A 288,358-nucleotide genomic window follows, 5' to 3' on the forward strand; every position below is an offset into this window, starting at 1 on the left:
TTTTATTGTCAAATACTCAGGTTCAAACCCAAGCTCTTCCCTGTACTGCTCATATAGGCGAGTTTGGACCCCTTCCTTCCTTGCTTCCTTGTCAGATGTCCATCAAGGGCCTATAATATCCATGTCAAACAGGGAGCCGGGAGCCGAGAACATACCAATTAACTCCATGGTCCCAGCCTTCCTAGACTTCCTTCAGTCTGATGGATAATGCAGACCATGAAGCAGGTAGTCATGATATAGTTGGAGAAGGGCTGTGGTGGGGTGTGGGGTGGGGGGGCGCACCAGATGCGGTGGGAGCACCTCAAGCTTCTCTGGTACAGCAGCCGCTCCCCAGAGGCTAGCGCCGTCATGTCAAATAAATACTGGGTTTTGAAGGCTTCGTCCAAAAAAGAAAAAAAAAAGTTAAGTATTTAGCTATTAAAGTAACTATTTCAAAGTATTTGAATTATTATTTAAAGTTGTTTAAAATTATTTGAAGTATTTAAGTGTTTATTAAGTAGTTAATACCTTTTATATTAATTACATGTGAAAATGATAATATCTGGGAAATTTTGAGTTAAAGAAAATATTTTATTCAAGTTCATTGCATCTGTTCCCTTTTGCCCTTTCTATGTGGTTGCTAGAAAATGTAAGCTTACATATGTGGCCCTGTTATATTTCTATTGATCAGCTTTGCTCTGGAAGAATAAGAACATGGGATGGTATTTCCTAGCTTAGCACAATGATCTGAGATCATTTGCCATGTGACCTCCGCAGGAAGGCGCGCGAGAGATGAGTAACATGTTCTCTCCCTTCTCATGACATGTCAGGGGCCACTGTTCACTGCAGGACCCTTCACCCTCTAATAATATGGAGAGGATGTTTGGTGACAGCTACAGAGCTTCTGGTTTGACCTCCTTGAGGATTCCTTAGTCTTTGGGTCCAACATCTTGACACATAACTCTCCAAATCCTTCCTCCCCTTCCCCACCCCGTAAAAAGCAGGGCTAGCGATCAAATGAAATAGATGTTGCTTAATGCCATGCCCATAGCCACCTTTGCTTTTCTTTATTGTAGCAAAGGAAAACCATGTGAAATATCTGGAGTGAAATCTGATGTCCAGTATAGTCATTGGATTAAAGGAGAAGACTCTTTGGACTAACGGTAATGTCTTTTTCTACATTAGATTCATGAAACTGGGAGAAGTCTTGGGAATGGACTAGTCTAATTCAGATGCCCTCTCCTGGGAAAGTAAGGCTCTGAGAGGCTAAGTGGCTTGTCGAGGGCAGCAGAGCCTGCAGAAGTAGGTGGGTTTGGAACCCAGTCTTCCCCCAAACCCCAACATGCCACACCATGTTGTCCATTCTTCTCTGAGATGCTCCCTTTCCAGCTCCTTTCTCCTTGTTTGGTCCTTCATCCTCTTCGGCTGCCTTTTCTCATCGATCCATTGTCTTCCCTTTAATATACGGGGTGGCAGAAGTGGGAGTCAAAAAGATCTAGACAAGTTCAGGGATGGGCAGAAATTAACAAAACAAAATGGAACAGAAAAAAGAAAAAGATTTTTTTTAAAACGATTTTATTTATTTATTGACACAGGAGAGAGAGAGAGAGAGAGAGAGGGAGCACGCGCCCAAGTAGGCTGAGGCTCAATCCCAGGACTCTGGGATCATAATCTGAGCTGAAGGCACACACTTCACCAACTGAGCCACCCAGGCGCCCTGAAAAAGACTCTGAATAGACACTAACAAATGAAGCCAAGGAGGCTTTCTTGGCCTTAACAAAAGTTATAGTGTAAAGGCATCATGGGTGTGTATGGAGGGTTCGGAACCACAGGCTCAGGGCATGAGGCCTGGCTGATGTGGCTTTGGAAAAACCTTAGCTTCCTCATCTTTTTTTTTTTTTTTTAAGATTTTATTTATTTATTTGTTGGAGAGAGAGAGCGAGCACAGGCAGACAGAGTGGCAGGCAGAGTGGAAGGCAGAGTCAGAGGGAGAAGCAGGCTCCCTGCTGAGTAAGGAGCCCGATGTGGGACTCAATCCCAGGACACTGGGATGATGACCTGAGCTGAAGGCAGCTGCTTAACCAACTGAGCCACCCAGGCATCCCTCGCTTCCTCATCTTTAACCACCCTCCCCTAGCTGTGCTGAAGAGCAAACAAGGCCGTGTTTCCGAAGGGACTTGGGGATCAGTAAAGCACCACCCCAGCAGCAGTGACTGGCCCTCATGGGAGGTGGGAGTTGACCTCCGTGAGAGCAGGACGGCCGGCCGCAGAGCCATCAGGCTGCCAAGGAAAGCGAACGCAGAGCCTGGAGCCTGGAGCGCTGGGTGTGGCTCCGCCCGCTTCTGGGGCACCGCTCTCCGCTCAGTTCTGGCAATCCCATTTTAAGAGGGACCTTGGCAACCTGTTGTTGTTCCAGAGAAAGTCGTAAGAATAGCTTAGGGTCTGAGCGTCATGACATATAATGGGTGATTTCAAGATTCAGGGGATGTTTGGTCTGGAGGGGGGAAAAAAAAGAGGACGGGGTTGCTGTTCTGAGATAAATGCGCGCTGAACTGCTGCAGGGGTGCGGTGTACTGTGGGTTGCTAGGGGCCAAGCCGGGGCCCAGGGCTTGGGAGTCCATGGGAGGAAGACTTGGGTGTAATAGGAGCCTACCTAAGGCTCAGAGACCTTCTGGAGGGGCTCCCTGGAAAGGCGGCAAAGGCTGCCCACCCAGGGTAGTCTAGAGGCAGAGGTGGCTGTGCACAGGACAGGGGCCATAGAGCTGAGACCCGCTCTGGCTGAGAGGTCAGACTCGGTTCTCTCTGCGAGGCCTCCAGTCCGAGACCACCATTTCTCCTTCGTATCTCTCCCATTTTTCTTTCTGCTCTTCCTTACCACGTTGACCCTCTGACTTTCTGCTCCCTCTGTGAATGGCTTGAAGATTTTAGATTCAGAAATAGTTCGGTAATAATTGATAGTCTGGTTTAATGGAAAGTAGGAGGGAAGAACATCTAAAAACAAAGGCAGTTTTGTTACTTTTAAAGGCATACAGTAACCTGTTAAGTGGGGGAAGGAGCAGGAACACGGTCACATGTGTTAGAAAATCTTGTAAATGCTAAGGCAAATGGCTTATTTTTCACTATTGTTTAAAATGCAAACACAACTGCTAAGGGCCTTTGTTTCTGAATGGACCAGAATTTTCCTTGTTTACCCAATTCTTTCCCTAGCTATGGAGACTGGTGAGTGTTACAGCGGGGTGGGTGAGACCCTAGCTGAATGTCCCCAGTTGAGTGGCCATGGAGCTATTTCCAGAATTTCGTCCTGTCCCCAATAGCAATGATGCCTCCACCTCACAGCGCCCCACCTCAAACATCCTCACCGTCATTTCAGAAACCTCCACCTAGACTCCAGGGCACAAAATAGAATTCGGCAGATCCAGGTAGAAAGGGGAGGGAGTGGGTAGGAGTGAGTAACATTTTAGTGAGGTTCCCTGAGGCCAGAGTCCTTGTCCAGCCCTGAGGATGACAGCAGGGACCCAGAGAAGACAGACTTCAGGACCTGAGTTCTGGGTCTTTTGGAACACTGTTGGTCACTTGTGGCAGGAAGAACCTGGAGAGGCAAGGACAATGGCTCTTTGGCTCTTGAGACTGGACAGTCAGGCCAGGCTGGCCAGGGAAATGGGGGTTGCAATGGCAGTGGAGGCCGATGACCAGCCTCCGGAGGCTGCTGCACCATTGTAGGCCCCTATCCTGTAGGCTGCCAGGTTGAGACCCTACCTCCTTGCCTAACCCCGCCTGGGTGTGACTTGGAACCCTTGGCTGGAGCCGAGCTGATAGACCTGTTGTTGGCATCTCTGTTCTGGGGTGAGGGGTCAGCCCACTCTGATGTGCAGTCCACAGCCTCACTTCTTCCCACATTTGTCTCCTCCCCAGGTCTCTCCTCTCTCACGGCGTTCTTCCGCAGGCTCTGGTTTCTGAGCTTTCCTGAAATGCTGGCTTGGCTCAGTCCTCTCAGACAGGTCCTGCCCTCCCCGCAGGTTGTGGCGCGGTGAGTGTGAGGGTCTATATCCGGCCCAGATTTGAGGGTCCTACTCTCAGAACCCAGGATTCAGGAGGTCTGAAAGGGCCCCAGATCCAGACCTCAGGTGTTTCTGATGTTAGCAGTCCCTGCTCCGCCCCCTTGGAGAAATACTGGTTTAGAGGAAAGAGTATTTTGGGATTTGAGAGAAGAACTGGGTTACTTATTATGTTACTTGTTGAGCAAGTTAATGACCCTTTCTGAGCCTTGGTTTCCTAATCTGTAAAATGGCTCATTACTTCATAGGGGAGTTTTCACATATCAATGCAATGAAGACTTTGAAATGTCTAATAAAGGCTTATTTAATAGGATTTTCAGCTTCCTCTCCCCATCCTGCAATACCAGGAAAGGGGCGACAAAAATTTTCCCTTCTTCCCAGTTCTGGCCTATCAGTGGAACCCCTGGCAGTGGCCACCAGTGAAATGCCACGGAACAGTGTAGAGGAGCCTGCTTGTCTCCAGCGCCCTGTGGCTGATCAGCCGATCCTGATTTCTCAAGCAATGGCTTGAAAAGAAACCACCAGGAGGTCAGGGGTCAGCTGTCCGCTGTCATGTTTATTTGTAGTAAACTGCAGAGGGAAGACACACATACACACAGTACATTACAGAAGAAGTCCACGGCACTCTGGCAGGTGGACAGGCAGGCTCGAGCAGGCAACCACCGTGACAGAGAAGCATATCTACGGGCAGAGGAGGCAGTGGAGATGGACGAGTGAGGAGCGAAGATTCTGGACCCTGGCACTGTGCCAGCCAGTCACTGCCTCAGTCTTGGCAGGTGAGTCTGCGTTTATGGGCCGCAGGTGAGGTGTGTTAGGACCTTTAGCTTCAACCTATGCCCAGGGTGACCCCCAAACACTGAGGTCTAGCTAAGTTCTCTAAAAGGAAATGGTGCTTTTCCACGGGTGGGAATGGAGTCTCTCCGAACACATGGGCAATGAGAAAGGGTAAAATAGTTTTGAGCCACAGAAGGGAAAATGTTTACACGTCAGGGATTAAGTATGTGTGTTTGTATATGTCTGTGTGCGTGTGTGTAAACGTGGAGGGCTTCTCAAAGAGTTTCTTTGTAAGGTTCTTTTTTTTTTTTTTTTCATGTTGGTCCCCCAAATCAGCTGGATTTCTGAGCATGATCAATCCTTAAGAGGGAAGGGAAGATTCTTTAAAGGGCTAAGGGTTGCCCCCCAAAATAGCAGGGCTGGGGGAAGCCTTGGGCCTGGTGGAAGACCCAGAAGAACAAGAACCATGCCCCCTCTCCCATGGCCGCAGCGTTTACTCCAGGTAAAGGCAAGATCGTTGAAAAGGGAAAGTCTTTAGAGGCCCCTTGTTTGATAGATGGAGAAAGAGAGGTCCCAGAAGGACATGTCCAAGGCCACGTGGCTGAGACAGCACTGTGGCCCACTCCCCATGTTGCTCTTGTTTCCCAGGCAGGGTTTCATCTCTCAGATCATCCTGGCACATGGGATGGCTCCTTCCACAGCAGCCTCTACGGAACAGTGGCCAGACTTTTCCCAGATAGAAAGGTCTAACTTGTTTCCTGCAGAGAGAGAAAAGCATCTGTCAGAACCCCTCTAGTAGTGGCTTCTTTGGGACTATGCTTACTGGCTAACAATAACACTTGCCCAGAGATACCTACCAGGAGTGGAGACTGATAGTACAGAGAGGCACAAAAGGTTACTTGTTCCCATTCTGTGAAAGAGGGCAGCTGTGCTAGAAGCTGGGTCAGCAACTTGCCGTTAGACCCTCTTCTCTTTAGTTGGATCTCCTGCCTCTTGCCATCTGAAGAAAGGAAGAAAGAAAATTCTGTAGGTTTTACAATCTGCCTCCTTGCCTGGTGACCTACTCTCTAGGCACACTGCCTCCATCAAGAGTGTGAGCCATCTCGGCAGGTTCACACAGATCCAAAAGGTCTATCAGGCCCTGTCCAAGGGTAGACCTGGCTTGCCTCCTTCCCAGAGGCTGGGAAAAATGACTTTGGAGAGGAATTCTGTATATGGTCACATTGGAACCAAGGTTGAATGAAGCTCATTTGAAACTCAACTACAATCAACAGACCACAGACTTTGTACTCCACTGCCTACCACCTCAGCGTGCAAGGCTGAACTCGAGGACATCGAAGGGAGAGCCTTTCCAGCAACAGGGGGTTGATTCCCGAACTTTCTGCTCAGTGGACTTTTTGTGTTAACTGAGATAGTTGATCCAAAATGGCGACTCCAGTAGGATTACGCTTGTGGGTTATTGCTTAGTCTGTTTTTGTTGATTTCAGAGAAGTCACACCCACCTCTCTGCCCTGGCCTCTGGTCCTCCCTTTGTTCCTGATTCTGTTGTTTTCATAATGAAGCTAATACTCTCTGGTCTGGGATGTTCAGCTATGTTGCTTTCATTAAACTTCCCAATGGTTCTATATCCACAAAAGTGGAGCACCACAAAGGTGCTCTATGCCTGAGATGTGACTCAAAAGGGAAAAAGAAAAAGAAGAGTAGTACCGAACAGAGGGGTTTCAGTTAGACATTGGAGATAATTTCTGGATGGGAGAAGCTGTGAGAGACTCAAATTACATCCTGAAATCAAGCTCTGGACTATGTTCTCTGATCTTCCCTGGGCTTTTTCAGCACAGCCTTGCCTGGAGATAACAAAGTGGGCAAGTGTCCCCTTAAGATCCCTGTGATCCTCTGATTTTATGTATGAAAACTCTAAAAATAGTATCATGGGAGAAAAGGGAAGAGAAACATCACAAGAATAAAAGAAGAAAAGGTGGAAGAAGTAGGCATTGGGGGTGGATGGAAGTTGGGAAAAGCAGAATGCAATGGGAAATGGTGGAGAAAAAGCAAGAGAACTGCGTTGAAACAGGTTAAAGACCCTTCTAGTGCCTGGCAAATAGACATTGGTTAATAACACAATATTTATTGATGGATAAATGAACAAATGTATGAACCACCCTCTCTGGCCCCATCTGACAGGTGGGAAAGCTGAGACATAATCTGACACTTGCCCATGTCCCTACCACTCCTTGGTGCCAGGCAGGAAATGGCACTGGCCCCAGGAGAGGAGCAGAGGAAGAAGAGGGCATATCCCCACTTGCCTGTGGGTACAAAGCACCCTGGGTCATGGCCTGTGAGGCTCAAGGAGGAGAATGAGGAGGCCCAGGCTGAGTTTCTCTGTCTTGTCTGGCACTGCCCTGAGCAGCCCAGACCTGGAGTGACTGGGGGCAGAAGGGAGCCCATCACTGCCAAGGGCACCCACTCCTCCCCCTCCTTTTCTTCCTTCAGTGGCAGGAGAAGAGCCAAGTTCCTTCTCCTCTTGGGAGCTATGTAAAACATTCCCTGACTTTGGACTTTGGTTTCATGGCCTTCCCTTTCTCTCTCTCTCTCCCCCCTTCTCTTTGAGATTCCACAGTGCACTTCCCCCAAATTCCCCCAAAGTTTCTTTCCTCCCTCAAGACAACGGCACCTGGGAGAGGAAGGGAGTTGTCACCAAGTCATCGGGAGGCAGGATCAATTTCCTGCGATGGGAACACTTGAAAGACCTCCATAAATATTCTGTTTCTTCCTCTGGAGGAAGAGGAGGATTTCCATCTTATTTTGTCTCTCTCTGCCCTAGACCTTGCTCGCAAACATCTCAGAAGGGACATCAGAGAGGGAGTCCTCTGAGATGTCAAGGCAGCTTTGGCCCTTACGGCTCTCACTGCTCCTCCGGGGTGACTGAAGGTGTATAGGCTCCACAGAGACAGAATCTGAGAGAAGGGATAGAGCCAGTGTGAAGGGGCTTGACACATGCCGGTGGATTCCGTCCTTTAAATACTATTTCTGCCCCTTGGGAAAACAATTTGAATCACTGGGATTTGGGAGGGAACACTGTGCTTCCTTCTCCCTGCTACAAAACCACTAATGAACAGGAGTACAAATCAGCCTCTCTGTTCTGAGGAGATAGAGAAGAGAAAAATCACATTGCCTAGACAAGGCAAATGCGAGCATGCTCTTGGGGAAGGCCTGCCAAGAGCTCTTATATAAGCTCCAATGAGCTCATGTGTTTTCTCACCCATCAGCGGATCCTGGGCTTGGGCTTCGGGGCCCGGGGTGAGGCTGGAGGAGGGAGCTCAGGAGAAACTGTGTGCTTCCAAAGAGGGGGTGCTCTGGGAAGAAAACACGTTCCTACTCTCTGGAGGGTGGAAAGGATTTTCATCACTGAGTCAGTCAACAGAGACTTGCCTTCCTTATGGCAGCAATGTCATGGAGAAAGAAGGTGGTGCTTGTTCTTATGAACCCCATGGTGTGGGGAAGGGGGTAGTGGGGTGGGGTGCTTCATGAGTCAAGAGGTAAATGTGCCCTGAGGGTATGGATAAGGAAGCTTTTCCATCAGATGCGTGGAAAGCCCAATGCATGCTCAGTTAGGTACACCAGCCACAGACTGGGTATCAGTCCTTGGTCTCCAGTTGTTGAGGCCACCTAGGCTGTTTTGAATAGGAAATGAATTTCATTTATTGACAGAGACAGGCTGAACATTCTGGAACCTGCTGTCACTCATTCTGCCTGCTTCTCTTTTGATCGGCAGAGTCACCGAGTCAGCAGACCTTTGCAAGCAAACTACCCAACCACCTTGCCCGCCATCTTATCCACAACATCTGCAATTAGCCTGCCCTGACCCCAGCAACAAAGCACAGAGCAAGTGTGCCTACTGAAGATGATATCTTACCCCGCCTAAGTGAGCAAGCGCTTCTCAACCAAGCTTCCCAGACGTTTTCCTGGGAGTTGATATACTTCCCGTTCAGTTATGCCCCAGTGGAGAGGGAGGACCGGTCTGTGCATCTCAGCAGCTTACCACCACCCGCCACCCTGCCGGGTCTAGTGCCTTGCTCATCACATGGTGGGGGCAAAAACCACAATGGTCTTTTCTATGATTAAAGGAATCTGCTGATAGGATGTTTTACTGTTTTACCTGTGCCCAGTCATTCTGTCATTACCAACGTTTTAAACAATTTTTCTTTCAAAAATAAGAACATGCAGTGTTCATGTAAATTTCTACCTCCACACAAGTGCTTTGTGTTTTCTCTCTGGCATCATTATTGTGTATAAGACTTCCCCACTTCCCCACTTTGTGTCTTTTGAGAATTTAGTTAATGTGCTGTTGTCTTTCCTCTCTCTGTATCAATCAGGAATGGTTCTAAATACAGCTAAGACCTTCCTTGGGTTCCACCCAAAACTTACTCCTCATTAATTGTTAGAGTGATGTCCTGATTAACTTCTATTTGGGACTGAGAAATGACTGAGCTTATGAGAGCTCCCACACATCTTCTGACAGCGGTGCCTTTCCCACATAAGGAAGGATCCCCTATAATGATATATGTGTAAGTATTTTTTTTTTAAGATTATTTATTTATTTATTTGACAGAGAGAGATCACGAGTAGGCAGAGAGGCAGGCAGAGAGAGAGGAGGAAGCAGGCTCCCTGCCGAGCAGAGAGCCTGATGTGGGACTCGATCCCAGGACCCTGAGATCCTGACCTGAGCCGAAGGCAGCGGCTTAACCCACTGAGCCACCCATGTGCCCCTATGTGTAAGTATTTTGGTGTGAGATGTCATGACATCTGTAATTTACTTTAAAATACTTCAGTAAAAAAAAAAAAAATGAAACAAATATGGGAAGATGGTAAGGACTGCTGAATCTGAGTGACAGGTATATATGTTCTCATTATACTCATGGCTCTGCTTTTCTGTATGTTTGACAATTTCCATAATAAAAAGTGATTATTCCCAGATATTCTAATTCAAGGAAGTGTATTTAACCTGGATGGCCATGGTGGGAAGCTTTAAGAGGCTGACAGGAAGAGGGAGGGAGGTGGGATTACTTTATCCTTTTTATCATTTTTTAATCATTATCATTTTATATTTATCCTTTTTTAATCATTACTGACATGCCTGGTGGTAACAGAGTATGATGATAGAAAACCTCAAACAGCAATTTAATAATATCCTCTTTTATTCATCCCTTCCATGGACATTCGTTGCTCTGAGTTAAAAGATCTAGTTAGTTCTCAGTTCTTTTACCTCAAGGACTCAGGGAAAGAGGAAATATTTACCAAGAAAATTTTTCTTTTCTTGAAGATCATGCCATTTCCTGGTAACCAATTGGTACCAGTTTTCTTAAAAAAATAAAAACACCAAAAAAAAAGTTCATTAATTATTTTGAAAGTACTAATGTTTAATCCCTCAACAGAAAATGCTCACTTTCTGGAGTCTTTTTCTGGATTGCCATTTACATTGCAAAGTTTAGAAATTAATTTCCTTTTGTCTTGTCTAAGGAAAAAAATTATTTCTTTACCCCTCAACTTATAATTCTTGTTAAGTTTCCATTTTTAAAAGGATTTTTTGGGTTTTTTTTGTTAAGGAAAAAGTTCAAAAAAATTTTTTGCGTCATTCTAGAAGCAGTCTCTTTACCCCAAATTATGATTTACCCAACAGATTTTTAAAAGGATGTTTTGGAACTCTGTTCCACCTTTATGTATCTGTTACTGAATTCAGATGTTTGACTTCCTGACCTCATTTCACTTTCTCCTGGTCCTTAATATGGTCTCTGTGTCCTTTAAGGTGATCTTTCATACTATGTGAACACCCTGATCTGGTGAGTTCTTTACCAGCTGCCATTGTTGACTGTCTGCCATCTGAGCAAGGTCCTAGGACCAGGCCCAGCTGGTGCCATGGAGAGAGGGCCTAAGAAGAAACGAGGGTAAGGTACACACGCACCTTCCACAACCCAGATCCGCTCCTCCTCCATGGGCCTCTGCGGCTGTTTCCCACTCCAGCTTTGTGGACTCGGGTTTCCAGTTTGACACGGAAGTCAGTGAGTTGTGCACGTGGGCTTGGTTTGGGGTAGTTAATCCCTATCCCGGTGCTTGGAGCTCTGAGGAATCAGCAATGGTTCTGCAGGCACAGGCCTGGCTTTGAAGAGGAATACTGACAGATCTGCTATGGGGAGATTTGCTCTGTTCCTCAGTTTCCTCGTCTGTTAAGTAGGGAACCATATGCCACCAACTTCACTAGAGTGCCTGTGATATTTAACAGTGGTCATCAAAGTAATAGGTTTGGGATCACAAAATAAATGACAGTTATTTACTAGCAATTTCATTAATGCCTGGACATGTCCATCTTCCAATTAACTCAACTTTAAGCTGCCTTAAGAAAAAAAAAAAAAAAAGATCTGTCGGTCCTGTCTTTCATTTTTGAACTATAGTGCTCAGTTCCCTAGCCCAAATAAATCTAAAAAAAAAAAAAAAACAAAAAAAAACCCCGTTCTCCAGTTGTCTTTTCATCTCTTGAATCTGTACCTTATTATGCCGATCTCTTACTGTGTTGTAACTACACTTTTGCTGCCTTTTTAGTCTTTGTCCATTCTGACCCGATGGCTAAGAAGTAGATTGCAAATATTTCTATCTTTCTGTCCAAGTTGAATTTCATTTTTTTCTGAATCATGCAACTGCCCTCTATGTGACCTAGAAAGCCCTTTGATGATCCATATTTAGCTGTGTCCATCACTCAACAGATGTCTGGGTAGTTAAAGGCCCCCATGAGCTCCCTCTACATCCTGTGGTTTCAAGTTCCCGAGTTGTTAGTTAAAAAGCTTTCATCGCCTCTACCTCCCCTTCCCCTACCCATTCCAGGATAGAGGGGCAGATACCCAGTTTAGCTATTCATTCATTTAAGAAATATTTACTCATTACCTACTACATGCTTGGTACTGGGTTATACGTTCTCTTCTTTGCTTCCAACTTACGTTTTCCTCATTTGGAGCATTTAGAGTTGTCCTCGTGTTTTCTGATTATTTCTCTAGAATCTGTGCTGAGCATCCAATCATATGGTCTCTCTTAGCTGCAGGGCTTCCTGGTCCTCGGGAGACTTGAGGGCTTCCCTGCAAACTCTGGTGGCTTGCTGTAATGCACCTGTCACCGCAGCCACAGATCTCAGGATACGTGGGCTCCATTCAAGGGAGCTGAGAGAGCCAATGAGGCCGCAGGGCTCAGCTTGCCATTCTGCACCACAGGCATGAAGAATGAAGTGGTGGCCAGTGTGGATGCCCAGCAGGTTAAGCCGTTAATTTCCCAAACCCCTTGGTTCTCTGTGTCCCTGGTTTCCCACAGAGATCCCCATGAGGAAAGAGGCCTGTCTGCTTTTTGAGCTCTCTGGATCTTCCCATTAGATAGCTTCTCTTGGCATCTGAAAGGCAGCCTGCCATTCTGTTCTCCTGCGGAATACAGATGGTCCAGCCCACGCCTATCACTAATGAGGAGCACATGCAGAGCCTTCTTGCTGGAGGCTCCCTTCAACAACACCAGCCCTCCTTCCCTGTGCAGGCCAGTCACCGTTGACCATGGCATTTATGTCTGAGAAGGCTGCTTGCTGCTCTCCCACCCACGGAACTGAACAGAAAATCTATTAGGGAGCCCTGGGAGACATTCCCGTTCCACTAGAATTTGAAACATTGAAGATTAAGTTTTTGCTGCCAATCTGATTGCAAAGTTGAGGTTTGGGGTTCCAGCTGTCCATGGAGGCTGTTGAGTTTAAATATGAACAAGCACTGGAAGTTCTTTAGAAGGAACGTGGTTAGATGGCTATACAGAGGTAGACCTGATAGATCAATTTGCTAGCGCCATGTAACCTCACCCAGAATGATAGTAGGGTTGGGAATGGACAAGAATGTTAAAAGCACTGAAGTATAGTAGTAAAAGCATTCATTTTTGGTGAGAAAAATCCATGTCAAGTCTTAGCTGTTACTACTTACTATCTTTTTGACCTTGGGCAAGGTACTTCACCTTTCAATGCACTAATTCCTTTATCTGTGAAATAAGTACAATGCCCATATCATAGGCTGTTCTGAGGATTAAATGGGACAGCACATGAAAAGACCTTGACATGGTACCTTGTATCCAGTAAGCAATAAATGGGAATTCCCTTTCCTGTATCCTTTTCCTGTTTTCTCTCTGTAGCACAAAGTTGAAAGACATACTCCAGCATGATGGGACATCAAGGTGAGCTACAAACAATGGCTCCATGTGAAATTCTATACAATTCTGCTCTCTTGTTTTATCTAAAACTTGACTGTTATTTGAGATGTGGGATGGTTTCTTTTTCCTTGTTATTGCAAACCAGATGCAGGTCTGATATTTGTGGCTAGAAGAGTTCCACACTGACAATATGGACCCCAATAGAAAGGCAGGACCTTTTTTTGTCTAAATACTCAACCTCATTCCTTTAACTCTCTAAGCTACTGAGGGGAGATCACCACCACTAGCTGTCTGTGGAGGATGTCAATGATTCTAGTCAACCCTGCCATGTATTAGGTATGGATTATCTGGTTAGTACCCACTGATCCAGAAATGTCTCTGGGAGTCATTTTCATTCTTTCAGAAAACAGGGGATACTGAGGTAACCCTTTCAAAAGGAAGTAACAGATATTGATTTAACATTATTGCTGACAAAAACCGTTTCAATAGCTTGTTGGACAAGGTAGATTGATCATTGCTTGTTCCCCACCCAACCAGGTCAAGACCTTTTCTGTAAGAGCGAGTAAACTGTTCACTCCCCTGGAAGGCAACCCCTTCCCTATTTGGCCAGTTCGAAAAGCAGGCATTACATTGAATTCAAATCAACCTCTCTAGAACTGTGCTGTTTAGACCTGGTTCTGTTCTCTGGAGCTACACAGATGAAGTCTGACCCCCGGCAGCTATGATGTGTCCCCAATCCCTCCTTCCCCACCGCCCAACCCCCAGGGGGCAAAGAGTCCAGATCCTTAATTCTTGCTTTAAGGCATGTAGAGGGGAAAAATAAAAATATTTAAACAGTCAATTAGAAGAAACTAAAGAGTGTCTTAAGAGTGGAGACTCCTTGTCCTAGAGAAGTGCTTTTTGGAACATTATTGCTAAGGATGGTTACTTGTGTGTCCCTGTCTTTACTGAGAACAAAAAGAAGAAGTGGTGGGCATAAAGTGGTATTTCTAATCTATAGATGTTGGCAAACAAATAAAGGACCCTATAATTCTTTACTGTGAATTCTTAGAGTTGAGCCTTTCTATGTCTCTCCTAGAAAGGGAGCTAGTACTTGATCAAATGGCTCTGTTTTCATGGAGCATTTTATAGCTACTAGCATTTTGTGAAACATGTCTTAGGAAGTTATGGTCTCAGATATGCTGTGGAGACTTAGACATTTGAAATAAGACTGGAGACTCCTTGAAAGGCAGGGAGCCCTGGGAGACGTTATTGGACGTGATTGGTTATTGTTGGATCCTGGAAACTGGTGGCCAAGGAATACTATGAAGTTTCTTTCCTTGGAGTGTTGGTAGACTCTTCCTCCCTTCCCTCTCCCCTTGATATTAACATGAGGCACCCACTTGACTAGGGATATTAAGGTGCAGGCCTGGGATGTAGGGGAATCTGAAAGTCTAGATCCTTCCCAACCCCATGATTCTATTTTTATGAACACAATTGTGGTGTGTTCCGCGGAAGGTACAACCTAGCTGGGACAGGAGGTAACTGAGGATTTTGGCCAAGAGGAGAGGGGGCTAGAGATGGGAGAAGTTGATGCAATTATTTTTGTCAGGAATTGGAACCAAAGCAGCAGGAGAGAGTAAGTTTTAAGACTCTCTGGCAAAGTAACTTCCTAATCTGTCACTGAGTATGTGTAAAAAAGTGATTAGTGGGTCTCTATATTTATCATGATTACTCACAAATATGTAATTTGCATAATATATACAGCACATTAAGTACTATGTCACCTTATATAATGTGCATATGTATAATGTATATGCATGTTATGTAACGCCAGTCTGGAGGCTCTTCCAGATTCTGCCAAGTATTTCCTAATTTATTTGGCAATTTTAACATATCTTTTCCATCTGTGGAAAGAACTATCTTGAGAGGAGCTGGTCTCTGACCTGAAATATAATCATTCTACTAAGCCTATCTCCATTCTCAACTCACTGGAGGAAATCCACAAAGACCAAGCCATAATGAGATGCAACTCTCAGCTGAATAGTCCAGGGGCAACACAATGTATTGAAGACTTTCTGTTTCATTATTTTTATTGCTGGTGGGGTAGAGCCGTGGGGGTGGGTGGGAACAAGTCTGTGGCATGGTTACAATCAGAACAGGATGAAGAATAAGGGACTGGATTCTGCCCTGATTTCCTAACTGTGTGACTTTGAGAAGTCACCGAACCCTCATTAAGATTCACTGTCTCATTATTAACATCAGGATATTAATACCTTCTCCACCAACCTCTGAGATTGCTGGGAGGCCCACTGTGGTGAAGTACTCTGCCAGAAGAAACCACAGTCACAGTAGTTAAGGGATGAGTTGCGATAACACACTAAACAACAACACTAGACTTACTGAGGTTACCAAACTGGAAGTACTATTCCACTGCCTTGTTACACTCTGGCTCTAGGGGGGCCTTGGGACATGTCTCTCAGGCAACACTCCAAGTCCTGGGCACCAGACTAGAACAGGCAGGGGCCACTCTGACTTGTGAATCTCTGAGACTCAGTTTCACCTGTCCACGCTGCCACGTGTCAACAGCCTCAATCTTGGGGGATCAGGGTTGAAACACACAAAAAACTGCTGTAAATATCTCCGAATCAGTGACCTCAAATCCAATCTGCCTCTGTTTCAAAGTCAAGTGGCTTCCAAGATAGTACCTGTTGTTATTCTGGAGCATGCTGGTCCATCCCATCACCAAGGATCCCATCATTCAAGACATTCTTCAGGTGGCCTGGTTGTCCCCTCACCCATTATTTCACGCTGTTGCATCCAGCAGGCTGGTCCTAAATGATTGCTTCCTTCAGAGTTAGGATCCGTGTGTACACACGATCTTAATTTCCCTTCCTTGTGTGAAGCTCCTGACTTAGTGCAAGGAGATTAGAGAGAGTTCAGTGGAGTGACGTCGAGTGGGCCCATGTGTCCTCTGAAGACATCTCAGAGGGGATGGAGGTCCAATGGAGCAAAGGTGCCAAGGCAAATGCTCTACACAGACTTGCCCTCAGGGAAAGGAAGGTAATGCTGGCACCAACTGCATGAAGCCCACTGAGCTCTGCTGGGACCCCTCTGGGAACTGGCTGGTAGCACCTTGCAGAAGATGCCTTGGTCCTTCTTGCGAGTCTCCAACTGAGGTCATCCCTACAGCCAGAGGCATTTCCAGACTAAGAGGCCATCACGACCACGATGAGTTGACATGTGGAGAGTTTAATCTCATGATCTGTCTAGTGCCTTCAACCCAGACCAACTTCTTACCAGTTCAGGCCAGAGAGCATCTCTGGGAAGCATCATACGGCACTCATTTCCTTGTGTGGGCCTGTCCCATCCACACATGTGCTACACATTCACTTTTCCCTGGAAACCTGGATTCAAATGGAATAATTTCTCCGTGACCAGAAATGACCCTATTCTAAGATGTGTGGGTTCTTTTCTCTAATAAATATCCTCTTAGTGGCACCTACTCCCAAACCACATTAGTTAAGATACCATGGACAAGTCTCTTAACTTTCCTGAGACTTGCTATCTCTGGAAAGTAGGAGAGTAAATTCTGTCCAGCATATCTTTCATGGCTGTTTTAAGAATCCAGAATAGGAATTCTCAGTCTCTTTACGATAAGAAGCTACTTTCATTTCCCTTAAGTCTCATGATCGCCATGGGGAAATGTGTCTTAACAATGAAATGGTGGAATGGGGGAGTAAAAACCTTCTTTTTCTTTCCCACTTTCTGTTCCTAGTCTACAGATTTTTTCCCCCCAATCAGGAAAAGTCCGTCATTAAATAAATATATATGTGTGTGTATATATATATATATATATATATATATATATGCTACATATATGTACACACATAAGACCATCAGAAGGGCTCTCAGGCCAGGCTCTGGGAGTCATAGGTCCAAAGAGGCAGGTGGGAACCACCTGATGGTTTGTCTCCTGGTCTTCTGAGCAAAAGGCCCTTCCTTATCCTCTTCTCTGCCTTCAGGAATAGTCTGCCACCAGGGCTTGGAACTCAAACAGGAAACACGTTTTGGCTTGAAAAAGAAAGAAACTGGGGGTGGTTTTTTTTTTTTTTCTCTTCCCTTTTTACACAATATTATGACACCAATTTGAAAAATAAATCCCAGTTTCTCTGCTTTCCCTCCCAGGTGTTCACAGAACTAAGAAAATAAATACCACATCTAAGGTGTGCTGTGAAGGCAGCTCTGGGGGCTCTTGGAGCCGTCTCTAAACAAACACACAGCCACCAGGAGAAAGCTTTGGGAAAATAACAAGTGCCCACTGACAGCGTGGAGAACCAAGAATGGAAACACAGCTTTCCACAGCCTTTCTGCCTCCTCAGCAAGTTCAGGGAGAAGTTGCCGCTTGAAGGACGACTAAGAAACCAACGTGAGCTTGCTGAGTCCTGCCAAGGGTTGTGCTCTGAGAGCTGGAGGCCGTCTGTCCCTGTACAGAGGGACCTTTGTGTAAATTCTCTGGAATGGGAGCTCTTTTCCTTGGCCGCATCCGATCTCAACATAGGCAAGAAACCTGCAGCCTGCTTCTTGCGAGCGTCCATGAGGGAACTTGCAGGACTGGTGGGAAGAAAGGGGGGATTTCTCCTTCAGTCTCAGAAAGTCCCACTCATGGTCTTCTGGGAATGTGGAGGTTGCCGTATGAGCCAACTACACCCTGGTGGGCCCTAAGTCCATTCAGAATTTTCTGTTGGTGCTGGCTCTGTTGGGGTGTGTCCATTGTTGAAGCAGAGAGAATGTAGGGCAAGATGAAGATTTCTTCCTGATGGGTGGCTTTGCTTCCACTGGTTAGAGATGAGTGTGCCTGTGTGCGTGTGTGTGTGTGTGTGTGTGTGTGTGTGTGTGTGTGTTACAGTCTCTTGTTTTCTCTCTTGGTTTAACTGGCATTTGGCGTATTGTTTAGTCTTTTGAACGGCTCTTCCTCCTCAGTGAAAAGAAGCTGCTCTTCTGGGGAGGGCCCATCATCATAGGCGCTTGATTCTTGTGAGTAATTTTAATCTAAAAGCAAAGAGGCATAAATGAATTAGTGGCATGCAAATCCCAGTAACTTACGAGGGAGTTGCAGAGGATGGAAGGAAGGCCAGCTTTGGGTTGGAAGGAGCCCCATGCAGAAGGACGACTGTCCTTGAACAGCTTCAAAATTGGCAACTGGACCCTTACTGGGCCTGGAGTTTGGCACTGCTGGAAGTGAGGGGCGGAAACACTGGGGAGAGACAGGTGTGAGCTGCCCACGTGGTGATCAGCTCGCACCTGTCTTGTGTCCTTGCTATTCATAGATTCTCAAAATGTCACAGCCGGAGGAGATCTCAGGGACCATCTCATTCAACCTCTCTGCAGGATAGATAAAGGAATGGAGGCCCAAGGCTCTAATGAGCCTTGGATTAGCCTAAGGTCCCACAGAGAGGGCAGAACAGCTACAGTCCAGCTCTTAGACTCCTCACTTCCACTGCTCCAGGTGGTGCACAGATATTAGCCAGTTAACTTCAAGTCAACCTAGAGGCTTAGTCTGACATCTGACCCAAGCCACATCATGTGGAAAGTTTCAAGTGAGTCCCTTAGGTGTTTCCTCTTTTCTTAGCTTTTCAGGAAAAAACCAACTTTCTTTTTAAAAGCTTCTTCTTCTTCTTCTTCTTCTTTTTTTTATTTTAGGTTTTACGAGTTTTTTTTTTTTTTTTCTTCCTGCAGACTTTAAGTCAGTTGGAAGTGAAAGACACTGGTGAATTCTCATTTTTGTCTTCTTCCCAAACTTATCCTCAGGGCATGGCTTCAGAAAGCTAAATCCCTATTTGAGTGTGGCCTGATGACACTGCACATTACTAATCTGCATTATCAGTCCATCAGCATTTATCAAGTGTGACACATGTCCAGAGTAGGAAGATGATGTGGGAACAGGCACTTAGGATTCAAGGAACTGGGTTTGGGCCCCTGATCTCCTGTTTCTTTGCTGTGAGACTCTGGAAGAATCATTTAACCTTCAAAGCCATGCTTACTGAACTGTAAGATGAGGGTAGTAACATCTGTCCTGTTTTCCTCACAAAGTTGTTGTGAAGATCCTATGGGAAGCTGTCCATGAAAGCCTGCTGTGAACTGTGAAATGGAATGTAATGGTTAGTTGAGTAATTGTTATCTTACACTGGAGGTGAAGGAGAAAGATGTATGTTAAGAGAAGCCATCTATGAGCTCATTCTCATGGTTTCTATGTCATTGGAAATGACAGTGTGGTCACAGAGAACTAAAGAGGAACTCTTGAAGAGAGAGACCCATCCACAAGTTTGAATTAATGTAGGGATAGACCAAGTGGGGTCAAAATGAAGTTAGGTAATGGAGCAACTGAGAAAGAGTTTTAAGAGCTAAAAGGAAAGGAAGGAGATGTACTGGTGAAGATAGAAAGGGAAGGCACAAGGTGGAAGGGCCATGTATGAACTGGTTGGGTGCAGGGCAAAGGATGAGAGATGAGGTCAGGGATGCAGGTGGGGTGGTTAGTCTAGGGTTTTCAAGGGAAGATGGCAGAGGCCGGGTTTAATATGAGGTAATGGGGAGCCATGATAACTTTAAGTTGGAGAATAAAAACATGATGAAGAAAAGAGTTCCAGGGAAATTATTCCACAGCTCTTGTCAGGGTAAGTTGGAGTGGGGGAGACTCTGGCTAAAAGGGTATTACGGCGAGCCAGGTTTAAATTTAGAAGTCCTCAGGATATGGAAAGACAAGGATAAACCAAAAGACATTGCAGAGAATTAGCATAACTTGGGTGATGGAAGCTGCAAATGGCTCTTAATGTTGGTTTTCACCACCCAGGACCTCCAGAAGGGGAGGACATCTTTCTGTTTTGTGGCAGTCCCCAGAAGAGCAAACCAAGAATATATCAAGTACCATTTTGTGTTATGGGCCTTACGATGGGCATTATGTTTATTTCAGAATTCACAGAAGTGAGGCATAGACAAGGGACTCTGATGGAGCTTGTCTGTGTCATGTGATTGAGCACTAATTGACCAGAGTGACTTGTGGCACATGTCCTTGTGTTGTGGTGAGCCTTTTCTCATTCCTGGGCACCAGAGCCGCTGTGAGGAAAGACTCCATCTTCTTCACGACACTACTCCCTGAACTAGCGCACAACCTTTTGACAGCACAGGCAGGCCGTGGCAGTACTGACGGATGAGAACAACCCAGGAGAGAGAGAGGATGTCCTGGCAGTTGAGATGGCTATGTTTGGGAGAGATAGGGACAGCTGATATACTGCCTACAATTCCCGCTGATAGAGCCCATTTTTTTTGGATGATGGAAGACCCTTACTTCTCCTTTTTCTTTCTCTAGCTGAGCAATTTTTTTGCTCGTTAGCACCTCCAGGGCAAAGAGGAGGAAGTGAAATTCAGATCTCCCATTTGGTTTTTCAGCAGTTTTGACAAAGGTCTTGATGGGATGGGGTAGGAGTTTGGCGATGCTGGCTAACATGAGCTTTTGATGTGGTCTATGGAGTCCAGTGCTATAGGTAACTGAAGGTAAGAAGTAGATTATATTTTTGAGTCAAAGAGATGTCAGTCTTTTATCCCCTTCTCCCCCATTTGGGAGAGGCTAACTAGTGGGTTAACTAGTTCAGAGCCCACTGGAGGAGGTAGTTGGACATGGTGGAGCTAGCCTTTTTAACCCCCGATGGAAAGACAACATCCCATATCTTCGTAATTACACCCCAAATTTCTCTGCTAATTGGGCTTGTCAGGCAATTAACTGAGGTCTTTATGATTTTCTTAAAGACCTTTCAAGAGATTTACAACATTTTGGAACAAGCACTGAGAATAGCAGCCCCATTTTCTTAGTTCTCTGCTCTATGAGGGAGAGAACCCTCATAGGCTCTTGTGTGATAGCTCAAAATTCACAAAACCACTCCCTTTTAGAATGGAGTGCATTTTAAAATTTTACTAGTGCTGAGTGTTGAGTTTGTTTGGGGGGCCATTTCTGGCAAATCAACACATTTTTATTACTCCAAGAGAAGCAATAAACTGAGGGACTCCTTCCTGAACGTTGCCCCCTCTGGGCAGATGACTCAGATGATGTCCCGCAAAATGGCCAGTAACTGTAAGCGTGGACCCTCCCCAAGTCATTTGGGAAACACTCCTGCTTAAAGCAAGCCTCAGGGAGATGGGAGAGCACTTGTACCATCTTTTTAGGTCTTTGCTGTCTAAGTTCTTTGGATGGATGCCCTGCTTCATGAGACGGTTTCTTGCCACCAGAGGCTTTTAGATATAGCTGGACGGTTGGGTTTGCCAGTGGTGGAGGAGAAATCTGGGATTTATTGATAAGTCAGGGAATTTGACTAGATTATCTGTTCTCCAGGTATGGTCCCTACACCAACAGAATCAGCATCTCTTGGGAACTTGTAAGAAAGGCAGATTCTCATGCATCCAGAATTACTGAATCAGAAACCCAGCAACCCATATTTTAAAAGCCTTTCAGGTTATTTGGACACACACTTAAGTTTGGGATTCACTGGACTAGATAACTGGAATCCCTTTCCACTTTGAGATCCTAACTGCAGGGGAATATTCCTAATTATAAGCCTCAAATTATGCTGCCTAGCTGATGATAAAACATGAAAGGTCATCTGACTGTGCTGTAAGCACAAGGCAAGTTTTCTTAATAATACATTTCTGATATACATAAATTTATAGGTATAAAAAAACATATGCTCCTTTTTGAGAATTTGGGAAATATGGAAAAATTTTTAAAAATCACCTAGAGGTAATTGCAGTTAACTTTTAGGTATTTATATTTATTTTTTGGTTTATTTATATGTTTATATGTTTTTAATACCTTGAAATCAGCTTCTTAATCTTCTTAATCTGGAAACATTCAGATTAATCTGTTTTCACTTAGTGTTCTTTTATAAGTATTTCTGATGCCATTAGATGTTAATTAACATGGCTTTCAATGACAGAAAATTATTCTATTTGATGAATCTCACATAACTTACTTAACCCTTTCCTTAAATGTTGGTTTTTTCTGCCATTTTTTTTCACAGATAACCTATATTTTATTTAAAATAAATTTCTAAAAGAACAATGAACAAAATTTTAAAGGTCAAAGGAAATGAGCTGGATCAATGTATATTAATATTTGTAAGGTTCTTCTTGATATATGGCACCCACTGTTATCTAGAATGGCTTTCTGGTTGTACCTTTTTTTTTTTTTTTAAAGACTTACTTATTTGAGAGAGAGAGCGAGAGAGCAAGTACGCGTACACATGCGAGTTGTGGGAGGGGCAGAGGGAAAGAATCCCAAGCAGACTTCCTGCTGAGCACAGAGCCTCAGGTGGGACCCCGGAATCAGGACCCGAGATCACGACCATAGCCGAAATCAAGAGTCAGAGGCTCAACCGACTGAGCCACCCAGGTGCCCCTTTGGTTTATACTCTTATCTCACCACTTACACACCTCGACAGCAATGAATATTATTTTAAAAAGGAAAAGAAATTATGCTACTTTGACAAGGGAAACATGGCATGGTTTTCTTATGATTTCAATCTGAAATTCTTTCCCCCTTTTTCCTTAACTTAAGATATTAAGTAATATTTCATGGCTTTGGATGTCCATGGTATTACTTCGGTGAACTGTCTGCTCACTCTTGCATTGTTGCCTCTTCTCCTGGTTTCTAAGAGCTCTTTAGACACTGTGGGAATGAACCTGTTCTCTGAGATAGCTGTTGCACACATCTTGACCTTGGCCTTTACAATTTCTACATTGATTCTTGACTTGTAGACTTCAATGTGCTAGCAGTCAAATATGTCACCTTTTTCCTCAGAAAGTCCATGCTCACAGTGTGATTATAGTCATCTATGTTCCCCCCTAGGTAGTCCTAAATTTTAATTAATTAATTGTTAAAAATTCATTTCTGATTTTGTTTTTGGAGTACAGTTTGAGGTAAGAGGTTTCGGTATATAATGACATTTTCCCAAATTGGCAATTGCTTTGACACTCTACATTAAAGAGCCTATTCTTTTCAAATTAACTTGTGTTCTTTCTTCTTTTTTAATAGGCTTTATGTATACTAGGATTTCTTAGGGCTCTCTTCTGTACTACTGATTTATCTATTCAATATCATGCCAAGTATTATGGCTCTCTATTTTAATACCTTGTGGTAAGTCCTTCCTCACAGCTCTTTCATAAAACACCTTAACTATTGCATTGTTTTGTCAAGTTAAAAAAATAATTGCATTGGGTTTTTGGTTGAGATCCCTATTTAGAAACATGGGATGTTATAAAATTCAAATATATATATATATATATATATATATATATATATATATTTTTTTTATTGGTTAAGTCTTATTAGTTTAAATTTTTTCTTCACAATTCAGTTTAGTATTTTGGTTTTGATTGTTCCTATTATGATACTTTTTTTCTATTATCTTCTTCTGATTAGTTAGTGCTGAAATATACAAAGGCTATTAACTTCTGTCTATCTTTCTATAGAGTTTCACTGAAATAATTTAATCTTTGGAGTTTTCAGTTGATTTCATTAGCTTTCTATATACATAACCATAGTATCTGCAAATAATGACAGTTTTGACTCTTTTCCAAATGGCTACATTTTTTTTCTGTGTTGTTTATATTGCATTGGCTAAAACTTGCAAATGGTATTAGAGTACAGGTCTCGCCCAGGATTTTAATGAGAATTCTGCTAGTATTTTAGTATTAAATAAAATATTTATTATTTGCTTAGGATACTCTTTTTTTCTTATTTTGAGGGATATTTTGAGTATTTTTCTGGTTTTAGTGTCCTAAGAGTTTTTTTCTTTAAAAATCACAATTTTGGGGTGCCAGGGTGGCTCCGTTAGTTAAGTGTCTCATTCTTGGTTTCTGCTCAGGTCATGATCTGAGGGTCATGAGGCTGAATCCCGTATCAGGCTCCACACTCAGTGGGGAGTCTGCTAGAGATTCTCTCTCTCTCTCTCTCTCTCCCCCGTGCCCATCTTCCTGCTCTCAAAATAAATAAATAAAATCTTAAAAAAAAAAAATAGGAGCTCCTGGGTGGCTCAGCCAATTAAGCATCAGACTCCTGATTTCGCCTCAGGTCATGATTTCTGGGTTGTGAACTGAGGCCTGGGTTAGACTCCATGCTGAGCATGGAGTCTATTTGAGACTCTCTTCCTCTCCCTCTCTCCCTGCTCATGCTTTATCTCTCCAAGAGAAATGAACAAATCTTTAAAAATTGATCATTTTGTTTTTCTGAAAATAAATAAATTGGAAAAAAAATAATAATTAAAAAAATGATCATTTCTATTCAGTTTTTGTAGCTGTCCTAATTTCATGAAATGGATCAGGTGGCTTCCCTTTTTTGTTTATAATTCAGAAGCGTTTACATGAATATTTATTTCCCAATAGTATGGAAGAACTCACTAGTATGACCATCTGTTTTAAGATCATTTTGAATGTAATTCCTTGAAGGTATTTTCTCTTTCATTAGAAGTTACCTAGAATTTTCATGAGATGGTCAAGTTTATTAGAATCAAGATATGTCTTATAAGTAAATGAAGCCATCACATTTATACTTATATTTTATTACAGTATATATATTTTATATTTTAAGGTCTCTGATCATTATTTTTTTGTTTTTAAAATTGGGCTTTTAAATATTTGACATATTTAAAAAACAGGTTCTCGATTTTCCTGCTTCCTAATTGTGTAATTTCTTCTCTTAGTCTTACCATTTTCCTCCTTCTGCTTCTCTTCAGTTTGTTTTACTGTTGTTCTTCTAATTTTGTAATTATTCATTACATGTTTCCCCTTTTTAAATGATGAAAGTATATGACACTTTGAATTTACTTCCAAATACAGTTCAGGATATATTCTTCAGTTTTTCAATGAGAACCTTCTGATTTTTATTATTTTTGGAATAGTCTGTGATGGTGGTTTTGATCTCCCTTTGAATCTACTATTCTTTAGGAGATTTAAAAACCTCCAAGTGATTGGTTTCTGCTTGTTTATTCATTTAACCTTCTACTATTAATTTCTGGGTTTGTTGCCTTATGATCAAATAAAATAACCTTTATGATTTTTCCCTCTGGTTTTATATAGATTTTCTTCTTTGTGAACTAGTTTAAGATCTATTTTAGTAAATACGCTCTGGATCCTTGAAAAAAACCGAGATATTTAATTTGTTTATAGGTTATAGAGTTATCTTATCCATGTTGTGATTTTGTTTATTTTTGCTTCTTGACCTCAAAGGCAGAAAGAAATATTTTAAAGCCTCTCAACACTTGTATCTCTGTCAACTTCATCTTTTATATCTATTTTTTTTCCTCAGAATATATATTCATCCTGTTTTTCCCAGTATATATTTTGATTCTGTTATTGCACACCTATAATTTTATTGACTACTACATCTCAGAAATGAGTGTACCTTTTATCAAATGAAAAGTGACCTTCTTATTCCACTCCATGCTTTTGGCATGTTGGAAGGTTAGTTTGCCTAAAATTAATGTAATTAATCATATCATTTTTTACTTTTGATTTCTCTATGCTTGATAAAAAATAAAATAAAAAAAGATATATATGTCCTTTTGCTTCTTTTACAAGAAACACATCATTGGATTTTTATTTTTTTTTTTTAAAGATTTTATTTATTTATTTGACAGAGAGAGATCACAAGCAGGCAGAGAGGCAGGCAGAGAGAGAGGAGGAAGCAGGCTCCCTGCTGAGCAGAGAGCCCGATGCGGGCCTCGATCCCAGGACCCTGAGATCATGACCTGAGCCGAAGGCAGTGGCTTAACCCACTGAGCCACCCAGGTGCCCTGGATTTTTATTTTTAACCCAATATGAGAGTACTGTGCTTTTAACAGGGAGTTTTAGCACATTTTTGGGGTCACTATTGATATATTTAGCCTTAACCTCTTTCATCTTACCTGAACATTTTTATTTAAAGTTTGTTTGTTATTGTTAGGGTGGTGTATGGAATTGTCAAATCACTATATTGTACAGCTGAAACTAATATAACATTGTATGTTACCTAACTGGAATTAAAACAAAAACTTGAAAAAATTAAAATGTTTGCTTGTGATTTGCTTTCTATCTGGTTTGATATTGATAGGGTTCATGAAATTTAAAGCCTCCAAGATTTGAAAGGTGTGCACCCTGTTTCTTATTTCACTAGTGATTATCTAATTATTCAAATTTTCTTCTGGTTTATACTTTTCATTATCAAAGTAAAGACAGACAATGAAAAATTTCACTATATTTTTACTATCCCCTCTTATTTTTAATTGTTAAAAATTATTTATTTTTTTAAAATTTTACTTATTATTATTATTTTTTTACTATGCCTCCCACATTCCTTCATTCTAATTTAAATGGTTTCAATTTTTACCAAAAGTTGTTTTGTGTCACGATGTCCTGTCATTAAGCCTTTCATTCAGAATTACTTCCCAGCTGATGTAGTCTTCAGGAAAATGTTTCACTAGTGAAACTAATAGTTTTCACTATTGTGAGCTGAAGGTGACTTTCTGTTATGCACTGAATTACGTCTCTCCCAAATTCCTACGTGGAAGTTTTAACCCCTACTGCACCTATATTTGGACACAGGACCTTTAAGGAGTAAGTAAGGGCAGATAAAGTCAGAAAGATGGGGCCCTACACCATGAGGGCTGGCATCCTTATTATAAGAAGAGACACCAGGAGTGTGCACGCACAGAGAAAAAGCCATGTGAGGACACGGAGAAAAGGCAGCTGTCTGCAAGTGAGAAAGAAAAGCCATACCACGACAACCCCGCCAGCACACTGGTCTTAGACTTCCAGCGTCCCGGTGGGACAGTAATACATTTCCGTCATTGAAGATGCCCAATCTGTGATTTTCTGTGATGGGAGCCTGAACAGATGCCTATATCTTTACATGCGGCTATCTTCGGACTGTGCCTTAAGGTCACTGGGTCACATCTCGTGTTTTCCCACTGAAATGAAATCTCTGAAGGGTGGGTCCGGAAAGAGGGTCAGGGTGGGGACAGGAGAAGCATTGGGCTGTTTCAAAAACCAAGTCCTTGCACAAAGAGAAATGGCAATCCAGTTTCCAGATCTTGCTGAGCCAGGTGGGAGAGGATTTGATTTCTTCCAGCCTTTTTTTAGAAGACAAGAGGAGTTTGGATAGATTTTTCTCAATTTAGCTCCATCGAAATTATAAGTAGTAGAAATTTCCTCCATCCTTTCTAATTCTAACAAAGTGGTAAGCTATTATTAGTTTTTGCTGTAGTGTGTTTTCATCTTTTTCTTAGTCTTCATAGAAGCCAGAAGATTGAGGTAAGGTTTTGCAGAAAAATCTCTGCTTTTGATACCCTTTATAGAAGTTGCCATCCCTAGAGTCTGTCTCTAGGGGCCAGTTTTATAATCTACAGAAGTCACATGGACCCAAGAGTGATGGAAACACATCTACGATTCAGGCCTGGTAGAAATCTCATGCAAACCCTTCCTCTAGTAGAAGAAAACTTGGTGTTCCGAGGGCTCAAAATAGCAGGTTCTTGAGATATTTGAATACTCCACAAGTGAGGGAGCTTAGAAACATTGCCTTTGCCTCTGGAGGTTTGCACAGTCACCACAGTATTGAAGGTGATATTAATGTAATGGCCTAGGGAGCACCCTGGCCCTGAGCACTGAGACAGTGTTTCTCTTCACCACTGAGTTTTTAGCTGGGTTTCTAGCTAAGCAGGAAGGCCGTCTGGCCCCGTTATTGTGCTAAATGGAGGGCTGCTGTAGGTATGGTAAGTCGAGGAAGGAGGATGTTCCCTTTCTTTTGTTTGCTCATTTGTTCAGCATTTACTCACTGTTCAGCAAGTATCATCGTGTCCCTGTTCCATACAAGGCACAGCGCTAGGTGCTGAGCGAGAACTCGGCGTCTCCCCTTGCAGAGGGGAGTTCAGGTCCATGGCTTGGTGGTGAAGTGTGTGCATAACAATAACCCGCAATAACCCCTGGGCTCCGGGGGTCACAGTGCCTGGGCAGAAGTTCCAGGGCCAGGGTACCGATTTGGCTTCTACACAAGGAGATGCTTTCTAACAATTAGACTTATTCATCAATACAGCAGATTTCCTTCTGGGGGGCCAAGTTCTTTGCCATTGCAATGACTCAAGAGGAGATGCCCAAGGATATTGCAGAGAAGTCTTGGAATTCGCCAGCTGTACGTGTGAGCACTTTAGGGGACAGGTCTTTGTCTCATTGGGTATGGGAACTGGTACCTCACAGTGCCTGGGACAGAGTGGGTGTTCAATGAAGTCTCAGCAGGGACATGAATGGGTGGATGAATAAAGTGGAAAATAGGCGGCACAGGATGATTTCCCCAAATGCCAGGCAACTCTGAGAGTCAGCGGTTTCCCACTGCCAGTGCCCCCACAGGGGCCCAAGATAAAGCTTCTAACCCTTGGCCCAAAGTTGGCGACACTCACCGTGCAAGGGGGCTGCATCCAGGGCTCCCCGTCCACTTGCATTGGCAGCAGCTTGTTTGTCCTGCAATACCAAGCACCGAGAGAACACAGTGAACTCCAACGCTTCTGGAGGCCAAGAATTTTAGGGTGGTCCCCCCAAAGGAGACAGAAGTGGGAGGACCTCCTCTGCCCACCTCGTAGTGGTTCCCTAAGACTCCCCTGGAGGGCTTGTTAAAAACAGATTTCTGAGCCCACCTTGGGAATTCTGACCAGGCAGGTCTTGAGGTCACAACTCAGGTTATGGGCAATTCTGTTGCTTTGGTGTTCAGACCCTACTTTGAGAAACACTGTCCCGGGTGAGCTGTGAGGAGGGAGGTCCACTGCTGGAAGTTTGGGAAACAGCGGCAACAGGGATGGCAAGGCCAGTGCTGAGCAGACCCTCAGTCAACAACCAGCCGGAGGGCCTGCAAACTGTGCCAGAAACTCCACAGTGAAATGGGAAAGGTTATGAAATGGGAAAAGGCCTGGTTTCCCTGTTGACGGAGAGGTTGCACCATGTCAATGAAGTAATGTCTCTAACTTATGCAAGGTACTGCTCAGGTCTGAGTGTGTTTGCCTTGCCCCCGCTCCTAACTATCCTCTCATTCATGTCTTGAACAGCAGGGCACTCCGTGGTTGCATGGACTATGAACTTGGCTTAGCTGGGAAAGGGGGTCATTGTGAATACCATCCCCATGGTAGGAGGAGAGGAGAGAAGACAGTGTTGCTTTCTCGTCGGGGACAAGGCTTCTCTGCCATACGGATTCTTAGAAGGAGAGAGATGAGGTCTTTAGACTTCCTTCTGGGGAAGAGTTGTGAATTTGTTCTCTATTGCCTTTGGGAGAAAAGAAAAGTCCTTTCGGAAGCCTCTGGTCCGAGCCAGCAGGGAACAAACAGTTGCCACCCACTGGCTGGGAAGCTGTCACCTGGGTTTGGCATCGGCCCTGCTTTTGAAATGATAGAACGAGGAACACAGGCTATGTGTCAATGTCGATCACTGTCTGACTCATCTTGAGAATATTTAATAATAAAAAATAATAAATCTAATAATAAAACCGATCGTAAGCGGAGCGAGTGGCGTTTTGGTTCTTGGGGCTGAGGAGGGTGTCTGGGAAATGCCCAGGAGGATGGGGATCTTGGACCCCCCCCCCCACGTTCTATCTGAAAATAGGTCTACTGAATGTGAAGAAAAAGTCCTCCCTCTGACACGTGGCTTTTTTTGATTCCCCGGGGACTAAGATGTTATGTTTCGTGATCTGTGTCAGTTATGGCGTGGCTGTGCAAACAGACTGGACCTTCTCAGTGCCAGAGTCATGGAGGATAGACAAGGAAGGGAGTATGGAGATTAATGTGGAAAACAGGTGCCCAGCACAACAACAGCCGAGAGAGAAAACAAGCAAAGCTCTGAGTAATAATGGAAAAGACAAAGAAGATATAGGAAGGGAATGAAGAAACGGGTTAGTGGGATAGACTTCAGCTAAGGGATGTCAGGGAACCAGCTCTGGGGATCTTTCTGAAAGATACTGGTTAGTGCCTAGAGCAGCACTTTCTTAAAAGTGTGCTGAGGACACTCACCCAAGGGGTTTTGGGAGGAAAGAGTTCTGTGGTCAAATACCTTTGGGAAATCTGCATACTCTGGCCCTTCCAGGAGATCCTTAAGGCACACTAAAAGCTTTGAACTGTAAAAATTGAATGGGGAAAAGGAAGGGAATAAAGACTTCTCAAATAACCAGGTGGAGAAGAATCTGATGAGTTTTATTGACTAAACAGAAGCAACCAAAATCAGAGGATACCCTCTTAGACTGAATCTTTCCAGCAGCCTGTAGTGACAGACCTGTGACGGCCCCACCTTGCAGAAACATCGCCCTCTTAGGCAATTATGACAGATGGGCTGATGTTGATGGTTTGGCTCTACAAAGGCACACAGGACATAGTATTTCTAAGGCCACTGTCCAAGAAAGAGTGAGCAGAGAACCTGGTTTCTGTCACAGTGTGCCCCCTGGCATACATCTAGCATCTTAATTTGTAAAGATAAGAAAGGCAACACTGAGCAGAGGATCGTAGGGGGAGGGAGGGAAAACTGAAAGGGAAGAAATCAGAGAGGGAGACAAACCATGAGAGACTGTTATCCATAGGGAACAAACTGAGGGCTGCTGGAGGGGAGGTGGGTGGGGGGATGGGATAACTGGGGGATGGGCATTAAGGAGGGCACGTGATGTGATGAGCACTGGGTGTCACATGCAACTGATTAATAACTGAACTCCACATCTGAAATGAATGAGGTACTATATATTGGTTAACTGGATTTTAAAAGAAAAGGCAAGGAGGTGAACCTCTGGTTCTCTGGACCTCATAATCTTATACTATTTAGAGAACTTCACCAATTCATTACAAGAGAATAACAGACAGGTCATGGTGGATCCTTCAGTTGATGTCTTGGATGGCTGCATTATACCTGGTTTGGGAAACTAAATGTCTCTAAAGATATGCTTTATAAAAGTTAATCAGGCTTCTGTCCTGCACTCTCCCTGCACTGAAATCCAAAGTCCTTGTCCGTAAGAACACTGAGGGGAAAGAAGACCTGGAGGCTGCTGGGTAATGAGGAAACATACCTGATGGTGACAGAGGAGCACTGGGCTAGCCTCCTGCCCGCACTCTTCAGGCCAGTGTAGATCTGCCCCATCTCCATGGCTCCCTCTAGCCCCACCACTTCAAGGAGCTGGTCACTGAGGTCTGCAGAGTGAGACAAACAGAAGCAGTGCATACACATCTCTCTGTTCCTCAGGCTGGTTTTGGTCAGAAACCCAGATCTGTCAATGATACCCTTTCATCTCCCACCAAACAGCATTTTCAAACTAATTATGAATACAGAATTTCCCCCAAAGGTCAATACATGTACTTTTCATGAACAGAAACCCAATTCTAATGGAAAAAAAAAAAAAGGTTTTCATTCAGAACATTAAATATGCATCCAATGAATAGGTTGGCAATTCTAGAAACTTCTTCAAATGGAGAGTAACAAATGATGAACCAGCTATTTCCGAAATGATTTTCAACCCCCTTCTCCCCCCACCCCCCAACCAGTGCAGCTAAAGACACATGGGTTTGGGTTTAGGATAGGAAGTGATGGTGACAGAAGTCCTTCTCTGTAGCTGGTTCAAGTTTCTTTTCTCTGAATGTCGGAACAACATCATGGCCCTACTGATGATGACGGATGGTCAATTAGCCTCAAATTTGGCCTGTGGGAAGCCAGTGGTGAGCCAACCTCTTTCAGGACACCAGGTGCCTCATCTGAGCCAAGGAAGAGAATATTTCACCTCCACCAGATTATTTTGGGTCCACAGTAGAAAAAGTTGGACAGAAAATATGAGTCTCAGGCTCAGAGTCCCATAGGCTCGAAGGTCTCTCACAGTGGCAGTTCCTCCTGATTCAGCACCTGGAAGATATCTTTTGTTCAGAGTTCCTGAGGGCTGCCCTTGCCCGATTTCTTGTTTAATGGCAGGATCAAGGTTTGATGCTGGGAACAAGACTCACTTTTACAACACAACTTTAGTAGTTAAAACAGAAACAAAACAAAAAGGCGGATTCTTTATTTTCTCACAGATTGTACATAGTCACTAACATCCTACTAATATCCCCAAACGAGAAAGTTAATGCTTTTATTTATTTAATAGACGGTTTTTGTCAACGGTGCCTCCTGGTTATAGTGTAATGATGTTTGTTAAGATTGCCAAGGAGATATTTGGGCTTGTCTTTACTTTTTTGTTTAGAAGACTATTGTTTAAAAACATTGTCTTGATGGGCATATTTCTAATGAAGAGTTAAGCAGACCATGGGGCTGACCACAAATGTGTCCACACTGCTTCAATCCAACCTCCTGATGATCACTGATGGACAGCAGCTGCCAACAAACAGTGCTCGCTGGTCTTCCTGTGACAGACACAGAAGCTTTCCCCCGTATTTTCTATTTCAACCCACACTCCCATTCTCCTTCTCCTTCCCTCCTTCTCTTCCTCCCCTTTACCTTCTCCTTCCTCCCTCTCCCTCTCCTCCCTCTCCCCTCCCCCTCCTCCTCTTCTTCTTCTTCTTGCTCTTCCTCCTCCCCCCACTCCCCCTTCTTGTTTTCTTCTCCTTCCTTTTCTTCTTCTCCTCCTCCTCCCCTTTCTTTTCTTTTTTTCCCCCCCATATCTATGAAGAGATACTGTCTCCTCTGTCTCTTAAACTCTCCATCTCATTTGGTCTTGGACCAAGAGGCTGTGAAAGAGCAGTGTTTGTTTAGGAGAACGCTCCAGGCTCTCTTAAAGAGTTTGGCTCCAATAAACAACAAATATCTAAACCTCTAGTCATTTAATTAGTTCCCTTCTTACTAAAGAGCATTAAATAACCATTGGGTAGTCTTAGCTTACTGTCCCATTTTAACAGTGTCTGTGAAATCAGCACAGGTTATGAATGAGAGAGGGGTGAGGAAGGGAGGAAGGAGGAGAGAAACACAGGAGTGTATCTAGGGTAAGGAAGGTGGGGGAGTTATACGGGGGTAGGAGGAAAAAGAAGCAGAACTTTTCAGAGGTTCCCCTAATGGCAGAAAGACAGATGTCTTGTAAAATGTTGCTCTTTGTACCAGGCTTCAGTATTTGACAGTGCTGTTATAGTTCAGTGTTTTCCCTCCTTGAAACATTTCCTGGTAACAAAATGTTCTAAGAAGCAGGGGACTTAATAGACTCAAGTGTTTCAGCTTTTACAATGTCTTGGTCTTTTAACAAATTTTCCTGTTGAATGGCTTTAAGTTGTTATCACTTCCCACACATTACCTTGCAGCTATCACTTCCCACACATTACCTTGCTTCCTGGCTCTAGAAGAGAAGTAATGAAGGCTGATCTCATCCACATGGTGGGTGGGTGGGGGGCAGAGGCTTACACACATGTGGGACTGAGGAGATAAATGCAGAGTAAGGGGCTAGGATATAGTGGTATACGTTTTGCTGTTCTGCTTTTGAATTGTACTCTGAATCTTCTCTGGCATAAAGAGGCTAGGATGACACTTGTCTTCTACTGGAGGAATACTTGACTGCTCTTCTACTTCTCCACCATTGCCTAGCTGATCTTTCTTTACTTTTCTTACAATGCCTCCCATGAGATTCTGAGATAAGGAAATCTATTTAATGTTGTTTCCCAAACTTATGGGACCACAAGTCTTTTCTTTTGTGTGATGCCCATAAACAGTCCATGGTAGTTTTTTTTTGGATACACATTTTGGGATATTTTGACATTACTTAATTCCCTTTACTTCCTTTAGCACAGAGATACTTATGCATAAATTAAATTTGAACTTAAAGTGAAAAGGAATAGAGTGCAAGTCAACATCCAAGCACACAGAACAATTAATATTTAGAGCTTAGAATCCAGGATCAAGACATCTGGTATACCAGGTGTCTGTTTTACCTGGTACCAGTGATTCAGAGTATGGTTTTGGCAATTCACATCACCTCCATATTGTCTCTCTTTACACTTTTCAACTCATTAGTATTTAAGCTGGAATGTTCATGTACCTTAGTAAAATAGGAATTCATTCATTCATTCATTCATAAGTTACTGAGTAGCAACTGAGTGCCAGATAAGAACTGGGAATACAAAATGTTCTACTCTTGAAGGACTCTTGGTCAAGAGGGAGAAAATGTAGTAGGTGTAGAAAATGCTATAACTGAACTGTGAGGACAGGGAGGCGTGAGTAAGTATGGGAGGACTAAGTAAGGGAGGAGGATGTCACAGACTTTTAAGGAAAGTCTTGAAGGATAAATGCTGGGTTAAGAAGGAGAAGGGGCAAAAATGTTCCAGGGACAGAATGATATGTAGGGTTGGACGGTCACAGAATGCAGAAAGAAATTAATTTAGCAATAATAAATCACTTGGCAAATTCTTTGAAAAATATAAAAAAATTCTACATAAGGAGAATTATTGTCTAGAATGTTTGTTTGTTTGTTTGTTTGTTTTTGACACCTATAGGAAGAGGGTCGCTGAGCTGGGCACAGGTTTGCTGCAACCACCAGAGTGAGGCCTTTCAGTTCTGCCCCTGGTAAAAATCCTTGTGTTTGTGGGCAGGGAACATTTAATATACACTCTCTAGGGAGGGAAAAAAGATGAAGAATGGGAAAATGGAAAAAAGGAGAATGTGGAAGCAAAGCAAGAACAGCAAGGATGGCAATAACAGCTCCAATCTGGCCCGCTTGACTCAGCCCCCAGTATGTGATTTTATAAATGCAAATCCGCTCATGTCATCCTCATACCAAAAATCCTTCAGTGGCACCAATCATAACACCAAGTGCTGGCAAGAGAAGATGAAATGTGCATTCTTTCACACCTATGATGAAAGTGTAAATTGGCAAAAACTTTGACAATGGGAGTCTACAATTTTCATACTGTTGATTCATTAATTTCTTTTTTGGTACCAATCACAAGAAATCATTGACAGGATCTAAGTGCACACAAATATGAACACTGTTGTCTCATTTATAGCAGTGACATCCCCCTTCCTCATTTCCGTCTGTATGAGAATGAAGTATACAGTATCCATGACGATAGACTTTTGTGCTGTCATTAAGATATTTACAAAACTTTGAAAACATTAACTATGTATATGACGTTAAGTGTGAAGGTGAGATACACACTTATTTATACACAGCACATCCTCAGTTAAGTAAGAATATGCATAGGAGAAAAGGATAAATTCCCTTAATATCCTAACAGTGTTGAGTTCTGGATCATTAGATTCGAGACCACTGTTATTTTCTACTTGATGCTTTTCTACATTTTTCATATTTTCTAGAAGTATGTATTAATGTTATAATTTAAAAGTCATTTAAAAAAAAACCTATCAACTGACTGCTCTTCATGCTTGTAAACTTGATGTAAACTCCCTGGCTTGTTCTTCCCAAGGCCTGTCCCCATCTGTCAAGAGGCTGCCTTTTCCTGACACTGTAGGGCTAGGTACCTGTGCCTGACAAGGACAACAGCATGAAGTTCTCCAGGTAATCTCTCCTTTGTGCCTCTGTGTATGCCGTACCCCAGCTTGAAATGCCCACTTCCACTTTTACTTGTTCATCAAGACTTGGGTCAAGCGCCGTCAACTTCGCGAAGCCTCTTTGCACTGCAGTTTGGTTTAGATCCTCAAACTTTTCCAGGTAAGTGTTGTCAAGGAAAGAACAAGGGCCTTGATGCCATGATGGTGGGCAAGAGATGGCTGTAACACTTGCTGTGGCACAGGGTCTAGTTTGAATAAGGAAGGAGATGAAGGACTAAAGGAAAGGGAGAAGGGGGCGAGAGGTGTAATGAGTTCTAGAAGGTCTTGTGAGCCAGTGGGAGGAGGAGGGTTGGGAGAGATGCGGTGAGCAGTGCTTGTACATTCCAAGTCCCTCCCATGGCCCCAGTGCCGGGCAGCTGAAGAAGAGGGAGGCGATGGGTGTTAGCGTCAAGGCGAAGTGAGGCTAGGTCAATGGTCACCATCCTCTGCTGCAGGTTATGGTCACCTGGAGAGTTTTTCCCCGTAACAATGCCCAGATTGCATCTATACCAGTTACATCAGAATGTGTGGGCCTGGGAGCTACGTGTCGGTGCTTGTTTTTAAAGATCCCCGGGCGATTCCAAAAGGCAACCGCTGGGCTGGGATGTTGGGTAGATCACTTCTCAGAGTGTGGTCTTGTAGCAGCAGCATTAATGTCACCCAGGAACTTGTTAGAAACACAAACCCTCGGGCCCCGCCCCAGATCTACTGAATCAGAAACTCTGGGGGTTAGGCCCAGCAGTCTGTGTTCTGACAAGCCTTCTGGAAGATTCTGAGGTATGTTCAAGATTGAGAACCTGAGCCTTAGGCAATAGAACTGCCCAAAATATATAGCAGGAGTTGGAGTGAAAAAGATTAGAAACAAGTTACTTCCTGATTACTTTGACCTAGGGCTTTTTCACTTGAAAATTAGGAGTTAGGAATAATAACCAAGTGTGGTTATGAGATCGAAATGGCAGAACTGAATGCTAAAGTGTCTGGCATAGACTGGGCACTAAAAATCTCTTAGTTTTACTTTCCTTTTCTGCCAGATTCAACCTGATAGCTCCCAGTCATCCAGCTGGCTACCTTCCTAGAGCTGTGCGTACAAATGTCCCCAAATGCCAGTATTCAGGCTAAATTTTTTAAAACATCTTCTGTGGTCCTCATAGTTTCACACTTCCACACAGAGGCCACAAATTAGAAGAGCTTTCCATTAAGTGTTTTGTTTTTCCTTCCTCTTATCTCTTCCTTCTCTCTGCTTTTCCTAGTTTGATCTCAATGGTCCCATTTTTGCTTTTATTTTTTTAGTCCTGCCCACTGTCCGCAGGTGGGTTTGGAGCTCACTACTAACAGGTAAAGCTGGCAGAGCATTCATAGTGAAGGGGTATGTCTGATCTGTCCACTCCCTCCTTCAGGCCCTTCAGGAGCCCTGGAAGCCCAAGGGACAGAATGCGAAGTTACTGTAGCTGGCCCCATTCCCTCCACAGGTGTCCTTTTGCTTAGATAACTCCTGTTTACCCTCCTGAGATACCCCAAGCACCGTGCTTCTTCCTTGTCCTTTGCTCTGAGAAAGACAACTGTTTCTGAACATATCACTCTCCCAATTCCAGTGAGAGTGGAAAGTAGGGACGCTTTTCTGTTTTGTTTATCTTTGTAACCCTAGCAACTGGCCTACCTCTTGGCATACAGAAGGCTTCCAATAAATGTTGGTTGAATAAACTGTATAAGATACATGTTTTAGTGCCAAAGACATTAATAGGTTTGACCTGAAAGAGGAAAATGATAGTGAATAATAATAATAATAATAATAAAACTACTTGCCTAGATTGAATTTGGTAGCAGGCTTTCCATGAATTAATTTGTTAATCTGCATATAACAGGTAATATGCAGGTAATATGATGACCCATTCTGGTTTTTGCCTCTCTCTCTCTTTTTAAAAAAGATTTTATTTATTTATTTGAGAGAAAGAGAGCATGAGGGGGTGCAGAAGCAGAGGGACAGGGAGAAGCAGACTCCCCACCAAGCAGGGAGGCCCATGTGGGGCTAAGTACCAGGACTCTGGCATTATGACCTGAGCTGAAGGCAGATGCTTAACTGGCTGAGCTACCCATGTGCCCATTGCCTCTCTCTCTTAATGCATAATTCTAGTGACCATCCTCATCTTGGCTTCTGGTTCACACTAATGAAAATTCAATCATTTCAGATGCAAAGAAAGCTCAGGATATATTAGTGGTCTGATTTGAACTCCTTGCTTGCCGTACCATAGAGAAGCATGGGAGATCCTTAGCCTAGCAGGATGCCTTGCTTCTCTCAACCCCAATCCTATCTGTTTCCTCTTTAGTCAGTCATACTCCAGATTTAGGCTGAGAACAGCAATGGGCCAACCCAGGAAACCAAGCAACCCCCAAGTGACATGTGGAAACCCCACGTGACGGCGCCCAGAGAGTTTCTGAAGCATCCCACCATATTGCCCCACACCCTAGAACGCCTGTGGGCACTGTCCCCTTACCTGGGTTCTAGCAGCATGAGTGAGCTGAGATGTTGGGCGTCCCTGTTTGGGATTGGAGTCCTATCAGCTCAGTGGGGAACACTGGTTAGCTGATGCTCACCTGAAGGTCTTCCTGGCAGGAGTATCTGTCTGACTAATTAGAAATGAAAAAGCAATTTGTCCCTACTTGATAAATGGCCTCTGGTAGACAAATAAGGAGTCATAGCGCTCACGGCAGCTTCTGAGAAACTCTGTACAAGGTCTGGAGTTGAGGGCCAACAGCTTGTGTCCATATAGGGCAGGTTTTGCATCTTTTCTGAGTCTGTCAGTTGGCTAAGCCTGCCGTAACAAAATCCCATGAGGCTGGGGGGCCTGAAACAGCACAAATTTATTTTCTCACAGTTGCATTGGCTGGACAGCTAAGACCAAGGTGTTGTCAGGTTCAGTATCTCCTAAGGCCTCTCTCCTTGGTCTGCATATGGCCACCCCCTGGTCACCTGTTCACATGGCCTTTCCTCTGAGGCTGTGTGTCCCTGGCATTTCTCTGTGTGTGTCCAAATCTCTTCTTAAAAGGATACCGGTAAGATTAGATTAGGGCCCACCCTCACTGCCTCATTCCATCTTGATCACTTCTTCAAAGACCCTATCTCTGAACACAGTCACATTCTGAGGTAGAGGATAAGGGCTTCAACATATGAATTTTGGAGATGACAAAACTCCCTCCAGGTCCCTGCCCCATAACAGGCAAAATAATAAAACCTACTTCATAAGTTACTTTGAGGACAAAAGAGTTAAAGAATATGAAGGTGTTCCATAAACAGCTATTAGAAATGTTCCTTATCCCTCTTCTAGGGAGAAGCTGACCTACACTGGAGGGGAGTAGGGGGTTGGTAGGCCTTCTTACGATCCTCAGAAGGAAAGGATGCAAGTGGAGCTCTGCCTTGTGATGGGGCCAGGTTCAGTCCCCATGGTCCAGACAGGTGAGTGGCAGCTGGCAGGCCTCTCTCAGACTCGGCCTGCCAAGGCTGTGGCAGCTGTCACCTTGGGCTCCTTCTCCTGGGTCCAAATTTCCATGGAGATGGGCCACGTTCCCTCGGTGGCTCAGGCATCCAGAGCCCCACAAAGCCAGGCACTGAGCAGACCGCCTCGGCTCCCCACTGGGTCTGGTCTGCACAAATGAAAGAATGCTCCAGGCTAGCGAGCTTCAAAGCCAGCTCAGAAGCCTGGCATCCCCAAAATAGCCTGGGTATGGGGAGACGAGAATCCCACAAGATTCTTTCTTGATTTTCTGGAGGGGAGGGGCTCTGGGCTTTCCTTGGGCACAAAAGGGTGAGTAAGGAAGGCTGTAACTGACAAACAGGATTTTCACCAGGCGTGTTCCCAGCTGGCCTCTCGGGTATCCCAACCACAGCTACCCAGAAGAATAACCCAGGACCAATGCTTTTCCTAGGGATCCAAGCTCAGACACAGGATAGAGGCAGAGAGACCTTTGCCGGCAAACCAAGCAGGCAGGAGGCCTTGTTCCTTGGCATTCTGCAAACCCAGTGTGAAGAATGTGCTCCTGAGATAAGCTGTGGGACCCAGAGCATGGGCCCTGGACAGACTTACATCAACTACTACTGCTTGGCACACAGTAGTCTTATCACCTTGGGAGAAGTCACTTTGCTTCCCCGAGTCTTATTATGATTATTATTATTTTTTTAAGTGGGCAACATGCACAACATGGGGCTTGAATCCATGTCCCTGAGCTGAGTCAAGAGTCAGATGCCCAACTGACTGAGCCATCCAGGTGCATCCTCCCCCACCCCAGTCTTCCTATTATCTGGCAAATGGAGATATAATAACTCATTGGCAGGCTTATGGTGAGGTTTAGAAGTGAACCAATCAGGAGCCCTGCCCAGAAAGCCCTCAAGAACTAGTAGAAGTTATTGTGATTTTATGTTCCTTGGGAAGGGGGATCTCCAGAATATCCTGTCTTTGCGACACGGTAAGTGAGTGGCCCTCTACAGGTGGTCATTAGTGTGACCCAGAACAGGTGGTGCAGGAGGGGAAAAAAAGAGGGAAAAGAGGAGAGGGATGATGGGGGAGGGGTGGGTAGGAAAAGAGGGAGGAGAAGGTCAGGGAAGAATGAAATGCTGAGAAGAAAAGCAGACATAGCAGGATGGCCAGATACTGTGACCTTGAGCTTTTAGGATGACTGCCCTTCCTGGCAAGTGTAGCATCCCTATTCCTACTTCTTTAAATCTGAAGCAGGATGGAGGCTCAGCATTTTATTTGGGAAAGGGTTCCGTTAGTTCTTTTCCTTTCCCTGAATTCCTGTATACATGTGTGTGTGAGTGTGTGTGTGTGTGTGTGTGTGTGAGAGAGAGAGAGAGATAGATAGATAGATACAATTCCACGGTGATCCATTGTTCCTGGGCTGAGCAACGAGAGTCGAGGAGGATCTGGAGATATTTCAGGCATGGTTTTGACACCCTGGTCTAGCTAGGCATCTCCTTTTAGGGACGTTTCCTTTGTGCCCTGCTGTTATCATACTGGCTTGCAGGTTTCTTCTACTCCCTAGGGTCTGTAAAGCCCCATAAGAGAGGGTATTGAGTGGTCTCTGCCTCTGGATAATCCAGATGGCAATAGGTAGGAAGGAGAAATAGCCCAGAACCTCCGTGTTCTGAAGAGGAGAGGCTGTAGGGTTGGAGGGAAAGGGAATGTGTTGATCTAGCAGGTTTGGAGCTGGGATTTTTGTCTCTGCTCTGGCTGTCTAGTTGAGTAACCTCGGGCAAGTCACGTTCTTCCTCAAGGCCTCCAGTTCTCCCTGACTTGGGTGGGGGCAATCTAATCTTGGAGACTGTTTGAGTTGTTCCTACAGAAGTAGAGACCGGATTGCCTGCCTGTCTGGGTCAAGCGCAGACTGGCAGCAACCCCTACCATTCCTTACACTGTGCAGAAGACAGAACATTCTATGCAACCCTACACTGAGGCAAGAGAAAGAGCAAGGGTGGGTTCCTCACAGCCATTGTTCTTGGCTCCTGAAAGCCTGCTGTGTGGTGAGGTGGGGAGGAAAGAGTGGGGCCTCCATTCTGTGTGACTTTCTCTTCCTGGGTTGGGCAGAGGTCTGATGAAAGCTCTGTCTTTTGTGGAAGGGGAGCTTCTAATCCCCTCTATGCCCAAGGGTCGGGTGTTTGAGGAGGAGAGATGCAGTGTGCTGGGGAAGTCGTGTGGCAGGAAATTTCTCAGGAAGAAATGGCCTCCTGGAAATGACTCTGAAGTGAGGGCCTGACATCATTATGCCTCCAAGAAAAACCAAGAGTGAGAATGTCTTAGAAGGCCTGGGAGGCAGTGGAGATACGGGGAATCTTGACCGCATGGTCCCAGTGAAGAAGTGAAGAGAATGACAAATAGCGAGCACAGACTCTGGGCCAGGCCTAAAGCTTTACAAAGGTTATTGCTTTTAGCCCTCAAGGCAACTCTGTTAGGTGGAAACTATTATCTTGACATTAAAAAACAAAGAAACAAAAGAAAACAAACGAAAACCCCCCAAACTCAGAGGGCTTGAGGAGTTCTGCCTAATGGCACAAAGCTGGCAGGTGGGATAGCTGGAATTCAAACCAAGGCTTGTCTGACTCTAAAAATAAACTAGGAATAAAAAACTCAAGGCAGAGACAAAATACCTAGGAGTGATAGGATGTCCAATGGCCAGGAAATGAGCATGGAGGGGCTGAGCCTCTCCTCGGTTCCTCTCAGGGAACACTTCTTGGCTACGTGATCTTATTAAATGGAATGCTGACTTTCTCGGCTAGAACGTGAAATGCTATTGTTGGTATTTTGCCGGTATATTAGCTGGCTTTACTTTGCTCACTGAGCTTGAGAAGCTTCGGTTCCAGGTACGGTGTATATAATAGAATAAATAAATTAGTGGTGAGATTTTCCAGCTCAAGTCAAACCTGATTCTCAGGCATGACACATATAATAAGGTACATTGCAGACATCTACACCCACCAAGCTAATCACAGCTCGGAGAGATGTGCACACCACCCACCTGCCCCAGAAAGGCAGAAGTAGAGAGTTGCGATCAGGAGGGACTGTTTCCGGCTGTTGGGTCAGGATTGGCCAGAGATTGGGCGGGGGAGGGGGGGGGGGACGGTACTGCGGTGCACATGGAGGGAACGCCATGTTTGCAGTACCAGGACTTGGCCCTAGTCCCAGATCCACCAATTAGTGTGGCCTCGGACAGGTCAATTAACCTCCCTGAGCCTCGTTTTTCTAATTATAAAGTGTTTCTCAAGGGTGCTGCAGGGGATTAAAATGAGATGATGAGTATAAAGTATTTCTAGCATCTAGTGCTAAATTCAAGGAGATGCGTAACCGGTATTGGACGAAGTGGCCTGAAAATGGGAAGAGGAGGGTGCAGGCGGCACACTGGAGGCGGAAAAGACCCAGGTTCCGGTGTAAGGCGTCCGCTCTTCGAACAAGGGAGCCGTGCGGTGTGGAGGCAGACAGGAGGGCGGAGCATGTGGGTAGAAGCTGGGATGCTGTTGGGTGGTTTGTGGGGGAGGGCGGAACCACCCACTGGGCAGCGTCCCCTTCCTCTGCCCTCCACTTCCTGCTGGCTTTTGTTCTTCATTGTCGCCTGCTGCCCTTCCCTTTCCCTGTCCTCTAACCCAAACCGCACACTCGTCTCCCATCTTATTGCTCTGGGCTTGAACACCTTCACCTTTTCCTCTCTTCCTATTATTCGAGGATCATGGACAAATCCAATGGCGCATGACTCATAGATCTCTACCTTTCCAGTCTTTCTTTCCGTCAGCTCTGCATGCTGGTGCTCTAACCTATGCTCCCCTTCTCTCACTCACTGTCTTTTCAAATCCTTGCCAACTTCACTTGTCAGCACATACATATTCTGTATCTCGCTCACTCATTCATTCATTCATTCATTCATTCAGACATCAAATACTTCCTGGTCACCTCCTGGGTGCAGGGCATAGTACTGGCAGCCAGGGATCAAGTTCTTAAGGAAAGTTCTCCTTTGTCTTGCTCCCCACACTCTTATGATACTCTGCTTCTGCCACTCCGTGGTGCTCACCTATGGTACCGGCATTAACAGAACTGCTCTCCATGTATTTCCTGTAGGTGGACTGTGAGCTCCTGGAGCCCCCACACTCTTGCTTGCGTCCTCTGCAGCACCTGGAGCCCTACAGGTCCTTGAAGGCAGGTTTGAATCCATGCTCTGTCCCGTCCTGTGGGCCACGGGACCCTATTAACCTCAGCGTTCTCAGCCATAAAGTGGATTAAATACAGAACGTTTCCAACTTAACAATTGTTTGACTTTATGGTGATGCAAAAGTAATATACTCAGTAGAAGCCATACTTCACATTTTGAATTTTGGTCTTTCCCCAGGTCAGGGATACACGGTACCATACTGTGTTGTGCTGCTGGGCAGGGACAGCACAGCACAGCTCCCAGTCAGCCATGTGATCACGGGGCAGATGACTGCTATGCAGACAGCCATTCTGGTTTTTCAGTTTCAGCACAGGATTCACTATATTACATGAGCTATTTAACACTTTATTGTAAAACAGGCTTTGTGTTAGAGGATTTTCCCCCATTTGTATGGTAACATATGTGTTCTGCACGCATTTAAGGTAGGCTATGCTAAGCTACAATATTCGGTAGGTTAAGCATAGTAAATACACTTTCAACTTACTGTATTTTCATGGTGTTGCTAGGAGGTAACCCCATTGTAAGTCAAGGAATATTGGTAGTTAAATATGCAACAGGCTTGGCCCATAAGTAAGTGCTCAGTAAAAAGCAGCCCAATATATATTAATTGATTAGTTAAGAACATGAAACACTTCTTATGCAAATTAGGAGCAGATGAAGAACACCAGTGTCCAGGCCACGTGGAGCAGAGTGGCCTGCCTGGATTTTGCTGTGGATTGAGTCTTAGCAGACGCCTGATATCGAATGACTAAGAAGCTGCTACAGAGAAATGGGGACTGGTGCGTGGGCCAAGGGAGGGCAAGCCAAGGGGGAGAAATCTAACAGGTCTAGACCTGCCAAAGAGCTACCCCAGAAGTTTCTTCTGCATGTGAAAAACGAAGGGCTCATTAGCTCTGGGTTCTATTTTGAGCAGCGAACTTCTTAAGGCAGGAATTAAGTTGAAGTTTAACTCCAGCCTGAAGCTGGGTGAGCAAGTCTGCCCCTGCCGATGCTGGGCCGCCTCCAGCAGCACAATTCTAGCTCGCCAGCCCCTCCCAGGTCTTGGTCAGGGATGAGCTGGGGGAAGAGGAGGAGACACAGCTGGAGTCAGAGCCCTCTAGATTCAGAAGTCAGCCAAGGAAGGATGAGGGACTACTTTACTTGAATTTCCGGTGAACTTAGTTGGGTCAGGGCCAGCCAGAAGGGAGGAGGCTGGGGTGGGTACTCTGGCATGTGCAGAAAGAATTCTATGTTGAAATACTAGGACTTGGGCTCTAGTCCCATACCCACCAATTTGTATGACCACGGGCAGGTCCACAAATCTCCCTGGGTCTCATTTTTCTAATCTATGAAGTTTCTTCTTGGCATTCTTAGGGGGAGTGACCAGGCTCACCAGTTTCCTGCTTCTCAAACTCCAGCACACATAGGATCCCCCCGGGGGTCTCGTGGAAATGTTGATCCGGCTTCACCAGGCCTGCCTGAGGACTCAAGGATCTGCATTGCTGACATAGTCAGGGGATGCCCTTGTTGTTGGTTGTGGACCGCATGAGGTCTGGAGCAGAAATGGGCAAACCACAGCTCGAGGGCCAAATCCAGCCTGCTGTTTGTTTGTGTCAACAAAGTTGTGTTGCAACACAGCTGAGCCCATTCATTTGTATATTGTCTATGGGTGCTTTCACACTAAGTGGACGGAGTGAGGTAGCTGCATCAGAGACCATACGGCCCACAAAGCCCAATTATTTTAGTAGTTACTCTGTGACCCTTTACAGGAAAAGTTGGCCAATGCTTGCTCTCGGGTACCAAGAACTGGCCCATGTGAGCCAAGAAACCTGCCCTTCAGTCCAGGTCCGGCCAAGGGCAAGCCACTTCACCTTGCTCTCACTTTCCTTATCTAGAAGACACAGTGATCTCTGAATTTCTAAGAGACTTGTAATTCTGGGATTTCAGTGCTACGTAGGAAACGTCATAGTATCTATGGAAACAGACTTCTGAGAACCAGATTTGGCCTTGATTTGGAAGATGCAAAATTCCTACCTGGCCTAACCTGTAGATCGAGCAGGCAGCTCTGACCGGTGCTCCTAGAGCCACACCTAATGTATGGTCAGCTGGGAACAGATACGGCTTTGGAGAGGGAAGAGTGTGGATTGGGAAGTGGACCTCCTGGCCTCTGGTAGAGGCCGATGCTGGCACAGGGGGCCCCGGGATGTTGTGCCCCAATATCACACTTACAAATTCCACTTTGCTGGGAGATAACTCAAACACAGCTTCCTAACTCACCACGCCAGGTGCCCCTGACCTTGGGTGCTTTTGGTCAACCAATATAAATATTAGCCCTTCCCAGGTCTCAGGGACTGTGCCGGACACAAGGATATAGAACGAACGATGACATCCGGAGCTGAGGAGCCCATAGCTGGGTGGGGGACCCAAGGTAAGGAAATAATTGTGGGAGAGTTCCACAAGCCAGATGTAAAGGAAAATGCATGACTCTGGGTCTCTAGTGTGGGCCATAGGTGATGCCATTAACAAGGCAAGGAGCAGGGACGGGGCAGTGGGCTTTAGGAGAGGGGGTAGGCTGTGTAAAGAAGAAGACAATGCCTCTTTTGGGACATGATGATTCTAATGTGGGCACCCAAAGGACTGAAAGTCAATGCTGTGATTTCCTGTGAAAAGCAACACATTGTTTCTCTGCAGGCCCGCAATGGTTAAGAGGAACAACATGTATGTTGCCATGGTTACTCCCCAGCACTGAGGGCAGTCTCAGTGCACACCCAAGTACCCCCAGGCTCTTTAGGGATCCCTTGCCTTCCTCCTCCTCAGCCCCCAGGAGAGACCTTGGCCAGGAGAGACCTCTGTGGAACGCATACTTGATGTAAATTTCGACTTTCTCTCAACTCCCATGAGCAGTAAATAGCTGACTACTGTTCGTTATGACTGTCTTTCTGGCCATCTCCCCACCAAATGGGAAAACTGGGAACCTACAACTCTGGACAGCTCCTCAACCCAATGGGCCACCTTCTGTTATGGTTTCAGGGAAGTGGAAAGAAAGCCCTGAGAAACAAGGCGCTCACAAGCTCACAATTATTTTTTGGCTCGTCTGAGCTCCCAACTTCTCAGCCGGGAATGTGAGCCTGAGATGGCTGGATGGCAGCCCATTCTCTTGCTTTGACATCTAGAGTATGGTCCATACAATCTGTGAAAATCCACATGGGCACAGTACAGAGACAGACAGTGTGCCCTTGAAGTAGTGGAGTCAGCTGAAGAGGCAAGTTATCCCCGTCCCAAGCAAGACATCTGCACTGGGGCTGATATAGGACTCTGTTTGCTAGCAGGGTACCTGTGTGATGCCTGGTTGGTGGGTTGGAGTGTGAGGCTAGGCATTCTATGAGCCCCACACTGGCTGGCTGGCCTCACTGGGGACTCCTTCTTTGCTGTTTATCACAGATCCTAACTGTATGCCTATCTGTTGGATTAATTTATTGAAGCCTGGTTCCCATGCTCCCTGATGGCTCCCTCATGGTCTCTCTCCCTGTCTTCATTTGCCAGGTATTAAAAAATTATTACAATGAAAGTCTGGGGAGATTTTGTCCTTTCTGCTTAGAACCTCATATAGGACATCCTGTTGGCAGTCCAATTGGGATTGACTAAGAAATCACTGAGAAAGGAGTTGCTTTAATAGCAGATAGACAGAAGGGCTTAGGTGTGGATGACACAGTCTTAAGACTATTGTTGTTTTAAGGCTGAAGGCTGGATTGTGACAGATATGGGGTTCCGTGAAGAATGTGAGAAAAAGTGTAGGAAGTCCCTGCATTTATACCTCGGGTGGGGCTAGGGAGAGACGATGGCGGAGCTTCTCAGGGCTTCACTCCCCAACCTTGCAGGGACTTGTCGGCTTTGTGTCATGCCCTTGGTGCTTCACATGGATTCAACACTCGGCATCCTTACCCTTTATCTTGTTTCATTGAAAACTCAGCTTAGGGGTAACTCCCAGTTGGAAGCAATAGCCAAACCAACTTAAGCATAGTGCCAACAAATAACCCTAGAGATACAGGTTTTCAGAGCCACAGGTAATTTAAAAATAATCTAGACCAGATTTCTGAAGTAGAGTTTAAAAGAATGAAACACTAAATCCAGCCCCTTTTGGGGCACCTGGGTGGCTCAGTGGGTTAAGCCTCTGCCTTCGGCTCAGATCATGATGCCAGAATCCTGGGATTGAGCCCCACATCGGGCTCCCTGCTCAGCAGGAAGACTACTTCTCCCTCTCTCTCTGCTCCTCTCCCCCATTTGTGTTCTCTCTCTCTAAAAAAAAGAAAAAAAAATCTGGCCCCTTTCTTATCATACACTAATCATACACTATCACTCTCCATTTATCACTTAATAATAATTCAGATTACTATTGATTAAACACTCCCCATGTTCTACCCACTCCACTAAATGCCCTACATGGATGATCTCATTTAACCATCAAAACAATGCTCAGTGAGAGAGACCATAATTGTTTCCATTTCGTATGGGTTGAAATGGAGGCTTGGGAAGGTTTAATGACTTAACCAACGTCACATGGCTGGTGGTAGGAAGGCCTGGGTCTTTCAACTTCTGGCTCAGTGTTTCGCCCCTTATCCTATATTGATTCTAAGTCCTCAAGATAGATTTGAATTACTTATTTGCAGATAGCTGGCACGTTTTACTTATCAGTCAAATCTAATGGTATCACGAGGTTGAAAATCTCAGCCTCATAAACACTCACATATAACTCTTTAAAATACATTTTTTTTTCTTTCAAGATTTTCCACTGAATGCCTGTTCCTGTCCAGCTCCAGAATCTACTGCTCACTGTGCTGGCAGACCAAAGGCAAGATTCTCTCCCCTTCTCATTCCCTCCAAAAAACATTTCTGTAGACAACATGAGCCAGGTGGGAAGGATGTTAAGCTTTGAAGGGGATACACAGATGAGGACCCCATGCTCCCCATTTTCCAGGTCCTAGCTGAAGAAAGAAGTGACAAGGATACACACACCCATGCAACAGGACCAACCCATAATCAGTGTACTGTCAAGACAGCAAAATCAAGTGCTCTAGTAAGGCAAGGTCTGGATTCACTCCCAGAGGTGCCACCAGAGGCTCCAGAAAGGAGAAAGCCCTTGACCTAGACCTTAAAGGAGGAGTAGAAGTTCTGCAAGTCTATTTGGAGCCTTTCCTTAGCTTGGTATATAAACATTTCCTGTTTTCTGAGTGTCTGGCTTGTGCAATACATGCAGTAGGATTTTCAAATTAATTTTCTGGTTGGACACTAGATACTAGGGGCTAGCTAGGAATCATGGACTTGGTTCTGATGCTACCACTGGATGTAAATTATGTAAGAGGGCCCCCTTCTCTGGACCTCTGTTTTTCCTCAGCTATGAAGTAGGGATGTGGAAAGGAGTGGGTATAACCTTGCTCCTGGGTTTCTGGTTAGGTCACATGAAACTAACATAGGCAAAATTATTTGTAAGCCAAAATGAAATGCAAATATAAGAGACTATCCATTGCTATTCTTACTAGTATAATAAAAAAAAAAAAAAAGAAAACAAGAACCAGTGCCCATGTACTGCTCGTTATCCAACAACCTTGTTTTGACTAATTACCTATCAGGCACTGGGGATACAAAGATGACTAAACCCCAGCCTCCATGCTTGGAACACGAAAGGTTTAGGAAAGGACATGTCGGGACAATTGATGGTGTAAGTTTAATGTGCTAGGACAAAGGCAGGGGCCGGACTTCTGCAGGAGCTCTGCTCCTTTCTATTGTTAGTACAGGTAGATGGCAATGCTAAAGTTAAGAACTTCAAAATCAGAAATCCAACTGGTATGCTCCAGAATAAACTAGGATAAAAGGTGAGAGGAAATATTTTTTTTTTAAGTTTGAGCTTATGCTATGTTCCAGGCACTTTCACATCCATCATCTTCATAAGTTAGATATTATTATGCCCATTTTACAGTTGAGGAAGCTGAGACTCTCAGGAAGTCGAGTTTATAAATCTGGAAGGTGTAAAGCCTAAATGTAAATCCAAGTCATTCAGTTGCAAGTGTGGTGCTTTTCCCAGCACTCTTGCATTCTAACTAGGCAGTGTTTGTATAGAACTCACTCCATGCTCATTTTGAACGATCTTATTTCTTAGATTGCTTTTCTAAGTAGAAAGACTGATCTGTGATGAGGAGGCTTGACAGTAACCCCTTCTAATGTCATTTCTTCTTAAACCGCCTGAGAGAAATCACTTCCCTCCCACTATTCCCTCCTGACTTCTTCCTCACCTCCAATCCTAATGAAACCGCCAAGGAGTAAAGAATCCCAGCACACGAAGAGCCTGTTGAGAAGAGATTCCTGCCTTCTCAGCAGCTGGCCTAAAAACTGTGAAACAAAACACACTGAAAGACAGAGGGAGCGTGTGATATGATTTAGCTCAAGGAGCCCACCTAGACAGAAAGCTGGCCATGCCTTAATTTTGTGGATCTGCAAGGAAGCTATGATCTATAGAAGCCTGTGTGATTGTCACACTTGCATATTTTACAGATAATGAAAACTGAAACCCAGCAGGGTGAAAGACTTGCCCAACATCACACACTAGCGAGAAACAGAGCATCACTGGAACCCAGGTCTCCTGACGCGCAGGCCAAGCTCTTCTACTAAAATAGGTTGTCTCTTTAGCTTTCCCCCACTAACATCTCAACTTAAATGAGATCATGGCCCTTTCAGAAGAAAACTCAATGCTGTTGTCTCTGTAAAGCCCAGAAGCCAGGCCCCTCTTGGGCCTCTGCTCTGATCAGCTCATGTCCTCATCTGAAGAACAGGAAGTAGCTTCGTTTTTTAGCTCCGAAAGCACATTCTGGGGGTGGGAAAGGGGGATTTGGGGAAGAGAGTTCCTGTAGATGATGGGTAGGAGTGATCAGCAGACACATTACTCTTGCTGGAAGAGGAAGATATATAGGCCGATATGTAAGGAGAAGATAAGTCCTTGAGTCCTAACCAGAACATGTCTTTAGCAAGAGCTTTCCCATACCCTGGGCAGGGGTAGGGGAAGGAGTCTACCCTGATCCTGTTCTGCTGGAACTGAATGTCAGGGTGGAGGTTGGGGTAGGAGCACCAGGGTGGGAAAATTTGTACAAAGTTTCTATAACCTCCAATGCTTCCCCCACCCTCTGCTAGCAACCACAACTTCCCTTGCCAAGGAAGGAAGGAGGAACACATTAATCAGTTCAATAATTTACACAAATTGAAAACTTTACTGTGTGAAACAAAGGGGACTTAAAAGGGCAACAGAGAAATAAAAATTCCTGAGTCCTCTCTTAAAGGCTGGAGGTGTGGAGATGACACCCTTGATGACCTTGACTTGGAATAGAACGATCTGACTGTCCAACAGATGGGTCTGAAATAAGCAAGTAACACCTCCCTTTGATGATCAGCCAAGCTTTGTCTCCTTCTGTGGTAGGATCACATCCAGTCTTAGTACTTGTCAACCAGGGACATCAAAGAACAGAGATCTAGATCCACACATACTTTTTCTGTGTTAGTGGTTCTCAGACCTGGCAGCCTATCAGAGTTGTCTGGGGATCTCATTACAAATTTAGGAACCAACCCAGTGATTATTAGGTTGATCTGGGGTAGGGCCTAGGAATCTTCATTTTCAATAAGCAGGACTGGTGTAAGAACCAATGATCTGGCTCAACCCCATTCATTCAGCTATCAAAAGTTTGCACAAGATCCTGGTTTTATAACAAAGAAAACTGAGATGCCAAAAATAGGTTAGAGCCTGTATTTGGACCCAAACCCAGTCTCTTGCCTCTTGACGTGGTATCTTTGCCAATACCCTCATACTCCTACATGGCTTTCCTCCCTCAGCTCACCAGTCTGTTACGAACCCCTGAGGATCAATGGGGGCCATTCATCCAAACCATGGAGAAATCAGAGCTGCACGGGTACTCTGACTGACTTCCCACTTGGTTCACTGATGGAAGTGGCTGGTAAGGTGTAGGGGTGAACGTGTGGATTGAGAAGGGAAGGTTCAGCTGATGGCCTCTAAGGCATACTTCCCAGTTGTTCCAGTCAGAAAGTAGTCAGTTCCTAGAAGCAACCTGCTGTGTTAGAGGAGACATGGTAACAGAGGCGGGATGAAGGGGGAGTAACAGAAGATGAAGTCACTAAGGTAACCTGAGGCCAGACCATCTAGGGCACTCCGGGCCACATATGGATCTTTGGCTTTTACTCCAACTCACCCACTATAGGATTTTGAGCCAGAGAGTAGCATAATCTGACATATTTTCGCAGGGGTTCTCTGAAGCAGTGCTAAGGACAGACTCTACAGGGCAGGAATAGAAGCAAGGAAACCAGTTAGGACGATTTGTAGGAATCCAAGGAACAGAGGAAGGTGGCTCAGATCAAGGTGGCAGAAATGCAGAAGTGAGAAGTGACTGGATTCTGGATGTTTCTTAAAAGTAGAGCTAGCAGATTTTCTGATGGGTGGGATGGGAGGTGTGAGATAAAAAGGAGTCAAGGATGGTGCCAAGTGTTTTGGCTTGAGCAACGGGCAGGCTGGAGTTAACATCAACCGAAATGGAGAAGGCTATGGGTGGGGAAGGTCTGTGGGAGGGACATCAGGAGTTCGGTTTTGGGCATGCTGAGTCACTGACGCTCACGTGGTTTTTAAATAAAGTCTCACGCCTGGATGAGGTCATCAAGAGTGAGGACAGACAGAAAAGAGAATTGAGGCCCTTGCCTGGGGGCCTCCAGCACTAAAAGATGACAGAGATGGGGAATCAGTGAAAGAGACTAGAAAGGGGTAACCGGTGCAGGAGCAGGAAAACAGGAACCTGTGGAATCCTAGTATCTGCAGGAACAGGGACTGGATGACACGCTGCTGCTGAGAGGAGGAAGATCAAGTGTGAGAAGTGACTGCTGGATTTAGTTACGGAAGGGCACTGGTGACCTTGAGAGCAGCGCTTGACTCCTGACCTCAGAGTTCAGTCTGACTGCTGATTGTCATTTAGGGCTTCCTTATTGTTAAATTTTCTCCTCTCAGTCGCATGGTAAACGTTGCAACAAAAGGGATGATGAAATGGCATATTCCCAGAGCAATGGGTCCTTGTTGGGCTGTAGGATGTTCTAGAGACTGCTGTAGGCCCTGATACAGTTTGCTAACACACCCATCTGAATGTCCCCCTCTCACTAGGGCGCCAACCCAGAGCAATTTTCCCCATGCCTTGCTTACCTTGCATGCAGAATTTTAGTTCCTTGGGGTCAGTGACGACTTTTCTGCTTTCCCGGATCACAGCCCGGTTCTTCTTGGTTTCTCCCCAGAGATTGGTGCCCCCGTACATGCTGGGAATGTTGAGAATGGCAATGCCTTCAAGAAAGATGTTGCTCAGGTCCACCCCAACCCCGTCACACTGAGGGGCAGAGAGAAAAGATCATTGGTTAGTGTTCTCAGTGTATCCCAACCGAAGACGCTGTATGTGTGTGTGGCAGGAGTTCTCGTGAAGGGTGTGTGATGGGCCCTCCGCCAGCAGCCTGCCTCTGTTAGATGCTCAACCTGGGGCAAAGTGATGGAGGCCTAATGCCTTGGCCCCTGCAGTGGGCTGGGGAGATACAATCCTGCTCAGCTTTGAGGATGGAAGTACAAGGCTTCAGAGATCCTCTACAGATCTACAAGGGCTCAGGGATGGTTCTCGAGAAAACTGCAAACATGTTCTCTGGTCCAACCTCCTATCGTCAATTCTGCTCCTGCCTAACCAATGTGAAGATATGGTGGGACGCTGAGCCCTGAACCTAACATATAGTAGATTCCGAACAAGGGACAAATAAGTTTCACTTTACCCCCTCTTATCCTATCCCTCCTGTGATAAGGACAACACGGGAAGACTTGGAAGGCTTTCAGATACAGCACAGGGAACGGAGTCAAAGGTATTGTCATAGCGTTGTAGGGTGACAGATGGGAGCTACACTTGGGGTGAGCCTAGCATAAGCTATATAGTTGCTAAATCATGATATTGTGCCCCTAAAATGGATGTAATATTGTGTGTCAAGCATACTTCAATGACAAAAAAGATTTGGAAGGCTTTCAGAATTTGCCTGTCTCTCGTATCTGCATTTTAAGTGCAATTTTGGCCCTTATGCCTGCTGACCTTGCAGTTTCCTTATCCTCTCTCCACCACCCGCATCCTCCGCCAGGTAACAAAAGGCCAGAAGGCCTGAATGTGCCTGTCTCAAATATGCCTACTTTTGGCATACTCTTTACCAACGCAGCAAGAAATGAATTAGTTCTGATCATGGTTCTGCACAACTGTAGGTAGTTTTCTTCATTTACACAAGGGAACAACCCACTCCTCCCTCCCAGAGTGGGGAGTTAAGTTACTCAACGTTGTACAGCTGACACATAAAAGAGAAAGAACTCAAAGTTAGGGACTTTGACTGTAAAGCCCAAGGTCTTTATCTTGGTTCTTGAGAGGCAGGAAAAATGAAAAGCATGCAACGAAAATCTACCGTCTTCGGGGTTACCTACAAACCCAAACGTCCAGAGATTTCTCAACAGCGGAGGAACAGGAAGGAAGGGCTTGTTGCCATTCATATTTGCTCAGCTCCTGATTTCTTCAAAGCTCTTAGTTTATGGTACCTTATCATCCCCATGGCTTGTCCCCCGACTACAAAATAGAATGGAGTGAGTTTCTCTTATGACTGGAAACTCATTTCTTCACTGGGAAGTTCTGATTATTTGAAAGCTTGTCTCTTTATGTTGAACCAAATTCTCTTTCTTCCTGCTTCTACCTATTGGTCCTCGTTTCCCTTCTGAAGCCAGACAGGATGCCCCTCCTTCCTCCTCCATGGGGACAGCCCACCGGCAACATGATGACAATCGTCACTATCACTGTTCACAAGTATTAAGCATTGCCACCTGCCTGGTAAGATTTTGGACAGTTCCTAATAATCTTGGAAGTCAGTTACTGTGACTATCTCCTCTTCGTAATGGGGAAACTGAGACACACGATTGGTTAAACAGTTTTCCCCAAATCACACAACCTACACATGGAAGTACACAGACTTGATGGCAGGCAGTCAGAGCCTAAGTCCTAACGGCCCCTTCATCTCTCCTCCCTCTCTCACTGCCATTTTGGCTGTGCCTCCTCTGGGTTGAACGTGGTCATCTCTCTCATTTGCTCCTGTGGGACCTGATTTTCAGATTTCCCTGTCCTGGCTGCCCTGTTCTGCAAAGACTACTGTTGGTTAGTCTCCCATTCTCTTAAGTTCTCCAGCGTTGCCCCAGGATCTGATGGCATAGGTGGCCAAGGCAGGAGCACATCCTGGGGCTGGGATCCTCTCATACTGTCATTCCCCCAGAAATGAGATAACATGGCAAGCCCGTGGAAGTATACAACACATGTCCCCTGTTATCATTATCTTTATTGTTAAATATGAGCACAGTGGCACCAGCTCTTTTGTTAGCAGCTAGATGACAGCTGGATCGCTTCAGCTTGAATGGGTGGTCATCACAGACACCCGGACCCTCCACCCATTATGTCCTTCTCAGCCTGCTCTTCCCTATTGTGAACTTGTGTGGGGATTTTTTTTTTAATAACGTAAACATAGGGCTTTACATTTATGTCAATCAGTTTCATCTGGTTTCTAGCCCAAGTCTCCTCCTCCATCTAGTTCCTTCATTCTATGACCCCTCGCCATAGCCGTGCTATCATTTGTGGACTAAATCATTAATGCACGTATATGAAGGGCAAAGACAGGGACCGAGCCCTCTCCTTGATCAGTCTAACAAAGCAGACACTGAACAATACCCAGCCCTCGTGGGGTGGGGAGGGTGTATCATCTGGATGGAACTGTCTCTCAGTCTCCTTTTCATTACAGTGTGGAATCATGGAAATTAAAAATGAGAGTGCCTTAAAAGAACCTGCCCCAACTTTCATAAACGAGGCCCAGAAGGGTTCAGAAACTTGCCTGTGGTCACTCAACTTACTAATGGTGGAGCCAGACTAGTTTCCACGTCTCCAGACCTCAATCCTGTGTTCTCTCCATTAAAACACAAGATTGTGCTGTGACCAAACGGCATTTTTCTAAATGACCACCCTACCCTCTCTGTCGGAAAAGAAATAAGAGAACTCAGAGTAAATCACTATTATCTGTGTGCAAAGGGCAAATACTTGGTTAATAATTTACTTCAGAAACCTTCCAGGGATTGGGATGTCTCCTTTTCTAATTTTTTGAAAACTGGGGCATTTATCCATTTGTCTCTGATTGGCTGAATCCCACTTTGTTTTCTAGATTTGTCAAAGTGGCCCAGGAAAGACATCTGTGGGCTTGTCCAGCAACTTGGATTCTAATGGGTGTGTTTTCCAAGGCCAGTTAATTCTCTACTGATCTACCCTGGGGTCTGGTACCCACCTTTAGCATCTGTACCCACCTTTAGCATCTTCCTTTTTTTTTTGGTTAAGGTTACTCTCTCTGGAACGGATCATTCTTTTGGGGGTCAGAGTCCTAATGAGCTATTCTTCCCGTGTTCTCTTTCGCTTCATTGTCTCACATTCTGCTTGCCCTCTAGCATCAGGTCTGTGTTACTCTTGTGCATTTACACTCGGTTGCATGGTCACACCCTGCTTTTGCACGAATGTGTATGGTCTCCTGAAAGCATGGGCCCGACCCAGAGCTCCTTGCCGCAGTCGGGATGGTTTTCATAACTCTTTTCCTTTTTCTTCCAATGGAACTAATCAATTGTTAACAATTTATTTCAGAGTATCTTCCATCCTTCCTATCCTTTATACGGAAATTCTTATTTAAGGATTTAGGCTAGAATCCCAGTGGGTCAGACGTTTTTCCAAACTCTCTGAAATTAGCTTGGCTCAACTCTGTGTCAAGCACAGCCGTCCTTTACCCTTATCACCTCTGAGACAAAACGGTCACTTTTGCTCTGGGTTTTGTTACTTCCACAGCATCTCAATTTATTTACCGTGGGTCAAAATGCCCCTTCCGCTTCTAGAGATAACAATAATAACAGAACGAAAGGTTCTTGCTTGGCAAGAGCTTCTTTGGGCAATGTGCTGGTCCTTCCCCTGCTCTCTCTCTTGGGATCTTCATGGCACCACTGCTGCCCCCAGACTACAGGGTCTCAGGGGGGTAAGGTGCCTGCTCGAATCTACAGAACTTGCCCCTCTACAAGCTGACGGAGCAAGGATGCAAACCCAGGCAGTCAGACGCCAGGTCTTACTCTGGAGACGAAAGAGTCAATGAGGCAAATCAGAACTTTTGCTGATGCTAGACTTATAGCAAAATTAAACTCCAGCTGTTGTCTGAATAATTGAAATCTTCCCACCACTACTCAGTCTTGCAGAGTACTTAGAGCAGTGCCTGGCACATCAATGTTGGATAATAGTATTAGATCTTGCCTTGTTGCCAACTTTGTTGAAAAAAAAAAAAAAGTATACCACTAGCATAGCACAGCTCTTGGCACACTGTAATCCACAAAGTCACCTTTCTTCCCTGCTGCCATTGTAAGTGTACCCTACCCCCTCCATCTCCACTCATAACTAGCTAGGAATGTTAGCTATTAACTCCGTCAGTTGTTAACCTCCCTTGAAGAGCAAACAGTCCTTCCATTGCTTTCTGACGGATTGTCCCCTTCTCCCATTACGTGCCATAGGCAGACTGGGAGAAATAGAAGAGATGGGAGAGCCTGGAGGCTGTTGGACACTAGGTGCCATCACTTTTGCAATGTACCTACTTGAAAACCGAGAGACAATGCAGTCTCAGAAAGAGGGTGCTTGGGCCAGAAGACAAAGAGATAAGGGTTTAAATCCTGCCTCAGAGCTCCTTAACCTCTTGGAACTTTAGTTTGTTATCTGTAAAATGGGGGTGGGGTGTTGGAATGACTTCTACTTCCAGGGTTTGATTGGTCTCTGGAAAGCGGTAGCATTCCTTAACTGTTTGCATTGTTTTTATAGTTAATAATAATATTAGCTGTGCCACCAGGCATAGTTCAGCCTCAAAGCGGTCCCACTACCTGAGACTTTGCTGGAAGAATTTTAATGGCCTCTTGGCCCCAGCCATGCTTTTGAAAGCCTTGCCAGCTCATCCCTGCAGGCCCATTCTCCAGGGTCCTTGGCCTAGACGTTACACACTGATTTCTTTCAGAACCCCAACCCTGCTTAGATCTTGGTTAGGTGGAAAGCTGCCATGCTGCATTTGGGAAAGTGGAGCCTAGAGTCTTAGACCGTCTGCTTAAATAGAACATCGGCCCCAGGGCTGCTCCCGGGTGGGTTTCTGAGCTAAATCCTCCACCTAGTTCCATGACGTCACCCGGCCCCCTCCCCCTGCTCCGGCTGGAGGTGGGGTGGGGGAGGGGGCTCCAGGGGAGAGTGCAAGGAGAGCGGACGGTCCCTGAGCGCACTGTTAGCCGTCCCTAACCTAGGACTGGGCTAGCAGGCCCCCTTCCAAGCTGAGGCTGCGCTGAACCCAGGTATTTATAGCCTGTTGTGCGGCCCAAACAGAGAACTCCTGTCCCCGGCGGCGGCGAGCGCGCACACGCCCGAAGTCGTGCTCGCAGTCACACTGGGACGACCCGCCGCCTGGGTCCGAGGCTGCGCTGCAGGCGCGGGGCGGGGCACTCCGGGTCCAGCTCGGCCCCTGCGCCCTTGGAAGGCGTTCAGGAATCTGCCAGAGCACGGACCCGGAGCGGTCCGCGCCCGCCTCCTCCCAGGCCACGATGCGCCTGCCCGCAGCTGTCCGCCACGTCCACCACGGCCCCCCTTGCAATACAGCGCCCGTAGTTTTAGTTTTTTTGTGAGCTGGGGACGGTTGGTTCGTCTGGCGGAAGGCTAGTGAGTAAGCAAGCAGAGACTGGGTTAGGGAACCGGAGCGCCTTTCCGTGCAAATGCAAAGCACTGGGAATACATACCTCCTTCCCCTCCCCCCACCCCCAACGGCCCTCTCCTCTCCTCTGGCCTTCATCCCTTGGATCCCTAAAATTCCCGTTACTCTGGGCACAACCAGGACCCGCCAGAGCGTAGGAAATGCGGGAGGCGTTGATGATTCTCTGCTCCGGCTGCAGGCTTTTCCGCGCCCCAGTGCCTAACGGCCTTGGTGACCTGAAAAAGGCGGCGGATCTGAACCTCCTCCCCGCTGAGCGAGGCCGCCTCCTTTCCAGCCCCGTCGATCCTATTTCTGAAGGTCCTCTGAGAAGGAGATCCCATAATTTACTTGATGACCTGTTTCAGTTTTTAGCAACTAGGAAATTCTCCCTTCTTCTAACCTCGATTCACGGGGCCACGGATTACGTTGATTTTCTCTGGTTTAGAACGCAGATTGTTTTGTTTTATCCTCTTGCGGTTGGACTGTGTCTGTCTGCTCTCTGGAATGACCCCTCCCGGGCCAGATCGGAGGTGTAACCCAGTCCTCAACCGCTCTGGGGCATTTGTTCCCCCTTCGGCTTGACATTTTCTTTCTTGGGTTCCCTGCTCTGCTTTATCTAGATTTGTCTGTCCCATCTTTGATGATTCCTTCTTCTTTCTTTCCTTTTTTTTTTTTTTTTTTTTGAATTTTTATTATGGGTATTTCTGAGTACATACGAAATTAGAATAATAAATCCCATGTATCCCATATCTCAGCTTAAGCAATCAGCAACTCACAGTTAAATCTGGTTTTAGCTGTATCTCAGTTTGTTTCCCCATGTCCATACTGAATTATTTTATAGGGAGTGTCTGGGTGGTTCAGTTGGTTAAGTGGCTGCCTCCTGGTCAGGTCATGATCTCAGGGTCCTGGATCAAGTCCCTGCATGGGGCTCCCTGCTCAGCAGGAAGTCAGCCAGTCCCTCTTCCCCTCCCCCTCTGCTTGTGCACGCCCTCTCTCTCTCAAATAAATAAATAAAATCTTTATTTATTTTTAAAAAAGATTTTATTTATTTGACACACAGAGAGAGAAATCGTAAGTAGGCAGAGAAGCAAGCAGAGAAGGGGGGGTGCGGAGTAGGGGGAAGCAGGCTCTCCGCTGAGCAGAGAGCCTGATGCAGGACTGGATTCCAGGACCGAAGATCATGACCTGAGCTGAAGGCAGAGGTTTAACCCACTGAGCCACCCAGGCGCCCCCAAAATCTTTATTAATAAAAAGTTCCTGATATTCTCTCATTTCATCTACAAATACTTCTGTGTGTACCTTTAGATGACAAGTCTTTAAAAAAAGAACTACCCAATATTATCACTCTTAAAAAGTAACAATTCCTTAATATCAATAAATACCCAGTAATTGTTCAAATTTCCTTGATAATCTCACTGTTAAAAATAATTGGTTTGTTTGAAAGGTCTACGGATGTGTTTGATATGTTTCTTTTTTTGAAATTAAAAAAAAACTTATTTATTTCTTTGAGAGAGAGAGGCAGCAAGCGAGGGAGCTAGAGAGAGCATAAGCAGAGGGAGCAGCAGAGGGAGACAGAGAAGCAAACTCCCTGCTGAGCGAGGAGCCCCATGCTGGACTTGATCCCAGGACCCTGAGATTATGATCTGAGCCAAAAGCAGACACTTCACTGAGCCACCCAGGTGCCCCTCTTAGGTTTCTTTTGATCTATAAATTCCTTGTTCTTTTTCCCTTATAGTTTAACATTTATTGAAGGAAATGGGTCAACTGGGCATACAAATCACTTCAGGATTATTAAAATGCAGATTGGGATTCAGGAGATCTGAAGTAGGGCCTGAGACTCTGCATTTAAAATTTCTACATGCTCCCCAGTGATCCTGAGTGCTGTGGGTGATAGACCACACTAGGAGAAGTAAAGCCGTAGCTCCCCAGATTCTGGATTTTGCTGATTCTGTATCTGAGGTGTCTTTTATTTATGTTTATTTTTATTTTTTTATTATGTTCAGTTAGCCACAGTATAGTATGTAACTGGTTTTGATGAGGTGTCTTTTAAACAGATTCCCAGTCTATCTCCTGTATGTTCACTAAGGTGGTACTTACAGATCTAGAGGCTTGATCAGATTCAGGGTTGACATTTTTAATCAAATTTGATCACGTAATTCATTTAACTTTTAAAAATTTGAGTATAGTTGACACTTGGGTTGACTTTTTGGCAAGATTATGTTATCAGAGGGGGTGTGTATTTCCTAGTGCATCTCATTAGGTGGTTATAGCTTATCTCATTTTGTTGGTGGTGGTAGTGTTATGTTCAGATTGGTTAGTGGGTTCCAGTGTGGTCAGTTTGAATCTTCCATTTCTAGAGCTTTTAAATAGTGGATGCTGATCATTGTCTAGACCCATTATTATAGTCCCCTACTGGAAGGACACCCTTGAGGACACCTTAGTACTCTTTCTGTGCCTTTCTTTGGAATATCTACAGATGTCATTTTCTCTATGAGTTCTTCCCTGTCCACTCTCCACGAGGGCTCTCTCTCTTCTCTGTGTCTGTGTTCTCATGGAATCAAGTTTTAAAAGCCATTCAGTCCAATCACTTCATTTTATAGATGGGAAAAACGGAAGTTAAATTGAAACGGTCCAATGTCACAGAACTAATCAGAATCAGCCGGCCTGAAATTAGACTTTTGGTCATTTGGATTGGCAACCAAGAGGTCACGAGTGATTTTGTAGAGAAGGTTTTTGGCAGCTGGATAAAGGCATAAGCACAGAATCTTAGAATGGTGAAGCCAGATGGAATATTAGATTTGGTAATCTCTAATTATCAGAATGAGAACAATGAGACCTAGAGCTGGTAAGTGGCCCTCCTAGATTACACAGCTAATTCTTGGACGATATAGGGCTTAACAGGGACTGACTGCATGGTGAATAGGGGTAGTAGTGAGGGAAGAGTCAGAACAGCCATGTGTTTTGGGGGTACATGAGGCTGGAGAAAGAAGATTAGATCTAAAGGGTAGTACGATCTAAAGGATAGATTAGATCTAAAAGGGTAGTACGACTGAGGAAAAGGGTTTTCATGGGAGATTTGAGGCAGAGAAGATACTCAATGAATACATATTGGATAAATGCACAGAGGGAGGAGGACATTGAGGATACCTAGAATGCAAGTAGATTGGAATGAAAGAGAAGATGCTGAAGACAGTGGTGGACATTGGTCTGGGGTTGATACTAGAGACCTTTCCTACCCTGGTGAGTGAGAACTGGGGGTGGGGTGTCTTTTGAAGAGCGGTAAGGAAGTACTGGGTGATGTCTAGGGAAAATAGTATCTCGGTTACACTAGGAAGGAAGAGAGAGGGCTGAGGAAGAGGCGGACGATATCCAGACGCACTTGAATAAGGGTTCTGATGGGGTGAGTGGGGCATGGACATGAAGAGAGGCGGGCCTCAATTGATGCTTGGGCTCTATGTCAGGGCCTTAGATATACACTCAAGGGCAGAGGAATGGCTGACATAAAGACCTAGGATTCCCCACCGCCCCCCAACCCTTCTGAGAGAACAGGATGCTGATAGGCATTAGGAAAAGGGAAAGCATCTGTACCATCCTCTAGAGTCCCAGGGTCCTGTAGGGCCCAGGAGAGCATGGGTGGTAGTGTTCATTCATAGTGGCCACATTTCTGCTTTGGTCGGTGGGGAGGGTGCTCTCTCTGTGAACTGGCCTGGCAGGCTGGAATGTAACTTAGATTATGGGGAAGGAAGGCTGGACACTGGTTCAGGGTATCCTTTGATTGGAAAGGGGAGAGTAGCTGAGGAAGAGGGTGAGCTGGGCCCTAGCAAAAGCCAGTCATGATACCCCAAACTGGTCTGCATACAGGCCACAGAGTTGGGTCTACTTGCTATTATTTCTTTTTCACTCCCTAAATTGCCAATCACCCTTTTTATGCCTAGTAGAATCCTACCCTTCCAGCTCAAAAGCTATCTCCTCAATAAGGCTTTTCCCAACGCTCTACGTAGAAACCGATCTTTTCCTTTTCTAAATTTTCATTGCCTTGTTTCTCTCTCCAGTACAGAATGTATATTTTGTTATGTATTATTCGCCTGTTCCGAGGAAACTTTAAGTTCCCAGAGGACAGGGACCACATGTTACACGGCTCTGTGTATTTCAGTGTACCTGGAATGTCTTCCCCACCTCAGATGTCCAATACCACTACTGGGAAGGAAGGAAGGAAGGAAGGAAAGAAGGAAGGAAGGAAGGAAAGAAAGGAAAGAAAGGAAGGAAGGAAGGAGGGAGGGAGGAAGGAAAGAGAGAGAGAGACAGAGAGAGGAGAGAGAGAGAGAAGGAAGGAGGGAGGGAGGGAGGTGAAATCCCCAAATAGAAATCAAGGTGTTCTTTAAAGAAAACTGACAAAGTTTCTTTCCTTCTAGGTGCATTCCCACAGAATATATTGGCCAAATAAAGTGCCCTAAATGTCCAGGTTAGGGAGAGATAAGGAAGGTGAATCCAAGTCTGCAAGAAGTAGTCCTCTGATCACAACTAAGGGAAATCCATAGCTGAACGGCTTGTAACAAGACTAGGGCACATGGGGCAAGAGACAGAAGACAAAAGCATTTACTCATCTATCAAGAGTGATGAAAACCTTCTTACTTTGTGCTAGACCCTGGGGTAGAGCAAAATGGGACACAGTCCTTGTCTTCAATGCGCTCACAGCAGGTCAGTACTAGAAGCAATGGTGTGCTACTAAGTGCTTAGCAGCAGGATCTCAGGGGTGGGGCGGGGCGTGGGGGGGCAGCAGCAGCTCTGATTGTGGTGTTCCGTAGTATAAATACTCCCAGTATGGCCAATCTCAAGCTACCAACATTCACCATCACTCAAAGTGGGGCTGGAAATGATGCACCAGCAAGCAAGCAGGCTCTAGCCGGTCATGGAGGAGGAAGTGGCTATCTGCATATCTGTAGGGCCTGTTGCCAGAGACAAGTGTTGGGAATACAAGAAAAGCAGACAGGACAGACAACGATGTCTGTTTTCCCTAGAGAATAACAAAAGAGATAATCTGATCTGTATCCTGGGGGAAGGGAATAAATTGAGTGGTGTTGAGGAGTGGTGATAGCATTATTGGAAAGATAGTCCCGTACTATCTACACTTAAAAAAAAAAGAAAAAGAAAAGCCTGGCAAGTAGGTAAATCTTAGGAGACATGGCTTTCCTTGCAGCAGGAGGGGTAGTTTTAGGTCATTTTAGGAGCTGATGTCTGTCATGGGCAGTTAGATACTAATGCCAACGAATGTTGTATGATGATATTAACATAGGTCATTTATTGAGTAACTACTGTAAACCAGGCATACTTCGTATTATTTTATGTCTAAACCTTACCACTCTGCACTGTTGGTATTTGTAGCCTCACTTTCACGGATGAGGAAACATCGCCTCAGTGAAACGAAGGAAGATCCTTCTTTTCCCAATTTATGCGGGTTATTGGTAGGCTTCAAGAACCTGAAGTTTTCCTGCGTGAGATGCAAACAGTGAGCTCATGAAGACAGTCTAACTTACACAGCACGTACCTGACGCCTGATCATTTTGTCCTTTGTTACCTACAAAACCACTTTTTGAGTATTCTTGAAAGAGATTGAGTATTCTCCAAGAGATTGGAGTCATCATTTCAAGGAGGATGCTGGAAAAAAATGGAGTCTATCAAGAGAAGAGTTGTCAGGAGAGTCACAGGTCTGTACATCGAGTCACACGAGGGACTGGGGATAGTTAGCTCAGTGAAGATAGTAGGAGATGCTGTGGAAGAGAGCTCTTCAGTGCTATGAAGGGCAGTCACACGAGGAGCAAGAAGGCATGTTCTGTGGGCCTCAGAGAGTGGAAATCAGCCCATTGCATGGAGACAGATGGGGATCTCAGTCACGCATCCCACAGACATGGACTGTGCACCTATTTTGTTTCAGGCATTGTTTTAAGTGCTGACAGGGGAAGGACATGGTGAGGAACCGGACACACATCCTTGTTCAACATCCAGGAGAACTTTCGAAAAGTCAGAGCTGTCCAGCCATGGAATGGGACTCTGGACAAGTAGTGAGCTTGCTCTTCTTGGAGAATCCAGGAAGAGGCTGGATATGCACTTATCAGAATGTGCCAGAACGAATCTTTTTGTTGAATGGCAAATGGGACTGATTCCCCTTCCAGTTCAGAGATTCAGTGTCTGGTTCAGCTTTGCTTTGCTGGGCTGGACTGCAATACTGAAAATGTGTCATCCGGACCCCCACCCCCCACCCCACCGGCTTTGCCCACCCAGCTGCGGGCTCTGCGTTCTCTGACAGGGAGGTGCGATGGGCCAGAAAGACTGGAAAGTGGCCACCATCTGTGACAGGGATGACGGAGTTTTGGCGGGTTTGTGTGGGCTCAAGGAATGCAGCATTGAAGCCATGTACACAACCTGCTTAGGAACATCCCATGGGCAGAAAATGTTTTCTTCCTCTTCAGCCCTCCTCTGTTGCCGTGCCAGGCGGGCACAATGGTGCCTTTGAGAGGGGCAGCTGGAAGGGGGTACTGGCAGGGAGGCTGGAAGTAGAACATTGCAGCTGGGGGGGGGGGTGCAAATTCATTTCCAGGAGCAAGCCTGCACTGAGTGCCAGTTTCCAAAACAAAACTGCTGTTTCTCAGAGCTCATGGTGGTGGGTTGCCTCAGAGTTGGAGAGAAGGCAAAGCCATTTCCTATACACTGCTCCACCCTCCCCAAGTTCAAAAAAACCCAACCCAAACACAAAACTGGTGTATTGAGGTATTCTAGCTCTGGATCCCCCCACTTTTGCTGTCTGTCTGGGTCACTCAGGCCAGTGTGGCGTGGATAGCGCTTTACTGAAAGGTCCAGCTTTTTGGCAGATGGAGCAGGGCTAATGGCCATGGGGACCAGCAGAGCCCAGGGGTAGGTAAGCTTTTGAGCCATAAGAGAGGGCTCAGAATGGAGACCCCTTCTTCTGCCTTTCAGAGTCACTTTCTTTGACCCCACAGCCGCCTGGGACCCTTGCTGTCACATGGGCTCGGCCCACTCGCTGTCTTAACTCTCTCTGGTGGGAAAGAAGTGGGAGAACTCTGGCATTTCCTGCCCTGGGTTGACAGTTGTCCCAGACCCTCTGCTACTTTCAGAGGTCCTAGCAACAGCTCAGGGATGGGTGTGGGAGGACTTCCCACTTAAGGCAGTTAGAAGGCACGAGTGCCCACCGTAAGCTCAGCCACCTCCCCCTTTGTGTTTGAAATGGAGCAAGGTGCGTCCCTTTTATTTTCATGGCTTCCAGCAAAAAGCTCTCACTTGAGGCTGGTCAAGTGATAACTTGTATTAATGTTTACACCAATTATGGGATTTTTCACACATTGGTTCAATTTTATAATGAATAACTATAGAGTCATTACTTCATTTCAGGCACTGTGCTAGACACTGGGGATCCAGAATAAATAAGATAGAGACCCTGCTTCAGGCAGCTGATGTCCTAATAGTTAAGCCAAACCCTTACATGGGATCCCCACTATCAACTCAGGGACATGTGCCTTAGGTGGAAAGCAGAGTGTAATGCAGAGATCATCTCCTCCAGGAAGAGAAGGGACTGTGGGGGCATCTGGGCCAGAACCTCATCCAATCTTAGAGTTCTCACTGATTTTTAGGAGACTTAGTTTCCTTGTATCAGTAACAGGACTAACATGCCCCATGCAGAGTTGTTATAAGGATTCAATAAGACACAAATGAAGATGCCCGGACAGAGCTTATCTCAAGGTAAATGACCGCTGCTATTATTAATCAGTTGATCCTAATGGACTTGAGATATAACACTTAAGTGTGCACAGAAATATTTATGTAATCCTTTGTTAGATTAGATACCCTTCATGAGTCAATTCTACTTTCTTAATTCCTCTTCTGTAGAAGACCAGGATCAGCAAGTTTATGACCTCCCTAAGATAGATAAATGAAGGCCTATCCACTAGAGGCACAAGTCATATCTGTGTATAATATCCCCTGTCTGTTATATAACCCAGTTGTAGGAGCAGTGAAGGATTGGAATGCTTCTATTCCCTTAGGTTCTTGAATCTCTTGAGCGTGGAGATGAAGATGATGAATTCTCTTCAATATTCTAAAAAGTCCAAGAGAAATGATACATTTCCCACTGACAGAAGCTCAGTTTGTCATTACTTGGAAGATGCATCTCTTTGGTGGACATTGTTTAGGGAAGTTATTCTTTGACTAAGGGACCTTGAAGGTAGAAAAGTTAAACTCACCAGGGCAGAGGTTAGCCTAGCAATCTTCCAGGAACCCCTCATGGGTGTGCCTCCACGCCTGACAAGCTGTCACATGACCCCAATCCGGGTCATCTGAGACTGCCTACGGCCTCATCTAGCCTCTGTGGCATGTATCCCCCCACTGTTTTATGAAAATGTGTGCATGAGAATTCATCCTTAAAAGTTATTTCAAGGTCCTTGGAGGACACCAAAGTTTGTATAACCAGGAGTCTGCAGACAAAGAAAATCAAAGCAATTCAAGAAGAACAAAGGAAATGGAAAAGAACAAGAAAATAAGAGCATATAGATGAATGGAGGCTTGAAGTGAAATACAGGGTTCACATTTGTGGGAAATAAAAAAAAAGGGTCGTTTAAGAGAGCAAAAAAGTGACGTGGCTGAAACTATAAGAAGACAGTGGCATTTTGTAAGAGAAAACTGATAGAAACCATTTCTTCTTACTTGGCTGAAAGATTTTAAGGATAAGGGGAGGAAACTTGTAGACAGTACATGGCTCAAAGAGGTAGAGAGGGAGCACGGAGCTGTGTTGAAAAATGGGTAAAGATTTAAGAAATCGAAGGATCACAGAAGTCTTCCTAGAGACCCGATTTTCAAGAAACAAGGGCTAATATTCTTATAGGGTTGAAATAAGGCCTGCATTAAAACAGTGCTGACCTGACTGCTTAGAGCGTGGGTTCCCTTTCCCCTCTGCCTCTCTACAGTTTAAAGTGTTCTACTGAGAATTTAGGTTACTTTTATAATCAGGGAACGAGTGGCCTGCATAGGTGCAGGGAGGAAGGAACGGAGGCGGGGACACCAGCAGCAGTAAGGCGCTGGGCGCTGGGCAGGAAGGACGGTGAGCTGGCTGGCCAGTGCTGCCTTGGGTGGTCTCAGTGGGAGGATGGTACTGAAGTGATGAAGCCATCGCTCCTGACTGAGGAAGGGAACAGACCAGAAGGAGGATGCCTCTCTAAGGCCTGTTCCAGCCTCCTTTTGACTCCAGGGTTTCATGCATAATTAGGTTGCCACCTTTTTATTTTCCAGGAACTGCAAATCCCTTTGCATGTTCTTCTCACCTCTTCCTTCCCCAGGAGCATGTTTTCATTTCATCTCCCTTGGATTTGCGGCTGGGTTGATGGCCTGAGTGTTTGGCTCGTTCCCATCTTCATTACTCCAGGCTCTGAAGGGCTCTACCTGCCCACGCTGAGAAGGTCCGAATGCCAGAAGAGGCCTGGATTGAAGATTTCTTCCCCTCTCATTTAAGGGTGTGCACTACTGCAGGTGGAGACTGAGGCAGAATAAGAGAATGCCTCCCCCTGGAGCTGGAGCTGTGAGCTGGCTGGGTGAACTTGGCCCGGCCACTTAAAGTCGTAAAGCCCTTGATTTCTCTCTTTTGAAAAATAATGGCACTTGATTGGCTTGAAGTAGCTAAAGGTATCTGCCCAATCTTGGAACAATCTGATGCATTCATTATTAACTTCTTTATGTGCACCTGGCTGTGCTAAATGTTAGTTTTAGCATTTAGGATTCTCGTGAACAAGGCCTGTATCATAAGGAGGATCAGCTCTCCCTAGCACCGCGCCCAGCACACTCCCTTTGGTAAAAGTAAATTTCTAAAAATTTATATGAAATTCACATAACACAGAAGTAACCATTTCAAAGTGTGTAATTCAGTGGCATTTAGTACTTCCACTCACACTGTCTTTTTAAAGTGTTAGAATAACACAGTCAGCTGGGTTGGTTCCATTTTGTTGTAATAACAAAATGCTGCACTGCACCTCCATGCTTACCCTCTCGTGAGCTTGCATGCAGGAAATTCTCTAGGCCTGCGTTGCAAAGAACCTACTGGATCATATGGTCTACAAATGCATTTTCAGTTCAGCGTATACCGCTAAACCGCCTTGTAAAGCAGTGGTCACTTGAATTTCCATAGAGGCGGCAGAGGGTCCCACTTCTGCGCATGCTCACCACCACAGGGCGTGGGGAACGAACTAGCTCCGTCCACATCAGCAAAGACAGATCTCCAGAACATCGTGGTGAGTGAAAAAGGCAAGTTGCGGGGCACAAAAGGATTGTGGGGGAACTCAGTTCTCTCTGTAGTATTTTCTCCCTTTGATTAAAAAAATACTTGAAGGGAATAAAGCAAAATATTGACAAATACCATTTCTAAGTGAGGGGGAAATGGGAGTATTTGATATATTGTTCTTGAGATTTTATTGCATTTTTTTAAATCCTCAATTAAATGGGGGGGGTGGAGGAGGACAGTGATGTGCAGCTTCCCAAAATACACAGGATAACAGATTTTTTTGAGCAGCTTCCAAATTTGGATTCACTTCTCCCCATACAGAAATTCGTATTAGTGGAGCCAGCTAGCCTTCCCTTGTGAACATTGTTTTAAAGTAGATAAAATATCAAGGAATTTTGGAAGTTCTTATTTTTAGCCAGTAAAATGAAAAATTTCCACAGCATATAAAATAAAGTGCTCTAGTCGAAGCCTGCCTGGTTGGCTCCGCCTAACTATGATCACGTCTAAGAACCTTTCCAAAGCTATTCTGGGCCTGGGGTGGGGGAGGTGACTCACTGTGTCCCTCCCTCACCCCAGCCCCTATCTGTTTATTCAGGTGAAATCAGATTAAAATGAACCTTAACAGTAGCTTCAGAAGGGAAGAGAAGTCAGAGACAAGAGATCGTGTGAGAAGCCTTAGACCACGGATGATGAGAGTCGCAGCGGTGACATACTGGCTTCTTAATTAGCATCAACCATAATTTAGGAGCATCCATTTTCCAGAACAACACTAGCTTTCATAGGCCTTCCTCTGTGTTACAGGGAAGGAAGCATTCAGAGTGAGCATGGGCAATGTTTCTCATGCTCGCTTTTTGATAAATGTAAAAATCTCATGCTTTTAATGCTCTCTGAAATGTTAAATACAAGCATGTGAATAAAAGGAGATCACATGTGCCCCATGTCTAGTTGAGAATCTGGGTTCTAAACTGTGTGCCAGCATCCAGGGGTATCCAGGATTTGCCTGGCCTGACCATTCGTAGGCTGTAGACTTCAAGGGAGCTCCTTGCCCTCTCTCTCTGCTTCTAGCCCCTACTCTGGAAGGGTGATTGTGATGCCTGCCATGTGGGGCTGCTTGCAGATTCTGACCCTTAGCTCCATTGCTAGTTTAAAACAAACAGACAGATGTGAAAACTTTAACCCAGATAATAGCCTTGGGAAGTAGGTTAACCTCTGTCATCCCATTTTATAGACGAGAATACTGAGGCCCAGATATTTCAGCAAGTGACTTGCCTAACTGCAAAACAGGGCTCACCTCCTGGTCTTGTGTGTCTGGGCCAGGTACCTTTAATGGTGCCCACCCTGGCAACATCTCTGTGGGTAAGCAGGAGATCTAGACTTGTCTTCTCCCTTGCCTGAGTCTCTGAGCAGCTCAAAACAGCATCTGGAATGATTTGGCTCACGTGGCTCCCCAGGACCCCTGGATCTAATCTCCTTAGGACTAGTTAAGTGAGGATACTATATTAACCAGCTGTAATGTGTTCTGTTCGCTGGGCCATAAGCTTCCAGAGAAGCAACCAAGTCTCCTAGTCCTTCTCAATAAGCCACGAGTCTCAGAAAAATAGACTGTGTTTTCTGTGAGAGACTTTTAATGAAGACCTTCCCTGAGTAATCTCAGGTTAGCTTTAAGTCTTACCACCCAGATTCTGACCAGCATGACACATGCGCACAACAACTCTGTAGACTTGTGTTGCCTTCAGATCCAAACCTGTGTGCTCCTTCTCAAGTTGCTGAACCTCTCGACCTTAGCTTCCTCAACCATAAAGTGAGGATGTAAATATTTGCCCTGGATGTTCTGAATGAAAGGAGTGCTGCATGGGAAAGCCTTTTGTAAACTTGAAGGCACAGCCATGACCCTCCTGTGGTCCAGCACGAACCCATTCCTTTCTCAAGGGAGCTGTTTAGGATTGTGTCTTCTGTTCCTCTAAAGCATCTCTCAGCAGACCCACCTAGCCGCCTTGGCTGAGAGGGAACCAAATGGGCTCACCTTCAACGGAGGAAGAGGAAACCGTGCAGCCATGCTGAAGAATTCACGGAGTGAATTTTTTGCACTTTCAAGGTCAATCTTTGTTTAGTGAGTTCTAAGCTAAAGTCATTCCAGGAGATCTAGAATCTTCTCTCTTACTGGTTTCCAGCAACAGAATCTTGGTCAAGTTACTTCATGCATCTGAGCCTTGGTGTCTTTATTTAAAAAATGTGAAGATACTTGCTTCACCGGGTGCTTGTGTCAAAGGAGGACACATAATGGTAGGCAGTCAAAGCATTTGGCTTTTTCTTCTTCCCTTTGTAATTTTCTCTTCCTTCTGTTTACCCTTCTAAATTTCTGTGCCTCAGCTTGCTTTTCTGTGAAATAGGAGTAATAACGCCTGGCCATTGAAGCTCACAGGACTGCTGGGTGACTACTCAACGAGCTGAGTTGGGCTTTGAAAACAGTGACGTGCATAGAGATACCTGTGGGCGGGGGATATTCTTGGGGTCACTGACCTTGAACTGGGGAGGGTACTGGTCCTCACAGGCCTGGGCTGCTCTGTGTAGCAACTCCTTTAGCAGGCCACCTCGGCAGTCTCTCCCACTACTTTCCCTGAGGCTCCTGATGCTCTCCCAACTACCCATGGTGCTTTGCGGCTTCCCAGCCCCTGTCACCCACACGCTTCACCCCCATCTGCCTCTCTGTCCTCTGGATCGCAAGGCCCCGGACCATATCCACACTGCTCTCTGGATGCCGAAACCATGTCCGCCCCAATCCTGCAGGCTGTTAGAAAACGGCCTGCACATGACCACCCTCTCCCTGCATGAATAAATACTAAAAAGACTCATTTGGGGTAGATAAGGAACACAGGAAATGCTCCCCCAAGCCACCAAGGACCCATAGTTTGAACAAACCCACCCCCTCCAGAGGTCCCCAGCGTCCTTGGCCCTGAGGCCACCAGCCCCCTCTGTGGTTGAGGAAGAGGCCTTGTGTCTTGGGCCCAGAAGGAAGCATCGGCAGGGTGGGAGGAGCTGGGAGGGCGAGCGGCACAGGCAGGGGAGCCGAGCTGCTCTATTCTGGGCACAGTTTCAAGGCCAGCTGCAGGGAGAACAAGCAGGCGCTGTGCGTCTGCAGCTGGCAGTGGTTCGGCGAGGGCTGTCCCTCACTTGGGGTGTATTTAAAGAGACCCCACCAGACGATCATGCCAACAGGAAAAATGCACACACACGGGCTCTGTCCGCCTGGCTCAGTCTCCAGGCCCGGCCCCCGGCCTCATCCTTCACTGCATCGCCCAGGCAGGGGGTTGAGAGAAGCGGCCTAGCTCCCTGGCCTCTCCCAGGTGCAGCTGGTCCCACCTGGGGACACACAGCCCTGGCACCTGGGCCTTTCTGTCCTCCGACTGAGCTGGGCACAAGTTCCAGGGATTAGCCCTGACCAGCTCCTCCCACCCTGGGGTTGGTAACCTGGCAACCGGCAACCGGAGGGGAGAGGCAAGCAGATGAGTCAAATGGAAGCAGAGAATCTCTGGCTTTGTGTTTTGTTTGTGAAAACTCCCTGGGAGCACAGGCTGCCTTCGGCTGGGAATGGTGGGGCTTTCCCACACCACTTTAAGCCAAATGCTCCTCCTACAAGGGGTGCCCAGGCCCCACCTGACTCCTAATGCAGGCTTAAGGACAACGCTGGTGGGCCCTGGGGGAGCCCATCCCGGCCGAACTGGTTGGCCACCTCTTTCACTTGTCTTTCTCAAGTGAATAGAGGCCACAGGCCTGAATCCCACGGGAAGGTGGCACGGTAGCTGAGGGAACTCAAGACCCCAGGCCCTACCTAGCAGAGACAGGCTCTCCGGTGGCCAGAGACCAAGAAGGCCTTCTCCTAGAGGTGAAGAGACTTCTGAGGGGAGCCCGGTAGGAGTGGGCTGAGCGGGAGGGAAGCCTCAGGCAAGCCCATGTGAGGCAGGCTGCTGCAAGTGCCTAGAGAGTTAGGAAAACAAGAGTGTGCCAGCAGCGGCAGCTACGGAATTTAAGGGGCCCACTTCGCGATGAAAAGTCAGGGCCCTCTGCTAAAAAGTTACCAAGAATTTCAAGATGGTGATATGAAGAACATTAACCCGAGGCCCCCCTGGGCCACTGCACGCCCATGAAGCAGACTCTGGATACCTCTGAGTCGGCTCCTTGAAGCAGCTGTGACAGTGGAGGCCGAGTGGGCTGGGAGATATGTACCCTCTGCCTGTGGGCTCCCAGACCTTTATCGGCCCTGGGGCACTGCCTCTCCCCCTTCCAGCAGCCTGTCTCCCTGTGCTGCCGGCAACTGTGTCTTTGCCTCTCTGAAGTGGGGCGGTGGGGAGTGGGGGCAATCCCAAGGCCACGGTGGGGACAGGGCTGAGGACAGGAACGGATCTCTAGCCCCAGAGCCCCAGGGCCTCCCCGAACAGGTCAAGAAAGGGCTAGGAACAGGATGGAGACACAACAAGTGGACTCCACTCAGGAGCTCTTCTTAAGGACCCTGGAGACATTTTCTGAGGGGGTCTGACAGTCCAGGACCAGAACCAAGTTCTGGGAAGCCTTACCTCCAACTCTATGTGGTCGTGGAGCTTCTTACAGGTGGCGGCAAAGGTCTCTGAGGTGCCAAATTCAAAGTACCACAGCTTGTTCTTCATCCTGCCCGATGAAGAAGAGAGCCGGCTCAGTATTCCCCACTCCTATGTTCTCAGCACTTGTTCATCAGACGATTGGGGAAGACATTTTTCACCAACTCTTCCAGCTATGAGCTTCAAGGAAAAACCTGTTCATTTCTTAGACGTCATGGCTACTTGGCTGAATTGCCAATGGCTCTGAACTTCCTGGTTAGAGCAGCAGAAAGGCATGTTTGCCTCTGCATCTGGACCAAGGGAAGAGTTCTATGAAAACCAGCCAGAGGGGGCGAAGTGCCATCATGCTCCCATCGCCATCCTTTCTATGGAATCCTTTCTAATGGGGGTACGAAGGGAAGCTCAGACAGACTTTTCAGACTTGGGGTATTTACAGTCTTGGGGCAGAGAAGAGAGAGTCCCACATGGAACCAACCAAAACATGTGCTGCTTTGTCTACGCGCTCTGCCTGAGGGAAGCAGAGTGGAGAGAATTAGACAGAGATTTGCAGACAAGGTGGAAAGAGAAGAAAAAAACCAAGTTGCTTGGTAGCAAGAGCTCCCGCCATCCCCTACTCCTCAACTGCATCTGCTTAGGTCATGGCAATATTTCATTTAGGGGGAGAACTTGTCAATTGCTTTGAAGAGTTCACCATTTTGAGCTTTAAAATTTTTCAACATTTTCTTTAGTGGGGGGAAAAGAAAGGGATTCCCGCATGGCTGTGGGCTGGGCAAAGTCAGACACTGTGTCCTGACATTTGGTCATTTTGATCAGATGGTCTCACCAAGAAGTGTGTCTGCTGGTCTTCCATTCCTTCCATCCCACCTGTCATCTCATTATGAGGGGCTGGCTAAGAGAAGGGACACCTGTCCAGCTGATAAGCTGGCAGATTTTGCTAAGGAAGGAATAAACAAAATCACATCTTTCTTGACACAGTCTTCAGGAGAGGAAGCCATCTTGTGCACTCCTGACCCTCCAACCTCAGATTTGTGGCCTAAGAGGAATGGAACATTCTTTGGAGGGAAGAAGGCTCTTATTTTTTCCTAGTATTTCTTGGGCCACAGGAGACAGTCTTTAGAATAAAAGACATCATTTTTCTCTGCATTTCTCAAAGAGAACATAAAGATGACGAGACTGTGTTCATTGTATATGATTTCTAAGACCTAGTTGACTGGGAAGTAGCTTTTCTGATTCTATGTATGTATGAAAAGAAATAATAAATTTTGAGGGAAATAAGGATAGGCAGGATGTAGGGAGTTGTGCCTAATGAAGAAAGTTAGCCGAAATGGGTATACTTGTAACCAGACCAGGGCTTCTCAACTAGTGTGCTGCAATCAGGCCCGCCTAGACTATGGATCCCCTTGGTCTTCGGGTGGCCAGGCTGGCGTCTGGGGCTGACTGAGCCCTGCCATCACAGTGGGCATTTTCATCAATGTGCCAAACAAGTGCTTTTGTTTTCTACGCCTGCCATGAAGTGAAAAGTTTTGGGAAACACTGTTCTAGATCACTGGCTCTCTGTAGGCACAGCAGTGTGAATACAGATCACCTGGGGACTTCATTAAGATGTAGGTTCTCATTTAGTCATTCAAGGCTGGGGCCAGAGAATTCTGTGTTTCCTAACAAGCTGCTGATGCCGGTCTAGGGATTACACCTGGTGCTGTGAGGATGAAGAGACAGATGGATAGTTCTGAAACATCAGTATTCCTAAGAATTTCCTGAGAATGTGATTAACATGCCGCTTCCTGGGCTTCGAGCTATAGAGAGTCCCTGTGATAACTCTGGGATGGGGCCCAGGAAGAGGGAAGAGCGCCCCAGGGATCATTATGCAGGTGGTTAGTGGTCACGAATTGAAGAAGCATTCCTCTAGCTACCAATGAAGTGATGGCCAAGGAGGAGAATGGACTGATTAAACTTGACAGGATTCCTCAAGGAGGATAAAATGAGGGTCAACACCTCTCCATAGACCGTGATGGCAACAGACCCAAGGACAGGAATAACACAGACTGTCATAAGTGTCAAGGTTGAGCATTCCTCTCTGGCAGCAAGAGCATCTCTGTAGCCAAGAGACCTGCGTTGTGATTCCATTTTCAAATATCACTTCTGGTCTGAATCATGACTTTTGAAAGTTATTGCCAGGAGATTTAGAGTTTTAATAAAAATTTCCGGAAGCCACCAGCTATTTTTGCCCCAGAAGTGGCTCTTCTGATAATCTAATAAGGTTAAGAGGTCATGGTCAGGTCAGTGTAGCAGAAAGACTGAGCGGATCAGATTCCTCGTCTATGGCTGGTAAGATGCCTGCTGCAGCTCTGTAATCTCTGAGAAGCTTTAAGCCTTAGTTTTCTCACCTGTAAAATGGAGTTGATAAAAAAAAAATTGCTTCAAAGGGGAAGTGAGAAGATTAAATGAGGTGATTGCCAAACACCTCCCATAATGCCGGCTGCACAGTGAGCTCACCAAGAACATTAGCTATGTACGTATTGGCTATTATTTCAATGTTTGGGTTGACTTATTTGGATAACATAGTAGGGCAAAAATGACAGATCGGGCTGGGTGGCTATGGACATACGTGTGCATTTTTCTAGGACAGGAAAAAATGTGATCTTATTTGTTGGATCATGTGTCTTGACTTGTGGTCAGAAACATATGTTCTCCACATGTTTATTCTAATAGGTTTTTCCAGATCATGGATCACACCCTAATCCTTGGGTTAATTATCTTGACTGGTCACACAATTGTCCAAAGACATGATGTTGATTAGGAATATGCTTCTGTGAAAGTGCATTTTTGGTGTGAGACAGCATTTATCAGTTCCAGAAGCTCAATGTGTTGGAACTAGATGGGGGTCTACTAGGTATACCGAAGACCAAACCATGGCACTACATGAGCCAGGCACCTGGGAAGGACAGACAAGGAAAAAGATCACAGAGTTATGAACAAAGCTTTAAGCCTTGGGAGTACCTAGGAGAAGGGACATCCAGTTCTTAGGGAGGCCAGAGGCAATCAGGGAAAGCAACCTGGAGGGGAGTGATGCCAAGGTTGAGTTCTGAAGATTGTGGAAGGGACAAAGAAAGGGGAGCATTCCAGGCAGAGAAAGAAGCCTAGACAATGGCACAGGGCAAGAAAGAGCATAAACTTGCTGCAGGTGACCTAAACTCAAGGTGAGTGGGCTGCTGATTGGCCAGGTAAGGCTGGAAAGACAGGCAGGAGCACATCTGTAAAGGATGGGGATGTTACACTTAGGTGTTTGGGCTTTAAGTCTACAGTGTGTCGTGGACCATCCTTATGTGAGGCTGCTGGGGGAGATGGGTGAGGGGGCCAGTAATTATCTCATCAGATTTGCGCTTTTTAAAAATCACTCTGTTCCAGATATTTCTGTAAAGAAGACATCCAGATGGCCAACAGACACATGAAAAAGTGCTCCACATCACTCGGCATCAGGGAAATACAAATCAAAACCACAATGAGATACCACCTCACACCAGTCAGAATGGCTAAAATTAATAAGTCAAGAAATGACAGATGCTGGCGAGAATGCGGAGAAAGGGGAATCCTCCTACACTGTTGGTGGGCATGCAAGCTGGTACAACCACTCTGGAAAACAGCGTGGAGGTTCCTCAAAAAGTTGAAAATAGAGCTACCCTATGGCCCAGCAATTGCACTACTGGGTATTTACCCCAAATATACAAACGTAGTGATCCAAAGGGGTACGTGCACCCGAATGTTTATAGCAGCAATGTCCACAATAGCCGAACTATGGAAAGAACCTAGATGTCCATCAACAGATGAATGGATAAAGACGATGTGGTATATATATATATAATGGAATACTATGCAGCCATCAAAAGAAATGAAATCTTGCCATTTGTGATGACATGGATGGAACTAGAGGGTATTATGCTTAGCGAAATAAGTAAATCGGAGAAAGACAACTATCATATGATCTCCCTGATATGAGGAAGTGGAGATGCAACATGAAGGGTTTGTGGGGTAGGAAAAGAATAAATGAAACAAGATGGGATCCGGCGGAAGACAAACCACAAGAGACTCTTAATGTCACAAAACATACTGAGGGGGGTGAGGGGAGGGGGGTAGGGAGAGGGTGGTTGGGTTATGGACACTGGGGAGGGTATGTGCTATGGTGAGTGCTGTGAAGTGTGTAAACCTGGACATTCATAGACCTGTGCCCCTGGGGCTAATAATACATTATATGTTTATAAAAAAACTAAAAAATTAAAAAAAAAATCACTCTGTTCCAAGTGTGGAAATTGGCTTGGAGGGGGTGGGTACAGACTGGAGCCCTGAGAGTGGTGTGGAGGTGATGCAGAAATTCAGAACAAATTGGGAAGGCCCTGAACGAAGGTAGTGACAGTAGAGTAATGGAGAAGAGAATGCTTCCAAGAGAAAAATTAGAAGGTGGAATTGACAAAGCTGATTGGGTGTGAGAAGCCAATGAGAAAGAGTCATCACAGAAACACCCAAGTTTTCGTCTTAGCATGAGAGATGGCAGGTGCCCTTCACTGAGAGAGGGACACAGGAAACCAGTGCTCCAGTGGTGGTGGTCTTTGTAACTGAAGGACAGCTCTCTAGTGTTTTGGCCTATCGTCCATGCATCCGTCCATAGAATATCTGTTGAATCATCTTCTGGGCCAGGCACTGTGTAAACCTTGGAGATAGTCATGAGTGAGAGTCTCTGGCCTCACAGAGCTTCCATACTTTGAAGAGCTTCCCCCAGATACTAACATTCGACCTCTGACCCACAGAAGATGAAGTGTCCAAAATTTAAGAGCTTTTACTTCTTTTTCTAACTCAGGCATGTTTTGATAGAAGTGGATACATTCTATTTCCCTGGCCTATGGACATGGCCGCTGAACATTTTACATAGGCTCTCTCTTTCAAGTCTCAGAAGAACCCCATTAAGTAGACACTATTGCTACAAATAAGGGAACTAAGATTTGGGGAGGATAAGTAAGTTGTCTAAGGTTGCACAGCCAGTTAGTGAAGAGTGATGCCCAGCCCCGTCTGTGCTCTGCTGCCCTGCCACTGAGCCTAGTGTGCTTTTGTGGTGTGCTGCTGTGTGTCACTATCGTACTTCCTAGACCTCTGTGGTTCTCCTTCCTCAGGTTGTTAAATGGATGCACTTGGGGATCTGGGGGGTCAGTTGTGACTGACTATTCAAAGTATGGAAGCTCTGTGAGGCCAGAGACTCTCAATCATGACTATTTCCTAGGAGATATTGCCTGATGCACAGTGTCAGGCCCTCCCAGCTCCCAGGAGCCAGGGGGCTTCGAGAGGAGCTGGGATTGGATGTGTCATAGGAACCTCTTGATTTTGAATCTACACAGTCTCACAGAGTCAGGGAGACCAGAACGGACCCTGGTAAAGATGCTCCCAAGACGCCCTGCCCTTTGCCTTCTCTCATCTCACCCAGAAATGGCACAGGGGCAGACTCTGGGGACCATCCCCAACACCGAGTGCAACAGGGAAAGCTGGAAGGCAAACCAGCTTAACAGGCATGAGAAATCATCTAGAACAGGTCCTGACCTATGGAAGGCGCTCATCCCTTATACACATTTTGTTGACTAAATGTTGCTGATGGCCTGTCAGTAATCAAAGCACTGTCTTGATAATGAAGAAGGTCACTTATGTGTTTAATCAGAAAAGATAGCCACTAGCATTTATTTGAGATAATATAAAGGGGAGTTATTTTGGTTGTCTCTGTCCTAGCCACCAAAATGGTTGAAAGTATGAGTACGAAGGCTGGGGCCATGGAGGGTAGAGCGAGAGAAAGGAAGGGACCCCTACTGGGATAAAGGTTGATCAGGTTAAGATGGCTCCCAGCACCCTGCCTGACTGAGGTCAGCCATTTTGGCGGGCCCCGAGGTGGAGGCTGGCTTCAAGCCAAGTGATGTAAGAGGAGAGAACACAGAACCTTTCTTTATACATGTTGGAGTGTTGTTGCCAAGGATTTCACTGGTAGGCGTATCTGAGGAAGGGCTCCTTGCAGGTTCCTAGTTGCCCCTTTTCTCAGCTTCTGTAAGCTCAGGAGGGAAACCAAATGCCCAGCCTCCCATCATAGCACATCCAGACACCAGGGGAGCGGCAATAGGGATACTTAGGGTCTGTCTACACTGTCAGAGCAGATCTGTATAGCATGGAGTGCTGGCGAGTTTTTTGTTGATCTGGAACTAGGCTCTGGCCTCTTAATTTTGTACTCTGCTAAACATTTTACATATATTATCTCTTTTCAATCTTAGAAGAAGTCTATGAATAGGTCTGGTTGCTACCAATAAAAAATTCACAGACTGAAGTACGTTCTCCTCTGCCTCACTTTCCCTTTTCACCCTTCCATTGACCAGCACCAGCACCTTTCCAAAGCCCTTGGTAAAAGCCTACAGGCATGTGATAATCTACAAGGGGCAGAGGGACAGATAGCCCTACCCCACCCTGCCAACCAGAGCCTGAATGCCAGTGTTCCTTCTTCTCTTTTGAAGATGCCTCCCTGGACATTTGACGGTTAGCCCCTGCTGGAGGGTTCCTGCCCTGCCTACGGTGCTGGTTTCTGTCTGTGTCACCTTCAGTTGTACGAGATCATGGCATTTGGAATCTGAAAGGCTAGTGTTCTGCCACTTGCTGGCTAGGTGAGTGACAGGACTTCTTTGAAGCTTCGTTTCTTCTACAAAATGGGGATTATTTTCTTTCTTTTTTTTTTTTTTTAAGATTTTATTTTATTTGGGGGGCAGGGGGACAAGCAGACTCTGCTGAGTACAAATGACCTGAGATCACGACCTGAGCTGAAATCAAGAGTCAGACATTCAAGGCCCTGAGCCACCCAGACATCCAGGAATATGATTTTCTATCCCACAAAATTGTGAAGGTCCTGTGGCAAATACACAGCATCAAGCAGTGTTTACTGCATGGGAAGGGCTCACTAGCGGTTCTTTCCAGTTACTAGGCGATGCCATCCCTGGAAGGCTCATTCCCCTATGGCTGCTGGGGGAGGGGCAGGAGTGGGGTTCAGGGGTCTATCCTAGACAGCCAGTGTATTTGAAGAAAATAAAGCTAACAATGTTTTAGTGACTTCTAGAATGCTTTTTCTGCATCTCTCTTCCTGAGTTTTTTTTGGCTCACCATAACTTCCCTTCTCATAATCACCTTTTAGCTGGAGATGACTAATGTTTAGCCAGTTGTCCCAGGGCAGGTTTCCATGTCCACAAAACTCCTAGATGCATGGTCAACCTCGAAACTACCATCCAGCTAAGCCCATCCTTGAGGCGGAAGACCCTCGTTGGGGCTCCTCAAGGGCTTTCAGTCACATGGAGGAGAGGCACATAGCAGGAGTGACACCATGGGTTGATTCTATTTCTGGGTTTTCTTAATTTCCCCCGGCTTTATAAGAAAATAACATCGATTGCACACGAGTGAGTTGAATCTCTCATTTGACAGATGAGGGCCAAATGAGACTAATTAAAAATGTTCTTTTGTATTTGTCAGCAGTTTAAGGCTGGATTCAGTCATCATCCCGACAGCCCATGAATAGGCCATTTTCAAGGATGTCCCCAAGTAAAACCAAGCTAGCTGCTGGGCATTTTTACCCACAAAGGCAATGGAACTTCTGATGGCCCTTTTCTGATATTCTAGGAAGTTTTAAGGGCAACAGACTTTTGAAGTCATGAAAACATGAAAACATTTCTTTGAGTTTAGAAGGCTACAAAGAGGACGCTACAGCTATTTCTAGAAATAGGAGCCCTTGAAGTGATGGTATTCCTCTTTGTGGTTTGGACTTTGATAATCAGGTTCCCTGAGTGGGTCATGACTCAGTCAGTCAGGCCTTCTTTCTCAGCCTTGTCAAGCAAATGCTCCCCGCAAGATGGGTTCTGTGTTGTGTGGAGGGGGCGGACTGATGTGGTGGAGGGCGTGCTGGGCCAGCCGGCAGGGGCTCAGTCTCGTAGGCCCAGTTCTCATACACGTTGGCATATGACCCCATGACTTACTTGGGGTGTCCTGATCTCAGTTTCCTCGTCACAATGAAGGGTTTGGAATGGCGGATTTCTAAGGCTTCTCCCAGCTCTCTAAACAACTGGAGATAACACAATCCAGGACAGGGTGGGAGAGCCCACGTGCTCTGTCACCATGTTAGGATATGGGCCCCAGTATTGTCAGAACTATCATCTTTTACAGAGAAGCCAGAAATATGTCTTTATGTTAAATCTGAGATTATTAGAGTTAGGCAACAAACTCATTTTTTGGTTATTTTTTTTTTAGAGGTGGGAGGGCAGGCAGATGGAGAGAGAGAGAGAATCTCTCCCAGACATAGGGATGGATCTCACGACCCTGAGATCATGATCTGAGCCAAAACCAAGAGTTGGACACTCAACTGACTGAGCCATCCAGATGCCCCTGAATAAAATTTTATTTAAAAAAAAATTTAAAAAAAATTATTCAGGAGCCCCTGATTAAGATTTTTTAAAAGACCCAAATCTACACATCAGGGAAAACTATAGCTAGCCAACACGCTATTTCAGTACATTAATTATAAATTTTCACAAGGTTCAGCTCAATCAGAAAACAAAGCAAAGAATTTCAGTTACTGTTCTCAGGGATTTGTTGAGTTACTGCTGGAGCTACTGCTACTCCTACCGAAGACAGTAGACCAGTGTCAGGTTACTAAGGTGAATAAAAATCTAGCAAAATTAAACAGATGTGATAACACAGAAAGAACAAACGCAACCTGAGCTGAATTGTAATTGAATGATGAAGGTCAGTAATAATAGTGAGAATACTTTATCTGTTAACATTTTACACTATTTGAATACCAAGGGCCTTTAGAAGTGTAGTAATTGTGTTAACTGAAGTTTAGATCAAAGGTTTAAAAAAAAAAAAAAAATAAGAGCCGAGGCAGGTGGGCTTGGTTCTAAGGCCAGGATATTAAGTCGTGTAAGGGCCCTGTGACTGTCCCCTCACAGGTGCTGTTGAGGCCATCTGTGTCACCCGCACACCCAGCTGTCCTGGCCCATCAGAGAGCTTGTCACCGCATCTAATCCAGCCTGCATGCTGTCCCCTGTTCTCACTGCTCACTGGAATGGGCGCTCCATGACCCTGAGGCACGGAGCTGTGTGTGAAACGATCTTTTCCAAGAGGGGGCACTGGCCCCTGTGCTATAAGGGAAAGTGACCCCCCAGCAATCAGGAAGCAGGCTTTATAAATAGCTGTTTTTGTTCTCCGAGTGTGACTCTTGTGCCCACGGTTCCTGCCAACAGATTTGTCTTGGCTCAGTGTATTTTGGCCTCAAGGAGGCAAGGTATTTGCTGGCTGCTTTCCATACTGGGGACAGATTGGTGTTCACGGCACTCAGGAAAATCTACGGTGGTGACTAGATTAGACAACTGGAGACCAGAGACCGGGAGGGGGTGGGTAGAATTGTGGGGAACAAAAAAAGAGGAAAGGGCTCAAGAAGGAGCTAAAGGAAACAAGAAGGCCAAGAAAGGAGGAAGGACATGCCTAGCATGTATTTTGCAATATAAATACGGAATCCTCTTAATAACCTATGTTACAATCACCTTAATAACTTCTTAGCTCATTTTCATGTGTGAAAAATTACCTGTAAAATTACAGATGACAGATCGTTTGCACTTAAGGGGCCTTTGGGGCTCAGGGATTCCCAACCAGAAGATCACAGGTTCCAAGGAATCTTCCAAAGTATGAAAGAAGTCCATGAGTTGCTGTCAACATTTCTTAATGTGAAACAGTATTTGTGCATTTGCTCATAATAAAGACTGCATAGGCTATCTAGTGGGTTAAAATTTTTTGCCATGGGATGGAATTAAACCAATTACATTGGTCACTTCATGGTAATCAGAGTCACTGATTGCTTAGTAAATGGGTGGTATTGAATAATAAAAATGGGAAAACAAATTATTACTTGGAACAGCTTTATGGCTGACAGATTATTCTGATAAGATTATTCAATATGGCACCCATGGTAGTGAGGGATGAGGAATGAAGAAAAATAGGGTGCATGCAGAACTGCTAGACCATACCAGCTCTGGAAGGTGGTTCTCTTCTAAGCCAGAGCAGTCTTCTCATGGTACAGATTAAGAAGCTCAGACCAGTCCTTAGTGACATACTGGCTGGAATCCAAGGCCCAGCCCCAACTTGTAGTCCGCATCCCTTACCTTTCCACCTGCCCTGGCTCCTGTTGCTGTGCCTGGGATGCATCTGAGAGAAGTGGAAGAGTCAGCCACTTCAGGGGACCTAGTGCCTACAAAGCTGCAGCCATTCTCAGTGGTGCAGTGGCTTTGTTCACATCTCCCCAGCCACAGGCATGGCTGAGAGAGTGCGGCTCTAGGTTGACCGACTCTGGTTGCTCAGGGCCCCGTGGTGCGCTTCTCCACAGAGTCTGTGATCTGGGCCTCCTTACCGGCCTCTGGTCTCCACTCTTCTACCGAAGCAATAAAAGGCCAAACCCACTGGGCAGCCTCTCCACCACTCTGATGGAGTCTGGGGTCCAACAATCTATCCCCTCTGAACAATGATGCTTCTCTTTCATGCAACACTGTTTCTATGGACCACGGACATAGTCTCCTTTGGTAAGCTCTCCCCATTTCTGTCTGGCACCTGACAAAATCTCCTCCTAAGGGCAGGACCCCAGCATGAAGGCTGCCAAAGTCTGAAATCTGATCCTCCCCCACGGTAGCATCAATGACACGTGTGAGTGTGTATGTATAGACACACACAGGCCAGCACAGCGAGGCTTCTCTGATACTCTGCTGCGAAGCACACTCACAGCCATGGCCTCTCTGAGGTGACGGGGTCTCTAGAATTTCCACAGCCCAACTTGAGATCCGCTGCAGTGATGACCATGCCACCCCATGGTCCTGCCACTTTGGGGGTGACCCTCGGGAGTGACAGCTAGTGAGGCAGCTAGGGTTTTCCTCTCCTGAGGGTCTGAGTGTCTGGAATGTTCTTCCAGTCAGTATCTGTCCTTGCCAAGAGAAAATCACTCCCTTCCCCCATCTAAAAATTAAAAAAAAAAAAAAAAAGGAAAAATCTCAGAGTTTGGCTGCTTTCAGCAATCTTTTCTTCTTTTGAAGATTTATTCATGGAACGAAAATCCCCCTCAGGCCAATTTGGCCAATGCTAGAGGGCTCTGAGTAAGTTTTCTCTCCCAGGTCTCAGAGAGCAAAGTCAAATACTGGGACAAAAAGAAATCCTGTGCCTGGAGGCAAGGGGGCAAAGGCAGGTGGCAATGTGTGTTTCTAAGGTTCTGTAATGACTGCTTAGTTGTTGTGTCTCTTTTTTTTTTTTTTTTTTTTTTAAGTAGGATGCCCAATGTGGGACTTGAACTTGTATCCCTGAGGTCGAGTCACATTCTCTACCAACTGAGCCAGGAGGGCACCGCTGCTATGTACCTTTTTGATTCTGAACTATGCTTTACCAGCATTCACACTTCCATCAGCCCGGGAGGCTGGTCTTCAAAGGCAGGTGGGGACAGTTAAGGCCCAGGCAAGAGGAGATGGCTGATTAGAACATAAGTCCCAAATGCCTAGAAAAGGCAAGCCACTTTGCTGGAATGGAGCTCATGTCCAAGAAGGCCGCTTCCTGGGTCCTGACCAACCAAGGCTAGAAACTAGAAACCATCCGGGTCAGTAGAGGCAACCCTAGAAGCAGTCCCACACCCGTTCCCTACTGTGATCGCCAGTGGGACCCTGAGAGAGACAGCAGAGCTTTGCCTTCCCTCTACACACCCTTCTGTCCAGCCCCCCCTCCATCTGTTGAGAGTCCTCTCAGTCCTGACTCACCCCATGTTTACTGTGTGCTCCCACTGCACTAGCTGTTTTGCAAACCCAAGGGTCCCCCTCTCGTGGTTCTCACGTCTACACTCAGTGGTTTTTCTATCGATGCATCTGAGACGTCCTTTACACTGCAAAGCTGGGGGCGCCTGGGTGGCTCAGTGGGTTAAGCCTCTGCCTTTGGCTCAGGTCATGGTCTCGGGATCCTGGGATCGAGCCCCACATTGGGCTCTCTGCTCGGCAGGGAGCCTGCTTCCCTTCCTCTCTTCCTGCTGCTCTGCTTACTTGGGATCTCTCTCTCTCTCTCTCCCCGTTAAATAAATAAATAAATAAAAATCTTTAAACTGCAAAGCCGGACTGGAACAGTATCATGGTGTCGGAGGCAATGAAGGAGCCTGCTCTCTTCTCTCTCTCCCACAAGTAGCTTTTCTGAACAGGGGGCTGTGCCAGACTTATGGTAGGTCAGGTTACAACAGCTCTGTGGTTAAGCCGCCTGCTGTCACTCTGAGCACATTTCTCCATAGAAATGATGTGGTGTTGAGGTTGGTTCCCAGGCTAACCTACAAAAGCCAATTAACTGATTATGTATCTAGTTTCAGAGACAGCTATGTGGAGCTGAAGCAGCTCTGGCTGGAAGCCAGAAAGGCCTGGGTTCAAGCCACAGGTCAGTCACTTACTTGCCATGTAGCTTTGGGCAAGTCATTTAGTCTCTGTGCCGTAGTGTCTTTATCTTGCATTGGGATGATATCATCTACGTTGCAGCGTTTAGGTGAACATTCAAAATGGGCCATCTGATATACCCTGGAATAACGGCACAATAGAGATCCATTGCCATGTATAAAATTGGCTTTGTGGCCCCATGGATTCTGAATTCCAATTTGAAATACAAGCGGTGCACCTTTCTGGCTGACTTCGGATTGGAGAATTTTTTGCTTTCCTGGGAAAGGGACATGGCGTGTCCTCAAATCCCTGGTGCTACCCTGAAGTCTGGGCTGGAGTTCTTAGAATGGGACAGGAGGTGCCAGAGAGAAGTAGGAAGGAGCAGAGGTAAGAAGGTGAGTAAGGGCGTAACGTAGGTAGGCATCCTCTTTCTTCCTTCTGCTCTCATAAAACTAGGCGATGGTATGGTTACTTCTTCCCAAGTTTCCTGTGCCTTCCACACCACCAAACAGCCGGACACCTCCTGGTCATAGTGCAATACAGACTAACTAGTTCTCCCCTCCTTCTTGTACCTTTTAAGTCATGAAACCGTTAGCAAGGCAAGCCAACGATTCATTAGATGGGGCACATGCCTGGATAAAACCCCCTTCCCATCCCTATTGCATCTTCTTCCTGTGCCAATCTTAAAAATCTTAACTAGGAAAGCACTCGCCAGAGCCTCACTCTGCCGGAGAAGGCTGCAGTATACGCTGCCAGCAGAATCCTTTCTATTTTGCCCTTTAGAAAATCTCATCCATATGCTCTCGGCTTTGCTTCCACTCTGATGTTTGTGACTTCTGATACTTGTGTATGCACTCCTAACACCCACTGCAGTGACTGTGATCATGTGAACTTGTCCCCCTCGTGAGCCTGGCATTCTGGTTGTGTGTTCAAGCCCACCAAATCCCCGCGGTCTCTCGGAGGTCATGTTCATTCCCCTGAGAAGCCCAACCTGTTCCCTTTGCCCCCTCACGGTGCCACTGGCAGACATGTCCCCACTGTGGATGTGACCCCGCTGCTCCTGCCTGCCAGTTCCTCGGGAGAACTGCTTGGCACCTCGTCTGCGAGGCTTCTTATTTCTAGCTCACACCTGCTGCCCCACCGTGGGCTGTGATTGTAGAGTTTCATGTGAACATTCTACTTTATCCCCTTTAAATCTCATTTTAAAGCTCTCCTGTTTGGTCTTCAAGTCTCTGGCCAAAAATATTCCTCTCGGTTTATGGGACAAGCTCCTGATTCTTTGCCAGGAATCAGCACTGAGATCCATGGTCCTGAAGAACAGTCGTTCTCAGATCGGTTACAGAGCAGCTCTGTGTTCCACATACGTGCCTGTTTCTTCTAAAACCATGACTCATGCCTGATGAAGAGACTTGAACATCACTTCTGCCCCATGTCCCTTCATTTCCTACACAAGACACCAGAGTCACTAGGGATACTGACCAGGATTCTTCTGGATGTGTTACTTGCCCCCACACCCACAGGCAGCAGGGGGTTATAGGAGTATGTCCTTTTGTCTCTAGTGCAGACGTTTTCATCAAAGTCAATTCAGCAAAATATTGGTTTCATAAGATGCTCTAGGATAGGGGAATTCTATGGTCAGGTAAATTTGGGAAACCCAGTATCTTGCTTTTGCATGGTATCAAGAGGTTAGAATCTACACTAAAGGCTCTATAATATTCCACAGAAAAGAAATATACTTAACTTGGAATTTCCCAAATGAATCTGATGATTGCCCTCCTGTGCGTTTCCTTTTAGCATCCCACAGAATGCACTCTTACCAATGCTGCTTTGATGCATGCTTGAAGCAGACAGCCTAAGAAGCTACCTATGATGAGTCTGCTGGCTGTCCCACTTTCCCTTCTCCAGAAGACCCACGACTGTTCACCTTGGATACAGTCCCAGACTTTTTTTTTTTCCCTCCCCAAACAGGGATGGGGTATTTTCTCTTCATTTCCATGTTATGTCTATTTATTAGTCAGCCTCTGACCTTGCTTTATGTTGCCTTGACCTACTGAGTTCATTTTCTTTCTGGATCATTTCCTTTAGGCCATCTAGAAACCCTTCATCAATGCAAAAACACTGATCTCTTAAGCTTCCTGGAGCTCATTCATTCCCTCCTCTGGGAGGAGACCAATTTACATGTGCAGCACCAGTAATTTGTGACCAAGGTCAAGCCAGATAAATCAATAACTGGCCCCCATCACATGCCTAAGGTGATATTTCTTGAGCAATAATGTGACAACTTGGAGGCCCTTGGATCTTATGAGGCCTGGAAATGTGTTTATTTGACTTGCACTACGGTTTCTTAAATTGGAGGATTTTATATACACACCTGGAGCCCAGCTCCTCTTGAGATATTGGATTTGTTAGTACTAGGTTGCTTTCCAACCTGGCAGCAACTGGCCAGAGCTGAGTTCTGGCTGTTCCCATGACACAGAGCACATGCTCTCCAGTTTGCCAGAGTCCGCGGCACTCCTTAGAGCCCCACATCCTCTCACCCCCCCTCACTTAAATTAACTACCTTGCCTCTGCTGCTGTTTTGATCTGTGACCCCTCACAGAGACCTTTGCAGTTTCCTCCTAGGAGTTTTCCTAGGAGCTGCCTCAAAAGAGTCTCCCCCACCTCCTTCCCCATCTGATTCCTCCCATTTGAGCTGCTGGTACCTTTGGACGAGTCCTAATACATGTCTAATGTCAAGGGCTGATTAGTTATGGCAGAGTAAGAACTGAAGCCATTGGCACTGGCATTGCACTGACCGTGTGCTAAGAAAGAGAGTATCATCCCAAGGCCACATCTTCAGAGAGAAAATGATTTTCAGTTGCTGTGTGTTTACAGGTTAGGTACAACATGTCAGGCTTATCAACTGTTTAACCAGCATGGAACACCCAACTAATGAACTCATCCTTTCCTGAAGAAGTAGCTCAAGCTCATGTTTACCTTTCCCCTGAATTTTCTACTTTGCACAAATGATGGTTATTATGAATGCTAACATTAGGCTATCAAGTCTTGATTATTAAAGGACAAATTATTATCCAGTCCTCAAATCTCTTCTTTTCTAACTCATTGGCTTATTGCTGGTGGTTTCATTTTTCTTTAGTATAGTTATCACTAGCTTGGTGGAGAGCAAAATTAAAAGTACAAATCATGAACCAGGCCATCGGCTCAAGTCAGAGAGCATTCTGTTTATTATCTTTGCCTCAACACTGCACATGTCTGCAGAAACCCTGATGATGATGAGCAGCCTCCATTCCTCTCCCTGGCCAAGTTTAGGGCTGAGGTGATGCAGGAGAGGAAAGGGAGAACCTCATGAATTAGAAGCTAATTAATAGGAATGCATTGATAGATCCAGTAAGTTTCACAAGACTAACAGTTTGGGGTTTTAATTCACCTGTGATATTCCTACCACCTCTTGCCTTATGGTAATCCAAAACCAGAGACTGCAGACATACATTCAGCCCACCGAGTTCAAAGGCAAGGTACACTACTTGGCTTGATTGGCAGTTTGGAATGCTCTCCAAAAAGCTCCACTTTGGAGATTAAAGGGACTCTTGATTCGACAGAATAGAAAAATCTTGTTACTAGACAATGAGAAGTTTCAGTCTAAGTGTAGGTCCAATAAACATGACTACATAGCATTTATTATACGTAGCATGTAAGTCCCTGACGCTTTAGCAATTGGAGGGTATAAGTACATTCTTGGAATGAGGAGAGCCTCTTTCATTGAAGAGCATTAGAAGATAGGGAAACTGCTTTCTTAGTAAAAGGTGAAGTGGTAAAGCCCAAAGGAAAAAAAAAATTTAAACACTCATTTGATCTTCAAAGTAGAGATCTATAATCTTCAAAGTAGAGATTTGATGACCCCTCTCGGAGGCGTGTTTACAGAAAGATGCTTACACTGGGAAGGGGGCTGAAACCCAAGTGCCAGTCCAGAGCCTGGAGTCCGCAAGTTATTACTACAGTTAAGAATTACAGCACTATCCACGGAAACGAGAGCGGCTACAGTGTACTTGCTTATGGACCATGAAAGCTTCTTCTTACAAATTCCCATAATAATCCACAGTATCACACCAACATCTGAAACATTTCACATCCACTCATTTATCTGCTCTCATTCTCAGAAGCATCCTGTGAGATAGCTGTGATTTCCATTTTACACACCAGAAAATGAAGACGCAGGGAAGTGAGTAACTTTTCCCAGGGCAGAGAGTAAGTAAGAGGCAGGGTAGAAGCTGAAAGTCAGCTCTGATTTTTGGATGCAGTGAAACGCAGCGATTATTACCTATATTTCATGTGAGGGGAATGCAGCCTAACATATGGAGTTGTAAGGCCATTTGCCTGGGGTTTCTGGAGAGATAATTTGCTTATTTTACCAGGGAGTTACCTGGTTTCCTGATAAGTACAGCAAAAGGCTGCTTTCAAAATTTCCTTTGGCCATGGGGAACCCGGGTGGTTCGGTTGTTAAGCCTCTGCCTTCGGCTCAGGTCATGATCTCAGGGTCCTGGGATCGAGCCCTGCATCGGGCTTCCTGCTCAGTGGAGATCCTGCTACCCCCTCTCCCTCTGCCTGTCACTCTGCCTACTTGTGCTCTCTCTCATTCTGTCAAATAAATAAATAAAGTCTTAAAAAAAATTCCTTTGGCCAAACAACAAATACATTAAAACTGTCTTTAGTAAATATTGTTTGAAAAAAGGATTAAAATTAATCATTGGGATCTTTCTTGAGAATATCTATTGTTTTTAATCTCTCTTTCATTAAACATGGCAAGTATGAACAGTTTAAGGAAACTATATGAGACTGAATATGCTAATCATATCAGTTCTAAATATAAAGATGGACTCTGGTGTATCACAGAAACACCCCTAATACAAAAGGATGATAATTCTCCAAAGTTCTAATTAGTAAAATATAACAGACGGATAATAAACTCTGAAATTTTTTCTTTGGAGACAAAAAAACCCAAGCCAAAAAAAAAAAAAAAAAACCATGCTGAACTAAGTTTAGAGGCCACCTAAGTCCATTTCTGCTTGAGAGAATCTGAAATCCTAGCAGTGAGGAAGAGAGAATGACGTGTGGAATTTTGTTCAATATGAATTTCTACTTCCCCAACCAAACAGCATGCTTCACGGTTCAGGGCTTGTGAAAAAAGCCCCATGGTTGGTTTCCACAGTTTCCCTGGTCCTGATTTGCATGAACTCCCCCAGGTTAGCAGAGCTGATTCCTGTTTGCCTCTCTCCTGACAGCCCTCTTCTTTCTGTCTCCCTGAGGCTTACTTCATCTCCTGTCTCTCTGGATCTCTCTCTGACCTAACACTCTGTACACCCAATATGTTTCAGTATAAAAGTCCCCATGCTCCTGGGAGCCCTGGAATCTGGGCTCTGGAAATACTCTGCGAGATAATTCATCTCTTCACGGACCTATTCACAAAGTATCTGCTGACTAACCACCTCCCCGTCCACTCACTCACCCGGTGCACAGCATGGAGGCCATGCTGCAGCCGCCTTCCCTCCCTGTCTTCCCACTCCACCTCAGAACCACTTGCCTCTCTCTTCACAGCCAGCATCCTCTCGCCAAGCACGTCTGCCCTTTGCCCAGCCTGCTTCTCTCCTCCTGGGTCCTTCTTTCCTCAGGGCATTCCCATTTCTTTCTCAAGCTCAAATGGAACCTTCTTTCTGAAGTCTAATCCTACTCTCTCTCAGTTAGGTGCTCCCACAACACACTCATTATTCATGGCTCCTTGTTCAAACAAAGCCCACCATATTATACTGTATATCCTTCTTTGGTGATAGCTTGAGGGAAGGTGGATATGATTGGTTAACTTGTGTTCTCCAGGAAGCTCTGTGGAAGGCCTAACCCCAGTACTTGCGAATGTGACTGTGTTTGAAATGGGGGTCTCTGAAGATGTCATCAAGTTAAGATGACGTCATCCTGGGTTAGGGTGGGACAAATACAATGACTCGGAGTCCTTAAAAGAAGAGAGACACTTGGACAGAAACACACAGAGCAAGAAAGCATGTCAAGATGAAGGTAGAGATTGGAGCTTTGTAGCTCCAAGCCAAAAGATGCCAAGAATTGCTGGCAACCACCAGAAGCAAGAAGAGAGACACGGAACAGATTCTCCCTCAGACACTGGGAAGAAACCAATCCTGCTGACACCTTGATCGCAGACTTTTAGCCTCCACAATTATGGAGGAATATGTTTCTGTTATTGGAAGCCACCCAGTTTGGAGTAGTATGTCATGGCAGCCTTAGGAAATGAATACATTGGTGATAGCTTCTGGATATGCTTATCTTCCCAACTAGACCCATGGGCTCCTGGAAGTAGGGGCTGTGGTAATCCCTATTTCCTTGGTTGCAGTACCAATACTGACACAGAATAGATGCTCAACACATTCTGGCCAAATGAGGGAACATTTTCAGCACCATCCTTCTGCTTTTAGGTCAGTGGATCCCAAGAGGGTTCACTTCCCTGAGTGAGCAAGCTTAGGAATGAGGTGGAGAGATAACGGGTTAGCATCAAAACGATGACTTAGAGAAGACAAAGCAGAAAAATCAAAGTGGGAAAAAATGTGTCAAAAACCTTGTAGGTGGATTGTAAGAGGAAGTCGAGGTCAGGGCTGGGGTTGGTCAGGGAGGGAGTGTTTTGAATATTTAGGACTGCATTTTGAAATAATGGGTGATGATCAGGCCCCAGAAGGAGATGCCACACTAGACTGAGGGGTCAGGGTGGAGTAGGGAAGGGGGAGCAAAGGAGCAAGCAAGTGATAAGGCCAGACTGGCATTTGGGAAAAGATATTTATAAAGGGTCCTAAGGCAAAGCACGCCTTTCTATAAGATGGGACAAGGATTGTGGCAGCAGGTTCTTGTGTGACAGAAACAGGACAAAAACACGGGCAGCTGCCAAAGTGAGGACCTGCGAACAAAGAGTATGAAGACGGCCAGGGGCCCAATGAGGAAATCCTGAGGAGGGGACAACGTGGGGACCAGCTGGGAGCTGAGGAACTAAGGAGGTAAAGATCTCCCAGGGGCACCCCAGTTGGTTGTTGGGGTGAGGGACAGAGGGCTCTCATTCAGTGGGTACCATAAGCTCACCCCTGGGCTCAGAGAAGATGATGTGTTTTTCATCCAGATGAATGAATCCAGCTCCTCTTTTTAGAAACCTTTGCAACATATTCCACAACTCTCAATAACTCATTTTAGCCTTTAATAGGTCTCCAGGCCAGGAGAATCTTCCTCCCATCCAAAACAGCAATTCCTCACTTTAGAAGCATATTTTCTCCCTCTCATTCTTTCCTGAGTCCAGATGAAAAGTAAGGTGTGGTCACTATTTCCTGTTGTGAATCCTTCACACTGTTGAGGCCTAGTCCCAATATATTCTCTGCTTCTTCTCTCCAAAAAAACCAAAACCAAAACAAAACAAAAAAGCAACAACAACAAAACAAAACAAAACAAAAACAAAAAAACTCTCCCCTGCAAAAAACTATTTTGGTTTACTTAAGGTTTCCTCATGGGGCCGTTAATTATCTCTGTGGTTCTTCTCTAGTCCCTTTCTTGGGTGTCTCCTTGGTCATGGGGCACCAAACTGGGCCTCCAGAGACGCAGGGAGTGCAGCAGGATCAGTGGAGGTTGTGGAGCCAGACCGAACAAGGTTTCAATAGCAGCTGCCCTGTTACCTAGTTGTATGTTCTTTGATACATACAAGTGGAGCCTCAATTTCCTCATCTGTAAAATGGATCAACAGTAGTTACCATATACTTGGGGAGTTGTGCCGGTTAAAAATAACATACATGAAATTCTTGAAAACATTAGAAAATGATGGCTCCCATTGTCGGTGTCAGTTGGAGCAATGCTGATGACAGGGGGAAAACCACCCTTTAAGGACTTTAATAAACACCCAGGAAGTCTGTGTGCTTAAACCATGACATCACTGCATAGTTCAGAGGGTAACTCTTGCTGCCTCTCATGGTCACATAAAACACAAACTGGTCTTATTCCCATACAGCAAAACCACGTACAGGACGAGGAACTGTGCTTCTGAGGGTCAATTTTTCAAATTTTCCTTCCACAAAGATAAAGTTGCATAACGTATCAAATAGTTATTTCACTTGCAAAGGGACCTGAGTAATGGTATCTTTAAAACTCTCATAGTGACTGAACAAAATCATTGGGATTTTTTTTAATCAGAGAAGACTAATAAAATTCCCACTGGAGATAAACTTACTCTAATCAGCTCCTTTATATCCACTTCCCTCCAAACCCTGTAAATACTACTGTGTTAATAGTGTTTTTAAATAAGATTTATTTATCGACGGGGGCGGGGTGAGAGAGTGAGTGTGAGTGGGGAAAGGGGCAGAAAGAGAGGGAAAGGATTTTCAAGCAGACATCCCATTGAGCATGGAGCCCAATGTAGGCTTGATCCCGGGACCCTGAGATCACAACTTGAGCTGAAATCAAGAGTTGGACACTTAACCATCCAGGTGCCCCTACTGTGCTAATAGTGTTTTAAACCAGTATGTACAATGTGGTCTCAAGTAAATAAAATCGTACAGTGCAAGTATGGGAAAAAGATATTATAATGCTAAAAGTGTTTATTTCCTGGGGACAGTATGATTTGTTTTCCATAATAAGCCTTAATTACTCGTATAAAGAAAAGTTTTTTGAGAAATGGCACATATAACTATAAAAACATGTTACTACAAATATTTAAAAATATGTGTATCAAGTAAACCGCTGAAAAAAGGTAATATTGTGTTTCTGAGTGATGACACTCTAAGTGATTCATTTCTTTTTTAACTTTTCTGAACTTTATAAATTATTTACTTATTGAATATTTTTAAATTTTTAAAAAAGATTTTATTTATTTATTTGACAGTGGGGGGAGTGACAGACAGAGGCACAGGGAGAAGCAGGCTCCCCTCTGAGCAGGGAACCTGATATGGGACTCCATCCCAGGACCCTGGGATCATGACCTGAGCCAAAGGCAGACACATAACTGACTGAGCCACCCAGGCACCCCTATAAATTATTTATAATAATACTGCAATGTATTATGTAATCATACTTTATGATCTATCATTAAATAATGATAAATGCATTGAAAAAAATTTATCAAGAAAAGTGAAGAGAAAAAGGACGTCACATATTGCTGTATTGATGACTCATATCCTATGACCAACAGGTATTTATTTGTCCCTTTCAGAAAATCACCAAATCTCAGAATTTAAGGGCTTCTGAGTCATCCAAGATGACTATTATTTCATTTAGGATCTATTTTTGTAATAATATAAATAATAATAAAAATAATAATAGTAGTAATATAGTAACTGTGTGCCAAGCCTTTGTAATAAACACTTTAAATGCATTGGTCCATTGGAGCTTCAGAATAATTCTATGGTACTTAGGTAAGGTATCTGTAGTAGGCAGAATAATGTCTTGAAAATGTCCACTTTCTAATTCCTGGAATCTGTGACTATGTTAATTCATATGGCAAAAGGCAATTAAAGGTGCAGGTGGAATTGAAATTGACAGTCAGCTGACCTTGAGATAGGGAGATAATCCTGAATTATCTGTGTGGGTCTAGTATAATCATAAGGGTCCTTGTAAGTGAAAGAGGGAGGCAGAAAGAGACTACCAAAAGGATGCCATGGAGAGAAAGACTTAACTGGTCATTGCTGGCTTTCAAGATAGAAGGGGGCCCTAGCCAAGGAATGTAGACAACTCCAGATGCCAGCATGTAAGGAAACGGATTTTCCCCTAGAGCCTCCACAAAGGAATGCAGCCCTGAGAATACCTTGATTCTAGCCCAGTGAGACCTAGTTCAGATTTCTGACCTCCAGAACTGCAATATGATAAATTAGCGTTGTTTTAAGCCACTGAGCTTGTGGTAATTTGCTACAGCATCCATAGGAAACAAATAAAGTATGATATTCCAATTTCGCAGGTGAGCAGACTAAGCCTTAGAAGAGTAACTTGATGAAGTTCGCATATAAGTGGTTATGACAGCTCCAGCACTGGAGTCCGGGCTGTCTGATGATATCGCCTGTACCCCCAGGCACCTGGCCTCACTGGAGCCCCAGATGTTTGTGCTGCACCTGCGTGAACGTTAAAATCTGAAAATGCTCTCATCAGTAGCCCTCTGCCTCTGAGAATGGCTCTAATTGGTAGAAATGATGTCCAATATTTGGTGCTTAAAATGGTCTTTCCAGTCATTTTCCCCATTGAGTAATCAGGCCAAATAACCCAATTCCTCCTTTATGAGAAATATTTTTTAAATATTTGAGGTCAATAATCACTTCTCCCTAAGTCTTTTCTTTGGGTGGAACAAACCCAGATTCAGTCTTTCCTTATTAAGACATTAAATTCTAGCACTTTCCTGACCTCTTCCCTCTGGAAATCATCCACACTGTTGACACCCATTTGAGGACCTGGGCAGTTCTTAACCTTACTTTAACTTTCTTCCAGGAGCTTATCATGCTGACCTTAACCCTTCTGAACTTGATATAGTCTATCTTGAGCTCTTCGATGGAAATATTTCTAAATATCAATCAATCCATCAATACTGATAATTTTTGCATTATCTATTCTAATGACTTGAAACTATAGCTTGCTTTCAAGTTCCTTTTGATATTACCACAAACTGATTCCACTCTTTATTGACATGAGTCATAACTTTCTTGTTTTAGTTGGGAAGGCGTGAGAAGAAAAGATTTGTTAAGCTACAGTAAGGAACTGTTCTGGCAAACCAGCAGCTTTATAAGGAGCCCTGAGATACCATAGGCTACTCCAATGTGCCAGTCTGAAGCTGTGTTACCCGTTCCAGTGGGCTGGGGAGGCAAGAGGAAAATGAAAGAAATGTTAAGAGTCAATGTAATTGCAGGGCACCTGGGTGGCTCAGTCAGTTAAGCCCAGGACTCTTGATTTTGGCTCAGGTCATGATCCCAGGGTCACGAGAGGGAACTCTGCTCAGGGCTCTGTGCCCAGTGGGGAGTCTGCTGGAGATTCTCTCTCCCTCTCTGTCCCTTTCCCCTGTGCTTTTTCTCTCTCAAAAATAAATTTGTCTTTTAAAAAAAAGAGTCAATGTGATTTCATCATATTAAATTACTGTGAGTCGTTAAGGTAGAGAGACCTGCACACAAATATTAGTAACATCCACAGCTCTAAATGATCCATGTTGCTGTTCCCTTGTTTCTGCAAATAATCAAGGGCTGACTGTAAACAAATAAGACAGCCAAGAAAAATCCCTGAACTTATGCAGTTGCATAATGATGAATGCTTGGTGAAAAAAACATGAACCCATATTTCATTCATTTCACTCCCTGCATCTCTTCCAAGGATGGGTGGGGAGGGTGGGGATAAAACATTTTTGTGGGCTAGTATATAAACATCCCAGTAATTAAGTAAGCTGCTCTGTCAGAAGTGACTTGAAGAGTCAAAGGTACTTGAACACAAGCATAAGGTTTGCATTTCCTTTCTAAATACCTATGGGAGTAACAATAAAAATAGAAATGCCACAGTCAACTTCACTTGGGGTTTTTCTGAATCCCAAATGTTTGAAAAAATAGTTTGATGTATTGAGGGAAACAGGTGCAGACAGTCTGGATCTCTGGGTACCTAGAGCAGGTCTCTCTTGGGTGCTGACTATTAGACAAACCCAAGTCAGGACACCAAATGAAGCCTCCAATGGTGAGGATTTTAATTTCACCTGTGTGTCTGTGTGTCTGCTGCTTTTGTACCTTTATGCTTTGGGAAAGTCAAATACCTGGGCTGTAATACTAGGCTACCTCACAGGGCTCCTGGAAAGGGTAACTTAGAATGGTTTCATTTTTTGATAAAAAAAAAAAAAGTATCTGGGGGCACCTGGGTGGCTCAGTGGGTTAAAGCCTCTGCCTTCCGCTCAGGTCATGATCCCGGGGTCCTGGGATCGAGCCCCGCATTGGGCTCTCTACTCAGCAGGGAGCCTGTTTCCTCCTCTCTCTGTCTCTGTCTGCCTCTCTGTCTACTTGTGACCTCTGTCTGTCAAATAAGTAAATAAATAAAATCTTTAAAAAAATCTTACATAAATGGTGATACAGTCTATGCCTGGGACTCATCACATACCACCCATATTCAATAGGGGAGGCCCTTTCATTTTCAGAATTGTATGATTTGAGCTTTGCTGGTTTCTATTTTGCCTCCTACAGAACATCTCTGTGTTATCTAAAGTACGAGGAGAGATGCTCCGTGGGTGAGGGAAGAGCCAGTATGAATGAAGGGTCGTTATGTCTCATGTCTGACTGCCCCTGGCCATCCCCCTACCCACCTACCCACCAACAGTGCACTCCATGGCCCCAGCTGGTAAGCCCTAGGTATCCCAGGAAGCACACAGCATCTGCCCTGCAACTCCCCCTTACTCCTACCCTCTTCCTTCTCCTTCCATGTCATCTGGGGTCTGCGGTCCCAGTCTTGATCCTGTCTCTAGCCTGGCCTTGGCATTTGGACTTAGCATCTCTGATGTTCAGAGGCCAAATCTCTGCCTCTTTGAACACCCATGGAGCCTATAAAGGGAATTTTCTCTATAGCTCCAGTCCTATAGAATCCAACTCAATCCTGGCTAATTGATGATATCCTTCCGTTCCCTAGGAGAGGGATTTAATGTATCACAGAAGAGATCTCCTCCAACTTTCAGTTGTCCTCCAAATTTCAGTTCAAGGGCCATGCCAATAAATCAAAGACTTCATGGTGACTGATTTCATTGACAATTTCAGGCAATGTTTTACTCATGCTTTTTATTCAACAATACTCAACAACAAATGTTCATTGATTACCCACGGTGTGCCATGGACTTATACTCGATCTCCGTATACGTACAGCAACCTTGCAAGATTTTCGGGGGAGGAAGCAAAGGATTAAAGAGATTAAGTAACTTGCCCAAGGTCACACAGCTAGTACGGGGCAGAGCCAACTCTGGATGCCAACTTCGACTATACCCTGCTGCCTCATTCTATAAATATCTGGTAAGGGCTCAGTTATTTGCAATATGTAATTCCAACCTCTTAAGGTCTCAGGCTACATAAGGACTTCTAGGGGAACCCCTCATCAATTACTCCATGGGCCTGGGTCCAAGAAAGCTAACACTCCAGAGTGTACTAATTACCCAAGGGCTTTTGGGAAAGGTGGTCCGCTTTTGGTGGGAATGAAGCACTGTTTCGGTGCCTTTGAAGTGTCTAACAGGAAATACTTGGCTTCAGCCTAAACTGCTGAGGGACATATTCAAGTGGATGACACTCGACAGGTTTGGAATAACACATTCTCCAAGTGCTCGGAGTTTATGAGCAGAGCAACAACGAAAAGAATTCCATTGCTAGACTTCTCTTTCTGGACACTCAGCCACAGTGACACTGGGATTTGGGAGCTTTCGTGTATATATTCCATAAATCAAAAAAAACCCTTCACAGAGAGTTCATCCAGAAACTCCATGGAGAACTGGTTCTTAGAGACCAGCAAGACTTCCGTGGTGTCATCAGCTCATCTGCTAATACAGACTACCGCTGGTTTGAGGGACTTATCATCCCTTCCCTCCTCCCTGGTTGAAGCCATCTTTCCTCCATTCCTTTTCCCTTTCTTGCAAACGTCCCCCCTCCAAGAGCCCTGGAACATGTGAGGTTTTGTTTGTTTGTTTGTTTGTTTGTTTTAAATAAATTCCTCTCTCCTTGCCAGGGCCACCTTACGAAAGAGAAATCTACATAGGTGCAAGGAGCCGGACACCAGAAGGACTCTGTTCTTGGTTTAATTAAAGCTCTACTCCCGTGGACTTGAAATTCTTAAAGGGCCCTGCATCTTAACTTTGCACTGGCTGCCCCCATCTATATTCAGTCCTGCTCCGTGCCATGGACACAGAGACAGGGAGAAGAGTCATGCCACACAACTGAGAGTAGGTGGCGTGCCCGTGGTCCCCCTTTGGAACTCAGCAGGCATTTTCCCACAGAGACCATCCATAAAGATGGACAGAAGTGATAAAAGCTCTACCCTCCTTGGCCTCCGTATTTTCTTCTCTAAAATGGAGATCACAGCACTTAACCTTGCATGTTACTGTGAGCACTGAGTGGGACAGTGTATGTAGTACCCATCAGCATGTTTGATATATAATAGGTATTTGATAAATGAAATCCACAGGAGCAAGCAAGTGCAGAAGACAGAGTCTGAAGTCTGGAGGAGTTAGGAACTGGCTTAGAATCCTGTCAGCTCCAGTGCTTATAAAGATGTCTCATTTCAGTCAGGTGACTTGGCTTCTCTCAGCCCCAGTGTCTTTACCTATAAAATCTCTTTATCTAATATTTACCTTGTAGGGTGATCGTGGGATGTCAATAACATAATGTATTTGAAGAACCTAGTTTATCACTTGGCACCTAGTAGGAGCTCAGAAAATAATAGTTCTTTCTTTGGTTCCCTATAACACCATTTCTGTCCTCTAAACAATTCGTTTATAAGTGATGTAGGGACACAACCATTAGTAAGTGTCTTACACTATCCAGCTTCCTTTATGCTGTATGACTTACAAAATGGAGCCTCCTTGTACATGAAAATCACTTCATAAAAAATATTTGAAGATTACTCTTCCTTCTTTGCTACACATGAATTCCCTGAAGGCAGGAATCAGGGTTTATTTACGCTTGTAGCCTAGAACACCTTCTAACACATGTCAGAATCTTAGTTGAATTAAATCTGTCTTCTGTTGTTTTTGCCAACGACAAGATGATAATTTTTCATAATATTTCTAAACTAGCAATTAATTATTAGCCTGCCAATGATTAGGAAGCAGAATGTACCAAAAATAGCCCCATTAAAGGCCTTTTTATCTTTGCCCTCGCAGTTGGCTCATGTTCCTGCGTTCTTGGGTCTGGTTCTTGCTCCATCAACAAAGCTATTCCACTAACGAACATAACTTAGTTTTGTACAACCAGCCACCTTCTCTGGCAACAACTGTATAGAGAAGCCAAAGGAGGAAGAATTTCCTAAAACCCCAATCAAACCCCCACCCCCTTTTAGGATTTAAGGAGGCCTCAGAACTGTGACTTTAAGCCATAAGAGGGGCACGGGTCCCTGCGAGCGCCTTCTGATAGGTATGGACTTTCTCTCCAGAAAACTATATTCAGTGTCCTCTATACAATTTCAAGGGGTTCCTGGAGCTCCTGCAGCCTTTGTAACTCAGGTTGAGGATTCTTGTTAGAATAGCCCAGAAAAGTGAATGAGCCCTGTGAAAGATTCAAGTTCCTGATAAATTCTAGCCCATGTTCAAGCCAAAACAAAACAGTTACAACTCCCCAGATTTAACCTCAGGGTTGTCCCCGAGGGCTTGGCCCGGCCCCTTCACTGTAAGGACATCTAGCCAAGCAAGCGGTGGGTACTCTCTGGAAAACCTAAGTTCAGCCAAGTAAAATGAAGCCTTGTTTGATAATATCGTTTACATTTCCAAATCCCCGGTATCAAGCTTTCTTCCTATCCCTTGTGGCCCTTCCTAAGTTTAGCCGCTGGTGTAATGGGGTAACCATGGCAACAACCACCTGCCTATTTAAAACCATCTCCAAAGCTAAATAAGGAAGCTTGGAGAAAATGGCTGCTCGCCTGCCTCTTGGTGGACAAAGCAGGCACTCATGAGTGTTTTCCACCGGAGCAAGCAGGCGGGGTAGAAGCAGCAGGGACTCAAAGTTCTTACTAGGACAGCTGCTAGGACCTTGTGCCGCAGGACCCACCTCTGCGCCACTAGGTCTCCCTTTATTTGGAGGCACGCAAATCTGTGTGCCTCTCATCCCGGGCGACCCCACTACATTGACCTTGACTAAGGGAAGGGTGTGCAACTACCTGTAGCCTAGTCTTATTAATGGCATGGAGGAAGTGGGAAGGAAAAACAGTCACCAGATCACAGTGAAAGGCACAATTACAACTTTTTTCTGACAGAGGTATCTTTCTAATTATATTTAATCATGTGGGTAATCGACAACCACCCTATTTATATGTCCTGTGAGGGCCTTCTGATTTATGGAACATGGAGAAATTTCTGCCTTCCTCTGCTTCATCACTCTACAAACTTCCTTTGCTCTTCCCCGAGCATGCTGCTTCCTCTCATTCCTTGTTATTATCCTTCTGTACGTTTGCTTCCTTCTCCCTGGGCTGCCTTTTCTCTCTCTCTCTTTTGTAAAGATTTTATTTATTTATTTGACAGAGAGGAGACAGATCACAAGTAGGCAGAGAGGCAGGCAGGGGGTGGGTGGTGGTGGTGGAGCAGGCTCCCTCCTGAGCAGAGAGCCCAATGCGGGGCTCAATCCCAGGACCCTGAGACCATGACCTGAGCCAAAGGCAGAGGCTTAACCCACTGAGCCACCCAGGCACCCCTGTCCTTCTCTTTTTGTCAACCTGGAAGATATACACTTGTTTCCCAGGTCTTGGCATCTCCACAGATAGAAGCCCCTCCACACCAAATTCCATGTCCTTCCTTAGTGTTCCCATAGGTTAGCTCGATTCATACCACTAAACACAAGTCACTCTGCATATCTGCCTTCCGGTCTGCATCCCTGGACTGTGAGCCCCTCTGTCCAAAACACCTACAGAACAGTGCCTGGTACGGAGTCTGTTTTCTTTTCTTTTTTTTTTTTTTAAGATTTTATTTACTTATTTGATAGACAGAGATCACAAATAGAGAGGCAGGCAGAGAGAGAGGGGGGAAGCTGGCTCCCCGCTGAGCAGAGAGCCTGAAAAGTGGGGCTCGATCCCAGGATCCTGAGATCATGACCTGAGCCGAAGGCAGAGGCTTAAACCACTGAGCCACCCAGGCGCCCCCGGAGTCTGTTTTCAAAAGCTAGTGTGGAATGAACGAATGAGCAGAACCGCTATGGATTTCACAGGCATCTGGCATTTTAACAAGTATGTGTGTAAGGGTATGCGTAAGGTCACCTCTGGGAAAAAAGCACTTCAGAGGTGAAAGAGAAGGAATAATTTAGCACGTACGGGAAAATGACGAAGTATGTGTAAGGAGGGTCGGCTGATTACAGTAAGGGTGGGAGTTGGATGTACACCTGTTAATAGTGATTCGTGATTGTGGGCAGGATGTGGGAGAGGGCCAGGCAGAACAGGCCTAGGACAGAAGGACCACACTAAGAAGATCAGTTCAGCTAGTAGATCGCAGATAACTTTTCCTGCAGCTGAAGTATGTTGTGATAAGACTTTCTTTTTCCCGGTTAACCTTCCGGGCAGTGGGGTCAGGGAAAAGGAGCAGGAACGAAAATGATGGCCCTCTTTGGGGGTGCAAGGCTTTAGACAAATGTCTTCAGACAACACTGGACCTCTGCTCTGAAGGGAATCCTACAGGCTGAATAAGTCACTCCCTTTAGGCTCAGTCTGCATTCCTCCTCCCCACCTGCTGGAGGGTGGGGAAGGACCTAACGGTCATCTTGCGATGGCGCAACAAAGAGGAACGGGGATGGAAATCAACCAAAGAGCAGAAAAAAGGAAAGAAGAATGGAGAAAGGTATTTTAGCAATCCCGGTTAGCTATGTGCCAGTCACAACTCACTTCTAGCATATTGCCTCCCACCAGCAAGAAGGGTTTAGTTTTGTTTGCGAGAGGACTGGTTTTCTCTCTCCTTGTATTTTTGGACCTAACATCCAGGCTTCACCCAGGGGCTGAGGCTGGGACCTGGCCGGCTTCTGGTCTCACAGCCTCTGCAGGGGCCTCCCTCTGCTGCCCTCTGCTGTCGGGGGACGCGGAGGCGACGCCCTCTCCGCCCTCCCGCCCAGGCCCCTCCGCTGCCTCCCCCTCCCTTGGAGACCCAGAGGAGCTGAGGCCCCTGCCGTCCCGCCTGCCCCTCCCCACAGAAATTCTCGGGGGTTGGGGGCTGCGGAAGCTTTCCGCCTAGAGAAAGCGACCAAGCCCCTGGAATGGGGTTCTAGTTAGCCAAGGGCAGATCCCCATCTCTTAAGACCGGCATACCACTCCCTCCCTGCCGCCTGCCGGCCCTCCCACTGCACAGCACCCTCTGGGAGAGGACAGGAGGCCAGGCTGCGGCAGGTTTCTGACACCGATTTCTGCTTGGAAATGGAAACCCTCCTTCCGGTAACGTGGCAGGAAAGCCAAGTCAAGTCCCTGGGCGACCGGGCCAAGAACGTTTGGGTGAGAGCAGGTGGACGCCTGGGTCTGGCCGGCTATGTGGGGCGGGGCAGGTCCGGCGGGCAGTGCCTACGGGGAGGGATGCAGTATCATGACACTCTTACCTGCTATTGAATTTTTCAGGGTGTTTCTCTCTCATCACGTGGAATCTGTGTGCAATGGAAGCATCCTGAAAGGGAACGAGAGGAAAGCAGACGCCTGGTTAGTGGTCATGACCGTGCCATGTGGAAAGAATGGAAGCACACAGGCTTTCACCGAAAGCCCCCAAACCTGGAGAATTGGGGTCACAGGGGAGAAAAGGAGGGTCCCACAAAGGGGGAACACCAGGTCTAAGGTTAAGGGCTAGCCACCAAAGCTGGTAGAGCCCAAGCCGCTCTGCTCCTTGCGCTTTTCACTCTCCGCCATAGTTCAGGGTGAATGAAGGGGACAGCCGCTGCCCTTTGAGGGGAGAGCGTGTGTCTGGGTGTGGGGGCAGTTAGAGTGCAGAGGCCTGTGCGTGGGGTTGAGTGTGAATTTCTGGAAATGCCTTGCCATATTAACTCTTTTTAAAAAATACTTTTTATTTGGGAATATTTTAAGACTCACAAGAAGTTGCAAAAATAGTACAGAGAGTTCCTGTACCCCTTTCACCCAGCTTCCCCCAATAACATCTTATGTAACGATGGTACATTGTCAAAACCAGAAAACTGACTTCAGTAGATGCTATTATATATAAATTCTAGTCATCTGCATCAGGAGAAATAATTAGTAGCATTGAATAACATAGCTTAGTAGTATATTTAAATGTCTGGCTTCTCTTACTTGATCTCCACAGAAAGGACCTTCCCCAAGGTCAAAAAGAGTCTCACTAGCACCTTCTGTGGACTCTATGCTGCCCTCCTATTTACACACCCCCTTTGCTGTGCTATTGGCCACCTGCTCCTCAGAACTCACTATTAGGAAGGCTCCCATGACACCATGTTTCTGGGCTTTCCATCCTCTGATCAGACCTTCTCAGCCCCGAGTCTTATCTGCACCCTACACTCCATGTCATAGACCATCTCGAGTTCTCACACTTATTACTAATGTCTCTGATGTCTCCACAGTGTCTATTTCTAGAACCAACCCTCAGCTTCAGCCCTAAAACCAAGCTCATCTTTCCTCCTCACGCTAGGTCTTTCACCCTCATTAATGGTCTCCTTGTCCAGCAGAAGAATGTGTTGAGCCCCCTCACTGCTCAGGCCTCATGCCAACATGTTAGGTGCAGGTGCTGGGCTTTAGAAAGAAATAGGAGAATCAAGCTGCAGGTTGGGGGGCAGGGAGTGACACAGAAACAAGGGAGCTGACTCAGATACGTGCAGAAAAAAAAGCTACAGAAACTCATTTACTACACTGTGTGGCTAAAAGAGAACTGAAATTCCATTTAAGTGAATGCATATTAATCCCATTTCTTGGTATGTACTCATAAAAGAAAAATTCTGAATGTTATCATTATTTTTTAACATCAGGAGGTATCGTTCAGTGGAGCAGCTTTTTTTGAGTATGTTCTGTGTGTGGGGAGTAAAATATAGGCCAATGGTGGGAGACAGAAAGTCTGGAAGCAAGTTAGGGGGCAAAGAGGGGCTTCTGTCATACTTGTATTTGGCAGAGGAGTAAACCCAGTGGGCAGCCCACTACAGAGGCAAGTCTAGGCCAAGGGCTTTTTTTGTGTGTGGTTGGCCACACTCCTGCTGAAATAATGTTTTGGGAACTTAACATTTATTTCTTTTTCTTTTTTAAAAAGATTTTATTTATTTATTTGAGAGAGAGAAAAGGAAGAGAGGGAGAGATCTCACAAGCAGGTGGCAGGGGTAGAAGGAGAAGCAGACTCCCTGCTGATAGTGAGCCTGAAGTGGGGCTTGATCTCAGGCCCCCAGGATCACGACCCTAGTCAAAAGCAGATGCTTAACCGACTGAGCCATAGAGAAGTCCAGGATTTTAACATTTAAACTCTAGTTATTGATTGTTTCATTTTTCCTTTAAGACACATGGAGAATTGAAGGTCTTCGTTAGGCCCCCCATGGACACATGGTAGGACGTGTGCAGGGCCTCCAAGCCTCTGTCCTAGGGGGCTTCTCTGGCAGCAGGCCTTCATCTCCCACCCCCCACTCCCAGCTCTGAGCAAGTTTCAGTGAACACTCTGAATAAGATTCTTGTGACATCTGTCAAATGCTTCTCTAGAATTCAAGAAAATATTCCTTCTACTTGTGTTCCTTTGAAGCACTAATTTTCTTCTGTCAGAGGAGAAAAGAAAGAAAGAGGAGGAAAGAAAAAAGTCATCACATGTTGCCTGGCATGATCTGTGCTTTGCCCTCCCCACCCCCCCACATACCCCTAAGACTCTTAGGATTGGTGTCTGGTTTTCTTACTCTCAGGGATATGGGCACAGGCTCCCTCCCTCTGCACAGCTCTGATTATCCTTGTTGTTGTTTTTAAAGACTTTACTTATTTATTCAACACAGAGAAAGAGAGAGTACAAGCAGGGGAAGTGGCAGAGGCAGAGGGAGAAACAGGCTCCCTGCTGAGCAGGGAGTCCGATGTGGGACTCAATCCCAGGACCCTGGGATCATGACCTGAGCCAAAGGCAGACACTTAACCCACCTGAGCCACCCAGGTTTCCCTGCTGTTGTTATTATTTTTTTTTTAAACTAGGTTTTGCAAAGCTTCCTTTCACAAAGACCAGAGCCTTGATAATATTATTGGTTAAGCATGGGGTTCCATTGTAACCTCCCAACAAGTGCACAAAGTAGCAAGGGAGAGCTGAGCAGGAAAGGAGATGCTGATAAAGACCTTGACTCTGGGGTGCCTGGGTGGCTCAGTGGGTTAAGCCGCTGCCTTCGGCTCAGGTCATGATCTCAGGGTCCTGGGATTGAGTCCCGCATCAGGCTCTCTGCTCTGTGGAGAGCCTGCCTCCCCTCCCGCTCTCTCTCTATCTGCCTCTCTGGCTACTTGCAATCTGTCAAATAAATAAAAATAAAAAAAAAATCTTTAAAAGATCTTGATTCTGACCACATTTCTCTACCCGGGGATTTAAAAGAGTGAAGACTCCTTTGCCCTCTATTGAGCTCTGCGTCAGCCCCTGAGCTGGGAGTGATTTCTTTAAATTTTGGAAACTAGTACTTCAAGAGTCCAGACCCTTTCTTGGTAATAATTACAGCAACATGAGACTTCCATTTAGAAGGGCCAAGTGGATGGAGATGGGAATTGCAAAGCGTTGGAAGTGATAGCATTTCTGAAGGTCATTCTCCAATGTCCCTTCTGTGAGGTGTGAGGAACAGAGGAGATGATGGGCTGCCCTTTCCTGAACTAAAACTAAAAGTCCAAAAGAATTTTTTGTGCTCCTTCCCAATATAAGCAACCATAATTTGGACTCTGAGATATTTGGATGTCTAGGCCAGTGATGTCCGATAGAAATAAATTTAAATTTTTTCTAGTAACCACATTAAAAAAGTGAAAAGGTGAAATTAACTTCGATAATATATTTTCAGTGACAAATACTATCATTACAACATGTAATCAATATAAAAAATCACCGAGATCTTTAAAATTCTTTTATACTACCTTTCTGAAATTTGGTGTATATTTTATCCTTACAGCATCTCTCAATTTAGACTAGTCTCATCACAAGTACACAATTGCCCTATGTGGCTAATGTCTACCATATTGGACAATACAGGTCCAAGTCACTTGGGCAACTTATCGAGATAAAAAGGACAAAGGAGACAATAAAACAGATCATTTGGAATTTGGATAGTTCTGAAAAATTATGGCAGATGGGAAGATGAAAAAGAGTGTGGACCCGTTGTCCCAGATATCTCTCAGTGAGTCCCATTGTCTTAGGACCTCCAAGGGCTCTCAGGTGACACACAAGAACTTAACCCTGAGGGAATCCAAAAAGTTGCAGGGAAAAGGTGCAGAAGCCCACAAATTCCCTAATGGGTAGGGGGCTCATCATTTTGGAAACTCAGCTGGTGAAGACTGAGAACTACCATCTGTAAGGTGCAGAATGGTGTGCAGGTTAGTGTGGGGACTGTGGCCTCTCCTTGGCCCATGGGTTCCCCTAGCAGCAGAAATAGATTTCATTGAATCAAGGGATTAGCTGTTCACTCCTCCCGTGGAGGCTCAGTGACAGCAGAGCCTTTGAGGCACTGGGCATCACACATACCCCAGGAATTACTTCACGGGCCCAAACTTCCTGTCACTGATACCTGGCCATCCTGACATTTCTGCAAATCCAAAAATAAAGAGAAAGGACGAGAAGGCCAGAGAAGCCAGAGGAAGTAGCAGCCTGAATGACTGTGTTTAAAATCTCCTGCCAAGGGGTGTTGTCAGTTAGAGGGACTGAGAAGGCCGACTCTCGGCTCGTCCCTGGTAGAGGGCCAGCATGTGTGTAGGGGAGGGGAATGTGGTAACGATGGGGCCATAGCGGTTCTCTGGGTGGCCCTGTTTATCCCTCCAGGCGTGATGTGGATTTTGCTGGCACCCTGGGGCCCCAGTGAACTCGTCAGGACAAATGCTTTCCCACCAAGGGCCACCACAGCAGCGGTCACTGTCACGGTCATCACCTTTATATATGCAAGGCAGCAGACACCTGACATCACTCAGATAGCCTGAGTCCTTCAACAGAGGCAAAGACTTCACAAGGCTCTCTTTGCCAAAGGAGTCTGACTCTGATTATCACAAGGAAGTAAAATTGTAAGTTGGTTTACATACCTACTTCTCCTCTTACAAAGTTTGGGAAGTCAAATAGGGAGGAAGAGCTTCTGCAAATGTCAGCCCCAGATTCTGTCAGAGTTGCGTGTTGGCTACTTGTTTTCTCAAGAATTTCCCTTTCCAACTTTTAAAGAGCGAGCATACAAACCCTGCAAACATTTTATTGAGAGAAGCCTTAGGGTACACCAAAGAGATAAAAACCATCCTGGTTCCTCACTGCTTCGTAATAAAATATTAAACACACCTAAGCGAAATGTGTATGGGAAAAAAACTGTGAGAAAGATATTGTGGAGTTCTTTATAACTTAAAAGATGAACAGACTGGGTTATTAGAAGTCAGCCCTAGGCAAGTAAATACCCTGACCAGTGAGTGTGATGGAGAATCTGTTTGTATGCGTTTCCTTGGGGGACACTTAGATGGTCTCCTTTCCTTCCTCCTGTCCCCCAGCTTCCTTCCTTCCTTCTTAGTTGCAAAAATGAACTAAAACCATGATAATCATGGCTCTTGGGATTAGAGTGAGGTTATCTAGGTAAGGTGAGGCTGTTTATTCCTTTTTGGTGTGTTTATCCATGGTCAGGAAGTACTAAGTGAGTGAAATTTTTTGCATATGGCACTGTGTAGAGACAGACAGGAGGGATCAAGAATCATGTTTTGGCAGCCAGAGCTGAGTGTGTCAAAGGGCTAACGACTCTGAAGGCAGCCACAGCTGTAAACTGCCATCTAGAAGTTTCCAGGCAGGACACCCGGCCCTGCTACTCCTCTCTCCCTTCTGTCTCATAGAGTCTGTGTCCCATCCTCGCTATCATTTTTCTCCATCTAGTTCAGTTCTGGTTTCTGCTCTTGTGTAAGAACACTTCTTCTGACCATTCTTCTCTGTTCTGATGGGCTGTCTCCACTCACTGAAGATTGGTGGGAACCATCTACATCAGAATTATCTCATAGGCCTGCAAACTTCCAGACCTTGCTCAGGCCAACCGAATCAGAAAGGGGTGGAATTTACATCTCCAACAAAGGGCACCAGTGAGTCATCACACACTAAATGTTCAGACTTCCCCTGCCCGCTACCAGTGCTACTATGAAGGAAAGCATCTGAAGACGGAGAGGGCTGTTCAGAGGTTACATGGCTCCTGGTCCACAGCTCAGGGGCTCTGGAGCTCAACCCCAGTGGTTCTCAGCTCCACCACTCACCAGCTGAGACCTGTCTCTGTATTGTTCTAAGATGCAGTTCCTTCTGCATCCTTAGAGGGAAAGAATCTGATACCTATCATGTCACTATCAAGGTCGCTTCATGTGCAGTGAGGACTCAATAAATGTTAGCAAGCTATACTCTGGTTACTCTAGGAAAAAGACTCAAGTTTTTGTGAAATTATCATGATGGGAAGCCCACGTTCTAGAAGCCTCCTGAATACCAGACCTGTCGATTATTTCCCACTGGCAATAGCTGAGGGCTGTGAGTTCCTGCTGGGGGAAGTGGGGCCTGAGCTGGCGGCCAAAAAGGAGAGAAGCATTTGAGCCAACAAGAAGAGGAAGGAGGGGTCTGCCTAGGTCGCTGGAATGGGGGCAGCTGGAAGAGGTCTAGGGAGAGGCATCTGCCCTAACTGAGGCCAAGTAAGCTGGGGAGATAAACCAGATCGGGGCACAGGGCCCTGAACATGCCGCCTGTCCAATCTCCCATTCTTTTTTTTTTTTTTAAAGAAGTTTAAATGAATATTTTTAAAAATTCTTTTTAAAAAATTTTCTTTTCAGTGTTCCAGAATTGTTTACGCACCACACCCAGTGCTCCATGCAATATGTGCCCTCCATAATATCCATGACCAGGCTCACCCAATCTCCCACCCCCTCCCCTCCTAATTCCCATTCTCTCAGACCATGACTCTTGGTCCAGTGATGCCTCTGTCTTCTGTTGTAGTAATAGAAAAACAGTGCTGGCTTAGGAGTCGCAAAATGATAGCCAATCGCTTCATCTGACTCTTTGTTTCCTTATCTACAAAATGGAGCTACTACTCTTACGGCTGCTCAAATGCAGTCAAAAGAATCAAGAAAATAGGGGCGCCTGGGTGGCTCAGTGGGTTAAAGACTCTGCCTTCAGCTCAGGTCATGATCTCAGGGTCCTGGGATCGAGCCCCGCATTGGGCTCTCTGCTCAGCGAGGAGCCTGCTTTTCCCCTCTCTCCCTGCCTCTCTGCCTATTTGTGATCTCTGTTGAATAAATAAATAAAATCTTAAAAAAAAATCAAGAAAATACCTATAAATACAGTAAATTTTAAATTCTGTAAATATATGGTATTTTAAAACAGCCTTTCCCCTTCCGTGGCTCTTCTTCGGGTCTTCTTATTAAAGACTTTATCTATCTATTTATTTATTTGAAAGAGAGAAAGAGGAGACAGTGCATGCAGTGTGGAGGGTAGAGGAGGAGGAAGAGGGAAAGAATCTGATGCAAACTCCACACTCAGTGCGGAGTTGACGTGGGGTTTGATCTCACCACCCTGAGACCATGACCCGAGCTGAAACCCAGAGTCGGATGCTCAACTGACTGAGCCACCCGGATGCCCTTCTAGTCTTATTAAAAACTCTTTCCTTAAATCTGCTCTTCTCTTAAGCTATGTATCCCTTCCCCATCTAGTTCCTTTTTCTTTTTAAGCCACAAAAGTTTTCAAAAGAGGCACAGGCGAGGATGGTTGACAAAAGCAACTACCACACAATCTGGGCCTGGATGGTTGGTTTGGAGGGATTTCTATGCACCTGACATGAGCAGGGTAATTCCAGAGGCAAGGAAACTGAGAGGAAAGCCTGTAAGCACAGCAGGCTGTGTTAGTTCCCGGTCCTCACTAGTCAAGTGTCCGCTGACCTGGTCTGTAAAATGGGGACTATGGGGACAGTGACACCTGCCAGACTGCAAAGGATTGCGATATATAAGGTCTACAATAGTGGAGAGCTCACAGTAGGTGCTCAATAAATGCTAGTGTCTTTGATGCATCCCCCTCCTGAAACCCAGCTCTATCTATGGAATGGATGGATCTTTTTTCTTCCAGATCTCATCCTTAACAGTTTCTGGTCCAAAAAGGAGTTCAGTATAACAAACTGAGTTGTGTTAGATGTGCTGGGGGCTGGAGGAAGAAAGAGGAATGTGGAGCTGTCCTTGTGCTCTGGGTGTGTGTGTGTGTGTGTGTGTAGGAGGGTATGTTGTGTGTGTGTGTGTGTGTTAGAGGTCTGTTAGGGGTGTGTGTTGGAGATGTGTGTGTATGCATGCATATGTGTTGGGGATGTATGAAATGGGCACAGTAAACCAATCCCTCCAATCCAATGCAGAGAGTACACTGGCAGGCTGTGCAATATATATTGTGACTGCATTTGAGCAGCCATAAGAGTGGTAGCTCCATTTTGTAGATAAGGAAACAAAGAGTCAGATGAAGCGATTGGCTATCATTTTGGGGCTCCTAAGCCAGATTTCCACAGAAGGCTATGGAAAACACCTAGAAGGATTGTGGAGCTCACCTGAGGGTGGGGTCAGCTGGGAGGAGATGCCCCCAGAGGTTTATGAGCACCCAGAGTGTGGGGAATACAGTTGAGATGGGGGAGAACAGGAGAGAAGGAATTCTGACAGCTAAGTTAGCTAAGCCAGCCTGGGACCACTGGTTCTCTTTAAAGGATCCGAATTCTCAACTCTGGAAGCTCACATGAAAGTCTTAGCCTGACTTTGCCCCTTGGTTATTACTTCTTTTAAACTGTTTCAAATTCTCCAAAGGGTAAATCTGTTTTTAAAAGATTTTCTAATTTTCTTGTGTTAATTCCAATTATAAGGAAGGGAATTTCCTCCCTAATCTAGGGTGCGGGTTTGGTACATTCTGGATGAACATACCCAGGCCACACACAAGATGCTTGGACCCGAGTCGAGACTAGGATAGCTGGGAGAGGTGAAGAGTAGGGACCTAGAGGGGGACGATGGGGGACCAGAGCCTTCTGCCCACCAAGACGTTTCTCATCATGCAGAAAGGCAATCCTTGACCAACTCACCACACCAATGGAGAAATAGTTGTTCATGATGTTGTATGGGACTTGGTCCCCATTCTCCACCTCCTCTCTGGGGATGACTTCCAGATGCCAGCGGTCTAGCATCACCAAGGGGCTCTGCTCGATGTCCTTCAGGATTTTTGTCAAGCTGCCCCCTTCATAACCTGTGGAGCACAGCATTACATCTGACCCAGGGCAGAAAGGCTAAGTGGTTACCGACATACAGGCAGCTATCAGGACAGGGAACTCTGTGGGCTTCTGTGACCAGGAGACTTCCCAGCGTGTCTGGGGCCCCAGAGACACTTAGGCTCCCTGAGCCACGGAGAAGGAGAGGACAACATGGTGTAATCAGAGAGAAGCTGGGGAGACTTGGAAGGCAAAGGGGTGGGGGCTGGCCAAAGGTAGGCAGACCTGTGTAGCCACATCAAGTCCTAGAGAACTGGTGGGCTGGGGGGCTGGGAAGCTGCACACGGGAGAACAAAGGGTCTGTTCCAGGACTAGGTCATGTCAGAGATGGACAGTGTGGTAGGCAGAATTTTAGGATGGTCTCCCCAGCCCTCCACCACCCTCCACCCAGGGGTATACACCCTCCAATTCACGGGGCTTATAAATAAGACAGGACAGTCATTGTCATGATTAGCTATACTATTTGGCACAGGAGACTTTAAGCAAGGGAGATTATCTGAGTGGATCTGACCTGATTGGTTGAGTCCTTAGAAAGGACTGGGCTTTTCCTTAAGAAACTGATTCAAAGCTCTCATTGAGAGGGATTTCAGATGAGGGGGATTCTCTCTTGCTGGCTTTGAAGATGGAGGGATCCATCTATCAAGGAAAAAAGAAGCCTAAAGGATTTGATAATGGTCCCAGCTGATAGCCAGCAAGGAAATGGGGACATTGGTCCTTGAACCACAAAGGACTCAATTCTGCCAACAACATGAAAGAGCTTTGAAGGAAATTCTCCCTCAGAGACTCTAGAGGGGAGCATGGCCTGTGCAACACCCTCACTTCAGGCCCGGAGGCAGAGAACTGAGGCATGCTGTTCTAGGCCTCCAGACCCAGAGGACTGGGAGCTAACAAATGAATGTTTTGAGCCTCTACATTTAGGATCATTTGTTATGCAGCAATAGAATTGCAAATCATGAGAGGTTAGAGGGAGAAAGAGTCTTTTCCTTCAGGTGACACTCCTGCTGTCCTGCTTATTTTAGGGCAACCCCGAAGAGTATTTTCAAGTTGTTAGTTTGGTCAGCTCTTCAGGGATGCTTCCCAAGACAGCAATGGTAGCAACTACGCAGCTGAGGGCCTGGGGGCTCTCTGGAAGCACGGGGCTGGGCTTCCTGCACAACCCTGGTGCGGAGCTATGCTGCCTAGAAGTGCGCAGCAGGAGACTACATTCTGCTTGTTCCTCTTGAACAGAGGGCTCTTCCCTAGCCTCAGTGTGTGGCTGAGGACATCTGTGCCTGCCAACTTCCTTCTGGGGCTGGCTCCTGCTTCCTCTGCTCCTGCCGCCAGGCACGCACCCAGCTCTGAACACTGACCACTGCCTGAGCTGATCTTGAATCCTTGCTGAATCGATCAGCCATCTGGAAGCCCATCCCTGTTCTGCCTGCCAGACTGCTATGTCCCTTCCACGTGCTGCCCTGACCTCCTCTGTGTTCTGGAGCATTCCCAGCTCCATGGGGGCGGTTGCAGTTTGCAGAGTTCTCCTTAGCTCCTAGCCCCTTGTCCCGTGAGCTGGTCACCACATTGAGATCTTCTCCCAGCGGGTTTGCGAAATGAGGGCCTCTGGTCATGGGGGCCTCTGATGAGCTGGACGCCCCAGTAGCTGAGCATATAGCTTCTCAGTTTGTATTCTGAGTCCTAATTCAGAAAGAAGACCAGTAACTTGGAGAGGAGGGAATTTTATCCCAACAACGCCTGCATGAGCCCCTACTAGAGCGAGCACTGTGGGGGGGAAATAGATATGACCCTAAAGCTATGTTCTGTTGAGGGGAGCAGGTTCTAGGTTGAGAGTCTCTGCATCAGAGTATATAGACTGAGGGCTTAGCACAGGTCTCAGCAAGACTTGGAGGGCAGGGGAATGGTCATGGGGTACGGAGGACTCTGTGAAATGTAATTCTTTTTTTTTTTTTTTTTAAAGATTTTACCTATTTATTTGACAGAGAGAAGTCAGAAGTAGGCAGAGAGGCAGGCAGAGAAAGAGAGAGGGAAGCAGGCTCCCCGCTGAGCAGAGAGCCCGATGTAGGACTCAATCCCAGGACTCTGTGATCATGACCTGAGCCGAAGGCAGCGGCTTAACCCACTGAGCCACCCAGGCGCCCCGTGAAATGTAATTCTTAAAAGGGAAGTTCAGCCTGGCCCTGACAAGCTCCCCTGGAGACTGGAGGGCTTGTCCCCAGGGGGGGTGCCACTGGCACACAGACTCACCTCCTCCCCAGCGGAGACAGCGGGCCAGGTCATTTCCTGTTCCAAGAGGCAGGACCGCCACCGGTGGATGTTTCGCGAAGTTGGCCTTATCTGCAGCCATGCAGAAGACAAAACCATAGGCCCAGGTTACGAAAACTGAGGGTTATTTAATTATCCCTGATCTGAGCCTTAGAACCCTTTCATAGCATCTCTGTTTGCAGAGTTCCCATGATGGAAAGTACCATTACTTCCTAAAGCCGTCTCTTCTGTCCATAGCGTGGGAACCACTCCAAAGGATTCTTTCATACTGAGCTCCCTCTGTCTCCCTGGAACTTGTACCTGCTTCTCTACATCTCATCCAAATTCTTTCCTTTGAGGTGACAACGTACACCTCAAACACATTCATTTGTCATCATAGCTAACACCTTCTCCCTTTGTCCCTCACAGCAACTCTGCGGGGTATTATCATGCTCCTGCTAGATGACTGGAGAGAGATTCAGAGGGGAAAAGTAAGTCCCGGGTCAGGACGAAACCCAGATCTCTGTGGTCCCAAGTCCAGGCTCCTCCTTGTTTCAGGGGCTAGGCAGGTGCACAGAGAGTAACACAGGCGGGTCTGAGAAATCAGGGAATGGTGGGGCATTTGGGAAACAGGAGCTGTCTCATCTAATTGTCATTCAGGTTCAAAGTTTAAAAATAATATGGTGTCTAACAAAACCTCAATGTGTTATTTAGCACGCGGGTATGAATTCGTCACTTCCCGCACCTCCCAGACTCGCAAATCCCCAATCCCCAAGCTGCTCTGCCCTGTGACTTGTGAGGATGCATCAGACTGAACCACTGGAGAAAGCAGACCGAACATGCCTGGTTTCACCAGCTGCAGACACTCGGCAACAGGTTGGCCTGGCCGCACGGAGAAAGGTGGGACAGGCACGTGCAGCTCCTGGGCTCCAGGGGGCACCACGGACAGAAGCTGCAACACACCTGTGTCCGTGGATGCACCTGGGGGCGGGGGAATCAACAAGTGGCCCAAATGTTATGGCTGCCCTCGAAAAAGGGGAGCTCACAGGTCCCCGGGGTTGTCTGGCTCCTGCTGCAGGTGGCTGAGCTCAGGCGAGGCCCAGGGTTGAGCTCAACACCGGGAGGTTTAAGATGGGGGACAGAGCAAAGCGATGGGCTCTGTCATTGCTCCTGGAACACGTGGTCTGCCTGTCTGCTTCCCTGCCTTTGTGCCTGCTGCTCCTTTTGCCTTCTGTCTGCTCCTTCTGTGGTCCCCATCTCAACAGGTGACCCATCTTCACGGTGTTGAGGCTAGAAACCCGGATGTCATCCTAGGTTTGTCCCTCTTCCTTACCCTGCCTCCATTCACACAGCAGTTTCCATGTGCTGCTTCCTTAATAGATCTCTCAGCAATCTCTTGTCACTATTCCTCTAGTGATGCCTGAGTTCAGGTACATGATTCCTCTCCCTCTCTAGAGTGTTTCTTGTAATTGACTACCTGTCTGTTCTCTGAATGTACTGTAACCCCCCTAGGGGAACTATGTCTCATTCATCACAGTATCTCTGCACACATTTACTGAGTGCCTACTATGTGCCCAGTGCTGTGTTAGGTACTATGGCTCTCATAGTGGGTCAAAGTGCCATGACACAGGCTCTCGTGGTGCTTACAACTGAAAGGGAGAGACAGATATTAATAAGGTCTTCATATAAATGATGCATAATTCCAAATTCATACTGGAAAGGCAAGAAGTACAATCATATAATAAGGTGACTGAGGCTGGGTGTCAGGGAAACCTCCTCTGAAGAAGCCACACTTTGACTGAGATCTGAAGTAGAAATTGACCAACGAATGGCCAGGGAGCATATCCGACAGGAGGAACTGCTTTTGCAAAGGCCCTGTGGTAGAAGGGAGACTGATGTCTTCAAAGGTCTAAGAGACGGACTGGGTGCCTGGAGTTTAGAGGGAGAGGAATGGAGGTATGAAGTAGGGTCAGAAGGCTTGGCAGCTATTAGAGCACCAGGACCTTCTAGGTGATTTAAGAGGCTTTTGTTTTTCTCCTAAGAATGATGGGAGGCCACTGATGTGCTTTATGTACATCATGAACCCGCTGACATTCAAAAAAGACTGCCCTGGTTGTAGAGCATAAGCAGATCGGCACCGGGATCAAAGTGGGGGCGGCTAAAGGCACTGAATAAGGGCTTTAATATTCTGGAATGAATGAACGAGCATGATGTGGTTACTCCTTTCACCACTGCTTTCTGTTGTCAGGCCGCCAAACTGTCGTATGACCTTTATTCTTTCAGTTGTGGGCATGTCCTTTTCCCGGTCTTCTCTGTAGGTGAATTTTATAAAACCACCAAGGCCGACATTCTCCTTCGTGATGGAGAGGGAACCATGTGAGCAGGTCCCAGGACAGCAGCCACCCAGCTTTTCTTCCCTCGGCTCCCAGAGGATGCCTCCCCCACCCCCACCCCCCACAAACAACTCCGGAGCTGGAGGTGACAGGAGAGCGTGGGTGGCTGCCTGGCTGGGCTGTGTCCATGGAAACTGGAGCTCCTGTGGGGAGCAGAGGGTGGCAGGTGTGCTGGGTGTGGTCCCCTCCTGGTGGGCTGCCTACGACCCACACAGGGGCAGCTTTCCCTGCCGGGGTCAGGGTCTGCCCATGCCCATCCCTGATGCCTCTCTTCCTCTCATCCTGTTGCTTCCACCTTCAGACAATATCTAGAAGCTGACTCCTCCTCACCACCTCCTCTGTGTCTCCTGTTGTCCAGGCCTTGGTCACCTGTCACTCGGATTCCTGCAGGAGCCTCCTGATGGGTCTCCCTGCTGCTGCCCTTTTCTTATGATCTGTTGTGTCTTTCCTCTGTTCCAAACCATGAAGTGTCTTGGGACCTTTCTTGTATGAAAGTCATATTCTGTCTACTGTCCCCTACATCCTAGTGACTTGGCCCCATGCCATCTCTGCTTCATCCTCCGGCACTCTCGCCTCACGCACCCTGCTCTGAGCACGCTCTGCAGCCCACCTGCTGCCTTCAGCCACCTGGCCTGATCCTACCTCAGGGACTTTGTATATGCTGTCCCTTCTGCTGGAACTTGTCTTTCCTCAAGTATCCTCACAGGCTCACCTCTCTTCCAGGTCTCCATGCAAATGTCATCTGTTCTGTGAGGTCTTCCCCAAACACTGGGTCTTAGACTGGAGACCACCTCCAACCCTACCTACCTTGCCCCTTCCCTGCTATGTTTGTATTACCTTCTGACATGCTGCATGTTTCCATCACTTTTTTGGTGACTGGCTGTCTCCTCCCTCTAGAAAGGAAGCTCTGAGAGAGAGGGATTTCTATGCGTTTGTTCACTACTGCATCTCTAGTGCCTGGAGGAGAGCTCAGCACATGGAGGTGTCCATGCGGTATGTGTGGGAGGAATGACAGACAATTCCAGAGTTAGTCTCCATTATTTATGGGGGATGAGATGTCCAAGGACCCTCCAAGGACCTGCAGATCCAGACAGGGCCTGGACTGAAACCCAGGCCTCCTGATTCCCAGCCTCAGCCCTCCCCATTACCCTTCTAATCTAAGCATACTGGACACAGAACAGCGTGACCTTTCTTTGCTTGTACTGATCTGTGCTTTCTAGTTCTGCTTTCTGAACTCAGGTTCCAGTGCTCGTCTCAAGGTGATTTGCCTCAGGCTATGGATACACCTATGCTTAATTCTGTGGCCTTTTCCCATTCCCCTTGGTCTGGCCAGAGTCCTAGTCCTGCCCTCTCTCCCGTGCAGGTCCCCAAACGGACCTGTCCTGCCATTGCCCAAACCCCGGCCATCAGAAATGTTCATGAAGTGAGGCCGGAAACTAAACAGTCACACCTGTACCAGTGGGCACCCTTCCATTTTTCTTTTCCTCCCAAAGCAGATGTGTAGTTAAGCAGCACTCCAAGAATGGAAATAAGGATGAACAAGACATGGCTCCATTTCTCTCTCCTGTTGATTGCCTGCCTCTGACTTTCAATATACTTATTATCAATAAATGCTAAAGCCCCTCCCAGTCCATTCTTACCAATGCAATCCAAAATCCAGCCGACTGTCCCATCTCCTCCGCAGGCCAGAACACGAAAGTCTGGAGTATCACGGAAAAAGTTCAACCTGAGAAGTAAAAGGCCAAAATGGTCTTATTTACTAGGCTGTGGCTGACACTTGACACTGCTTGAGTCAGCGTCTCCCCTGTTCCCTGGGAGTATGTTACAGCCCTGACTCCTTTTGGGGTTGAGGGGATCACTTAGTATTCTGAGACCAGAATTTCAGGGCCGCGGAAGAATAGGGAAGAATCCTGGGGAGCCTTCCTTGTAGAAGGAGAATCTGACTCAATATTCAACACAAAAGAAAATGGTTTTTCTAGATCCGCTGCTATTTGTACGGAGGAGGCCACCGTTTACTTCTTTGGGCACCAATACAACCAACGCCAACGTTCCCACTCCTCTCTGGCTCTCCTTCCTGCTCTGTCCTCCCAAGCTCTCCTTTAATTCAGATGGAATGAACTAGCCGGATCTCCATCCCACTGTCCTGTGGGTCCGGACCGAAGTGGAGGAAGCACCACGGCTCTTCACGGGGGGCTCACAAAGCTCTAAGGCATCTGTAGATAGAATCCAGAGGGCCATGAACTTGGGAGGAAGAAATGGTACATTCTTACCTTGCGTAGGGCCTGAGATCTAGCCTCTCCAATTATCGAAGTGGGCAACAAATCACAGAGGTACGAATAATACCGATGACTTTGTTAGAAGTCAAATTCACAGGTATTTTCATGTTATACTACAGTTCTGGCAGCTGCCCTTACTACCACTTATGCTCATCACTGCTTTAATTAACGGTCGTTACTAGATCCGCCTCTGGGTCTTACCAAAAATGTGTTAGTAAATCACATATATTCCGGTATTCCAATACTTTTGTTTTTAATATTTTGATAACTGTCTTTCAGTATAGTTCGTTTCCCTGAGGATCATGTATATTTCACTTTACGCATTAAGAAAAATTATGAGAAGAGGTCCATTGGCTTCAACAAGCTGCCAAATGGGGCAGAAACAATTTACCAGTCCTGAAAGAGAGGGGGCTAGTAAAGCGGCTTGCAGATTGCCTTCCAGTCCCAGGTCACGATGGGGGAGTGATTACGATCATGGTGACTAGGACACACCCGGAGCATCGGTGGGCTCTGTTTAGAAATTGGTTTTACATGTAAAACCTGAACTTACACTCATATTTCTTTCTTTTTTTAACTGGGTCTGGCACCATCATAGCCATATAAATAACAGCTGTGTCAAACAACAAAAGACTGGGACATAGTGCCTTTTTAGAGTCCCTCCTGCAGCCCCATCCCCTGCCCCCACCCACTGAGGGTCTTGCTGGACTGAGCCTGGGAACGCAGGTTGGGAGGCTAAGCCAAGCAGCCTTGTGCTGGGAAGCTCAGCCCAGGGTGCATGGATCTGAAAAGCCGGCCTGGACACAGACAGGCTCAGGCAGGCCAGCAGATGTCCCTAGCGCACCAGCTCTGTCTGGTAAGAAGCCCAGGCTGGGAGCCTTCCAGGCCTGATGCCGAAGCGGCCTCTGATTACAGGGACCCACAGCCATCACATTAGTGTACCACGGGGCCCAGCCCCTCCTACCAGATGGGGGTGGGGGTGGGGGATGGGAGGCGAATGGCTGCAAGGGGCTACCTGCGTCCTTGCCTCACTCTCCCGCTCTAATGGGCAGTGAAACAGCCAACAGTCACCTGCAGGAGAAGGGCCAGGGGCAGCTTAATAACCTCTAAATTGGATAATCCTGGGGGGGAAAAGTGATTTCATTGAATAACCAATTGCCTCGATCCTAAAATCCTCCCCAACGGCACATGCCACAGAACTCTGAGTCAGCTGTACAGATTTCCGAACTGCTGACTGCGCTAGGAAAATGCTTTCCTCCTCCCTGATGACTCAGTGTGAAGCCACCGCGAACACAGCCTTGCAGAGATGTTCACGTAATTTACTAGCCCGCTCTTCCTGTCATTCCAACGAATGGCATGTGTGCTTTTTCTCTTTCACAAAAACAACAACTTTTTCTAGGGTGAAGTACACAGGAGGCCTCTTTCCGGAGCTAGCCCCAAGGAGCAACCCCAGGAGCGAGTAAGAGCAGAGGTGAGGAAATGAAGACAAAACAGAGTAAAAGGGCAGGAAGGACAAGTCCACAGATGAAAGAGAGACAAGGAGGGTGACCAAAGAAAGGTATCTTCTTTAGATGAAAGGGGGAGGAGGAGAGAGAAGTAACGATTGTTTCTCCATACCCTGGGGTAGGCCCCCCATTGTCCAGGTTGAAAACTTGTTTGGGGTTGAGCAGATAGTGGAATTTCCGAAGAATTCTATGGAAAAAACAAAAAAGAAAGAAAGAGGGACAGAAAGAGAGACAGAGAGGGAGAATGTCATTGTGAGAAGTCACAGTAGGGCAAACACCTCTGGAGCCCACCAGTGGCGGGAATCTGGGTGCATTTAAACCCAAGAGGGGAGAAGACAGCACAAGGCCCAGCAGACCCTGAAGTCCCAGGTCCAGCTGTACTATTCACACCCCCACGCCCTGACTCAAGGCCTCCCCACCAACCAAGTCTGTAGCATTCAACCCCAGGACTATCCTCCCTTGCAGATGAATAAAACTTCTATTCTCCTAAAGCTCCGTCCTTCTCCCAAAAGTTCTATATATTCTAGGTCGTGCAATTCTGCTCTTTGTGGACTATACAAAGGTAACAAGGAACCCTCTCTGGAAAGCTCACTAGAACCTGGGATCAGGAGGAAATGCAGGAAGTGGGGCTGAGCAGGGGAAGCCAGGGGTAGTGACCACCTCTAGGCTTGGTGTCAGGTTCCAACTTGGGACTAATCAGGTCAGTTCAGGAGGGGTGTCCTGCGCCTTGGATGCTGGTGGGTGGGAGGGGAGAGGTTCTCATAGTTCTTGCTTTAACCCTACTTATTATGTTTGTAAACCTGGGTTCCAGATCACTGCCTCATCTGTCCATGACCCTGAGCTGAACAGGATGGAGAGGCAGAGCTGGTTCACCCAATTTCCCTCTCTCCTCCCATTCCCTCAGTGCTTCCAGGAGACTGGGCATTTCCTTCCCTGAAGAGGTCGTGCCCTACTTTCTCAGGAGTTAGACAGGCCAAGAGGTCCCAATCAGGCAAGTCTTGCCACTCCTCTTAATCAAGGAAGGGCCTGTGAGGCTGGGAAGGAAATCTTCGTCTCCGAACCTGGTTGGAACGTGGGAGCCGTAATAATGGTTCATTCGATGGGCCCTAGACTAAGGATGTGTCTGCTTTAATCCTCACCACGGAGTTATGAGAGGAGTGGAGGAAACCAGACCATAGAGATGTTAAGCAGTTAGCTGAACCAGGTCATAAAGCGGTTAGGGGTCGGGCTGGGATGGGAACACACATCTGCCTGGCTCTGCAGTCTACGCTCTTAAGGGGAAGAAAAAAAATCTGCGTGAACTTGTCTCAGCCTCTCATTTTGAAAAAGAAGAGAACATACCTTTCTCCTTGTCTCCCTCCACTCTTGGGGTTCACCAAGACCAGCAGGGGGTGGGTACCCGGAGTAGGAATGATCTTATACTTCAAAGATAAAAGAAAAAGAAATTAGTTCTTTTTACAGCCAAGACGACGAAGGAGATGAGAGTTGACGCTAAGATGGCTTCCAGAAAAGGTGGATGGGAAGCAGTTCCCGGCACAGAGGAGAGGGAGTAGGGAGGTAGGTCTTTGTTTCCTGGCTGAATTTCCTGAAGGGTTAAGCAGCTAAGTGTCTTTGACGTAAGTGGACCTACGCAGTGTTAAAGGTGAGTTTGAGGCTGGGATCAGAGATGCAGCAATGGCACCATAGCTTCAAATCATTCAACAATGGTGTGGTATTATGTCTATAAGCACAAGATTAAGGATATATTTTTTAATTCATTTTTTTTGAGGAAGCTCGATGCCCAATGTGGGGCTTAAACTCACAGCCCCTGAGATCAAGAGTCACACCTCCACCCACGGAGTCAGTCAGGCATCGGCTCTAAGCACAAGATTACACTTTGTGAGGGATACAACTGAGTATAACTTTAGAAGTTATGGTCTTCTGGCCATACACACCAACCAAATAACACTCGTGAAGTTAACCATCACTTCCACTAGCACCTTCCACATCCACATTTCCAGCCCTCGTCTTTCTCTTGAGCTCTGGTTCCACATTTCTCACTGTCCAATGGATACTTTACCCAAACATCTCACTATCATTGCAAACTTGCGTGCCCAAACTCACGTGCCCCACAAAACTGGAACTCTCTCCTGGCTCACTGTTTCTCTTAAACATACTATTACCATTCTGCTAGTCATCTAGGGAAGACTCTATCCTGACAATTACTTCCTCGAATGTCCCTTTATCTCTGGCAGTCGCCATGGTACCCACACTGCTCCGGCCTTTCCCACCTCAGGTAAGGCCTGTATACAGTTCCTTCCCAGGACATCAGTCCTGCCACTTCCGCTCAGAAACCTTTAATGACACCTTGTTGTCCAGAAGATAAAAATCCCAATCTCCTGATGTGATATCCATGACATTTTAACACGGTCCCCATCTGTTGCCTCTTAAATGCTAAGGGCTTCAGTGGCGGTCCCAGTCCAGTCTGGCTCTGACTCTCCAGTCAGTGTGTCCCCTGCCTTCCCACCCTGAGGGTCTGCTCGCACTGGTTTCTTCTCCTCCTTGATGCTCTGAAGAGCCTTCTTCCTTTTTTGCAATCTCTTAAAAAGAACTTCGCATTCTTAGGGTCCAACTCAAGAGCTATATCCTCTATGAAGCTTTCCTCTATCACTACAGCTAAGACCACTGCACTTGAAACACAGAACATCTTCTGGGTTCCCTTTGCTGTCCATTCATGTGGGTTTTGTTTCATGTGTTCTTAGGCAAATGTCTCAAAATATCAACTGGATTTTAAATGCCTTAGGAGCAGGGCGGGTGTGCGTGTAACCCTCCTACCAAGCACCCCGTGACACCAGACCAGGCAGCGGGGACTTAATAAACACCAGTGGATGCAGCTGAGGGACAGACTGATATGGAGATGTGTGAGGCCTACCTTTTCAGATCGCAAGCTGAAATTTCAGCAAGCACAGCACTGTGTTGTTTGAAATGGCATTCTTTATGAATGTTTAAGAATTTTCTCATCTGCCCAGAGTGACTGTCTGTGTGACACCCAGAAGCATCTTGGAGCCTAAGGAGTAATTCCTTACCTCTGGGGATAATATTCAAAATATTTAATCATCTGTACAGCATGGACACTCCCAATCAAAACAGATGCAGGATAACCAGACAGTTGCAAGCTGTAAACAGCTGGTATATGGTACACCTTCTGTGTGTGTGTGTGTGTGTATCTGTTCCACCTGACTTTCTGCCTTTCTACTTGTCTAGGGCTATGCCATTTTACTATGGTTTCTCCATCATTGTTGCTTATGTTTTAATTTTCAAGACATACTAATCTTCATGTTCTCATTTAATCTTAGAGCATCTCTGGGAGGTAGGCAGAGTAGGGACTGCAATGCCCTTTGCCAAACAAGAAAACATGAGGCTCGGAGACAGAGGAGGAAACCCTAGTTTTCCATTTCCTTTTCTAATACTCTTACTTAGTGAATCCAAGTAAAAAATTAGTTCTTAAGGGACGACTGGGTGGCTTAATCCGTTAAAGTCCGACTTTGGCTCTGATCATGAACTCAGGGTCCTGGGATCGGGTCTCAAGTGGAACCCCACATCTGGCTCCTTGCTTGGTGGGCGTCTATTTGTCCCTCTCCAACTTCCTCTTCCCCTCCCCCTGCTTGTGCTTTGTCTCTCTCTCAAATACATAAGATCTTTTTAAAAAATTCTTAAGTATATATTCTTACATATATATTTAAGCATAAAGAGGAACTTTTGGATCTGGTGAACTTTGTTTTGGCAAATCACATTCTAGAAACAGCTTGACCGTCTTGGAAAACCCATTGTATGTTTTCAATAAGTTTTACATAACTTGTTCCTAAAGAGGTGATAAAGTTAATATGACCAGCAATGGAATCAGCCAAGCTCCCTTTTCACCACTTGCCAATAGTGTGGTGGTCAAAAATAATCCCAGAAGCTGGAAATAAAGTGTCCCTCCTGTGTGATGTATTTATGTAATTAATCAGATAAGAAAGCAAATGTTGAGGTTTATTTCTCTAGAATCCAATCCCTGTCCTCCCCACAGGCAGCCTTGGACACACTTAGAACAAGAGACCAGACTTGGGACTTGCTGAAGTACCTGCGTCACAAGTTCAGTCTTGGCTGACACACTGCCATCAGACTTCCCACCTTGCCTGTCCTGTGACGAGAAAGACAAACGTATATTTGTTTTTAAATGCCCTAGTGAAAAAAAAAAAAATCAGAAAAAAAAAAAACCAAATAGTTAATACAAAGATACTGCAAAACCAGTAGAGAGTAGGAAGAGTTTATCAAAATGGGGCTTGAACCTAAAAAAAAAAAAAAAAAAAAAAAAAAAAAGACATGCTCCCTATAGGTCTCTCTAGGACTCCCCAGGCCTCTGTCCTTCTTTGCTCTGACTTTAACTTGGAGACACTGGAACAGACCTGGGGAGAAGAAACACTGAAACTGACAGAAATCTTTGTTGATTTAGAAGCTCAAGCTCTGGAAAGCCTTGTCTTAGACCTGGCTTTTCTGCTCAGCACTATCTAAACGATGCGATACTGCATAAGTCATTTCTTTTAGTTTTGTTTGTCTTCTTCAATGTTGATTATTTTTTATTGATGTTTATTTCACATGTGTTAAAATCCTCAAATCTCCATCCCCAGTTTTTCTATATACATATATGCCCTTGTCACTACGGTCTCTTCAAGCTTTGACGCCTGGCTTTGGAATTTCCTAAATGGAATCATAGGGCATGTCTTTTTTTTTTTTTAGTCTAGTCTCTTCCATTGAACATCTATCTTTGAGACTGCCCGTGCTGTTGCAGCTAAGCATGGCTCTCTCCCACTGCAATGCGGTATTCCATTACACGGGTATGCCTCAGACCCCTGTGGTCAGCGGTCATTTAGCCGGTGTCTAGTTTTTTATTGTTACGAACAAGATCAATATGGACATTCTTGCGCCGGCCTTTTGGTGAAACAAGCACTTGTATTTCTCAGACAGATACCCAGGAGGACATGTTGGGTCACAGAGTTAGTGTTTTTCCAACCTAGTAGGTACTGTCAACTGGTTTTCCAAAGGGGTGCTGTTCCTTCCTTTTTTTTTTTTCCATGAAAAAGGAGTAGCTGGTCAAGTCAGGGGTGAGATGAGAGGGACCAGCAGGACCTGGCAACATCTTGAAGACAGAAGGGATCATTAAGATGTTCGGTGTTTGGTCCAAAAGAGGAATATCCAACACAAGAGACAGAAAATTTCAGATGGACCTAAAGGGACATCAATATTCCTGCTTTCATCTCCATACAGGGTTTGGACACCTAAGAGGGCGTCTTCAAGGCGAGGAGAGATTCATGTTTAGACAAAACAGACAGGCTGACAGGGACAAGGGAGGCCTAGCCGTACGCAGGTGGGGACAGAAATTCCCGCGGCTTGCTGGGCTGGCAAAGTGCTGAGAATGTATGTGCTTTCTCCATGGGTCATTTTGGAGCATTCTAGAAGGCCAGCAATGAGCCCCAGTCAGGGGAGTTTTCTCTCACAAGCTGATGAAAAGCCCGGAAAGCCCTGTGCTTTCAAACATGTAAACACAAAACCTAGGACTTGTGGGAAGCCCTTGGAGGGAGGTGGCTGTCTGAAGGCCACTTGCATCTGAACCACGAACCCAGAGAGCCCAGAGGCCTGGTGGGGCAGCACTTACCCGCGTCACAGGGCATATTGAAGTGGGCAGCAAAATATGGTCTCTGAGTTCCCCACCATCACACAACGTTGATAATTCACATTTGCGGTGAAACTGGAGGGAAGAACGAAGAAGCGAGTGAGTGAGACTAACCGGGGTCAGTGTCAGGTGTGAGCCTTCAGAGACTTGCCAGGGAGCCAGCAATGCAATACTCCCCCAAATCCTTATGCACTGCCAGCTTTGTCAGGATAGCTGTGTGTGTGTGTGTGTGTGTGTGTGTGTGTAGCGTGATGTGGTCAGGGGTGTCATACTGGCTGCAGGCAGAAAGAAAGGAGATTGAGCACCGTCCACGACTGCTGGAGTGAAATGGTCATGGGCAGACTGGGACCCTTCAGTGTGGCACGGCCCTGTGGAGTCCAGAAACCCCCTTGGACCTAGGCTCTGAGACTCTGTAAGGAAGGAGAGCTTGTTGAACAAACTTGCGAGAGGCTGGAAATAAAACCCGAGACTCATCCTGTGCATTTTAAGACATCTACAGCCTGATGTGCAGACACATCCTTTCTGAGGCTGATACTTGGTCAGGGGGACAAGACAAGACACAGAGTTTCCACGGCAGGCAGGGCGGGCAGCGTCAGGTGTCTCAAGGGGACACAGACCTCTGCTGTGGAGTGGGGCTGCTGTAAGGGGTGTGCCTTCAACAGATGCCTTGAGGAGCAGGGGCTCTCGTGTCTATTTCCACTCCTACCCTGTGCCCCTGGCCCCAGACGACACCCAGGTGAGACAGCTAATGGTCTGGTGACTGCTCACAGCTCCCTGGCCACATAGGCAGTGGACCGGCCCTTCTTCTTCAGCAGCTCTCGCTCCCTGGTTCTGGGGTCGCCCCCTCTCCAGGCAGCTTGGAGAAGCCCTGGAGATGCTGTTAGACTCAGAGCCTGGAGCGGGGGCTCTTGGCCTCCTGGTCTTGCTCTCCTAGCTCTGCTCATGCTGTCTGGCAGGACGTCCACTGCTCCCTGGCTGCAGCTTGAGCAAAAACACCCAGAAAAGAAACAGGGCCACCCTGCGCGCCGACCCACCGTCATCCGACACCACACGCAGTGCCGCGCGGTGACGCTCTGGTAGCACTTGATACTTTTGTGGCACCGGTCACACTTGACAGAAGAGTTCCCTTCCACCCACGCGTGCTGCATCACCTGCAGGAGGGAAGGGAAGGATGCCAGGGAAGGCTGCAGGGCCGCATCCCTGAGGAGAAGGGTCTGAGAGGAGCACAGGGCTGGGGAGGGCAGACGGGGTGCCTTCTGTTCAGTGGACTTTACTTGGTGGACACGGGGCTGCTTTGCCGAACTGCATAGACTCGGTCCCTCCCTAACTGCAATCGTGCTAATCAAAGTCGAGGAAAAACCACTTGGGCTGCAGTTTGAATAACTCATTCACCCTGGTAGGCAAGCCTCTGAGCGGCATTGTGTCTGGCAGTCCATCTGTCTTGCAGAACTCCCTATGGAGTGGTGTGCTTGTGTGCGCCCTCTCCTGGAAGGCAGCGTGATGCAGGCAAGCACCAGAGGGCCAGGGCCAGGGCCACGGGTGGAGCCCGCTGGAGTCACTGACCTTCCACTTTGCAGCAGGGTGACCTTGGGCCAGTTCCTGGACCTCCCTGAGTCTCAGGTCCCTCACCTATAGAAACTGGCATAAGTACCCCTGCTGGGTTTTCTGGGAGGAGTTAAAGAGAACGCACGGGGAAGAGGCTCTCTGGCACAGCTCTGGGCCTTGAGACGTACCCGCTGAGGGAGAACTCCCTTCACGCTCCCATCTTCTATTGGCCAGTGGCGCTCAGCCCATTAGAACTGCCTAGGAGCTTCTAGAAGTCCTAATGCCCAGCCCTCACTCCAGATCAGATAAATCACAGTCTCCAAAGACAGGACTCGTCATTAGTTTATTTTGAAGCACCACGTGTGATAATGTGCAGCTAAGGTTGAGAAACCCTCTAGAAGGAAGTTAGAGGAAAAAGTTCAAAGACGTTAGTGTGGGTCAGCAGCCAGCAGTCTGCTTATCTGTTTCCTAGAGAGCTGCTTCTATCTGCTCCCTGCCCTGGAAATGCCACTAGCGCCACCCAGGAACTTAGGAAGCAGGTGGGAAAGTCCAAGTACGTGTGTGAATGCAAGTGAAGCCGAAGGGCCCCATGAGACCACCTTCTGGGAGCCCAAACCCTCAGTTAGCTCTGTCCAGGATTTCTACAGAACTTCTCAAGATTTCCTGCTAGGGCCACTCCAAACAGCAGAATAGAGAGGATATGGCCTCTACAGGGATGAAGGCACAGCCTTAAGAGCCAACTACAGACACGATATTAAAAACACATGGACAGATGCCTGGTGGCTCAGTAGGTTAAGCATCTGCTTTCAGCTCAGGTCATGATCCCAGGGTCCTGGGATTGAGTCCCGCATTGGGCTCCCTGCTCAGCAGAGAGCCTGCTTCTCCCTCTGCCTGCCTCTCCCCCTGCTTGTGTTCACTCTGTTTCTCCCTGACAAATAAATAAATAAATAAATAACCACAAGGAATATTTGAATGATTCCATCCTATGTGTATTAAGTAAAAGCTTTATTAAAGTTACTTATCAATTAAGTTACCATGTCCTCTCCCTTAAAGGTTTTCGGTGAAATTGTTGCTCTGGAAGAGGTGTCATGTTTATTTTGTAGCTTCTCACCTTCTGCTGCACATCCCCACTGGTATAAAATAACCTGTTTGCTGATCAATTTGTCACCTATGTGGTTGCACTGAATTTTCCCTGAGATTCTGATTATCTTCATTTTGCAAAGAAAAAACATGAGGCCTCAAAGAGGTTAAGTGACCGGTCGTAGGTTCCCAGGCTGCTAAGTGGCCAAGTAGGGACTCAGGGCCAGGTCTTCTGACTCCAAGTCCATGGCTGTGTCCCACCACTGTGTTGCCTTCTCCATCCTCTTCTGGGATCAGAAGAGATGGTGAAGGACCTGGGTTACCCCTGAAGACTCAGAAGGTTGAGAATGTGTTCTGCTGGCCCATGAGCGGCCTCCCTCTGCGGCATGTGTGCAGATGTGCAGATGTGCAAATGGCCAGAAAAGTAGGTGGTGTGTCCTGGTGAAAGGTATGGACATGAAAAGAGGTGTGTATGGGCGTGGTGCAGGCATAGACAAAAGACCATGCGGCATCTCATGAGGCATGCATGCGTGTCCTGGATCACCCTTATCCCTCAGGAGTCCTGTGGAGGGCTGGATGCCACTCCCTGCCACTAATCATCTCCTCACTCAGGTTGAATGGACTCAAGAGTGCCCCTCCCCTGCTCATTTTAAGGAGAGCCTATTTCCAGACTCTGTGAATGGCACCACCCAATGGCCAAGCTCAAAACCTGGGAGCCATTCCTAACCTCTTCCTCACTCCCATCCACTACGTCCCCATCACCAAGTCCTAGTGCTACCTCCAGATTACGTCTCCAACTCTCCCCTCCTCTCCTCTCCCTCAGCCAGGAGACAACCAAAATGTGCAACAACCGGCATGGCCGGGGGAACCCTCAACACAGACACTGCCACTGCCACGTTTGCTGTTGTCAATGTGAGTGTATTAAGCATGGTGAGTACAGGACTCCCTGCCCCCTGAGGCAGTCCCTTGGTGTGGCACTGTCTCTTGCCTGAACTGTTGGAGAAATTCTGTTCCCTGCTCTAATCTCTCTCCTGCCCCAAGGTCAGAGCAGTTAACCTAATTCGCAAACCCAATCATCTCTTCGTGTCTCTTCACGGGGTTACAACTCTGCAGAGGCCCCTTCGCTGTGCAGGAGATGCCTTTCTGACACCTCAGCTGGCCTCACGAGAACTTCCCCAGGCCAGACCTACCACTTCTGGAGGACATCTCCTGTCACTTCCCTTTAAGCATCCTCTGTCCCAGTCCCACCAGACTAAGTCCAGATCCTAGAGTAGGCCACGTCTCCATGCCTTGCACTCAAGGCTTCTTCAGCCTGGGGTGCCTTGTCCTCCCTGATGCCTTGTGAAGTCCTCCCAATTCGGGCTCAAGGCACAACTCAAATGCCACTTCTTCTGTGGAACCTTCCCCAGCCTCCTCCCTGGTGTCTCCACTGTCTGTCCCACACAGCCCTACTGTTACCCTACATCTCACTTGCTTATACTTTGCTTACATGTCTGTGGCTCTCTCACAAGACAGCACAAGCTGGGGACCATCTTGTACCCTGGGGACCCCCTAGCACAGTGTTTGGCACATGGTGGGCACCGGGAAGATGCTGATGGGTTGATGGATGAACAGGACGATATAAGGGTTGTCCCCGAGGCAGAGCAGGGGCCTGAGAAAGCTTCCTGCCCCGGAGTCTGTGGTAATGGACATGTTGCCTGGGATGCAGCATGCAGTAGAACAAGGCAGGAGAGATCACTAACCTCACCACCCCTTTTGGTTTTTGAGTATGTTTTGACACATCCAGGAATGTTTTTGGAGACACAGCGTTCATGGACAGTGTACTTGCAGTCTGGAAAAAAGAAAGATAGAAAGAAAGTGCTTGTGAGTGGCTACCTAGGAAGGTTCAGCCGTCTGTCCACCACCTCCACTGCAACCGAGTCTGTGCCTCCCTCTGGGTGACCGGGTAGAGGCAGGGAGCCTGTGGGCACTGGCTTTCCAAATGGAAATTTGAAACTGCCTCCAGTTGCTCAGTGAGAGAGTCCATAGTTCTCTCCCAGACACGTTTCTGTACCCTCTACCCCACCACACTGCCTCTGCAGAGCATGAATGCAGGAGGAAAACATCCCCAGAAAAGACGTTCCACTTAAGGAAGTGTAACCCGCTCAGTACAACCAATGCCATGCATTCTGGGGAGGAAACGGAAAGACCAGGGGTGCTCCTCACTTTGGAATTAGGCAGGCCTGGGCCTGAACTCTGGCTCTGCCATTGGTCACCGCGCACACGATCGTGGGTAACTTTCTTCCTGTCTCTGAAATTCAGTGTTTTCTATAAAATTGGGATAAAATGGGCTCTCTTTCTCTTCGCAAGGCTTTTACAGCATCAGATGAGATAGTTTGTATAGCGTTGTATGTGTCAGAATAGCTCTCCCATAAATTATTATTGTGTTGTTGCCACTTCTTACTCCGCAAACAGGAAGGCCCACAGGCCTCGAACCTACCAGGAATGAGACTGGGTTCTTCTATAAGAGGAGTGTGTGAGGGCTGGACGCGACTGGGTGCTGGAGGGACGGGGGGCCCTTCACTCTCCCATGGGCGCTTGCTCTTGGTAGACCCACGGCCCAGGTGACTTCTGTGGCCATGTCACTTGCTGACTAGCTCATGTGTGCAGCTTGGGTAAACGTTCAGTGGCCTGACCTGCACTCAGGGGCTCTCCTGCAGCCGCAGCTCACCAGGGCCTGGTGGGTCCCGGCAGAGGGTTTGCTGCCTCTGTGGTAAGGTAGCTGGTGGGACTCTGTGCCACAGCCCCTGGGCCCTATAAAGCCTTTGTGGGCTGTAGCCTCTCCTCCTCTCCCCCTGCTCTCTCTCTCCACTCTCCTTCCTACAACACCCCTTCTCCTTCCTCCCCTTCCATCTTTCTCCGGTTCTCCTTTCTGGTCTCCTTCCCTCCTTTCTCACTGAGCTTTCTTCCCTCCTCTCCTTTCTGACTTTACTAAATGGATCATAAAGAGAAACAACAGAGTTTTAATTTCCATTGCATTTATATAGCAGTTTTATCTTATTTCTTAAGAAACACCCCCAGCTTCAGCAAAATAAACATTCGCCAGCAAAACCCAACTAAAATGAGTGTGAGATGTTTCAAAATGATGTGTGAACGTGAATCTCCACCACCACCACCCCCACCCCGGCCAGGGCTCAGTGGCCCTTGGCAGAATTCCAATGACAGGACAGCCGTTGTCCATTTCACATGGGTAATGCAAAAAGAGGACAGAGAGCTCTTGCTTTATTCCCTGCTGTGGGGTCCTTCAAGCTAGAAGTAGCAATCCCTAGACTGTCCTGAAGAATGGCTTAGGTATGTGCAGAGCAGGGCCATTCCCGGGGTAAGGGGTTTGAAGGAAGCTGACTCACAGACACAGCACAGGCCTTGCTTCCGAACACCCATCAGCATGATGTGGCAGAAGTTGCAGTAGGTGGGCTTCTTGAAGTGCTTCATGGTCCAGGCATGCCTCCCGTCCCCCTTGGAGCCCTGCAGGGGTACGAGCAAAGGAGATGCTGAGCAGGCTGGTGCTGGGTGGCTCCTGGACATTTCTCTTTTTTTCTAAAAAGACTCTTCTCATATGTGGAGTACAAGAGAGTCGTTTAACTGTTTTAGGGACTCTTTCAAAAGAAGTGCACATCAAGATAAAATCCTTTGTTTCTAGAATTAGCAAATATTAAAAATCAGGAATATCTGAGTGGAGATAAAAGAAGACCTCTCCTATGTGGCTGGCAGAAGGGTAAGTCAGAACAAATTCCTTATCCATCGTCTGTCTGTCTATCCATCCATCTGTCCATCATCATCCTTTAAATGTTTACAGCTTTTGACTTAGAAATTCTGCTTCTTGGGTTCTATTCTAAAGAAGCAATTCTTTTAAAAAAAAAAGATTTGTTTATTTGAAGGGGGGAGTCAGGGATTGAGGGAGAGGGAGAAGCAGACTCCGGAGCAGAGAGCCCAACGTGGAGCTTGATCCCAGGACCCTGAGATCATGACCTGAGCTGAAATCAAGAGCTGACCATTTAACCAACTGAGCCCCCCAGGGACCCCCCTCAAAAAATGATTTTTGAAAGTCAGATGAACATTTTTGTGCTCTTCCAGGTGTTTAATCCAGAACTGTTTTTAAAAAATGGAAAACTGGAAATATCCTGAAGGTTGCAAAAATTTTCCAAAGGTTAGTTGGATTTATTGTTAATGGATCACCAAAAAGATACTAAAAAGATTATCTAATGGCATTGGAATGTGCTCATGATACAATGCTAAGTGAATGCAAATTTGATGATGTATTATAATCTCAGTTTAACACAAGATCTAAGATGGGAAGAAACGTCACTGAACTGTTAACAGAAGTTAGCTACTGTTAGCAGTACCACAGATGTATTTTAATCTCTAATTTCTCCTTACCGTTTTTTAAAAAAAAAAAAACGTTTTCCAAATCTTCTACAGTGAGAGTGTACCAGTTTTGTAATCAGGAAAAAGTCATTTAGCAAAAACAACACACTTCTTTCAACTTTCTGTACACAGATAAAATAGTAAAGAGAGATAGAGAGAGGGTTAAACCACTTCCTCCTGACTTGGCCCAGAAGCAAATTCATCCTTAACCACGAGTGAAGCCAAGCCTCATACAACCACATATGAGAGCGGAATCCACTCTCCTAAGACTACAGGAGGGAGAGAGAGAAACTATATCTTCAACATTACACCCAATGTCTCCCCCAAATGCTAAACCAGCCTCCTAGAAGACCATAATTTACAACGGTAAAGGGGCAAACAAAAGCAAATATGAACGTAACTTCTATTAATTCAAAGTCTGATGCATTTATTTTTACATAGGCACTAAATTACAAGTTTTTTACATTTGATATTCAAAATTCTGAAGAAAGCATCCCTTGGTGTCTTAAAAACCATACTGCTAAGTGCCATTAGATCTTCCAACTTCTAGCTCTGGGAGCACAGCCTTATGGGAGGCTGTGGCTTCAGGAACATGCCTCCGTGTATGCTATCCCTGAACTTTTGTCCTGGGCTCCATCAAAAGACTAACATCCTTGGGCCGGTCTTAAGGGCATTAAGAACTGCTGGAATCAGGTGGGGGGCACTGACATAGAGACAGCGTGCTGGACTCACACCCAGTTCCTACTTCTGCGCACCTCTTGTTTGGGCTGGTCAGGGCAGCCAGATCCGTCTCTGTGCCCAGACTGGGCTCCTCATGGTCTCCAGGGAAGTGCCATCTGCTCTTCCGAATGCTGGTCCCCTTCCCAAAGAAGGGCTAAGCATTTTTCTTCTTACTGCCTCCAAACACTGCTTCTTTAAAGATCTGAGTTTTATAGAATTATAGCTTTGTGTTTAATGGTTTCCACTTTAGTAAACAGATTTATTGATTGATTAAATGATTTAGGGAAAGATTGATTCATCCATTCACTTGATAAACATCCAGAGGATGTCTGTAAGAATCAAGTGAAATAACTAAGTCAAGCTCCTAATCCAGCGCTTACCACATCTTGAATTAAAACTTTTATTAAGTTTCTCTCCGTGTTAGACACTGGGGAACACAAAGCAAGTAGAGTGTTTGTAAGGAGGTAGATTTATGCCTATCCCAGAAATGAAGAAAAAGGGCCCTGGAGAAGTTATATAAATAGTCCAAGACTATAAAATAACAAACGACTTATTTCATAACTTGGTATTGCTGGCCTGAGTCTATGCTCCTTTCATCCCTCGCCCTATCTACACATTCTAGGGTTTTCCTTTATGGACAGAAGGGAAATCACAGCAGTCTTCAGCACAGCTTCTTCATCTACCCTACAGAGCTGTCATTTTACCTTAAAAACCCTTTATTAACTCAATCAGATGGTTTTGTTTTCTTAGATACTATTTTCGTGGATGTGGGGTTAGAAGCAAAAGGACCCAGATGAAGGCTGAAATAACATTTCTGCTTGGGTTATAGCGCCACCATGTGGCCCTTTCATTTACGCACAAGGAGTCTGCATGATGTGGGTGTCACCTCCCCAGTGCCAGCCTGGTACCCGGGAGGCAGACCATTTCTCCTCTGCATTTGTGCCATTCAGAGATCTCCTGACTTTTTAGTTGCCCCATGTGGGTTTTGAAAAAACTAAAGGGGCTATGTGATTTTTTTTAAGCCACCGAGGGATGCTTTCTCTAGAATCTTGAATATTAAATGTAAAAACTTACAATTTAGTGCATATTTTTAAATACGCACTTAAGACTTTTGATTAATAAAAGCTACATTCACATTTGCTTTAGTTTGCCTCTTTATTGATGTAAATTACGGTCTTCTACGAGGCTGGTTTGGCATTTGGGGGAGACATCAGGGGTAATGTTGAAGAAATAGACCTCTCTCCCTCCTCCAGCCATATGAGAGTAGATCCCCTCCATGAAAAGAGTTGTATGCTGCCTTGGACTTAGCAAGTCCAAAACAGAATAGGAAATAGAAATTGCTTTCTTGTGGTTAAAATGTCTCACCTCCATTCTCACATTTCAGGAAAAAAACCAGGAATGCTGGAACTTCCACTTTGATTCAAGTACCGATAGCAGAAACTGTGCCTTCCTTATCTGAGCCCACCATGCCCTAGCTCAGGTGGATTATTACATATGATAGGTTCTTGGTAAGGAATCACTGAATAAGCATATTCTCTTCCGGAATATGGCGGTTGGCCTCTGGTACTAACTGGGTGTGCCTGAGGGCAAGTCCCTTTACTTCTCTGACCCTCAGTTTGTAAAACAAAGAGACTAACGTGTGGATCACCAACATCATTTCCAGCTCTGACTTTTTGGGTCTTAAGGAATAAGAAGGCAGAAGTTATGTAGTTCCTGGTTCCTTGATTTCTACTTAGCAGTTGGGAAGTGCTGGACATGCTAAGATGATTGCAGGATTCTTTGTTCTTGAGTGTTGGGAACGGAGGCTCAGCTTCTTAACTGCAGAGCAGTCAGATGGAGACATTATGGGCAATGGCAGCCAGTGAGAGGCTAGCCCAACTGAACTTCCTCTCTATGGCATTTCTGTAATCTCAAAGAGGAGTTGCCCACAACCTGTGCAACAGTCCACCATTTAGTGACATCAAGCATTTACCACCATCTAGTTCTTATCTTTCCTTTGTGTATGGAAGCGATTTCCCTTGTGAGATAAGCAGACCAGATCAGATGCGGCTTATATTACCATGGATTTCACATCAAGCCTCTATATGTATTCCCTATTCTGGTAAAACTGGGAGGTTTCTCTAATACGCTCTGAACTTTCTTTCATTTAGGTTTTGGACCAAGCTTTTCTCCCAGCCATAAACTTTCTCTTCTATCATTCCCATCGGCCAATCATACCCATCCTTGGAACCAGATCCAATATCACCCTCTAAGGGCTTTCTACCTGACCTTTATACTCAAGGATGAGACCTCAGACTCCCACATGGTACTTCCCACCAGGCCAAACGACCCCAAGGCTTCTTCCTATTTTCTCACTCCTCAGTTTGGGAGATTTCGAAAGCATGGGATCTTTGGAATCAAGTGCAAATAAATTCTCGCTCTTCCTTTGCTCTCTAGGCCCAGAATTTCAGTTTTCCATCTATACAAATTGGGGAAAAATATATATCTTATCCGGTTGTTTTGATGGTTAAATAAGATAGTATCACTGAAAAACCTCTACTTTGGGACACATCAGTATCTTTCCTTCCCTTCCTCCTTTCCTTCTTTTGTCAAGACTCTTAGCATATTTTACCCTAATTTGTTGAAATGGTGTGATTCTTCCTTGACTCCCCCCACACAAACCCTCAACCCACCTGGTTGAGTCTAAGCTTCTGGAAGGGGAATATTATTTTTGAATCCCCTTACTGTGTTCAGAACAGTACCTTTATTTAATTTAGTCAGTGTTCTCAGTCAAATGAATGAATATATGCCAGGCACTAACAGGTGGAAAAAGAGGACTTTGAGGCTGGCTTAGAGGCTATGGTGTGCCCAGTGGGGAAGGGAAGAAGCCAAGGCCATATATAGATGTTGATTTCCGCATGGAGCCTGATGCTTCTGAAAGATAAGAGCTCTCTGAGCTCAGGCTTGCTGACTTACAGAGTCGTCCATGCCCAGCAGGACCAGCAGTGGGATGGTGGTCATCCCTCCATGGACCCATTCCTCTAGAGACACAAAGCCGTCCCGGTCATAGTCCATCCCCTGCAACATCTCCTTCAGTATCTGCAGAACCCAGAGAGCAACAATTGTCCACTTTCATCCTGCACTTCCCTGCCTCCCTCTTTCCCCTTCTTTCTCTTTTGCTGTGTTATCTGCTTTGTGTTTTACCCCTTTGTGCTCTGATTTACAGCAGGCAGAGCAGTGAGGGAGCAAACAGCAGTGAGGAGGCCAGGGTTCCATGCCCTGTCCTGCCCTGTCCTACGTGGCCTTGGGCAAGCCACCCCACTCTCTGGGTTCGGCTTTGCTCACCTATAAAATGAACATAATATTGCTATGTGGGTAGCAGTGTAGTGATGATAAGAGAAAAGGTATAGAAAATGTCTCATCTAGTACCTGACTCATAGGAGCCCCCAAATGTAGCTACTAATATTATCTGGTGATTGAGAAAATCTTTAAAATTCTTTCTAGTTCTAAATTCCTTGAACCCTTGTTATAAAAATTTAGCTCTGGTGGAAAGGTTAGGGAGCATTATTAGGTATTATTATTTAAATTATGTCTTTCAATTTTTCCTATTTTTCAATTTTTTCCTAGAGAAAACAGAGGTCAAGGCATAGGACCCCAGAGAAGCTGCCTATGAGAGGGTGAGTCTGGGAGCACATGCACGGTCAACATTTTATCTTGCTTTCATTCGGAAGTTCACTTGAACATCTCCCCTTGCTTCTGGAAACTTACAGGCCTCAGCTCTGTGGGATCCCACTCCAGATACTGGGCAATGTGAAGCATCTGGTTGACAATACGATCCATTTCCTAGAAAACATCAAGAGAACAGAACCACTGAAGATGTGTTTTCATGAGCAAGACCCAAAACCAAACCCCGTGGGAAGATGGGCAGGGCAAAGCGTGAGAAGTAGCCGTGTAACATACTGGCCTTTCCTAAGGGGCCCACCATTTTTTTCTGCTCTCTTTTTCAGCCCCGACTACAAAGCTCTGTGGAGAGTAGATGCTCACAAGAAACAAAGAACATGGGCAAGCCACAGGTATGCAGAAAGCTCACTGTCTTCTTCTTGGACTCCCCCTGAACTCAACTTCCTTCCTCAATTCTGTTAGTCTCAGGAGAGTAGGCACTCCTGTTTTCTCCTTTGTGATTCTTGCTTCCTAAATACTTCCTAAGTACTAAACCAAGGCAGTTCTCTCCCCTCACCCTCTTTCATTGCTCCTCATTCCCAAAGCTTTAGCAACTTGGGATCCATCTATATCCCTCAGGGGTCAATTTGCAGGTGGATGTAGGGCCACTGTATTGGTCCTAGCTCAGGTCTTAACTCTACCTTTTGAGTGTCTCTCGTTCCTCTGCATCTTGCCTAGCCCTGAGCCCAGGACTCTGATTAGGACGTTTATAAGGGCTACACCTGCCTGGTAAGCAAGACTTTTGTTTAGTACCAAGGTCAGGCTTTCTTTAAGACCTCACAGAACTGCTGGATGGGAATGAATCAGTGCACCAAGAGTCGCATGGCAACTTGTGTTGGACTGAGGAGGCATTTGTATCTCTTGGGCACCATGGAAGATGTTCATAGTAAGACTGATCTGGGGAGACACGTTGGTGAATGGAAGCCAAGTTCAAAAGTGTTATCTCCACCATGTAGGATGCTGGGTCAAAATAAGCAACCTAAAAACCAGGAGGGATTTAAAAAATTACATTCTATTTAAAATTTTAAAAAATTCATTGCAAAATCACAGATGAGGTAATAAATGGAGGTAAGGTAGTGGGCCAAGCAGTGGGGACAGGGTGCAACAGATTTTCCAACAAAAAAAGAGCTTGGTGGATTGAGCTGGGTTCAAGAGTCCTTGATTAAAACAATGTGATTCAGGAACTAAGAATTAGACTCAGTCTTGGTCTGTGTGAATGGGAAGGCATTTTCAGGAAGCAGAATAGCAGATCTTAGGAAGAACTTGTTCCCCAGATGTCCATTCTGTTCAGGCCACACGTGGCTACTTAAAAGAGTCATGGAGGAATAGGTTCAGTTCTGTGTCATATTTTAAGAATGGCACTTTCAAACCAGAGCTTGGTCAGAGTGGTTATTTAAGCCTGCCTTATGAGAAACAGTGTAGAATATTGGGGGAATTTGAGCTTAGAGAAGGTCTTGGGGTAGATGGGACAGTACCTTCTAAATCTTAAAGACCTACGGTATAGGATCGATTTTCCACTGGTCCGCTGTCCTGGTCACCTACACAGGGCAGAAGTAAGCCAAGGGGTATAGGGAAGGAGAGGTTGAAGATTGGCCTATTTTGGTCTCACTGCTGGGTTGGGGGAGGGGGAGAGGAAAACAGAATCCTCTTTTGTGCTGAGAATTTCTCTGGTAGACGAGAGGTGCCTTCTGTGCAGGAAGGAAGCCCTCTCTACCTGTTTCCCCAACAGTGGAACGACTGTCTTCAGGCAGAGGGTGAACTCTCCAATCCTTAGAGTGTTCACATAGATCCTAGGCATCCATCTGCCGGAGATCTTCTGTGGAAAATTGAATTGGGTGTCTCTATAGACACTCACTTCCATCCACCAGTGTTGTCTTCCCAACAGATCTGGAACTTAACCCCCTTCTTACCATCTGCAATGCTTCTACTCTGGTGCGCGTTACCAGCATCTCTTATCTTGTTTATTCCAATAGCCTCCAAACTGGCGTCCCTGCTGGTGTCCCTACAGCCTAGTTGCAATACAGCAAGCTAGAGTGATCTGGTTAAACTGAAGTTGTGTCACCCCTCTGTTCAAAACCCCCAATGGTTCTCCCTTCCTCCAGAGTAAAAGACAAACTTCCAATCCCCTCTACAACTTGCTGGGTTTTGTGAACTCTCCCCACAACCACTCCTGGTCATTCTTTCTCTAATCTCATCTCTATTACCTCTAACTCTGACCTCCTTGCTGTTCTGTTCCATCAAGTTCCCTCCTCATTCATCTGCTGACATTCCAAGCACCCCTCAGGCCCCTCGCACTTGGGGCTGCCTCAGCCTGGAAGGGGTCTCCTCTGGATGTCTCCCTGACTCACTCCCTCACTTCCTTCCAGTCCCTGTTCACAGATCCCCGGAGGGACACCATCCTTGGCTCCTCTAGCTAAACTGCTCCCTCCAACACTTCCTTTCCCTCCTTTATTTTCCTTCTGACACTCACCTCTCTCTGACACATACCTCGCTCAGCTTTGTAGGGCGCGTGCTTGCGCTAGAACAAAAGCTTCATGAGGGCACAGATTTGTGTCTGTTGGCTTCACTGACATAGCCCCAGCACTCGAAGTAGTGCTTGATGTGGGGCAGACACTCCATTAACGTGTGTTGATCAAATGCTTGCGAGTCTGTGATTCTCTGGTTGTTCTCCGGCGTGATGCAGCCCACGGCATTGCCTTGTGGCTATGGGATCCCTTAAAGGAGCCTTGGGGTTTAGAGGACTTGGGGATGACTTCGTTGGTCTAGTGGACTTGTTTCCTTCCTCCCCGTGGGGCTGGTGTGACTCTGTCCCATGCCTCTCAACCTCACAGCCTTTCTGTTAAGGAGCCCCGTCTCTAACAGTGCTGGTGATGAGCACAGAGCTGCCTGATTGTTTGCCTTCTCCCCTCTCTGCCTTCCATACCTCTTTTTACTCCATGATCCCTGTTGTATCCTTGCCTGTTCCTGAGGGAGAGCAGGGACGGGTCTCAGGCCTTCCCGGTACAATGGGACGGGACCATTTGCTCAGAGCAGAAAGAACCAGACTCGTTGAGCTACTGCTCTGGGTATGAGAGGAAGACTGGGAAGTCCAACTAGGTAAGATACTAAAGCAACTCCCCTTCTGAAATGGTGAGATCCAAGGCTTCGGGAATGAAAACGTCAGGTGGAGCTCATTCTCCCCCAAGCTGGCCCTCTGGGAAGTAGCAGTGGGGGGTTCTGCCATGATTCCTGCAGGCTCTATCAAGACACTGCTCTTCTCTAATGTTAGAACTGGGGGTTTTTAGACCCTTCCTCCACCTGCTCCCTTCTCCCCCAGATTTTCTTGGTTTCAGGAGGGACATTTGGAATGAGAGCTTACCGCTTGGTCCAGGAGACCGTTCTCATCCGAATCATAGAGACGAAACATGACTGCAAGAGACACAGAGGTAAGGCTCAAGGTGTCCTCTGGGCACCACAGATAGGCTGGGGCTTTGATGCTGCCGGTCTTTAGCTCAGTTCTGTCGCTGGGGCGAAGGCCCCTGGAGCCAGCTCACCCACCCTCCAAAGTACAGAGTCTGATTTCTTACACAGAGGGTGGAAAAAGGGAGGAGAACCTAGCTGTCTGGCTTCTGGACCTGTCTAAGCATTAACTCCATGGCTGATGAGATCCAGGTGGCGGTGTGGTTCCTGGTGGAGGGTGCATACCCTCGCAGCATCACTGGAACACAGCTCACAAGTGCCCGGCTGGTGGGAGCACCAGAACTATAAATGGGACACTGCTTTTACTGCACCCAGAAAGGGTGTGGATTTAGACCTTGTCCTATTACCTCAAGGGCATCAGACAAGTCATTTAACTTCATTGAGCCATGTTTCTTTATCTGCAAGATGGAGATTACAATGGTTCCCCTTCCTCCTAGGTCTTTCTTTTTTTTTTTTAATGAGGATTAGTATGTAAATGATCGGTCAATTTTTTTCTCTGTAATAATTTTAATTGTTCTATATAAGAAATATAAATAAGCATACAATATCCTACAAGATATGTATAAAATAAATATATCAATACCTTTAAAATGTTTGTCAAAGAAACATGCCAAGTAAGACTACATACATAGTAAATATTTTTTTTTTTTTTAAGATTTTATTTATTTATTTGACAGAGAGAAATCACAAGTAGATGGAGAGGCAGGCAGAGAGAGAGAGAGAGAGAGAGAGGGAAGCAGGCTCCCTGCTGGGCAGAGAGCCCGACTCGGGACTCAATCCCAGGACCCTGAGATCATGACCTGAGCCGAAGGCAGCGGCTTAACCCACTGAGCCACCCAGGCGCCCCCATAGTAAATATTTTTGCTGGCCTTTTTAATACTTAGGTTTTTTTTTTTTTTTAAGATTTATTTATTTATTTATTGGACAGACAGAGATCACAAGTAGGCAGAGAGAGGGGAGGAAGCAGGCTTCCCGCAGAGGAGATAGCCCAATTCGGGGCTCGATCCCAGGACCCTGGGATCATGACCTGAGCCGAAGTCAGAGGCTTTAACCCACTGAGCCACCCAGGCGCCCCTTAGAAAGGTTTTAAGAGAAGGTTTTGACAACTTCACTCTCTAAAAAAGATATTCAGAGAAGTTTAAATTGATGTGTTCTTTCTCTTAACATCCCCAGAGCAAGCAAAGAAGTCCAACATCATTTCTTTAACCTCAGAACTTTATGCCAGCTATGATCACTCTAAAAATCAATATTGTGGGACGCCTGGGTGGCGCTGTTGGTTGGACGACTGCCTCCGGCTCAGGGCGTGATCCTGGAGTCCCGGGATCGAGTCCCACATCAGGCTCCCAGCTCCATGGGGAGTCTGCTTCGCTCTCTGACCTTCTCCTCGCTCATGCTCTCTCTCACTGTCTCTCTCTCTCAAATAAATAAAATAAAAAAATAAAATAAAATAAAAATCAATATTGTGACATCTAAATGTTTTGGCCTCTTTAAAGATTTCAGGAAGATCGAGCTTATACAGACAGATTCATGTGCCCTACTCCTCGTCCCATGGCACCTGAAATGGAGAAAGCACTCACAGATGTTATTTATTTTTATTTTTTAAATTTTTATTTATTTATTTATTTATTTTAAAAATATTTTATTTATTTTACAAGTAGGCAGAGAGGCAGGCAGACAGAGAGAGAAAGAGGAAGCAGGCTCCCTGTTGAGCAGAGAGCCCAATGCAGGACTTGATCTCAGGACTCTGAGATCATGACCTGAGCCAAAGGCAGAGGCTTTAACCCGCTGAGCCACCCAGGTGCCCCCAGATGTTATTTATTGTTACTTTCTTTCATTAACAAACATTTATATGTGGCATTTAATAAGTACGATGCACTGTCCTGTACACGCTATCATTACTGCTGATGGAATCCTCAACAAAGCTATGATGTAGTTACCATTATAGAAGCTGTTGTATTTGTTTTTCTTAAAATGTCAATGTGCTATTCAGAAACATCCTTTAGCATGTTCTAGCTGTAGGGAGGTGATGCAGGATAAGGAAGACCTGGGACAGAAATTTGGGCAAAGGACTAAATTTTCATTTTTGGGACCTGGGAAACTGCATTTCATTCATCTTAAAGGTAGAGATCCTGTTTGTGATCTCAGAAGTAAGCGGAGTCAGGAGCAGAGCTGACGCATCTTCATTTTCCTCCTGTTCTTGGAACCCTTCATTGGGCCTCCCTGACTGACCCTTCCCCCACATACCCACTCTAGACCTCTCAGCATGTACCCACAGGTCACGACACTCCTGTTAGGTTGCCTGTGTGTCATCACATCTTTCTAATGTTGTGACATCCCTGCGCCTTGCGTTTGTTCAGTGGGGTGATTGTGCCAGGAGTCAAGATTCCTTCAAAGTAGGGTCACGGCCTTCTTATTCTCTGAGTCTTCAGAATGTCCTAGTCAGAGGCACTCAGCATAGGAGGCTGAGTTGCCAAACAGATGCTGGATGATGGAAAGGGCAGGCTTTCCCATCACTGCTGTTCCCAGACCCTGGGCCCCGGGGGGGACACCCACGGGGAGCTCCCCTGGTCCTATAATGCAGGGACAGCTGAACCAGAAAGAACAGGAAGAAAGTATCCCGTTTAAGACCAGCATGTCCTTGGGCAAGTCGTTTGCACTTAAAATGATTTTAATCACATTGATCTTCTCAGGTTATTGTGAGGTTAAAATGAGATAATGCATTTAAAGTGATTAGCAGAGAGGCGCCTACGTGGCTCAGTGGGTTAAAGCCTCTGCCTTCGGCTCAGGTCATGATCTCAGGGTTCTGGGATCGAGCCCTGCATCTGGCTCTCTGCTCAGCGGGGAGCCTGCTTCCCCCTCTCTCTCTGCCTGCCTCTCGGCCTACTTAGGGATCTGTCTGTCAAATAAAAAAATAAAATCTTTAAAAAGAAAAAAAAAAGTGATTAGCAGATAAAAGGTCTTCAACAATGAGAGTAATTGTTAATGAATGGATGATAGGTGGGATTTCAGGATATTATTTCCAAAAAGATGCACGTTTGGTTATTAAAAGAGAAAAGCTTAAATTGTTTTTAGTCACTAAAATCAGGAGAGGATTTGAATTCATCTGGTTTAATTTAAAAAAAGATTAAAAGCTCTAGAGAACAAATATAACCAAGTTTCTACAATGAAAAATTACAAGGAAAATAATAAGCAGAAGATTAAAATAGAAGAAACATAAGAAGCAACGGCAAATGTAGGGACCACATTTGGATTCTGATTCAAACAACCAGTTAAAAATAGGTAAGATAATTGGGAAAATGTGAACACCGAATGAATATCTGGTATATAAAAGGTGAAATTAAATGGAGTCACTTATGTCAAGGGGCTTTAAAATGGAGCTGGGAGGCCATTAAGGAGATGGGCCTCATGCAGGTCCTAACCAGGTGGAACCGTGAACTCTGAATGGGGCCAAACTGCAAATATTCCAAGGACTCAACCTGAACACCTGCAATTTGCTACATTAAAGAGACTTTGTTTAGTGATAACCTCAGTCACCAATTACATATCAATTAAGATTAGTTTTCCACTACCAACACCAATCAAAATTCTCTGCAAACACATACATGAGAATTCCTCTTGTCTTTAAACACCCCTGACTTTTGTTCCTTCGGGAAAGACACTTTTTGGGTTTCTACCCAAATCTGTGTTCTCCATATTGCTATTCTGAGGCCCTAAACGAATACTTTTATTCTTATTTTAGCTCTGCCTGCTTTCTCTGTGAACAGGCAGTAATAAGGAATCATTATCTTTCAATGTGATAATGGTGGTGAAGTTATAGTTAAGAAAAAGTCATATTTTAGAGGTACATACAGATGTCTGGAATTTGCTTCAAAATATTCTGGAGCAGAGGGAGTGTATGAGAGGTATAAATAAAACATGATTGATTATAAGCAGGGTCATTACTGAAGGTGGCTGATGGGTATAGGGAAGTTGACTGTGCTTTCTACTTTTATCTATGTTGGCAATTTTCTGTAACAAAAACAAATTTTTTTTAATGCGGTTTCTTTTTATTGCCATTACCAGACTCAATCTGAGAGCCACTAATATGAAAAAATCTGCCACATCCTCTCTGGTAAATATGAACAAATTCAATACCTTAAACTCCAATTTTCAGCTGAATGTTAGAAATAATTTGACATTTCACTTTTAACATTAGCCAAAAGATACAGAAACCTGCTATATTTGCCACCAAATTAGCACTTCAGACTTGCAATTGTTAACACCTCAAAACTACGGGGGAGATTTTAAGCTCAGCTAATGAATGAACTGTTTCATTTTGGTTTTGGCAAGGGTTAACCTTGCCAGTAAATTTAACAGTAACCTAGTTACTGTTGAAGTTTTGTTGATTAGTCATCTTATTAGCTGGAATTTTGACTTTTCTATGATACGTATGGCTTTTCCCTTAATATCTACTAAGTTCCCAAGAGGAGCCAAAACAATATATCTTTTTTAACAAGGTCCTATTATTTCCTATTTTAAAAAGTCTGCCTGTAGGCTCTTGGAGGTGGGGGAAACCATCCCTGAAGTGAATCTTCTATAAGATTCCAGGCTCTTTCAGTTGCTCTGGGTTTTCCTTTCTGTCACCAGCCATTACTCTCTCTCTCTCTCTCTCTCTCTGAAGATATGTTTTTTAAATCAACTTTAGTCACATTTGGAACCAACTCCCTCACTTAACTAGCCCCTTTTCTCTAGAGGCCAAAAAACTTGAGGTGGGGTAGGTGAAGAAACAGAAATAAGTTTTAACAAGCTAGAGGTTGATCAAGAAAAAGGAATTCCTCGGGGCGCCTGGGTGGCTCAGTGGGTCAAGGCCTCTGCCTTCGGCTCAGGTCATGATCCCAGGGTCCTGGGATTGAGCCCCGCATCCGGTTCTCTGCTCGGCAGGGAGCCTGCTCCCTCCTCTCTCTCTCTCTGTCTGCTTCTCTGCCTACATGTGATCTCTGTCAAAATAAGTAAATAAAATCTTAAAAAAAAAAAAAGAAAAAAGAAAAAGGAATTCCTCATAGTTAAAGAAAAAGGAATTCCCCATACTTGGGTACAGAATAGAAGGAAGACAGATATTGAATATCCTCCCTTGAAAAATAAGGGAAGGTAGGAACTTTCTGGTTGGAGACTTTCAGAAAATCCCGCCAGCAAAGGAAGGGAGTCTCAATCCCCCGTTGAGACTTCTCCAATTTCCAAATCCAGATTCTCAATGGCAAGGTCTCAGATGTACTTCCTACTCTCCCTACAACTGGTACTGGGTTCCCAGCATGGATTGTAAGATGTGTCCAGATCACTGCTGGTGACAGGACCGAAGCAGCTTCCCCAAGCAGGTGTCGCCAATACCCATGATCCCAGGTCACTCTCTGGCATGCTTAGAATGAAGGACAAGATACTAGATCTTCTAAGGAAAAGTTGAAGGCCCTTGAGAGGGTGAGCACTTACATTCCAGCTTATCCTGAGGTCTCCCCGTCTCCAGCAGGGACAGGTAACACACAACATCCTTCAGGTACACTATGGGGGATTCCGAGCCTGGAGATGGAGCAACAGGGTTTCCCAAGGGGGTTGCAGCCACTTGGTCTTTAGCTGGCTCTTGCTTCTCAGTGATCTTCAATTCTGTAATAGCCAAAAACAAACCATCCAAAAGCACTTAGTGTTTAACAAATATTAAACCCCTTTTGTTACTCCATCATTTTCTTGATTAGAGGCAAGAATTTTAAACAAGTGTCCTCAAAAGTGTTGGTCACTTAAATATGATCCAATCTGTGGTCCTAGATATCTAATTTGTGGAGTTCGTAATCTCTGAATGGGTCCCATTCTGACCCCTTTAAGAATCTCTATCCTTGTAAGAAATTCACCTATACCCTGTGAATTTTCAGAAAAGAGGACAGTGATTTTTAGTCATGCCCATAAGCAACAGGTAAATGGCATTTAGCCTAAGGGTCTGGGAACACACCCAGTTTATAGAGTTTTGGCTAGGATTCTAAAAACAGACTATTGGTCATTTACCAATGCAGGCTTTCACAATTTTCTTCTCAAATAAATTAAAAGATAAATGAAAAGGTGAATATTCAGAAGATCAACAATCACTGAGTTTTCAGAAACTAGGACGAATTTTGACTAGCTGCAAGCCTAATCAATTGGATTAAGAATATGCAGAAAGTGGTTTATCATTCAGCAGGAATGGAGTGTTTTCCCTCTGGAGTTTCCCTTTTCTTAGATAGGAAAACGCTGTCTCTTTTATACTTTGTCCTCTAATTCAGAAATATGAGGTTATTACTAATGAGAAAACGAGGCACCTATATTCTACTGTGTGAATTATACTTTCTCAAGTCACTTTAAGAGCTCTATCTCTCTTTTCCCAGTCTCTCTAAATCCATGCTCATCAGAAATAATCTCTTAATATCCAGGAAGTGGGTGCAACTCACAGAAAACACAGTGAAAAGTAAGAGGAAGACCGGCAGTGGAAAATCCACTAAGTAATGGAGAGCTGAAGGCACAAGCACACAGACAGGCAGGACTGAGAGTAATGCCTGCTGGGGAAGGCAACATTACCAGCCCACTTTTTGTTCAGAGAGCCAAAGTGCCAGGCAAAGGCAAATGGTTTGTGTCAGGCCAGTAGAGCTGTGTTCCATGAAAGCCAACTGGGCTATGATCTGAGAAGGGAGTTAACAATGATCCAGATGGACAGCGGGTGAGGCCACTGTCTCACTGACACTCTGTATACTACAAGAGTTCTTCTGAAGAGACCAAGACAGATCTTACGAAACAGAACTGCAACACAAGGAAAGGAAGCTTCCAGATCTTTGGAAACAACTTCCTACTGGACAAGACCCTAAGAGGTTGCAAGAAGATATAACCTCTACTAAGTAGGGGCAGAAAGCCTCAAGTGTGAGTAAGTTGAGCTAAAAATACAATAGGATGAGATAAAAGTAAGGATAATGAGATGGGGAAATTGTAATAAAATTACATATGCAACAGAAGTATTTAAATAATCACTGGAGGAAAAGTTAGGGACAAACATACTAATATATAAGACAAATGAGAGAGGGGTGCCTGGGTGGCTCAGTGGGTTAAAGCCTCTGCCTTCAGCTCAGGTCATGGTCCTAGGGTCCTGGGATCGAGCCCCACATTAGGCTCTCTGCTCAGCGGGGAGCCTGCTTCCCCCTCTCTCTCTGCCTCCTTCTCTGTCTACTTGTGATCTCTGTCAAATAAACAGATAATATCTTTAAAAAAAAAAGACAAATGAGAAAAATCCTTTGTACTGGATAGCCCATTATTTCTCATGTTACTGCTACATCCTCAAACTATCCATCATTAAAACACTATTACAATGACTTCTATTTTGACTAAATTGGGATAACGTACCAGATATACCCTTCTGTTGAAACAATTAAAAAACTGGACAAAAGATATGAAACAATGGTTCAAAGGACACTGAATGTGGTAGCACCAAATGGTGATTCCCAAGAGGCTGAAAAACAAATGAGATGATTCCTATAATTGCCACATCTTACTGTCCAGAAAGAGTTTTAAGGGCTGCAGCACAGGAAAGGGGAGCCCAGACAGATCCTGCAAGTCTCTCTGAATTGAAGAGGCAGACTCCGGGGAGTCCAAGGTGCCTAGAGCTCACAGGGCAGTGCACCAAAGAGGTGCACAGAGAGAACTCTAGAGATCTACAGAGGGTCCTCTGTGAGTAATCAGTAGAGTTTCCCCTCAATTATTCAGCTGAGTTACAATTAGCATAGATGTGTGATGAGACTACCTGAGGCTAGGGAAAGAATCAGTATTGGTGGGAACAATCCCTGGAATGCAACAATAGTGTCTCTTCTCACCAATCAAGGCAGAAAACTCAAGAAACACTGGGTAGAGAACTCAGAAGAGTTTTGCTTTGGTAGTTGGGTGAAATTAGTAAACGCCTCTCTGGTCCTGCCTAGCAAAGCTTTAAAACCCAAACCAAAAAGGTCAAACTCTTTCCAAGTGACCTAACAGTGCCCCAAAGCAAAACTCAAGAATTTTTCTAAGAATGTAAAACCCAACGATGTAAAATTGTCAATGCCTGGTATTTCACAAAAACGTAACAGGTATACAAGGAAGCAAGAAAAAAAATGAACAATAATAATGAGAAAAAGCAATTGACATGGAGCCAGAAATGACACAAATGATATAATAAAAACTTTACAATAATTATTACAAATGTATTCCATCTCTCCAAGAAGCTAGAGGAAAGATTGCATATGTTAAGAAGAGACAAAAAAGATACGTAAAAAATGTCCCTAACAATTGTCTAGATATGATTTGTGTGAAATAAAAAAGTGCCCTGAATAGGATTAGCAGTGGATTAGACTTTGCAGAAGAAAAGATCAGTGAATTTGAAACAGCAATAAAAACTATCCAAAAAAGACTTTAAAAAAAAAAAATAGTGTCGTATCGGTGAGCTGGGGGACAACTTCAAACAGACATGTAATTTGAATACGTGAAGAGAGAAAGAAGTAGAAAATTTAAGAAATAATGGCTGGAAATTTTCCAAATTTGTTAATATTTGATAAAAGCTATAGAATCTCAGGTCCATGATGCTCAATGAACCCCCAATACATGAAAAAACATGAAAATTATACCAGGGAACATTATAATCAAATTGGTTAAAATCAGTGATAAAGAGAAAAAAAATTCATAAAAGCCAGAGGAAAAGAGACCTTATGTAGACAGAAAAAAAGAGGATAATGCCTGTAGTTTTCTCACTGGAAAGAAAGCAAGCTGAAAGCAAGTGGAACAACATCTTTAAAGTACTAAGGGGAAAAAAAACCCTGTCAACCTAGAATTTTTTTTTTAAGATTTTATTTATTTATTTGAGACACAGAGAGAAATAGAGAGAGCACAAGCAGAAGGGAGAGGGAGAAGCAAACTCCCCTTTGAGCAGGAAGCCCTACTGGGGGCTTGATCCCAGGATCCCAGAATCATGACCTGAGATAAAGGCAGATGCTTAACTGACTGAACCACCCAGGCACCCCCGCCAACCTAGAATTCTTTACTCAGTGAAATATCTTTAGGAAAAAAAAAGGCAAAATAAATTTTCAGTATACAAAACTTCACAGAGCTGCAATACAAGAAATGATAAAGAACATCTTTTTAGTTGAATTATACCATATGGAAACCTAGATTTACACACAAGAATACAGAGTTTTAAAACAGGTAACCACATGGGTAAATATAAAAAATATTTTTATTAGTTAAATCTCCTTAAAAGATAATTAACTACTGAAGCAAAAATAATAACAATGTGGTTGAGCAGTTTATAATTCAACATGTATAGAAGGAAAATGTACGATAACAATAGCACAAAGGCCTAGGTGGAAGATATGGAGGGATACTGCAATAAATTTCTTTTTTAAAGACTTTATTTATTTATTTGACAGAGAGAGAAAGCACAAGCAAGGGGAGCAGCAGACAGAGTGAAGGGGAGAAGCAGGCTCCCCACCAAGCAAAGAACCCAAAGTGAGCCTCCATCAAAGGATCCTGAGATCATGACCTGAGCTGAAGGCAGACACTTAAACTACTGAGCCACCAAGGCACCACTCTTATGGTAAATTTCATAGAGTATATACAAAGTGGAATAATATTACTTGAATATAGACTATTATAGTTAAAACCATCACTAAAATACTGTTACAAAGAGTTATAGCTAATAGTGTTAAAAAGGAGATGAGTGAAATCATAAATAATTTAACTAATTGAAAGAAGACAGAAAAAGAGCAAAAGGGAAAGAAAGGACAGATGGAGAAAAAAAAACCAAATAGCAAAATGGCACTTTTAAACCTAATGATAGCAATTATCACAGTAAATGTAAATGTTCTAAAATTCTAAAATGCAGAGATTGTCAGTTTAGATTAAAAAAAGAAGATCCAACCAACTACATGCTTCCTATTAAATATCTTTTTAAATATGGACACAAATACATTATAAGAATGGAGGAAGATGCCACTGTAACTCTAGTTAACTAGTGTGACTACATTAATTATGAATTATAATAAACTAGATTTCAAAGCAAAGAGTGTTCCCAGGAATGAAGGGAGTCACTTCATAATAAAGAGGTCAAATCATCACAAGAACATAATAATCTTTCTTAAACACTCTATTCCTTGATCTTTACCTAAAAGGAATGAAAGCTGTCCCTATAAAGATGTGTACTAAGAATATTAATTTTTTTAAAGATTATTTATCTATTTATTTGACAGAGAAAGATCACAAGTAGGCAGAGAGGCAGGCAGAGAGAGAGAGGGAAGCAGGCTCCCTGCTGAGCAGAGAGCCTGATGCGGGACTCGATCCCAGGACCCTGAGATCACGACCTGAGCCGAAGGCAGTGGCTTAACCCACTGAGCCACCCAGGTGCCCCTAAGAATATTAATGTTTTATATGTAATAGCCCCAAACTGGAAACAACCCAAATGTCCATCAGTAGGTGAATGGATAAACAAATTGTGGAATATCTACCTATATATTGGCATACTAATCAGCACTAAAAACATGTTGATTATTGATACACACAACACCAACAAATTTTAAAATTATTATACTGAGTGAAAGAAGCCACACCAAAAAATGTACATACTGTATGATTCTATAAGAATAGAAAATGCAGTCTAATCTATAGTGGCAGCAAGCAGATCAGTGATAGCACAGACAAGTGGGTAGTGGTACGGAAGGTGGGAAAAAGAGATTATAAGGCAACTTTGGAGATGATAGATATCTTCATTATCTTGATGTGGTACTGCTTTATAGGTGTATACACCTGTAAAAACTTATTAACTGTACATTTCAAACATGCAATTCACTTTATGCCAATTATATTTCAACAAATCTGTTTTAAAACATTGTTATAGACTTTTCCAAAGATCTCTGGGTTACCAGAACTATGACTGGATCTTGCACCACCAGTTCTAGTCTACACTGAAGTGAACTATTCATTCTAGTGATGGAAATGCCAGGGCACAGAAGGACTGAGGGGCACTTAGTCTTACTAGTGCTTTTCCTCCTCAAGCTGCCTTATGTGGAACACCCCCAACCCACGCCATTCAAGTACATCCCTCAGGGACCATCAGTAACAACAGACTAATACCCTCTTCCAGATTATAGAAGTTCTGTCTAGGTGCCATGTCATTAACCATTTTGCTTGAGGGTTCTTAGGCAGACCTGATTTGTTCCACCTTCTCTCTTAGTCTCTGTATTACCTGTTGCCTTCCGGTTGGGCAGGGTTGCATGAAGGAAAGAATACCAAGCTAGAGGCAGAAGGAAAGAATACCAAGATCAATGGTGTGTGATCTTGCATGAGTGGGCTTACTTCTATATCCAACCTCAGATTTTTCATCTATGGAAGGAGGGCCTTGCATTAAAATTGATGTTTACCAAAAGTCTTGAATGATATGAAAAATGTTTGAGTATAATGTTAAGTGAAAAACAAAACTGGTTCCCAAATTATATCCATAATCTGATTCCAATTCCATAAAAAATTGTAGAAAAAAACTACAAAAAGGGGTGCCTGTGTGGCTCAGTGGGTTAAAGCCTCTGCCTTCGGCTTGGGTCGTGATCCCACCGTCCTGGGATCAAGACCCACATCTGGCTCTCTGCTCAGCAGGGAGCCTGTTTTCTCTTCTCTCTGCCTGCCTCTCTGTCTACTTGTGATCTCTGTCTGTCCAATAAGTAAATAAAATCTAAAAAAAAAAAAAAAAGAAAAGGAAAGAAAGAAAGAACCTACAAGGATACGTGTATACAGGCATAAGTGTAACTGCATTGGTAAATTATGGGTGATTTTGTTGTTTCCTTTTATTTGTTTTGTACACTTCAAATTTTTTATGATATAATGTGTTACTTTTATAATTGGGAAGAACTAAGGAAAAATTGAAGAACTTTCCTTGAGAGTCCAATATGTCAAGCTGCGGAAAACATCTCAAGAGCCTGAGGAATGAAATAAAACCTAGGAGATTGAAGTTCACATTGTTTATTCGACTTAGTCCTGGGCATTAAAGGAAGGATGCACTCTGGCTTTCCTAGCTGATAACCTGAAATGACAGATCGCTCGAGGCTCTGAGCCTATGTCTGGTCTCAGTGGAAGCCCCTCTCTACTGTGTCTATGTACCCAAACATTCCCCTACCTGGTTCTGGAAATGAATAACTTGAACTGGATTGTTCTGGATCCCAGCTTGGAGACTGCTCTGAAAGGCCTAAGTAGGCCACAGCAAATGAGAATCTAGTTTCCTCTGGCTTCAGCTTGGACAACAGGAAAAGGCTGGGATTTTTAACAGATGGCCTGATCTAAGGTGATACCAGAACTTGGCTCTTCCTTACTGGCAGAGGCCCTTCTCTGTGGTATCCGTCTGTCCCTACATTCCTGTTTCTGGTGAACAGGGGCATCTAATTAAGACATCCACAGAAGGTGGTCTAACAGGAAAAGGATGTTCTACTTTAAATCTCAAGTCACAAAAGATGATGAAAAAAATGGTATATACCTCCCTGAGACAGCATTCACATCATTACCCTTTTATTATCTGACCACAGGAAACTGACACTCTCCATACACAAGGAAAATGGTACATCACAAATCACTTCTCCAGGAGGAAGTTTCTGGAAGTTGCTCTCAGACCCAGAATGATACAAATGTTGCCAATAAACATTGTGGTCAAATACGCCGGCCAAGTTCCATTATCACCATCGATTACTTTTTCTCAAATATCATGTATTGACAGCATCCCCAGGAAGTCCTTCCTTGGTTCCTCAGAAACTTCAGCCACTAAAACAAACCCTGCTCCGACAATTTGGAACCTCAAGGAATGAAGTGTAATTTTTCTCGGGTTCCTCTTGAAGTTCCAGATATTTGGACTAAGAAAGTCTCTGGGTAAAGAATCTGGGCCCAAATGCTTGTCATGGTTGATTTTCTCTTTCAGAGTTTAGAATGTCAAGGTTCCCAATTTCACCCTTCTCTTCCCATTATGAGAATATTTTAAGTCATCATATGCCTCTCTTATTCCACATATGATTTAAGACTTATTTATAACTTAAATCCATTGACCTAAGAGCATCTCCCAGCATCAGCTTCTCTACCCGAGGGGCCATGGACCTCGCATGGCTGGGTGGGATGCTGGGAAGGGCGGGTGGGTGAGCCATACTTTGTAGAGTCTTGCCCTGACGCTGGCCCTGAAGGCCTCAGGAAGGCACTGATGCTTGTAAGCCTTGCTTCGTGGAGCTCTAGGGGAAGCCTGAAATTTGCAGAACTTTGCAGAAGGCAATTTTCCTTTCCCAACCATGCTCTGCTTTTTATCCACCATCAATTTTTGATCTCACCAGTCCTTCAGTTATACCCGGAAAACTCTATAGTCTTTCCAGTTGCCCTTTTCGCCATGACTAGAGAAAAGATTAGAAATACACCTAGTATCCTCTTGAAGAAATTCTCTCATCCTTCCAGGTCCCTGGCAAATAGATGAAAATAATGTTAACTGCTTCACCTGGCTCCTCCTCCTGACTTACGAAAACCGGTACATGTAAGTACCCCAATTCTCCCATCTAGGCTTCTGTGCTCTTGTTCTACATTTCACTTTTGCATATGTTAGAAATTGCACAACACAATGTCTTTTTTTTTCTTCAATAGTTAATTACCTTTCAAAGAGATTTAACTAATAAGAAAAATATTCTTCATATGTCCCAATGTGGTTACCAGTTTCAACATTCTTCATTTGCATGTGTAAACCCAGGTTTCCATATGGTATAATTCTACTAAAAAGATTCCCTTTACCATTTCTTGCAGTGCAGCTCTATACAGTTTTGTCCATTTGAACACACTCCTTACTTCTTGCCCGACCAACCTTCCACCACCCACAGGCAGTCATGTGTATCTCGGCCCTAGATCCCTCTTTATAAATATGCTCTGCTTCTCTCTCTCTGCACCTCTCTCTCTCTCACACACACACACACACACACACACACACACACACACACACACTCACTCAAACCCCCATATATATTTACTCCCCAGAAGGTTCCCCTTCTCCCCTGTCTGGCCAGGCAACCCCATCAGAAGTAAACAGCTAATGAGCTACCCTGTTTCACGGCAAGTAAAGAAAGAGCCTGCACCAAGCCTCATGATCCCAGCACATGTGAGTGGTGGAGGCCCCAAAGACGGAGGCAGACAAGATCTGCTTAAATTAAAGGACATGGAAACAAACCGCTGGTTAGATGTCCCCTTCCTCCACCCCAACCCGCAAATCTCATATTATAAAGACTTACCTGTATCAGGGGCACAGGCCTCATCTGCTTTGGCAGCATTATCCACATTCTGTAAGTTGGTATCTGGGGAGGATAAAGAAGATCTGAGGACCAGCCCATGATCTCTAGCTTCTTAGAGACACAGGAAGGGCATACCTTCCTGTGGGGACCTGGATCACTTGAGTTGTGCATCCCTGAGTGTCAGCTGGGTTCATACTGACTCACTGGGGTTGGCTGTGTCACCCCCATTATAGACCAAGCAGACAAGGATCACAACTCCCCTTCCTCTGCCACTACTGGGCTCAGCCCAGCCTGGGCACATGACCTGAAGGTGTTCCCTTCAAGGGCTTCCTGCCCTCTTTGCAGAAGCTTCTCTTCCCCCTGTCATACATTATTTTGTTCTTCTTCTTCTCCCCATCCTCCCCTCTGATCCTGGGAGCAGGAATTTTGCCCTTCTTTGTACCTCCGAGAGAGCCATCAGACAGGGTTTCCCATGAGGCCCTATGGGGAAAGGAGTCCTGGTCCCCTAGTCCCCATTCCCACCCCATAAGGAAGTTACTGCACACAGGGGATCCCCTAGAAATGCAGCTGTGCCTGTGCCAAATGCGTCAAAGCTACAAAATCTCCTTCTTGTCTCAGGGAACACTGGTCTACATACCTGGGCCACTGGCCTCATTGCTGGCCCCCTCTGTTGGGTGGTCAGGGGTCTCCTGTCTGGGCTTCTGGCTGAAGGCCAGGAAGAGGTGCGTGCTCAGTGGCTGAGGAAGGTCCACCTCCAAGTACGCCCTCATGAACAGCTTGAAGACATCGTAGCTAATTGGCTGAGAAGAAACAAAGAGGACAGAGAAACTGGGGAGGGCAGGCAGGCGAGAGAAATGGAAGGGAAGCAGAAAGAAGTGGGGGGCACTGGTGGGCTCAGGAATGAAAAGGCCAGGAGGTGATGGAGAAGGACAAGCACAGGGAGCAGGGGACAGGAAGCAGGAAAGAGATGACACTGGTGGTTGCATGTTGGGACTGGCAGGAGGCTTCTGTAACAAGACATGTCTAAGACTAGGCAGAAAGCGGGTGATGGGGAATGAGCATGACCACAGAGGGGGACTCTGCCTGAGTCGATGCCCACAAGCCATACGGTTCTCTAATGAGCTGGATTTGGTCAGTGTCATGGAATCCTAATAAGATGAAGAAGGACAGAGTGGAAAACACAATGGAAAGATGGTTTTTCTGTAGGGTCTCCATTTTTCTACTTAGGCTGTGAGGGATGTGATTTCTGAGTGCTCGGGTCTCAGAAAAGAGGGAAAAACAGGCTCCATCCTTCATGAGTCTCATAACTGATCTTCCCTGGATGAACCTCAAGAGAACCGGAGAGGGTATGTGTCTGGCTCAGCTGTTCTCAAAACATGCCCTTGTGAAGGTTTTCGGCACTGGGAGAAGAGCCGAAGGGCAGAAGGTAGAATCAAGAAATGCGCCCCAAGCTAGAACCTCTCCCAGCTGCCTCTCTCCCACCACTGCCTGGCTTCTGGTCCCAGGCTGGGAGCAACCGTGCCAGAAAGGGCTGCTGTACTCAGCAAACGCTCAACAAAGACAGTCTGCAATGAGTCATCACTGGCTCGTTCTCTGATGGCATCAGATTCTTCATCAAATCGGCAGATGCTCCTGGAAATCACTGAGGAAGCTCTCCTCTAAGATCTGCTGTGCAGGCTTTTGTAAATAATAACAGCCATGAGGAAAAAAAAAATCCCTTTTTAGGGAGCCTACTTGGCTCTCCTTCCAAAATGCTGATAGCATTTAACCCCTTGTCTCTTCTAGAAAATCTGAGAGCCTTTCTGGAGCCATGAGCTGGCTCAAATATATGCCATCAAGTCTGGGATGCAAAGTTTTGGCCCCCAAAACAAGGGATGATCTCCTGACCCCATTGGGAGGGAGCTCAGGAGGCAGTTTCCACTTGCCCTAGGCTGTCCTTTGCCGAGGGGAGGAAGCCTGATTTGGTTAGACAGAGGATAATGCAGGCTCTTAGCTCATTAAGGCATCTCTAAGCAAATGGTGGATTCATATTTCCTGTGACAACTACCACCAATCTGTCTCTATCTCTCTGTCTTTCCTGAGTCTCTGTGTCTTTCTTTCTGACCCTATCTCCACAGCCTCATCACCCAAGTGTTCTTCCCCACACAACCTCCTCTTTTTTTTTTTAATCAGTCTGCAAGGGCAAAAGCTTTTCTTCCTACTTTCCAAGTGGAACCCACCAACTATGACCCTTGTTTCCACCCGCCCTCCGTGTGAAGGCATCTCCCAGCATCTGCTTCTCTACCTGCAAGCATGTTCAAGGTCCCTGTTCCAAAGAAATGACTGAATACTCGAGTTACTACCCTGTCCTTCTTCTCTTCCCCTTCTGTGTTCCCTGGCCAGACCACACTAGCCTGTTAACTCTTCAGTCCTATTCAGTCTGGGTTCTGGCCCATCACCTCTGAACCCATTCTCTTGAAGGTCATCAATTCAGGTGTCTCTTTTCTGACTCGCTCATCTTTGGCTTCTCTGTAGCATTCCCTCCTCTTTACTTGAACTTTCTGTTTTCCACATTGTTGTTCTATTTTGGTTTTCTTCATTCTCTACTTTGATTTGACTGAGTATTTATTGATGGCACTGTTATATTTTAAAAGGCTCTTTTTGCATGGTCTTTACCTTCATACTATTTAAATTGGCAAGTACTGTTTGCAGTGTACAACTGAACTTTGAACAACATGGGTTTGAGCTGTACGAGCCCATTTACTTGTGGAATTTTTTTCAATAAGTAGAGTACAGTACTGTCAGTGTATTTTCTCTTCCTCATGATCTCCTTAATCACATTTTCCTTTCTCTGGCTTCCTTTATTATAGAATATAGTACAGTATATACAATACAAATAACATATAAAATATGTGTTAATCAACTGTTTATGTTAAAAGTAAGACCTCCAGTCAACAGTAGGCTATTAGTAATTAAGCTTTTGGGGAGTCAAATTTATATGTGGATTTCCAACTGTGTTGGGGATTGGCGAACCTAACCCCCATAGTTGACTCAAGGATCAACTATAGTTTTGAGCCCCAAAGTGTCCCATTAATTTTTTTTATCAAATTGAGAACTAGCAGCAGAAAATATTTCTGGAACACTGACAATACTAAATGATTTTTTTTTTTTTTAAAAAGAGAACACTTGGTTAAACCACATCTAATAAAACACTCTTCAAAAACCAAAGCTGAAAGATCATCAAAGAAAGCAGTATGGGATTCAGGGGACCTCGTGACTGGTCTCAGCTCTACCCCATTTCCCTCTCTTTGTGAACCTCAGTTTCTTCCTCAGCAGATGGTAAGTTTGAGAAGATCTCAAGTTCTCAACTTCTATTAGCCCCCTTCCTCGGCCAGTCCCCTTCCTGACCCTGTAGCTTCTGCTACCTTTGACAATACCAGGCTCTGTTTTGAACTCCCAGTCATCGGAGACTAGGTATTGTCCCTTCCTTCTATTCACTGTTCTTTTGCCACATCTGTCACCTTTGGGTCTTTTCTGTGTGTCCACTGTCCCGCTGCCTCCACCCATACAAGAAGGCTCTGGAGGCCCAATGTTCCCTGGTTTCAGACTTCTGTTCTGTGCCTCCTACCTGGACCACTGCAATACTTCTCAATTTGCCTCCACCCCCATCTGTCAGTCCTCCCGTCTTATCTATCCTTGCCAGATTGATCTTCCCAGAGCATAATTCTGAACAGATTGCTTCTCTACTCAAAAACTTTCCATGCCTCCTAATTGCCCATGGGAGAGGTGAGATCAGTTTTAAAATCACATGACCCTCTATAACATTTTTGAGCATGCATTCCCATTTACTTATACTTACAAATTAATACATGTATTACTGTGCTCCTCTATTATACCCCATAAAACATACACAAGAGAAGAAATTAGAAAACAGAAGACGAGATAAAAAAAAATCAATGTGACTGGAAGGTCTAATTTGCAGTGTTCCCACACTCCAGTGGGTCATCTCGTGTATTCCTTGAGTCCTCTGGGATTCACAGCCCTCCCACAATCCCACTCCAACCTAGATCCGTAGCTACTTCAAGCTCTGAGGTCATTCTGATCTTTTCTCCTATGATTCCTTATGTGTACCTCTACACTCTGTCCACACTTATCTATGTGTTCTTTCCTGGTCAAGCCTCCACGCGTATCTCATAAACTGCTTCCTTCTCTACCTGTTAATATTCCAGCATATTTTAGCTAGACTTTACGGTCCAGCCCAGATGCACCTCCTTCAGAAAGCCTGGTATGATCTCCTGTATCTGAATTTCTGTACTTTGTCCCTTCCATTCATGTCGTATGACACTTTCATCAGCTGCTCTCTTTTTAATACATAGTTGTTTATGATAACTACATCCTTAGTTCCTCAACTAGATCTAGAGTTCTGGGAAGGTAGTGAAATATCCTATTTCATCTAAGTATCCCCCCAAACCATCTATGACAGATATTTTAATGGATGTGGGGTTTCTTGCTGTATACTTGGCTCCCATCGATTATTGTAGGGCCTATTCAGTCAATGTCTATGTACTGAACCTCCTAGGTACAAGAAACACCTTGGGGAACACACCTGTGACACACACTTAGGTCTATACCTTCAAAAGACTCAAGTATTGAAATAATTCCAATACAGCATCAATAGTGATGAGTATGGGAAAAGTACTGACAAACTTCTATAAGAATTTAGAAAACAATGATGGAAGGCATGTCCAACCACTCATGACCCTAATCAGGGGAACAGGATGGCATAGAATAAGCCCAGAAACAAAGATCATTCACATCAGAAGAGCCCAGACCTCTTCATGTCACTGAAGTTCTGAAAGTTCAGTGACTTGCCCCAGCCACCCAGCAGCAGAGTAAAACCGGAAGCCTGATCTTCTAACTCCCAGTCCAGTGCTCCTGCTCCCATGTCTGTTCTAGGTCCCAGTGCTAACAGATGGCTCCCTGCCCCTCTCTCTAAGAACCTCAAGTATAGTATGCAAAAAAAAAAAAAAAATGTGGCTGTGTGCCACTCTCAGAGTAGTATCTGAATTTTGGAGATTGAGTTCTTTATGAGCACAGGCCAGGCTCAGATGCGCTGCTAGTGAATGTGTGATGGGTAGAAAGTGGCTTACTCTGCCCAAGCCAGACAAACAAACACTCTGAAGCATGCTGGCAACTCTCTGTGCTCTGGAATAACATGCTAGGCACTGTCATGGTGCAGGCCTCTTTTCTTCCCAGAAACTGCCACTTTCATATAGGAACTAACTGGGCACTTGCTGTTTCTGCAGTCTGCTTCAAGAGTGAATTCTTGCACAGGTCAAAAAAGGAGCGGGGAACTAGATGGACAGCTTATTGTGCATCAGGCAGTTTACGTTCATGATCTCATTTAAGTCTTAAGGCAACCAGGGCACCTGGGTGGCTCAGTCCTTAAGTGTCTGCCTTCAGCTCAGGTCATGATCCCAGTGTCCTGGGATCAAGCCCCACATGGGGCTCCCTGCTCAGCGGGAAGCCTGCTCCTCTCTCTCCCACTCCTCCTGCTTTTGTTCCCTCTCTCGCTGTATCTGTCAAACAAGTAGAAAATATCTTAAAAAAACAACAACAACCACCGGGTGAGGTGGGACTATTACCGCTAGTAATCGCAGTGGATGAAAAAAATTCTGAAAACGTGAATAACTTGCTCAGAGTCATACAGCCTGGGCAGAGCTGGGCTCTGTGCTTCCACATGTCTGAGTCCAAGATCACAAGGCCACTGATCCACCTTGCTCCTCTTACTACACCATGTACTGGTTCACTTTCTGGCTGTTTTTTGCTCTACTCGATTCTCCAGAGTATCACTCAGTGTTTATGGGCAGCGGCCCCGCTTGTCGCGGCCAGATGCGAACTTTTATTCTTGGCCTCACTTTCCTAGCTACTTGTCCTTCCCACGACTAACTCATGCCTCCTTGAGACATTTTAGCAGCAGTAAGCCATCAAGCTCAAGAGCAAGTACATGCTTTTTGTTTCCCCCACCCCGTGCTGGGACATTACACCTACTAGAAGCCAGCCACACTGGGAGAGAGAATAAAACCAGAGTGACAGAGCTGCCCGGCGACACAGCAGTTCCAGGCATGCAAAGAGTTGGGGGGCCAGCTGGATGAGGCGTGGGTGGCAGCAGGCTCCTAACAGCCAAGCTGCTCTCCACTTCTGAAAGCTCCCATAGCCTTCACACCCTCAGTGGCCCTGACCAAATTGTTCCCCTCCCACTCTTCAGCCTCAAGGCTGTGGGGCTGATTAGCAGCCCCCACCCTTCTTTGTTCCTGTGTTTCTGGAGCTGGGGGTGAGGGGTGGGAGGGGCAACAAGTTCTTTGCGGCTTCCCCATCTTCTCTGCATGGCTTCTCCTCAGGAACGTTCTTTGAAATGGCTCATTCTCAGTCTGTCTCCTGTACGGGCAATCTTCCTCCTGTTTCATTCTCCAGAGGACTGTGCACTTTATCCAAAGCCCCTGCTCAGGTAAACCTCAAGGACATGTGCTTTGTTGGTTCCCTGCCAGCACCCAGCAGCGGAGTTGACTCAAGGGTAGTTGAAAGGATGACAATACCAATAAATAATGACCTGCCTTGTCCCAAGTCTGTCCTGCTGATCAGTCATTTTTCTGCAATTAGCCCTCATGAAAGGACCTAGGATCAGGGAAAAGGAAGTTGAATTTAACACATTCTGGGGAAAGGAGTCAGAATAATAATGGATACCACTTTTTAAGTGTCCTATAAAGTGTCAGACATTTTGCAAAAATTATCTCAATCCATCCACTCATCTGCAAACTTCAATGTCTTTGCTTGTTGTGATCTTCAGGTCACAGATGAGAAAATTGAGGCTCAGAGACGTGAAATATTATTTCAGGCCGCACTGCTGGTTGGCAGCAAAGGCAGAAGTCTAACCTAAGACCACGAACCTTCGGAGCCTGCCAAGAGGGAGTAAGTTCTGGAGGGCAAGAACCGTGTTTCCTCACCTTTATATCTTCTACAGTGCCCAGCACGGTCCCTAGATGCTCAAGAAACATGAGATGAGTGGAATCGGAAAGTGGGGGGGGGGTCTTGCATTCATTTACTCATTCAACAAATATTTCTTGAGTGCCTGCTATGAGCCAGATACTCCTCTGGGCACTGGGGATACTGAAATGAACAAATATATAGCATGACAGTTGGTGAGGAATACTAAGGAGGACAATAAGGCAGACCAGGGGGATAAGAAGCATCAGGAAAAAGGGCTTAAAATTTTATTTATTTATTTATTTATTTATTTGACAGAGAGAGATCACAAGTAGGCAGAGAGGCAGGCAGAGAGAGAGAGAGAGGAGGAGGAAGCAGGCTCCCTGCTGAGCAGAGAGCCAGATGCGGGACTCGATCCCAGGACCCTGAGATCATGACCTGAGCCGAAGGCAGCAGCTTAACCCACTGAGCCACCCAGGCGCCCAAGGGCTTAAAATTTTAAATAGAGAAGGTGACATTCACTGAGAGGGTGATCTGAGCCAACACTTTAAGAAGTAAGGAAATAAACAATGTGTGTATATGTGGGAGGAACATTTCTTGAAGAGACGAAAGCAAATGCAAAGGTACTGAGGTAGAGCAACCTTGGCTTGTTTGACAACATCAAGAAGGCTATAATAGCTGGAAAGGAGTGATGAGGAGAGTAGCAAGAGATGAGATTAGGGAGTAAGATGGAGGTACAGATGGTAATGACTTTGATTTTAACTCTGAGTAGGGAGTTGGGGAGCCATGAGGGATTGTAGAGCAGAATAGTGACATGATCTGACTTAAATTTTAACAGATTGCTCAGGATGAGTGTGAAGAATAGGGTTTAAAGGCCAAGAACAGAAACAAGGAAGGAGCTCAGTTAGGTGACTATTACAATAATCTGGACAAAATATGGTAGTGCAGGTAAGGGTGGAAGCAGTGCCTGTGGTGAGATGTGACTAGACTTTGGGTATATTTTGAGGGTAGAAGTGGCAGGGTTTGCTGATGAATTGGACATGGGATGTGAGAGGAAAACTCAATGATGACTCCATAGTTTAAGACTGAAGAACTTGAAGAAAGGAGTTGTCATTTATGGAAATGGGGTAGACTGCCAGAAAAACAGGCTTCACAAGGGAAGATCAAAGAACTCAGACTAGCTTATGTTAAGTATGAGACAGCAGTTTGATTTTTCAATAGAAATGTCAAGTTAGAGGGATGAAAGGAAAACCAGGAGAGTGTAGTGTCCTGAAATCCAAGTGAAGACAAAAGAGGAGGACCTGACCAACTGTGTCCGATGCCTATTGGCATTGAGTAAAATGCCTATTGAGTTCAGCTACATTGTGATCCTTGGCAATCCTCACCAGTGGTTTTAGTGGAGGAGTAGGGGGTTATGCTCTGATTGAAGAACTTTCAAGAAAGTGGGAAAAAGAGAAATTAGAGGCAATGATTACAGACAAATCTTTTGCATAGTGTTGCTATTAGGGACAGGAAAGAAATGAGGTAACTGGAAAACTGGAGTCAGGAAAACAATTTTAATATAGGACAAATAACAGTATGTTTATATGTTGATGAGAAAAACCTAGCAAATAGTGGAAAGCTGATGTGAAAGAGATACATATAGATATACAGAGAGAGCAATGCTTCCCAATAGATTAGAAGAGGATGGGAATGAGTGCATACCTGGAGGGGCTGAACTGACTAGGAGCATGGAGAGTTCATTCCTAGTTATAGGATTAAAGGTACAGAGGCATGTGAGGATCTTGTTGAAGATCTCTTCTGATTTCTTTCTATTTTCTCAGTGAAGTAGAAAGCATGGTTGATGACTTAGAATGAGGACAGGAAAAGGGAAAATTTGAAGACAGGAAGGTATGATGGAGTCTTCTAGGACATTAAGAGAATGCTTAAACTTGGCAAACATATAAATGGTTCATTTGAGACTTAGGAGAATATATGCTGAGAAACAAGTTCTTTAAAAGGAGCTAAACTTCTAAGAATGGAACAAATTATGGAAAAGCTAGAACATAGGGCTTTTCAAAGGCTTGAAATGGAAACGTTCTTACCTCATGTGGGTCATACTGTTTGAGGCTTCCACCCTCATTAAATTCAGCCAAGACATCCTTTATCTTCTTGGAAGAATCTAGAGAGACATAATGCACATGTGAAATATTGGTGAACAGCTCATGGGAGCTGGGCCAAGTACATTCTCCCTGTCTAACCTTGGTTATGATGGCGCCAATCCTCATTCCCAGGGCTATCTGGAAAAATCTCACCCTTATCTGCCCTTCTCCCCTCTTATTTCTTTACTTATAGTCTCTCTCCCGTTTTATGAACTATCTTTCTAAAACACAAATGTGATCTGAAAAAGCTTAAACTCCCTTGCTTGGTATATAAATATGTGGTGATTTGACCTAGACCATTCCTCATCTCTTTCTTTAACCTTCTACTCACCCTACTTTGCAGTCCCATCAAATCACATTTCCATCAGTCCCTGATTACACTGTGTATTCATTCACTCCTTCGTTCTTTCATGGAGTCTGTTCTCTATGTTGTAAACTTCACTCAATTCTTGGTATCCAGATCAAATGCCAACTCCTTTGTAAAGTCTTCCTTTATCAGTCAGAGTTCCCTCTCCTGCATCCCACATGATTTGTACACAATTCTGTAACAGAGCTTGCCATATAGTGTTATAACTGCCTCTCTTACTCATCTCCTGCCTCAGTTCTACCTTGAGATTTGTAATTGGTTAGTGAGTCTTTGTACACCATATCACAGTCTGACACAGAAGTAAGGTTCAGAAAACCGGTTTACTAGGTGACTACATAAAATCTGAGCAGAAATGTTAAAACATTTAAATTTTTGTTGACTAAATAAGATGGATGGGCATTAAGTCCAGTGATGCTCTGTCCTTGGTGCTGAAACAAGGACTCAGAGTCCGTGAAGCATAATGACTTAGAAAATTCTCCTTTCCATTGGAAATAATCTGGAAACTAACAGAAAAAAATATGGCTTCTTCTTCTTCTTTTGAGTTTTATAGGGAAATTGGAAGTCTAGAAAAGGGATTCTATAATTGTCATTATAAACCCATCCTGAGTATATCCTGTGTAGTTTTCAGAACTCTAGACATCAGAGAAAACCAGGGTCTCTGTGCTCTCCTTGTCTCACAGTACTGTGGATAATTAAGAGCTTCCCATGGCTCCATTACTGCCATGATTTGAAGATCTGAGCAAAGGGCAATGTTATTAAAAATTGGCATAGTGTTCCTTGGTGTTTTTACAGGGGGCTATACTCTCTCATAGGCCTGCATAAAGTAGATGTGCATATGGGCTGCTCTCCACGGCTCTGCTGACTTGGATTCGATCAAGCACAAGTTATAGTCATTTTAGAACTGAGACATATTGAAATGCCACAGGAAAATGTTGATGTTGCCTAAAAATGGACATTTCTTCCTGAAATTCAAAACTAATAGCTCAGTGAGATCCAGGCAGCAGATGTCATCAATTTGGACTGCTTCCACTCAATTCAGGAAACACTATGGAGGGTGAGAGGCTGCAAGGTACTATTGATGAACTAGCTGGGGAGATTATCTGAATAATTGTTCTAACGGCTAGTCTCTAGTTGGGGCCTTTATTGCATAGTCTCATATACTCTCCCCTGCTGATTCATGCACATTTGGTTATATTTTCTTCAGTTTACAGATGAAGAAGCTGAAATTCAGAAAAATTAAGTGACTTGACTAAAAGGGTTTTAATTTAGGTCTAGTTTGGCTCAAAGTCTATATTACTTTCCCTTAAGCACTATTCACTGTTAATCCCCAAACCCTAGCTGACACAATAGAAAATATAATTAATAATAGCTATAATACAGAAGCTCCATGAAGAACAGACCAGAGAAGTAGAACGAGCAGGAAAGAAGTAAAGTTAGGATGACAGTAAACTTGGGTGGGGTCCAAGAATGTCCCATACAGGAGGTAGAATTTGAGAGCTGAGGTGTAAAGAATAAGTGAGGCTTAAAAGATGGACAAAAAATGGAAAGACTATTCTAAGAAGGGGCAGGGTGAACGAAAATACAGAAATGGGCATTACAAGACATCTAGGAAAGGTCAGAACCAGAGAGTAGTTTGGGGCCAGATTTGTGGACATCCTGAGTGCCAAGCTAAGGACATTGATTTGAAATTGTTAAAGATTTCCTGAATAGTGGAGTACTGAAATCAAGTCTGTTTTCTAAAGGCCACTCTGGCAACAGAATGGAAGACAACTTAGAATTAGGCCAGAGCTCAGTTAACATTACACATAAATTATGTTCAAATCATTCTATGGGCAGCTCAATTATTTAGAGAAGACTAAATTTTAGAATCTATTTTAATGGGAGGTTTTCAGGCCAACCAGAGTGGCCAAATCTGGACTGCATTAAAAAGTACGAATTTGGAAGCATGGGTACCCTTGGTGTTGCTTCTGCAAGAGTAGTAAAGAGCCAACATTTTGACTGAGAACCAGGGAAGTGATTTCACTTGAATTCATACTCTTGATATTATTGTCACATTTTGGAAATTCCACAGTTGATCCTAGCAGAAATCCTATTTTTGGTTCTAAGTGACTATATATTTGCAAAATCCTGATTTATATTTAAATGTATGCTATAAATGCATGACACACACACACACATATGTATATACACATACACAAGTATGTTCATCCTATGTTCACATTCAAATAAATAGGCTTTAAAAAGAAAAACACAAAAAGTATATTAAAATCTCCAATTATTAGCCTAAAATTAAGTAGAAAAAAAAATCCAAGAGATTGCTGGTTCCTAGATTTCTGTAAGGGTTGTTCTTCACCACACATTTACCTCCATTTGCTTCATGGGCTTTAATGAGCTCATAGTGTCAACCCCTGTCCCTTTTTTAAAAAAGGGAGAAAATCTAATTCTCAAATTTGAGACCCATTCCTTTCTCCTGGGATGTCTTTTGATATTTTATTAGTTCTATTTTTGACAGGTTTCTGGGCTGGGTTTCTATTTGCCCAAGGAGGAGTAAGTGGGTACTGCTCCATTCTGCTTCATCTTATGACAGCAAGGAACAATGAGGGTCATTCAGAACATTCCTTGATCTTACCCCAGGCACTATCTGTGGGTCCAACCGCATAGCCTCAGTAGAGAGCAGAAGCCTACACAGTAGCATCACCACCAGACTCAGAGGAGATCCAGTTCTATTCCTAAGTGTCTACAAGAGGGCCATGTCCACAGTTCTTTGTAAGAACTCCTATTTTACTGAGTGCTTACTGTATGCTAGGTACCGTCCTATTTATCTTATATGATTTATTTAAATCTCCATAATTACTCTCTAATGTAATAATGATCCCTATTTTATTTTATTTTTAAAGATTTTATTTGAGAGAAAGAGAGGGAGAGAGCACAGCAGGTGGAAAGGCAGAGAAAGAAACAGACTCCCTGCTTAGCAGGCGCCCCCTCCCCGAAGTGGGGCTTGATCCCAGAACCCCAGGATCATGACCTGAGCTGAAGGCAGACATTCATCTGACTGAGGCCCCAGGCCCACCAGTGGTCCTTATTTTAGAGAAGAAAAAAAACAAGGTTTATGAAATTTAGATGATTCTTTCAGGGGCACATAGCTAGTGAGTGGGTGACTCTGATTTTTAGCATATTTAATAATATGACGCAGCTATTAGAATCACTGGATATGTGACCCTGGGGAAATCAGAAGATAAGGCCTTTCCTCTGCAAGAGTGCCTCTCAAACCCGGCTACCTGGCTACCAGAGCCACCTGAGAAGCCTACATACATTGAAACCCAGGACTCACCCAAGACCCATTAAGTCAGCATCTCTTTGGAAACTCAGGAATCAAACTATTTTAACGCTTCCTGGGGGTTCGCATGTACAGTCAAGGTTAAGAACTGCTGTTCTGTGAATGTAATTTTATTGTTAGAAATGAAGACCATCTTAAGAAGCAGCTAAGCTTGTTGGATAATTATTGCAAAAGGAAGAAAAGTTTATAACTCTGCTAAATCCAAAATCAACCACGCTTGGCAGACACTCTCTATTGCTGAAGTGGACAAAATGAAGGAATTTTACCCAACAGGTCAACTTATTCAACTTTGTGGCAAGGCAGGGGTACATTCTGTCACTCGCACTGGCAGAACCATCAGCATGCAGTTTTACCCCAAATCAGGGGTCAAGAGCCTCTTTTCCATGATCAAGGTCACTAGTAGTAACAACTAGCCTAAGAAGTTTTGATCCAAAATTGTCTCTTTATGCTTTATGTGCCAAGAATTCTGGGACCTTAACCAAACACTCGTTCCTAGTGTTTAAGCACATTCAAAGCCTTTTTAAGGAGAAAATCTGGTCCAACTCACAGGCACCTTCACTGCCACGCTTGTGTGGGAGAGGGATGCCCTCCAACTGAACAAGCAGACAAATTAGGAGATTCAGTGTTTACAGGAGAACGGCAGTGGTGCTGGCTAAACCAGAACCCAAAGTTGATGGGTCATCTTCTAGCTAAGAACCCTGAGTATGTGACCACTAGTCAGACCATTAAACTCTGAAATAACTATAACTTGACATTTTGAAATGGGAACATGAAAACCCATAAATGGCCGTGAAATTATAAGTGAATAATGACTCTCCATGCCTCAAAGTCCCCCAAGAGCATCTCAGACTGAACACATGCAGCCACTGCCTGAGGTTCCGGTTTAAATGCAGATTCTGATTCAGCAGGGACTAAGTCCGGGCCTGACATTCTGCACTTCAAGCAAGACCCTCGGTGACACTAATTATGCAGGTGCATGGACCTCACTTTTGATGAGAAGGCCTTCAGTAATGCTCTTGTGTATTTGTGGTTGACTAGTAAGGCCTGCCTGTCACAACATAGACAAAACCATGATGCTGAGGCTAGAGGAATATAGTCCATAGACTGAGAAGACTGAAAATGACTCAAACCTGGGAGACAAAGACACAGGGGAAAAGAGAAAGTTGGCACACGAAAGGGGGAAAAAACCAACAACAACAACACCTAGATTTTCCTTCTTTCGATGATGGCTGGGAAGTATGAATAAGTTTTCTAAGTATTCCAGGGAGTCAAGAACACAGTGAGGTGCCCAAAAGCAAGAGTGGAGTTTCCCAAGGGTTCTGGAAAAACGGAGAATGAGGTGAGAACAGAGATGCCAGATCCAGGAGCCATGCATCAAGAGGCCCACCTTTTCATCCAGGAGGAGTCAGGCCCCAAAGGGGAAAGTGGGGAACATGTGTAAGAAGCCCAGCTTCGGAAGCATTGACACATTCTCCCAGCTATGCTTCTTTTCCTGTGCACTGTTTCTGCCCAGCCTAGAGCCACTGCCTGGAATAAATTCAACATTCAATAAAGGTTCATGGAATGAAGGAGGACTAGAAAAGGCACTGGGATTATTGTGCTTGTCCCATATGTCCTGTATTTCCAGGGGCATAGGGAGAAAACCTGGACCAGTGGTGGACAACCTTGGCTGCATGGTGGACTCACCTGGTGAGCTTTAAACACCACCGATGCCTGGATCCTACACCTACAGATTAGGACTCAGTGATCCTGGGGTTGGGGTGGGGTTATGTGTGGACAGGGCACTGAAAGGGTTGAAAGCCTCCTAGGTATTTCTAGTGCACAGCCAAGGCTGAGGACCTCTGAGGTCTGCGAATCTACTAAGGGGAACCAGTGGAGGTGGTTAATTCTGCACAGTGCTACATATAGAATAAGAGAAAACTACTTTACATCAAAAGTAGAGGGCTTGGGGGCTCATATCCGAGAGCCCTCTTTAAGAAACTGAGAATTTCTGATTCACCATAAGTGCTGTGAATGACTGGTATGGCTTATTTGTACAAGGGACATTGGTATTGATAGCAAAACTTCCCACTTTTTCTTCAAATAATTTGGCCTCATTAGTCATAGCCCACATGAAGGGGGAGGAATGGATCAGACAATCTGCATCTTCCTGTGACTCAGAGTGTGGCCCGTGGACCAGCAGCATCAGCAGCCTGGAAGCTTGTCCAAAATGCAGCATCTCAGAACTCTCCCAGACCTACTGAGTCAGAATTGGCATTTTAACAAGATCTCCAGGAGATTCGTGTGCATATTCAAACCTGAGAGCTACTGTTCCATAGAAGCCAACCCTATCCATAGATTCTGACTGCTTGTGGGTAGAGGCCTGGTCATCAGAATGAAAGGAAGGCCAGCTGTGCTACAAGAGACGTAAGGGAGAAATAGTGGTGGTTTCCTTCCAAGTTGGAAACAATGACAATGAGACATGACCCTTTATGGGCCCAGAACTTCAAGAACATTGGATTAACCCTCACTCCACTGGCTCATGTAAATAATAAGGTTTCAATGAAGCTTACTTAGAGCTTTACATTGTTCCATAAACCAGCCCTCAACGTTTTCTCTGGCTCCCATATTAACACTGACAGGTTTGAATTTTGAGCTGTAATTTACCTACATCTTAAAGTCAGAGACTTTGCGTTGATTCTAATGAAATATATTTCTGAATAGCACAATTTATCTGATTCATGCTTCTTAGATGTACTTTAAAATTTTGCTCTATTATAGTTTAATTGACATGCAAATATATAATATATACATTAATCCCTCCACTGTATCACTGAAGGCTGAGCTCCAGTGGGTACTTTTTGTTTAATTTACTGGAACTGGATTGAAGCAAACGGAATTTGACCTGGGACTGAGAACTTTGGTTCTAATTCTTATTCTACCACTGACTTTCTGTGTGACCTTGGGGAAATCACGGAGTGATTCTCAGTGATTGAACACAGGACTCAGTGTTCTCATTGTAAGATGGGTAGGAGTTAGATCTGATGGTGCCTTAAAATTTCTCCCAGGTGTAAAAAAGTCTACAAAATCTAGCAACCATGGACTGATGTCGAAACTGTTTAATTTTTGGAGAATTAAAAGTTAAAATTGATGCTTTATCATTTTTTCCCTTTCTGAAAAAGCTGATAGCTTTGTCCTTGACAAATTATGGAAAAATAATCACCTCTCCCCGAATATCAGATTTAGTACAATAACCCCATTATATCTCTATTTGAAGCTGTTAGAAGAGGGTCAGTAGGAGGCTTCCCCATGAGCGCATGCCCTCTGAGGCTGAAAAGAAACCTGTTTCAGCATAGAAACTAAGTATTAGAAGGGCTAAGATGGTCATTTAATCCACTGGACACCCAAGGAAAGAAAACTCAATTGCTTTGAAGTCAATTCTGTTCTATCTTGGGCAGGTCAATGAATCCCTTGCTTTAAGTCCTTCTTTGATGATTTTCTCCCATCAGTCCTAGGGCAACTTCTGGAAACCATTCAAAATTAACTACACACCTCCTTCCCAACAGCACTTTTTATTTATTTACTTATTTGAATCTTCCCTTCTCCTGCAAACAGGCATAGTACTCGCAGGTACTTTTTCATAACCCTGCTGTGAGGCCCCTCACCATACTGGCCGCACTTCTCAAACACCTCCTGGTTTGTCCCTATCCATTGTACACTGTGGTGCCTAAGGACGAATTCAGCTCTCAAAGGAATCTGATCAGGGTAGACAGAATGTGGGTACCAGTTTGCCTTGTGACGTACTGTGAGACTATTAATACATCCGATGATCACAATCAGTTGTTTGGTTAAATAAGACAATGTATCAAAAGATATCTCCCCAGCCCCTAGAAGTCTTGCTTCTGGAAAGTACTGAACAACACAGGAACACCTCATGATATACTATGTGCCAGCTAGTCTCCAAAGAGCACTGTCCACAGTCTCCCCGCGTCCTGTGTGAGCTGCTCTCCCTTGAGAGGCACAGATCATCCCCTCACCCGGTTGCATCTGGGCCAGCCCAGTGGAATGTGGAGATCGTTCTGTTTAGGGACCTCAGAGTCCAGGTGTTAAAAAGGCCTGCTTTTATGCTCTTGGGAGTCCGGGGCCACATGTAAGAAGTCCAGGCTAGCCGGCTGGAGAACGGCTGCGTGGAGAGACCCTGGGAGATGACAAAGCACTTAGGGAGAAAGCAATCCCATGGAGGAACACTGAGGTAACAGCATGGCAGTGAGTAAGCCTGCTGGACCCTGTGAGGCATCCCACCCGAAGCCCCACACACCGCAGAGCCCAGCCATCCCCGCTGGGTCCCGTCCAGATTCCCAAGCAACAGAATCATGGGAAAAAGCAAAATGGCTGTTAGAACGCAAGAGGCTGAAGTTGTTTTGATGCAGCAGTAGATAACTGGATTGCACAGATAATTGTTAGGGTGAGGAGAACAGCATACGAAATAGCCTCACATGTCTATTTTACACACATGCACATGCACATGCACGTAGTGGTTATCACTGGGAGATGGGATCATGGGTAGCTTTACATTTCATCTGTTTTCATTTTTATACTTGTTTTTATTTTGTGACAAAAATATTCTTAATACCACAGTATGTTTTTTACAAGCATTTTACTGAATCACACTAAGCTTACCAGATAGAAACGTATCAACTCCGTGTGTGTGTGTGCATATAAAATACTTATCTACATCTCCAAGGGCAGTTTTAACATGGCGTCCCCCCCCACAGCAGAAGGCCAGCAGGAAGGTATAGGGGTTTTGTTATATAAACAGAATACACCAAGAGCCTCTTATCCTGAAATTCTTGGCCCCTTCTACCTGGTAACCCCCCTGGGGAAAGTTCCCCATTCTTGGGCTGTACACTCTGGCTATTCCACTACCACGAAGCTCCTGTTTATGTAGTTACGGAAGAGCAGTTGCTATGGTAATGCAATCTGACTGAATACCAGCATGTGTCTAAAATTGGTAGAAGTGCCTTTTCCAGGGTTTCCTCTGAGGATTAACCATTTTCCAAGAACTGTAGCTTTTTTCCCTCTCCTGTTACAGTAACAGCTCCAGGGCACCTTGTCCAGTCCCGGGAACCTTGTTCAGTTCTGGGACACAAACAAGATGAGGAGGGATCAGAAAAGGACAACGCTGATCATTGAAAAAGAGACCCAAGCCACAAAGGAACCCCTTCCTAGTAAATACTCCAGCTTCTTTTTGACCCCTGCCTCCTGTACTGCTTTGCCACATGTGGACCCCTCTGTTTCTCTGCTCCCTCTACCCACTCCTCTTTTTGCCAGGCCATCTTGCAGGTTCTTCTGTCTTCTGACTTCCTTCCCTTCTCTGACCGGAGGCTGCAGGCAGACCCCTGGCCCTCATGTGCTTGCTATCTGAAGTGCTTTCATTCTTGTTGTCGTCCCCTCCTTGCTGCCGCCACACAATGATTCCCATGTCAGAGCTGGAGCCTAGCTCTCCTTCCCACTCTCTTCCCATCACCAATCCTCCCAGGCCCATAAGAAACCTCACTTGCAAAGCAGTGTCCTCCACAATGGGCACTTATTTATCATTCTTGCCCCCAGTCCTTTCTTACCACCACCACCACGGGTCCTAGGCTCCGAGTCTGTGACCTGCTTGCAGTACCATGATGACCACTCTTCCCTGCCTTCCCAGCCACTTCCTCCGCCTGCAGTGCTCTCCCCTACTCCCTCCTCCTAGTGTTTGCGGCATCTGGAAACCAGTCCTGTGTCAGGAAGCCTCCCACCAGGCTAGGCGAGGTCTCCTCCTCGGTGCTCCCCACTCCTGAGCACCTGTCATACGGAACATCATCGTTTGAGTCCCAGCTATCTCTCCCTACTAGGCGGGGAGCTCCTTGAGGGCAGGGCTTGCGTCTCCCTCATTGCTGGTTCCCTGGAACCTGGCGCGTCTGAATATAGAAGGGGATATGTCATCACTATCCCCAAATCAACCTTGCCAACCCGTCCCCACCAGCCTTGAATAATAATGTCGGCATCTGCCCTGGGTCCACAGTATCCAGGGATTATCTCTGCTGGCTTCCATTTGTTCTTCCAGCACCCGTTTCCACAGGTCAGCATTTGTTCATTGCCACAGTCCTCCCTAGCCCCGATACTCAGCTCAGACTAGATTTCATCCCACGGACCCTGCTCTACCTCCCTGATCTGGCAGCTTCTATATTCAGGCCACCAGATCCATGGCCCTGGACTCAGCCACCTTGGTCCCAAGCCATGCTTTGACCCAGGCATCCTACTAAACCCACCCTCCTCTCCTTCTCTCCACAGAGCCCATAGGTTCTCCTCACCACCCATACACAACCCTCTTTGTGCCTCTCTCCCTTTGTTTCTGTTGTTTCTCGCCCTCCCCCACTATCTACATAGTACTCACATTTTACACTTCTGTCCTCCATAGCGATCCTCCCAGCTAAATCCTCTGTTGTGGGGTAAATTGTATCTCCTCCCCTGCAAAATCATATGTTGAAGTCTTGACCCTGGCCCCAGTGCCTCAGACTATGACCTTATTGGGAAATAGGATCCTTACAGATGTAGCTAGTTAAGATAAAGTCATATTGGAATAGGGTGGATCTAATCCAATATGACTGTGTCCATATAAAAAGGGAAATTTGGATATGGATACACACACACACACACACACACACACACAATTAGGGAGAATGTCATGGAGAGACAGGGAAAAGGCAGCCATCTACAAGCCAAGGACAGAAGCCTAGAACACATTCTTCCCTTACAGTCCTCAGGAGGAACCAACCCTACTGATATCTTGACTTTGCACTTCTAACCTCCAGAACCATTAGATACTTACTGTGGTTCTAAGGCAACCAGATTGTGAGTACTTTGTCACAGGAACCTAGCAAACTAATACACTCCCCCATACCAATTTCCCCTAGCTTTCAATTCCCTTCTCCATGTACAGTTTAGACAGCTCTGCCAGAGGTATTTGCCTGCTGCCTTAAACCTGCTCTTTGCTTGTGTTATGAACACATTTCTGATTCCCAAACCAGATTCTGATTCCTCAAGAGCAAACCTTTTCTTTGTGCTTCCTTTTCATCCCTGAGAGGGACCAGTACTTGGATGACATACAGAGTGTGCTGAATTACCTGGAATTTACCCCAGAAGATGACATCTTGCTCCTTGTCAATACATTATAGGGTCTCTCTAAGCCCATCCAGGTCAGACAGGAGGCTGGGCTTTAGGGAGCCAAGAGGGAAACTGACCAGAAGTCCCATGGGGGTTCCGGTTGACTATGAGGAGCACAGCGTCGTGGGTGTCAGGCCTGGGAGGAATCACAGGAAGAGATCATCTAGTCCGACTCTTTCATCATATAGAAGAGGAACAGGCTCTGGGAGGGCTTGAGGCTGTCACATCACAGACAGCAAGAGCCGCAGGTGGTACTGGAACCCAATCATTAGATTCCCAGACCAGTACTGTGGACAAGAGCTGCTGGCCCTGTGGGAGCAGGGCAGCTGCCAAAAGGGCACACAAGGGCTCCCTGGGCAAGCTTTGTAGGGCAGGTCAACTTGCCAGCAGCCTAGCGATTTACAAAAGCGCCAGTATAATTAACAGGAATGGAGAGGTGATTAGAACAAAGAGACGGGGCAGGCATGCCACAGAGAGGTCTGCCCAGCAAAGGGCTCTTGTAAAACGCTGGGGTCACTGCACAAACACTATGGTCGCCGCGTGTGCCGAGGGCAGTGGTCCAGTGGAGTTCCAGCCCGGGTAAATTCCCATCTTGTCAGGATTAGGAGTAGCCTAGGGAGGGCCCAGCTGTTGTGCCCCCATGGGAACACTGGCTTTGTCATCAGTGTGTCCTGATGCACTGCAATTGTTCCTGGGTATAACCACCAAGAAACCAAGAGCCCCCATTGAAAGGTCAGGCTTATTCAGAACAAAGTCAAGAAAGAGACACACATCAGAATTCTATATCTTACTGAAAAAAGGCCCTGGGTCCAAACACAAGAGTATATTAAAGCCAGTGACTGAGTAACCTTATAACTATGCAGCCTTCAGCCTTTCAAAAATTATGTTATAATAACAGGTGTTAACGACTTGAGAAAATACCATTTTATGTTAGGCAGAAAATGTAGACTAAAAAAAAAAAAAAAGGCACTGTATACTCCGGAACTCAACCACATAACACAATAAGCACAGGAGGGCAGTGCTCCAAAATGTTCGTGATTTTGGCTGTGATTTTCAACCTATTCTTTATTTTTTCCCTTGTATATTCCAAATTTCTATGGTGAGCGGGTATCATTTATAGAGTGTAAAGATAATTGTTTTCATGTTTAAGGACACCGGTTCTGTGTTTATAAGGAAATATAACCTGTCCCAACCTCATTCTCTGTGGCTTTGCAACAATGACACCACTGGGCTCTCTCCAGAAATGTTCTCCCCCTACCAAGAGGAAATCCCACTCCCCCTACCAAGTGGGTCAACCCATTTACTCACACTCTGAATATTTCTGGAGTTGGTCAAATTCTTCCGGCGTGAGGGAGACCCACCGTTCTTCACTCATCTTTAAGCTGGGTGTGAGTGCTTGAGGCAGGTGATGGAGTTCTGGTCACCAGGGTGAAACTGAGGCCCAGCCCAGGGCCTGGCTCATTGCAGGAAGGTGATGCACTGGCCCTTCGGGAAACTCTGAGGACCCGAGGGTCTCTGGCGGTGGTGGGCCCCTTTCAGCAGATGCGAGAAGGCCTGTGCTAGTGTTCCAACAGCATGCTTCTATCTGTAGTCAAGGTCGTCAGAAATCCTGTCTCCTCCTGGGCAGAAGTAGAAAAGACATTGTGAATGGGAGGGTTAGAATTCGTTAAGTCACCCTTTCTTACATAAAAAATCCCCAACTGTTCTCTGGGGAAAGACTTACAGGAGGTAGTGGTTCCCAGGGTGTGTGTGTGGGGGGGGGTCTCCTCTGGGAAGTCTGTAGAGGACATACGGGCCAGACCAGCACAATTCCAGTTGGATGACCTGTCTGAATTGGTACTCACACTCTACCACTCAGGAAATTTTACATGTCTCACAGGAAAGGTGTAGTAGGACCACCTGAGGGCATCCTCAAGGTGTGAAAATGCCTCAGGCTATCAGATGTCTCATGAGTTAAGTAGGGGCAGTACTTAACTGCTGTGATTTGAAAGCTAAGCCAGTCTCTCCTCCATGGATTTCTAAATTCCACCATTACTCTGGACATCTAAATACCCCCAAGGCTGGCTAACATCATCCCAGTGACTGAGGTGGTTTTCTACGAAGGTGATTAAAAAAAGACCTGTCCGCCTCAGTGCAGGGAAAGGGGATGGATTCAGACAGAGGCTTAGCATCTTTTCCGTGTAGCCCTCCTAGCACAGTGAGCTCTGGCAGTCAGTCATACCCTCAGTCATGAAGTCCACTGAGCGAGTTCTGAAACTGATGTGGTGGGTCAAGGCCAGCATTTAAAAACACCAAATAGGGGCACCTGGGTGTCTTAGTGGGTTAAAGCCTCTGCCTTCGGCTGAGGTCATGATCCCGGGGTCCTGGGATGGAGCGCCGAATCCGGCTCTCTGCTGGGCAGGGAGCCTGCTTCCTCCTCTCTGCCTGCCTCTCTGCCTACTTGTGATTTCTGTCTGTCAAATAAATAAATAAAATCTTAAAAACAAAAAACAAAAAAACAATGCACCAAATAGAATAGGATAGAGTGGGATGGTATGAAATGGAGTAAAAAATAAGAGCACATTTCCTTTCATAATATGTGTTTATTGATCATAATGTAAAAATGTATTTTTTATTCTGGGTTGAGGTTTAAAAAAAAATGTTGGAAAGCCACCAGCCTAATAGGGGGAGAAATACAGACCGATGTTACCAAAGAAGCTTGATTTTTGTAAAACAGGATCCACACTGGGGGGTCAGACATCAAGTTAAGTCTGGAAGCCTGGAGCCTATGAGGGACAGTGGAGGGGCTGAATGAGTCCACCTGGTGAGGAGGCGGGTTTGTGCAGCTATCTGGGGGAGCTCGTGGACTTGGTTGGTGTGGACCTCAAGGACAGGCCAGAAGCTTAAGGGAAGAGGTGGGAAGGAGACTCTGGCTCTGGAAGGAGGACCTTCCATAATCAGAGTGCTCCACCAGCAGGTGGGAATGCATGGCAAGGGAGTGAGGTGTCTGCATCCCCAGGAGCACAAGTTCCAGTTTCTCTTCTTAAAATGTTCAATTCTCTCCCTAATCCACTGCCCATCTGGATTCTGCTCCTTGGTACCTTCTCTCCCCAGGGTCCCTGGGACACAACTGTCAAATCCAGTAGGCATTTTCAGGCCTTCCTTGCTTCGTTTGCTTCTCTTTGTAACCTCTGCCATGGCAGGAAACCGTCCCCTGGAAATAATCTTATCTTTTGGAGTGTTCCCCCTCAGTCTCCTTCCACTTCTTTGGCCATCATTAAATACTGGCATTTCCCAAATCCCAACCTCGGCTCTCTCCTGGCTCCATATTCCTTCCCTGAGGGGCCTACTGCCACAGCTTCAGTGACCCCAAGCCTGCTGCCCCCAAACTCTGAATTCTTTCCTCAGTCCAGATCTGAATATCCAACTGTCTGCTGTGACTCCTCTGTGTGTCCCAGACCACCCCCAATCAGCACGTTCCCAGGGTCCCAACCTGCCCCTCCTCTACATTCTGGTCGCACCCTGAGATGAGCAAGGACGCAGGCCAGAAGCCCAAGGCTCAGCCTCAGCTGTTTCCCCTTCCTCTCCTGCCAAAGACAGGTGCCGCTCTCCAGAGTGACCGTCCCTTGTGTGTCCCCTCCTCTCTCATGCCAGCTTCATCAGCTCAGACCCTCATCACCTCACACCCAGTCTCTACCAATGGCATCCCGATGGGCTCCCTGCCTTGCCTTTTACTCTCCTGCCCTGGGTCTGCTCTACATGGCCAACTAGTCCACATCTCTCTCGGCAATAAAATTCTTCAGTGGTTTTCTATGACCTACAGAATAAAATATAATCTTCTTTTTATGATACACAAAGCTCTTTAAGATCCGCCCTCTGATGATCAATTCAGTCCAAAAGTGAGGGGTGACCTTTACAATCATTTTCCATCATACCAGGGAATTCAATGTTACCACCGATGTTACTATGGCTGTGGCTGTCATTTAGAGAACACTTACTGTACCCTACATGCTTTACAGAGATTAGCCCATTTGTCCTCCCAATGAACATGTACATTCAGCATCGCCTTCCCTTTTTTTATGAGAAAAATGAGGCAAGGTGTTCAGTAAATATGGTACAGAGAAAGAAGGAGCCTCCAAGCTTTTAAGCATGACTCTTTGGCCATATCATTCTGCATACTTCCAGAAACACAGAGGTAGGGCGGAGGGGACAGAGAGACGCATTGCCTGAGAGAACAGCATGGAACTCCATGTCTCAAGACAGGGGCTTTGAAACCTGCTCTACCTCCTATTTGCTGTTTGACATTAGACAAATTTTGTGTTTCTTGATCCTTGGTTTCTTCCCTTCAAAAATGGGGATACTAATAAAAATCTCACTGACCTAGTGCTAGGAGTGAGTTAATATACACAAACCCAAACATAATGGGTTTCACCTAACATAATGCCCAATATGCAGTGGGCACTCAATAAGTAATCATCATTATCATCCTAATTGCAAATATAGCACTTAGCAATATGACTTAAGTGATCAGCTGACGGCAGTCAGGTGCAAAGTCTTTGTGCTGTGCAGCAGATTTCCGAACTTGATCTTCTGCTCCAAACTGCTGCAATTTTATAATTGCTCACCAGACTTTATCCACGAGTTTTAGCACCCAGTGATGAATCTTGCCTGGATTAATTATTTTATTATTTGATTTGTTTTTTAGGGAGAGGGAGAGTGCGCAAGTGAAGGAGGGTGCAGAGGGAGAGAGGGAGAGGGTGAATCTTAAACAGCCCCCACACCCAGTGCAGAGTCCAGCGTAGACCTCTACGTCATGACCGTGAGATTACAACTTGCGCCAAAATCAAGAGTTAGATGCTTAATCAAATGAGCCACCTCTGTGGCGTTTCTGGATTAATTATTATTATGAAAGAGAATTTCTAATTCTGTCACTCCCTCTGTATTTATTAGTTTGGATTCTACTGTAAGGAAGAGCTTTCTCTTTATTTCTTTATATCAGTTTACTTATATTTTTTCTATTATAAATGCTATATCTATATAAACTATAAATACAGGGCGCCTGGGTGGTTCAGTGGGTTAAAGCCTCTGCCTTCGGCTCAGGTCATGATCCCAGGCTCCTGGGGTCGAGTCCCGCATCGGGCTCTCTGCTCAGCAGGGAGCCCGCTTCCTCCTCTCTCTCTCTCTGCCTTCCTCTCTGCCTACTTGTGATCTCTCTCTGTCAAATAAATAAATAAAATCTTTAAAAAAAAAACTTATAAATACATATGTAAATATCTATATAAGTAAGTATGAACATATGTTATGTTTACATATTAGAGACATATTTCTATTAACAGACTCTTATTTTATTCAGGGGATTATAATCCATCACTATCATTACTTGTTTTGATTGGAATTGTCCCAGATTTGGCCAGTGGAACTCATTCAAGTTGATTTCTTGTTCTTCAGACACCTCCCCATCATTCTTTGAGTACATCTTTATTTTCTAGTACTACAAAATGTTTCAGTCTCACCCTGCACTTCCTCAGTTGTCCTGAAATCAGTCATTTCTCCGAAGCACAGATCCCTTTTGCTGGAGAACAGTATTTGAAATCAAGTTTTGGGCACTAGGTATGTGCATCGCTACTGGGGTGTTGTAGCTTCTAGGCTTTATCAGGCCTGGAAATACATGCAGGAATACACACACATCTCGTCTCTGGCTGGCTGGTTGCCTACCCAGCCACCTGTTCATGTAAAAAACCCCAAGTTCATACTCAGACCTCCAGTCATAATCCCATATTACTGTGTCAACTCTAGACTTCTCCTCATTCCATATTTCTCAGCTCCGTTCCCCAACAAACTTCATTTCCGTTGTCTACAATATATTTATTTGCTCAATCCTTAAATACACAGAAGAGAGTTTCAGAATTGCTAGCCACAACTCTGAGAAAAACAAAAATAAGTTGGAGATTTGTTAACAGTTCTTTTGTTTTCAGCCAACAAAGCACGTCTTCCAAGTCCTATTTGCAAAAGTTACTTAGATCCGTTCTTTCACACTTCTATTCATTTCTGCTTGTATTTCACTCTAGAGTTTTCCCCTCCATTTCCAATGATTCTTTTTTTTAATATGGTTTCTTCAGAGAGGCCTGGCTGCCCCCATTCCTTTTACTCTGTCTCCATCCCTCTCTTTTCCATCTTATTCCCACTTCTCCCTTCTAGTTTCGAGTTTATCTTTCCTGTTTATTTTTGCACCAGTGAACAGATTATTGAATATATTTTTATTTCCCCTTCTTTATTACACTCAAGACAGTCTTTTGTACATTTTGTTTTTTTTTTGCTTAACAATATATCCCATGAATCATTCTGTATCTGCTCATAGAGATTTTTCTCAGTTAGAACTAAATTGGACCTCAACACTTATTTGCTTGAAAACCTTCAGGGGCTTCTCTTGGACTCTTTTGGGCAGGCTTTTTCTCCAGTTCCAGAAAAATCTGTTCCCTGTGATACAACTCACCTCCCCATCTTCACTCCAATTGTCTCCTGCCCCACACACTCCACATTCCAGCCAAAGGGTCCTACTGCCTCCTCCTGGCACCAGGCCAAGCACCCGGCACGTGGCAGAATCTCATAAACATCAGTTAGTGGACTCACAAACACACTGTGCCTTTAATCTACCGGGAATGTCCCTTGCTCTCTCCTTCCCATAACAAACCACTACGCATATCTGGGTCCAGATTAAAAAAGGTCATTTCTCTTCTCCAGTTTTTTCCGACTCTGTGAGCAAGCTGAGCTGTTCTCCCAGCTGTTCCCACTGAACATACAGGTCCTCTATGCTTCATTCTTGTGGTGGCTGACAGTCCCATGCAGGAGACAGACACCCCGACCGATAGTTAACACACAGGATGGGAAGCATGCGGTGCAGACAGGTACAGGCGACGAGAAGGCCCTCTTGTAGCAGCCACAAGGGCAAGGAAAGACGCATGAAGGAGCTGGGGAGGAGTAATAAGGTGAAGAGGTATATTTTGCAATAATTCAACAGATACTTATTATCATCCTTGTTGCGTGGTAGCTCAGTGCTTGGCTTCAGGGAGGAAGAAGCTGCCCCTTTTCTCTCCATCGGGAGACATTAGGGGCCTGACTGTCCAGAGGGTCACTGCTGACCACACTCCCATGGGATGGCCCCTCTGGTTTTCTGCCTTTGGCAGAGACAGCAGCCACCGCGCGAGAGGTTTGCTCCCGGCATCACTCAGCACATCCCTTTCAGCAGCCCGCCTGACACGCCCCCTCGGCGGCCCTGTAGAGTACGCACAATCTTCTCATTACCACCCTGAATATCTGTCCTGACAGGGGAAAATGTAATGGGGTTTTCTAAATAACGCTCAGATTGGGTATTGTCAGGCTTGGATGGGAGCAGAGTGTTTTACGTCCCGACGACGATGCCGCTCTGAGCACTTGCTTCAGCTTCCCCAGGCTCCCGTGACCTTGTCTGTCAAATGAGGGGGTGGGAAAAATGGCTGCTAACACATTTTCTAGCTCTGCAATTTCAGATCCCAGATCAAACTCTATTTGTTCTGTACAGATGTCAGCATGGAAATCACGAGTCAGAAGGAAGACGGCATATTCAATGGGTATTGACTCGAGCCCCAGGTCTCTATTCATCCGAATGAATCAGCCATAGCCAATTACCCAGAACAAACACCTCTTCATCTCCTCTTTGCTCTCATAAAAACATTAATTCATGAACATGGCATCAGATTGGGGGATCTTATTGGTATGCACACAATGATTTATAACAAACCCATAATGAGTACTTTTTTCTACAGGAAGAATGACTAACAGCTAGAAAGATATCAAACTTATGATGAGTCCCATCTTGATAACTGTCCTATCTCTGACTTGTGCTCCTGCTGATCCCTCTTAAACTCTTTAATTCCTATACTGCCTTTGGAGTTCAGTTCCAGTGCCACCTGCCCCAAGAAGCCCCTTTAATGGCCTGGTCAGGCCTGGGCTTGTCTTCTCTGCTCTTCATGAGTTCCTGGGCACTTGCCACACTGAATATACCTCCCAACTTTCCCTGTGAGACTCTTGAGCTCCTTCAGGGTAGAAACAGTGTCCTCCTGCCTCCTTTGTGGCCCCAACAACTACAGTATTTATGATGGCTCAGTTCTTGACCAGTAGAAAAGTAGTTCTCAACCTTTTTTGACAGATATCATTTGCATGGAGGAAAAAATCTTACCGTACCTGTTGGTACCTCCCAATAGGAAAAGAAGTTTAATATTAAAATCCAAATTTTAATATGAAACTGCACATATTTTCATATGAAAATAAGGACCTGCAAATCTGTAACTAAACTACCATCTATAAACTTCTAACAGTCATCTTATTCAGCTTAACTTGACAGTATGCTCCGAGTTACTTAAGTTGTTTGAATTCCTTAATGAATTGTCAATAGGGTAGTTATCACACCGGGGGTCCTTCCCAAACCATGCCTTCTGACACTTGTGCCCATTTTGGTCCCTTCCCCTTGCGTCTGGACTATGCCTGGGACTTGCTTTAACCAAGGGAAAGCAGTAGAAGTGGGACTGTGCCTGGCAGCTTCTGCTTCTGTGTTCTTGAGAGTGCCGTGAACTGCCATGTCAGGTGCTCGGCCATCTTGCTGGTGAGATCACAGGGGCACTGCGTGGACAGAGGGAGGCAGAACATCCTCTGGAGGAGAAGCGAGGAATCCAGCTGATGTTGAAACCAAAGACCCTACTCTGTGATCCTACGTAAGCCCTCCTGGCCTTCAAGCAGTCTCTTAAGCTGTTCTGGCTGTGGTTCCGGACACAGAAGACAAGAAGCTATTTTGGACCTGGCCCCTCGGCAGACGTGCTATGGAGCAGAGAGAAGCTGTCCCTGCTGAGCCCTGTCTGAATGCCTCATGCACAGAATGATTCTGAATAATACAATGATGGTTGAGCCACTGAATTCTTGGGCAGTTAATCATGCATTCACAGATCATTAAAACAACTACACAAGCCCTTCTGGGTGCAGAGAACATGTGCACCTGTATAGCAAGAGAATATGCATGATTCATGCTCGAACTGCAACTTGCTTGTGTCTTAAAATCTAGTAACTGGAAAATTATAGGCCCCAAATATTTGTGAGGAAGATATGTGTCACTACGCGCTGTTAGGTTAACCAAATATCCTCCACAGGCTAACACGATAATGATGAAGGTAAATGAACTCTGATTTCTAATTAAAAGGCAAACCTAGCAGTCGCCGAATACCACGACCACTCAAAGCAAGCCTGATGCTACAAGACAACATGACTTTCCCCCAGGTCTCAGCATTCTAACCGTCTTGCTGAGTGAGGAGGCAGCAGTGGCTGAGTGTCGAAAAGCAGCTGGACCCCACAGATAACTGAATTAGAGCCCCCTGGGGGACTTAGTAATGAGCTAATTTGAGTTTATGAATAGCAAATATGAGTAATTTCTAATAATTCATTTAACAAATTACTAGGCTACAGTCCTTATACAGACATAAAAATAGAAGTCTGGGGATGGCGTGCTACCCAGAACAATTCAGAGATAACTGTAGTTAAGGGACTTTGCATCTCACTCGCAGCCTCAGACCGAGCCTAGGGATCCCTACTCTGGGGGGTGGTGTGGAAATGTCTAGGGGAATGAAGCTGCCTGGGTGCGGGCTGGGAGTCTGGAACCCAGGAGAGGCGTGCAGTTTCTGGGGAGAAGTGGAGACCTGCGCCTTGAGGGGGGCTGCCTTTGGCACATGCAGGCAGGGTCAGGTGGGGGAGCATTTATAGCCCAGGGGCATCCGGGCAGGAGTGTGGGTCACTCATTCATGTTATTATTCACCCGTTCAACATATCACTCCAACAATAAGCCACAGCAGGAACCTCCATTTCTAGACTACCACACACCCCGTGCTTTGCACACTTCGTCTGCCTTAGTCACCAAACCCTGTGAGTAAGGTCCTTTCTATGCCCAGTTTACAGTGGCAAGAACTATCCCAGAGTGATTCTCCCAAGTTCACTCATCAGTAGGTGACTGAACTAGTACTTGAACCCAAGTCTGTTTGGTCCCAAAGCCCATGATCTTTCCATTCATTATAATACAATATAATGAATAAGTGCCAGGTCCTGTGTTAGGTGCTGATGCCATCGATAAACCAACTAGGGAGGACTTACACCCTCATCCTCAAACTGGAAGGTGAACTGGAAGCCAGAGGGAAAACCTTGGCGTGCTCCTGGAAAGCCAACAGTATTTGAGGAAAACTACATTATATTGAGCACAAGCACATACTAGAATGGAAGAATGTGAAATACGCAGGGAGTCTGAGGTAAAACATGAGACTTCAAGGGCGCCTGGGTGGCTCAGTGGGTTAAGCCGCTGCCTTCAGCTCAGGTCATGATCTCAGGGGTCCTGGAATCGAGTCCTGCATCCGGCTCTCTGCTCGGCAGGGAGCCTGCTTCCCCCTCTCTCTCTGCCTGCCTCTCCGCCTGCTTGTGATCTCTCTCTGTTAAATAAATAAATAAATAAAATCTTTAAAACAAACAAACAAACAAACAAAAAAAAACACATGAGACTTCAAAAAAAAACCTGCTCTTAACATTTGGGACGTCTCTGTTCTCTCCACATGGGAGAATGTAGTCTTGGCTTGGCCACTAGGGGCGCTACAAGGGAAATGCTAAGGAAACGAGGTTGCAAAGAGCAACACCATGGCCTGATTTCGCTCCAGAGCTTGGACAGGGTGGGGGCTATGTGCTGGACTGTGAGGGGAAGCCTCCTTCAGGAAATTACTGCTTGGGGAAAATGACTCCTATCCAGTGTCAGGGAGCCTTCTTCCCAAAGCATTAAGCACCAGTCTGGTGTTGAAATTAGACCAGAATTTAAATCTTGACTCTACCACCTACAACTATGTGACATTAAACACGTGGTCTTCATCTCTAAATGAAAATAATAATAATAATGGTAACACATGTTTCACAGGGATTGGTATGAGAATAATTTGTATAAAGTTTTATGAAAGTCGCCTGGGTGGCTCAGTTGGTTAAGCAGCTGCCTTCGGCTCAGGTCATGATCCCAGCGTCCTGGGATGGAGTCCCACATCGGGCTCGTTGCTCAGCAGGGAGCCTGCTTCTCCCTCTGCCTCTGCCTGCCTCTCTGTCTGCCTGTGCTCGCTCAAAAAAAATAATAAAGTTTTATGAAAGTCTTAGCAAGTAAAATTTCCTTAACAGTGGTTCTTTTTTTTTTTTTTTAAGATTTTATTTATTGACAGAGAGAGATCACAAGTAGGCAGAGAGGCAAGCAGAGAGAGAGAGAGAAAGAGAGGGAAGGAGGAAGCAGGCTCCCTGCCTAGCAGAGAGCCTGATACGGGGCTCGATCCCAGGACCCTGAGATCATGACCTGAGCTGAAGGCAGAGGCTTAACCCACTGAGCCACCCAGGCAGCCCCTAACAGTGGTTCTTAAAGCATGGTCCTCTCACCAGCAGCTACTGGTATTGCCAGGAAGATGGAAGAAAAGCATATTCCTGGAACACACCATGGACTTCGGGAAATTTAGGGTGGCCCGACAATCTGTTTCTCGGAGCCCTGGAGATTCTGATTTATGCCAGTATTTTGTAACCTCTGCTTTACCTTAATGTAATGGACAGAACTAATACGAGAAGCTTGGGGGCACCTGGGTGGCTCAGTGGGTTAAAGCCTCTGCCTTTCGGCTCTGGTCATGATCCTGGGGTCCTGGAATCAAGCCCCACTTTGTGCTCTCTGCTCAGTGGGGAGCCTGCTTCCCCCTCTCTCCCCCTGCCTGGCTCTCTGCCTACTTGTGATCTCTGTCTGCCAGATAAATAAATAAATCTTTTTTTAAAAAAAAAAAAAGAGAGAGAGAGAAGCTTGGGATACCTGGAGTTACTCCTTCTCCATAAGAGGCCCCTAAAGCAGACAGATTCCAGATCTCTCAGTTCCACTTTCCCGAGGCAGGAAAACATTCTCGGGAAGCTAGAGCTCCGTGACTGCCAGATGCCTGTTACCCTGCCTAGTTACTAAAATTTTCATGTTTTGATTTATATTCCTTGCAGAATTTTCCCTTCTTTACAATCTGGATCATATTCCTCCTGTGACATTTTGTGCCAAATGTATCATCTGGAGAGGGTACAGAACAGATAACAGGAGTTTCCTACCATAAAGTGAAGGGCAAAACCCAACAGAAAAGCCTGGAAGGGGGGAAAGTGGCAGGTCCCTTCGCACCACAGCTCATTCCTGCATCAGAAATGGACCTGTCAGGGAAGGGACATGGCAAGGCATGAGGAGGGCTTGGCAGATCTAGAAGAGAGCACTGGAAAACACAGCGTGACGTGTGGCATGCTTGTGATGATGTGTGTGGTAACAATAACCACAACAAAACCACACCAAAGCAACAACATTCACATTTGGAACAGTGTGTGAAACCCCATTTAGTTTGGAGAGGCCCCGCAGACCAGGAGGAGCCCTGGTGAGCTGGCCCTGGAGCATTCTCTACTTCTTTCTCCTCTCCCTCCTCTGCAACTTTACGCCTCCCATTCTCTGATTCTCCTTTCTGTTTCTTTCCTCCCACTTTCTGCTTCTCATGACAACCTCAGCGACAGCTACCATTCATGGAGAATCTAATGCCTTTCTACATGAACAGAACCCTCAGAAAAATCTTTCAAAGTAAGAATTATTATGCCACCATACCTAGCATCAGACTCTTTGCAGGCAGCTGAGCCATCATTCAAACCCAAGTCAGCCTGAACACCTAGTAAGATCATGAATACCATTTCTAGATTATAAACTGCCTGAGGATCAGTTTTCTGCCTCATCTGAGGATCCCAGGCCTTAGTTTATAAAAGGTTCTGAGCTGTCAGGTGCCTCTTCCTCCACCAACTGCAGAGAATAACAATGTCCCTACTGGCAATCATGCAATAATAATTAAGCACCATGGACAACGGCTCCCGGGGGTGCTTACATCTCATTCTGACTCCAGACAACACGCCCCTGGATTGCCCCAGTATGAAAAACACCTCATCAATAAAAACTAACTTTTACAACATGCCAGACTATCTTAATTAATTCACGTGAATTATCTGGCTGACTATTCATAACCATCCTATGAGGTAGATACAAATATTTTGCCCATTGTAAAGATGAGAAAACTGAAGCACAGAGGTTTAAGGAGCTTGTCCTAAGTCACGTAGCGATTAGCAAATTGGACACAGGATTCCAGTCCAAGTAATATTTCTCTGGAGGTTGTTCTTCACCATTATGCCATGTGATACAAAGACAGCAGGGGCACTGAGGTCATAGTGCAGTACTTGGTGTAAGGCAGTCATCAAAAAAAAAAAAAAAAAGGCAAATTCATTTGTAATGATTTTAAAAGAGGCTTATTTGAGAGCACCCGGGTGGCTCAGTCGGTTAAGTGTCTGACTCTTGATTCTAGCTCAGGTCATGATCTCAGGGTTATGAGACCAAGTCCTCTACTGGGTTCTGTGCTGGACATGGAGCCTACTTAAGATCCTATCCCTTTCCCTCTGCCCCTCCTTTCTTTCCCTCTTCCTCTCTAAAAAAATAAAATAAAATGAGTCTTATTTGAAAAGACACAAAATCTACAACATCTCATGGGGCCTCATGAATCCCAGCTTCAGAAACACCACAGTTTGGTGAAGTTTTGGAAACTGGGAAGAAAGATACATTCGTTTCCCAAGGAGATCAGAGAAGGTGGAGTGACAGGCCCTGGAGCCCTCAGGTCTAATGCTGGTTCTGACGTGTAGTAGCTGGGTGATTTTGAATAAGCCATTTCTACTCTTTAGACTTCAACTTCCTCATCTGATAACCGCAGAGAGTGGAGTAGTAACATTTAAGGTTCTTTCTAACTGTAACTCCATTTCCCTTCTAGAAATGTTAGACATCAACACTTTGCTTTTGACACATAGTATCTGGTGCCATCACTTTTAAGCTGGGAAATGTCATTTGTTTTTATATTTATATAAATCATACTTTATTGGATAGCCACAATAGTAAGCTACTTCTGCCACATTATCAAATTGTTAACACTTAAAAAATAGGTAATATCCCTACTGGTAAGAAAGCAAGAAAATGGAAACTCTCCAGCACTGCTGGTCTGGAAGTATAATAGCCAAAATAGCATGGGCACACTCTATCAATAGCCTCAGAATATACATTTCCATGTAATTTTACTTCTGTAATTTTATCTTCAGAAATTAACTATAGGCAATAATAATAGCACTATGCCTACAATTACTATTACTACCTCTACAAGATTTCAACTCCAAGGATATTTGCGGCGGCACTGTTTGAAATTCCAAACAATTTAAATGTCTCACAGTATGATATTGTTAAATATATTTTGGTTACATGCATCTAAGTAAATACCCTGAAGACAGTGAAACTCAGTGTAAAAAAAAAAAAAAGGAAAAGAAAAAAGAATCCATGGAGAAACGTCTCATACAGATTGAACATCAACAGCCAGAAGTCAGTTAACTTATTAAAACTATATTTGTAGTAGGTGCTGAACTGTGCCAACCAGATCTCCTTTTGGAAAGAAAGATTTATTCCCCTAGCTGCTTGGAAGTGCGGCTGGCAGACTGCTCTTAGCTGTCAACCCTTTTTAGGAATTGCCTTAGCTGGTAAGAGCTGCCTTGCCCAAGGTCATGGCCCCTCCTTGGGCAACCCCCAGGCAATTCCTGAATGATACAAGAGGGTGGGGGGGGGGGGGCTGCTGCTTATAAAGGCCCAGTCCTTTCAGCCAACGGAAAACAACTGAGGAGCACTGTCCCAGCCCAGCTTCTTTGCTAAATCCTCTCTGTCCCTTCCCTTCCACAAGTGGTGATCCCAAAAGCACTCCCTTTAAAACTAATAGCCCTCCCGGGGCACCTGGGTGGCTCAGCGGGTTAAAGCCCCTGCCTTCGGCTCAGGTAATGATCTCAGGGTCCTGGGATCGAGCCCCGCATCGGGCTCTCTGCTCAGCGGAGAGCTTGCTTCCCCCTCTCTCTGCCTGCCTCTCTGCCTACTTGCGATCTCACTCTGTCAAATAAATAAAATCTTAAAAAAAAAAAAAAAAAAAAAAACTAATACCCCTCCCTCCATGCCAACTCCATCTCAGAATCTGCTCCCCAGGAAATCAGATCTGCAACAATATGGAAATAAAGGAGGGAAAAAAACCCTCATATTCTTAAATAACTTCTTGTTTAAAAAGAAAACGAAAACATGGAAGCATTACATATAAACATAGGAGCTGTGTAGTTTGGACATAACAATGCTTAAAGGACATGCTGAAGCCGTAAATGAATGTCTTGGAAAACAAGAGAGATGGAAAGAAAAAATGAACTAAACCTCAACTCAAGAAGTCAGGAAAGGGGGGCACCTGGGTGGCTCAGTGGGTTAAAGCCTCTGCCTTCGGCTCAGGTCATGATCCCAGGGTCCTGGGATCAAGCCCCACAATGGGCTCTCTTCTCAGTGGGGAGCCTGCTTCCCCCCCACCCCCAACCACCTACCTCTCTGCCTGCTTGTGATCTCTCTCTCTCTGTCAAATAAATAAATAAAATCTTTTAAAAGTCTACTTGCCCCACCCTCCTGGTCCAAACAGTATTATATACAGGCAAGTTCTAAGAATCATCAAAGAATAGATAATTCTCTTATATAAGTTGTTCCAGAGCAAAGAAGAAGATGTTAAGTTACAGTTTATTTTATGAGGCTAGTATAACCCAGTTACAAAAATGGAATAAGGAGAACACAAATGAAAATACAGACCAATCTCCCTACTAAATTAAGCAACCCCCCCATGAACCCTCCAAATTTGGTATAGCATTAAAAGGACAAAGGACAATACATAAAGTTTATTCTAGGAAAGCAAGGATAGATCAAAATGATAAAACTTACATAATTCACTATATTAACAGAATAAAAGAGAAATTCATATGATCATCTCAATAAATTCAGAAAAAGAAATTTGATAAAATTCAATATCTAAGTAGGATGAAAAAGCAAATGCACCTCTAAGCACATTTGAAGGTAAACGGAACACCCTCTACTTTGCAATAACTCTGTACCAAAACCCCACAGCAAACTCCACACTTAAATGGCCACCTATTAGAAGCACTGCTATTAAAATCAAGGACAAGATAAGGATGCATGTTATGATCCCTACTATTCAACTCACTACTAGAGCTCCTAACCAATGCAATTAAATAAGAAGCAATAAGAGGTGTACATATTAGAACAGAAAACAGGAAACCGTAACAATTTTTAAATGATATGATAATATACCTAGAGAAACCAAGAGAATAAAATAAACTATTAAGGAATTTCAACAAAGTGATTGTATATAAAAATCAATATTAAAAAATGAATTGCTTTCCCATTTACATAAGCAATAGTCAATGAGGCTAAAGATCTCTTTCAAAATTCTAATGAAAAGTAGTGTTCCCTGAAATAAATCTAACAAGAAATGTGTAAGACCTTTATGTAAGACCAAATCTATAAATCTATAAAAATGTACTGAAGGACATAAAGGAAAACCTAAATAAATGGAGAAATACCTTATTCATGGAAAGGAAGGCTCAAATTAGATCTGGTACTACTTATTATGCATGTGACCTTGGAAAAATTTTTGAATCTTAATCTATCTGAGCCCCCAGAGTCCTCACATGTAAAATGCAAATAACAGAATTTCTCTTACAGTTATTGTGAATATTAGAACTAGGAGAAGTAAATAGCATTGGGGTGCCTGGGTGGCTCAGTCGGTGAAGTGTCGGCCTTCAGCTCAGATCATAATCACACAGTTCTGGGATCGAACCCTGCACTGAACCCCACATCAAACCCCACATCAAACCCCAGAGCCCCACATCGGGCTCCTTGCTCAGCAGGGTGTCTGCTTCTCTCTCTCCCTCTGCCTGCCGCTCCCCCTTCTTGTGCTATCAAATAAATAAATAAAATATTAAATTAAAAAAAAAGGAAGTAAATAGCATTTTGAAAAAACCCTCAAAATCATATGCAATATTTTAATGGAGCAAATGTATATATGTAACCTCAAAAAAGAGATGTATGAAAGGATACACATAAAATACCATAATTAATACCTCCAAAGAACACAAAGAAATTAGAAGTTGAGTTTCCATTATCTGTAACATTTTAATTCTTTTAAAAAGGAGGATAAATTATTTTTTTATTTTTCTCAGTGTTCCAAGATTCATTGTTTATGCACCACACCCAGTGCTCCATGCAATACGTGCCTTCCATAATACCCACTGCAAAGCTCACCCAACCCCCCAACCTCCGCCCTCCAAAACCCTCAGTTTGTTTCTCAGAGTCCACATTCTCTCATGGTTCATCTCCTCCTCCGATTTCTTCCAACTCACTTCTCTTCTCCATCTCCTAATGTCCTCTATGTTATTCCTTATGCTCCACAAGTAAGTGAAACCATATGATAATTGACTTTCTCTGCTTGACTTATTTCACTTAGCATAATCTCCTCCAGTCCTGTCCATTGTTGATACAAAAGTTAGGTATTCATCCTTTCTGATGGAGGCATAATACTCCATTGTATATATGAACCACATCTTCCTTATCCATTCGTCTGCTGAAGGGCATATTGGCTCTTTCCTCAGTTTGGCGACTGTGGCCATTGCTGCTATGAACATTGGGGTACAGATGGCCCTTCTTTTCGGTATGTTTCAAAAAATAGAAACAGAAGGAAAACTTCCAGACTCCTTCTATGAAGCCAGCATTCCAGCATTACCCTGATCCCCCAAACAGGCCAAAGACCCCACCAAAAAGGAGAATTTCAGACCAATATTCCTTATGAATATGATGCCAAGATTCTCAACAAGATCCTAGCTAATACAATCCAATAGTACATTAAAAAGATTATCCACCATGACCAGGTGGGATACATCCCTGGGATGCAAGGGTAGTTCAACACTCACAAATCAACCGATGTGACAGAACAAATCAATAAGAGAAGAGAGAAGAACCAAATGGTCCTCTCAACTGATGCAGAAAAAGCATTGACAAGATACAGCATCTGTTCCTGATTAAAATGATTCAAAGTATAGGGATAGAGGGAACATTCCTCAACTTCATAAAATCTATCTACAAAAACCCCACAGCAAATAGTATTCTCAATGGGAAAAAGCTGACAGCCTTCCCTTTGAGATCAGGAACACAAAAGGATGTCCACTCTTGCTACTGTTGTTCAACATACTATTAGAAGTCCCAGCAGCAGCAATCAGACAACAAAAGAAATAAAAGGTATTCAAATTGACAATGAAGAAGTCAAACTCTCTCTCTTCACAGATGACATGATATTTTCTATGGAAAACCCAAAAGACTCCACCCCCAAACTACTAGCACTCATACAGCAATTCAGAAATGGCAGGAAATAAAATCTATGTACAGAAATCAGTTGCTTAGCTGGTGCAACCACTCTGGAAAACAGCATGGAGGTTCCTCAAAAAGTTGAAAATAGAGCTACCCTATGGCCCAGCAATTGCACTACTGGGTATTTACCCTAAAGATACAAAGGAAGTGATCTGAAGGGGCACATGCACCCGAATGTTTATAGCAGCAATGTCCACAATAGCCAAACTATGGAAAGAACCTAGATGTACATCAACGGTTGAATGGATAAAGAAGACATGATATATATATATATATATATATATATATATATATATATATATATATGAATACTATGCAGCCATCAAAAGAAATGAAATCTTGCCATTTGTGACCATGTGGAGGGAACTAGAGGGTATTATGCTTAGCCAAATAAGTCAGTTGGAGAAAGACAACTATCATATGATCTCCCTGATATGAGGAAGTAGAGAGGCAACATGGGGGGTTTGGGGGATAGGAAAAGAATAAATGAAACAAGATGGGATCAGGAGGGAGACAAACCATAAGAGACTCTTAATCTCACAAAACAAACTGAGGGTTGCCAGGGGAAGGGAGGCAGGGAGAGGGGGTTGGGGTTATGGACATCGGGGAGGGTATGTGCTATGGTGAGTGCTGTGAAGTGTGTAAACCTAGCGATTCACAGACTTGTACCCCTGGGGCTGATAGCACATTATATGTTAATTTAAAAAAATCAGTTGCTTTATTATACACTAACAATGGAAATATAGAAAGGGAAATTAGAGAACCGATTCCATTTACTATAGCACCAAAAACCATACTATACCTGGGAGGCTGTATTATTTATATAATTTCTTAAATATAAAGGAGATTTCCTCGTTTCCCCACCATTTTGGTCTGCTTCTTTCTCTTTCCTCTGGCACAGTCCAAATCAAACTTCTCCAAGTTTATCTATACTGGTTAGAGATTGAAGAACACTGACTTGAAGGTAGAAGTACCTGAAGGTATTCAGACTACACATGGATATGTATCGGGTATGGGCTTATAGTATGAACAAGGTACATCTTTTTGTACTTTATGAGTAGTATGCATATATGTGAATTTCAGTGTTTGTGAACTATGTATAAACATAGACCACAGTTAAATAAATGAATTTCCTACCCCTGACACTGTTATTCTGTACACCACAGTGGACTGTTTTCCAACTTGAAATCCCATTCTATCTCCTATTTATCTTTTTCTAAGAAGTTTGGTTAAAATAATGATGTTCAAAGGGCAATTAAACTTGTACATTTGCCCATCCCTTTGTACAATACTCTGCTAGGAGCCATGAGGGCTTCAGAGATGATTAAGGAAAAAGGAATGATCTCAGTCCTCAGTGAACTGACAGTCCATGGGGGATGCTCCAAAGCTGCAATAAAAGCTTAGCTGTGTGAATTCAAAGCTGTGGGGTTCAGAGACGGAATAGCTCAGTGCACAAGGATGCTCACATGGTTGACTGGGAAGAAAGGATAGAGGAAAAAACTCACTTACTAAGTGTAACCAACATGCTTAACACTGCAGGGAGGAACAACTGAAATCAAAACCTCAAGACTCCTAAGCACAATCTGATTTAAGAGTTTCTTCATGCTATGAGATTTTTTTCTTTTTTTTTAAGTAGGCTCCACACCTAGCATGGAGCCTGACACAGGGATTGAACTCATGACCCTGAGATCAAGACCTGAACTAAGATTAAGAGTTGATGCTTAAGCGACTAAGCCACCCAGGTTCTCCCATGCTACAAAACTGTCTTATTTTTTCAATTTCAATAAATATTACAGTTAATGGATTCCTCAGTTTAAACTAATTAGTAGAGTGTGCCATTTCATTTCCCCCAAATTTTCCAGACTCATGAGTCCTGTTCACTCATGGGTTTGCACAGGTTGGCAATGGGTGAGACATCAAAGGGCCAGGACCCCGGGGGCCCCTGTGCTGTAAAGGGTTTCTCTTCTACTGCTTTTTCACACTACTGGGTTCTGACGATGACAACAACATGCCAACAGTATCCTATGCATGGAAATCTACACCTGTCAGAAAACAGAAAATAGTATCCCTCTGGAGTCCAACAAACCCAAGTTCGCTTCTCTCCTGTGACATCTGCTAGATTCGTGGTCTTGAGCACATTACTTATTTTTACTTAATCTCTCTGAGCCCAGGTTTTCCCAGATGGGAAAATGGGACTAATGGTATCACTTTACAGAGTAGGATTAGACATCATGAACACAGATTTCCCAGCAGCACAGTGTCTGGTACATATGGCTCCATGGTGCCAAATACCTTCCCTTTTTCCTTGTTGAACGCAGGTAACTGTGCCAATATTCCTTGATACCTTTAAATAGGGCCCTCATATAATGGAGAAAGGGGTCTAAGATGAGAGAAGGTATGAATTTAGGGACGGGAGGGAAAGATGATGCATTTCAGAGCCGGCTGAAATGGTACAAATTTTAGTTTCACCCCTAGAAGCAATTGATAAATCAAGTCTCAGGCTACGACACGAGAGTTTTTTCATAACTTTTATTTGGAGTGGTTAGGAGTGACTGGATGTAAGAGCTACACTTAGGACACTGGGAGACTTCAAGAGAGCTCAGACTTAGTCCTTCGGCTGAATGTATTTAATAAATTATCTTTCAATTGGAGAGGCCTCCCTGGGTGAATCACTTTCAATTAGACAAAAATAGCCAACAGAAATCAGCTCCCACTAAAGAAGAAGAAAGAAGGAAAGAAATCATTTGATTTGATTGACTGACATTGTTTCGAACAGAGCGTGAAAGAACATGCAGAGCTTAGTTTGGTCAGAAAGACATCCTGCTGCTGATGAAATCACATGCATTTATTCAGTCCTCCAACCATTTCCTAGGTGTGACTTTTAAATATATAAATAGATCTACTCTCAAACTTATCTTCCTCCTACCTCCACCTCCAAAATGAAATCACACAGATTTTCCTCACTTTTTCAATGGAAATGTCATTCTCCACATTCAGTGGGCTTGATAATTGGTGTTATTTACCTTCGACCTCCTTCCTCCTCCCCAAAATTTCAATACCAAATCAGAAACCAACTTAGCAACTGTTTTATATTATCTCTCAGCAATGTCCCTTTCTTGTGCCAGACAGTATCCCCAATTTCTGAGTAACTGGCTTCAGCTTCTGTCTCTGATCTTTAGAATTGCCTCCCTCCGTTTTAGCGTTCCCTGTGCCTGAGGACTTTACCCTACAAAATCCAATATTGGTTCTCAAGAACCAATACTTGCCTCTTATTGACTATCAATTTACATTCAACTCCTTTTCCAGGCACTGGAGGTCCTTTATGATCTAGTGTGACCTGATCTCCTACTAGTTTTAGGCAAGATGGTGGGGAAACCTGGGTATGGGGATGGTGTTGTCATCCACTCTTTCTGCTAACAGTTGGCATTCTGGGACCAAAAAAAACAAAACAACAACAACAACAACAAAAAAAAAAACAGTGTCAACACTGGCTATTGCTTTCTAGCCACAATTCACCAAATGCTAAAAGGGGGAACTCATGTGTAGTAAGGAGAGGCTTGCCCCTCTTGAGCATGGTAGGGGGGCATATATTTGCCTAGAGGCTGATGGGGAAGGAGCAAAGAGCTGGGATAATGCCATGAACATTTCCGAAGTGTAGAACAACTGGCCAAACAAAGACAACATGAGAGGCAGGTGCTTGGAGACACATACACACACAACATACATACATGTGGTTACTAAGAGTGCTAGAAGCTGTATTTAGGGACTGGCATGTCACTATGGCCCCATGGCTGTGGATCCAAAATTGATTTATAATGGGGACTCATGTCTCTAAAGGTAGAGCTCATGACTGAGCAGAAAAAGGTGAGAAACATGTGCAATATCACTGTGAAGCTTTTCTATAGGCCAGTTGGCCACAAGAAGGAAATGGAGGGGTGGTCTCCTAACCACTACTCTGGGACAAAGGAAGCAGGAGCAGAGAAAGGAAACTTGAACCCGCTGAATGTCTGCAGAAAGCCCATTTGGCTAATAGAGAATCAGACTAGTGTTTTTATTTCCTTTGTTGACATGGAGTAAAGAAATTTAATGGAATAAAGTCCTCTGGACCACACTCCAACAGATTTTCCTCACTTTTTCAATGGAAATGTCCTTCTCCACATTCAACAGCCTTGATAGACTTGATAATTTGTATTATTTACCTTCAACCTCCTTCCTTCTCCCAAAATTTCAATACCAAATCAGAAACTAACTTGCTAAGTGAAGCAGGCATAGAAAGCATCTTGAGAGAAGGCATTCACTCCAACTCAGAGGTCATGATTGTCAAGGAGAAACCCAGTTGTAAAAAAAAACAAAAAAAACAAAAAACCAAGGTCTCTAGATTTAGGCAGACACTAGGTTGTTTAAAAAAAAAAAAAAAAGCCAAGGTCGCCTGGGTGGCTCAGTTGGTTGGGCGGCTGCCTTCGGCTCAGGTCGTGATCCCGGCGTCCTGGGATCGAGTCCCACATCGGGCTCCTTGCTCGGCGGGGAGCCTGCATCTCTCTCTGCCTCTGCCTGCCATTCTGTCTGCCTGTGCTCACTCTCTCTCCCTGTCTCTCTCTGACAAATAAATAAAATCTTTAAAAAAAAAAAAAAAAAGCCAAGGTCTCTAGATTTAGGCAGAGGAAAAAGGAATGATTTGTTGAAAAAAAAAAAAAAGTGCCTGTAAAACATTCTATTGCATGTTTCACATCTGAAAAGGATATTTAGAAATAAGGGTAAGGGCACACAATCATGGAATACATAGGAAGATGCCACAAACCTATATGAATTACATCATGCAAAATAGCTGAGATTGATCTGAAAATACTAGTACCAAAAAACAACAACTATATTAGCCAGGAAAAGGTTGGGAGGGAAGTTTGGGAAGTGGGCTGGTTAATTCCAGAGCAAGAAGAGCAAAGAACACTTTGGTCTATTGCTTGGGAACAAGTATGACCAGGAGAACTTTCACTGGTTACTGAACCACTTTTACTGACTTTTGAGGGATTCTGGAGAACAATAACAGCAACAACAAAAGGCCAAAGGTCGAGAAATAAGCTTATCTAATCTTAGTTTAATTAGCAAAAATGTGGAAGAATATAGATTCTACAAACTATAAACAGTATAAGCATAATATTAATCTTAGTCAAGAATCCAAAACATATTTTAAAATGATTTCAAAAGAAAAATCACATCTAATGCCACTACCAACTACAACCACAATTGTAACATGTTACTTAAATTCATGAATAGATGCGTACATTTTTTTGTTTTGTTTTGAACTCCTTTTTATCTCTTTTTTACTTCTTTCACATAACAGAATATGGTGACTATTATTTGGTATTATTAAATATTCTCTTACATACAATATTGTTTTCCATGGCTATATAGTATATTTTACACATATATATTATATAAATCAACTGTCATTTATGACTTGTCCCTCATATTGTTTTTTTTATTACTCATTTCTAATATTCAGAGACTATGACCTTTAGCATTTCTGCTTTGAGGAATTTCCTAAGGTCTTATTTGTACCCTAATAATTAATATTTGTAAATGTTCTTTGGACCCTGGAAAAAAAAATTCACTCTCTGTATTTTAGATATTATGAAGCATATATTCAATCTTTATTCAATCTTGTATATGAATTATATAATTATTTCAATTATATCAATTGTATAATTATATTATACAATTCCTGTAATTTATATTATTTCTTATTTGTTTACTTGGAATCTGAAAGCCCGAAAGTGGCATTTTCATTTTATTTTATTTTTTGAAGATTTTATTTATTTATTTGACAGAGAGAAAGAGATCACAAGTAGGCAGAGAGGCAGACAGACAGAGGGGGAAGCAGGGTCCCAGCTGAGCAGAGAGCCTGACACAGGACTCCATCCCAGGACCCTGAGACCATGACCTGAGCCGAAGGCAGAGGCTTAACTCTCTGAGCCATCCAGGTGCCCGAGAGTTGCATTTTTAAATCTTTCCCCACCACTGTGTTTTGGGGGCAACATTAGTTTTGCATCTGTCAACATTTACTGATGCATATATTTTTCAGGACCGTGTAGCTTCACTGTGAACTGGAGCCTTTGTTTATATAAAACAACCCTCACTGCCTTATTCAATGATGCTTGTGTTAAGCTGTGTTTTGTCTTAGATCAATGTCATGACTTCTGCTTTAGTGTTTGTGTCATCTGTCCACTACACCTTGTCTCAGCATTTTAATCTTCGCGCATCCTTTCATTTCAGGGATGAATATGTAAACAATGTGTATGGTTGAGATTTAATTTCTGGCACAAGATGAAGACCTTTATTAAAAATGGGTCATTTAGTTCATTAATGGGAGCTGTTATAACTGACTATTTGATCTCATCATTTTCATGGTCCTTTTAATTTCTTTTTAAATATTTCCTCGGCATCTCCTTTATTTTCTGTCTTGTTTCATATGAAGTATGTTTCCTTAGAGTCCTTGGGTTTGGAAGATGGATTAGTGGAAAAAGAAATTCTATAACTATTATTTTCTAAAATTAAATGTCAAGAACAGAATGACTCTCTCATAGTTGAACCAAGGAATTCAGAACATTTTATTTTCATTGTCCTATCCCTTCCCATAGACGCCAGACAAACACCAGTCTTTGCAGGTTTTTAAGAATGTAGTCTGGGGCTTTAAACCCCAACTTGCTGTTTCATAAGTTTTTGTATCAAATGCGTATCTTCTCTTTGAATATATTTTACTTTTGCATACCATTTCATTTTTTAAAGATTTTATTTATTTGAGAGTGAGAAAGAGAGAAAGCAAGCAGGGGGAGGGGCAGAGGAAGAGGGAGAAGCAAACTCCCCACTGGGCAGAGTCCAACGTGGGGTTCTATGTGGGACTCGGTCATGGGACTCCAGGATCATGACCTGAGCTGAAGGCAGATGTTTAGCCAACTGAGCCACCTAGGAGCCCTTATTTTTTTAGTGTTTTTAAAATTTTTTTTTGTTTTTCTTTTTCCTAATTTTAAGTGGGCTCCACACCCAATGTGGGGCTTAAACTCATGACCCTGAGATTAAGAGTTGCATGCTCTACCAACTGAGTCAGCCGGGTGCCCCCTCCACATAATTTTAAAACTGGATCCACACAATAATTTAAACATCTCTTTTTAAGTTGGCTTCAGTACTAATCCTCTACCTTTTATAACATTACCTTCTCCACATACTGGATTCGACTTTCTATAAAACAAACTCTGCTCATTAGTTGCATCTAAGAGATTTTAATTCTGTTGTGTTTTAGTTTCCTTGCAATCTCATCTGTATCTCTGCATACTGCATTTCATTTTCATCTCTGCCTGCTTTCATTCTCTTCTGATTTGTGAAGGCCATGGTTTCCTGTCCTCTTAAGAGCATTCCAGTCTCCTAAAATATTTTCTTAGGTCCAGCTGGAGGAGCTCATTTAATTTCATTGTTTGCTATTCTTTGCTTCTTTATCTTGTGTTTTCCTTAGTTCCTATCTGTTTTACTCTTTACTCATTCTTAGAGAAGGAAGCATTCTACAGGTTTGATGCTTGTCAAATAACAGGTTTTGTGTCTTGTTCTCACTGAATGCTGAATTAATAGTGTAATAGTACATATTCCAGGCTACATCAACTTTCTAGAATATATTATCCCAGATAAATTCCACTTTGGATATGCACACATCCCAGGCTACATCAACTTTCTAGAATATATTATCCTAGAGAAATTCTACTTGAATTTTATTTTCCTCTTGGTCCCAGGACAATTTCTACTTTTTGGAATGTATCACAAGGGTTATAAAATGATCAAAATTTCTCAGTATTTTATAAATGTTTTAACAGATATATATTTTTTTTTCACTCTAGAATGTGAAATCCATTGCATATATATCCATTGCATCAAATTCCTTATCTCCTTAAAATTCTTTACATACTCATTCAGTTTTGTCACTCAATGTATTGAAGATTGATAGAAATATGTTGTTTCCCACTGTGAATGTTCTGACAATTTTATTCTATATATTTTACTATTTATATTATTTAGAATAAAAGTATTCATGAAGGGTATGCCTTTTAATGGATTATATCTTTTAGCCACAGTTAATGCACCATTTTACTTTGTCTAATATTAATATTGCTCTCCTTTCTTCCTTTGGTTTGCATTTTCCTGGTATATTTTTATCTTTCCTTTTTTCCTCTCCTTTCTGTCCCACTTTGTTTTAAACAGCATATATTTAGAATTAGTTTTTGCCCAATCCATTTCTCTTTGTCTTTTAATAGAAACAATTAAGCCATTCACACTTAATGTGATAACACATTTGACCTCACTTCTACGGTCTTATTTTATACTTTCTTTTTTTATGTTCCCTTGCTATTTTCTTTATTAGTTTTTAATCTTGGCCTTACCAGTCCAAATCTTTCTCCTAATTTTGAAGTTAAATATGGCATTTCTACTCTTATATTCATCTACTCTCTTTTCTTTTAAAAATGTATTTAGTATTTGATGTCTCTCAGCACAAAATGAGCGCTTTAGTACTTCAAGAATTTTTGTTTTTCTGGAGTAATCTGAGTTTTTAGATCCAGATTACTATCATTAAATTTCTTATCTATTGACAGTTGCATTGTTTCATAACCAAATTAATAAAGTTTAAACATTAAATCTGCTCTGATTTTATTGTTTACCTATCTTTTATATCACATCATCTCCATCCCCCAATTTTAATATTCATTAATTTCCCTGTTGATCAGAATATTTTGAATACTTTTTCCACTAAAGGATTTTGGTGGTCTACTTTCTGTGTATTTCTTTTGTCCGACAATATCTTTTTTTCCCCTCATGTGGTAGTGAATACAGTTCTGGGTCACAATTTTATTACCTTAAAACTCCATAGCTATATATCAACTTCCTTCTAACATTTACCACTACAAAATATCTGACACATGCTTATTAAAAATACTGTTTCTTTTCCTGATTACACACCAATAGATTCTTGTAAATCTTATAAATTAACAACATCCACCAGAACGTATCTTTAATTTTCCCTGGTACACAATGAGTATTTTGAATTGAAATCATAAAAATATTTCTCTATACTTTTTATAACTCATTTTCCATTTTCTCTTCTCCTAAAAAATTCCATATTTTAATATTTAATGTGTTGAAACAGCTTCCTCTTTTTCACTCATTAGTTTTGTTTCTTTTTTAAAAAAAGATTATTTAGAGCAAGAAACAGAAAGTATGTGTGGAGGGGGTGAGAAGGGGGCAGAGAGAGAGGGAGAGAAGCAGACTCCCCACTGAGCAGGAAGCCCATCTCCAGTCCAATCCCAGGACCCTGAGCCAAAACCAAGAGTCAGTTGCTTAATCGACTGAGCTACCCAGGAATCCCTTTTGGTTTCTTTATGTATTTTCTATCACAACTGTGAGAATTTATGATCATCTTTATTGCTCTACATTGTCCTAATGTCCATGCTTCCATTGCATGCTTTTAATTCTGCAAAATATTTTTATTTTAAAGAAAGGAAAGTTTCCTAATCTCAGATTGCTTTCTTTTGATAGTTCCTGTTACATTCTTTGGAATCTCTGTAAATAGAACTTGGACCTTTCTTTCTTTGCTTTTTTTTTTTTTAAGTTTTCTTCTTCTTTTTTTTTAATAGTGTCCATTTTACAGGGAGAAATTAGTTTCACATTCTTAGATGTCTTCCTTCTTCTGAACCACTAAATATTGTTTTTGTGAGCTTTGATGATGTGTTGACTATGAGTGAGTCCCATGGCCCATCACCATGTGTTTTGGCCAGGGTGTGTCTGAGGAGAAACTAACATGATTGAGATGCTGAGGTGGTGCTTCCCATCACCAACGTGGCTAGCACTGCTATAGTCCCTTGCCATATGCATATATGTGTGTGTATATATATATATACATACACATACATACATATACACACACATAGATACACACAGTATTTATATATTTAACATATATAACATATATAAAATATATTAAGATATATGTTAAAATATATGTTTTAAAATAGTGGCAAAATATACCTAATATAGAATTTATGTTTATTTACGGTGATAAAATAAACATGACAGAAAATTTACCACTCAACCCTTTTTAAGTATCCAGTTCAGTGGCATTAAGTATATTTATACTTTTGTGCAACTACCACCATCATCCATTCACAAAAATTTTTTCATCTTACAAAACTAAAACTCTATACTACTACATGATAACACCTCATTCTCCTTTTCCCAGCTCCTGGAAACCACCATTCTACTTTTGGTCTCCATAGAGTTTGACCACACTAAATACCTCCTATGACTGAAACCATACAGTGTATGTCATTTTGTGACTGGTTTATTTCACTTAGCAAAATATCATCAGGTTTCATCCATGTTGTAGCATGCATCAGAATCATTCCTTTTTAAGGCTGAATAACACTCCACTCTTATACATATACAACATGTATGTTATACATATACAACATTGTTTATTCCTTTGTTCATCAATAGACACTTGGTTGCTTCCACCTCTTGGCCATTGTGAATAATGCTGCTACATATTTAAGTGAATGACTATCTCTTTGTATTCTTGCTTTCGATTCTTTTGGGTATATATCCAGAAGAGGAACTGAGGGCTCATATGATATTCCTATTTTTAACTCTTTGAGGAATCACCATACTGTCTTTCATAGTGGTTGCACCATTTTACATTCTCACCAACAGTGCACAAGGGTTCCAACTTCTCACATTGCCATCAGTTGTTTTTCTCTTTTTCGTTTGTTTGTTTGTTTTTGAGAATAGCTATCCTAATGGATACAAAGTAGTATCTCATTGTGGTTTTGATGTGATGTGCATTTCCCTAACAATTAGGGATGCTGAGCACCTTTTCAGGTACTTATTGGCCATTTGTGCATCTTCTTTGGAGAAATGTTTTTCAAATCCTTTGCCCATTTCTTAATTGGATTATTTGGGGGTTTTTTGGTTAAGCTTGTTGAGTTCTCTACAGATTCTGAATATCAACCCACTTTCAGATATACGATTTGCAAATAATTTTCTCCCATTTTTTGTAGTCCCTGTCATTCTACCCTTAGAGATGCTAGTGAAAATTCTTCTAGGAGTTCCTTCTTTTTCATCTGTAGGCCAACTTTTCCTTCCATTCTGGTGATTTATGAGTTAGTTGAGCTTTCCCCCGATACTCTTTATCACGGCCTGTTGTCAAAATTTCTGACATGTGGATTACACTGGTATCCTTTTCTGTCTGTCAGTACTATAATAAATATCCTCAAATATTTATATATTAATATGATCAATTCAATAAAAAATCAGGGGAGTAGGCATGAGTTAAATGTGTTTTCTTCACTTCCCATTTTTAACGCAGTATTTCTTAAAGGTAGTCTACCTGCACCAGAATCACCCTGAGTGCTGGTGAAAAATGCTGCTTCTGGGCCACCACTGCACGTCTCTGAATCAGAATTTCTGCTGGGAAAGTCACCAGGCAAAAATCAAAATTCAAAAACTGCGAGATTGAGGGCTGCCATGTGAGAACTTGGGAGAGAAAGCAATGATTCCCTGGAACTAACCAAGTTTCAGAAGTCATAGCAGGTGATTCTTAAGTCTTTTTGACAGGTATATTAGTTATGCAGCTCAGAGACAGGATATTTAACAAAGCTTCCAAGAAGCCTCTCAGGCATGAGGGAGAAATTACTGTTGAATGCAAAGACAGGGATAATGTGCAGACATGATCATGACTGGAGTGCAGTGTCCAGTGTAGGTTCTGACATGCTCAAGAGGGCTTTTAGAGAAAACCTATTGCACTGAGGAGATTTACCAGAGAAGCTAAGGAATTAAAAACACCGTAGAGGAATCACTGAGGTAACTTCTTGGTTAGCAGTGGTTCTTAACTCTGTTGAATGCTAGTGTCACCTGAGGATCCTTAAAAAAACTCCTGAGGCCCAGGCCCTGACCCCAGACAATTTCAATTAGCATCTCTAGGAGTGGAACCCAGAACTGTTAGGTCTGCAGTGTTCTCCAGGTGATTTTAATATTCAACCAATGTTGAGAACCACTGGTCTGGAGAAGAGGACCTTGATTATAAATCTGTGAAGCTCGAATGCAGCAGAGGAAAAGAAGTGTTTCAGGAAAAAAAAAAAATCCACCCTTGACCATGCACCTGGCAGAAGGGACACTGAAGGTCTAGCTGAGTCAGCAGATGGCTACTGGCACAGCTTGCCTATCAAGCCCAGACTCTCAGTGCTGTGAGAAACGTCCTTCCCTTCCTGAAGAGGCACGGGTCTCCTTGACATGGATCTTTCAGACACTGGCAGTACATATATATCAAGATAAATGAAAATCGACTCCCATGATTTCATCAGCTCTTGTGGTTTCACCTACCACTTAGAGTGATGATTCCCTAATCTGGGTTTCTAGCCACAGAGCTCATCTATCAACCACATCTCCACCTGGATCTCTCACGGACACTTCAAATGTAACATATCCCAAACTGACTCATTACTTAACCCTATCCTGTTTCTTGGTTCTCATGGTCAATGGAACCACTATCCTTCTAGGCACACCAGGTGGAAGCCTGGGAGCTACCCTTGGTTCATCTACCTCCCTCACTATTCTCACATCCACTTAATTACAGGTTCTTTCCTGATTCTGTCCTTCCCTCTGTACCATCTTGTTCAGTCCTCATATTACCTAAATTCCCACGGAAACCCCTCAGCGGACAGCCCCACTTTTTGTCTTCTCCCCTCTTTACGTTGTAATTGGAAGGACTGCTCTAATGTTAAAATCTGGACATGTCAGTTCCCACTTAAAATTTGCCAGTGGCCCTCTGCTGTCTACCAGGAAAGATCCACATTCTTTTATTTGACGACAAGCCCCTCCTGCCCACATTTCCAGCCTCATCTCCCAGCATTTCTTGAATCATGGCTTTGCTCCAGCAACACTGAACTGGAGACAAGAACTCCTTTGGAGCTTCTGCTTATGCTGTTCCATTACCCACACTCAGGCTGTATTGCCCACATCCACTTCCTCACTTCAACCCATCCTTCAAATTTCAGCTGAAGTTCTTCTACTCCAAAAAGTAATGCCTGACCTCCTTGGTCTAATACCTTCCTAGGCTGGAGAGGTGACCCTCCTCCAAAACATAATGGTACATGGTATCTCTTTCTGGATCTGTCCCATCCAGCTCCTGGAAACGCAGTGGGTCCTGTTCCCAGAAACTACTCCTCTGCCCACCACAGAGGGGATGTTCAGTATATATTTGCTGATTTAATGTTAGTCAAATGATTGGGTGAATCTCCTGAAGAATGTATTTGCCATGATTTGCATGATTTACAGATTAGGAACAATGGAAGCTTTGGAGCAAAGTGGAAATTTCCCCAGCTGTGGGAACATATAACTACTCACTTCCTAATGCTTGGGTAAGATCACTTTGTGATCAGCCAAAGGCTGCTGGACATCCATGTATGAGAAAATGGAGGGGACCAAATTCCACCAGTGGGTGTCCTGGGGTCGGATTCTGAGGATCACGAACATACTTATTGATGACAATCTGGCTTGAGAGAATGGGAAACTGGATGAGAATACCCAACCCACATCGCACTGGACTTCATGGATTCTAGAAGGAATCCTCTGGCCCTCTCAGAGACTGAAAGAGCTTTCTCTGGCTCCACTTTAACTGAAAGGCAGGGGCACTGAGGCAGCTGGTAAAGGGCTGTGGGCCACTGTCCCAGAGCAGAGAAGTGGAGAAATACAGGAAGGAATGAAAACATTTGGGCCAAACATTTCAAGCATTTCAGCATCAAAGGGTTAAAGTGGCCTTGCTGACATCTGGTTACTTGGAACTTTCACATCTAATCAGCCACCAGGGAAGTGAAAACTCAGTTTCTGTGTAGATGAAATATTGTTTGTGCCTTAAGTGAGGGCCCAATTCTCCATGTAGACCACTAGAAGAGCATGGTGGGCCCAAATGGCCAGCTGGGCAGATGGGTCTGGGGTTTGTCAGCAGCTATGTACCACTGAGTTTTACCTGTCATCCCTTGTCTTGCCACAAGAGACTCTTCTAGACTCCTTTCACCCCAAGGCTGAAAGAAGGCTGGGGATGTCTGTGCTGTATCACAATCATGACTGGAATCAGGAGATCTCATGAATATGAGCCCCTGTTATCTTCTAAGTGTGGTACACATCCAAAGGATGATTATTATTCTCATGATTTTTATTAATTTAAAAAATGTTTTCTAACTTGAACCTTTTCTCTCTGTGCCCCTCTCCTGCCTTGAAGACATTTTGGCTCCATGTCCCACTTGGAAAACGAGAACCTCTCTTACGTTCTCCTTTTAAATCACAATACCAGGAAAGGATCTTGAATTTTCACTGAGGCATCAATGACGTCAGAGGTTAATTCCAAGAGGAAAGTGGACATTTCTTTAAAAAAACGAAACAAAACAAAAAAACCCCAAAAACAAAGGCTGTGCTTCTTCAGAAATGAAGATGAAGAGCTGGAGTTACGCCCTGGGGAAGAGTGGGAGACCTCAGTTCCTATCAGATATGCAGGACACTTCACCTTTAGAAAGAAGAGGATTCCACACTTGAAGACAAAGCCCTGGAATGGGTACTCTCTAGGCTGCTTCCCTCATTTCATTTTCTATGATGCTAGAGACGCTTTTATTGGCCTCAAACTAATCCAGGTGTTATGGCCTAACTGAATAATGCCCCAGAGTGCTAAGACAATATGCAACTGATATCACCAGACCACTCTCCTTAATCTGTTCAGAATCCAGAGTAAGGGGTCCACTACCACCAACCTCACTGCCAACCACCATTGTTTCCACCACCATCACTACGACGGACACCATCACCTCCAAGGCAAAGACAGTTATGATTTTTTTAATGGGAGAAATAACGTATGAAAATTTCTTAACTTGAGGGGCTGATATTAATCCCAGAGAACGTTCTGGAACAGATGTGGAATAAGACATTATGACTAAAGTTGTGCCCTCTAAGAACCAACAAGGGTTAACTGAAAGTAGCTTATGTCAGACTAGCAAAATAACTGCTTTGACAACATAATTGGCAGGTGGATCAGGGAAATGCCAGTGATAAAAAGTATCTGAACTTAATCAAAATCTTAGAGAAGATTCCTTTGATGAATTTTTGAAAAAGTTGAAGAAATATGGGTCGGGTAATGGTAGGAAAAGTTGAATAAATTTTCTGAAAGGCTGCTGTTTACTTAATGAATGAACATCTACCTTGAGGGAGCAAATAGTGACATGCCTCAGAATTCCCGTGACGTTCATCATTTTTATTGATGACATAGTTGAAGAGGTCACACTCGTCAGATTTGGGGATGACAGGAAGCCAGCTGGAAGGGACAGTATATACACTGGATAACAGAATCAAAGCTAAAAATATTTAGGCAAGTTGGCAATAGAGACTAAACAAGACAAAATGAGTGACTGAGTTGAGTTGAACAGGACGAGATGAGTGATAAAAGCAAGGGCTCTATATTCACATCCCAGGTAGCATCTGTACGACGGTAGCACATGGGGGTGTGTGGCAGGTGCTACTGTTTGAGAGGAAGTTTGAAAAAGAGTTGGCTTTTTTCATTTGGCACTAGACTCACCAGTTACTATTGGCTTAGATTCCCAATTCAACCTTACAGAGTTTTTAAAAAATCTATATGAAACGTAAAATGAAGGAGGTAATAATCTCTACTTGGGACTAATTCAGCTGCCCTTGAAATTCTGTATTTTATTCTTTAAGAACAAGATGGGAGGACGCACCTGGGTGGCTCAGTTGGTTAAGCGACTGCCTTCAGCTCAGGTCATGATCCCATGATCCTGGAGAACTGGAATCGAGTCCCACATCGGGCTCCCGGCTCCATGGGAAGTTTGCTTCTCCCTCTGACATTCTCCTCCCTCTCTCTCTCTCTCTCTCTCAAATAAATAGGTAAAATCTTAAAAAAAAAAAAAAAAAGAAAGAAAGAAAGAACAAAGACAGGGAAAACTAAAAGAAGAATGACTACAATAGTGAAGACACTGATGCCAATGATGTATGAGGCAGGGCAGAGCAGCACGAAGGGCACTGGCTAGGGAGGCAGGAGCGGGACTGGGCCATGAACTGGCCGTGAGATCCTAGCCAAGCCAGTATTTCCCTCAGAGCTGGTGACAGGCCTCTCTGAGAAGCCTGGGTGGTGGTTGGCTGGTCTGCCCTCCTCAGTTCTGGCCTTCTGGTCAGACCACAACACGGGTGGGTTCCTTTCTCCCTTGTCACTCATCCAGGGACAAGGCCTCTGGAGCGCCCAGGAAAAATTTTGCACTCTTGAAATGCCACTAACACTTGCAAATTATACCAATTATTTCCCTCAGGAAGCCTTCAAATATACCCTTTCTTTGGCTCCCTGGGAAGTCAAGCTGATGGCGGTTCACATCTCCAATACCACATACGACATTAACGGAGGCAGGAAAGAAAAACGCCTAAGAGAACAGGCTCTGAAATCACAGGACTCTGATTTAAAATGCAGCCTCCCCTACTAACTTCATGAGCATTTACTTAAGACTCCCTGAGACTCAGTTTTCCTGTCTGTACAACAGGATTAATGCCAGACTCAGAATGATGTGAAGATTATGTGAGGCAATGCATATACAAAATAGAGCACTATGTCGAGCACAAAGTAGGAGACCAGTGGATAGTACATCTAATGTTACTACTCCATTTATTTACCCAGCATCCCTCTGCTTGCTTTTTCCCCTCTCCCACCCTCCTCTAGGCCAGGTACTGGGCTGATTCTAGGGAATATGGTAGATTCACATCTCCTGACCTCACCAAGCTCACAACCCAACCACCACTGTTTAGACCAACTTTCTACTCCGATGGCAATATTCTGCATCTGCATTTTCTAATGTGCTAGCTGTATGTGGCATTTAAGTACTGCAAATGGGACTGACGTGACTGAAGAATGGAACCTTCAGTTTTATCCAATTTTAATAAATCACATGAAATGGAAATAGTCCCATGTGGACATAGCACAGCTCTAGATACCTTCCTGGTACATTTCTGAGGCTGCCTAGTCTGAACAAATAAAAATGCATGGAGAGAGAAATGCACATAAAGCACCCAGGACACCACCTGGAAAATTCTCTTATTTGTTCGTTCACCACATTCAATTGTCTGTGGTGCATAAGTTCTATCCCTGGAGCCGCGGTATGGTGAGAGCTGTACCTTCAATGAGCTTCCAGATTCGTGGGGGCTATGCAGAGCAGTGCATTCACCATAGTGAGGGAAGTGTATGCACAGGTGCAGTGGGTGAAGCAGAGAGAGGTCTCTGACCCAGATGGGTAAGCCGGGAGGGCTCCCCAGAAAGATGGTTTAAGATCTGAGCAGAGTCTTGAATAGATTTCAGAGAGGGGAGCCAATGAATATTTATTCAATTTACAACAACTGGTTATATTCCAGGGCCATGAGACCCAGTGCTGGTGGCAGAGGTGGCCGTGGCGCAAACACTGTCTTAGAGAAAACTCATCGCCTAGAGCCAATTTGTTGTCTTCAAACCCTTCCCCTTTGTGTCTTTTTTGTATTGCTTAATTTCATTGCTCTTCTGCAGCCACATCTTCTTTACCTGGGTGCATTTTTTTTTTTGGATGGTGTATATAACCTTATTTTATTAGGGCTTTATTAGTAGTCACTTACCATAACTGATTTGGTGGGGGGTAGGGAGACAGATGAACTCTGTTACATACAAGGTGACATCAACTCCCACTGTGATTTTGTTGTAAAATTCTTTTCCTTGGTATAAACAAAAGGCTCTGTGAATATGGCCAGTGTGTGAAGAAGCTGCTATGGATTGGCTGGGCTGGCTGAATCTGGCTGTGACAGTGATACACTTTAATAGGAGTAAGGGTTATTCTCTTGACATACATGGAGAAGTGGGATCCTACACACTTGTGTATTTTACATAATGTTTGGTTTGCCCAAAGCTAGTATGTGACATCTAGCCAGAGAATTCTGCCACTGACCATTGCTCACATGAAAGCAGGTACAGCTCTATATTGTATGGTTTCCATATGCACCAGGGTGTGTATAAAGCTGGATGATACCTGTGATTCTTCCTCCCAGGAGGCCAGGGGGATGCTCGGGTGGTATGGTTTGGTCCCAGGAGGCCCTGGTCTATTTGAGTCTGTAGAGGTCATTTGCTTTGACTGTGTCAGAGTCACCTCTGATGGATGGAAGTGTAAACTGGTGTCGCCTTTTCAAAAAGCAGCTTGTCCTATATATCAGGAGTCTTAAAACATTCATGCCCCGTGGCCCAGTGATGCTGCTTCTGGGAATCTATCCAAACAAAGTATTTGGAAATGTATGCCAAGTTATTTGTAGTTGCTAAATGGCAAATAGGTGTAATAATATATGGCCATGAAAATGATGTTCGTGAAGGATTTTGGCTACTAACACTAACTGAGGGGACAGGGAGAGTAGAGAAGCAATAGTTACAGAGGACAAGCAATCACTCAGGACTCAGCCTGGGTTTAAATCCTGGGTCTACCACTTACTAGCTGTGTGGGAGGGGCAAGTCACCTGAACTCTGTGGGGTTGGCTATAATACTTGCCTCAGAGAGTCTTCTGAGAATTAAATGACACAACGAATATAAAAGAATTAGCACATAAAACATACATTTAGTAGATACTCAATCAATGTAGGCTCACTATAGGTTACATGATCTCAGGGCAAAAAAAAAAAGGAAAGAAAAGAAATATACCAATATAGCAACAGTGTGGAAATCAGGTGGACGATGTGGGTGGTGGTTGATTCTTTGTACACTTACCAACTTCCCCAATTTTTTTCATTCAACAGTAAATGATTTTCACACTTAAAAAGTATATGTAATGATGGAACACAATGCGATTTTTTTTAAAGAATTTTACCACAACTGTCCCTTCTTCTTCCAAAGCAGGAGCAGGGGGCAGCCTCCTCCCCCAAGCATCAGCAGGAGAGGAAAGAGTTCGTACTTTGTGGGTTCTCCCCTGGCAGTGCCTCAGAGTGCAGAGCTGGGACCTCTGGGTGCCACCTGTTGAAAGTGCTCTGTGGCAAGTTGTGGAGAGTTGTGGGGGGAGTTGGAACTGGTGTCCCAAGGGATTTCTCCTATCTCAGAGAGTCTAGATTTGAAGATGCTCTGGTATTTATCATTTTCTTCCCATGTTTGATTGATCTGAACCAAACACTGAACTAGAAGTGTAAGGTGGGGAAGACTCCTCTACTGGCACCCCTCCCAGAAAAATACCCGAGATAATGCCTAGAGTGCTACACATAAACCCTACCCAGACACATTCAGGGTGAGCCGCAAAGAGAAGACTTAGACCAGGAATACAAGAGGGAAGTTAGCTTAGTTGCACCTGCTTTATTTAATGCATATAATTTATATGCAGAATGTAATCTCTGGCAAGTCCAGCCCTTTTTAACACGTCAAGCCACAAAGTCCCTTTCCACGTTAATTAGGACACTTCCCTGGAATGAGAGGATCATAAAGCCCAAAGGTAGGGGTGTGTGCATGTGTGCGTGTATGTACGTGACCAAGCGTGATGACAACTGCCCTGACGATCTAATGTCCTTCACTGACAACGAGGGTGCCCTGTGCTCCAGCAAGTGGCTCTGGGGACTGTATTTTACACAAAGCATCCCAGGCACCGAAATCACGGATTGGTTCTCCCCACTCGAACCTGAGGGCCAGTTCCCAGCCCTCTGTCCTGACCCCTGCCCCTCCTCAGTTTCTACCGCCGGTGCACACCTCCAGACCCAAGATGGTGCCCCCCAGACCCTGAAACGAAAGAACGACAAACAGCGCTGCCGTGCCCTCCCGGGACGGCGAGGTCACCGTATGCTAATGCAGTCCTAGGAGCCGGCCGGGTCGGGCCGCGCCAGCCCGCGAGCGCGTCGGCGGGTTCTCAGCTCTCCCGCGCACCACTGCGGCGCAGCCACCGATCACCGCGCGCTGCCGCAGACCCTCGGCGGTGGGGAGGAGGAGTCGTGCCCGCCACGCTGCGCTCCGCAGCTGGATCGCTCACATCTGGAGACGCCTCCTCGCTCCTGTCCCAGGCTTTCCGCTGCAGCGATGGCGGGGGTAGGGGAGGCGCGGCAGAGTCACCTGTAGGGCTTTCCAGAACTCCGCGGGCCCCCTCCGTAAATTCTAGCCCACCCATCCAGAGGAAGAAAAGGTCAGAATATTCGGGGTGAGGTGACTAGTGGAGTTTTGGAAAGCCCCACAGGTGATACTAGATACGCGCCCTTCAAGACGCACATACACGGGCACACATGTTGTGACTCGGTCACCAAACAGGTCAGCTTATTATATTCTTTCTCGACCCTCTTCTCCCTCCCTGGCTTGTATTTGCCCAAGGTGTCTGTGTTCTCGCCAGCCTCCCTTCAAGCTCCCCTAGCTCAGAGGCTTTGCGGACTGTCCCGAAGTCCTGGAACCCCGCGGGACCGTCAGAGGCTTTGGCGGCCATACGTTAAGAAAAGTGTCCCTGCTCCTCGCCGCCCTTGGGCACCCTCGCGCGCGAAGGCTACCAAGGAAGCAAGTATGTCTAGAAGGAGAAAATCTGGCCAGATGCTGGAGCCAAGTGCCGGGAGCAAGGCTGCCTCCCGCCTGCACACCTTTGGGGCGTGGAAGGTCTTCCCAGTAGAAGAGGGAGCCGATGACCCACCCGTGCCGCTCCCGTGTCCCCAGCCCTCCAGCGGGGCGTCTCCTCCCACAGGGGCTTTGCGGCAGGTGGCAGCGCCGGGGTGGGCACAGTGGCGTCGCCGGAGGCTCCCTTCCCTGCCCGCGCGACTGGCTCCCGCTCTGCCCTCGTTTCCCAAGTTGCGGCCGCCCGCGCCCGAGAGCCCCGAGCCTCCTCCGCTGCGCGGGCGGCCGTCTTACCTCACCATGCAACACTTGGTTGCGCGGTTCCCCGGGGCGCTCCTTCCTCGGGGCTTATTCCCTTACTTGGGAGGAAAGAGGAACCGAGAGACCGAAGGGGGACGGAGGCTGAGTTTGGGCTCCTTCCCGCCGGCGTAGCCCTCTCAAGAAGGGAAGCAGTCCCCTCTCCCGGGAGGGCGCCGCGGGGCCGGGGCGGCCGCGCTGGGGCTAGGCAGAGCCGGGGTCCTGCGCCTGCCAGCGGATCCTCGGCCCCAAAGCAGTGCGTCCCCGCTGCCCGCTACTACGGCACTGCGGCGCCCCGCCCCTAGCCGCGCGGCGAGTCCGCCTGCCACTCTCCCGCGGAGCCCTGCCCCCGGGCGCGGAGCCCGCCCCGCACCCCCGCGCGCGCGCACACACACACGCGCCACAGACAAACACGCGCGCGCGCCTTCCGCACACGCGTGAATGCAGATCCGCTCGCAGCGACCACGCGTCTCTTGGGTGCAACTTGGGCGCGCGGGCACCGCGCAGTTCGGGCACTTCTCCCCGATAGAGCTTAGGTCCAGAAGGAGGAGTCAGAGACTTAGGGATTCGGGAAGGATGCCCAGGGCGTGGGGGCGCCTTAGGGAGCCAGAGGCCAGCTGACTCCGGGGACGGAGGACAACTGCTTGACAAACGAATCCCCACTGGGCATTTCCACATCTCAGCCGAAGTCTAGGCTGCCTTAATATCCCGACCAAGTCAGAGGGGGAAAAAGGCAAATTAAATATCAACAAGTTCTCTCCCATTTCCTGCGAACTCAATGTGTAAACTCCAAATCGCTTCCCGTGCCCAGGGCCCATTTTCTGACAGCTCTGGCCCTGGTCGCAGGAGATTGGTGACTACTCAGTCTGAAAAGATTCCTCCCTCAGCTGGTGTGGTGGGGAAGACGGCATCCCGCTGGCATTGGCCGGATCAGAGCTCAGGTCTAAGAGCTGTTAATTCCCTTCCTCCTTCACTTTTAGGCGACTGTGGACTGTTTTCCTGCACAGCAAACAGTCTGTTCTTTAAAAATGTAAGAAAGCACGGAAAAGGGTCGGGGGGGTTTAGAGGTTAGGGATGAGGGCCAACACTGGCCAAGGCACCCTGACTTGCTGCTGCTTTTCCATGTCAGCAGGGGTTGGTGGTGGTGGTAGGGACACTATCTCAGGCGTGTCACACCAGCAGGATGACTTCTGTCCATTTCACACAACATTTAGAGTCATCGGGAGTTTGGACTCTCATTTGTAAAATATGTAGAATTTGCCATTTTCCACAACTGAGAATTCTTTCCCGCCGGCAGGCAGTGAAGGTCCCCGGGTCAGGACTGCAGCCAAGAAAAGCTTTCTGCAGATGCAGAGGCGCCGAGGGGCCTTGGGTGTCTGGGCATTTGGGGCAGAAGGCTCCAACATGAATGTCAGACAGCTCTGAGGACCCGGGTGATCAGGGTCCATCTGCAGCCAGGCAGATGGGACAGATGAGGAACTGAGGTTCCGAGATTTCCCCAAGGTTCCACGTGGCAGTGAAGGCAGAGCCAATACCAGAACCCCGTGTTCACACTTCACCCTATCACTCACTATTCTCATTTCATTCTGTCACCCTGGTTGGTTTTCAGGACTCCCTTTAGCTAGACTGTTACAACCCTAGTGAGGGTGCTCTTGACGTTTTTTCTTTTATCCTGCTTCCCTTTCACTCACTCACTCATGCATTTCACAACTATCTGTTAAGCTCCTACTGTGTCTTCAGGCACTTGCCTTTGACTCTAGTCCTGGGCTTTCCTTGGGAAGAAAGAAGAACCGGAAGACAGAAAGGGCTTGTACCCGTCCCTGTCCGCTGTAGAGGAGAACGCTTCTCACAGGCTTGCTGTGTGTCTTCTCACAGTGCCAGGTTGGGTGGACGTGGAAGAACACTCCTTGCCTTCTGAACTGCATTATCTGTGAAGGAAAACACACTCACGTGCATGTCATAACAGAAACATTCTTGCTCTGTCCATTCGACTCTCTAAAGGAGGCAGAACTGAGGGAGAGCCTCCATTTGGCTGAGAACTATGATGGATATGGGGGTGCATGTTTGCAGGGAGGGGGGTTCGACCTCTTAGAGTAGGAAGGGAATACATCAGATGCAAGGAATGTGGAAACCACACAGAGATAGAGTATGGAGGCCTGACTCGATCTGGTGCTCACTGAGGAAGATGAAGGAGAGAAACCCCCTGAGCCAAGATTTGGAGAACAGTAGGACTTGCAGAGATTCATAAATAGTTTGCTGGGAAGGGAAGGTGGGGGGTGTGTAGGGCTGTGAAGTCTCTGCTCTCCCTACTTCCTATAACACAATCATTTGTAAAGACAATGTTGTGCCCCAATTTGTTTGTGAGAGGACTCCTCTGGGGAGCTCAGGGTGGGGCTGAGTTTAACATCTGGGCTGATGCAGCGTGAACAGAGAGAAGCCTGTGTAGACAGAGGGCTTGAAGACAGTCCACCCCTGGGTTGCTCACTAAGAAAATATCGCGGAAAGGTTGTAACAGAGGGCAAAGCGATATGGAAGGCAGGGAGGGCTGTAGGTGGGGAGAAGCACCAAGGAGAATGGTTATTTTGGTGTTTTTTTTTTTCTTTTAAAAGATTTTATTTATTTGACACACAGAGAGAGAAAAAGAACAAGCAGGCAGAGTGGCAGGCAGAGGGAGAGGGAGAAGCAGGCTGTCTGCTAAGCAAGAAGCCTGATGTGGGACTCGATCCCAAGACCCTGGGATCCTGCCCTGAGCCAAAGGCAGCCACTTAGCTAATTGAGCCACCCAGGTGCCCGGAGAATGGTTATTTTGATTGTGACATCAGGAAGGGGGTAAGGTTTATGTTTGAAAGGGGAGTGGAGATCTGACACAAAGCTCAGCAGAACAAGGACAGTCTAGGCTGAGGACACAGTAGGAGGAAAGTCCACGGTGAGTTCTGGGTCTTTGCTGTAGGGAAGGATGGTTGGAACCCTATTGCAGAAAGCCCCCGAGTGCCCTGCCCATAGACTTCAGTCCCTGAGTACCAAGGAGCTCTCAAAGGGGGACCTTTTCTGTTCCTGTTTGGTTTTGACAGAGTAGGGGCTGGGGAAAAATCTGGGAGGCCTCTGATGGCAGCTTTCTCAAGAAAGGCCGCTCCGTCAGCATGGAGAGCAGGGGAGGGCCCAGGCCTGTGAGATGTGGTTGCTGCCCTCGTGAGGGACCAGAGTCCGGGCAGTGCAGGGGGCTCACTGCCCAGGACACCCAGCTGAGGGGCTGAGGTCCCGCCATGCTCCACGGAGCCATGCAGCCTGGCAGGGCTGTGTCTGCAGGGGGAAGGAATTTTTCCTAATGTGCACAGAGACATGGTGTGGCTGACAGAGGCCCTGAAAATTCTGAAGCCACAGGGAAACCAGGGAAACCAGTGAAGATTTGTTGAGCGTTTGCTGTGTGTGTGAATGCAAGGTGAAGCGGGAAGAGCCTTGAAGCCAGGAGTAGCTGTGAGCCTGAGCATGTCTCTGCTTGGGAGTGACACTCCAAGATGAGCTATAGGGTAAGGAGAAGGGAGCTTCCTTCTTCCTCTCGGAGCGTTTGCCATCCATGCAGCACTGAAACAAACACTCAAAATGATTAAGAAGGAATAAAAGAGTATAAAATCAAGTGCTCAGTTAGAGCAGAGTCTCAGGGCTTGAGAAGGGAGAGCTTCTCCAGGCTTGAGCAGTCAAGTCTTCAGGGAGGAGGAGGTCTGGGCTTCCTGGGGGTGGTGTTTGGGCTCTGTGTTGGAGAAGAGAGCTGTGAACAAGGGGCCAGTGGCAGACAAGCTTGTGAGCGTGAGTTTTTAGCTCCTCCGGCCACTGTAATGCCATTCCCAGTCATAGCCCAAGCACTCCGATGAGTCACCCTTGTTTCTGAGAGACAGGGCATTTTTGGATGTTTAACTGGCTCCACACTTAACGTTCCCTGAGACTTGAATGTTGGCAGCTCACGTACGCCATGTTGTTTGGGGAACACATCATTCAAGCCAGCAGCTGATGCCTGATCTCCGCTGCCAAGGCAAAACCAGGGCTGACTCGGGTACCTGTGTCTGGAAATCTTTAAGTCAGACTGCCTGACAAACTGGGTGAACTGCCTTTGACACTGCAGGCAGCTGCGGTCCCAGAGGTGGGCTCAGTGACAGGGGACACGGTGACGTGTGTTCAAGTCTCTCTCCAGGGGCTCCATTTGCCTTTCTGGGCCTCACTTTTCTCACCTACAGAACCAGAGGATTATACCATGGAATATACTTTGGAAACCAGATGATTTCCAAGCTGCCTTCCACCTGATAGTTCATGATTCCATAACTGATGGGATCTTTCCATTTTATCCGACAAGTACTGGTCCTGGCCAAGTCCTGACCTTTGTTTTCCTCTTTGCTTTGAATGGGAGGGCTGTGCTCAAGAGAGATTGTGAGGCAGTGGGATGGAGTTGGAAGAGATGGGAGGCTTGCTCCTGGTCACAGTTAATCATGAATGAGATTCCTGGATCCAGCCCTGGGAACGTTAGCAGGTCAGCTCCTCTCTGGGCCTCAATTTTCTTACTGGTAAGATGAGGAGGTTGGAAATGGTCTCTATACCTCCTTCTGGTTCTGATAGTCTAAGTACTATCAACTGAACAACTTTTAAGTACTGACCCATCAGTAGGGTATGGACCCCTCTCCCAAAGCATGCTGGGAAAATTCCCATAATGCCAACTGATAAGCTTGGGGAAAAGCACAGGAAAGAATCCATCAGGTTAAGAATAATAAACAGACCATTTAGATGGGGCTGGGAGACTCGCCTCTGTGTCTCTAAGCTGCAGTTCCTGCTTCTGTAAAATGGAGATGGAAAGATCTGCACCACTGGGGGGGGAATGATGAGGAAGTATGTGTGAAAATACCTCATATATTTAGAAGTGCTGTGCAGAAAATGTATAGTTAATATAGTCCATTTCCGTAAGAACCTCTGTTTAAAAAACAAAGCAAAAGAAGCCCAGTTGTATCAGCTACTCACTTGTCTGCTTCTTAGGAAGGAACAGTTTGGGTCAGCAACTGTCTCCAAACTTCTAGGGATAGTATTATTTTAACATGCAAACTTCAGGGCTGAATAAGAAGGCCTGCCACCTAAGAAGTCTGCACTGTCCCTTGAGTTACTCACAGTAGATTTCTCAGAAACTTTGATGGAGTTTATTTGACCATGAAAAAGATACTCACCCATCCAAGACCCTGCTTTGATTACTGCCTGTCAGGAGGGTGAGGGTGGAAAGAAGGGAAGTGTGAGTAAGCAGGGAGAAAAAGAAAGAAAAGAGCCTTTCACCTTTCTGTTATATTTTGGGCAATGGGTGCTAACCTTTATGCTTTAATGAGTTGTAAAGAGGCTAATTTTGGTTCACTTACATTACTCTGGTCAGGGACACTGCTGTAGAATTCTTCACTGTGTTCCCTGGAGGAGAAACGTTCATGAGGGCCCCTGGGGAAAACCACAGGGAGGAAAAGGTTCTCATTCCATAAATGACCATATGCTTCAAAGCCTGCTCAACTCAAGACTTTGGAGAGCATCAGTCCATTTTTAGAACTATCGGTCACTTCTTTATCTCTTGCTAACCAGTTTGGGGGGACCACATGTCACAATATGTTAGAATTGAAGGAAGGCCCCTAAGTGCTAACACCTACTGCATTCATCCCTCCCATTTGCTGCTTCCAGAATTACTTTCTGAAAGCATAAGCCCCAGAGTCCTCCCTTCACTTAAAAGCCTTCAAAGCTTCATCTTCTTCATCCATTAAATGTACTAATGATATTTATGCATATGCTTCTGTGGGGTTTAGAAGAAATAGAAAAAGGTTAGCAAAGTGTCAGTCACAAAGCAAGCTCCCAACAAATGCAATGATTGTTATTGTTGCTTTAGAATAAAATGGTATGCCCTACAGGGACATTCAAGGTCCTCCATTACGTGGCCCCAGTCTAGTCCTCTTACTCATACATCCACTAAGCCCTGCGAGGACCCGGTACGCCAGCTTCATCACCCAAGCCTACCTCGCACACATCTCTCTCTGTATCCTGCTCAGGCTGATCCTGCGGCTGAGAGAACTGCCTGTCTTCTCTCTGGCTCTTTTTGTTGGACCACCTCTTACACCTACCCCACCAAAGTTCATTATCCTCTCTCCGGTCCATTGAACTTTGTTTATAATTTATTCTGCTACTTACAACAGGCTGCCCTGCCCTAGTCCTGTGACTGCAATTGATCTTCCTTAGACTACATCTTAGTCATCTTCCTATCACCCACGGAGTAGTGTACATAATAGGGGATCAATAACACTGGATTGAACTTAAGGCAATTAAATGTCCCGGTTGGCCCTGAGATTCTACCATCGAGGGAAGGTTTATTCCCACTTGAAAATCTTCTGTAGAGCTGGTATTCACTGAGCGCCTCCGGGTGCCAGGCGCCCGGCTTCTTAACCCTTCCAGGAGCCTTGGGAAGAGAGCACCACCAGCCTCACTTTACACTAATGTTGATGGTTCAAGTTCTCCCAGCCAATAAGGGGTGGGGGGAGCTGGTATTAGAAACCAGAAGCCTTAGCATGCAGTCTCCACTTCCTCTAAGAGAGCGTCCCCCACGCTGAGCTTGCCTTAATTCTCTTACTATAGTAGCCCTTGTGAACAAATTGAACGGTATTCTATAGAACTGGTTTATTGCTGCCTGAAATTTTGTCTTGATTCTCCAAGTAGTTGGAAAGCAACATAATCACAGAAATAAATAACCATTTGTTAAGCACATATGTATTTAGCACTTTACAAGGACACATGAATTGTACAAAGAAGGTGTTATTAATCCCATTTTGCAGAGAGTTTAATCAAGGCAGCTGCTGGCAGGGAAGTGTTATGGGTGTGGGAGACCCAGGGCAGAGGCCATTTTCCAAGAGGTACAACGTAGTTTTTTGTTTGTTCGTTTTGCTATTTTAATCACCAGCATACCAGCTGAATCTCAGCCTTAGATGTGTGATGAATGAGTGATGGAGTTTCTTTCATCTTTCTAATCTGTGCTCGTAACCCTGAATCCCTGACGCAAGCATATCCTGTGGACTGACAGGTAGCCTTCTCCCACCACTGAAAGAACACGGTGGAGGAAGGAGGGGCATGGCACTGGACCAAAGGGAGAAAGGTTGGGGTGATGACATCTCAGCCCCGCTGAGGTGATGTAGCCTTCCCTCCAGGCAGGCCCAGGTGAAGCCCTCATATCCTCCAGGTCAGTCTCTCCTGAGTGCTGGTTGGCGCCTGGGTGGCTCAGTGGGTTAAGCCGCTGCCTTCAGCTCAGGTCATGATCTCGGGGTCCTGGGATCGAGTCCCGCATCGGGCTCTCTGCTCAGCAGGGAGCCTGCTTCCTCCTCTCTCTCTCTGCCTGCCTCTCTGCCTACTTGTGATCTCTCTGTGTCAAATAAATAAATAAAATCTTAAAAAAAAAAAAAACACATCCCCCTAGGGGCCGATTGGGTGGCTCAGTCAGTTAAGCATCTGCCTTAGGTTCAGGTCATGATCTCAGGGTCCTGGGATCCAGCCCCAGATCAGTTCCCTGCTGCCCCTCCCCCTTCCCTTCTCCCCTTCCCCCTCTCCCTCCACCCTCTGCCTCTGCCCTCTCCCTGCTTGTGCCCTCCCTCAGTTTCTGCTCTCTCTCTCAAATACATAAACAAAATCTTAAAAAAAAAATACAAACCAAAAACACATCTCTGGGTTCTCTCCACCTGGGACCGCCCCCTCCCCGTCCGCCTCCCTGGAGGCAGAGGCCAGAAGCCTGTGTTGTAACAAGTCTGGCAGGTGACTCACCACAGCCTACGCTGCTCCACTGTGGGGAACCTTCTAACCTCTACTAGAGTTCTGAAGAAAACGGGCTTTTCCTCAAGTGTCAGCATCCGTAATCAATAAAAAGAAACCATTTAGAATTTCCCTTGATTGCTTCCCAGTGCTGCCTCTTGTCCAAAGGCTACTGTGTGTATATGTTCCATATATTCCGCATGTCTATTTTATGATGTTTAAAAGAAAAGTTGCCTCTCCGTATAGCTTTATTGCTTCCTATTATTTCCCTCTGCAAACGTCTCAAGTTAGAGCCACGTTGTCAGTGACTCTTGTGAACAGGGTTCTATCAGAGAGTGGATTCTGAATTCCAAACAACAATTTCATAAATAGACTTTTGGAACACAACATGTTCCTAACTAGGGAACTGTCTGTATTTTAAAGTTTTTGTAGTTATTTGTCTCTAAGCAAAAGGTTTTTATAATTGGCCCTAGAAGGATGTGGGCTGGGGGACTCTGAGATTTTCCAAGTTGACTTCTCACAGAACCCTGGCTGTAGCCTGGTGGCATACTTGATCTGCACACTGTTTTTCTACGTTTCTGGGAGGTTTGCCAATTTGGGACATATACATTGAAGGTGTAGGAAGTGGATTTTTTTTTCTCGTTTGTGAATTTGTTCATTTAACAAATGCTTCCTGGGCACCTCCAATGTACCAGATGCTGTGCTAGGGATCCAGACAGTAATCTCCTTCCCAAGAGGCTCAGGGTCTAGGAGGTGGAGAGAATATTACAGACCACACAGGGAAAGGAGTCTGTGGTGAGAAGGATGCCGCTGCCGAGTTCAACTCTGAAGGGGAGAGAGTCAAGCAGTCAGTGGAGGAAGGATGAGAGAGAGATCCACAACACCCAGCAGGAGTTCTTTGATTCATTTATATACTGGGAAGAGAGATATTCAGGACCATGACTTTGTTCCTTTGAGTAATGTCGACCTCTTCTGGGCTAAGCACGCACACCCGGCCATGTTCCCTTAATATCTATGGCAATTAGCAAAAGCTCCTTTCCCTGTGCTGGGGTGCGGGAGCTGGGCCAGAAGCCGGCAGATGGACTGGAACTAGTTTGCAAGTGAGTGAACAGCAGGACATGCCAACTTAGAACCTTACACTCTAACACTTTGTGGGGCCTAGGAGCTCTAGTAATTTTTTTCAAAGACCCTAAACATGTTTTCCTGACATTTCTTCGTGTTGGTTCTAGCTCTGACCATTGGTTTTGTTGGTGGTGGTTTTTTTAATGGCACATCTCTGTGGCTGCCTCATAGCAGCCCCTGTATTCTTCCTCCTCTCCTTCCCAGACCATTCACTCACTCATTTGGGTGTCCATCCAATAAACATGGATTTACCAAGTGTTCTTAAGGAACCTCTTTGTCTCAGCACTCTGCTAGGTGCTGGGGCTGTGGAAATGAAGACGGGGCCTTGTGCTTAATGAGAGGACTGGTGTCTGGACAAATGATGACACCAGGGCTTCACAAGTGATCTGGGAGATCGAGAGGCACAGGGGATCCAGCCAGGGTGGGTTGGGGGAGGGGGGCTGCAGGAACACTTCTCAGAAGCAGGCAACAATTCCTTAGCTACATCTTGAGGGCAAGTCAGGACCTTCCATGTGGGACCTCTTGACAACTGCAGGGAGTGGTGATCTCGGAGTCCTACCCAGTGCTGTGCGAGAGACAATGGTGTGTCTCTCTTCTCAATTCCGCATTGTGTGACCCCACATTGGTAGTTTGAAATCAGCCACGGTGGGAGCATTTACACAACTGCAGTCTGCAAATGTTATAGATCAGGTACCCCTGCTCTTTTCCCGCCAGAGCTGGCTGTCAAGTATCTGCTAGCATGATATTGGTCCTGTCACACCACCCTCATGCCATGGTAGAAAAAGTGTCACTGGGGAGAGGAAGAGATAATATCACTTAGTCTCTGGTTCTAATATGTGAATAGTCTGCCTGTCTGCCTACTCTTACCTCTCCCTGGTTCCCAGGTAAACACTTCCTGGGGACACTCACCGTGATCACTGCCTTTCCCTGGGTCCCTCAGCAGAAGCCCAGCAGAGTCTCTAGGAGTGACGGCGTGTACCAGTGTGATGTGTGTCCATGAGCTGGTTTCTGATGGTGGGTCTAAGGGTAATGAAGGTAGGAAAGTGGAGACTATAGGCCGCATAGCACTTGTCAAACAATTCCCTGCCCCCCCTCCAAAATCACTGTTGTTGGAATGTAAACTTGTGTCTTTCTCCTCACATCTTAAGGCAAAGCTGGAAACACATTAGTGCAAGCTTTAGATTTCTTCACCACCCCATGTTTGGTGATTAAAATGCATATAAATCTGGACTTCAACTGCATGATCATTTCAGGATTTTTGTTAAAGATTTGTTTATTTATTTTAGAGAGAGTGTGTGTGCATGAGCAGGGGGAGGGATGGAGGGAGAGGGAGAACACAGGAAAGAAGCAGACTCTCTGCTGAGCATGGAGCTCAGAGGCAGGGCTCGATCTCATGATCCTGAGATCATGATCTGAGCCAAAATCAACAGTTGGATGCTTAAACAACTGAGCTGCTGGCACCCCCTTCATGGTTCTTCAATACAGAAACAAAGAGAAATAATACAAAAATATGCTTTTGGGCAATCAGTGGGAATAGCAAAGAGTTCCCAGCTGAGCTCCAGATGCTGAGTGGTCATTTAAGTGGAAAGCATCATTGGGCTACTTTATTCTAGATGACTGTCTGCTTCTTGTATTTGAAAAAATGACACAAAACATAAATGCACTGAGACATTTTCTTCTGCAGCCTGGGCATTGGTGTTACCTCATCTCTGCAGTATCAGAAAAAGGGAGGGACAGGAACTGGGCCAGTTAGCCATCAATCCCCAAAATCAGAGTCAGCTTTTTTTGTTGGATTCTGGATGCTTGTTTTTCTGTTCTCTCTGCTGACAATTACATTTAATAATAACTTAAGAGATTGATTCATATCATTTAGCCATGAGCTGTTTCATACTTAAATTCTGATCTTCTCCGAGATCTCAAAGATCTTGAAAGGAGAAGATGGGAAAGGAGAAGAAGGGAAAGGAGAGGTGTCATGGGTGGCAGTACTGTCTTCTAGGTTATGTCACTTCATTCTTGAAATGCCCATCAAGGGAGGGTTAAGGATGCTGAAATTAAGGGAATGAAGTGAGTTGACCAAGGTCACATGGCTGGAGTGGCGGTGACAATAACATAGTAAGAACTACTGAAATTAACCCAGTACCTCCCCAGCACTGTCTCTTTGCTGGGCCAGTTCTCACCGTGACCCTGCAAAGAAGGTTTTACCCTACATATCCTACAGATTAAGAAACTGGGCCCCAGAGAGCTTCCATGACTTGGCCAATGTCACACAGTCAGATTTACCCCCTGAAATTTGAACCTAAGACTGCAGAGCTCCAGAACCCAAGCTCTTTCTGTTAGGTCAAGCTGTCCTCTGCAGGCAACTCTGGGCTCTATTTTCTTTGTCTCGCCCAGTGTAGATCACGTCAGGGCCTCCTTTATACATAGGTTGTTTGTCATCTTTTACTCTGTCTCATTGTTCCTGCTTCCCTCTGATCCTTCTGCATTGCTCTGACAGTACTCCCACGCTTGTGACTTTCCCGCCAAGGTAGCAGCAATCCCCTGGGTCACCTTTGACCAGTTTCTTAGGACCACTAACCTTTCGCTATATCCTCCAGTTGAAGCTGCTGCCCTCCCTTTCCCATACCTGCAACCAGCAGAGAAAAGGCATATTTACAAGGAAGGCAAACAAGAAATGGTAGGTTTTGGTGTTCTGCACAGCAAGGGAGATTTCTTGCTTAGAAAACTTGGAGGCATTTCCAGACGCAGCCATGGTTGCTGACAGCTTCCAGAAGAACTTCCCAGGGAAATGTTCAGATTGGTTTTAGCTAGTTTGGCTGTTCATCTTCCTGGAAATAGGGCCTGGAAAGATGACCTCTTCAGACAGGGTGTGTCTAATTATGCGCCCCAACAGTTGGATTCTATGCCATCAAAAGGAACATTGGCAATGTTCCCTCCAATTCAACGTGTCCCACAATCAACTTGTCTCCTTGTGTTGCTTTTCAGTCCCTCAGCAAGCACAGTTCAGTCTGTTTCCTTGCCGATTTCCAAGTCTGCTGCAAGGGAGGCAGATTCTTCATTACTCCACTCCCTGCCTTCACTTAGACTCCTATCATGTGACCTGGGGTAACTGTCCAGGTCATTCTGTCTCCCAGTCCAGTTCCAGTCCAATCTGCCCTGTAGCCAGAGTGAGCGTCCCCAAATGCAGATTTGATTCTATCACTGTTCTGAAATTTTACCTTTTGACAATCTGCCCCATTCTTTCAATATAAAATCATAAACTCCTTCGCCCAATCTATAAGACCTTTTGTGATTTGGCCCTGCTTACTTGCTCCTACTTACTTCTTACTTCTGCCCACTCCTGCCTATACTTCAAATACATACTGAACCACTGCATTTGGAGCTTTAAGTAGTTATTAGTCCTCAAGATACTCTACAATATTTATTTTTACACCCTCTTTTAGGTGAAAAATGTGAGACTCGAAACACACAGCTGGTAAGTAGCACAACCGGACTTTAAAGACAAATCTTGCTATCTCTGAAGACCAGGGTCTTCCTTACAGACTCAGGTAACCTGGCATTCCTTGTGGAGTCTACCAGGTCTGCAGTGAGAGAGAAAGAGAGAGAGAGAGGGAAAGACTGGACCACTCTACTCAGAAAGCCCTGAGATTTTCTTCCCATAGCCCTGTCCTGTCTCTCTGTCTCATGTGGTTTTGCAGAGGTGAGGGGTGACTGAGCCCCACAATTAAAAATCAGTGCAAAATTCACTGCGGCCAAGGAGAAAGCACACCATTCATCATGTGAACTGTGCTCAGATTCCATTGCTTGAGTTTAATCAGACTAATGAACCAGCTGGCTTCCTTTCTAAAGTGATTTCTGCTGTTTCCACTACGGGGTAACAGCACAGCAGGCTTTGAAAAGGAGAAAGAAGAAAATTCAGCTGGGGGGAAAGGACATCCTCCAAGTCAGCCAGCTGAAGGGTTGGCTGTACTGGGGGAGGTGGGGCAGAGTAGCTGGGGTATGGAGGAAGAACAGGCCGGGACCTTGGTTGTATCTGGACCCAGCCTATCACCTCCTAGGGGATGATCCCAAGGAAGGGAGGGGGTTTTTAAAGTATTGATGAAGACAGCTCCAGGTGACATAGAGGCCAATACCCCCTTCCACCACCAAGGAAGTCCCCATCCACAGGCCTGTGAGGAGCCTGGGACAGCCATATTGAATTAGCCCATTCTGGTCACTTGACATAAAGGTAGCCTACCAATCTGGAGGCTGGCAGGGGTCATAACTTGGGTTTGCCCTTGAAAAGATGAGCAGGGACAAATTCTCCATCTCTGAAAACCTGAGCCTAGAGGCACAAAGAGAAGTTGCTAGTTAGGATCTGGGGAAGAGAGAGAAAAACTCATGTACATGTGGGGTCTGTGATGGCCATTATGGATTAGATGACACGTACGTCTAAGTGTGCCCTGGGGAATCCCAGTTTATCAGTTTAATTATGACTAGGGCCTCCCTTCACTCTCCTAAGTATTCTGGTTTGGAAGGAAAAATATTCAGTCACTCTAATTATGGATCATAATGGATGTGGAGTGGGGGAAGGGAGGAAGGAGAGAAGACTGGGATCAGGACTTCATGAGCCTTGTGGGTCAGGCTGAAGAGTTTTGGATTTATGCTAAAGACAAAGGGGATTTTAACACATGGGAAAGTATAAGATCATATTTGGCTTTTTACAAGATCATTCTGATAACGCATGGACAGTGGATGAGTGATGTGCTCAAGAGGCAAGGACAAAGTCTGGGAGGCTAATGAAACAGTGGGGGCAAGACACACAGAGGCCTGAATTAAACCAGGTGATGACAGAGGATAGAAGAGCAGATGTGTTCAAGGACTCTGCAAGAGGAAGCTCTGAGAAGACTTGGAGACGAATTAAATTGGAGGGAAGGAGGAGGGAAAGCTATTAAGGATGAACAGAATTGCCTTCCTTCAGGAAGGGACTGCTGGCATCAGGAAGACGGTGACTAGAGCTGTGGACATGTTGGTCTTGAAGGCCATCAAAATGGCAGCTGAGTGATTAGGACTTGATTAGGGAGAGAGACCTGGTCTGGAGACCCTGAAGGGGAAGTTAACTTCATTCACGGAAATGGAGAGACCACAAAGGAAAGAAGAGTAAGCTGAGGAGAGGGAAGAAGGAGAGATGGCGATGAGGATGCACTCAGAGCTGCCTATGCCTTGTGTCATGTACCCTGCCTTCTATTATGTTTTATTTCATCTTCTCCTTCCCCACTGCTGACTGTAATCCCTTTCAGGCCTGGCACCTTTATAAATGTTGAATCATCTACCACAGTGCCTTTGTGTAGCAGAGTGTTAGGATTGATCTGGTACTAAATGATGGGAAAATGTTTAAAGGCCAATGGTCTGAGGACCAGGAGACCACTGAGGTCCTGAGGAAAGCATCTTCCCATGGTATCCGGGGGCTGATGGCAGACTACAATGGTGCACGGACTAGGGGGCGAAAGGAAAACAAGCCAGTGACTTCAGCACGCTCTGGGTTGCCTTACTTTCCACTAGCCCATCCTCTCCTTCTTCACCTTGAAAGCAGTATTATTTTTAATTGCTTTCGAAAGAAGGACTTGAGGTACTTGGGACTTGGAACATCACTTGAGTCGGGCAAGCACCAATGGGGGTGTTAGAATGCCTGTTTTTCTTACCTAAATTCAGTCCCCTAGGAAAATGGACAGCACCACATGTGACAGGAAGAGCTGCCCTGTATTCAAATCCCAGCTTTGCACTTGCAAAAGGCACCTCTGAAATAGCTCAGAACAGCGGGAAGAGTTCTGGAAATTGAAATCAGATCAACCCAGAGCCAATATCTGACTTACTAACTTACCTGATAGCATTGCAAACTTGTAAAGTTGCAACATCTTTGAATCGTGATTTCCTCAGCAGAAAAACAGGGATACTGATGAGTACCTTTCAGTTTGTGTAGCTAATCGGTGGGCCGTGGAAACTGGAGCTCACAGAGTTTCTATTTAACCATCCAAGTCACTTGGCTAGTAAGGGATGGGGCTGGATTCCCAGCCCGCACTCATCTATTTTGTTGCTTTTGTACTTTCTGGGACATTTTGTGACCTGGCACATGGATGATTTATAGATGGATGCCCTCAACTCTTTTTGAATGAGGCAAGGCATCAATAACTAGATAACTAGATAAATGCCAAGTCAAGAATATGCAAAGTTCCCTTGCTAATCCCCACCTTGGGACCTGAGGAAAGCCCCCTATTTCTCATCTATAAATGGCTGCAAAATTACATGTCTGACTATAGCTGGACAAGTCAGTGTCAGCAAAGGCACCCAGTAGAATGTTCTCATAGTAGGCACTCGTTAAATGGTAACCAAAGCTGATTGTTTGAGTTTGGGGCTTAACTCTTCCAACAGGCTTTGCTGATAGTGACAGCCATTGTTGTAGCGGTGGGGGTAGTTGTAGTAAGAGCAGCATTCACTAACATTTTCAGAACACTAGGAAGTCTTCAAGTGCCAGAAATAACTCTCATTTAACTCTCATTTAAATAATCTCATTTAAATTCACAACAAGCCTCCTAAACAGATATCATTATTTATTTCCATTTTGACAGATTAAGATAGCAAGACAAAAAAAGAGAGAAGATAAGTCCCTTGTCCAAAGTCATCTAACTAGTAGTATGTAGAATAATAGGGGTCCAATCCAGGGCTCGGGGCTTAGTGAAGTCTCCACCTCCAGTGGATGAACCCTAAGGTCTGTTGGAATGTGTTCCTATGCAGAGTACTGTGAGCCAAGAGGGAAATAAGAAGGCACCTTCCAGGAAGCACCATGACTGCACCATGACTGCTGAAGAGGAAGACCCAATTGGCCTCCTGCTCCAATTCCAGAGCTGACTCTGGGCTTCCAAGGACAGGGCTAGCAGCTGGGACAGAGGTGAGGTATTATCACCACCCCCAACCTGCACTTTCATGGCCCCTTTACCAGCCAGTCCCTGTCCAGAGACCCTCCCAGCCTTGCTGAGTCCAATGGGATGGAGAAAGAGACCTGGGCTACAGGCTGGCAAGAGACTCTCACGGTCAGAAGGGAGAGGTGTGGAGCGAGGACACATGCTCAGAAGGGCTGGCAGGGAGGCCACCAGCCGGCTCAGCTGTATGCTTTGCACAGGAGCACTGCAGCAGAAGGCACCGTCTGGGCAGCCATGTTGATGTGGGCCATGAATCAATCAAAGCTCATGGGTACCAGTTCTGGGCTTCTAGGGACTCCGATCTCACTTGCTCCTTGTCTTTGTCTTCTGTCCCAACAATGGGATTGGGGTGTGTGTGTGTGTGTTGCATTTCCATATTGAAGAGGCAGAAAAGATGGAAGTCCTAGGATCCATCCTCATCCTGGAACTCAAGCCCAAGCCTGCATCCTCTCACTCTATCCCTGTAGCTGCTCTGTAGTCCACTCCCCCAGATTGTTGGCAAAGCCACTGAGCTTCTGATTCAGTGACATTTTCCGGGATCACTCTGTTCTTTCTTCGGAGCCATTTGATATAGAACTGGGAACAGGAAGCCCACTGTCTTAGAGGACTGGATCAACAATGGTGTTCTCCAAGTACCTGAAGGCTACAGGATCTCAGAGCAGTGGGGGAGAGGAAGGAAAGAACAAATGTCCCTTGGATTCCAGGCATCAAGTATTGTCACAGATCAGCTTTCCTTTTCATCCCCTCAGTAACACTAAGAAGAGAGTAAAATTGTCCCACTTCTGAAGAGAGAAAATTGAAGCTAAGAGAAGTGACTCACCTAAGGTCACTCAGTGAGTAAGAGACCTAAATGATCCTTCACACCAGTCTTCTAATTCTCTGTGATAACTCTTCCTTACATCACACACCCTCCAATTTTTGCCACAAGCCAGGATTTCTGGGAAGCATCACTGGTTTAGAAGGCAATGATGAATAGTCCGAGGTTGGAGGGGCTTACACACCCACAGTGGATCATTGTGCCTTGTCTCATTCTATGTTCTCTGGATCTAGATTCTATCAGAAATTCTCATGGAAAGTCAGATGAATCACAGACCAATTTGGCAGACTCCAGGCATATGGGCCCAGACAGGTGTGAACACAATCAGACAGAGACACACATGCACCTACCAAAGACTCTCGGAACTGGAAGAGAATTTGTAGGCCATTTAATGCAAATCTCTGATTCATGGACTAAAGTTGCAGGAATGAAATCGAGTAGCTTTCTAGTTTATGCTTGGAGATTTATAGACTGCAAGTTGCTACCTAAGGAGAAACTGTTGTAAGAAATAGTGACAAGAGATGTGTGGCCCCAACAACACACAAGCTTAGGCTGTAGGCACCCAGATGATGTGGTGGTAGTGGTCACGATGGGGATGGTGTGGTGTTGGGAGCAGCAGGAGCGGTGATGGTGGCCATGGAGGTGGGAGCAATAAGGGGCAGTGGTTGAAGCAATGTTGGCAGAGGCGGTGATGGTGGCCACCAATGGTGGAAGTGGTAGAATGTGGTTGGAGTTGAAGGTGGTGGTGGCAGTGATGGTGATTAGAAATGGAGGGGACGTGTCTCTAGAGGAAGAGGCAGGAAGACAAGCAGAAGTGCTATTTGTAGTGGTTTTGGAGGGAATGCTGTTCTACCCTCTAAGATTTAAGGTAGGTTGAGCTCCCCAAGGCCTGGGAGCCAGTACACACAGAGGGAGCCCCAGGCCCAGGATGGGCAGAAGGAAGGCCAGCTCCTTCCCAGGACCCCGAACAACTGCCCAGTTGCCTCAGGGGAGCTCGTTGCTGGGAGGAGAATGAAAAGCCCATAGCTCCTGCCTGGCCTGTCGAGCTCAGGGTGCTGTGTGGCTCTGATGGTTGCCCAGGTGCTTGAAGCTGCCCAGACACAGCCAGCGTCCTCCGTTCCCAGGTAGCCAGACCAGGGCCTGGCAGAGTTCAAGGCTTCTGTGGGAATGGTTGGGGTGGAGCCATCCTCAGGTCCCCTGCCAAGCAGCTTACACACATGCTCACACTCACACACAGAGTCTCCACAGAAGCTCACGCTCTTCGTCTTTAAGAGCCAGTAGACACAGGGTGGAGTGTGTGTTTACTGCGCCACGAGCCACCTCCGCCATCCTGATCGGGCTGCTTATCCAGTGCTGGCAGCCCTGTAACCGACTTAGTCATCGAGACACCACCAGTGAGGAGAGTCACTCTGCTGTTTCCCTCTCTGAAGTGAGAGCGTAGCAGATGAAGAGTCACAAAGGGTGGCCCCGACGGCAGCCATCGTGGCCGCCAAATGGCTTCCTGTTGAATGTTAGCACCTGTGTCACCTGCCAGGAGGGACAGATGGGTTACGTGACAGAGGAAGCCCCCATGCGGTATGGTCTACATCCACTGGTGTGACTTATTGGCTTCCCTTGGCGAGTAAATATTTGCAAGGCTGATTCCGTGAAGCCTTGACCCACAAGGACTCCTGCCATTTTTGGTGCTCCCCAGCACCGTTCCCCACAAAAGTATGCGCTCTTCCTGTTCCGTGCACTCCTTCTCCCTTCACCCCCACGCTCCCGGCCATACCACCCCAATCGCAGACTCACTAAAGTGCCTCCTCTAACCCGATCCCTTCCTTCCTCACATGAGTGAGTAATAATTGCGAGGGCAAGGACGTGGGAGGACATGCAAATACCATTCCTTCTTGGTGCCTCGTTCGTGGGAGGTGCTCAGCAAATGAGCAGTCAGTGATGGGAAGGAGGGCTGGGGGCACAGATGTGGCAGCTCCCCAGTGTTTTCAAGGCCACGGTAACCGCAGCACAAGGAAGGAGTCAGCTCAGAGCTTCAACAGCCTTTAGGAAGCAGAGGGCCCAACTCAGCATCACCACCCACAGAGCTCCCTAGGACTTCCAAGGACCACAGGCTGTGAGGACAGGCAGCAGGCACACCCTCAGCTTGGACAGGTTGGCACAAGACAGTGGCACACACTGGTACCTGGCAGTTCTCCAGAGACCCAATTTGAAGGGTTTCTTCTGCTTCCTGGTTACATGGGTTCCATGAGGACATGTGGTCAGTCAGTCATTGCTGGCTACAGCCCCCTTGAAACTCTGGTCAGTGACTCAGCGATTAGCCAGAAACAACAATTCATCTGTGGGCATAGGCTGAAGCACTGTGTGTACCTGTAGCAGTGTCCCTGCCATCCCGCCTGGCTCCCAGCCCAGGTGCAAGGGTAGGCCCCCATGTTCTAGCCAACTATAGGCATCCACCTGTTCCCAGCTCATGGCATTCCACTGGCATCTGTTGCTGCTCCAGGGGTTGGCATGTGGACTAAGTCAGGCCAAGGAATTCGCATCTGTGCTCGAGAAAACATCAGATTTCTTGAGAGGCCCATAACGCACGGAGCTCTCATAGCCATTAGCAGCTATCTTAAAACCACAGAAAAAAACAGCTCTGGGTAAATGCTGACACCGAGCGCAGCAGGGTGGACCATCAGAAAGAACTTGTGTATCTGATGCCACCGCTGATACCTGGATTGCATCATACCTACGGTTGCTCTTCCTTGCCCTCCCCCCATCACGTCCAACGAGACATTTTCTTATTGTGGATAGCAGTTTGATTCAACATGCTCTGTGTCTTGCAACCAAAAGGACCCTAAGTGATGCTCATCACAGGGCTGGCTGGTGAAGAAGATTCTCCCTGTGGAGAGAGGCAGAAAAAAACAATGCAGTCCAACTCCTGTTTCCAACGATCCGCCTTCGTGGTAACTTCCTAGAGCACCTGTTTCATGTCGTGACCAGTCTTCCTCTTAAAAATTCCTCTGTAGAGCAGAGGTCAGGGCGGGTATTTAAACAATCCTTCGCAAGGGTGCCTGGGTGGCACAGTGGGTTAAACAATCCTTCATGACATCTTAGAGATGGTAGGAGGAAAATAAGCCTAGAAAGTAATCTGCAGCTAGACGATCTGGTTCTTAAGATAGGGCTTGGTCTTCCTCAGACTGTCCATTTAGGTTTCAGCCTGCATTTGCATGCTGGGCACCATCGAGCATCCCAGAGTCCTGCCTTAGAAATCCATGCTTTCTGACATCTAGTCTGGGAGCGAAGAAAAGGCCCCAAGAGGAAGGGGAAGTGTCTCTCCCACCTTCTTAGTTTTCTGTATCAGGTCCTACCTCTTGCTTGAGTGATTGACTCAGGAAAGACCACATCTCTCAACTGTAAGAAGAGGCACTGCTTGAAGCCACAGCAGCAATAATGAACAACGTTGCCAAACAATGAATCCCAGGACGGTGCAGTGATATAAGATATGAGAGCCAGAAGTCAGCCAGAAGGGAGCACACAGGAATTACATCTTTATAAGATATGCATTGCATCATGCCTCCTTGCCTGGTATGGACTCCTGAATCCGCTGGGCCCGTGCCTCTTTGGCCCATACTGAGTACAACACAGAAGGGATATCACAGTCCGTACCCTCCATTTCCATGTTGGCAGTAGAAGACTGGGCGCACTGCCTGGGTTTGACCCTATTTCTCTTACTTGTTGATTGTGTGACCTTAAGCAAGTCGTTTGTCCTTTAAGCCTCCGTTTCCTTTCGTGCGAGTCCACTGCATAAGTTGTCGTGATGATTCAAAGGATAGAGGATATAGTGTGCTTGGCACATTACTAGTTTCCCAAACGTGGTAGTTTTAGTTATGAGTAACCCTTCAGCTTCCACTTCCTTCTGTGACCTGTCTCTTCTAGAGATGCCTATGTCTTTATCACTCTTTCTTCTGTTGGGCTTCTAGGTCACCCTCAGGTTTGACATGCTGCTTATTCTTTGCTGAGTTACTATACCATGACAACGTCCTACAGACATTTCTGAATGGCCTCTGGTACAGCCAGGCCCAGAACCCGTCCTGTCTAAATGTGTCCTCCTGGGCTACACTCCTATCCATCACATCTAAGCTGGACCAATCCCAAAGCTTTTGAAAGACTCTGGAGATAACCAGGGAAGACTGCCCCTAGGCAAATGAACCCGTGAAGCGGTCCCCTTGGAAATGAGGTGCATGGCTTTCCCTTGAGTCTTCGCCATTTCGATGACATGATGGCATTGCTAGCTTGGGATGGAAGCAGGGCTGGGCACTGCCAGCATGGTAAACCATCTGATCTCTCTTACTACGGCCCATCTCCTGAGGTGGAGCCGACCAAATCTCCTGGGGCTACTAGAATCAGATGCCTCTCAACAGGTTTTGCCATTGATCTTAATAAATACAAGAAGGCAGCAACCGGCAGCAGAAATCCAAAGCAGTCTTGGCCTGGAAGGCTTACACTCAGACACTCTCACTATTTCAAATCAATTCAACCAATATTTCCAGGGCACCTCCCATGAGCCTCTCACTGCACTAGGCTCTGGAATTACACAGAGGAGTAAGAGGTATCTCTGTCTTCAAGATGCTTAGCACTGGAAAGAGAAGAGAAAGGGGGCCACATGCAGACTGAGTAGGGTAATAAAGTATTACAGGTTCCAAAAGGGGGCTGTAACTAGGGTATAAAGGGCACACTAAAAAAGGAGGGGTCAGTCCTCCTTGGAGTAGAAGGTCAGAAAAGTCTTCACAGAGGAAGTGACCCAGATATCATTTCCACGAATATTTACTGGCTATCAACTTGCACTGATTTCTGGGCTAGAGGATTTCACAGGCATTATCTCATTTATGCTTTACAAAAACTCTGTGAGGTAGATAGTATCATCCCTGTGATTTTTCAAAGATGAGGAAACTTGAGTCCAAAGGCCACATGCTAATAAACGATATTGGAACTCTGGTATAATTAGAATTGTCTGACCACCCTGGTAATGGATATCCTAACTTTGAGGGTCTATTTTGCTGATGCACACAAGCTTCAACTTAGCAATTATACCAGTAGATAACCAGACATGATAGGAAAATTCATGCAAGTGAAACCCACAAACAGAGAAGTGAAGGTAAGCCCTCCTCCTTCATATCCCCACTTCCTTCCTCATTATCTTTCTCAGTTTCAGAAGTCTTACACTTGACAAAAGAAAAAAAAAAAAGCCTCCAAAAGCCACTGTGCTTCTCTATTCCATCATGTTGGCCTTGAAACTGACAAAGAGCCTACTGCCAAGGAGGAGGGAATAGGGTGGGCTGGGAAAGGAGGGATAACTGGGGAAGACAGAGGGAGAGGGAAATAGGAGGAAATCTGGGGGGGAGGGGTGGTGCTGTGAGGATGCAGGCCTAACAGAGGACTGGATGAGTGGAGAGGGTGAGGGGCAGCAGAGAGTATCGAATGGGGATAAGAGGATACAGAGAATAAAGAGATGGTTGAGAGATCCAGAGAGGATGAGCAGGAAGAACCATAGCCAAGTTCAAAAGGGCGCAGGAGCAGGATGTCCCCATGGTCAGCCAATCCCAGTTTCCTGGCCGCAATCCTGTGTCCCAGTCTCTTTGGGAGATACTGTGCTGGGTCCTTAAAAATACAGACTCACGTATTAGAAGGACTGTTTTCTGGGGGAAGAGACTCAGCAGGCCTGGTTTCACTCAAACCACGGGCTCTCTGTCCATAAAGGAGGGGAGCGGGGATCAGCGAGGTGATCCTTCCAGCTCTGACATTCCAGGATTTCAGGGCCATCCCATCTTCCCTGAACTTGGCTGGAGAGAGAGGAGGCTAAGAGCGTGGGGACTTGAGCCAACTCTGCAAGAGCATGGGAAGAGGCAGCAGCTTTAAGACTGAATCAATAAACAAGCTGCTTCATCAGGAAGGCAATCTTAATCCTACCCTCATCCATAGAAGTTCCTCAAAACTATTTTGTCACCTTCCCGTGATTCCTTTTCCACAAGCAGATTCAGCTTCTCCTGAGTGACAACCCAGAAGCAGAAGAAGTTATGAACACGTACGTCCCTAGCCCAGGGTGGGAGGCTGAGTTCTATCCTTTGAAGATATCAATCAAGTTCAGAAGCCAGGAACCTGTATTTGGGGGGAGAGGAAGGGGAAAGGCTTTGCAGGTATGATTAAATGAAGGCTTTTAAGATGAGGCGATTATCCTGGATTATCCAGGTGGGTTCTAAAGGTGATCACGTACATACTTATAAATGAGAGGCAGGGGGATCTGACTCGGAGAAGTCCATCTGAAGCTGCCGGCCTTGAAGACTGATGTGGGTAACACAGCCACAAGCTAAGGAGTGCTAGGAGAGCAAAAACAGATTCTCTCCCCGAGAGCCTCCAGAGGGAGTGCAGCCCTACAACACATTGATTTCTGCCCAGCAATACTGCTTTTGGACTTCTGGTGTCCAAAACTGAGAGAATAAATTTCTGTCATTTTTTTTTAAAAGCATTAAGTTTGGGATAATTTATTACATCAACCCTAGGGGAAAAAAAATGCACCCAGCCTCCTCCTTCCCCCAAACCTACACATTCTGCACAAATGTCCCATGTTCTGAGTGTGCCATGGGCTGGCTGTTCCCTCAGAACGACAGAGCCATATGGACTCTCTGGGTGAGCTGTGAGGAAAAAGCCACGGACTAGGAGGTACGGAGAGGACCTGAAATGGAGATCCCATTTTGTCACTTCTTTGTGGTAGGAGAGGACTTCAGCTCTCTGAGCCTGTTTTCTTGTCTGTGAAATTCAAACGGTAATCCCTGACTACTTGCTTCCATCACGTGAGGACTACATGAGAGAGTGATTTAAAAGTAGTTTGGCCTGTTTAAAGCTCTGTCCATTTACCCTTATTATTTTTCATTAAATCTTGCTTCCTGGGCATAATCCCGGGAAGATCTCTAGCAATATCATCCCACAATCCTTAGGAAATGCAACTAAGAGTTAGGGTGATAGAATCTTCTATGGCCTTTGCTAGCTCCCATGTTTCCCAGTGCTTGTTCTCTGAATCTGTGTGATGGGAAGCAGTGGAGAATGTTCGAGGGATCCTGGAGGGGTGGGGGGGGGCGGTTATTGATGTAAACCCTTTCCCAGCTCCCCTAACCTAGAGTCACAGATGTGCTTTATCTACAGATCACTCAACACCATAAAGAAAATCCTAGGTGTGTTCATGACCTCTGCACCACCCTGATGAAAGTACCTGGCATGAGTCTGATCCCTTGTGGGCAATGTCTTATTTGCTTTGTGTCCCCAGTACCTAGCATGGTAGACCCAGTAAATGTTTGTTGGTGAGTGAAGGAACGGACTGATGTATGAAGGGGTGCATGTGTGAGTGAATGGATGGAAATGAGACTTGAACATCCACAGAACCTTTCAGCCACAAACTTCTCATGTCCATTAATACTATCCCTGTCTACATGTAACCTCCATCCCACCATCTCACATTGTCTATCTGGACCTCTGTTCTGAGCTTGGCTGGGACACATTCTAGCAGGTCTCAATCCAAGAGTCCCTTCATATACATATATATATGTGTATATATATATATACACATACACACACATATATATACATATATATACATATACATGTGTGTGTGTGTGTGTGTGTGTGTGTGTGTGTGTATATATATATATATATATATATATATATATATATATATAGTCTGTGGTGCTCCCCTGAATCTCCTGCTTATTATCTGTAATGGGTTTCCAGCCACTGCTGTGGGCCTCACAGATACAGCAGCAGCCTGTCCTAGTCACCCAGAGGGCAGCACCCTCTCTGTCCCACATTCTGGTAGACCACTCATCTGCACCTCGGACCAGCAGAAGCACAGACTTAGTGTCCCCCAACTCCCCTGCCACCAGGTCTAAACTCTTTCACCAGGGCTGTTAGGGTCCCATCATGGCTCCCCCAGATTCCAATAGAAATATACTTGGGAGGGAGGACCAAACATTTCTATAGATCAAATGGAATCAGAGAAGCCTTATTTTTTCTTTTATATTAGATGTTACAGTAGTCCATGCTCATTGCATAGAACTTGAAAAGTACATAAAAGCACAAAGTATTAGAAAAAAAGTCATCATAATTCCACTCTCTAGGGTCAATTACCATTAACATTCTGGTGCATTTCTACTCAGCCATTTTTCTATAACTCTTATGTAATCTACATCACAGAGTATATGCAATTTTAACCTTGCTTTCTAAATGTAATATTTAACACAAACCATTTTTTCACATCACCAAAAATACTCCATAAATATCATTTTTAGTGGTTGTATAACATTCTTCAGTCCCATATTAATAATGATTTACAGGCATAATCCAGAGTTGGTCTTCCCTCAGTGCTTTAACTGAGCCCTGTTTTCTTTGTTCCCTGGACAATCCTTTTGCAGAACTCAGCAGCATCTCCTCGAGCTCTCTAAGGATTAGTTCATTCCAGAGCTACAATGAGCATGAGCAGTATAGACTTTCACTGAATATTTCACAGCAAAGATAAAAGAAAGATTTTACATTGTACATCCTACAACAAATAATTTTAATAAACACATCCCTTCGACTTCTGATTTATATTACGCCCCTGTGCGGCCAGAACGCCAGCAGTTTTCTTGTTTTTGTTTTTCCTGGTCCTTCTTTCCTTCTTCCTAGATACCACTCCCCCAACCCCATCATATTTTTAAATTACTGTTATAAAAGCTCCTAGCTTCCCAGCCTTATGCTCATCCTGGGACTTGGGAAAGCAAAGGGTCTCTGAACACTGGGACCCACCTACCTTCTGTAGAAGGCAATTTAGTGAGAATCATTTTGATACTTGAATAGGGCTTAAAATAAACCAGTCCATCTCTACTACCTCACCTATCATCATCAAAGTATTTCTTCCGGACATATAAAACGCTTTCCCTAGGAATAAATGACTTTCTCAATTTCATTAAACTGGTATATAATAAAACCTACATTTTTTTTTCTCATGGGACCAATTCTTTCTTATTTAGAACTGAATAAGAAAAAAACTTGTTTTAGGAGGAAAGGGAAAACTGCCCATTCAAATATAGAACTTGATACCCAGAAAACTGTGGTACTTACCAATTCTCATCAAGGATTATTTGATTGGGTAAAGAGGAGATATAACTTAAATAAAAGAATTTCAGTGTGTAGCTATACTTGGTGAAAGAGAGTAGCAGTGACCTAAAAGCAAGCCAGAAGGTGTGTTCTGTCCACTGGGAAGGTCCCTTCACCGTCAACAGTAGTCTCCGTCCCTGAATGCCTGGAGGCCCCCTTTGCAAGGGAGCTGCCCAGAACTTTAGGTCCAGTAGAGCTCAGCTCATTTCCAGAAAGCCATAGCAAAGTGGGGTGTGCTCACAGGGAAGCTAAAATAACCATTTGAGGGGCTGGAAGAAAAGACTGAAAGAAGGGGACAGTGGCTCCATGGTAAGCTGCTGTGGGCAGCAGAAGGGGTGAGGTGTTACCCACTTACGCAATGAGGCAAAGACAGACGGGTGTGACACTGACAATCCTGAGAGGCTCTATGAAATGAAAGAGCCAGAAGAGACCATGAAATGGTCCCAGAGATCACAGCTCCATGTGGGAGATGAAGGGTGCTCTGCTCTCTGAGCGGAGCGTTCGTTTGTTTGTGAACATGAAAATAAGCCACTCTCCTGGGAGCCGGGTAGCCAAAAGGGCACACCAAGGAGCACTCCTTCCCTAGGATGACTAGGCTTAGCAGGTGGAAAGATCTGCGGGTGGAGAGGAGAGGGCAGAGGCTAGAGTACCCCCTTCTTGGAGCCTGGGGAACCCAGGGAACGGGAGGCAGGCCCCTGCCCCACACCCCGCCCACTAAGTGTCCTCTCCACTATTGGAGGCTCCCAGAGGAAGGGGATGCGGCGAGAGGGGGTAGGGTTGTAGGTTTAGTACCCCTCCAAAAAAACACCACCACAAAAAACCAGGGGTCCAGTTAAATTTGTATTTCAGATAAATCCATTTCTTAAGTGTAGCTATGTTCTGAATATTGCACGGCAAGCCTAAGATGACGAAGTGAGTAACTGCCCAAGTTCTCCATCAACAATAGAAAAAGAGGAAGTTAGGGAAATGGGGAACTTCAGTTGTTGGAGACCCAGCATGGACGCTGGCGCATGCGCGCTTGCTAGAGCCGGACCAGGAGCGGGGAAGGGGGAGGATAAGAGGTCCTCTTGGCACCTCTTGGCACCGTCACTGGCTGAAGACAAATACTTGGGGGAGCTCACAGGAAGATAAAAATGGTTTTTAAAAAAACTTGGTTTCACGGTAAACAGAATACTAGTCATTTACGTGAATTTTCACCATTTCTGTCTTTCTAAGCTATCACCATCCCTTCCTCATGTGTAGTCTCGCGGCAGAAGTGTTTTAGGAGAGCTCACCAGTCCTCTCCAGCTTCCCTTTCACCATAAAATCACGTTTAGTCTGTGAAGGCTCTGACATCTGCCTATCCTGGGTCCAGGGTGGATCTCCGTGTCCCGCTGTGTCCTCTTCTTGTCATCATGAACTGGCTCTGTGACTGCTGGGAATTTTCCCCCCAAAGTTGCTCTCCAGGATACCCCTCCTCCCGCGTCACTCTCCCAGCTTCCTTCTTGGTTGGAATTTCCTTTAGGGCCGTTTATCTGCTGCTTCCTCGACTTTCTGGGCGATAAAATGGTCAGCGAGGCACATTATGAGTGCATCAGTTGCTCTGCTTTTAGCCAAGTAATGTTTCCACAGACTGGAGTAGTCTGAGTTCCCAGCTGAGGGTATTTTCTCCAGGAACAGTTTGATGATGTGGAGCAGAAAGACACTCTCCACTTCCTCTAACCAGGTGCTACCGTGTCAGTTCCTGTCTGGAGTTTTCCTGCTTGCTCCTCTGGCTGGAGCTACTCCTGTGTATTTCCAGGTGGCATGAAGTCTTCTTGGCTCTCAGTTCTTCTCTAGCCTCTTGGTAATGGGGATGGTTCTTCATGAACGGCTCCCATCCTTCAGCAGTCCTTTATCAGCCTTGAGGCCCCTATTGCTGTGACCCAGAGAGCATGTGGACTGCCATAGGGAATGACCCGCTTCACTTTGTTCACGGTGCCTGCTCTGTGTTGTATGAACAGACACTATGGACCTCTGTAAGGAGAAATATGATTTCACGTGTCCCACACAGGCCCCTCGGATCGTCTTACTCATCTTGCCATCTTGGGAGTCTACTCAAGCTTCCTTTCCTTTTCTTGGAGATCACAACTTGCTCTTCCTTTGGAAACTGCAGCCCCCTCCCACCCCCTTTCCCCAGATCCCCTCCTGTCTGCTGGAGCCATCAATTACAACATCCCACTTCTGGTCACAGGGGAGAGAAGAGAAAGCAGCAACCCCCCCTCCCAGGGGCTTCATCCCATCTCCCTATCACAGATATAGCACGTGTTCCAGTCTGCGTCAGTCTTCCTCTGGGAGCATCTGCGAGGCTGTTAGTGCGGTGATGCACCGTGGGCAACTGTGCTTTCTCTCCTTCTGCTCAAAGAACCCCATTCTTGAAGGCAAGTAGAACTGAGGGGTGGAGGGAGAGACCAAGAGAGATCTGGTGACATCATCTGAGTCCCTCAATCCAGGTGTGCCTGTGGCCACCCTACTTCCGGACTTCCTTTTTTTTTTTTGCATTCGGTATTCTGTGTCAGCTTTCACATTTGTAGCTGAAGAGTCCTGAGCAACACACTCTTGTTATCTTCGGTTCTTCACACATTTAACTGACACTAAGTGCGTACCTAATAGGTGCCAGTACAGGCTTTCTCTCCCACAGTTCTCTGCATCAGTCCCATTGACTAGGCAGACCACAGAGAGGAAACAAAGCTAAAAGAACGCACAGCTAGTAAAGACCGCTGCTGGAATCTAAGTGCAAATTCTCTAGCTCCAAATTCAATCGCCTTCTTCAAATTTTTCAAATTGTGATGCACACAAAGAAATTTTTACATGAGGCCAAATATATATGTATCCTGTTATGGGGAGCCACACGCAACAGCTGGTATCTGAAGGGTGTGACTGACAGGGGCTAGTTCCTAGAGTTCAATCTCTAGGTATGATGTGACAGAACCAAGAAGGTCACAAAACAATGCTCGTCCTTAGTATGTATAATGCACCCAGATAATTCCATTCTCTCCTACTCCGTCTTTCCAAATGCTAGTCACAACCCACTAACCTGATTTCATGACATACTAAAGAGATGTGACCTGTGGCCTTAGAAAAACAGGACCTACACAAAACCTTTCTGGGACCTGCACCTCTCTGGAGTTTTTACTTCACTCCCTTTACATTTCAGTTTGAATTGCTTGCGGTGAACTTTCTGACACAGACGTCTTTCTCCATCGTTGTTATGGCCAGAGCTCAGCTGCCTGGATTCTCCTCAGAGATATCTGGAAGGGCTGCCTCCACGGTCATGTGTGCAGTGTGGGAATGTGGTAAACATAGCGCCAGGACCATTCCACCTTGGTTCAAGAACCACAGATGGGGGTGTTGCTACTTGCAGGAATAAAAATGGAGATTTGTAATAAATACTGTAGCAAGCATGCCACCCGCGGCTCAGAATGAGATCCAAATTGCTCTGAGCATGTCTGGTTAACTTGTAGACGGTCCCAGAAGAGTCCGTTTCTGTGAAGTAACTTGCCCACAGCCTTTTGGTTTGAGTGGGTGAGAAGGCAGATTTGATATAGGAAGAGAAGTGATGAACAGAGCAGGTGGACATCTGTCCCCTGTCTGGCCTTGGGAATGCTGTCTGAGCCTTCAGGGGAGAGGGACTGCAGGAAACTCCTATTCAGGGCTCTGTTGGCACCCAAGTCACCCTATGTGACATGGGGTGGGGGTGGGATGGGTTAGGGTCCTTGGATATTGGCAGCATGCCCACAGGGGCAACCCCAGAGCAGGAGAGGAACAAAGCATGCCCAGGGGAATCGTATTGTGTGGGGTGCCTAATGGATGTCCCCGGGGAGTGTGACAAGACCCCAAGGGGCTCTTCATCGGGCACCAGGGCCTAGCTTGCACTGTGAAGGTATTGGCTGATGGAGCGTGGGTGGTCACTGCTAACTGCTTTCCAGACACCCCTCTGGCTGGCAGGTCTGGGGAAATTCAGCTTACATTAAGCAAACACAGTCACATTACAGAGCATTGTGTTTAGAGAGTCTATGACACAAATTGCTTTCGTCTACATATTTTGAAAAGCTCAAAACAACTCTATGGGGGGGAGGAGGGAGGGTCCAGGCTCCCTATTTTTCAGGGAACAAAGGGGGTGTGGGGGGCTAGTGGGCATGACCTAGCGTGGGCAAGGTCGTGTGGCCAGGAAACGGTAGAGACAGGATTCAAACCCACGTCTTCAGGCAGAGGGCTTTTTTGTTCTTTCCACCGCAGGTTGTTCCCATGGCAACCCTATTAAACTGCCCAGAGAGTACTGACATGGAAGGAAAGAAAACCAGGATGGAGGAAGAAGGGTGCCAGCTCCTGCCACCCTCCCCTGTCTCCCCAGTGCCTGTGGTCCTGATGTGAGCGAGACATCACCCAGTGCTCTCCCTCCTTCGACACCCCTGCTCCGCAATCCTGCTTCAGGATGGACTGCGAAGGCTGGATTTTGTGGGCACCTCCCCCAGGGGCAGTGAGGGCAGGGCGCAAGAGGCTGCTGCAGGCAGAGTCCAGTAGCTGCCCTGACCCATGGCCCCTGCAGCACAACCTTAGAGTAGATGGTGCTGGGTCTTCCAGAATAAAAGTCACAGAGGGCACTGCTGTGTCTCTGGGTCCCTTGGGAGGTCTGATGCCATTACTGAGTGCCTACTATGTGCCAAGTCTTGTGTTTGTCACATTATATGCATTATTTTATTTGATTCTCATCTTGTCTCTAAGGGAACATAACCATCCCATTTTACAGGTGAGGAGGTTAATGGGCCTGGCATCACACAGGAGGTGGTAAGCAAAGCCCAGATCAAGACCCAAGGTCCTGCCATGCACTCTGGACACCTCTCAACCACACTGTCTTGCTTTGGGGGCTCATTTTGCCCACTCTGGATGGAGAGGGCATGGACATATGGGAAAGGAAGCAATGATAACTGGTGTAGGGTTTCTGTAGGTAAGCAAACTCACCTGTGCCTCATTGGTATGCGGCAGATGCACACTGGTAAGGCTGAGCAGGCTGGTTAAATGTTGGCCAGTAGGTAAACGGCTACCCGAGTGACTCTGCAGTACCCCAGGCATCTTGGCTGGTCCTGAGAACATCCTCAGAGCCCATTAGCTAAAAGGTTATTGCTCAAGTCTCAGGGACCTCAGGACTGTGGTCATCCCAATGCTGCGGTCACTGTCCACTCTGACTGGCCATCTGTGCCCATGACATAGTGGTTGTTATAAATTTTAGCATCACTACCATCTGACCCAATGAGAGCTGAGGATTGGAGGCCCTTGGACACTGAGCAATATATGAAATGCTTAGTTGGATTCTGGCTTAAGAGAAAAGCCTGCTGTCAGAGGTCACTTGGTAACTTGGAACATAGAGAGAGGTTCTGAGCACTGCTGGAAGTTTGCTCAAGGATCCCTGATGATGCAGAGAAGATGTGTGCCTGCAGAAGTAGATATGTGATTCGATTCTTCAAATGAGCCCTATTGGCTTATTTATTCTCATGATAAAAGTCAAAATCATACTGGAGTAGTTAGCTCATTATTGACAGAGGGACATGTTTCTGATCAGGTGGAGCTGGAAATGGACTGTGCCTGCTCATGCTGGCTATTGGGATATGGGGTTGCTCTTTCAGGACTTTGTGAACTTACAACACTTGAATGACCTTGGGAGTCACTGTCTGCTGCCACCGGTCAGCCCTCAGGCAATTCATTTTGTAAACCGATGGTATAAACTTACTATCAATAAATATGACACAGGACTGTAAATGCAAAAAAAAAAAAAGAAGAAGAAGAAGAAGAAAAAGAAGAGGAAGAACAACCACCACCACAGCAACCTAGGGAGTTCTCTAGTGCCTAAGGATACTGACACCGCATTTGGGACTTCTGGAAACTGGCTCCCTTCCTTCCATTTCTGCTGGGAAATAAACCTAGTATTTCCCATTTAATGAATCACTCTGACATGCCTCACACTGTGGTTAAGGGCTTAGCATCCCTTATCTCATTTACCCTTCACCATAAATTTATTATGACCATTTTGTAGACAAGGAAACTGAGGCTTGCATTTTTTTTTAGATTATTTATTTGAGAGAGAGAAAGAACGTGTGCACAAACAAGGAAAAGGAGAGGGAGAGAGAGAATCTCAAGCAGACTCCCCGCTGAGCGTGGAGACTGACACCGGACTAGATCTCAGGACCCTGAGATCATGACCTGAGCTGAAGTCAAGAGTCAGACATGTAGCCAATGGAGCTATTCAGGTGCCCCGAGGTTTAGAATTGTTAAAAATTATCCCCACCAACCCAGCTAGAGAAAACCAATTGTCAAACTCAAGTCTGTTGAACTTCAAACCCCATATTCCCTGCTCGACAGTATGGGTGGTCAAGGCCCCTACTGGAGCTCTGAGGACCTGGCGTGTTCTGACTTCTGTCTCCCATGGGTCCTCATCCTCTACTTTACTCTCAGCCTCATTGTGCTCCAGCCACACAGATCCCCATTCTGTTCCTTAAATGCATCCAGACTGTTTCTGCTAATGTGCTTTTGCTCTTCTGGCCTGCTGTGCCTGGAAGGTAGGAAATTTGCAAGTTCTGGGATGTACAGATATGTAAGACACAGTCCAGCCCTTAGGAATATGCAGTCAAGGGGCACCTGGGTGTCTCAGTGGGTTAAGCCTCTGCTCAGGTCATGATCCTGGGGTCCTGGGATCAAGCCCCACATCGGGCTCTCTGCTTGGCGGGGATCCTGCTTCCTCCTCTCTCTTTGCCTGCCTCTGCCTACTTGTGATCTCTGTCAAATAAATAAATAAAATCTTAAAAAAAAAAAAGCACATGCGGTCAAGTAGGGCACCTGGGTGGATCAGTTGGTTGAACGTCGAACTCTTTGTTTCAGCTCAGGTCATGATCTCAGTGTCCTGAAATCTAGCCCTGTGTCAAGCTCTGCGCTCTCTGCTTGAGATTCTCTCTCTCTCTCTTTCTCAAATAAATAAATAAATAGAATCTTAAAAAAAAAAAAAAGAATCTGCAATCTAGTGATGGGAGGTACAACCATAGAGAGGTAATTGTAACACAGTCTGATCAAATGCATTACTAGAGCTCTCGAAAGACATACAGAGGGCACCTGGGTGGCTCAGTTGGTTGGGCAGCTGTCTTCAGCTTGGGTCATGATCCTGGGGTCCTAGGATCAAGTCCTGCATCGGGCTTCCTGTTCAGTGGGGAGTCTGCTTCTCCCTCTAACCCTCCAGCATCTCGTTCTCTCTCTCTCTCTTACATACTCTCTCTCTCTCAAATAAATAAGTTTAAAAATCTTCAAGAAAGAAAAAAAGAAAGAAAGAAAGACAAATAGAAATACAAGGAAGTGAAACTGAGTGCGTTCGTGTGTGTCAGAGGAGGACAGCCAGGAAAGACTTTATGGAAAGCTGATGTTAAGCAAAGAACAATCAGGAGTGAATGAGAGTATGTAGGAGAGGAGAGACTGTGTCATGTTCCAGGCAGAGGAGACAATAGGAGGAAGCACATACACAGGAGAGATGGTTGTACCCATGACATGGATGACCAGCAGTTTGGTGTTGCTGGAACCTATGTACGAGATGAAGCTGGAGAGGTAGGCAAGAGCTGGACTGTGGATGGCCCTATGGCTAGGGAAACCGAATGATGTGTTGTCCAAACCAGGATACTTTGAGAGTGGGAGAGGGCATCATGCCTGCTGGGACCTCAAGACAGGAGGGATAAAATGGAACTGTCCTTGGGCCCCTGGGGTATATAGTCATTCTCACCTAAAGTCCACACTGCAGTATTTAGACATCAGTCTATGCACAATGAAGAAACACTGAAGGCTTTAACAGAGAGGTGGCAACATCAGACTTACTTTCTTTAAAGGCCATTCAGACATGGATATGGGGGGATGGGTTGGAAGAGGAGGAGGATGGCTTAGGAGGCTTTTGTACACCCCTAAGTGGGCCTGGGAATGCATTGGAGATGATGGTGGTGGAGAAAGACAAAAATAAGGCTATTTTTCAAGGAATGAAAGCAGACTGAGGAGGTAAGAGCTTTGGGATTTTATGATTGGTGAAGAAACAGAAGAGGGGAAGAATGAATGACCCCCACTCAGGTGCCTAACTAGGAAACTGGGCAGACAGCTGTCCCACCAGCAGTAAATCAGAACAGGCTTCAGGAGCCATGTGTTGAGTGTGTTGAGTTGGGCAGGTGGAGCTGAGGGACCCGTGGGGTTACTGGGAGAGAGAACCAGTAGGCTGTTTCTTGGGAGTCTGCAACTGTGCACAAAGGGCTGGAGATGAACCTGGAGCTCACCACAAGGCAAACTATCAAAAGTGTGAACAAGAAAAGGTGAGGAGAGGTGCCTGGGTGGCTCCGTTGGTTGGGTATCTGACTTTTTTTTTTTTTTAAGATTTTATTTACTTACTTATTTATTTATTTGTCACAGAGAGAGAGTGAGAAAGAGTGAGAGCACAAGCAGGCAGAGGCAGAGAGAGAAGCAGACTTGCTGCCGAGCAACGAGCCTGATGCGGACTGGATCCCAGAACCCTGGGATCATGACCTGAGCCGAAGGCAGAGGCTTAACCCACTGAGCCACCCAGGTGTCCCAAGGGTATCTGACTCTTGATTTCAGCTCAGGTCATGATCTTAGGGTTGTCTGCTTGAGCCCCATGCTGGGCTTTGTGCTAGGTGTGGAGCCTGCTCAAGATTCTCTCTCTGCCTCGGCCCCCCATGCACCCCATGTGCACTCTCGTTCACTCTCCAAAAAAAAGTAAAAAGAAAATTCTCACAGAGAGTTCTGTTCAGGGAGAAGAATACAGGGTGAACATAATTCTCATTCTCCTCATCAATTTTCATTCAAAAAATAAACTTTATTTCAATAATAGGATACTTAATTAACACTCTCACAACTTGTGAAAATTAATAAGCTTATGATTTTCCCTTGGAAAAACCTGCCTCAGGTTCTCTACATTCCCGATTACATTATTATTTTCCACAGGCTAAATTTATTTCTGTCCGTTAGGTATGACATGGCTCATTGCCCCGTGTTGGTAGAGCTCAGCGCTTCGTTCACGAGGTGGCTGCTGGAGACTGGTAACAATGATGGGACTGCAGGAATGAAGCTGGGTTGGGACTACTATAACTACTTTTTAAAACATTTTTAGAAGATTTTATTTATTTATCTGGCAGAGAGAGAGCATAAGCACAGGGAGCAGCCGGCAGAGGGAGAAGCAGGTTCCCCGCTGAGCAAGGAGCCTGATGTGGGACTAGATCCCAGCACCCTGAGATCACAACTAAGCAGAAGGCAGACACTCAACAGACTGAGCCACCCAGGCACCCTTTTTCTTTAACTTCTTAATTCGCCTTTGAAAATTTTTTTTTAGTTTTAAATATGTAATACATTCACAAAGTTTATAAATTTTTAAAATATGTAAGTATATACTGCAAAAAGTCACTCCTCTACCCCCAACCCTCACCTACACAGCTCTCCTCCTTGCTCCAGGCAACCACTGCCAATTTCTTGGATAGCTTTCCAGTTTCCTCAGCCTACATGAACCAATCCAAACATATATTCTATCTTCCACCCCATGCTTATGCAAACATTTTTACGGTAGCCTTGTCGTTTTTATTTTATTTTATTTATTTATTTGGCAGAGAGAGAGAGGTCACAAGTAGGCAGAGAGGCAGGAAGAGGGGGAGGGGGAAGCAGGCTCCTTGCTGAGCAGAGAGGCCGATGCGGGGCTTGATCCCAGGACCCTGAGACCAGGACCTGAGCCAAAGGCAGAGGCTTAACCCACAGAGCCACCCAGGCGCCCCACCCTTGTAGTTTTACCCTTGTTGCTTTCATCTCATACATCTTGAACATTTTTCCATCTTGGAACACAGAATGAAAGATTATAGATATTTTTTCATCCTTTCCTATTTTATAGCTTTAACTTCTTTGTATATTCTTGTTACTTAAGCTAGTATAATATTTAAAGAAAAGTCATAGCAGGGTGCCTGGGTGGCTCAGTCAGTTGGGCCTCTGACTTTCAGTTTTAGCTCAGGTTATGATCTCAGGGTCGTGAGACCTGTGCGCTGTGCTCTGTGCTCAGTATGAGTCTGCCTAGGATTCTCTCCATCTCCTTCTCCCCCTCCCTCTACTCACATTCATGCTCTCTCTCTCTCTAAATAAAATTTTAAAAAAAGAAAGAGAGAAAGAAAGAAAAGTAGTAGCAAATATGGACTTGTTTTTTTCATAACTTTATGGGAAATGTCTAATGCCATCTAAGCAAGCAGTAGGCCCTTGGGGCTCAAATAGTTGTATTTCATCACATTAGGGAAGTATCCAGTAACTATATTCTATTGAGTGTTTTGTTGCTTTTTAGCATTTTTAAAAGATATTTATTTATTTATTTGAAAGAGAGAGCAAGCGCACGAGTGTGGGGAGGGCCAGAGGGAGAGGGAAAAGCAGACTCCCTGATGAGCAGGGATCCCAATTCTGGGCTCAATTCCAGGACCCTGAGATCATGACCCAAATGGAAGTTAGACACTTAACTGACTGAGCCACCCAGGTGCCCCTATTTTTTAAGTTCTTTTTAAAAATTTTGTTTTTAAGGAATCTCTACATCCAACGTGGAGCTTGAACTCACAACCCCATGATCAATAGTCACATGCTCTTCTGACTGAGTACCCTCAAGTGTTTTAAAGCAAGGAACGGTATTGATATTATAGAAGGATTTCTAGGATACATGAAAAGGGCAAGGTGGAGAAAATTATATATTGTATGCTATTATTTATTTATGAAGAAGAATATCAAAGTATTAGATAGGACCAAAGGAAATTACTCATAAGTGGACTATTTTTGAGTTATAAAAATGTTAGGATCATATAGCTCAACTCAATTTATACATACTTGATTATATTAAAATATGCATGGATAAGCCATTAAAATAAGTATTATTATTATTATTATTATTATAGTAATAATAATGCTACCTATGGTACAGGAAGGAACAGAGATAGAATCTACATAGAATCTATACATGCACACCTTAAACTGTTCTCAGTAATCATATTGCTGGTGGTACTGATGGTATCATTATTTCAAGATTGTTGTGTATGAGATAAAGAGAATGAGTAATTACGTAGATATTGTTGAGAGCTGGGAATTTTGACATAGGAGAAAGAAGTACAGATAGAAGACCAATGATATTAAGTGGAAACCTTGAGTTTGAAGGTATCCATATGAATTCATGAGTTTTTTTTTTTATCATATCACAGCATAAATGAATATTCCCTAGTTTACTCAAAAGGACTAGAGACAATGACCAGTCAGTGGCAATGAGGGTCCCTAATGCCCAAATTGTGGCCCCTAAATTCAATTTCCCATGACAAGGAACCAGGGCTCCTTGGAGAAGAAACTGATTACAGGTCTATAGAAGGAATGATATAAAATGAGCCTAGGATGTCTTACCATACAGAGAACAAGGAAGCTAATAAAGACTTACTGAGGTTGTATCAGAAGGATTCAGGAACAGGGCACCTGGGTGGCTCCCTCAGTTAAGCATCTGCCTTTGGCTCAGGTCATGATCCCAGGGTCCTGGCATCGAGTCCCACATCCGGCTCCCTGCTCTGCAGAGAGTCTGCTTCTCCCTCTCCCTCTGCCCCATCCTCTGCTTGTACTCTCTCTCTCTCTCTCTCTCTCTCTATCTCTCTCAAATAAATAAAATCTTGAGGGAGAAGGAGGAGGAGGAGGAGGAGGAGGAGGATAAGGATTCAGGAGCCAAACTGAAGAAACTCACTGACAAAAGATAAAGCCAATTTGAGTATCAACAGGACACTAACTGCAATAGATTGAAATAGAGAGTAATGAAACCACAGATGGTGAGCAAATCCAAACGACAGAAACACTGCCAGATCCTTCAACAAGTTAGTTGACAGAAAACAAACAAACAAACAAGATAAGAAGTGGGTGAGGGAGAAAAAAATATGTCTATAAATTAAAAGGAACTTAAGAGACAAGATCAATTACTTGCCATGGATGAATGCCATCTGGATCCTGGTTGAAACAAACCAAAATGTAAAGTCACGACCATTTAATACCCTCATTTTAAGACAAAGAGCGCATTTGTTTATTTACCCAATGGCAGTCAGTCAATGGGAGAAAGGAGTCTGACCGTAAGAACAGCCAGAACTAAAATCAGAGGCCTCCAGTCCCAGGAACCAACGGCTCAGACAAGGCCATGTGGTCACAGATGAAGAACAATGGCATGTTCAGGTGGACGATGTTTGTCAGCCAGAAGCATTTGCTTGCATAAACCACAATTTCTATCACCGTTGAGGCAGCCAGCCTCACAGTGATGAAGAGCAGGAACTCAGCTCCATCACTAGGGCTGGTAGAGTCAGAGGTAGGTAGGCTCCTGAAGTCATGCTGCCCCTAGGTTCCTTGGCTCCAAAGTCCTTGGCCCCCTCAGGCCAGTTCTGGGATGTCACCCACCTTGTGTTGCAGCATCTGAGTAAGGGAGGGATTCTTAGCCACCCCTGGAAAAAGTTAGATACAAGTCCTTTCTCCCACCCAGCTGAAGAGTCCAGAATGGAGGGAGGGCCCGAGATGGGAATAAATCGTTATGTTTCCAAAGGCAAACAACCCCCTGCAGATAAACAGGCTAGTTTCCCAACGACTGCCCTGGGATAGATGTGTCAGGAAAAAGAAACTTGTTCCTCTGCCCCTTGCTGGGAACATAGGTCCCTCTATCTGTTTTATGTCCTGGAAAGCAGATAACTGGGTCTCTTACCATCAAAGTAAGGCCATTCTTCAAGAATTGCATGAACCTGTTTAGATGCAAGTGAACACATGTGCATCTAGGTGCCTGCCTGGGTGTTATTCCCTGAAATGGTAACTGATGAATTCTGGCTCGTGAAGTCTGGGATGCTTTTCTGTTCCACGATGCAAGTCAATTATTTTTATACTTAGAACATAAAGCCCCTCCTGTTAGGGAAAAGAAAAATAAACTGTCCATGTATCCCAAAAAATAGTGTCCCTTCTGGCCAAATATTCAGCACTCCTCTGAGTACTTTCCCTGTGCCAACACTTGATAACAGAGATCGGATTCTCCCACATTTCTGACTCTAACAGCTCCTAACTGGGAAGTGGGAGCCAAGGTTTCCCCATCCTTGATGGCTCTTTCTGGGAGTGAGATTAGGTGATAAAAAACCAGGGATCGGGTCTCTCCAAGGTCTTTTTGGGGGGACCGCTATCATGCTCGATTACCTGCCAATACTGAATCTCATCCCAGCCAGGGCTGGATCTCAACACTCCTAGATCTGGCCCCTGGCCTGGGGTTTCAATCCCATTTATTTATGTTTGTCCCTTCCTGTTTTTGTGGTGACCTGTCTCAGAACCAAAGAAGCTGCGTCTAATTGAATTAAAGGGAAATGTGACTCTTCGGCTGTATATTCAGGAGAAAGGATCCCAGATCAGACAACATTTGCCCATGACCTTAGTGCTGAGGTTGGTAAGGGTTCTTAGGCTAGCAAATAATGAACTGTTCCTTATAACCCCACGTGGCCTGGATGCAGATCCATTAATGTATGGAAAGTTGCACTGTTCTGTTATGTCTGCAGCCCAGAGAGGCAGAACAGTGGTCCTGACTGCAAAGGGCTTTGCCTGGCGCGAAAGACACTGAGTCGTGGGAGGCAAGGGCCCATGTCTGAGGAGCCAGAAAGAGCGGAGGTTGTCCCCCATAAACTCCTCCTCATAAAACAGTGACAAGGACCAGGAGCCTTTGCCATATGCCAGGGGATAACTCTGTGAAAAAGCACAAGGTTGGCTGCCCACCAAGGCACAAGGTTCCCAAATAGAGCCTGAGTCCTGGAGGGAGAGAAAATCCAGCTAAAAATAGCTATGACGTTCCTACGTTGATTTTCTGTTTTCCTTTTTTTTTTTCTTTCCTTTCTTCTTTTTTTTTTTTTTTCAGTGAGTTCACCTAAAATAGCCTGGCAATAGACTTGTTTGCCCTTTAAGTGGAAAAAGAAAAACAGAGATGTCCCTAGCTGAAGTGAAGCTTCTGAGGGGCCTGAAGTTTTTGCCCAAACCCATGGGTGTCTCTGGGGTGGTGACCACATCTATTCCCATGTGGAGGCTGCCCCCTAAAGAGAAGGGTCAGGACCTGGAGGTTTTCAGGGAGCAGCACAGACTCCCCAGACCCTGAGGGCTTGTAGTGGATCTGAGCAGATTCTGAACAGGCCTCCAGCTTGGGAAGAGTCGCCAGGGTCTGAGAGCCACCCTGAGGAAACCTAAGACAGTCAGACATGTTGGGGAGGTAGCTGCCAGGGTCTCTTATTCAGCCAGTGACTGGAGCCAGAAATAGTCAGGATGGCCCATGTCATTCGCAGAAAGAGCCTTAACCCAGAGGCGTGGGTTTACCTGGAGCTAAGGTCAGGTAAGGGAATGGGTTCCCCCAGCCAGTCAACCATCCAGAAGCATGTGGAGAAGCCCCTTCTCTCAGGGTTTTCAATTTCTCCACCTTGGCCTTAGATGGAGAATGGGTGTCTCTTTCTTCTTTGCCTCCCTGGCCCTGGCCTGACCCTCCCTGTCTGTCACGCCTGCCTCAGGTCCCTGGGAGAGTCCTCACTGAGACAAGGTCATGGTCCTCAGGCCCTTGTTGGAAAGACGAGCTCTGAATCAGGGCCTAGGGAATCAGAAGGAGACAGTGCTGTGCTCTTAGGGCCCAAACCATCTCAACAGCGTGAGGCCACAGAACTCTGATACCATTATAAACTTGTCTCTTATATTCTGTTGAGTGTTGTTGTCTACACTGTTTGACTTGTGCAATGGGGCTGTGGTGTAAGAATGATTCCTTCATTGAGCCAATGTGGCAACAATTCTTGTATTGTTGAAGAAAATGAGGCTCAGGAAGTGGGGGGGGGGGTTGCTCAAAACAACATGTAGCTAATTTTAGACCGAAAGGTCAAACCCATGGCTGCGGGCAGCACCCCCTCGCCACAGACCTGTCCCAGGAAGACAATGCCTGGGGCCCAGTGTTTGAGGGTTCACCCTGCTACCTGCTCTCCAGGACTTTTGCCCACGTGACCCCGCTGTGGCCTCTTTGGCTCTCTCCCCTCTGCATCCCCCCACCTCAACCTCCCTTTCCCTAACACCCCCCCCCCCGGTATCCCACCCCGGACCTCGTTTACCCCAGAACTCCATCTTATCCTCTCCCTTCAAACCCCAGCGTCAGAAATGTTGTCTCCTCGCCCATGCCTCCTCTGGCGTTGGTGGTCCCCCGGCACCCCCTCTCTAGGCCCGACACTTCTCCCAGTTGCTGAGGTTCCTTCTCCAGATGCAGGCTTGCCGACCTGTCTCTCCCTCCATGAGCAGTCCTCCTCACCCTGTCTTCCTGACGTTAGAGCTAACAGTGTTCCCTCTCCTGCTGGAATTCTTTCTTCCTCTCCAACCCTTACACCGCTTACCCCTTCCCTCTCTCCTCCACCAGCTGCAGGCCCTCCCTGCCCTTTGTCCTCTTCATCTGCTCGCTCACTCTGGTCAGGGGACAGAGGTCACGTTTTTTCTGGGTCCAGGATCTGTCCTAATTTGCATATGTACTTATTTTCCACTTACCCAGGAGTTTCCTTTTCAATATTTTAAATTTTTTAAAAACTATGCAGGGCTGTCAATTTTAAGGAAATGTTACATAATGATCGTACAGAGGATGGGCACATATTTCAAGAACTGGGAAGATGGGACAAGGATGGAAGCTTGGGGAACAGTGAGTGAATACAATGAGTTGGGTACCAGTTAAGGGTGGATGTTCCTGTTGCCCATCAGGTCATCTATCATGTGCTGGTTTTAGAGTGACCCTGCTCAGATGACCCTCTGATCTCAGGTTCTGGAGGACAGTCTCCCACTAGTCTCCAGGTCTAACTACTCTACCGAGTCCATCAGTATAGACAGTTTCTCCTTAAGAGTAGGTTTTCCTACCAAAGTTAGCTTGTAATTAAACTGGAGCTCCTTTTCCTATAGGAACACTTCGATATAAGGTAAATTCCAGACCAGTATACAGAATGCCACATTATCCACAAAGTAGCTACCCAGAAACGAAATGGTTGTCAAGCGCTTAGTCCCATGAGTCCTGCCTATGGGGCCTGACAGCCACCCTAGGCTTGCCGGCAAGAGACAGAGACCTGGATTTCTTTGAGAAGCATTTATCCAAGTGTCTGGTCTATGTGTGAGCCACTCACCTCATGGGGAAGCCTGTTACAAATGTAGATACCTAGACTCCTCATGCAACTGGGTCATTTAGAATCTAAAGATTGGGGGTGTCTGGAATCTGTTCTACAATCAGGCCCCCAGGTAATTGGTATGGATTCTAGAATTTGAAGACCATTGCAGTAGAGGCTTGGCAGCCCTCAGAGCACCTAAGGGCTAGGTATGGGAGTGGGAGTAGGCCTAGGCTATGGCTGGCAGAGGCCACCAGACCATCAACAAGCCAAAGGTCTGTAATGGACAAATCTGATCTACCTATAAACTCTCCTTTCTTCTCCTCTTTGTACATATACCCTGTGAGCTGCCTTTTATAATCTTTCCCCTTCCAAACTGCATTTGGTAGTCAATGGAATCTAATTCAGGTCACTTCTATGAGATCCTATGTAAATCGATCATTAGGAAGCATGCGGATAAAAGAAAGCCTCAAAGGAAGCTATTGGTGAAGGTTACACCAGCCTCAGCAAGAAATAAGTATCAACTTTGGGGCTTAACACAATAGGACTTGCTTTCTCTCACACACACTCGTTCAACGCTTTGGGGTTTAGGGGTTGGCAGAGGGGTGATCTGATCCACTCGGTGCTTTGTGACCCAGGCTGCCACTACCCCACCATCTTTACCACATGACCTTTGAGGTAGCTTAAAAGGCAAGGGGCATCCAGCCCATACACGTGGAATACCCATGGGAGGTATTTATGAGCCGAGCCTGGCAGTCACCCTCACCATTTCCACTAATATCCTAATATTCCATCACCTAGAACCCAGTTGCGTGACCACACCTAACCACAAAGGAGGCTGGGAAATGTTTAGCTATATGCACAGGAGGACACAGGGGTATCTGGGTGGCTCAGTCGGTTGAATGTCTGATTCTTAACCAACTGAGCCACCCAGGCGTCCCAGAGTGTCTGATTCTTGATTTCCGCTCAGGTCATGATCTCAGACTCCACCTTGAGCCCCGATGACTAGCTCTGAGCTCAGGGAACAGTCTGCTTCTCTCTCTCTTTCCTTCTGCTCCTCCCCCTCCTCATGTGCTGGCGCTCTCTCTCTCTCTTCTCTCTCTCTCCCCGAAGTAAATAAGTCTTTAAAAAAAAAAAAAAGAAGAAGAAGAAGAAGAAGAGACAGTTTGGTGAGCAGCTATTTGGTCTTTTCCCATAGATTCTTAGTTCAACCTTGAGGGAGAGATCTGGGAAGGCTTCCTGGAGTAGGTAACACTGGCAAGAGGCAGTATGACACATTTTTTTAGAACAACAGCTTTCTGGTCAGATAGAGTTGGGTTTTGCTAGCTCTATCAATATACATTAAATCACTTAACCCTTCTGAGCCTTTTTCTTCATCTGTAAAATGGGTATCAGTAAGAGTGACTATCCTATAGGATTATTGTAAGAATAGAATGCAGATTAAACGAGTCGTAGCAGGGTCTGAGTAAATATTAGCTAAATATGAACACAAATTAGATGAACAAAGAAGAGAGACAAGTGAGTTTTAGGCAAAAAGAACAGCAAGGAGGGTTAAGATACCATTGCCCACCCAGAGAGGTAAAGGGGGCAAAATGAGGAGTAGCTCTGGGGGTTATTAAGGAAGATGCAGCCAAATAAGGCAGGGCCAGGCCATGTGTGCATCTAAGTTCTGCTTCTGGAGGAGTTTCTATCACTCAGTTGCCCACATTTCCCTGGCCTTGAAGTAATGACCATATGCATCTGGGAGGCTCCTGGTCTTGGCAATAGCACTCATGCCCACATGGCAGAAAAGCAGCTCTCCCACTGGACTTCCTGGACTTCAGCAGGAACCACTGAGGCCTGGTGGACTAGGAGACCTCCTAGACTTTTTTGCTCTGCTGAAGAATCCAGAGGTTTCTGCTGTATCTCCAGGAGGTGAGGTTCGAGCCGTGAGAGGAGAGCCCTAAGAGAAACAGAGTGGATTACTGCAACCCAGCAGAATCAAGTCTCCAAGTCAGGCTTAATTAATTCACTTATTTATTTATTTATTTTTAAGTAGGCTTCATCCCCAACGTGGGGCTTGAACTCACCACCTAGAGATCAAGAATCCCATGCTCTACCCATTGAGCCAGCCAGGCATCCCTAGACTTACTTTAATTAGAAGAAAAGTAACATGACTTTCCCAGTTTTGTGGACGGAGTGTCATACTCTCTACATAGGTATAGAAAATGCTAGTACCTGCATTAACCGTATCTTTTATTTTCTGTATGCAGACACTTTGACATCTGGGGCTTTGTTGAATGAGAGCAGCTGCCCCTCCCAGGGTTAGTCAGTTCCTAGAGAGAATCCACAACTTGCTCAAGGGTGTACCTTTCCAATACAAACCAACCAGTCAGAGCCCACCATCCCAACCACCTCCTTTACCTAATCACCTCGGAGCAAAGTACCAGTTAGGGACATCCCTTTTGCTCTAGCGATCCCCAAATTACTCAAACTTGCCAATCCCAAACTCTGCCTTACCTGTTCCTTCCTGTGAAACCACAATAAAGTCTGTTGTCTACATCCTCCCCTCATTCCCTCTGCCTCCTGACCCACCCTGGAGCATCCCTATGTGGCCCTCATGGCCTAGTGTACACCCTCCTCTTAGGAACTGTAATTAACTATCTTTTCTTTCTTTCTTTTTTTTTTTAAAAGATTTTATTTATTTGACAGAGAAATGGCAAGAGAGGGAACACAGACAGGAGGAGTGGGAGAGGAAAAAGCAGGCTTCCCGCTGAGCAGGGAGCCCCGTGTGGGGCTTGATCCCAGGATGCTGGGATCATGACCTGAGCTGAAGGCAGACACTTAACGACTGAGCCACCCAGATGTCCCTAAGCTATCTTTTCAATGACCATCATCTCCTAGTCAATTGGCCTCACTGGACCTTAACTTTTGTACAAATATACTGTATGTTAAAACAATACTATTTATTGTTTATTTACTCTGTGCCAGCCAGGAAGATAACTGATTAAGATACACTGTCTCATTCAAGCCTCAAAGGCACCCTACCAGGAAGAGTTTTTCATTGGACCTTTGTTTTACAGGTGGGGAAACTGAGGCCTGGAGAGGTGAAGTGTTACCTGTAAGTAGAGTAAGGCAGATCTGTTTGATCCCCAAAACCCATACTCTTAACCACTATACTCTCTCACCATTTGCCAAGTGCCTAGTAGGTGCCAAAATAGAGCATAAGACCATCCTAGAAATATAGCAGTCAAGGCCATGCCTTGGGGCCTCCCAAGGACAATACTCCCCCTTCCCCTAGCCCCTGGAGTCAGCTTTGACCTTGTCTGCTCTTGAGCTGTACCGAAAGACCTTGAGGACGTGCTGACTGCCCAAAACCTCCCAGGGCAAATGAGGAGTGCCAATAAACTGCATTTATTCATCTGTGAATTTTGAGCATCTGGCTTAGTACCCAGCAGTAGTTTGCATAGCACATAACACCTAGCAGGCATTCAAAAAATATTAGGGGCTAGATGGGCCAGATACCCTGTCTCCTGGGTGCAGCATGCCAGGCAAGGAGAGCCCTCAGGGAGAAGAGAGCTGGAGCTCTGGGAAATGGGACTTCTTCTGACAGTCAAGCTGGTGAATTTACAACCCATCAATGTGGCATTACATTTCTTTTGAAATGCGACGCACTTTCTCCAGAAGGAATGCCAAAGGGGCTCCCAGAACGGGGACTAGCTGTACCTTCGCGGGAAACCGGGAAGCTAGAGGAGGGAAATGCCATCATTCGTCCGCAAGCAGTGGGGGGGTGGGGGTGGGGGTGGGGGTGGGGGTGGGGGTGAGGGTGGGGGGTTCTGGCCTCCATGGGACATGGCAGGGAAAAGCAACAGCACTGGAGCTGTGGGCCTCCCCTGTGTCCCCAGGACTGTGAAGGACTAAGAAAGCAGCAGAAACAGTTCCAGTTCATTTACAAGCCTCGGGCTATTTTTAGCTCATTGATCCCTGGGGGGGCATTACCAGGCTCAAGGTTGGAGGCAAAAGCTGGGGAAAGCGTTATAATCCTCCTAGTAGAACAGGTACTCCCTTCATCACTGTACCTCCCAGCCTCTGGAAGCCTATCTGCTATTTGCAGGGGCAGGAAGGAGAGACTCGGTCAGCGGAGGGAAGGGATTAAAGCAAGAACGGGAAGCTGAGACGTGACAGGAGGCGGTGAAGCCTCTGCCGATGGCATATTGGGTCAGAAAGAGCCGTCTTTTGAATGCAAATCAGGAATTGTGAAAAGCTGTCTTAGCAGGCCAGGTGCTTGCCTGGTGGGGGCCTTCCCAGCCCGGCAGGGCACAGCGTGGGACCTCACCTCCTATAGCTCTTGTGAACCAGACTGACCATCCGGAAGCCCTCTGCTCTCATTTTTCCTTTCCCTGTGCCCTGAGATGATTTTATTTCCTCTTCTCTCCCCTTCCTAAAAGCAGTGAGGAAAAAAGAAGAATCAGTTCAATGTAAGGCAGTTTTCTTATCATCTCTGATTTCAAATCTAAATGGTGGAAGAGATGAAAACCTTCGCCTAGAAAGTCATCATCGGTGGACTGTGTAGTTACTGATGGGTTCTATTATCCCTACCCTGTGTGTTTCTGATTGGCACCAATAATCAAAAACTGCTTCCCCCCATGCCGCCCCCCCCACCTCTGCAGTTCTGGAAGGAAAAATCGTTGTCTGGCTCCCCCCACCTCCCCCAAGCGTAGGCTGCCTTAATTTGAGACACTTAACAAAATTGCCTTTGTTCCAATGATTTCTAAGCAAATAAGTGAGTCATGGTAGTAACTCAATATGTGTTGAGTTGATTTGTTACCAAGAAGTTGTGGGTAAATCGAATTTTTGTAGGTTAAATCATGTTTTAAATGTCTTGAACAGCTTGACCTTTATGGGACTCCTTGTGAACCCTCCAGAGAAAGCTCTTCACTGAATCTCTTGGCAACTTTGGGTGCAGTCATCCATAGCCTCCTTCTTGAAATAAGGGTGATTGCTCGATCCCCACACTCACCTGCCCCGCCCCCCAAGTTGCTGGCTGTGGTTTCTCAGGGTCCTCTGCTGCCCCTCCTGCTTCTACCAGACCTGGAAGTACTGGAGGGAGCCAGGGTTTCACCTGCGGTCATCGCGTCTTCATTATACAGAGGAAGAGTCCAAGGTAATCTGCTCTAAACCCGTAACTGGGCTGTTCCAGGGTCCCCTTCCTCAAAGCCCCTTTGGACTCCAGTAGGTCCTGCACGCAGCTGCTAGGTTAAAGCATCGCTGAGATCCGATACCTGCTTAGAGGGCCATCTGATCAGGCCACGGCTCACCTAGCTCTTTCCCAGGCAGGTCTTCTCAGCCGGGCACAGTGTTAGGCAGACTTCCCATGTGGGAGAGGTCAGGAAATCCGAAGGCAGGTGTGTGATGCTGGGGGGTGGGGGGTGGGTGGTTGTGGTTCCAAAGTCACCGCCGGATACCTTGCTGGCAGAGAACCAAGGAGTCCGGGGGCCTGGGGTTATCCTTGCAGAGTGGCAACTTTAGGAAGAGCTCGCTTTGGTCACTGTTTCAGAGCCGCCCGTGGTGACTTAGGGGTACAGATAGAGCAGCCTCAGGGCGCTTAATGAAGGGCGCTTTCCCACGCGGTTCCCAATTGCCTTGCAGAATCAAGGCTGTTGGGTTTCCAAAAGAAGCAGAGCCGTGGTGGTAAAGGTAAGCCTGGGGCTGCAGAGAGCCTCTTCCCTCCCCCCACCACAGGCACAGAAACAAGCCTTCGGGAAGCTCGATGACACTCTGGGAAAACATTAGGGGGCATTTATCTCAATTACACATTTTTCCTGCATTAGCCTAGAAAACTTGCGCTGGAAAAAGACAGTCTGCTTAGCGTGCGGGCCACTTATCAAATCAGGCTGCCGCGGAGAACATTAGTCTCCTGCCGCTGGGTCCGTTTCAGCGGGTGCAGACCCGGAGGAATCTGGGATCGTAAAATAGCATTAAGTGGAAAAGTGCTTGTTGTGAAGGAGGATGAGTCCTTGTTTGTGAAAGAATGGGGAACATATTTATATACTATGCACCTTTTTTCAAGAAGTGGGACTTGGTGCCGCCAAAGTTTAGAGCGGTGATATTAATCGGCTTGAAAATAGGGACATGTGCGCCCGCATGTTTTCCAGTATTTTTAAAATAATCTCTACCACCGATGTAGATTATTTTTGGAAGTAGATTAAAAACATTCATGCTTTTGGAAACTAAAAGTAATAAAAGACGTCAAAATAGAAGCTGTTGCAGTTTTAACAGCCCATTAGACAATTTTCTTTTATGTACAAAGTTTTTATAAATTTAAAAAATCATTTGTAATTACATCATTTTGACATAAACATTAATATTTTCAATATTGCTTACATTATTATTCCTACACTAACATAACATTGTTCTTACCCTAACATTAATTCATACTATATTCAAAAGCTTATTAGACATGGAAGGGATGACTGTGTCTTTGCTACTTTTTAAAAAGATTTTAGTTACTCTTTGACAGAGAGAGAGACAGCCAGAGAGGGAACACAAGGGTGGGAGAGGCAGAAGCAGGCTTCCCACGGAGGAGGGAGCCCCATGCCAGGTAATTCTGGGGTCCTGCAAGGTAGGTGAGGAGAAGGCAGACGCTTAGCGACTGAGCCACCCAGACACCACACCCAGACACTATGATTTGTGTTCACAACCAGTATCAGGTAGTACCTTTAACGGTTTTGTCTCCGAAAGCTCAGGATAATTTGTGATGGGAAGTGTTTTAAGGTTCTGTGCCCCCAAAGCAGACATGTCTTATAAAAATTTATATTCCTGGTAAAGATGAAACTCCTGTGCCTTCTCCAAACCATAAACAGCTTCTGTATGGATTAACAGATATTCGGATAACTCTGATTCTAGTGGAGCGTCTTGCCAAAGTCTGAAATAGGTACTCGGTGGGGTGTGGACGGGTATCCACCCAGTTCTGGTATTCCGATTTTAATAAGACTTAAGTGAACTTTGCAGAATTTAGGAACCTGGAAACAAAGGAAGAGCCCCAAATACTGTTTTTGTTATTATTAAAGATTTTATTTATTTATTTGACAGAGATCACAAGTAGGTGGAGAGGCAGGCAGAGAGAGAGAGAGAGAGAGAGAGAGAGAGAGAGGAAGCAGGCTCCCCGCTGAGCACAGAGCCCAATGTGGGGCTCCATCCCAGAACCCTGGGATCATGACCTGAGCGGAAGGCAGAGGCTTAACCCACTGAGCCACCCAGGCACCCCCCCATACTGTTTTTGAAGTCAAGTTTATTGAGATATAATTTAGAGTAAGATTTACCTTTGGGGAGTACAGCTCTGTGAATTTTAACCCATACATATAATGTATAACTACCTTCAGAGTTAGGAAGTAAACCATTTCCGTCACCCCCAAAATACTTCCATGCCTTTTATAATCTGCCCCTGCCTCCATTCTCAGCCCTTGTCAATCACCTTTCAGTCTCCTACTACCTTTTACCTTTTCCTTAATGTCCTAAATCACTTACTAGGCAGCTCTTTGAGTCTGGATGCTTTCACTTACCAGAATCCTGCTGAGATCCATCCACTTTTTGGCGTGTGTCCAATTGGGTTCCTGTCCCATACTTCTTTTTTTTTTTTTAAATCCAATCACTGGTGGAAGGACACTTGGAAGAACATTATTTCTGGGTTTTGGCAGTTACAAATAAAGCTACTATAAACATTCAGGTACCGGTTACTATGTGAACATAGGTGTTCTTTCTGTTTCTCTTTTTTTTATTCTAAACTGGCATTTGCTAGATCGTGTGGTTAGTATATGTTTAGTTTTATTTCAAACACTCGAACTGTTTTCAAAATGGCTGTAGCATTTTGTGTGCTCCCCTGGAATGTAGGAGAGGTTTATTGTTGGCAGGGTTTTTTCCTTCATTCGAATAGACTCATGTAGCAGGCTCGTGGTGGTTCAAGTGCACATCATTTGTATTTCCCTCCTACCTAATGATGCTGAACATGTTTGCGGGTGCTTATCTCCTGGCCACATTTTTCTCTGCTGAACGGTCTGCTAAATCTTCCGACAATTTTAAAAAATTGGGTTGTTTGCTTTCTAACTATTACATGGAGAGTTCTTTATAAATTCTGGAATCAAGGACTTTTTATCAGATATGGGCTTTGGAGATATTTTCTCCCATTCTGTGCCTTGTCTTTTAATCTTTTGAAGAGCAGATATTTTAATTTTGATAAGGTCCCATGTAATCCTTGTTTTCTTTTATGAATGCTATGTTAGTATCATATGATACTTTTTAGTATCATACTTAAGAAATCTTCCTCTAACCTAAGGCAGCAAAGACTTTGTTATGTTTTCTGGTAGTTTTATAATTTTAGGTTTTATTTTTAGGTCTATGATCTATTTTCAGGGTTGTTTGTGTTTTTGCTTTCGTTTTCCACATATGATGCCAGGCACGGATCAGGTTTTTCACATTTGACTGTCTGATTGCCACTTTTGAGTGGTGTGTAACATAGGTTACCGGACAGCAAGAACACACAGAGTTGATTATAACTTATTTACTGATGTGTCCATGGTAAGTCCTATAATCATTCACTCATTTAAGTGTTTGTCAAATGCCCACCATAATCCAAGATACTGATCGGGAATGATGACTGTCTATAAAGTGTTTATTCTCTAGTGTAGGAGAAATACAGGTCAATGAGAACTATGATAAGATGCAGAAAGAAACAGCTGCATATCCTCTGGCCAAACATAAAGTCTGAATCAATCACTTCATCCTTCATTGTCAAGGGCCTACTAGAATATGAGGAAGAAGCTATATGACAGGCTAAGTTTGGACACAACTGAATAACTGACCCATCTTTCCGGACAACTGGCCCATGACACAGATCCCCCATCAGAATGTTTAAAATGCTTCCTTAAAAATGACAGTCACCCAAATCTAAATGGACATATTGAAATGCTGGAGAGCTAGTGAGAAACCTGATCTTGGAGACAACTCATTGCACAGCTTAATCAAGCCAGTTCAACATTCTGGACCTCAGTTTCCATATCTTTCAAGTGAGCTACTTGGACCAGGTTCTCTGTGTGTTCCTTGCTGGGAAAAAAAATGCCAAAATTTGTAAGTTTAATGTTACAGCAATGAAGCATGGAAGGTAATGGTCATATCAGGTAAGGGGCAGATGCTAGACTAAAGGATAAATTATTGAAATCTTAGGCAAATACAACATACGGTAGTAAAGGAATAAATGGATATTTCTCAGAAAATGAAGACAGACTTACACACCATAGTTTTTAGAGGGGTAAAGAACAATCATGAGAAAATGAATTAGAGGACATTATTGATATTTTCAATAATACTGTAGTAAGATTCTGTGAAAAGTTTCTGACAATATTTTTCCAGTATCAATGATAATTCAGTTTCCCATGATTATGTCCAAGGATTTGCCTAAGATATAGGACATAAGAGATATGAAAAAAGGATATTTTTGTGTATGACAAATTAGAAAGAGCAGGTATCCAAGTCAGGGATTGGCCTTATTTAACATTTTTATGTGTCCTATGGAAATGAATGAAGTTGATATTGAATATCTCTGATTTGTGAGTATCGATCCAAATGGAACAAACTCATGGAACCTTACAGAGTTGGAGGCTTTAGGTAAGTAAAATTATACTTATAAGGTGATGGGCAGCTAAGGGATGAGTTAAGGACAATGACTTTTGTAGTCCCACAAAATAATGATCTCTAGACTCTAGGAGCTTGTACGGTCCAAAAAATACACAGGCCAGGCAACATCACTTACCCCTAATGGGATGTGGATGACCTTTGTATGGAGTATGGATCAGAAATATTATCCTGTCACTGTAAAACCATGGGGGTATCCAGACTAGAAAACTGTAAGTCAGATCTTGGCTGCTCATATTAGGGCAGATATGATTGAGCTGAGGATTTGTGTAGGGGGTGGAAATGCTGCCACAGGAGGCCAGTCTGAAAGAAAAAACAAAAACTAAAAAGCAAAAAAAAGGAGGCTCAATCTAGAAATAAAAAACCTTGACATAGAATATGATCAGCCATAGAAGTATTAACATTCTGAAGAGAATGCACAGGCGTTTTTTGCAAAATGCCAGAATGTAGAGGATGACTGGGGAAGCTTAAAAGTACAAGCACAGTAGATCCTAATGCCATGAATCTCATTACCCCCAGAAGAGATTAAAGATGATCATTCCAACAATTTCATGTATTAGCTAATAAGTTTGGGGCTCAACCACCCACTGATTTAAAGAACTCAAATACATTCAAGATGATCTCACAGAAGGGTTGTTTGTCATCTTGATCTCAGGAAACCAATAGCCAAACAAATTTTCTTTCCCATTCTACCAGATCATAAAAAGTACTAGCTTTTATGCTGAGTTCTGAGGAGTCTCATATGATCAAAGCAGCTACAGTTTGTCAAGTCTGAAATTTACATTTGGAGGAAACAACTTCCTGCAGATTGACTTTTTCCATGCCAGTCTCCTAACAAAACGAGCAGTCTGCTCACCAAGATGATACCCTACATACCCTGCAGTGGTATTAGCACTGTTCATTAGCTGCACATTCCTGTATTAATCAAACTCTTGACCCCACTCCAATATTTCCAGAGTCATGATGAGCACCCAAGTGAATCCTTATCGTTTCATTCAGATTCTGAAAAAATATACTTCAGGCAACAAACAATAGAAATAAAACTTGAGGGGCACCTGGGTGGCTCAGTGGGTTAAAGCCTCTGCCTTCGGCTTGGGTCATGATCCCAGGGTTCTGGGATCGAGCCCCACATCGGGCTCTCTGCTCAGCAGGGAGCCTGCTTCTCCCCCCCGCCCCCGCCTGCCTCTCTGCCTACTTGTGATCTCTGTCTGTCAAATAAATAAATAAAATCTTAAAAAAAAAAAAAAAAAAAAAAAAGGAAGCCCAGATGGTCCCAGAACAGCTTGAGGAAGTGGTGGGTCTGCAGTAGTTGGTCAGTGGTGGGAATGGCTGCAAACGAGGAGGCAGAACACAGTCCCAGGGTCCGGGGACAAGGGGTGACTCTACTCAGCTGGTTTTCCTTAAGGCTATACCTGAACACACAGCTGTCCTGAGAGCTGTCTGTATATAATTTCTTCCTCTAAAAATGAAGTTTCTGAAAGCAAAGTATGTTTCCTCGGTGGGTCCTTATCCCCCCGCTTTTTTATTTTAAAGATTTTTTATTTATGTATTTAACAGAGACACAGCAAGAGAGGGAACACAAGCAGGGGGAGTGGGAGAGGGAGAAGCAGGCTGCTCACTTAGCAGGGAACCCAATGTGGGGCTCAATCCCAGGACCCCAGGATCATAACCTGAGCCGAAGGGAGATGCTTAACGACTGAGCCACCCAGGTGCCCTGGGTCTTCATCCTTGACATGTGCTCAGGACATGTATGTATGAAGGACAAGACACGGGTCTGCCCTTCATACATACTCTCCATTCTAGGTCATATTCTGACCCTCAGTTGGCTACTTGTGTTCCCAGGGAAGAGAAAGAAAAGATAGGGGGGCAGATCTGACCTGAGCACCACTAAAGGAGACACGGGAGGGTTGACATAACTTTGGGGCCAACTGCAGAGGGCGCAAGAAGGGCTGCTGTGATCCTCTTTGAAGGGGGAAACTTATGTAAGATTCCTTCTAATTTGCATGCAACCTGCATAAACCCAGCAAACCAACGGACTGTTATCTTTGTTCTCCCTCAAGGGATACCTACTAAGAAGTCCTGTCTTTATTCTTTGGTAGGGACTGGTATTCAGCCACAGACAAAGCTGTCCCAGGTGTTCCGAGTGTTGAAAATATTTCTGTACCCCTTAGTCACAGAACTGCCATCTGGATCATCCTGGGCGCTGCCAGCTACCCTGTTGGTCCCAGCTCCTTCCGCGGGACCCCAACTTCTGCCCTCTGCAGCATCTAAAGTGGGACTGCTTGGTTCTGAAGGGTCTCCAGCTAGCATCATAGCGCCCCTTCAGTTATCCTGTCTGTTCTCAGATGGTGGTCACAAGTGGTACCAGCTACCCAACCAGGAAGTCATTAAAAAGTAACCTGGTACAGAATGACAAGTGAGATGGGTAGAGATGGGAGGTTGTCCAGGGACAGTAAGCCAGGGGTTCTTAGTTCTGAGGGCTCTTGGGCAGACGATGGAAAAGAGGATTCTCCGCAATGCTGGGTAGTTCAACAGTACCCACTTGATGCCTCAAGGAGATGCTGGGAACAAGAACAAATCCTTACTGAGAAGCAGTAAGAACCCCAGAGGAGGCAAGTCCTACGTAAATAGGCAAGATGATTAAAAATAGGAAAAGAAAATTAATCCAAACCACAAGTGTATTTTCAGCCTGCCAAAGTCCGGAACGCCTGTTTCTTCTACACCTTGATGTGAACGGTGCTCTTACCAAAGCAACAGGGAATTTAGCTCAACTGAGGGACATTTAAGGGAGGGTAAGGGAACAGTTCTAGATGGTGTAGTACAAAAATGCCAAAAGAACACAGAATTCCTGTAACAAGTAAATGCTACCGAAGGCCCTCACTCAGTACACGCTTCTGCGCTCTTGGGGCTCACAACACTTACAAGACGTCCCTTTAGAGTACAGTATGAAATGTGGCCATGTGATAAGACTTCACCTAGCATGTATTTATTGTATTTACAAGTTTGGTCTCAGAACTGAAAAATGCAGGGGTAGCCCCCACCCAGAATGTTCAAAATGATTTCCTGATGTGTGATCTGGTCTTCCATCCCTCCTCCTGTTTTCTCTTCTGTGATCAATCCAAGCCACTCTGAGGGACCAGGGCTTTTTGCTTAGGGGGTAATCCCTTTTACAAAGAAAGTGAGAAGTTCACATTCCGCTCAGGCTCCAGAGGAGCGACCCTCTCTCTGCCAGCAGGCTCTGGGGCACCATCTTGAGGGGGTGGGAGAGGGCATCAGGGGCATCCTCACTCTGACTCCTTTTTCCTGAGCTTGGTGTGAAAAGGCGCAGAGCCGTGGGCACTTTATGTTTGAGGGGTGTGGTTGGGGTGGTTCGTGCAGCCTGGAAGGCTCTGTTTCTCACAGCCAAGCAACAGCGTGAGGAATGTGTCTGAATCAGTTCGGGCTGCTCTCACAAAAATACCATAGGCGGGTGGCTTAAATGACACACAGTGACTTCTCACAGTTCTGGAGGCTGGCAGTCTGAGATCAGGATGCCAGCTTGGTTGGGTTCTCTGGAGAGTCTTTTTGCTGGCTTAGGTGGCTGCTTCCTTGCTGAGTCCTCACATGAGGGTGGGGATTGGGGGTGTGTGGAAAGAGGGCTCTAGTTTCTTCCTATCAGGGCACTAATCTCATCCATAACATATTACCTCATTTAAACATATTACCTTCCAAAGGCCCCATCTCCAAATACCATCATGGGGAGCATTAGGCCACCGACATAGGAAGTTTGGGGAAACACATTCAGTCCAGAGCGGGGCTGGATAATACTTGAGCTGAGCAATGGCTTGGTTTCCTAGGCATAGGCACTGGGAGCTGGGTCATCACCGGACGTGGGTGAAGGGGGAGCACAGGGGCAGGGAAGCCAGCAAAACAGCAGGGTAAAAAAAGAGAGGGGGACCATCGGGGAATATTGACCGACTAAAGAGTTGCTGGTCCACAAGGATAGCTTTAAGCTGGTTTCGTTACTGACTTTACGTTCTCTGCAGACAGTGTACCTTTATTTACTGTGTGGGCTGGGCCACCTCCATAGCTCCTTACCCTCAGACCCCTATCCAGCTACGCCCTGGCCCACAGGGCGAGGTTCGAGCTCAAGTTTCTGAACACCTATCACAGTTGTCTGAGAGCTAAAGCCTGAGACGCTCTCTCAGAATAAATTGATGATGGCCAACCTGGGAACGGAGGCGGAGGTAGGGGAGGGGACCAGGTATCATGACTGGCTAGAGGGAAAGAAACAGGCTCTTCTTCTACCACCTTCCAGATCAGTCTCTGGTGACTGCAGCTTCACAGGAGGCCCTGCCTGTGTCCTCCAGTTGCCAGGGCAATTTAAAAATAGCTTCTGCAGCCAAAGAAGGGGGAGGGGAGTTCTGGGGAAAGAATGAAGATAAGTAGCCTTTTGCAGGAAAACTACCGGCAGTGAATCCCGCCTACGCTGCATCTGGACTGGGAGGGGCTCTTGAGCTTACTATACTTCGTGCCTTGAGGACAACCTTTTTGCATGGGATCTGCTGCAGTCTCTTTCTGGAAGGACCCATCTGCCTCTGGAGAAGGACTTGTTTACTCCTTGGGCCAGCAGTCAGGAGGACACTGGCAGTCTGGAGAAGAAACCCTCCATGTTCAAGTGCAGACAACCCTTCCGGCTGCACGAGGAGGGAGGGATTTGCCAATCAGGCTTTGTGGATACAGCAGTTCTGTCGGAAAGGGGATGTTTACGGTGGGAGGAACAAGGGATTTGGCTGACCTTGAGGCCAGTCACCTCCTCCTCATCTTTTTACACCAGGAATTCCCATTTTTAGTGTCAACATAAATGGGTTGGTGCCCCACCCAGGGTAATACTAGCCAAACCCCCAGGCAGATGCCATGCCAACTTTATGAACTTTTCCCTATTGCATATAAGGGCTTGAGGTCAAGTGTCCCAATAAACTGACTAGCTACTTGATAGGTGTCCCAGAAAGCTGCTACGGTTTAGATCTTTCTCCAGATCTCCCTTCTCCACTTAAGACACTATATCTCACTATTATCGGGCTTTAGGATAAATCAAAAGCAGTTCTTTATTCAGGAAAAGAGCCAAGACACTTGCATTGAACTATGTGAGAAACTTCCTTATTAAGCAGTTTTTTTAAAAAGTATTTTAAAAAAATATTTTATTTATTTGAGACAGAGAGAGAATACGAGCCAGGGGAAAGGAAGAGGGAGAAGCAGACTCCCCACTGAGTAGGGAGCCTGACACAGGGCTTGATCCCAGGACCCCAGGATTATGATCTGAGCCGAAGGTTGAAGCTTAACTAACTGAGCCACCCAGGTGCCTCTGCTAAGCAGGTTTTGATCCCTCAGAAATGCCACCAAAACAAGTTATGGTACTCATAACTTGGGATATGGTAAAGCCATTAAAAAAAGCCATTAAAAAATTGTAAAAGAATAATTAAAAACATGTAGAACTGTAAAAAACAGATCACCAAAGATTATGTATTTATTATTAGAAATTATAATATATGTATATAAATATTATACTTATGTATTACACATATAATAATATATATCTATAACTATGTGTATAAAAATATAAATATGATATCAGATTATTTCTGGATAGCTCGATTATAATTTTTTTCTTCTTTATCCTTTTCTTTATATTTTGTATTTTCTATAAGCGGCCTTAGAAAAATCCTAATGTGATTTTTAAGAAGTCTCTGCTACCAAAGTAAAAAAACTGTGGGCTCTTCTGTTAGCTACACCCATATAAAGACAGAACAGTGGCCCAGTGGCAGAAGTGGCCTTACTTTCCCTTGGAAATTCCCAAAGAATGTAGATCAAAGGCAAGGCTCCTTGGAGGCAGAGGGACAGACCAGACAACTTTCCTAGCTCCTAAATTCAGTTCTCTACTGAATAGCAACTTGCCCGGGGACCTCCCAGAGGGAGCTACTCAGAGCCTTCTCTATGATCTGATCTCATCATCGATCAAAATTTACTTCCTTACATTTAAACCAAATCTCTCCACACTAGCCTGCAAAACATTCCCAGTGGGTTCCAGAATGAACAAGGGCCCCATGGCCGGGCATTCACCTATCAGGAGCCCAGGCACAGACACTGCATCCCAGGGCCCTGGGGGGCACAGCTCTGCTGAGGTGTGACAAGGTGGATGGCCATGGTGTGGCCTTTGTGGCCTTACGTGTCTTCTGACTACATATGGTGACTTTGGGCAGACAGAACCTCACCTTGGGCTGGGCCTTAGTGCCTATTCTCTGTGCTTTGACTTCAGCTCCTTTTCCTGTGAAATGAAGAATACACTGGATGAACTCGAAGTCTCCTTGTGGCTCTAGAATTTGATAAGAGCCGCTTGCAGGTAAACAATTGCTTCTCAAGTGTTTGGATGTGGCCAAACCCCATTCACCCTGTGAAATCTTTGCTGTAGTGCTAACTTCAAATCTAGGATGCAAGCACATGCCAGAGGCTCAAGGATTGTATCCAATCTGTAGAGATGATTTGTTTGGGGCATAGAATTTAAAAAGAAATGGTTTGTAGAAGGGCAAAGAATTTAAAAAGAAAAAAAAAAAGCACCTGATATTTAAAAATAGGCACACTGGGAATAAAAACCTGTATTTCTGGAGTATCTTAGAAAAGCATAAAATCTGGCAGCACTGGCCCCTCCAGGCAATAACCTGGATATGAGTGGTGGCTGTCCCTTCTGAAGGACGTGGTCTCCATGTGCTCATAGTACCTGTCATTCCCTACTGTCCCTTGGACTCCGATACTGAATGGCAGTTGCCTCATAATTTTTCTTACATCAGGTCTTCCTCATTTACTCTTGCTGTCTGACCCTTATAAGCAGCTGAGTTTCCAGTTTCTAATATAATAAAAGCCACTTGAGGACAAAGATCACCTTTATATCCTAGACAAATCTTAGCTCAGTAAGAATACAGGGAGTCTTTGATAAATGTCCGTTACTGTGTTGTTTCTAGCTACCTAAAATAAAAGGCTTGGCAGCCAGAGTTCAATCAAGCCCTGGATTTGGAGTTTTATTGTGTTCCTCCATGAACCTCTCCCTTGTTCCATGAAGGCAAAAGGATTTTTCCCTTAGAGTAAGCCTCTGACTACCACAGGCCCATCTTTCATGTCGCCTTATTCTCAGGCTAATATTTCCCCAGCCTATGTCAAAGGAGGTTGAGCTTAGTCCAACTTCTTAGTAGAGAACTTGGCAGTTATCTCCATGGAGACATAAATGGGATTCTGAGCTCCCCCAACAAGTCGCTATTGACATTGTGAAAACACAAGCGCATATTTTTCCTGACAAGCCCACAGTTACCATTATACTCAGTGGTGAAAGGTTGAAAGCTTTTCCTCTGAAATCAGGAACAACTCAAAGGTGCCAGTCTTGCCACTCCTATTCAACATTGCACAGGAAGTACTAGCTAGCTAGAACAATCAGGCAAGAAAAAGAAATAAAAGATACCAGAATTGGAAAGAAAGAAGTAAAATTATCTCATTTTCAGATGACATGATTTTATACATAGAAAACCCTAAAGACATGGGGCGCCTAATCCTCTGCCTTAGACCCAGGTCATTATCTCAGGGTCCTGGAATCGAGCCCCGCATCAGGTTCTCTGCTTAGTCGGGAGCCTGCTTCTCTTTCTCTCTCTGTCTGTCTCTCTGCCTACTTGTGATCTCTGTCTGTCAAATAAATAAATAAAATCTTAAAAAAAAAAAAAGAAAAAGAAAAGAAAACCCTGAAGACTCAACCAAAAAAACCCCAAAACCAACCAAACAAAAAAACCAATCTGTTCAATCTAATCAACGGATTCAATAAAGGTGCAGGATACAAAATTACAGTGTCAGGATACAAAAAATCAGTAAGATTCCTATATCCTAACAATGAATTTTCTGAAAAAGAAATAAAGAATCGATCCCATTTACAGTAGCATCAAAAAGAAAAAAAAATACTTGAGAATAAATTTAATCAAGGGAGTGAAAGATCTCTACTCTGAAAACTTTAAGACAGTGATGGAAGAAATCAAAGACACGAAAAAATGGCAAAGTATCCTGTGTCCATGTATTGGAAGAATTAATATTGTTAAAATATTAATACTACTGAAAGCCACATATAGATTCAATGCAATCCCTATCAAGATTCCAACAGCATTTTACTGAAGGAGAAAAAAAACACTCTATAATCTTTAAAAAAATAAATAAATGAGTTGTACCACACCAAACTAAAAAACTCTGAATAGCAAAAGAAACCATCAACAAAATGAAAACATTATCTATGAAATGGGGAAAATATTTGCAAACCATACATCTGATAAGAGGTTAATATCCAAAATATATGAAGATTTCATAAAACTTAATAGCAAAATAACAACAGACAAAAAGCAAAAACGACCAAACCCAGTAACTCAATTTAAAAAATGGGTAAAGGAACTGGAAGAGACTTTTTCTGAAGAAGATATACAAACGCCAACAGGTACATGAAAATATGCTCAATGTCACTAGTCATTAGGGAAAGGTAAATTAAAATCAAAATGAGATGCCACCCCAAGCCTGTCACAATGACCATCAACAAAAAGATTGTGTCATCAAAAAGATGACATAACAAATGCTGGCATGGATTGTCAATTGGTACAGCCACGAGGGAAAACAATATGGAGAATCTTACAAAATTAAAAATAGATTCACTCTATGATCCAGCAATCCTCTTTCAGGAAAATGTCCAAAGGAAATGAAACACTAACTCGAAAAGATATCTGCCCCTAACATGTTCATAGCAGCACTGTTTACAACAGCCAAGACATGGACAGACAGCTCAGTGTCCATCAGTGGATGCATGGATGAAGAGTTATGAGATATATATATAATAGAATATTATTCAACCATACAAAATGAGGAAATCTGTCACTTGTGAACACATGAATGGACCTTGAGGGCATTATGAGAAATGAAACAAGTCAAATGAGAAGACAAACAATGTATAATCTCACTTATATGTGGAATCAAACAAACTCATAGAAAAAGAGATCAGATGTATGTCTGGTCCTGTGGGGTTGAGGGGAGGGGGAGGAGGAATAGGAGAAAAATGATCAACAGTTATCAACTTGCAGTTACAAGATAAGTAAGTACTAGGGTTATCAACTTGCAGTTACAAGATAAGTAAGAACTAGGGATGTGATGTATAAGATGCTGACTATAGCTAATGCTGTATGATATAGAGGAAAGTTGTTAAAAGGGTAAATCCTAAGAGTTCTCATTATGAAGAGAAAAAAATTTTTTTTCTCATCTTTCTTTTCTTTCTTAATCTTATTTATTTATTTGAGAGAGAGAGAGTGAGAGAGAGCATGAGAGGGGAGAAGGTCAGAGGGAGAAGAAGACTCTCCATGGAGCTGAGAGCCCAATGCGGGACTCAGTCCTCAGACTCCGGGATCATGACCTGAGCTGAAGACAGTCACTTAACCAACTGAGCCACCCAGGCGCCCTTCTTTCTTTTCTTTCTAATGTATCTATTTGCAATGATGGATGTTAGCTGAACCTAGTGCAATAATCATTTCACAAAATATGTAAATAAAACCATCATGCTGTTCACTTTAAACTTACACAGTAGTGGGACGCCTGGGTGGCTCAGTTGGTTAAGCAGCTGCCTTCGGCTCAGGTCATGATCCCAGCGTCCTGGGATCGAGTCCCACATCGGGCTCCTTGCTCGGCAGGGAGCCTGCTTCTCCCTCTGCCTCTGCCTGCCATTCTGTCTGCCTGTGCTTGCTCTCTCCCCCCCCCTCTGATAAATAAATAAAATCTTTAAAAAAAAAAAAACAAAACTTACACAGTAGTGCATGTCAAGTATTTCTCAATAAAACTGGGGGGAAAGGAACATTATTTGTGGTTGTTGTTGTTGTTGTTGTTGTTTTTTAATTTTACTTATCTATTTGACGGGGAGAACAACACCAGCAGAGGGAGAGGGAGAAGGGGTGGGTGGGGGAGAAGAAGACTTCTTGCTGTGCAGACTCGATCTGATGACCTTGGGATCATGACCTGAGCCAAAGGCAGACGTTTAACCCACTGAACCACCCAGAAAAAAAAAAAGAATTTAGAAAAGTGTACCAACCATCCAAGCATAGAGTCCTCATCCTGTGTATTTACACTATGGGTTTAGGAAAGCTACCAGTAAATACAGAGATGGCAACTTCTAGAGATATGAGCGGGGTAAGGTGAGAAATATCGACTCATCTACTTTTTATCTCTACTTTTGTTGCTGCCTATTCATCCTCCAGCCTCTGCTCCTTTACGCTTCTATTCCTCTGATGATTCTGTCTTTAGTCAAAGGGAAAACATGCTGTAGAGTAAGAGCGATGGTTCAGAGAGTAAGTCAAGAACAGTTCATTAACTTAAAGTAAATAACTTGAGGGAAATAACATCACCCATAATAGCACACATTTCAGACTTAGAAATAGGGTAGCCATATAACTTATCATCCAACCCAGGACACTCTGGAGAGTGAGAGAGGGTGCTAATCAGGTAGGATCCTGGGACTAGAGGCATAAACCAAAACTATCCCAGGAAAATTGGGATGTATGGTTGTCCTACTTAGAAATCAGATGTCTTAATTAAAACAGCCTAGGGCAATAGTTTTCATTTATGTCAAGCCTGGATGGTTCATAGCAAAAATATTTTGAACTGCTTATAGCAAAACCTGCTATAGAGGGAAGAAAGGAGTCACAGGTTATTAGAAGAAATTTTTATTTTATTTTATTTATTTATTTGACAGAGAGTGAGATCACAAGTAGGCAGAGAGGCAGGCAGAGAGAGAGAGGAAGAAGCAGGATCCCCGCTGAGCAGAGAGCCCGATATGGGGCTCGATCCCAGGACCCTGAGATCATGACCTGAGCCACCCAGGCTCCCCTATTAAAAGAAATTTCTAAGTGACTATAGGCAGTTCCCATCTTCTACTGTTATGCATTTATATGTTCATTTGAGGCTGTGTAAAAATAGTCTACACCTTAGCTCATACTCTTACTCCTTCATTTTGAGCTTTTGTCCCTAAGTGATGTCAAACAGGTCTAAGGAGTCAAAATACCTACAATGCTGGTACTTGGCAGGATCCTAGGAAGGCTGAAGCAGCAGGTTGGGGAGGAGGAGGCAGCTCTTGTGGAAACTGATAGTAGTAATCATTATCATAGGAGCACCTATAATGTACTAGAGTCCCTTCTAGGCAGAAGAAAGTGACCCTCAAGATAGACACACCATAAACAACCCTAAGGCCAGCCCTGTAAGGGAAGTTAATTGCTATGCTAACTGCTGTAACAAATAAACCCAAAGTCTCAGTGACTTTACACAATTAAGGTTTGATTCTGGTTCATGACAGTCTGCTGTGAGGCAAAAAGTTTTCCACAGCAGCTGTCCTCCAAATGGTGACTCAGATTCCCCACTCCTTCCATCCTGTGGCTCTGCCATCTCAGAATCTTTCACTTCTAGCCAGTGACTAGGAAGACACTAGGAAGAAGGTGGACATCACACTGGGGCTTTATGGTCAGGCCTGAACTTGGTATTCATCACATCCACCCAATTATATCAGCCAGATTAGTCACATGGCCCCAACCTGGCTGCAAGGGAGACTGGGAAATGTAGTCTTCCTTGATGCCAGGAAGAGATGAGTAAGAATCTTTAAGAAGAGAATCTTGGGGCGCCTGGGTGGCTCAGTGGGTTAAAGCCTCTGCCTTTGGTTCAGGTCATGGTCTCAGGGTCCTGGGATAGAGCCCAGCGTCCGGCTCTGCTCAGCAGGAAGCCTGCTTCCCTTCCTCTCTCTCTGCCTGCCTCTTTGCCTACTTGTGATCTCTGTCTGTCAAATGAATAAATAAAATCTTTTAAAAAAAGAAGAAGAAGAGAATCTTGTTAGGAACAGAATGCGCTAGTGAATTTCAAAATGCTTCCTTTCCCTTCGTCCTGCCAGAAGCATGTGAGAATGTCCCTCCCTGCTCCAGTATTCACTTTGAGGACCTGGTCAATCTCTGGAGGTAAAACCCACAAAAAGGTGGGCACTGCCACCTGCCCCCCCGCTCATGACAGGGTTCCCCTGGAGCTTTTGACTCTCAGAATGGTCCTCATTGAGCCTCCAGCAATTTGTCAATATCAGTTCTGGTTTCCTAACCCCACACTGGTTCCAATGGAGGGTCCTATTCATGGGCTCCTGCTCTGGTAAGTTGTGATTCTCTGCATCTGTCTTGCCTCCAGTCTGGGGGTAGAGGGGGGCAGCAGTTTGCCCTGTGACCTCACTTCTCTTTTTGATATATGAAGTGTTGATGATTTTTTCAATTTATTCAGCTTTTTACTTTTTAGGACAAAGGAGTGACCTCTAAGCTTCTTACATGCTGAATCAGAAACCATAGCTCTCTATTCACTTTCTTAGAAATGCTTTTTGATGCACAAAAGGTTTTAATTTTGATGAGGTTCAATTTGTCTATTTTTCTTTTGTTCCTCATGCTTTTTGTGTCGTATCTAGGAATCTATTACCAAATCCAAGGGCATGAAGATTTTCCTCTCTATTCTTCTAAGAGTTTTAGAGTTTTAGCTCTTTTATTTAGTTCATTCATCCATTTTTGGTTAAATTTTTTTTTTTAAGAAAGTGTGAGTGGGGGTTGCAGGGAAGGGCACAGGCAGAAAGAGAGGAGAACTTAAGTAGGCTCCATGTTCAGCATGGAGCCTGACACAGGGCTCCATCTGACTGCCCTGAGATCATGACCTGAGCCAAAATCAAGAGTCTGACACTTAACCAGCTGATCTACCCAGAAGCCCTTTTTTTGGGTTAATTTTTGTACATAGTGTGAGGTAGGGGTTCCAATTCATTCTTTTTGCATGTGGACAGTTGCACGTGCAGCCATCCTAGCCCTGAACACATGACTTTTAATATCATTTTGCTTTTTCTAAACAGGAGAAATATATTACCCATCAAGAATTAAATACATTTTTAAATGGGAAGGATATAATCCTTGCAGAAAGAGGAGCAAATTGATAATGTGGTTAAGATCGTGAACTCAGAAGCAGGGGTGCTTGGGTTTGAATCCTGGCTTCTCCACAAGCAAGCTGACTGATCCTGGGCAAGTTCCTTGATCTTTCTGTGCCTTGGTTTCCTCATATATAAAATTAGGATAATGATAGCACCTACTTCACAGAGTTATTATGAAAATTAGGTAAATGAATATATACAAAGTACTATGCCTGATTATTAATAAGCCCTATGTAAATACTTTTAAAATAATTGAATAAATAAGTTTTGAGACTCCAGATATTCCAACCACTTTCCATTCTTCAGGCACTAAGCTTTCCAGACCAGGAGGGCCCAGGTGTGGTGAACCAGAAGAAAGACCATTGGAAGTGCTCAGTAACAGACTGTAAGAGGAAAAAGCTCAGCCCTCTATCCCAGTGCCCTGGCCATAGCTCTGGGCAAAAAGGCTTCTATCCTGGTCCCGTGTTAGTAGGCCCCATATATCACAAGCTTAAAAGAACACACGGCTCCCTCTGTTACCAGCACAGCATAACCCACAACCCTAACGTCCAATCCAAGGACTAATATAGGGAAGCATGTCTTTACCTCTCTTCCCTATGTTCTTTAGACAAAAGACTACTGTGTTCAACCGTTGGGAAAGTATGTAGGTGGCTTGTGTCCCTGCAATCACTATGATGGACACTTCTTTGAAATGTGGGAAACATCTGCAGGGTGGAAGCGTTTTGCAAGTAGTGTTCTTTGTATAAAAATTTAAGATTATTTAATTAAAATATTTAATAAGTTATAGTTCAACTTTATTTAAACATTTGATTAAATATTGAAAATATATTTTACTTAATATCCTATTAAGTATTTAAAACACTGATATTCTGCTCATTATAATTTGTATTTTGTCTTTTAATTTAAATAATTTTGAATATTTTAAAAAACATAACATTAAAAATGGACACGAATCTTACCTTTTTATCTTTTACATTTACTTTAATTATAATTTTACTAAATATACTCCATTTTGAATAATATTAATATGATGACGTTTTAAGTTTTAATCCTTTTAATTGGTGCAGTTGAATAGAACTTGTTGTAATGGTGCCATATTCTACATCCGTGCTGTTCAGTACGGTAACCACTAGCCACATGGGACCAGTGAGCTCCTATAATGTGACTGGTGCAACTGAGGAACTTAATTTTTATTTTATATAATTTTAATTAATTTAAATTTCAATAGCCACATTTAGCTGCTGGCTCTCATCGTACAATGAAGCTTTAGATCCTACTCTCCCTAGAATATAAATTACATAAAAGTCTTGATATGACTACATAATTAGTGAGTTTGCCAGAACAAAGGCAAAAAATAAATTTTGTTTAAAAAATAATAATTTACAAATTATGAGTGTCTCATCTGTACCTCATCCAAACACTCATTAGCAGAACTCCCAGCATATGCGATAATAATTATGTCCAGTCATCTTTGATGTTTTGTCAACACGGAAACCTTCAGCTTCACACCTATTTTTTTCTGTCCAATCGTCATGAAGATGTATTTGTCAAGAAAGGAGGATAGAAAGTATGTTGTTGGACTGTTTGAGATTTATAACTTTTAAGTGTAGGCATATGGTATGGAGGCCTCCATTTGAACACTGGGACTTGAGTTCTCACAGATGTCAGGGCTGAACCTGCCCGACCTGAGTGTCCAAAGAGAGGTAGGGTCACGCATTCATTGGTCATGGCTCTCAAGCCCCAGGAATACTACTCCACTGGCCTCTCCTGGTAACAGCCACCTCCCAGGGCCCGCCCCCTCCAGCGCCCTTAAGGCTGGGACCCTTCCCATCTGCCCACTATTCACTGTCAGTGAAAGAGAAACACCCTTGACCTTGTCCAGGAGGATCCTGACCCACAAAATAGCGACCAGCCACACCTTTCTCTAGCAATCTGTTCATTCTCTCTGCTCCTCACCTGGGTCATTCCCCGTGCATTCTAAAGGCTAAGAAATTCTCATGGGCTCTCAGCGTTGAGCTGTTTTTATGATCATCTCAGATGGGTGTGTACAGATAAGAGTATCAATTCCTTATGCCTGTAATACGTATTCAACTATAAAGCTCAAATAGGCTTTCTAGGTTAAATACAAACAAGACTGCAAAATCCATAAAAATAAACCCAACGACCTTAACTTCATGTGATAATGTGTTACTGAAACTAAGTTGCCATGCTGAGTTTAACAGTAAAAAGTTGTATCTTGGTGTCCGTTTTTTACTTAACTGCGTTTCCGTATTTTAAATTTAATAATACCAAGAATGCCCTGTGCAGAGTCATGTTAAAAACAAACTGGATTTCTTAGCTCAGAAGAATTGGGACTCATATTTAGCCAAAGCCTTGCCCTGGAGCACGAGTCTTAATGAGGTGCTTCTTGCTGACTCCATTGGCTCCCTCGTTATATCTGTAGGTAAGGGCTGTATTTACAGCATTATTGATATCTGAAATGGGCAGCTAATTCCACTGGGTTTCTAGATTTGGAAATGGAAAGTTTTTTCACTGACTACTTTCAAATACCCCTGCTCCTAAATTGAGATTCTTGCAGTAAATCCCCTCTGCCCATGAGTGTGTCCCTGATTGCCGTGGCCCGCTTCTCGTTTGCTCAGGTTCCCTGTACTTTCCTGCACTCCCTGTCACTACTGTTTCCAAGTGAGATGTGAAGACAGCCGGACACGTGTAAATGTGGGCCTCAGGGCACATGGCTTTGTTCCAGCTGTGGTCCTCCATGTGTTCACAGATGCATACTCTAGTTTATCATAAAAACCAACACACAAAATGTACAAATCCTCGGTGGTGTTCCAGGAAACCCCAAAATGTCCTCAGCTGAGCAGTTCTCAAAGTATGGTCCGCCGACCCCTTGGGTTCCCCGAGACCTGTTACTGGAGTCCACATGTTAAAGCCATGTTTATAATAATTTCTACTATGGGCATTATTAATAGATAGAAACCACATACACAAAGGCTCTGGCCAGGCAAGCATTAAAGTCAACACTCGTGGTCAGAGTCAGACCCTTAAAATTAGCTCAGTCCTGCATGTGGTCATTCTCCCTTGATCGTAATGCCCAGTTCCTCGTGTCCCTTCCCTGAAATCTAGTGCATGCTCTCTCTCTCTCTCTCTCCATGCCTGCTGTGAATTCAGAATTAATTTTTCTCTTCCACGGTTGAGTTACACAACATGGAGTATGAATTTGAACTTACTTTATAGTCACAAGTTACACCTTTTGGGGCAGAGTGTTACGTCCAGTGGAAATGGGAATGATGGTGGCAAGCTCTCTGGAGAAGTAACTCCAGCTATGCTGGGAATAATTTAACTCTTTGGTTACCTGAGATTTCGCAGATATCACTGTAGTTTTCACAATTCCTGTGTTTGCCAGTGAGGACCATCGCACTGACAGAGCCACTTATGTCTAGGAATTCAGCTTAAGTTCGGAATCAAACCAGTTTCTGATCGCATTCTCTTGCAGCTGTCTACAAGAAAATGGATCCCAGGGAAAGATACTTCGTGAATGGGGTCTGCTGCTTTATTCACCTAGAGCAGCCAGGCGAGTCAATTCCTCTTCTGAGGTTACACTGAGCCATTAGAAACAACCTACCTGTCCTTGCCTAAAACTTCTCCCTAGCCTCTGACGTGCCATCTGTCATTGCCTCAGAGCCTCAACCTGGATGGGCACTTCCCTTCGATCCTGAGACCAAAATATGAGAGCGTAATTAACTGCTTCACTGCTCCCAACCACACACCTGCCAGTCTTCGTCTGCAAAACATGGGTATTCTGACTTTCCTCCAGCTGGTGGCATTTTAATCCAGTCCGCGCCTCCACTGAGCCATCTTGGAACTACACGCTCTGTCCCAGTGTCTGTATGCAGCAGGTTTTCACATGACGGCAAAGATTCCCACTGGTATGGGGACTGGTGGAGGGACGAGGGGAGCCATGTCCCGGGCAACCCCGGCATCGGGGTCCCGGTGCTGCTGGGAGTCAGAAGAGCGACCACCCTAGTACAGAAGCAGAGAAAAAGCCCAGGGTGGCTTGGGTTACAGCCTTAGCTGGAGAGAGCTGCCCTGGCATTTGTACTTCCAAAAATAGAGAGTTTGACTGAGTCAGGCGACTAACCTCCAAATGAAGTGCCTCTGAGGAGAAATGATTCACGCCAACCCTCTCCACAGGGTTTAGCCTTTCTTCTGTTCAGTCCACCCGTGGGCCCATCGTGTGGGGTGAGGTCATAAGGATGGTGCCCCTTGATTCACTTGGCAAGAACCATGGCAATGATGCCGACAGGAGCCTGCACAAGTCCTTCTTGCCAAAGGGAACAAGTCAGCCCTCCGGGCATGAAGGCCTTGGCAAAGGAATCCCCTCCCCGGGTCCAGTGTAATTATTCTCAGGGAACATTTTTTATAAACCTTTGTGGCTAAAGTCATGGTGGGGCTAACTTTCCGAATAATGACTCCAGCTTTGAGGCAGTTTGTGGCTCAGAGAACTGATTTTGAGGATCTCTGTGACTGAGCGCTCTATTGAGAGAAAACATAGACATTAGCTCTCAGTTTCATGATGCTTTTTGTAAGTGACTTGTCAACAGCATCCCCAGTGCCATTTTAACTTTTCAAGGTGCCTCACAGAACAATTACTAATTAAGTATTTATAAACATGAGCTAGTATTTCCCAAACCATGCCCTGTAGAAACAGCTTCTGGGAAATGTTCATTGATACACAGCAAAAATAAGTAAATAAATCAAAACATTTAAATCCATGGTCAGAAAACTCGAGGAAGAATTTGTGTTCCACATCGGCCTCCTCTAGGACACACAGTCTCCGAGCAGAATATGTAAAGTCCCAAGAAGCGCCGTCTTAAAGAAATTTATTTTTGTTAGGTAGGCTTTTTCCAGATTTACCTGAACACATGATCATTTTTGATTTTTGTCTCCTCCTTCCCCAGATCCGAATTTTAGGATATATTGTTTTTCGTAAACTTTAGGGCCAGTGTATATTTTGGAAAAATATGCAAAATGCAAAAATGCATTTGTGAGTAAGTATAGTGTATAGGCCTTGATTCCAATCAACTCCTCAGGAAGCAAATTCTGACACAAAAACTTGGGTGTGGGAAGTGTACAGGGTGGGGTCCTCGGGAGCAACACCCGTGGGGAGTTAAGACATAGTCATGGGCAGAGGGAGGGTTTGAACTGTTTCTGAGCCACCACAGAGGCCTCAGGCTATCATGGAGGGAATCGCAGAAGCTGGGACGGCCCTACCAAGTGGCCTCACCCTGAGGTGACCACGCTGCCTCTGTGGCAGGAGTGTGACCCTGGGTGGGGCAGTTCTCTTCCGCTGAGGACAGTTCTTGGGGAAGGATGCAGCTGGAGTCTCCAATTCTCAGGCCATCACCAGTAGGGATGTGGAGTGCTTCAGTCCTAAAGAGGCATCTGGGGGAGTGCCACAAGTTCTACGACAGCCCATTCTGCACCACTTGCTTTGTGCCTTAAGTTCTGGAATCAGCTCCTCCGGAATTCTGGTTGGTCCCTTTATTTGGGGAGACATAGAGGAGAAAAGAGATAGGAGCCCAATTGCAACTAATACTCATTGTCTCCTTTGACCACTGTCCCAGAGTCCCTCCCATCCATACCCAATAACTCTGTTGGTCTAGGTGGTTCGCATGATTTGGTGACTAAAGCCCAGGAGGGGCTCACAGTCATGACTGGCGCACACTCCTATTTATGACCAAAATTGGATGCTGAATATTTTCTTCCTGTCCCCGATGAGTAACAGTAAGCCTTGTAAACCTCCTCATAATTACCTGCCAGGATGGTGACACCTTTCCTTCTCTCCTGCTCTCTCACACAAGGAATCAACACTGCCCCCTGAGAGCCATAGCTAAAAGTGTAATGGGAACCTTGCTGGGTTCCCTGGTGGAAGCATTTTCTCTCTAAACCCGTAATGCTTGGAGTTATGGGGATGGGAAACACAAATTCCACAGGTGGCTCGCTAGGCATGATGGTGAGCAGAGCAATTCCTAATTCTCTTTTAGTTTCTGGAACGGTGTGTCCTACCTACCAAGGAGACAACACCATATTGTGGAAGATATTTCACGCCTTTTGAATTTTGGGTCTCAGGACCCCTTACAGTCTTAGAAATTATTGAGGACCCCCAGAGGACTTTTGTTTATTTGGGTGATCACTATCAATACTGTATTAGAAACTAAAACTGAGAACATTTTGAAATACTTCTCATTTGAAGAAAATGGTGAGGAACACATTGCACATTGAGAAAATAACACCTTAGTATAAATACTCTGAAATTGCTTTTGACCTAATGGAAACCTGAGGCCCATCGTAAAGTGTCAGAATGTTCCAGAATATGAAGGAAGATGATAAAGAACAAAATCTGGCAAATGAATTTTACTTTCCTTGGTTTTTAATACTTGAATCTCAAAAGAAGCTGAGGAATATGTTACAATTTAAGTAAAGTTTGGTCCACTTTAATGGGTTTGCCTTCTTGATTTACTGATTTTGCCTACTTGATTTACTTGATTGATACCTTTGCTGACAATATGAAGAATTATTCTTTACTTTCTGTGTAATCTGCCTACATGGCAAAATTCTTATGTTAATTTTTTATATTTCTGATTTTTTAGGAAAAGAATCTTGGTTATGAAAGAACTTATATATTCTTTATAGTCATGCTAATGCTTTTGTTTTTAAAAAACTTATAGCTATTTTGGGGCACTTGGGTGGCTCAGTAGGTTAGAGCCTCTGCCTTCGGCTCAGTTAATGGTCCCATGGTCCTGGGATCGAGCCCCACATCGGGCTCTCTGCTCAGCAGGGAGCCTGCTTTCCCCTCTCTCTCTCTGACTGCCTCTCTGCCTACTTGTGATCTCTGTCTGTCAAATAAATAAATAAAATATTTTAAAAATTATAACTATTTTGATTAAATAGATAACTAAATATTGTCAGGTACCCATGATCCCATCTTAATCAAATGTCCAAATCTCCTCTAACAGTTTTTTTTTTATTTTTCCCTCTCTAATCACACTCAAATACAGAAATATTTTTTTAAATGGAATATTTCAGTATATCTTTTACACCAAAATGTATTTTGAGATTTCTCAGAGGATCTTTAGAAAAACAAAAAGATTTGTTCCTTCACCTTATAAAAAGAAAGATGCTAGAAATAATTAGGGTTTTTTTATATGTTACTATTGTAGTTTCATGGGAAAAGTTATCAAATAAAGAGATAGTTGGATTTCAATTCAGATGGTATTAATATAAAGATCTCAAAAATTATATGTCATGGAAGTCTCTAGATTGTCTCCTTACTTTTTGTAATAGGTCTAGCTTCAGAGGAAACATTGCTTAGACTCTGTTTGGTTTTCTTACATTTGTCAGAATCCTAGTGTTTCCTCAACCGATGTTAGACAACAACAATATGATGTTAGCTTTCATTTCCATTACTACTAAAATTACATTAAAAATTACATTAAATTAAAATTACATAATTACTTAACTCTGAAAGAAAAAGAAAAGAAAATGTTAACTCTGTCACAGTCTTCTTTAATTTGAATTGAGTATCTTTTATTGCACTAGTTTTCAATTTGGGAATGCACATGAGACTTACCTATATAGTTTTATAAAGATACAGTTGTCTAGGACCTGTGCCAGACTTACTAAATCTCTTTATATTCTTGATATATTCCTGCATATGTTTGGTATAGTCTTGGTATATTATGTCTCAAGAGTATTATGTTATTATGTCTCCAGGTTCTTCCCTATAAAATTATGTTTACCCATTTATATAAATCAGATATTCTCCGACTTCTCTGAAACTGGGTTTTATCGTTATTCTTAGAGACAAGTTGTCTAGAATTTGCTTTGGAATGGCTTTATCATTTTGTTTTGCATGCTTAAGAAGCAGGCAAATTTCCTTGTCAGTTATATTATTATTATTATTATTATTATTATAAACGCTCATTAACCCTTTACATTTGAAAGTTATCTTTAATGAATTAACCATAGCCATTTTCCCTGTGATCTAAGATACTTTTTATTTTTGCTGACACTTGCCTAAAGTCTCTGTTATCAGCTACAGACCTGAGTGTGTGTCTTCAACAAAGAAAGATGATCACAGAGCTCCATGGAAAAGGACTATACCAGGTACTACAAAGTATTAACCCTTCAAAGAATAAATTCTTGGGTACAGGCCTCTGATGCATCACTTGGACAATTTTCAGGCCATACCAGCGGGTTGGGGCAGAATTTACAGAATTCTTTCCATTAAGAAGTATGCAGGCTCTAGACTCGAAACCTAACTCAAGACCCAGTAAAATAGGAATTAATTACATAGGGCTGAATGAACCTATGAGAAGAATGTGATGTGGTTATTTGTTTAGAATATTGTTGATCTTTTAATGTTCTATTTTTCAGATAGAAAAGCAACTATTTGTTTCCTTCCTAAGTTTTCCATAACTCATGAACAATGTC

The 288,358-nt window shown here is 45.1% G+C and overlaps 1 protein-coding gene and 1 long non-coding RNA gene across 4 annotated transcripts; both read right to left on the bottom strand.

The window, feature by feature from the left end:
• Positions 1-5,100: 5,100 nt before the first annotated feature.
• Positions 5,101-16,821, bottom strand: LOC122908780. The gene is made up of 3 exons (XR_006385022.1): positions 15,710-16,821; positions 5,666-5,808; positions 5,101-5,566 (listed from the first exon to the last, which is right to left on the bottom strand). It is a non-coding gene; the product is annotated as an uncharacterized LOC122908780 (long non-coding RNA).
• A 2-nt stretch (positions 16,822-16,823) lies between these two features.
• On the bottom strand, positions 16,824-215,249 carry DGKG (diacylglycerol kinase gamma). 3 transcript variants are annotated; one of them, XM_044251944.1, is made up of 25 exons: positions 215,129-215,249; positions 177,134-177,444; positions 164,886-164,962; positions 156,476-156,638; positions 155,839-155,901; positions 147,011-147,181; positions 141,447-141,496; positions 138,137-138,211; positions 137,345-137,467; positions 132,652-132,769; positions 131,008-131,096; positions 127,675-127,791; positions 126,623-126,715; positions 125,051-125,110; positions 122,290-122,369; positions 121,061-121,135; positions 118,811-118,896; positions 114,781-114,870; positions 112,360-112,520; positions 103,720-103,784; positions 72,933-73,023; positions 52,450-52,627; positions 31,105-31,225; positions 28,475-28,535; positions 16,824-18,053 (listed from the first exon to the last, which is right to left on the bottom strand). In XM_044251944.1, exons 2-25 carry the CDS (start codon positions 177,198-177,200, stop codon positions 17,955-17,957), a joined length of 2,373 nt encoding a protein of 790 aa, XP_044107879.1. In that variant the 5' UTR covers positions 177,201-177,444; positions 215,129-215,249; the 3' UTR covers positions 16,824-17,954. The 3 variants fall into 3 exon arrangements, with proteins under 3 accessions (XP_044107879.1, XP_044107881.1, XP_044107880.1); XM_044251946.1 differs by lacking the exon at positions 137,345-137,467; XM_044251945.1 differs by lacking the exon at positions 127,675-127,791.
• Between the last annotated feature and the right edge of the window lie 73,109 nt (positions 215,250-288,358).

Source organism: Neovison vison, chromosome 6, assembly GCF_020171115.1.
Source record: "Neovison vison isolate M4711 chromosome 6, ASM_NN_V1, whole genome shotgun sequence".
Lineage (NCBI taxonomy): Eukaryota > Metazoa > Chordata > Mammalia > Carnivora > Mustelidae > Neogale > Neogale vison.

Bases quoted from the DNA above. Each gene is read 5' to 3' on its own strand.
- DGKG (XM_044251944.1), bottom strand. From the start codon at position 177,200: ATGAGTGAAGAACGGTGGGTCTCCCTCACGCCGGAAGAATTTGACCAA. The intron at 155,902-156,475 runs GTATGTAGACCA...TATCCTCCCCAG, and splicing joins CAATGAGGCCAGTGGCCCAG to ATACCAACTTACAGAATGTG. The intron at 121,136-122,289 runs GTATGTTCTCTT...TTTTTTCCATAG, and splicing joins GGAGGGAGACAAGGAGAAAG to AATTCTTCGGAAATTCCACT.